The following is a 214,371-nucleotide window of genomic DNA, read 5'->3' as shown; positions in this document are numbered from 1 at the left end:
CAGGGTGGGGCAAACAGTGTGAGCCAGGTTGATGGAAAACTCAGATATGGCTCCCTCCTCCTATCTCTGCAGAGGGGGTCTCCCAAAAAGCACAATGGCCTCTGCTGGCACTTTCATCGGGAAGAAAGCTGTCCCCTAAACTCTTGCCCTAATGTCAGATAATTTAGTTCCCCGTAAGTCCCTGGTTCCTTTCAATCTGCTGCCCCAGCACTGGAGCTCAGAGGGAGTGAGACCAAGTTAGTCCAAGTGTGAACCCTTTATGAGGCAATACTCCATCTCACTCAGCTATAATCCTTGCTGGTTTTTACAGTCAGAAGTCATGGGGATCTCTCTTCCAGGTACTAGAACCCTGGGCTGGGGGGCTGGGTGTGGGGCTGGGACCCCTCGCTTCTCAGGGGGGACCTCTGCAGCCAAAATACTCCTCCCAATTTTTATCCATTACACATGGATGTGGGATCAGCCTGTTCTGTCTCACCCCTACTACCAGTCTTACTGTGGCTTCTGCTTTAAATCCCTAGTTGTAGGATTGCCATTTAGCTAGATTTCAGATGGTTCTGAATGATGGTTGTTCTGTAGTTTAGTTGTCATTCTGATGTGCCAAAACAGTTTTTTGGGGGGTTTTCTTATCCAGCTTAATCTCTGAAATTCACCTGGTATAAGCTATAGTTACTGGTTAAACAAGATCTAATTCCAAAGTCCCCATTTCCCAGTCCCCTTATCTCTAATAGAATACCCAGTATATTTGGAATACTGAGTGAGGATTTTCAATCATTCTGAAGTTTGTTGATCTGCTATATCAAAACGTATCACTCTCCACAGGGGACACATAAAATAAAAGCAAATTAAAATTAATTGCATTTGGAATTTTAAACTATTTAAAAGAGAGTTGTTCTGAGATACTACAAAGGCAGAGTTAGAATTATCAGTATGAACACTCTTCAAGGCTGAAGAGTTAAGAATGAGAGTTATTGGTTAGGAAAGGAGAATTTTTAGAATCTTACACAAAGGAAACTTCATCCCATGAAATCAACCACTGAAACCAGGGCAGATGCCTGGCCAGATTCATACTCACGTCTTAAATTACTCCCTTTGGCTGATTCTTCTTTTACAGAAAATAAGCTGGTCATGTAGATCAATCTAAGTAACTGAAAACAGAAACCACCTTTAGGATTCTCTGAGCATTAACAGATCCTGGCCTTGTCCAGAGCTCAAACCATATTCAATACCTGATCCCTTTTCTCCCCAGGAAGTGTACTTAGGGACTTTCCAGTCACCAGTCTTCCCCCATCTCCATGACTGATGTACAGCTTCTTCAGGGCTCATTCATATTTTCTCTATTACTGTTGTTTCTGAAAAACCTCTCCATCTTCTATTTCCATTAAGCAAGAATTTGTTTTTCAAAAGAGATTTCAAAGGGAAAAAAAATGCATACCAGGTATCCTTTTTTCATGGAGTGAAAACTGCAGAGTCATACCAGGTGATCAGTGTACTAGTAAAACTAAACATTAAAGACAGCAAAGGAGGAACACATAAAACGCCTCTTTTGCTCTCATTCCCACCTTCTAACACCACTTCTAATCTCATTTTTTAAAATTAGCTACTTTAAGAATGGTAATAGAAAGGTTTACAATTTAGAATACATAGAATAGTGTCCTATTTACATGACACCAGCCTGCACAGCTTGCTCATTCGCTTTAGTTTTTCCTCAATGGCCATTAGATTCTCAGTGAGACCTTCCTTGTCCACTCTACAAAATGCAACCCACCCAGTCACATACACATCTACCTTCCTTCCCTGTTATATTTCTCCATAGCACTTCTCATCTTCTAATGCACTATATAATTTACTATTTTGGGTGTGTTGTTGTTTTTTTCATACTTTCTGTTCCCCAACTACCTCTTCCCCTTCCCAATGTGAGTTATACACGGACAGGAATATCTGTTTTGTTCACTGATGTGTTCTTGGTGCTGGAACAGAGCGACCACAAAGTAGGTGTTGAATAAATACTCTGAAGGGAAGAACAGTGTTCAATAGCTCAGGGACTGGATCTCACCCACTTAAGAAGAATAGAATAGCTGACTTCTTTCCAAAAGGAGATTTCCTACCCTTTGGAAGACCAAGATTCCAAACTTCCAAGGAAGGATTGTTTCTCCAAATGTGTCAATTATATTAAAAGTTTTAGATGCTACTGAAAATAATGTACATAGTCAGGTTTATTTTGTTTAAACTGGTGAGTACATATCAGTTTATTTAAATCCACTACTTTCAGAATTGGCCTTCTCAATATCTCTTGCTCTCTATCTCCTACTCACTCCCAACAAAGCCCCATCTTCAATTCTTTTCATTGAGACTTTGGTGCCAGCCAGTGCTTGTCACTATGCTCATCTCCTTCTAGAGTCTTCTCAGTGTATCTTTGTCTCTATAGTAAACACTGTTTTTCCCTTGTCTGCCTCTCCAGAGCTTCACTTCTGGGTTCCCTCCCTCCTTGTCACTCAGAGCCTGAGCGACCACAAGCCCACAGGACCCACGTCCCATCTGGGTGCTCACCTGCTCGCATGCCTGCCTGTTCTCTGTGAATTCTTGCTTTCACCGTTGGTTGCCTTTTGCTCTTTGCTCCTATTTCAGCCCTTCTGAGTCAAGCTACCTTCATGAAGCACATTCACCTTTGTGCTAGTTTGCAAGTAACTGTGTGGCATTTTGCTAACTCACTCCCTTCTTTATCCTTCACTCCTCCCTTATCCACCTTTTTTCTGGGTACACAATAGTCTGCTTCATCTACTTTTATGATAGTTAAGTGCCAACTGGTAGATTATTGCTTATAGGACAGAAGTTGCTCAGGAACTGAATTCTGTATTCTTTTTACAGAAGAAATTAATTGCCCACTAATAAATGTTTTACAACATTATTTAATAATGTTATTTTTACAATTACAAATACGTAACTATGTAATGTTATTAATTCCTTACTAATTCATGTTTTTACAACACAGTCCAATAATAGAGAAATTAATAGTACTCCTGATAGCTTCCATCCCTGAAATGAGTTTAGAAAGCTGGGCATTGAATTGTCTAATTAATAAGCGTTTACTGAGTATCAAATATATAACAGGCACTGTGCTAACTTCTAGATACAAAAGAGGGATCAGATATAGGCCCATTTATTGAGGAGACTTCAGCTTGCTAGGAGAAACAGACAAGTAAACTAATAGCTATAATGTACTGCAGTAAGTTCTCTGAAAGAAAGAGGCACAGTGTGTGACAGAAACAGACATAAGAGGCAAGTAACTCATCCTAAAAGGGGAAGGATGGAGGTGGGAAGGGAGTGGTAGGTTTCTTAAGGGATGAGAGGCCTGAGTCCTAAAGCAGAGGTAGAAATTAAGTGGTGAAGTGACACAAAAAGAATTCTGAGAGCTTCAAGTATTAAAAGAGTTCAACTGAATGACTGGAATATAAAGGTGCACCAGAATAGAGGGCATGTGTGAGAAAGGATGGTTTTGAGACACTGAAATGTTTCAAAATGAGTGGACTTGTTTTTCTTACATGTATAATACCATGGTAACACCTGACTGTTATGTATGTCTATTTCCTCCCTAAGCAAGTATCACTATTGATCGACTTAAATAAAATGACACAGTATTTCCCAACAGTAGAAAATAATAAAATGGGAAAGATGACTAGAAAGGTCCACCGGAAAGTCTGAAAACAGTGAAATGTAAAAGTACCCACCGCCAATTTTTCTGAGCTCCACAGTAAAGTTGGCTTTAATAAAGTTAAAAATTAAACACAAATCAAGTTTAAAATGTAACTGGGATAAAATTTCTAAACTATGGAAATGGATTAGTCAAACCAACCAAGAGCATAAGTTAGCCAAGCAGAGCCAAGCCAATGTCGTTCTAATAAGACAAATCTGTGACAGATTTCAGCACAGTGAGCACTGCCTCACTTGGGGATATGACTTGGCACCTCCATACCAAATACCAACGGCCAGAGTCCTGGAACACCTTGCTATCTATCTGAAGGGTGCCTAAGGTGAAAGTACATGATATTGTTTGTATTTCTCAAGCCAAGTAGTGAGCCTGGAACATGTCAGGCGTCAATGTGTCCTGAATGGACTTGTACAATTGGGCTAATGGTATCTGCAGGAGCATTGGGCAGAGAGTACCCCTTTCTCAGGATCTTATTATGGCAAGTATCATACCCTCAAATCCCCATTACCCTCCACCTCAGCCCATGGATAGGAGGACTATTCCAGGAAGCCTATTTACTCAGATATTAATTCATTCGTTTAGCCACTCCAGAACTTATCAGTTGCCTAATGCTATTCACAAGTAGAGCAGACAAGATGAACCATCTTAGACCTGCCCTTTAAGAGACTAAACAGGAAAAAAATACCTCTATAAAGTTAAAATGTGATTAAGTAGCAGTTACCATGTTCTGAGATTTCAAAGCAAGGAGAGATTACTTCCAGCTGGGATGATCAGAGGCTTTGTGAAAGAGGTGGTATCTGAGAAGGGGAATTAGGACAGGAGAGGAGTGCTTTTGGGGGGAGGAGGGCAGACAATATAAATCAAGACATGGATGGGGGGAAAAAAGGATAGGGGATGGGAGTCCCTGGGGAATAATAAACAGATCAGTTTGACTAACTGTAGAAAATAAAGTTGGAAAGGCAAATTGAGGTCAGATAGTAGAGCACCAAATACTCAGTTAAGAGGGGAGGAGGAGAAAGAAAGAGAGACAGAGAGGTCTGTTGCTCCACTCATTTATGCACTGGCTGGTTGATTCTTGTATGTGTCCTGACCAGGGATCAACCCAGGGGTGGGCAAACTTTTTGACTCGAGGGCCACAATGGGTTCTTAAACTGGACCGGAGGGCCGGAACAAAAGCATGGGTGGAGTGTTTGTGTGAACTAATATAAATTCAAAGTAAACATCATTACATAAAAGGGTACGGTCTTTTTTTTTTTTTTTTTAGTTTTATTCATTTCAAACGGGCTGGATCCGGCCCGCGGGCCGTAGTTTGCCCACGGCTGAGATAGAGCGTCGGCCTGGCCTGCAGACTGAAGGGTCCCAGGTTCGTTTCCAGTCAAGGGCATGTACCTTGGTTGCAGGCACATCCCCAGTAGGGGGTGTGCAGGAGGCAGCTGATTGATGTTTCATCCCTCTCCCTTCCTCTCTGTAAAGAATCAATAAAATTTTTTTTAAAAAAATAATAATAAAAGCCTAGCATTCTAAACAATGAAACAAGGCAGGTTTATTCAGCAAAACAACCCTGACATTTCATAGTAAAACTACCAGAAATTAAGGAAGGAAATGCTACCAGATGAATTGCTAACCTGCAACTTCCTACTCTACTATTTGTACCATCAGATATATCTTACTAACAGGAAGACTGAATAATAACATCAAGTTTTTTGGCAGAGAATGTGGAAGTTCAGAAGACTATATTCTAGAACTACCTCTACTACACTAAGAATCTGGACATTTCTCTTAGTCATATTCATATCTCAATGGTTCTAACTATAAACACAACCTAATAGTCAATAAAAATATGCTGTATGATAAAATAACTATAAAGTACATACTATAAAAGACAAGTAGAAACTACTGTGCTCATATTAAGAAATAATCATGTTACAATCAAATTTTCATGTTTATGAGTCTGTAAACTTATGAATAAACAACGAAAGTTTTGAACTGAATTTCATATTAGTTACTAATTTTTAGAATGCATTCCAAATATAGCCTGTGTTAGACGATGCCCTACCCGTTTTCTGCAGGTTATCAATAGAGTGCACTTTCAGAACCTTAGACATACGAAATGAATCATCACTTTATAGATTCCATACCAAGAGGAAACCTCTTGGATTCCACCATGGACCCACTGGAGTGTGACATACAAGAGGGGACAATGCACCAAAAATAGAGTAAGCCACGATGGTGCCAGCAGATGGTACGTCTAAAAAGGTTTTCAGCGCTCACTAACAAATCAGCATGTTCGTTCCCTCTGACCACAGAATTCAGAAACTGAAACTAAGTAAGTGAAAAAAAAAGGGGGCGCGGCAGCGCACCCGAGGTCAAAGGCCTCTGGAAAGGGTGTCGGCCATTAAGTTTTCCCCAGGGAAATGGGGAGGGACGATGCACAATGACGTTTTTAAAAGAAATGCTAAATCAAATTTGAAATGGAGGACGTCGCACAGCTGAGCTTCAAGCACTAGTTTCCTGACTCCGGTCCGGGCGCCCAGAATTCCCTCTCTGCCTAATGACTCACGCGCTCCATGAACAGGCTTAGTCCCAGCGCTCCGCCCAGGAAAAGAACAAAGCTTAGGAGTGCTCCTCCCCGCGGGCGTGCTCAGGGGGGCGCAGCGAGAGCCTGCGACTTCATGCAACTACAGGAGCAGGGGCTGCGGCCGCAGGAGACACCAGCAAGGAGGCACCCTGGGCGGACAGGACTTAACCGGGCGAGGGCCGGACGCCAGGGCTCTCCGCGAGGCCGCGCGGCCTCCAGGTGGCAGCACTGGCTTCCTCGCCCGGCTCCAGGAGGCCCGCGGGCGCTGCCCGGCCCAGGCTGCCAGCCTCACGCCAACCACCGTCTCCTCTAAGTCCTCCACCGCCTCACAAAAACAGGTGTCGCCCCCAGAAGCCCGCTACAGGGCGCCATCCCTTCAGCGGTTCTCAACCTGTGGGTCGCGGCCCCTTTGGCGGTCCAAGGACCCTTTCACAGGGGTCGCCTAAGACCATCCTGCGTATCAGATATTCACATGACTCATAACAGTAGCAACATGACAGTTATGAAGTAGCAACGAAAAAAATTTTATGGTTGGGTCACAACATGAGGAACTGTATTTAAAGGGCCAGAAGGTTGAGAACCACTGCTACAGAATTAGCAAGCGTTAGAAGCCTGGAGAGGAAGAAGGAAACCAAACGGGTCGGGGCACGCTCGGGAGAGGCTGCGGCGGAGCAGGGACGACAGTCTGGCGGCCGGGCCACGCAGGCTGGGCGTGAGGAGCGCGGAGGATGCGCCGCAGGGACGCGGAACGCTGCAACACTGGCGGGGCGGGCGGACCCGTTCGGTAGCAAGACTCCCGAGGCGAGGGCGCCCCGATCTCGCGCCGCCGGAGACGCCCGGCCCCAGAACGTCGCGCCGCGGGCTGGGGCTAGCCTGCCCCGGTCTCCCCGCCCGGCCCCGGGACAGGGTCCGGTCCCTCCGCCACTCGCACACTCACCGCGCGCGCCGCCCCGGCGCGGCCGCCCGCCGCCCTCGGCGCGATCTCCGCCCCGCCCTCCGCGCCCGGCCCGCTGACTGGGCGCCCGCCCTGCGGCGGCGTGGGAGTCACGTCAGGGCGCATGCGCTCGCGGGCACTTGCAACGGCCGGCACGGAAAGTTACCGGCGGGGCGTGCTGGTTCCCTTAGAGACCGAACCGGGCTGGGCGGCGGCGAGACAGCCCGGCCCTTGGAGAAGCCAAGATGCCGATTAGGGGCAAGAGCAAAAGGAAAGGCAAGAACAAAGACAAAGACAAGCTTCTGAAGAAGTAAGGAGAACCCACGCTGGGGTCCTCTCCCGGGAGTCGGGCCGGGGGGCCGCAGGGGTTGGCTGACTGGCACCTGGCCGCCCGCTCTCCTGGACTTTTTACTCGCTCTCCCGGATTCTGAGGACAGTTCCCATTGTTCAGAGATTCCCAAATGCATGCCCGACTTGACTGCTTCAGCTTAGCCACTAGGATGAGATTTGGGACCCTGACGTCATTTAGACACAGCCCTTATCTATGTGTAATGCATTAACGATGGAAGCAGATGGTCTATTTTTCGGTCCAAAAAATAGACCGAATGAAATAGGTGCTTGTGGAGGAACAAAGAGCTGAGAATGAGGAGGAAGAGGTCTGACACTAGAAGTGAAAGCCAGGATAACATTTATTGGGATATTGGAGGTCCTCTAGACCAGCGCTGTCCAATAGGGTAGTCACTGGTCATGTGTGGCTACATTAAAATTAAATTAACAATTCATATCCTCAATTGTACTAGCCACATTTCATAACCTCAGTGGGCACATGTTGCTAGCGGTAACTGTATTGGACATCCCAGGCATCTAACATTTTCATCATTACAGAGAGTTGTATTGGACAGCAGTACTCTAGATGAGTGGTTCTTAACCCAGGGCGATTTTGCCTTCCAGGACACATTTGGCAATATCCCTGGAGACATTTTTGATTCTCACATCTGGGAATGTGTGCTACTGGCATCTAGAGATGAGTAGAGATGCTGTTTTACATCCTGCAATGCACCGGACAACCCCTCACCCCCACCCCAAAGAATCATTTAGCTCAGAATGGCCGCAGCGCCAGAGTTGGGAAACCCTGCTCAATACTATAAACTTCTCTACAATAGGCACTGAGCATTATTCACCATATCTCCAGCGCCTAGCAGAGAGCCTGGCACACAGCAGATGCTTATTATTTGTTCAATAAATAAATTAAGGTATCTGCCTGTGTATGCTTCAACTTAGATGTTTATTCCACAAGAACTGTGCTCTGGGTTCATTCTTTCTTGATCCTAGTCTGAGATCTCTCTACTGTGCAGTTGAGATGCTCTTGAACATCTAAAGGATCTCTCGATGATTGAAGCAGTTCCTTGGGTCTTCTAGGGATTCCTTTTGGTTCAAAGGAAAGGGTAAAGGATTTGACCAAATTGGCTAATTGTTTAGATTTCTCCAAAATTATCAGAACTAACTGTAGCACTAATCCTTTCCAAGTTTGGAGCTGCTGCTAATTGTCACTTAACCTATTAGGTGGACCTGGTAGTTCCTAGACACATTGGAGTCATACATGGTGTCCAACAATACTATATATGGGACTATAAGAGAATCCCCAAACTTGTAAAGTTTGTGAAGTTACTTGTTTAAGAGAGTAATAAATGCTCAGTACAGAAAGTTTAGGAAATATGGAAAGTCAAAGTAGAATATAAAAATCACCTGTAATTCATCATCCAAATATAACCACTACTATTATTTGGGGATATTCTTTTATCTTTTGGAAATGATAGCCTAATGTACATACTTATTTGTAACTTTCCCCATTTATTAATATAAGTATTCTTCTACAGTGTGACTTTTAAAAAAACACCACATAACTGCATAGTTAGTCTAGCACTTTTTTTTTTAATTGATTTTTTTACAGAGAGGAAGGGAGAGAGATAGAGAGTTAGAAACATCGATGAGAGAGAAACATCGATCAGCTGCCTCCTGCTCATCTCCCACTGGGGATGTGCCCGCAACCCAGGTACATGCCCTTGACCGGAATCGAACCTGGGACCCTTGAGTCCGCAGGCCGACGCTCTATCCACTGAGCCAAACCAGCTTTGGCTAGTCTAGCACTTTTAAGAAGTGCCAAGGGTGGGAGAAACCAAGATGGCAGCATAGGTAAACACCAGAAATTGCTGCCTCGCACACCACTTCAAAAATACAACTAAAAGACAAAACGGACATCATCCAGAACCACAGGAAGGCTGGCTGAGTGGAAATTCTACAACTAGAAGGAAAGAGAAAAGCACTGAGACTCAGAGGAGGTATGGAAGTAAAGTACAGAGGTACGGAGGCGCACGCCAAAAGGACTGGCAACTGAGGACACGGCGCACATGGAAAGGGCTGGCAGCTGAGGACGCGGCACACATGGAAAGGGCTGGCAGCTGAGGATGTGGCGCACATGGAAAGGGCTGGCAGCTGAGGACGCGGCACATGTGGAGAGGGCTGGCAGCTGAGGACGCGGTTGTCTTTTTCAATCCGGAGGGAGTCTCAAGCTCCCGACTGCTCTGAACTCCAGTTCCGGGTGAGTCTCTATATAGGGAGAAACTAGACTGTCTGGCAGCGGGCAGAACTCAAGGGCGGCTTTCTCTCAGAGGTGCTTGCAGCGATTACCAGGACACTGAGACCCGGGGCCTCTTAGGGCGGGACTGAGGAGCAGCCATAGCTGCTTGCTCCGCTCTGTTGATCCCCTGAGACCCTGCCCCACCCAAGCTGTGCACAGAGGCTTTTGCATATGAAAGGCCTGGCCCTTTGCAACCTGAAAATTACCTAACAAACTGGAGCTGAATCAGAGAGACCCAGAACTTCCAAAAGAAGGCCCAAGGCCCCACAGCAGCTTGCATTGCTTCACAGCTGGGCCTCATCTGGGCACCTCCAAATCCCAAACAAAGAGGAATCTCTCCATAGCTCCTGCTGGGTAGCCTCAGGCAGAGGCTAAATTAGCACCTCCTTAGAGATCCAAGAGCCAGTATACCCAGTGGACCATCCAATTACAACTCCTCAGATCCATAAGGGACCACTCAGGGGGCAGACTCAGTGAGCACCGAAGCCCCACTGAAGCAAGTCTTGCCCCAGAAGCGTGTCTCCAGCTCAGAAGTTCTCCCACTGAAGACACAGATGATTCTCACAGCCAATTGTCCTGGAGGTCAATTCCTCCTAGTGATACCTACAACAATCAAGACTTAACTACAACAAGACTATGCACAAAGCCCACAAAGGGGTGCACAAGAGTGTCCACCTCAAGTAATTGGGGAGTCTGAGCCACTGGGCCCTATAGGACACCTAACATAGAAAGCCACTCTATTAACACAGGGAGGCATAAAAAATGCGGAGACAAAGAAACAAGTCACAAGTGACAGAAATGGAGGAAAGCAAACTACTGGATATAGAGTTCAAAACCACACTTTTAAGGTTTTTCAAGAATTTTCTAGAAACCGCCGATAAATTTAGTGAGACCCTCAAGAAATCTAGTGAGATCCTCGAGGTGATGAAAAAGGACTAACTAGAAATTAAGCATACACTGACTGAAATAAAGGATATTATGCAGAGTTCCAACAGCAGACTAGAGGATCACAAGAATCAAGTCAAAGATCTGAAATACAAAGAAGCAAAAATCACCCAACCGGAAAAACAAAAAGAAAAAAGATCCAAAAATATCAAGATAGTGTAAGGAGTCTCTGGGACAACTTCAAGCGTACCAAAATCTGAATTATGGGGGTGCCAGAAGATGAGAGAGAGCAAGATATTGAAAACCTATTTGAAGAAATAATGACAGAAAACCTCCCCTACCTGGTGAAAGAAATAGACTTACAAGCCCAGGAAGTGCAGAGAACCCCAAACAAAAGGAATCCAAAGAGGACCACACCAAGACACATCATAATTAAAATGCCAAGATCAAAAGACAAAGAGAGAATCTTAAAAGCAGCAAGAGAAAAACAATCAGTTACCTACAAGGGAGTACCCATACGACTGTCAGCTGATTTCTCAACAGAAAATATGCAGGCCAGAAGAGAGTGGCAAGAAATATTCAAAGTGATGAATAGCAAGAACCTACAACCTAGATTACTTTACCCAGCAAAGCTATCATTCAGAATAGAAGGTCAGATAAAGAGCTTCACAGATAAGAAAAAGCTAAAGGAGTTCATCACCACCAAACCAGTATTATATGAAATGCTGAAAGGTATCCTTTAAGAAGAGGAAGAAGAAGAAAAAGGTAAAAATACAAATTATGAACAACAAATACACATCTATCAACAAGTGAATCTAAAAGTCAAGTGAATAAATAATCTGATGAACAGAATAAACCGGTGAATATAATAGAATCAGGGGCATAGAAAGAGAGTGGACTGACTATTCTCGGGGGGGGGGGGGAGTTATGGGGGGTGTGAGAAGAGACTGGACAAAAATTGTACACCCATGGATGAGAACAGTGGGTGGCAGGGGTAAGGGCAGAGGGTGGGGTGGGAACCGGGTGGAGGGGAGCTATGGGGGGAAACAAGAGGAACAACTAATAATCTGAACAATAAAGATTTAATTAAAAAATAAAATAAAAAGTGCCAAGGTTTTATCACATTCTTGGAACTCACTAGCATATGTTTTCCATTTTTGACCATGCATCTACAGTACACATATCAACAATGAAGAACACTGAGCCCTTGCCAGGTGGTTCAGTTGATTGGAGTGTCACCATGTTCACCAAAAAGATTTTGGGTTCAATTCCTGGTCAGAACACATACCTAGGTTGGTGATTTGATCCCCATTCATGGCACATACAGAAGGCAACTGATGAGGTTTGTCTCTCGCATCAATGTTTCTTTCTCTCTCTCTCTCTCTCTCTCTCTCTCTCTCTCTCTCTAAAATCAATAAACATATCCTCCAGTGAGGATTAAAAAAAAAGAGGAACATTGAGGGTAACAGATCTCTTATCCCTTGGATTTTCCATGATTCATAGTTTGAGAAACCCTGCTTTGTTTTTACAGTCAGTATTAGTGGTCCTTTTATGAGAAATCCTATCTGATTTCTTTCATCAACTCAGAGCAAGTTAGACTTGATACCTTCAGGGAGCAATTTGATGACTGTAGCAAGGCAGTCTGTCACTATTGCCTAAATCATGCTGGAAAGGGAGTTCAATAGCTATAACAGGGTGGGGGTTGGAGATGAAGCTGGCCATAATTTGCAGAGAAGAAAAGGTGAGAGTGGGACTGAAAAGGGATCAAGAACCAAAAGTTGGTGGGGATGGAGGGTGACAGTATATAAATGTCCACACATACTTATGTATGAAAATATTTAGAATTCAAATACAGGTGAAGTCTTTATTATCTAAATACTAGTGGCCTGGTGCAAGAAATTCATGCATCGGGGGGGGGGGGGGGGAGCGCGGTTGCCTCAGCCCAGCCTGCACACTCTCCAATCGGGGACCCCTCGGGGGGATGTCCTGTGGGATCGGGCCTAAACCGGCAGTTGGACATCCCTCTTGCAATCCGGGACCGCTGGCTCCTAACCGCTCACCTGTCTGCCTGCCTGATTGCCCCTAACCCCTCTGCCTTCCTGCCTGCCTGATCACCTCTAATCTCTCTGCATGTGGGCCTGATCGCCCCGAACTACCTATACCTGCCTGCCTGATTGTCCCTAACTGCCCTCCCCTGCTGGCATGATCATGCCCCCAACTGCCTCTGCCTGCCTGATCACCCCCAACTGCCCTCCCCTGCCTGCCTGATCTCGCCCCCAATGACCCTCCCTTGCCGGCTTGATCTCGCCCCCAACTGCCCTCTCTGCCTTGGCCCCCACCGCCAGGGCTTTGTCTGGAAGGAAGTCAGATGTCCGGAAGATGGCTGGTCGACTGGTCTAATTAGCATATTACCCTTTTATTAGTATAGATAGATTATATAAGATAGGATTGCTTAAATGGGGGGTGGGGTAAAGCCTTTTCTGCAGGAGGAGATACTCTTGGCAGACAAAAATACATAATCCCTATATCTGGACTGATAGCCAGACTGATATGCACTATACTGCCAAACTGGTCATTAAAAAATTGAACTGCTTTCTTTCACCTTACACCAAACAGCTGTTGCCCTCCTCAGCCCCCACCATCGGTTCTGCCTTTGCAGTTCACCCAGATTAGGTTCTGATTGGTTGGTTTCTATGCCAGTCAGCGTCAAAAGCTCCACCTCCTAGGCAGCCATTGGCTCCTCGCAGTTCACCCAGATTTGGTTCTGATTAGTCCGTTTCTATGCCAGTCAGCATCAAAAGCTCTGCCTCCTAGGCAGCCATTGGCTCCTTGCACTTCACCCAGAGATGGTTCTGATTGGTCAGTTTCTATGATAGTCAGCATCTCCGGGCCTAATCAGAGAGGTGGGGCTGATCAGCAGCCCCTGCAGAGGCCCAGAGAGAAACAGGCACGGCTGCTGGCGAAGCCCGGAGAGAAAGGGGCAACAGCTGACCAACAGTTTCCACGGAGGCTGCAGATCAGACCCTGCCTTTCTCTTCGGGCCTCTCTCTGAGCCTGATCTTCAGCGACAGCAACCCAGCACTGACTGCAGGACTGACTTCCAGTTGGTCGAGCCTTCGGTTTTTTCAGAACATTGGTTTTTATGTATTAGGATGCATGTTCACTAATACAAAGGTTGAGAGTTCAGGCCAGAACTCTTAGCTACTTGAATTTTATTTTCCTTCCCCAACAATTTGCTAGATACTTGCACTGTTCTTTACTCTCTATGGCATTCCCAGGCCCAGCAGTGAAGCAGCAGGCGGCTGGGGAGGAGCCTGAGCCTGGGCCTGGCATCACACTGCTCCTGCTCATCCCGGTCCCACTGCACCTGTCACCACCACTGCTCAGTAGCGCTGCCCAGGAGGCAGGAGAGGCTTGTGCTGCCACAGCTGCGCTTGCCAGCTGTGAGCCGGTGCCTGGCACCCATTGGTGAGCTGACCAGCACTCCCACTGTGGGAGCACACTGACCACCAGGGGGCAGCACCTGCATTGAGTGTATGCCCTCTGGTGGTCAGTGTGCATCATAGCAACTGGTGGTTCTGCCATTCGATTTGCATATTAGCCTTTTATTATATAGGATATACCCAGCCGACACCTAACTGCTCACCTGCCGGTCTGATTGCCCCTAACTGCCCTCCTGCTGGCCCAGTCACCCCTAACTGCCCTCCCTGGCCAGCCTGGTCGCCTCTAACTGCCCTCCCCTGCCAGCCTGGTCACCCCCAACCACCCTCCTCTGCAGGCCTGGTCCCCCCAACCACCCTCCCCTGCAGGCCTGGTCTCCCCCAAATGCTTTCTCCTGCAGGCCTTGTTCCCCCCAACTGTCCTCCCCTGTAGGCCTGGGTCACCCCTAACTCCCCTCCCCTGCAGGCCTGATCTCCCCCAACTGCCCTCCCTTTCAGGCCTGGTCCCTCCCAACTGCCCTCCCCTGCTGGCCTGATCGCCCACAACTGCCCTCCCCTGCCAGCCATCTTGTGTCCACATGGGGGTGGCCATCTTTGACCACATGGGGTCGGCCATCTTATGTGTGGGAGTGATGGTCAATTTTCATATTACTATTTTATTAGATAGGAGTTCCACTTTACCTCTGTACAAATGATTATGGTTTGTTTATCAGGCATCCTTGAAGCCTGATACATTGTGGAACTAGCAGATAAAATATTTAACATACTAGTACTTGCTCAAGTGACTTGAATATTTGTCCAAGGCCTAGCCAAGAAACAAAAAACACACAAAAAATAACCTAGAACAAAAAGAAAATTGGGATTTGGATAGGTGGAAGATTACAGAAATATGGACTTAAAGTTACATTTACACTATGAATGTATCTTCATGGTGAAGAGGAACTAAGGTAATGGATTTGTAGTAGAGAGAGCCAGGGTCTAAGACTGAGCAAGTCAGAATAAAAGACAGTTCAAATATGAGAGAATCAAATAAGTGAAAAGATGTGAAAGCTTTATGAAATAAATTTAACTTATTATGCCTTTCCTCTTTGTTTATCTAGTCCTTTGGAGTTATGCTCCAGAACTTTCCTCTTCCAGGAAGAGGTACCTACTAAGATAACTCCCTTGTCAAGTAAATATGTCTTTATTATTAACTAATTCATCTAATAATGTTTGATCATATGTGCCAGGCAATATCAAACAAAACAATAATAGAGAAATGTAGTAGAGAATAATTAGTTATATGTTATCAATGCCCTCTTCCCATGTAGGAAGTCAACAAAAACTGAGGAAACTGCAGTGGAAAGAGCCAAGGCCAATGCCACCCTTTGGGAGGCCAGGCTGGAAATCACAGAGCTCTCTAGGATTGAGTATCGTGATACTTCCCTGAGACTTGCGAAAACTAATGAGGACTTAAAGAAACAGCAGTATAAAATGGAGAAAGACACAATGTCCGTATTAAGCTACCTGAAGAAGCAGGACCAGGAGAAAGATAATATGGTAGGTGGGTAGAAATCCTCATTACCTAGAAACTTTGTGGCCTGCATTAACTAATTGATATTGGTCTGCCTTTATCAGTATCACTTATATTTTTTTATTTTCATCTGCCTCCATATATCAAAGGCCTACATCTATCTGTAGCAAATGTATAATTTTTCACAATTATGGATGTTCATTAAAACCAAAGAAATTATTTTGCAAAGTAAAGCAGGTTCAAAATATCCTGGTTAGCTAGCTCTCCGATAATGTTTTACTCATTCTTCTATATCATAGAAATATATTATTTTCTTAAACTTTATTTAAACTGTTAATTATAGAAATACTAGAGGCCTGGTGCACAAAATTCGTGCATGAGGGGAGTGGCCTGCACCCTCTCCAATTGGCAGTCGGACATCCCTCTCACAATCTGGGACCACTGGCTCCTAACCGCTCGCCTGCATGCCAGCCTGATTGCCCTCTAACTGCTTCCCTGCCAGCCCGATCATCCCCAACTGCCCTCCCCTGCTGGCTTGATCACCCACAACTATCTGACCCACCTCCTCTGCATGAGGCGGTGGAGATGCCAGGACTGGCCTCCTCTGTGCCACGTGGAGCCGTGGGACCCCCAGGCCTCACCACGTGGCGCGGCTGCCAGACCCCACCTCTGCTGTGCACGTGGCCATCTTGTGGCAACCATCTTGTGGTGGCCATCTTGTGGCGGCCATTTTTGCAGTGGCCATCTTGTGAGGGCATCGCGCGAGGGCATCACGCAAGGGCGTTGCACAAGGTTGTGGTGCCACCTAAGCTTTTATTATATAGGATTAAAAATAAAATGTTCTGCCCTGGCTGAACGGCTCAGTTGGTTAGAGAATTGTCCCAGTATGCCAAGTTTGTATGTTCTATCCACAGTCAGGGTACATACAAGAATTAACCAAAGAATAATGAATGCATAAATAAATGGACCAATGAATCAATGTTTCTCTCTCTCTCTCCCCCCTGCTTCCTCTCTCTCTGTCTATCTCACAAGTCTATCAATAAGAATTAAAAAAGAAAATGTTTTTAAAATTATATCTTGAACAAAATTTGGAAATTTTCCTTAAAAATGGGTTTTTGTTTTTAATGCTTTGTTCAATCAATCACAAAATAAATAACATTTCACACCCATCCTACATGGTTTAGGACTATCTCTACTTTTTAGAATTTGTAGGTTTTTCTTAAATTAATCTAAGATATTGTTTACAACAGTATTTCACTTCTGGATCCTCTGATTGTATAACCAAATCAAGGAGTTTTTAGTTTAAAAAACTACTTAGGTTCCCTACTAAAACCAGCATCCTTGGAGAAATGACTAGTTCCAAGAGTGGGGCAGGGAAAGTAAAAGATGAGTCTGGAATATCTCATTGTGCCAGAGAGTAAGTAAAAAAATATTAATTTGGGATGGTGAACACACAGTACAGATGATGTGCTGTGGAATTGGGCACCTGAACCTGTATAATTTTGTTAACCTGTGTCACTCCAATACATTCAATAAAAAGGAAAAAATATTAGTAAGGGGAAAAAAAGTAAAAATAATTAGAGGACACAGGAACTAGTTGAAAGGAGCTCCAAAAGGCCAAATCTGGGAAAATCAAAATAAATAATTATTAATAAATTAAAACTCATTGAAAAGAGTAAGTCCATGAGCACATACTACCAATAACACTTCTGAGAGTGGGCGTCCATTTTACAGGATCACCAAAAGACCTAGTAATTAATGGGTTGGGACCTTTTTTAGTTACTTCCCTTTGTCTGGGGAATTTTCCTGGAACCTGTGTTATCGGCCATGTGTACTGCTCGTATTCTCTCTCCCCACCCCCACATTCTGTTTGCTCTGGGGAAATTTAGTAATGGCCTGGCCATCTTCTGTTTTTTTTCTATGAAGATAAATTAAAGGCATGCTTCATAGACTAACAATAAACACATTAAATCAGACAGAAAAAACAACAATCAACAGACAAGCACGCATAACACACAGACAAGACTTAATAAATCAGAGTTCTTCTCATGGATCTTTCAGATGTTTTACATTGCCTGGGACTTACGGCCAGATGCGGCCCAGATCTTAGCCTGTTGTTCATATATTTTACCATATTCTGCTCTCCATAGCACTGACTGGCATCTAAAGTTGTTTTAGCTAAAATCTGCCTGTCCCAAGGCATCATATGGTAATTTTCAGACAAAGCATTAAAGAGTCCTTTTGTAAAATGACTGCCTCTTTTTCTCTAGTGGATGAGCCTTCCCTCACTAGAGGCAGAGGATCCGAGGCCTTAGGTTTTACAGACTTTTGATCCCCAATACGAAGTGGGCATAATGCATTTTGAATAAGAGCCCACATAGTTAAAGATGACAAGGGCACTCCTTTTCCTTGAGCTTGATTTAAGAGAGTACCTTTTGACACCTAATTCCTTTATCCTTGAGCATGCAAGCTAAAAATTTACAATGATGTTTTTGCCTTTTACTCGAATTCTTCCCCATTATAACCTGGCTGAATCAAAATGTTCCTTGTCCACTTATGGTTGCAACTCTGAAGCTGGCACGGGCTTTGTGCGCAGTGAACTTCCCACTTTTCTGGTGAATTTCCACTTTTCCTTTTTCACTTTGTTTTTCGCTCAGGTGAATCTTCTCCTCCAGGTCCCGCTCATGGCACCAGAATGCTGCAACCTGCATGGCTAGTGTTCAGGATCCGAAAGAGGGGCTGACGCACAAATGAAAGTACTATACAAGAAATATGAATTTAGAAGGCATGAAGGGCCGGGTGGAGACCCCTTTCTTGGGGAGCCACACTGAAACCTGGCCTTATCCACTTTTTATTCAATTTTAGATACACATCTTGCCCTCAGTAGAGCATGGCAAACAGGTAGTAGACAGACTGTCTCTAAGTTCAATAAACATCAGTAAATATCAATAAGTATCAGTAAGCTTCAGTAAACATTTACTTTGAGGCTATTCATTCAGGAAATTGCTTTGAGCCACCACTATCTCAACACAGAACAATCGGTGCTTAGTGTCAGCCTGCTAAAAGCCCAAGGTCCATTGGCCTTCTGTGTTCCTTGATGCACTCTTATGACAGTATTGGGAAAGTGGTGGCTTCCTGCAGTCACAAGATAGTCCCAGGGATGTAAAGTACAACATAGGGAATATAGTCAATGATATTGTAATAATATTGTACAGTGCCAGGTGACCGCCCCCCCCCCCACGAGGGGACCATTTTGTAAGTATATGATTGTCTAATCACTGGGGGTATACATCTGAAATGAATACAAAATAATATTGAATGTCAAATGTAATTGAGAAATGAAATTTTTAAAAAGTTACCCAGATAAGAGAAATGCATATCAAAACAATGAGATACCCATAGCTACTATCAGAAAAACAGAAAATAACAAATGTTGGAAAGAAAGCAGAAAAATTAGAACCCTTATGCACTGTTGGTGGGAATGTAAATTGGAACAATTACTATGGAAAACAGCATGGAGGTTCCTCAAAAAATTAAAAATAGAATTGCCAGATGACCCAGCAACAAGAATTTAAAGCAGGATCTTGGAGAGATACTTGCATGCCCATGTTTGTTCAAACATTAGTCACGTAGCCAAGAGGTGGAAGCAACGCAAATGTCCATTGATGGGATAAGAAAGGAAAAAAATGGTATATACAGACATTTAATGGAATATTATTACACAGCCTTAAAAAAGAAGGAAATCCAAACAACCTAAGTGCCCATCAGCAGATGAGTGGATTAAAAAACTGGTACATCTACTCTGCTGCTGTAAAAAAGAAGAAACTCTTACCATTTGCAACAGCATGGATAGACCTGGAGAGCATTACGCTAAGTGAAATGAGCCAGTCAGAGAAAGATAAATATCACATGATCTCACTCATTTGTGGAATATAATGAACAACATAAACTGATGATCTAAAATAGACCCAGGACATAGAAGCATCGAACAGACCATCCAACTTCAGAGGGAAGGGGAGGGGGGTAGGGGCGGGGGAAGGGGAGTAGAGGAGGAGAGACCAAACAAAGGACTTGCATGCATGCATATAAACATAACACATGGACACAGATAGTAGGGGGGCAAGGGCATGTGCTGGAAGTGGGGTGGGAACAACCAGGGAGAGGTCAATGGGGGAAAAGGGAGACATATGTAATACTTTAAGCAATAAAGAATCAAAATTTTAAAAAAGGAAATCCTGTCACATGCTACTTAAGACATGGATGAACCTCAAGGACATTATGTTCAGTGAAATAAGCCAGTCATGAAAGGATAAATATTGTGTGATTTTATTTATATCAAATATCTAAAGTAGTCAAAATCCAGAAATAGAAAGTAGAAAGGTGGTTGCCCAGGGCTTTGGGTAAAGGAGGAAAAGGAATTAGTATTTTATGAGTATAGAGTTTCAATTTTTCAAGATGGTAAGTTACAGAGATTCGTTGTACAACAATGTGAATATACTTTACTGAAGTGTACATTTAAAAATGGTTAATATTTCTTTTCTGAAATCAATAAAACATATTTAAAAAAATAAAAATGGTTAGAATGGTCAATTTAATGTTCTTTTAAAAAATTTTTATTGATATTTAGAGAGAGAGGTAAGGAAAGATATAGAAACATCAGTGATGAGAGAGAATCATTGATCGGCTGCCTCCTGCACGCCCCCTACTGGGAATCGAGCCCCCAAACCGGGCATGTGCCTTGATTGGGAATCAAACCATGACCTCCTGGTTCATAGGTTACCAATCAACCGCTGAGCCACACAGGTGGGGCAATGTTGTCTCTCTCTCTCTTTTTTTTTTTTTTTAACATGTATTCATTAACTTGAGAGAGAGAGAAAGATAGAGAGACAGAGAGACATCAATTTTTTGTTCCACTTATTTATGCATTCATTGATTGATTTTTCTATGTGCCCTGACTGGGTACCAAATCCACAACCTTGGCATATTGGGACAATGCTCTAACCAGCTGAGCTACCCAGCCAGGGCTTAATGTTGTATTCTTTTACCACAATTTAAAAAAAAGAGTTACTCAGATAATTCTTATGATAGCCAGGTTTGGGAAACTAGCAATAGCAGGTTAAAGATATGAAGTATGTTCCCTCTCCTCTTCCCTCCTTACTCAGCCTCTCCAACCCTACTGGTTTTAATAAGTGAAAACAAGGCTACTTAATAAAGGAAGAACACAGCAATTTCATCACCTTCCTAACTCTGTATTTTCATCTTCCACAGATCGAAAAACTAAAACAGCAATTGAATGAAGCAAAGGAAAAAGCCCAAGAGGAGAAGGAAAAATTGGTAAGTATCAATGTACATTAATACACTTATTGGTTGGTCAGCTTTCTGACAAGCTCATTTTTAAGACACAATGAGATTAAATGAATCAGTCACCTGAGCAGCTCAGTGACCTTACAGCTCACACGTCTGTTGTACAGAAGCTCAAAAAATAACATAAAAATATGTTATTATAGAAAACCATCTGGTATTAGTGGTGCTTACTGATCCTGAGTTTTACATTCTTCCTACGGCTTTTCAGTGGGCCAAAAATTAGGAAATATGTATACACAGTATTTTTAAAAGATTAAAATATAAATAAAGAAATTTTTTAAAAGATTAAAATATATCACAAAATATATTATAAGTCCACACTAATGTTTTCAATTCAGATGCAGGAATAAAGGGTTTTTACTTAACTATATCTCCTTATAAAGTTAAGTGTGTCTTTTCTTCCTTGCCCAAAATCCTGGTTCTTAATGATACCAATATAATTTTGTAGTTGCTTTAAACCTTAATACATCAACAGTCACAGAATACTGATACCAATGCTACCACCAACATAGATTAGTGGGAACAGTTTTAAGATTTTGTGAGGCCCTTTTCTCCTTGATATATGCCAATATGAATCTTCTATTAAATTATAAGGTTTAAAAACCATTTGAAATAATTGCTTTCTGTGAGGTTATGCCATCAACTCACCAACACAGTTTGCTTTTGATATTTAGGAGTTGCTTTTGAAAAATTTAATTGTGCATATAAAAGTATGTAATTATATAAATATTTATAATTATGTGGTTTCAAAGTCAAATCTATCAAACATGGTATATTCTGAGAAATCTAACTTCTGTCCATGTGTTCAAAATATACCAGATAGGTGAGAAATGGTGTTTCAGTGTATTTCAATTTGCATTTCTCTTTTTGTGAGCTAAGTTGAGCATATTTTCATATATTTGAGCGTCATTTGCATTACTTTTGATATATCAGGTGTGGTGGGGTTTTTTTGTGTGTGTATGTGTGTTTTGTTTGTTATTGTTGTTTTTGCTGTATTGGCCCTTTTTCTTCTTCCTCCTCCTTTTTCTCTCTTTTCTCTCTCCTTTCCTTCCCTTTTTTCCTCTTCTTCCTTCTCCTCTCTTCCTTCCTTCCTTCCTTCCTTCCTCTTTCTCCCACCTTCTCCTTGCTTTCTTTACTAGAGATATTAGCCCTCCCATTGTCTCTTAATTTACTAATTTTAATTTAGGGTCAGGAATGTTATTTATTGTTCTTACAGATTAATTTTTTTTTAGTCTTATGCCTCTTGTTAATAAATATCTGCATTTTCTATACAAGATCAGTTTACTTAGAATTTTTCTTATTCAAGGCACTTGATATTTTTTTAACAGAAAGTAAAACTTTATGCAAAAATAAAAAGGGAACATTTCTTTAAAGAGGATAGACAAATGGCTTAAGGCTTCAAATGGAACATGATTCTGTGGGATATCTGTTCTTTTTCCTAACTCATTTACCTGTATTTCTTTGTTTTTATATACAGGAACAAAAGTATACTGTGCAAATAAATGAGCTGGAGGGACGTTTCTATCAGAAATCCAAAGAAATTGGCATGATTCAGACAGAGCTAAAAACAATAAAACAATTCCAAAAACGAAAAATCCAAGTGGAGAAAGAATTAGATGATGTAAGTTTCTTTCTTTCTTTTAAAAAGGTTAGAATTAACTACTATGTCTGCAAAAGCCTTCACTGACATTTACTCATGTAAGATGGTAAAGGGATTTTTTTTTTTACAATAAAAGTGTAAGACATCTTACACTTTTATTGTAAAAAAAAAAAAAGTCACATATGTAATACCCTTTGTAATACTTTAAGCAATAAATAAAAAAAAAAAAGTGTAGCCGAAGCCGGTTTGGCTCAGTGGATAGAGCGTCGGCCTGCGGACTTAGGGGTCCCGGGTTCGATTCCGGTCAAGGGCATGTACCTGGGTTGTGGGCATATCCCCAGTGGGAGATGTGCAGGAGGCAGCTGATCGATGTTTCTCTCTCATCGATGTTTCTGGCTCTCTATCTCTCTCCCTGCCTCTCTGTGAAAAATCAATAAAATATATTTTTAAAAAAAGTAAAAAAAAAAAAGTGTAAGACATCAGTTTAGGGCTGGATACAAAAGGTCTTGATGGTTAGACTTTTCTTTTTCTAAGCATTGATTCCTTTGTAAATTAACCAAATCTTAGCCAGCACATAACTCCCACATTTATCAGCAGTCAAAATTTTAGAGTAACTTCAATAAGAAACAAACTACAGTTCTTTGAAAACAGTAGGGGCAAAGTAGCAAAGTCCTAAAGGAAAATATGTTTAGACGGATGAATGATAATTTTAGAAAATTTTAAAAGGATCTCTGGGTAGGTGTGGGTGAGATGAAGAAAACAGTTCTTTTAGAAAATTCCTCTGACCTTGCTATGCTCTTTCTCTTACTTTCCATCCTCTCATCTCAGAATATAGTTTTATTGCATTGATCATAATGCAACAAATGTCATAGATGAGTGCCAGGTATAAGTAGCTGAAGTCAGCTTTGTGACTCTGGGCAAGCTACTTAACCTCTCTATACCTTGGTTTTCTCATCTGTAAAAGGAGGAGAATAAGAGTCTTATAGTGTTATTTTAAGGACTGAGTTCATATATGGAAAGTGTTTAAAATAGTGTATTTGACATAGAATTATATTAACAGTGGTGTGTAGCTCTCTGAAAAATAAGATTATTCGCGAAAAAAAAGTAACAATTTTCTGTGTCCCCATAGCATTTTGTATCTTTTTATACCACTTAGCCTATTCTATCTTGATACTATAGTTATCATTTGTTTTATCTCCCCTAGTGGATTGTAAATTCTTCGAAGTACAAACAGTGTTGTCCTTTGTATTCATCAAAAATACAAGATAAACAGTAATTTAGCTCAATAAATATTTGTTAAATGCCGAGTGGGTCTTTTCATTAAAAATGTAATTGGAGGGAACCCTGCCGGTGTGGCTCAGTGGTTGAGCATCGACCTATGAACCAGAAGGTCATGGTTCGATTCCCGGTCAGGGCATATGCCCAGGTTTCGGGCTCTATTCCCAGTGTGGGGCATGCAGGAGGCAGCCAGTCAATGATTCTCTCATCATAATGTTTCTATCTCTCTCCCCCTCTCCCTTCCTCTCTCTCAAAAAAAAAATGTAATTGAAGGGACATCAACTTTTCTTTTAATTAGATGGGAGGACCCTTTTCACAATGTATACATATATCAAATAATCACTATGTACACTTGAAATACTTTACAGTTTTGTCATTTATGTCTCAATAAAACTGAAAAAGAAAAGTTTAGAAGGAATATTAAGTTCTGTTTTATATGAAAATGCTGCATATTGAATCAAATTAAGTTCCTTAACTTTTCAGGAACTCTCAAAATAGACATCCTATGTGGAGGTATACATTCTGAATCAAAGTGAATGAGGAACTAGTTCATAATCTAGTGGGATGCAGTGTGATTTTTTTAAAGAACAATGTTGCCACCTAGGGGACAAATAGATTTCATATCTCTTCAAAGAGGACTGTTGGGCCAGGAAGACTTAAAATTCTAAGGCTTATGGGGAAAAATAAGGTGGTTCTGTGGAATATGGAAGAATTAAGGCAGGTGTGGAGGCCCGTGAACTTAAAATTAAGGGGAGAGGGAATACATAAATGAAGAAAATTAATTATGCTGGGTAATAAAAATCACGGTATACATTTAAAAGAGGCTAATTACATTTAGATTATAAAAAGGTAGTCAAAACATATATTTTAAAGAAAACAAAATTCTACCCACCTGATTAGCAGAAGAAGCATACATTGGTAGGTTGCAGGGTTTTTTTTCTCATAAATCGTTTTGTCTTTGTTTTTGACAAAATGATGATATACATTTCAGCAAATTTAGCTGATAAAAAAAGTTGTCCTCTCCCCACCACACACACAAACACCTAGAGATAGCCATTGAATCCTATATAATAAAAGGGTAATATGCAAATTGACCCTAACAGCAGAGCGACTGGGAATGACTGGTCACTATGACACACACTGACCACGAGGGGGCAGATGCTCAATGCAGGAGCTGCCCCCTGGTGGTCAGTGTGCTCCCACAGGGGGAGCTCTGCTCAGCCACAAGCCAGGCTGATGGCTGCCAGTATGGTGGTGGTGGTGGGACCCTCTCCTGCCTCCTCAGCAGCGCTAAGGATGTCTGACTGCCAGCTTAGGCCCAATGCCCCAGGGAGCGGGCCTAAGCCAGTAGGTGGTCATCCCCCAAGGTATCCCAGACTGCGAGAGGGTACAGGCCGGGCTGAGGGACCCCGCCGAGTGCACACATTTTTGTGCACTGGGCCTCCAGTATATATATATATATATATATATATATATATATATATATATATATAGAGAGAGAGAGAGAGAGAGAGAGTTTATTACCACCAAGCCAGCAATGCAAGAAATCTATTTTTTTAATTTTTTACAAAAATGAGGTCATGATGTACAAATTATTTGTTAACCTGATTTTTGTGAACATTTATATATTGTGAGCATTTTTCAATGCCATTACATATTTTTTTCTGTAAAATCTTGTGACTAGATAAATGAAATTCTATTGAGTAAATGTATCATGATTTATTAATTGGCCCCTTGTTGTTGGACATTTTTACTTCTTTCTAATTTAAAAAAATATATATTTTTATTGATTTCAGAGAGGAAGGGAGAGGGAGAGAGAGAAACATCAATGGTGAGAGAGAATCATTGATCAGCTGCCTCCTGCATGCCTCCTACTGGGGATTGGGCCACAGTCTGGTCATATGCCCTGACCTGAGTGGAACCCTTATCTCCTGGTTCATAGGTCATTGCTCAACCACTGAACTACACTGGCCAGGTGAGATCATAGCTTTAAATTAGCTCTACTTTCTTTACCTAGAAGAATTTTATGTCATTTTTGTCCAGCTGGCATGACTTAGTGGTTGAGCATTGACCTATGAACCAGGAGGTCACGGTCAGGGCACATGCCTGGGTTGTGGTTCAATCCCCAGAGTGGGACATGCAGGAGGAAGCCAATCAATGATTCTCTCTCACTGATGTTTCTCTCTCTCTCTCTCTCCCTTCCTCTTTGAAATCAACAAAAATATATTTTAAAAAATTTTAATGTAGTTTTTATTATATACTAGAGGCCTGATGCACAAAGATTCATGCAAGAATGGGCCTTCCTTCCCCTGGCTGCTGGCACCACCTTCACTCCAGCCTGGAGCCACCTTTCCACCTTCCCACGCTGCCCAGAGGCCCAGAGTGGCTCGGTTGGAGCTGAATGCCTGTGTTGTCGCCATGGCGACGATGCAAGTATCTCGCCCCAGCCACTCAGTGGCTGCATATGCAAATTAACCTGCCATCTTAGTTGGCTTAATTTGCATACTCCTGATTGGCTGGTGGGCATTGCGAAGGTATGGTCAATTTGCATATTTCTCCCTTATTAGTTTAGATAGTTTTAGAGGACAGAATGATTCATCTGTGGGAATCATAAGGAGATGTTTTTTAAGATTAATACTAAGAAGAATTTTCTAAAAATAAGAACTATTAAAGGTCAGTTTAGTGAATTAATGGGATTTGAACTAATGATATTCTGTTTCTAAATGTTCTTCTCATAGGAGGGATTTCCATATTAATTGAGAGATTATATAGTCTGACTCCTCAGGTCTCTTCCAGTTCTAAAATATGATTCTGTGTGTCCACATGGTTAAAATGAAAGACATTTAGAAAATATGATTATGAGGATAACTTGTCTGAATGTTTTGAGAACTGTTATTCATAGAAGGTTTTTTTAGGAACTCGATACTGATCATGTAAATCTAGAGAAGATTGGGGGAAATATAGTACTCACAGGCAAAGACTTGGAGTTTTTCTGTATGTTCAGGATTAAGAGGTAAAGTATAACAGAATATGTTTCTTTACTGAGAATTTCCTAGGAATATGCCCCAATCAACCCCAATTTCATTTCCTATTGACCAGGTTTTCTGTTGTTGTTGTCTTTTTGTTTTGCTATTTTAATTTAGCTGAAGGAGAATCTAAGGAACACGGAGCGGAAACATCAAGAGACGCTTAGAAAATTGGAAAGCAGGTTTTTTAAAGAAAAGGTATGACATATTAAGGTTAACTTAAAATTCTTTTGTTTACCAGAACAACATAAATGTATTTACATGCACTCTGAGATATCAACCTTCCATTTGGTACCTTGTTAGTTTTGTTTTGTTTTTTTTATCAAATCACAATAGACTAAAAAATAGGGAAAATAAAACCTATTTTAGATATGTCAATGTGTAGTCTTTTTTCCCTTCCCAGTTATTCTTGAAACCCCCAAGTGAGATTGTCATCTTACCAATGCTTTCAGACATATCTCCCTCAGTTTGGTGTTTCCCTGGTGGAACTAAAGATGCATGTACCTCATTATATAGGGGAGGTGGGATTTGAGAGGTCACTCTGGTACACATGATGTACATTTTAATTATTATTATTGTTTGGGTCCAATCATAGTATGTAATCTCCATGAGAGCAGGGACCCTATCTGTTTTGTTCACCACAGAATCTCCAGTGTTTAGAAAACCTGGTATACTATTATTGCTCCATAGGAATTTGTTGAATGAATGAATAATGACTCTCATCCCTCTCATAGATACTGACTCTCCTCATTTATTTAGCAGAAATTTCTCTCAGCTCTGCTTTGCCATACTAATGTGGAATTTTTTTCCTATTTATTTGTCATGTTGTTTCTTTAATGAGATTGGGAGGTACCCTAAGGTTCCTGTGTTCACATTATTCTTCTGACTCCTCTATCAATAGGTGGAGTTCACATCAGGTCATGTGGACAAGAGTATTTTGACATTATAAAATACTTAACTTTTTGATGTGTAAATTTGTTGTTAGAAATATAACTCTGTATTAAAACAGACTATTTTCTTCTTTAGCACCGACTAGAACAGGAAGCTGAAAAGAAGGTAATAATGCTGGCAGAGAGAGCCCATCATGAAGCTGTTGTGTAAGAGACTGCCGCCATTCTCCCCTTTTTAACAGCCTCTCTTACTTCTTTCAAGTTTGTTTTGTTCTTATCATGTTGTTTTCCTACTTCTCTCCTGGTTTGCTTTCTTTGAATTTTCTGGCTTATTTTCCCTCACTGTTTCCATAAAGAAAACTTTGTGTTTCCACCGTCTTCCTCTCCACCCTTTTTGTAGCAGCATCGTGTGCAGGTAAGAACCTGGGCTTTGAAATTAGACTGGTTCTCAACACATATACCAATGGACTGTGGTATACCAATGGACATATACCAATGGACTATCTTTATCAATGATGAGAATCATTAAATTTCTTTATGAAATTTAATACCTTAACCCCATTTTTTGGCCTAGTGGATAGAGTGTCGGCCTGTGACTGAAGGGTCCCAGGTTTGATCTGGTCAAGGGTACATGCCTGCATTTCAGGCTCGGTTCCCAGTAGGGGTCGTGCAGGAGGCAGCCAATCGATGATTCTCTCTCATCATTGATGTTTCTATCTCTCCCTCTCCCTTCCTCTCTGAAACCAGTAAAAATATGTTTTTTAAAAATGGGGTTAATAATAGCAACCTGTCAGAGTTATCCTTATCATTAATTTGAGGGGATAAAGCAATAATTGTCCTAGTTTGGTAATATCTGAAACTTAGGCCTCTGTTTTGAAATCTTGTGTCTCTCTATCTCAGGCAATTGAACAGTGCTGGAAGAGCTGTTTTTAAAGAGAATGTTTCTCTCCAGAAAGCTCTTGACTACCACCTGAAGGAAGCTGATGCTCTACAAAAAGAATCTGCGAAGCTGCTAGAGTCTAAAACTTCCCTTTTATATCAAAAGGTTCCAATTCTCTTTTAGACTTTGCTTCCTATCTTTTTAAAAACTATGTTCTTACTGATTTTAAAGAGAGGAAGGTAGAGGGAGAGAGAAATATAAATATTAATGATGAGAATCATTGATCAGCTGCCTCCTGCATGCCCCCTACTGGGGATCTAGCCTGAAACCCAGGTATGTGCCTGACTGGGAATCGAACTATGACCTCCTGATTCATGAGTCAAGCTCAACCACTGAGCCACACTGGCAGGGCCCTATCTTTTTATTTTTAAGGATTAAGTTGATAAATACTAAGCATCCTATCTAATAATAGACAAACATGGTAATTGACCATACCTTCGCTACGCCTCCCACTGGCTAATCAGCACGATATGCAATTAACTGCCAACAAAGATGGCGGCTAATTTGCATACGGCAGGCAGGGTGGGACAGCACGAGCTGCCAGTGCACTGCTATCCAGTGCAGCCCCGCCCCAGAAGCCCCAGGACCTGGGCCCACCTTGCTGCCCAGGACCCGATCGATTGGTGGGTCCTGGGCGGCAAGGCAGCCCCGCCCCAGAAGCCCCAGGAGCTGCCTGATATGGTAGTAACTCTATCAGTAAGCACTCTGAAAGTCAGTGGCATAAATGCAGTGGCATAAAAGACAGATTATGAGGGTGAATAAAAAACAAAACCCACTTTAAATATAAAGATACATATAGATTAAAAGTAAATGAATTAAGCTGCAGCCTGTTTTGCTCAGTGGATAGAGCATTAGCCTGTGGACTGAAGGGTCCCAGGTTTGATTCCAGTCAAGGGCATGTACCTCAGTTGCTGGCTTGATCCCCAGTCCCTATCAAAGCATGTGCAGGAGGCAACCAATCAATGTGTCTCTCCCTTTCCCTTCACTCTCTCTAAAATTCAATGGAAAAATATCCTTGGGTGAAGATTAACAAAAACAAAGTAAATGGATTAAGTAACATTAAAGAGATTATAAGAAAACTATATTCCAAATTTTGTTAGTTGCATAATGGTTATGTTTAAATTATTAACACCTAAGGAATTGGGTGAAGGGTACATATAATATGCTGTAGTATTTTATAGTTTTTTTACATGTATGAGATTTCAAATTAAAAAATTAAAGATTAATAAAATATTAATTGAAGTGTGTATGCATTACATGAAAAATCTCCTAATTGCTTCTAGCATAATTTATTAAATTGTGCTAAAATTTACAAGGGTTCAATTAAAAAATATCTTAATTCTAAATGATATAATAGAAAATATATAATAGTGCAGTTATAAGCACTAATCTGAAAATAAAAAATTTAAAGAAGTGAATTTAAAGAAGGGATTAGCCAAAGAAAATATATGCACAACCCATGGACACAGACAGCAGTATGGTGATGGCCAGAGAGAAGTAGGGGCAAGAGCTGGGTAGAGGGGGCAAAAGGGGGGAAATAGGGACATCCTATATAATAATAATAAAAGGCTAATATGCACATTGACTGAACAACAGGTTGCTATGATGTGCACTGGCCACCAGGAGGCAGATGCTCAATGCAGGAGCTGCCCCCTGGTGGTCAGTGCACTTCCATATGGGGAGTGCCACTCAGCCAGAAGCTGGCTCATGGTTGGCCAGTGCAGGGGTGGTGGCAGGAGCCTCTCCCACCTCCGTGGCAGCACTAAGAATGTCCAACTAACGGTTTAGACCGGATCCCTTGGGGGCCTAAGCCTTTAGTCGGACATCGCCCGAGGGCTCCCTAGCTGCCAGAAGGATGTCTGACTGCAAGCTTAGGCCTGATCCCCTGGGGAGTGGGCCTAAGTCGACAGGTGGACATCCCCCAAGGGCTCCTGGGCTGTGAATGGGCGCAGGCTGGGCTGAGGGGACCCCCCACTCGAGTGCACAAATTTTTGTGCACTGGGCCTCTAGTTGAGTATAATAAAGATACATAAGGACAAAGGGATCATTTTTCTTCTGTCTGAATGATGTACCTTTCGTATCTCAAAAGATTACTGAATGACTAAGAAGCATTAGACTTAGCATTATAAAGGATATATCAGAAACATAAATACAACTCCTATTATCTACTACTTGAGAATACTTATTTTGCTTTGCTTAGAGTTGGTCTCTGAATCACTTAGGAACAGGTTCAGCTGTAACAGCTCTGACAACAGAGGCATCATCACATAAGGGTTTATTCTCTCACCTAAAGGAAAGTCAGAACTGGAATGGTAGTGCCACAAAGCCAGCAGAGCCCAGGTTCCTTAACTCTGCTCTGCAGCATGTGGCTTACATCCTCAAAGTCACCCCATGGCCCACAGCAGCTGCTGGAGCTCTAATCATTACTAAAACAGCAGGAAGGAAGGACAAGAAGGAAAAATATATGCCCCTCCCTTTAGTGGTCTTCCTGGACTTTCTACACACATTTCTACTTACACCTCATTGATCAGAACCCACATCGCTATGCTGAACCACACGGGAGACAGGGAATTTTCAACTGAGTTTACTGCCTTCCTGAAAAAAATTGGGGTTTTATTACTCAGGAGGAAAGAGAAAATGGACATTGAGATAGGTAATTAGCAAACTGCCAGAATTTCCAGTATATAGTTGTTAAATTAATGTTTTTACTGTATAGTCATACTGATTTTGGAATTACCCTTTTGATAATATATTTAACCTTTCAGAACTTTAGGGGAAGGAAAGTGTCTTAATTGGCAAAATCAGTGGTCTTCACAAGTCTAGACAAGGACCCTAGGATGTTTTTTACTCTCTATACACAGAATTCTAAAATATCCCATCTCAAATTGGCATCATACTCAAATCTCACAAAGTAATGGAAATTGGAGAGGAACTTTTAAGTTCTGAAATTGACTAAAGAAAAAAGAAATCTCTCACCTCTTTCTGTTTTTAGGAAATCAACGATCTGTTGGTTAAGGAAAAGGTTATGCAACTTACCCAGCAGAGGTCACAAATTCAAAATCTTCAGAAGAAGGTGGTAAGCTTGGAGACTGCCCTGAGTTGTCTGACTAGAGAGTTTGAGACTGAAGTTCTAAAACAGAAGCAGCAGGCAATGGTAAATAACCAAAGTGATCAGATTGAAATTTACAACCTGAAGAACCTGCTTCAGAAGAAGAATAGGGAAATGAATAGAGTGAAGAAACTGGCCAAGAACATACTAGATGAGAGAACAGAAGTGGAAAGGTTCTTTTTGGATGCTCTACACCAAGTGAAGCAAGAGATTGCATTTAACAGGTTGCATTATAAGCAGATGGCACAAGCTGCTTTCAATTTAAAAATGCGAGAGGCATACGCAGGAAGAACAGAATATCCCAAAATTCGAACATTTGATGGCAGAGAGCACAGCACCAATAGTGTGGATCAGGATCTTAAAGAGGCTAGTAAATGGTACTAATAATACTTTAATATTTTATCTTTTGTGCTGCTATTTTTGTGCCTTTAGAGAAATAAGAACCCTGAAAAATTCAGTTTGGTAATATCTAAGTATTGAGTAGATTACTTAGTGAGGTACTTGAGGATAGGAACTAACTCATCTTTGTAACCCCTATGCTTGGCATAGTTTGTGGGGCCTAATAAATATTGTTAGTGGTGCCCTCTTTTCTTCATAAGAGAAACTGTTAAAGAGACTAGATTACTTTTTCCCATAGGATGTCATTGCAGTATCTTTTAACATGCTCTTTTATTTCGTTTCCTATAGTTACAAAGGTTTAATTAGATTCAGGTTAAACATTTTTTATAAACATACTTTCATAAATATTTTATAATTAGAGGCCCAGTGCGCGGATTCGTGCACCAGTGAGGTCTCTCAGCCTGGCCTGTGCCCTCTCGCAATCTGGGACCCCTCGAGAGATGTCGGACTGCTGGTTTCGCAGGCTGGCCTGCGGGGATCGAGCCGAAACTGGCAGTCCAACATACCCCAGGGATGTAGTAGTGCACAAAGTGGCGCCGCGCTGCTCCCGCTCATCCTGGCCCACTGCGCCTGCCGCAGCTGCTGCTTGGTAGCGCGCTGCTATGGAGGTAGGAGAGGCTTGCTCCACCATAGGTGCACTTACCAGCATTGAGCCCAGTGTCTGGCACCCGTCAGTCAACTGAGTGGCACTCCTGCTGTGGGAATGCACTGAACACCAGGGGGCAGCTGCTCGAGCATCTGCCCCCTGGTGGTCAGTGCATGTCATAGCAAATGGTCAAACGGTCATTAGGTCACTTGGTCATTCACTTGCTTAGGCTTTTATATATATAGATTTATATATATAGATATTCCCTTTACTATTCTGAGATGAAATTTATAGGTAATAATACCTAACTAAACATATTATTTAAAAAATCAATATACCAGTAACAATTCATTGTAACAATTCTTTTTTTTTTTCTTTAAATTTAATTTTATTGCTTAAAGTATTACAGATAATAGTACATATGTCTCTTTCCCCCCCCCCCCCCCAGTGACCTTCCCCGGCCTCCCCTACCCCCCGGCACATGCCCTCACCCCCCCCCCCCAGTGTCTTGTGTCCACTGGTTATGCTTATATGCATGCATACAAGTCCTTTGGTTGATCTCTTACTTCCCCCGCTCCCCAACACTCCCCAGCCTTCCCACTGTAATTTGACAGTCTGCTCAATGCTTCTCCATTGATTTTTATTTTTTTAAATTAAATCTTTATTGTTCAGATTATTACAGTCGTTCCTCTTTTTCCCCCCATAGCTCCCCTCCACCCATTTCCCACCCCACCCTCCACCCTCACCCCCCCCCCCCCACTGTCCTTATCCATAGGTGCACAATTTTTGTTCAGTCTCTTCCCGCATCCCCCACACCCCTTCCCCCCCCCAAGAATAGTCAGTCCACTCCCTTTCTATGCCCCTGATTCTATTGTAATTACCAGTTTATTCTGTTCATCAGATTATTTATTCACTTGATTTTTAGATTTACTTGTTGATAGATGTGAATTTGTTGTTCATAGTTTGTATCTTTACCTTTTTCTTCTTCTTCCTCTTCTTAAAGGATACCTTTCAGCATTTCATATAATACTGGTTTAGTGGTGATGAACTCCTTTAGCTTTTTCTTATCTGTGAAGCTCTTTATCTGACCTTCAATTCTGAATGATAGCTTTGCTGGATAAAGTAACCTTGATTGCAGGTTCTTGGTATTCATCACTTTGAATATTTCTTGCCACTCCCTTCTGGCCTGCAAAGTTTCTGTTGAGAAATCAGCTGACAGTCGTATGGGTACTCCCTTGTAGGTAACTGATTGTTTTTCTCTTGCTGCTTTTAAGATTCTCTCTTTGTCTTTTGCTCTTGGCATTTTAATTATACGTGTCTTGGTGTGGTCCTCTTTGGATTCCTTTTGTTTGGGGTTCCCTGCGCTTCCTGGACTTGTAAGTCCATTTCTTTCACCAGGTGGGGGAAGTTTCTGTTATCATTTCTTCAAATAGGTTTTCAATATCTTGCTCTCTCTCTTCTCCTGGCACCCTTATAATTCGGATGTTGGTATGCTTGAAGCTGTCGCAGAGGCTCCTTACACTATCTTCATATTTTTGGATTCTTTTTTCTTTTTGCTTTTCCGGTTGGGTGTTTTTTGCTTCTTCATATTTCAGACGAGATCGGGCGCGTTCAGGTTGGTATGGCCGTAGACGCTTCTTCATATTTCAAATCATTGACTTGATTCTTGCGATCCTCTAGTCTGCTGTTGGGCGTCTGTATAATATTCTTTATTTCAGTGTATGCTTAATTTCTAGTTGGTCCTTTATCACAACCTCGAGGGTCTCATTAGATTTCTTGAGGGTCTCGTTAAGTTTATCGGCGGTTTCTAGAAAATTCTTGAAAAACCTTAAAAGTGTGGTTTTGAACTCTATATCCAGTAGTTTGCTTTCCTCCATTTCTGTTATTTGTGTCCTGTTTCTTTGTCTCCACATTTTGTATGCTTCCCTGTGTTGATAGAGTGGCTTTGTGTGCTAGGTGTCCTATAGGGCCCAGTGGCTTAGCCTCCCCAATTACCTGAGGTAGACACTCTTGGTGCACCCCACTGTGGGCTTTGTGCACAGTCTTGCTGTAGTTAAGCCTTGATTGTTGTGGGTAACACTGGGAGGGATTGACCTCCGGGCCAATTGGCTGTGAGAATCAGCTGTGTCTGCAGTGGGAGAACTTCTGAGCTGGAGACACCCCTCCGGGGCAAGACTTGCTTCAATGGGGCTTTGATGGTCACTGAGTCTGCCCCTTGAGTGTGTCCTTTATGGATCTGAGGAGCTGCAATCTGGATGGTCCCACTCTGACCATGGGGCACCCTGGCTCCTGGATCTCTAAGGAGGTGCTAATCTAGCCTTTTCCTGAGGCTACCCAGCAGGAGCCAGCTGTGAAGCAATGCATTTGCCCTGGGGCCTTGGGCCAGCTGCAGTTTGTTAGGTAATTATCAGATTGCAAAGGGCCATGCCTTTCATATGCAAAAGCCTCCTTTCAGGACTTGGGCGGGGTGCGGTCCCAGGGGATCAACAGCGGGGAGAGAGCAGTTATGGCTGCTCTCAGTCCTGCCCTCAGAGGCCCTGCTACTCAGTGTTCTGGCAATCACTGCAAGCACCTCTGAGAGAAAGCTGCCCTTGAGTTCTGACTGATGCCAGGCAGTCCACTTTCTCCCGTATGACTCTGGGTCCCCATAGACTCGCCCGGAACTGGAGCTCAGAGCTTGAGACTCCCTCCCGATTGAAAAAGACAACCATGTCCTCAGCCACCAGCCCTCTCCGCATGCGCTTCTGTACCTCTGTACTTTATTTCCACACCGCACCTCCTCTGAGTCTCGGTATGCTTTTCTCTTTCCTTCTAGTTGTAGAATTTCCACTCAGCCAGCCTTCCTGTGGTTCTCAACAATTCTTTCTTATACAGAACTGTCTCTTGGATTGGAAGACACCCAGTAGTGCCCCTATCATTGTATTAACCAAAAGTCCCCACAAGTTTCCTTGAGATGTACTGTTACTATGATAAGGTACCAGAATACTTGAAACAGTTGTAGATTATATACTGTGATTAATTGCTTCCTTAGCATTTCTATCTGTTGGAGCACTCTTCCCCCTATAAACCATAGATTAAATTATGGTGTATTTTTATTTTTTTATTTTTATTTTTATTTTTTTTAAAATATATTTTATTGATTTTTTACAGAGGAAGGTAGAGGGATAGAGAGTTAGAAACATCGATGAGAGAGAAACATCGATCAGCTGCCTCCTGCACATCTCCTACTGGGGATGTGCCCGCAACCCAGGTACATGCCCTTGACCGGAATCGAACCTGGGACCCTTGAGTCCGCAGGCCGACGCTCTACCCACTGAGCCAAACCGGTTTCGGCAATTATGGTGCATTTTTAAAGATTATTGTTAAAATTATGTTTTATACCCCAATGAAATTAGATTCTTCAAAGGCCTTAAGTCAAGAAACTTAAAAGGACTCCAGACCTCTATGTACTTAACATCTTACTAAGAGTGCTTCCAAATGTATTTTCTGCCTTAAATTATTTTTTAGTGGATTAATTTGTATGCTCTTTTAAATTAGCTGCTAGAAAGGTTAGACATGGTTAATAGGTTCTGAAAGCTAAGACTCTTCTTCAAAAATGTCCACACAGTGTATAATTTTTAAATCTTCTTTCTGTATTCAGAAGTCTGTAATAACACTCTTTTTTACCAACAGATCCTCTACAATTCCCTCTAATTTATTTAATGCCAAGCAAGTTGAGTCCCTATCAAACATAAGGCAGTTTCTTTTAAAGTTTTTTGTCTATGGCCCCAGCCAGTTTGGCCCAGTGGATAGAGCATCGGGTCCCAGGTTCGATTCTGGTCAAGGGCACATGCCTGGGCTATGAGCTTGGTCCAATGTGCAGGAGGCAGCCAATCAATGATTCCCTTTTATCATGGATGTTTCTATCTCTCTCTTCCTCTCCCTTCCTTTCTGAAATCAATAAAAATATATTAAAAATTTTTTTGTCTATGTATATTAAGTAGTATATTAGTTTTCAGAGGAGGGTACATAAACTGATTCTATACATTGTTACTGAGGAAACTGGACCCTTCCTATTCTGCCTTTTGTGTGACATTTCTGCTATTGAGCAACTTGTCACCTTAACCTCAGTTTCCTATTAATTGCTTCCTTAGCATTTCTATCTGTTAGAGCACTCTTCCCCCTATAAACCCTCAGCAGGGCAGGTAGAGTCAATAGGAAAGTAAAAGATAAGTAAATGATTTAAAATATATATATATATATATATATATATATATATATATATATATATTTGATTTTTTTACAGAGAGGAAGGGAGAGGGATAGAGACTTAGAAACATCGATGAGAGAGAAACATTGATCAACTGCCTCCTGCACACTCCCTACTGGGGATGTGCCTGCAACCAAGGTACATGCCCTTGACCGGAATCGAGCCTGGGAGGGACCCTTTAGTCCTCAGGCTGACACTCTATCCACTGAGCCAAACTGGTTAGGGTAAGTAAATGATTTTTAAGAGGCTTAAAAGGCAGATTGGAGAGGGACAGTTGAAGTATATGGTGATAATAAAGCAAAACCTAAACTTTTTTGAAAATATTGTTTTTTGATTTCAGAGAGGAAGGGAGAGGGAGAAAGAGAGAGAGAAACATCAATAATGAGAGAGAATCATTGATCGCCTGCCTCCTGCATGCTCCACACTGAGGATGGAGCCTGAAATCCGGATATTTGCCCTGACCTGGAATTGAACTGTGACCTCCTGGTTCTTAGGTCGACACTCAACCCCTGAGCCGGTTGGGCAAAACCTAAACTTTTAAAGAAAACTAACATGCCGTGGCTCAGTGGTTGAGCACCAACCAACCTCTGAACCAGGTCGGCTTACATGTAGAGTGAGTATTGATGTATAATGTGAGAAATTTTTTGCACATAGAGCACTTGTGTTAGTTTTATTTCTTTTTTAAAAATATATTTTTATTGATTTCAGAGAGGAAGGGAGAGGGAGAGAGAGATATTTTCTTTTCTCATATTTACATATTTTGGAAATTTTCTTTTCTCATATGTACATATTTTATATTTTTCAAAAAAAAGGAGATGCTCACTTTGACCATATTTTTCCTTTTCACTTCTTTTTCCTTTGATATTCTTCAGGACAGATATTCAAGGAAATGTGGATATTGGAGATTTGACTTGGGAGCAGAAGGAGAAAGTCTTACGATTGCTTTTTGCAAAAATGAATGGTTTTGGTCCCAGGTAAACCCCGGTTTCTGTAGTAAAATACCAAGTTGTCATCAATCCTTAAAATCATTTAGGAATAATGAACTTATTCTCGCTTAGAATGAAAGGATTAGGAAAAGATCAGAAAATATAAAAGGGTCATACCGATTAGCTAAGCAATTCTCAGAGATAAATAAATAAGGGGGTAGAAAAGAGATTAATTTTAGATGTTTAAGGTAATGCTTGCTAAGAAGGTACAATATTGCACAGCTGAATGAGCGGTAATGTAGAGAAGCATAACAATTGTTAAGATTTTATTGGTCTACAAACCATTTATTGGTAAATGGTTTTTTAAGCTGATTATTAATCTCTAATAAGACAGAATCTCTTATTACCTAACAAGAGACTCTCTAATACCAAGGAAAAGACCTAAAAAGGAAAACAAAAATCTACAGGTATTTTTAAAAATTATTTTTAATTAAAAAAAAAAAGATTTCAGAGGGAGAAAGGGAGGAGAGAGAGATACAAGAAAAAACATCAACGATGAGAGAGAATCATCGCTCTGCCTCCTGCACACCCCCTACTGGGGATCAAACCCAGAATACGGACATGTGCCTTGATGGGTAATTGAACCTTGATCTCCTGGTTCATGGGTCGAAGCTCAACCACTGAGCCACACTAGCCAGGCTGAAATAATTCTTCTTAATGATTTGTTTTCACTTTCTCCACTATGTTTTATCAGTAACTATAACCCTGGTAATGAACTATAAAGTGGGTAAAATTAACCAATTACTGATTGCCTGTTATGTGCTTGGCACTATGTTAGGTATTCTGGGGATTCAACAGAATTAAGAGACATTGCCTTTGATCTCAGATCAAACAAAACCAAAAATAACAAGGAAAAAAATAGATGGAACAATAAAGTACAATTGGAGTTCAGACAATATGTCAATGGGCTAGAGTAGTCAGGGAGGAAGACTTCAGTCAGAAAGACAGGAAGATGACTCTGTGGGTGCCTTGTAAGAGAGTGGAATAGTTGAGAGAGGGGGCAGGACACATTAGGCAAGGGGCAAAGTAGACAGCATAAGCAGAAGCCCAAGGTAGAAATGGGTATCAGGTATTTTGGGAACATTGAGGAAAACTGCCTAGCTTGAAGAAGTGTGGTAATGCTAGATCAACGGTTCTCAACCTGTGGGTCGCGACCCCTTTGGGGGTTGAACGACACTTTCACAGGGGTCACCTAAGACCATCGGAAAACACACATTGTTTTTGTAATGAATCACTATGCTGTAATTATGTTCAATTTGTAACAATGAAAATACATCCTGCATATCAGATATTTACATTATGATTCATAACAGTAGCAAAATTACAGTTATGAAGTAGGAACGAAAATAATTTTATGGTTGGGGGTCACCACAACATGAGGAACTGTATTAAAGAGTCGCGGCATTAGGAAGGTTGAGAACCACTGTGCTAGAGAATAATTAGTAATAAGAAATAAGGATTAATCTATATATTATGCTGAGCCTTTAAAAACCATGCAGAAAAGCCTGAACTTATGCTAGTGTAGATTGTAGAGCAGTGTAACTTATTTTTCTCCTTTACCTTAAAGGAATACAAAGAGCAATAAGCCATACTCTCATACTTTCAGTGGAAGGGCTCACAGGTTATTGTTCTCAGAGCTGACCAGAACCTAACAAAGACAATATGATGGCTTGGAGGACAGAAATAGAGGTGGGGACCAGCAGAAGCTGCTGCACTACTCATGTGGTAGTGAGGGGGTTAGGGAAGAGTGGGAGCAGTCAGAAAACAGGAAGCTGAAAGATGGGAAGGAGAAATAGCTTAGTGATCAAGGACAAAAGGAATAAAGACAACAAAGTATAAACGTTTAAGTTTTTAGATTAAGAAATAAAAGAATGGCAGTATTAAAGTCAAATGAAAAATCTGAAATGCCAATGTGAGGGAAATATTTAAATTTTATTTAATCTATCCGAGTCATTTAACAAATACATATTGAGTGCTGCCATTTACTGAGGATATCATGGTGGGCAAATAAAGACATGCCTAATACCAGGGAGTTCATGGTTTATGTGGAAGAAAGTCATTATTCAAATCATCACATAAATATATTCAAAAGTACAACTATGACATAGGCTCAAAGGAGTGGTATGAGCGCCTTGATTAGGGGAATCTGACCTAATTGAGGTCAGGAATATTTCTGAGGAAGTAAAAGCTTGAGCTGACCTCTGAAAGGTAAGTCGGAATAAAAAAGGGAGAAAAACCATTCTAGGCAGAAGAAACAGAAAGTAGCAGAAGAAACAGAAAGTAGTATTTTCAGTGTCAAATTGGAGATGATGGCAATATTGAAGTAAAAAATACTTAAGGCATGTGCAAATAGTGTTTGGAGTACAAGTGATAGTTTAGGGAGAGAGATTTGAGCATGTTTAATGAAAATTGGTAGCTGAGTTTAGGAAAGTGGATGTAGGTAGAAAAGTAAAGGGCTGAGGCTAGAACCTTTAGGAATAACCACAATTAATAAACAGAGGAACAAAGAAGAGTACAACCAAACAAGAGGAGTTTAAAGTATTGGCTAAATGGAAGATAAAGGACTTCGAAGTTTCTTTGTGTCTCTGGTAGTCTTTTGAAGATGTGGAGGTACAATCTAGACCAGTGATGGCGAACCTATGACACGCGTGTCAGAAGTGACATGCGAACTCATTTTTTTGGTTGATTTGTCTTTGTTAAATGGCATTTAAATATATAAAATAAATATCAAAAATATAAGTCTTTGTTTTACTATGGTTGCAAATATCAAAAAATTTCTGTATGTGACACGGCACCAGAGTTAAGTTAGGGTTTTTCAAAATGCTGACACGCCGAGCTCAAAGGTTCGCCATCACTGGTCTAGACTAGAAGTACTGAATGTCTGTCTCACTGTGAGTTGACCTCTCCCAGGGAATACAGCCTGAGTTCCAGGCCTTGAGTTCCATACTGTGTTGTTTTCAATACTGGAGAAACAGGAAATTGAGTGAAACCTTAGTAATGAACTTGAACCTGGCCGCAATGAAGCCATGTCTAAGCCTACTGGAATCTCATGCCAGTGATAGATGAAGGAAAAAGAATATAGGAATAGAATGGTGAAATGTTGAGATAAAGATGAGATTAAGTAAGAAACCTAATATTAGGGAGGAATTAAATGATAAAAGGTCTACCAAGGAAAGTAGATTAATTAGGAAGTTGGTAAGAATTCACAGTAGATTGTATATGATTGTGAATCCAGTAGTTCAGTATTTTTCTTTGTGAGTGAGCTAATTCAAAGGGGTATGTACTAGTATAATCAATAAACTGTACTCTAATGCATCAGCAACAACTCTGGCTATAACTTAGGCACTGGTAGTACCTAAAGTACATTATTAGACTATTTAAGATAGCCAGATTTTGAATGGGTTAAAAAAATTGACTTGAGAAACAGTGATTTGTTGTTCCACTTATTTATACATTCATTTGTTGCTTCTTGTACGTGCCTTGACCGGGGATTGAACCCACAACCTTGGCATATCTGGACAAAGAAAATGCGCTAACCAACTAAACTACCCAGCTAGGGCGAGGATCGCCAGATTTTGAATAGGTTTATGCTTCTTTCATGTGCACCTAGTTGAGGGCAAGTTTTAGGAGTGAGATATGTGTCTTTATCTGCTGGCAAAAAACAAAACAAAAAAAAAACCTCCTATACTTTTTGTAACTGTTAAGCTCACTTTCAAATTAAAATATTGACTTAGTAATATGTTTATTTCCTGTGTTTTAACCAGACTTGCCAAAGTATGAGAGAAATTTTTATACGGTGTCTCTCCATTTATGCTGTGTTCTGTGGTTCATTTTGTAGGAAGGAAATCTTTCTGGCCATGTTTTATGTTTGTTTTGTTTTGGTCAGTACTCTGGTTTAACCTTGCCCATCACCATTAATAGCTGTTATGTAGCATCATCATGATCATCTCCATAAATATTTCCCATTTCTTAAGTTCAACATGTCTCAACTTTAAGAGACTATAAGTTTATATTAACTTGCCTTAACATTACACTGCCTCTATGTGTGTGTAAAAGATCATTTTTTTGAAAATGAGAAGCCCATCCAATGGAAGCATTAATTTAGCACTTTTAGAGTATAGTTGAAATAAAGGCACAAGGAGACACTGCCTCATTGTTAACTTTTACCCACCACAGGAAATATAATCAGAGGTCTAGATCTCCAGGTTCAGAATATGTTGTTCCAGACAATGGACAAACAGAGGAATTTGGGTAAGGTCTCTCTTTTTTAAAAATCCTCATCCAAGAATTATTATTATTATTTTTTTAAATATATTCTACCGATTTTCTACAGAGAAGGGAGAGGGACAGAGAGCTAGAAACATCAGTGAGAGAAATCGATCAGCTGCCTCCTGCACGCCCCCCACAGGGGATGCGCCTGCAACCAAGGTACATGCCCCTGACCAGAACCGAACCCAGGACCCCCCAGTCTGCAGGCCGATGCTCTATCCACTGAGCCAAACCGGTTCGGCCAAGAATGATTTTTTAATTGATTCTAGAGAGGAAGGGAGAAACATCAATGTGTGAGAGAAGCATCAATCAGTTGCCTCCTCTACGTGCCCTGACTCAGAATGGAACCCACAATCTAGGTTGTGCCCTGACAGGGATCAAACCCACAACCTTTTGGTGTATGGGATGATGCTCCAACCGAGCCATCTGGCCAGGGCAAAAGTAAAGTCTTTCTTGACAAAGCAATGAACATGAGCCTGATCACAATGGTTCTATTGTCCTGAACTAGATTCCATGTGTGCATGGTTGTTGACAGGTCTCTTTGTCTTTATTTAAGGGATGAAAGTAAGCTTCAAGATCAAACGTTCATCACCCAGCAAGTACCAATCTCAGACTCTTCTCATGAACTGGTAATATCCAATATTCAGAAAGGATCACATGAGTCTGACATGGTAAGGAGCCTGTAATCTAACCAAACAATACATATAACTGTTACCTTTCCCCATGAGCTTCTTGCTAAGTCACAGTTCTTTAGCTCTACTATCTCAGGTATCAGTGAAATGAGTATTAATACTAGTATGAGATTGTGGACATTTTTATAACTATCCACATAAGGAAGGCATATACTTAATGCAAATGCATGTTTTGCCTCTTAGTGTTGAAAACATATAAATTGCCTTTTGAAATCCACAGCCTAGCCAAAATATGTACTATCTTTTATGTAAGAATTAAAACATAATGACCCATTTAACTCTTGGCTTTGGACAGAGGTGGGAAGTCTAAGTCACTACAGGTAGGGGACAGAGGCCTTACTGGTATAAGTAAGTATGGCACCATTTTTTTAAAGCCAGATATTCTTTTTAGGAGCTTTTTATTTGTGCTTGTTATTCATAATTAGTACAATGTAAAATCAGAGAATGAGGCCACATCAGAGCAAAATGAAAACAAAACACTCATTTTTTTAGCTGCTACTAGCATAAACAACTGTACAATTGTTTTTTCTATCTCAGAAATAAGAAACTTCTGAGTAGTAAGTAACTAACCAAATAAATTGATTCCAATTACAGGAACACAATTCTTTTTTTTAAATATTGAAACATCTTCTAATTTAATTATACCTGCCATTTTCATGATTCTGATTAGTATTTTTAAAAATATATTTTCATTGATTTCATAGAGGAAGGGAGAAATGTCAATGATAAGAGAGAATCATTGATTGGCTGTCTCCTGATTAGTATTATTTAAAAAGTGATTTCCGTTAAATGTAAGGAAAATTTAGGAGTCTCTGTGATTCAATTCCACTTGGAATTTAGAGAGTATGACCTTTTATTCAATCCAGCCTCTAGTTGTTGGATTGGATTAAATATCACTATCAGTTGCCAGCTGTGATAAGAGATAAAACAAGGGACATTCTATAAATTTCTACTGCCTCATCTTTAGGAAGGCAAACTGAAATAAAACAAATCAGGAAGACCCAGTAGGGTCATAAATGTATTTTATTAAAATTCTAGTCACCTTAACTCAGTGATTTTCAACTGGTGTGCCATAAGAATTTTTAAAATATGCAAAACCTGACTAGTCAGGAGCACTGACCTCTTTTCCCTTAGATTGCCAAATAAAAGAATGACAGTAGTCAACACAAAATAGCTGTCTGGTGTGAATGCCCCCTCCCTTTTAAAAATTAAATCTTTATTGTTGAAAATATTTCATTTGTCCCATTTTCCCCTTCCCCCCATTGACCCCTTCTAGCCTGCCTGCCTGCCTGCCTGTACCCCCACCCCCAAGTCCCAGGCCTTCACCACCTTATGGTCTGTGTCCATGGGTTATGCATATATGTATACAAGTTCTTTGGTTGATCACTTACCACCCACCCACACTCCCCTGCCTTCCCTCTGAGGTTCCACAGTCTGTTCTACGCTTCTATGTCTCTGGATTCATTTTATTCATCAGTTTATTTTGTTCATTAGATTCCACATGAGTGAGATCATGTGATACTTGTCTTTCTCTGACTGGCTTATTGCACTTAGCATAATACTCTCCAGGTCCCTCCATGCTGTCTCAAAGGTGAATGCCCTCTCTTGAACCATAAATATATAGGTCATATAATAGAGTTGCAACTTATTGGTCATGTTGCATAATAAGGTTGTATCTGATTGGTTAATTCTGGGTACCAAAAATCCTTATAAGTATATGCACCTGATTTTGAAAAAAGTAATTTTGGAGCAAAAAGGGCAGGTAATTACTATTGTTATTATTTTTTTGTAAATCAATCAAAATTATACCAATTTTTTGTCAGCTTGGCAAAAAATATAAATTTTTAGTAATTAGTTTATGTGTACCATGAAATGAAAAAGGTTGAAAATCACTGCCTTAAGTGACTGAAGATTCTGATATTCTATCAGTAGGTGGTAGTAATAAGCCTAAATTATGTAGAGTGTACAAACATTTTCAAGGTTTTCACTATCCTTAATTCACTGAGTAACTCCTATGGAGTAGGTCAACATTATCCATATGACTGAAGGGAAACAGAAAAATAAATGACCTATATCATCTGGCTGGGGCCAGAGATTACTTACTCTATCTGAGCCAGAAGCCTTCTCCTAGTTCACTGGGTGAAAACTGCATCAGAAAGACAGGATTCAACTGAATGTAGAGCAAAAAGGCAGAAGCTGTTTTGATTAGCATATCAATATCTATTTGACTTAAAGCTTAGCTACATCAAAGACATAGTTGAATTAATTGTAGCAAAAGAATCTGTCAAAGCATTTCTTTTATTTCAGATATGTTTTTTTTATTTTGAAGAAAGGGAGGGAGGGAGGGAGGAGAGAGGGAGGAAGGGAGAGAGGAAGAGAGAGAGAGAGAGAGAGAGAGAGAGAGAGAGAGAGAGAGAGAGAGAGAGAGAGAGAGAGAGAGAGAAGGAAACATTGTTTGGCTACCTCCTGTACACATCCCAACCAGGAATTGAACCCACAATCTGGGTATGTGCCCTGACCAGGATTCAAACCCACGATCTTTTGGTGCACAGGATGATGCTCCAACCAACTGAGCTGCATCAGGCAGGGCAAAGCATTTCTTTTTTACTACTTTATGTCATGAAAAGCTTTAAAAATGTCTTAGACCCTAGTCAGTTATTCTATATTAAGGGTTGTTTCATTAAAAAGTATAATCAAGCTAGACTTGCTTAAGGCAAACTCCCTTTGATATCTGGGTCTAGAAACAAACAAAAAACCTATTGGCATCTGAGTTAATAACTGAATTGTTAATTAATGATTGTTGAAGCAAACCCTAAACTTTAACATTTGGCACACACTACAAAATGGAGATTTATCCAATGCATACTGAGGTATCTTTGAAAAATTATTTGAAGAAGCAGGACAGAGGTGATGATAAAATTTAGTGGTCATGAATCACTAGGACAAAGTGGCATTCAGCAAAAAGAAAGAAATAGTTGTCACAACTGTGGGATAAGTAGAAATGGACTATATCTTGTGTAGTATGGGATGATAGGCTCAGGAAAGCCTGGCAGTGGTGTATCCCCCACTGGCAATTATGTAGGGCTGTTTGAAGGTCAACCAAAGGGTGAATTATGGATGATCTTTACAAACACTAATCTTCCCTTCAAGTTATCAGAAGAGGGAAGAATTTTTAGAAAACAGCTCTAAGCTCTCCTTCAGATTAACATTTCACAGTTAACAGTTACCTCAAAAAGAGAAGTATGAAGAGTAAGTAAATCCGGTTTCAGATTTACACCAGGAGTCTCTCTATAGCAACTGTGCAGGGGCTAATGGTCCTGAGAAAGATTTAGTTACAAGGTATTCCATTCTCAGGGATCTGATCTGAGCAAAGTTGGCAAATGAAGGTGGTCAAGAATAAAGGGAGATGACTCAGGATGGACTGAGTCTGGAACAACTCATTCTAACGGCCCATGGTAGGCATGACCACAGCAGGTGAGGAAAGAGTAGCATCTTCTTCTTTCCACTGAGAAGTGATGGTCTTTAGCTGAGTGTAGAATTGGATGCCCTAAAGAGAACAAAGGAAGAAAGAGAGAATTAGCATATATTTTGGGGAGATTTCATGATTCCTCTTTTAATCAACTTTTGAACGAGGTGCTGAGAAGTACTACTCACTCTCCTACTTGAGGAATAGGTACAACTAAAATCCAATATATTGTTCATATAAATTTATCTAAAACATTTAGCATAATATCTGGCACATAGTAAACAGTCAAACCTTAGTTATCATTATGCTGATACTGGCCAATTCAACACTGTAATCTGTTAAACTTGTAGGTCATTCTGAATATCATGTGCTCCGAGGTCTTGAGGCATAGCTCAGATCCTGCCTCTACTCCTTGTTGACTGCTGTTTAACCTTCGGCCTTATCTGTGACATAATGTTCACCTCATAGCAATGTGTGAGGGGAAAATGAAATGGCATACAAATCTCTCCTTCCCATGAAGAAGAGAAAGGAGTGAAAGAATGAAATATATATTAGGCATTTCTGACAACTGTCAGTGACGAATAGCTATACTGAAGCAATAAAATCCACAATATCTTACAGATCTAAAGTAAAATGTCTGGTATACACATTCATTTCTAAATAATCTATAACATGTAAGTCAAAGAAAGTTCAGCATATTTAAGTCTTTATAATCTACATGGTTTATTTTATAATAGGCTTGAGCAAAAGAGAATAGACTATACCAGTGATGGCGAACCTATGACACACGTGTCAGAGGTGACATGCAAACTCATTTTTTTGGTTGATTTTTCTTTGTTAAATGGCATTTAAATATATAAAATAAATATCAAAAATATAAGTCTTTGTTTTACTATGGTTGCAAATATCAAAAAATTTCTATATGTGACATGGCACCAGAGTTAAGTTAGGGTTTTTCAAAATGCTGACATGCCGAGCTCAAAAGGTTCGCCATCACTGGACTATACAGATCTAACACCAAATTACTAGAAAGCTAAAAAGATATTGTTTGGAAAAAACCAGCAGTTTGATTGAAATACTCTTCTAGAATTACTTGACATTCTGGGCCATGTTAATATATTGAAAACAACTTTAGAGATTATTATATACTTTCAATATAAGATACAACTAAAGTTTACATTTTATTATGTAAGAACTAGAGGCCCAGTGCACAAATTCATGCACATGGAAAGGAAATTAATTAGAAGAAATATTTTAGAGGCCAGACAGCGACCGTGGGAGGTTGGCTCCAGTCCCAATTGGCCGGACCACAGCAGCAAGCTAACCTACTGATCAGAGTGTCTGCCCCTTGATGGTCAGTGCATGTCATAGCAACTGATCAAAAGGTCGACCAAATAAATGGTCGACCAATCAGTCGGACACTTAACATATTAGGCTTTTATATGTATATATATATATATATATATATATATATATATATATATATATAAAAGAGAAGTATGAAGAGTAAGTATAAAGAGTATATATAGACTACAGGCCCAGTGCACAAATTTGTGCACTGGTGGGGTCCAGTCGGCCCGCCCCTATGGGGGCTGATTGGGGGTGGGGCCGGCCAGGGCGAGGGGGCATGGTTGTTTCAGTGTTCTGGTCGTTCTGCCATTTGGTCGCTGGGCTTTTATTATAAAGGACTAGAGGCCTGGTGCATGAAAATTCATGCACTCAAGGAGTTCCCTCAGTCCAGCCTGCACCCTCTCGCAGTCTGGGACCCCTTGGGGGATGTCCACCTGCTGGCTTAGGCCCGCTCCCCGGGGGGATCGGGCCTAAGCTGGCAGTCAGACATCCGTCTGGCAGCCATGGAGCCCTTGAGGGATGTCCGACTGATGGCTTAGGCCTGCTCCTCCCGGGCCACACTGCCGCTGCACTTGCAGCCATCAGCCTGACTTGTGGCTGAGCAGAGTTCCCCCTGTGAGAGCACACTGACCACCAGGGGGCAGCTCCTGCATTGAGCGTCTGCCTCTGGTGTCAGTGCGCATCATAGTGACCTGTCATTCCACCATTAGGGTCAACTTGCATATTACTCTTTTATTATATTGGATTATTATATAGGATGATATTTTCATTTCTAAAATACAAATTAGCAATTTAATTACCTCAGGATTTTAGACTTCAAACTCTATATGAGGTCAGTCTTTTCCTGCAAGAAGCCTCACTTACAGAGTAACTTGTAAAGAAATTTTTGTTAATAGTATAAACTAGTTAGTTTTATAAAAGCTGTCATTTTTGTCACAAACTGTATAATAAGCCTCCAAATAATCAAATTTTTTCTTAGCCAGTTAGCCACACTGCCATATTCTGCTATGTAAGTCCACTGTCAATTTTTTATTAACATTTAAAAGAGAGACCTTTATAGGAAAAAAATGTAATTTATTACTGAATATTCCAAAATGGCTGAATTTCTGTAGGACTATAAAGAACTTCCACTAACCCATTTGTTCAACATATGTTTGGGCACCTGCTCTGTGCCAGGTGCTGCAGATAAGTAACTAAAGGATGATGAGGACTTCTTAGCATAGCTTAAAGATTCTTACATGACTTGTCCCTGCCTACCTCTCTAGCCTCATCTCTTACCCCACTGTCTTACTCATTCACTCCCTGTGCTCCAGACCATTTCTGCTGTTTGAATATGCCATGACTGTTCCTGCCTTAGGAAATATACACCTCCTGAAGAATGTGATAACAGTGGTAACTTAATCCTCATAACCTCATGAAATATAGGTATTGTTGTTATTTCATTTTACAGATGAAGAAATCTGAGACAAAGAAAAGGTATCTCCAAAGTCACACAGTTTATAACTGGCCAAGCTGGGGTTTGAACCCAGGCAATTTGGTTTCAGATCTGCTTTTGTTCAGTGCTGTATTTATAGTGCCTAGAATAGTGTTTGGTACAAAGAAGGTGCTCAAAGAAATTTTTTGTAAGTGAATAACCATTACAGGGAGGAATATGTGGATTGGTGGGAGCACATGAGGGCATACCCAACTGAGCACTGAGGAAAGGGCTGGTGGTAGTCAAGTGGTTTTCTAGAGGAGTCCATTCTTTAAATGGAGACATGACAGGTGATTAAGAGTTAGTCAGATGAAAATGAGGAGGCAGAGGAAAGGGCATATATAAAGGCTTGGACTTCCGTATGCTTTTTCCCTAAAACTCTGTTCTCTTTGAAATCTTTTCTAGGAGACCTACTGACAAGCAGTGCTGAACAATGTATGACCTCACAGAGGCTGCTGGCAGACCCTTCCTTGCAGAATCCTTGTTCCTGAATATATAAAAGTTTCTTAGAGGAAAAGACATTTAAAAAAACTTTGTTACCTGTTTGCCATAGAAATTGGTGTCTCCCCTGAAGGAAGATCGAGAGCCAGTGAATGAGAACATTGGTAAAGGCACTGGAATGGGGACATTCACACCCACCTAAAGCAGAACAAATCCACATCAGATATTAAGAAAATGACTCAAACAAAGGAACTCTCCATTTAGAAGCATAAATGCGTGGCATTAGAGTCAAGTTTAAATACCCACCTTCCACCCTATATCCATCTCACTGAACTTTTATTCCCGAGGAAGAAAATGGGGCATTGTGGGAGATCAGAGTGGTAGCAACTGATCACTGTTTACCATCTCCCCAGGAAACGGTAAATGGCTATAAGAATCTCCTAAAAATTATTTTCACAAACCTGTCCAACATCCACCAAGTGGGAATATTTCCTAGCGGTGGCTCCATTGGTGGTGAAGATGGCAGTTCCATTTCCATATGGGTTATCATTTACAATCTTGATGGCTTCATCCAAAGTATCTGTCTCCAGGACCACAAGAACTGGACCAAAAATCTCCTCTTTGTAACAAGTCATATTTGGCTGCCAGGAGTGATGTATCCAGAAAAGAAGTCAGTATTTTATGCTTATTTGTTAATTTAGAGCCCACTGTTTACATAGACAGCTTTCATGTTAGTAATCTTTTTTCATTTTAAAGCTCTTATTTTTTTAAAAGTGCTTTCTTGCTGTGTTCCATCTTCCAAGCTACCAATCTTTATCAATAACTTGAAATTTCTATTAATTACAATTACAATCCTTTCCTTTAAGCACTGTATTTTTAGGTCCCATGACCCATCACTAGCTTCCTCTTTTATAATTGTATAACCTGTTTATACAATTATTATGTTACTGAAAACTTACATGAAAATTCATTTTTTAAATGAATCAAATATATATTTAAAATACCACAGGAGATTTCTTTCTATTTAAAGAAACCCTGTGCTAAGTTTTCTATAACATAATCCATTCTCATTCATTCCTTTGTTTCCCAAATGAGTCTGCACATTTATATTTTGATAGCAGGTTACATTAAACATACAAAACATTCTTTACCACTGTAGCTAGTCAGCTGTGTTTGTTATTTATAAGTGGGTATTTTCCTCCATGGTTCTTTGGCAAGAGATTTCATAATTTCTACTACACTTAAATTCAACTTAATTATTCAGGATTATAGTAGGATTTGTGGGGACATATGTATTTCAAAAAAAGCCTCCTAACCTCAACTTAGTCACTAATTTTAGCTGAAAAACGTGTAGAGTTTTAATAAATAAACATTTTTATTTGATAATAAAAATTATCTTCCTTTTGTCACTTTCTGGTAAAGATGCATCTAAATTTAGAGCACAGAGTAAGTACTCAATAAATATGGGGTGGTTGATATGTTGGTGGAAACACTGCAATAACTATAAGCTAGGAATAAGAAGGAATGGGAAAAAGATGGACATTAAACAAATAAGTAACAAGTATAAGATAGGGATTGGCAAAATATGGTCATTGGGCCAAATATGGCTGCCTGTTTTTATACAGCCAACAAGCTAAGAATAATTTTTGTTGTTATTGTTAATCCTCACCCAAGTATATTTTTCCATTCATTTTTAGAGAGAGTATGGAAAGGAGGGAGGGAGGGGGGGGAGAGGGAGAGAGAAAGAGGAACATTGATGTGAGAGAGACACATTGATTGGTTGCCTCCTGCATGTATCTGACCGGGGCTGGGAATGGACTTGCAACCCAGATACTTGCAGGACTGGGAATTGAACCCATGACCTTCCGGTGCTCAGGCTGATGCTCTAACCACTCAGAAACACCGGCCAGGGCTCTATATTTTTTAAATGGTTGAAAAAAATCAATCATGGCATATAAAATTATTTGTAATTAAAGTTTCATTGTCCATAAATAAAATTTTTACAGAAAACAGCTACATAATGTTAATGGTTGCTTTCATACTAATATGTCAAGAGTTGAGTAGTTGTGACAGACATTGCATATCCCTGCAAAGCCAAAAATATTTACTATCTAGCCCTTTATGAAAAGTTTATTGAATACTTGTAGAGTAGAAAGAGATCATGAGTGAGAAGGGAGGTTAAATCAGACTCTAGATAAAATAACTGAATAATTCTGGCAAGAAATGAAGTCTCTAGTCATTAAATGTTCTTTATAAACTAGAGGCCCAGTGCATGAAATTTGTGCAAGGGGGGGTTCTTCAGTCTGGCCTGCACCCTCTCCAATCTGGGAACCCTTGGGGGATGTCCAACTGCCTCTCACAATCCAGGACCGATGGCTCCTAACCGCTCACCTGCCTGATCACCCCTAACCCCTCTGCCTGCCTGCCTGATTGCCCCTAACCACCTCTGCCTGCCTAATCGCCCCCAACCACCTCTGCCTGCCTGATCGCCCCCAACCACCTCTGCCTGCTTGCCTGATCGCCCCTAACTGCTCCCCTGCTGGCCTGATCGTCCCTAACTGTTCCCCTGCTGGCCTCATTGCCCCCTAACCGCCTCTGCCTCACCCTGCATCCCAGACCCAGGATTCCCTCCTCTGGCCGGTTGCAGGCACCTGGGACCCAGGCCAGCTTTGCCTGGGCCAGCTGCAGCCGTAGGGGACCGTGGGTGGGTGGCTTCACCTGGGCCGCAGCTGCAGGCGCCTGGGACTGCGGGGCGGGTGGCTTGTCCCTTTCCTGGGCCGCAGCCACAGGAGCTGGCATCCAGGACCGCAGGGTGGACGGCTTGTCCCTCTCCCAGGCCGCAGCCTGGCTGGTACCCATTCCTCTCTCATGAGCTCATTTGTGCCTGGCTGGTCCCCGTTCCTCTTGTGAGCTCATTTGTACCTGGCTGGTCCCCATTCCTCTCTTCCCAGTGTTGAGTGTCTGAGCAGTTCCGGCACAAGGGTGTGAGGAGCGATGACCATTTGCATATTAGCTCTTTATTATATAGGATTGGAGGGAAGAGCCTCTAAAGTGCCTTCAGCTCCCATATCTGGGAAACAAATAATCCAGAGTTGTTTACCTTGACATTTGAGATGATGGTTGGTCCAACAAAGTTGCCATTTTCATAGCCTTTGACTTTAATATTTCGACCATCAAGAAGGATGGAGGCTCCCTCCTTTGTTCCACTATCAATCAGATTACAGACTCGCTCTTTGGCCTGGGGTGTGATCAGAGGGCCAAGATCAGCTCCAGGCTGGTCTCCTATAAACAACACAGAAGAGTTTAATGCCTTCATTAACATAACTTATGACTGCCAACTAAAGATTAATCTAAACAGGTACAGTATAAAGAGAGGCAATGGTAAAAAATGATATGATTGCTCCCATTGGCCAAAGCCAATGTTAAAACCAAGAGCTTGGTTTTAACAAATGCAAAGTCTAAAGGAGCGAGGCAGATAACATATTACCTGCGTTGACTCTCAGGTTTTTGGCACGCTCCACCAGCTCTGGCAGCCACTTCTTAGCTTCTCCCACAAGGATCGCTGTTGAAAGAGCCATGCAGCGCTGACCAGCAGCTCCAAATGCTGCCCCAACCAACTGGTTCAGTGTATTTTCCTTATTGGCATCTGGCATGACTACCCCATGGTTCTTGGCTCCCTAAGGAAATATAGAAAGCACATGAATCTTCCTTGAGAAAATAAAATTATGCTAAAAATTAGGCAAATAATATGAAATTTCAAATGAACATTTAAGGTAAGGCCTAGAGAATTTATCCCTTGCTGCTTTGAGGATAGACTGATTATTTTGATACTGCTAAAGTCTTGGTAACATTGAGCAAGTCTCCAGATTACTTTCCCCCTTCTCAGCTGATAAGCTGAAACATGTTTATTTAGATTAAAAAAAAAAAAAAAAGAACCCCAATCATCACATTTAAGTCAAACTGATAGGCTAACACTGCATCCAGGACCAATGAGAACTACTTTCTCTTTCCTGTTAGATAGGAAAGAATTTGTTGTCTGCTGGGGTTTCTAGTTACATGAATAGCAGTGTAAACAACTGCCAGTAATAATGCCAGTAGCCAGATGAAACAAAATAGGAGGTAGCCCTCTCCTGATAAACAAGTTCTGGAAAGAGGTTCCCCAGACTGGCTTGCTTCTAGATACACATCCTCATGAACTTCTATGAAGGATAACATCTGGTCATTTCCACACAGATGTTTTCAGATACAACTATAATTGACTACATGGATAAATACCATGCCAGCTACTTAATTTTATCCCATTACACATGGTATACTGTGAATTGGGAGGAACTTAAGTCAAACTGGCCAAAATACACTCGGCCATGAAAAGAAAGAAGTAGGCATATCATGAAGTTTCCAAACCTGTGCTCGGGTGGCTATCCTTTATGCAACATTAGTCAAAGAGTAAGAAAGTAGCAATTGGACTTTATATTTAGTATCAAAGAATTGCCAACTATTTGACAAGGAACTAGTAAGAGAACAGCAGAACTATGCAATCTAGTAAACCACACATCTCGTATAGGGATATGGGGCTCTTCTCAGTGCCTTAGTCTGAACTCTTAGGGAAGAAGATATTTTGACATTAGTAGTTAGGATACGCCTTAAAAGAAGGAAAAGATTAAAGGGCTAGAAAAGCATGGTATGAAGGAAGAAACAGGGCCAGAACCAGAATTCAGCTGTTACTGCTAAAGCTCAAAGAATATGAATAACATTCTCAGGGAAAAATGTGCCCCTTGGCACCCAAATTTGTTGTATAAGATAAAAGGTAGTTAAAGTTGCTCAGCCAGTGTGGCTCAGTGTAGTTGAGCATCAACCTATGAACCAGGAGGTTAGGGTTTGATTTCCAGTCAGGGCACATGCCCGGGTTGCAGGCTCAATCTCCAGTGAGGGGTGTGCAGGAGGCAGCCGATCCTTGATTCTCTCTCATCATTGATGCTTCTATCTCTCTCTCCATCTCCCTTCCTCTCTGAAATCAATAATACACACACACACACACACACACACACACACACACACATTTTTTTAAAAAATAAAGTCACTTAGAATAAACCTAATCACAATATTCATCATTAAAGGAAAGCAATTCGGGATGAAATGGGAATAAGGAAACATTGGCCTTAGAGTGGGAGGAGAGGCCCCTCTGCTGCAGTGCTGTTTCTAGGTAATTTTAATACATATAACAAAGTTTGAGAGAAAAAAGGAATAAGAAGTCACCATATTGGCTTGAACTCTCTTGCCATGTCTTGACCCTCTCTCGAAGATGTACTCTCCTGCCTGGTTGGATCCCACAAAGCTGATTGCTTTGATATCCGGATGATCACAAATGAAGTTCACAGCTTTAAGAAGAAAATAAATGATCACCATAAAGGAACAAATGGCTATGGGTTTCTCAATATAACAAATTTCCCCTTTCCCCACTGCTATGAGGGAGAAATTTTCATACTTTTGTGTTTCAATGCTGGATTCCTATTTTGAAGTTCTCTCTTTCTTTGTCCTCTTAATTCTTTAAACTATAAAGTCTATATAGCATCTTCCCTTTCATTATTTTTCTCATTTGCTATTCCAGAACTTCCACTTTTAACTCTGAAACTTACAACTCCTCTTTTTCTTGAAAATAACAGCCCTTCAGAGCATTTGAGATCGTGCTTCCTGGCACTGTCCTCAGTTTGGGCTCAAACACACTCTTATAAAATTCTCCAAAATAACAGCTCTTTAATACTCAACACTTCTGTTCTTTAAGAATATGATATTTCTTCAACTGTCACTACATACCAGAACTCTCAGATACTGCTGTGCCCTTATGTGAGAGACAATATAGCATAGTACACTCATGTGCTGCTTAACCACGGGGACAACATTCTGAGAAATTCATCATTAGGCAATTTTGTCACTGCGCAAACATCATAGAGGGCACTTACACAAACCTAGATGGTATAACCTGTGGTTCATACTACAAACCTGTGCAGTATGCTTCTGTATAAAAAATATGAGATTAAATTAAACACAAGAAAAAATGATGCAATCAACAGGTGCAGTAAACGTGAGATGTATAAGGTTGCTGCCAGCATAATATGACATATTATTTTACAGCAAACTTCTTTTTTAAGTAGAAAGAGTACACTCTAAAATACCAAAGAGAATAGCATAGTAAGTACACAAATCAGTTATATAGTCATTTATTATCATTATTAGTAGTATGTATTACACATCATTGCATATGCTATACTTTTCTATACCAGCATCACCACAAACGTGTGAGTAATGCGTTGTACTACAATGTTATCATGACTACAATGTCACTAGGTGATAAGAATTTTTCAACTCTATTATAATCTTTTTGGACCACTGTTGTATATGCAGTCTGTTGTTGACCAAAACATCGTTATGTGCCACATGACTATATTTAAAAGTAAAAACCAGGTTCAGCCTTCCTGGATATATACATCTTGGCTCTGATAGGTTTTAGCAGTGTGACTTCGGGCAAATTACTTAATTTCATTATGCTTCAATTTTCTTATCTGTAAAATGGAAAAATAGCATCTATCTAAATGGGTTCTTATAAAGATTAAATGAAATAATATATGTAAGATACAAGAAACAGTGCCTGAAACACAGAAGCAATTTTTAAGTAGTAGCTATTATTATATGAATTAGAAGGCTTTTAGTCTCTCTGAGGTCCATAAAGTGAGTCTCTGAATTAAAAATCCTCATAAATTATCTCAATATTAAAGTGAAAACTTTTTCTTTAATCTTATCTGTGTCATGCCCTGATCCATATTTCTTTGTCCCAATGTATTTCGTAGGGCAAGAAGCACTGCTACTCCCTAGTTAGTTACCTTAGCACACAGACAGCAAAACAGTTAACAAATATTACCTTCAAACATGGAGGTAACTTAGTAAATCCCTTCATCCCTAGGTTCCTCATTCTAGAACACCCATCACCACTCAACACCTTGATATTTGGGAAGCCAGATTAAGTGCCATGTGCTGAAAGGCAGTTACCTTCATGTTGTCCATGGATGATGTTCAGTGTTCCATCAGGGGCACCAGAGTCCTGAAGCAACTTAGCAAGAAGCATAGTTGCTCCAGGGACTCGCTCTGATGGCTTCATTAGGAAGGTATTTCCACACACCATGGCCATGGGAAACATCCAAAGGGGGATCATGGCAGGAAAATTGAACGGAGCAATGCCTGCACACACCCCCAGAGGCAGACGGTAGGAATAAAGGTCCATGTCTTTGGTGATGGATGGCATGGTCTCTCCCAGCAGGAGGGATGTCACACTGCAGGCATGCTCAACCACCTCTGCAACAGAGAAGAAGCAGTCAGGCCAGCAGCTGCCCACAGGGTACACTACCTGCCTTGGTCATGCTCCAATAAGCACTGAGGGCAGGGAGTGAGTGGCTCAGGCCAAGGACAGAGGGAAGAAACACTGACTTGACCTTCCATGAGAGAAGGGCTTGTGCAAAATGAGATTCTCTAAATGGGAAAAAGACAGTGAAATGTACATACCCACTGGAAGATCAGTTGAGTAAAACAAAAAATGAAGTAAACCAATTTCATAGATTGCTGAGAAGTATTGGTATTTTCCACAAGTATTAAAAAAGATATCATGGGATAACAAAATCAACATAAAGGAAGAAGCAATCCCTCATTAAGGGATCTTTGCCTCCCATTTTCTTTTGCTCCTTTTCTAAATGTCCCTGAAGCTCCCCAGGAGGGACACCCAGCTTACGAAGGCCTCGAAACACATCTCCTTCAGCATCCGCTAGGGTCTTCCCTTGTTCCAGAGTGATTAACCTGGCAATTTCTTTCTAGAGAGAAAACACACAAATAGAAACCAATACAAGGGTGTGTCTCCTTTAAGTTCTCAGGCAGCAAAGGAAGGACGAAACTGGGGAGAAGTAATATGAGAAAGAGAACCATGATCTACATCTCTCTGGACTGAACAGTGAGGGAGTGCAGCTAAAAGGGCCTCGGTGGGTGTGACAAGTCTCCTATAGACAACAGTTTGGAAAATGGTGTCATTCAGATTTCTTACCAAGTTTTCTTTAATAAGTTGTTGATAGCGAAGCAGAACCTGCTGACGGCTTAACACTGAAGTGTCTGCCCATGCGGGAAAAGAGCGTTTGCAGGAGGCAACAGCTGCATCCATTTCAGCCTTGGTGGCCTGAGGGACCCGACCAATGACCTCATTGGTGGCCTGATGGGAAAAAGCAGCACATCATCCTTTGCCCCGGCCTCGCCTTCTCCATTTTTCATGGCTACAAAGGCAACACTATGTGCTTCACGATAAGACACCCAGGTCCCCACTTTCCCCCCATGTTCCCAGGATTCCAGGCTAGTCAGTTTAAGCAGCTTTGCTTACTGGGTTGTGGATGTCGATCCATTTGTCACTTTTGGATTCAACAAATTTCCCATCAATGAAGAGTTTTACAGTTGGCTGGAAAAAACAACAATAACACACACACACACACACACACACACACACACACACAGTACTGTATTAGTTAATTGTTTTACTTTCTCTCTCACTATCACAAAAAGGAAGGAATTTGGCTTGATAAGGAATCTACTGCTCTTTAGAAATGTTGCCACTCCCAAAGCGACACACAATAGACTTGTTTATAGTGTTTGTTAAGATGTGGCAGAGTCTCTGAAAACTGGGAAATTCCCAGCTAATCACACAGTGGAACTTCATGAGTAAACACATGTCACTGTAAAGCTTACACTAAAAAAGCAGCAGATTGTGTGTTAACAAAGATTAGCTCTATTGTGACTTCTTGGCCCATCTGATGTTCTGTTACATTAGCATGATAATGTCTTACCTTTATGATCAAAATATATGTCTATTTTTAATCCTCACCCAAGGATATTTTTCCATTGATCTTTTAGAGAGAGTGGAAGAGGGGAAGACTAAGAGAAACATTGGTGTAAGAAAAACACATCGATTGGCTGCCTCCTGCATGATCCCTGACCAGGGCTGGGAGGTGCCTCGACTGGGGAGGAGCCTGCAACCAAGGTAAGTACCCTTGACTGGAATCGAACCCGGGACCTATTGGTCCGCAGGCCAACCTCTATCCACTGAGCCAAACAGGCTAGGGCTATGATCAAAATATTTTTTAAATGTTTTTATCTGTGATTTTTTTTCTGAGAAGCTTACTTTTGTTAAATTTTCCAAAGGGTCTGTGGACCAAAAAAGGTGAAGGGCGACTGTGCTACAGTGAGTGCATGCTTTGTAGAGAGGATTTTGAGCACCAGTCCTATTTATTAGATTTTAGGTACTACATATGGCTGACAGACACAAGGTCTGTAAAAACAACTCTAAAGGTTATCAAGAAATACAAATCACCTGGCAGGATCAACTAAATATCTAGAAGCCATGAAAATGTTTGTAACTTTTGCCGAAGCCGGTTTGGCTCAGTGGATAGAGCGTCGGCCTGCGGACTGAAAGGTCCCGGGTTCGATTCCGGTCAAGGGCATGTGCCTGGGTTGCGGGCACATCCCCAGTGGGAGATGTGCAGGAGGCAGCTGATCGATGTTTCTCTCTCATCAATGTTTCTGACTTTCTATCTCTCTCCCTTCCTCTCTGTGAAAAATCAATAAAATACAGTTAAAAAAAAAAGTTATAAAAAAAGAAAATGTTTGTAACTTTTAACACAGTTATCTTATTTCAGAAGAGAAATAATCTAAAAGAAGTAAAAAACAAACAAAAACAAACTGTAAATAAATGTTTGTAAAACAATATTGAAAAACTGAAGCAATCTAAATGTCATATGGGGAAAATATGAGTTAATTCAGGTTATGTATACTTAATGGAATATAATGCAGCCATTAAAATCCTAACATAATAGACATATTAAATAAGAAAACCCAGAAGAAAGTTTCACATACACTCTGATCACAGTTACATAAAGAAGATAAATTTTGAGGAATACCCAAAAATTATACTGGATTCCTTCTCAGAAGTCAACTTTTCATGCCAAATAAACTCACCACTGAAGAAGAGAAGGAGGAGGATGCTGAATACCAAGTGGAGTTCACCTTGGAAGAAACCTGTGAAGTAAAAGAATGATTATTTTTATAAATGAGAGCAGAAAATTATAAAAAATGTAGTGAATGGCTACTATATGCTTAATATTATACTAGTTATTGTGGATATATGAAAAAGGACTTGATGTTTGTTGTTCTCAAGGGTCATATAATCTTTGAAAAGACATGAGACTGAGATACAGCAAATTGAGAAAATAAGAAACTATAATGACAGTATCCTGAATTTCTGGACAGTCCTGATTAAAAAAAATAATTTTCGCCCAGCCAGGCTGCTCAGTTGGTTGAGCATTGTCCCTGGGCACATACTTAGGTGGTGAGTTCAATCCCTGGTGGTGGTGCCTATGGCAGGTAACCAATTGATGTTTCCCTTGCACATCGATGTCTGTCTCTCTTTCTTTCTATTTCCCTTCTTCTCTCTAATATCAATTAAAATTACTTTTTCTTTCATTAGTCCATATTTTCCTAATTTTTGGCCTGGAAAATGTAGTCACCATAAATGTAACAATATGAAAACACTTAGCGTGGTTTCCAACACAATAGGCGTTGAATGTAAGACAGTATATAACCAAGTATCAAATATAAGTATAACATGCCCATACAAATACTTAAACACAAATGTTCAGAGCAGCTTTATTTATAACAGCCCAAAACTTAGAAATATACCAAACGTCTATCATTAGATGGGTGAATAGAGGAACTGATGTGGTATATCCATACATTGGACTACGACCCAGCAATAAAAATGAATGAAACAACCTGAATAATTATAGTAATTATATTGAGTAAAAGAAGTCATACATAAAAAGAGTACATATTGGATAACTCATTTATATAAAACTAGAAAATTCAAACTAATCTGTAGTGTCAGAAAGCACATCAGTGGTTACCTAAAGATGATGTGGGAGGTGGAGAGCAGAGGGTAGAGGGTAATTTTTGGGGATATGGATATAATCATTATCTTGATTGTGATGATGTTTTCATAGGTGTATACAAATATTAAAACTTATCAAATTGTACATTTTAAATATATATAGTTTCTGTCAACTTCATTTCAATAAAACTATTTTGTAAAATGCCACATGTACTTTAGAGATTATGATTAGAATACTGGAGGGGGGTCAGTTACAATAACTCTCTAAATCAAGCATGTCAAACTTGGGGCCTGTGGGCCACATGCAGCCCACAACAAATATTTTTGCAGCCCAGCCAATATAATGGTATGTAAGAAACATTTTAATAAAATGTCATAACTTAATTTTTATAATATCCTGTTATACATAACTAGAGGCCCAGTGCACGGATTTGTGCACATTGAAAGTAAATTAATTAGAAGGTGGCCGGCTAGGCGAGATGGGCTCGACATGCCCTAGCCAACCTCCCATGGTCCCTCCTCGGCCAGCCACACCTGGGGCAGTGCTGGGGCTCAAAGGGTGTCTGTGGAGTGAGTGGGGTCCCTCTGGCAGGTGGGGTCCTTTGGCCTGGCCTGCGGGGATTGGGCCAAAACCAGCAGTCCGACATCCCCTGAGGAGTCCTGAAGAGAGGCCACTCTGCAAAGTTGCTGTTGCTTGGCAGCTCCTGCATTAAGTGTCTGTCATGTCATAGGTACTGGCCTGTCAGCTGGTCACTTAGCCTTTTATATATATAGATTATCAATAACGAACTATAACATTCCCTGACTGATTACTATAATTGTGTTGTGTTCATTTCCCTTATGCACCTTACGCATAGGCGCACCATTTCTCTCCACTAATACTAGCAGCGAATATTTTAGTAGCCTACTGCCACATCATTAGTCTTGGACTGACTTATTTGGTGTATGCAACAGGAAATATTTTGGCTTTTGGAGAACAAGAAAAATACATTTATTTGTGTTATGCTTATTAATTTGTGCAGTTATTCAGTGTCTGATAGGTTAATGTTCAAGAAAAAATATTAATTTTTATTAAAATGTTCTATTATTTTATGTTAACAATTAATCATTTATATCAGCCCTTTGTATTGAGCATGTCTCTATCGAAATAAACCTATATTTCTATGAAAATTGAAGCTCTTGTTTTTTGGTGGCCCACATAAACTTAAACCTTATTTATTTGGCCCGTGTTAGCCTTTGAGTTTGACATGCTTACTCTAAATAAATAGTTTGTATATGTATATGTTATGGAAGTTGATTTAATAAATATTAAAGTCTAATCAAAGTGAGCAATATGAAATACCTTGGACCGGAATATACTAACCTATTATCTTGTCTGAATAGAGAACACATTAACCAAAGGTTTAGCGCTGAATGAAGTGCAAAAATTTGTGCATCTGTAGCACTGTCCAGGAGAAAGGGTCCTTTGGACCAGCAGCTAAACCTTCTAAATGCCTATTCTGCTTCTTCCTCCATTCCTCACAAAAGCTATCTCAAACCACCAACACTGTCCTGGAGCCCACCATGTCTTATTTATAGCCATGTCCCCAATACCAATGTGGTACATAGTAGGTGTTCAATAAATATCTATTGAACAAAAGAAAGGTGCATTGGGCTGGACTCCCTCCACCTCAGATTAGTTTAGGTGTTCCTCTTTTTGTACTTCCATAGCACCCTATCAGGTTTATTTGTCTCTGTTGTAATTGCCTAAGTACTTGTTACCCAAAAGATTGTAAGTTCCATTAGGATAGGCTTGTTCACCTGCTTTAAAAATATTTGTATTGCCCTAATCGGCTTGGCTCAGTGGATAGAGCGTCAATCCTCCTACTGCAGGGTCCTGGGTTCGATTCCGGTCAAGGCACGTACTGGTTGCTTTACAGAGTTATTGTGATCAAAACTGTACAGATATGAAAAATGGTTGGTGTATAATAACTGTCATTATTATTTTATTATTATAAATACTTACTTGTTCTCACTCCTTGCTATTTAAAAACTTATCAATTCTCTTAAAACTTCCAACTCTGCTACTTCCTCTCTTACTCTCAGGAGCTGACTTTGCTTTCCTAAATTTCAGAGGAAACAGAAACCATGAGATGAGAATTTCCTACTAGCAAATCTATAAAATTGACCTGCAATTATACCCATCTTTTTTCCTTCCTCCCTCTTATAATGGAGAAAGTAGCTAGCAAGCTCTGTGAGAACAAAGTGACTGGGAGACAGAGGTGCACAATCAATATCTGTGGACTGACTGAAATGGTGTCTGTCCTCCAGTCTAAGGCTAATCCATGCACCAACCTTTCCTGCTGCCTCTTTTTAAAAATTTCTTTCTTTAAAAAACAAATATTTGTATTGCCCTAGCTGGTTTGGCTCAGTAGACAGAGCGTCAGCCTGCAAACTGAAGGATCCTGGGTTTGATTCCAGTCAAGGGCACGTACCGGTTGTAGGCTTGATACCCGGCCCTAGTTAGGGTGCATGTGGAAGGCAACCAATCAATGTGTCTCTCTCACATCAATGTTTCTCTCTGTCTCTCCCTCCCCCTCCTCTCTCTAAAAACAAATGGAAAAATATCCTTGGGTGAGGATTAACAACAAAACAAAAAAATATATTTTTATGGATTTTTCAAGAGAGAGGAAGAGGGAGAGAAAAACATTGATGTGAGATTGAAACATTGATCAGCAGCCTCCTGCTTGCTCCCTAGTGGGGTTTGAACCTGAAACCCAGGCATGTGCCCTGACAGGGAATTGAACCAGCAACCTTTTGGTGCACAGGATGATGCCCAACCAGCTGAGCCACCTGGCCTGGGCTTCTGCTGATTCTTACACTTCCATCAATTATCCTTTCTTTCCTGTATCTTATAAACCTCTCTCCATCCAATAGCAAGGGTTCTCTATACCAGCGGTCGCCAACCATTAGGACCTCACAGACCACCGGTTGGCCACCGCTGCTCTATACTAATTACCTTTATTTCCTCATCTCCCACTAACTCTTCAATCTATTCCAACCTTCATGATTGAACACCAGTAACTTCCTACATCCCATGGACTCCATCATACTTGACCTCTTGGCAAAGGTGACATGGTGTGGAGGAGAGACTATGCCATGATGTGACAGCTATGGGGCCCTGCTAACTAGATCCTGGCCAGAACAAAGATTGCTTCCCCCAAATCCCCCCAGGGACTATCTAATTTACCCCTCCCCTATGTCCCAAGCATGCTGGTTCCTGGAATAGGTCATTACCTCCACCCCAATCAAGCACACAAAACATTTATCTGGGGTAGCTCATGCCCTAGTACCCCATTCATCCAGCCCTGTCCTATAGAACCCTTTAGTGCAAGCATGTCAAACTCAAAGGCTAACATGAGCCAAATAAACAAGGTTTAAGTTTATGTGGGCTGCAAAAAAACAAAAGCTTCAATTTTCATAGAAATATAGGTTCATTTAGATAGAGACATGCTAAATACAAAGGGCTGATATAAATTGGTAATCGTTAACATAAAATAGAACATTTTAATAAAAATTAATATTTTTTCTTGAACATTAACCTACCAGACACTGAATAACTGCACAAAAAAGCATAACGCAAATAAACCTGTTTTTCTTGTTCTCCGAAAGCAAAATATTTCCTATTGCGCACACCAAACAAGTCAGTACAAGACTAATGACGTGGCAATCAGCTGCTAAAATATTCACTGCTAATATTAGTGGGGAGAAATGGTTCACCTGCGAGTAAGGAGCATAAGGGAAAGGAATGCAACATGATTATAGTAATCTGTCATTAGCCAATGTTGTAGTTTGTTATTAATAATTATGTCTAACAGAATATTGTAAAAATAAAGTTACAAAATTTTATTAAAACGTTTTTTTACATACCACTATATTGGCTGGGCCGCAAAAATATTCATTGTGGGCTGCGAGTTTGACATGCTTGCTTTAGTGCCTGCCACATGGCACAAAGGATATCCATACCATCTTCCAGTCACACAAGAGGAGCCTCAGATATAAGTTCCCTTAATAAACTTTATGTAATAAAGGAATTGTCGGCCTTTCTTTGGTCTCTCAACCCTATCTAATAAAAGAGAAACATGGTAATTAGCCGTACAGCCGCTACCCTTCCCATTGGCTAATCACTGAAATATGCAAATTAACTGCCAGCCAAGATGGCGGCTGGCAGCCAGGCAGCTTAAAGTGAACAGGGAGGCTTGCTTGCTCCAGTGACGGAGGAAGCCAGGTTCCCCGCCTGCCTTGCCGGCCTCTCAGCTGCTCTCTAAGAAACACTGTAACAAATATAGAAGCTAAACAAAACCCCAGAAACCTGCTTTAGTCAGCCAGGCTTCAGCCAGCAGTACCGCAACATTGTATCAAATACAGAAGGTAAACAAAGGCCAGAAACCTGCTTTCAGCAGCTGAGGCCTCAGAGCTAAAGCTGGCCCAGAATTAAAAAAAAAAAAAAAAGGAGCAGTTGGGAGCTTCAGTCACCCGCCAGCCTGAAAACGGCCCTTAGCCCCTCACCCAGACTGGCCAGGCACCCCAGTGGGGACCCCCACCCTGAAGGGGGTGTGACCAGATGCAAACAGCCATCATCCCCTCATCCAGGCTGGCCAGGCACCCCAGTGGGGACCCCCACCCTGATCCAGGACACCCTTTAGGGCAAACCAGCCGGCCCCCACCCGTGCACCAGGCCTCTATCCTATTTAGTAAAAGGGTAATATGCCTCCCAGCACCGGGATCAGCGGAGCAGCGAGGTCTCCTGGCGCCAGGATCAGCGTGACAGGGGGCAGCGCCCAAACCGCCTGATCGCCCTGCAGCTCTGTGTGTGACAGGGGTCGGGGCCACAACCTCCCTATCCGCCCTGCTCTGTTCGGGACAGGGGAAGGCGCCCCAACCCCCTGATCAGCCCTGCTCTGTGCCTGATAGGGGGGAGCTCCCCAACCCCCTGATCGCCCTGCGGCTCTGTGTGTGACAGGGTGCGGCGCCCCGCCTCCCACGGGCCCTGCTCTGTGTGTGACGGGGTAGAGCCATAACCTCCCCATTGGCCCTGCCCTGAGTGTGACAGTGGCGGTGCCCCAACCCCCTGATCGCCCTGCGGCTCTGTGTGTGTAACAGGGTGCGGCGCCCCAACCCTCTGATGGGCCCTGCTCTGTGAGTGACAGGGGGGAGCTCCTCACCCCCTGATCGGCCCTGCTCTGTGCGTGACAGGGGGGAGCTCCCCAACCCCCTGATGGGCCCTGCTCTGTGCGTGACAGGGGGGTGCTCCCAACCCCCTGACCACCCTGCGGCTCTGTGTTTGACAGGGTACAGAGCCCCAACCCCCCTGATGGGTCCTGCTCTGTGCGTGACAGGGGGTGTCGCTGCAACTCCCTATCGACCCTGCCTTGAGTGTGACGGGGGCAGTGCCCCAACCCCCCAATTGGCCCTACCCTGAGCGTGACTAGGGGTGGCATCGCAACCTCCCGATCCGTCCTGCTCTGTGCATGACAGGGGGCGGTGCCCCAACTCCCCAATCGGCCCTGCTCTGACCCCGACCAGGGGCTGCACCTAGGGATTGGGCCTGCCCTGTGCCACCCGGGAGCAGGCCTAAGCCAGCAGGTCGTTATCTCCCGATGGGTCCCAGACTGCGAGAGGGCACAGGCCGGGCTGAGGGACCCCCTCTCCCCCCCAAGTGCACAAATTTTTGTGCACCGGGCCTCTAGTCCTATATAATAAAAGGCTAATATGCAAATTGACTGAATGGCAAAACAACCGGTCACTATGACACACACTGGCCACCAGGAGGCAGATGCTCAACACAGGAGCTGCCCCCTGGTGGTCAGTGGCTCCCACAGGGGGAGCACCACTCAGCCAGAAGCTACGCTCAAGACTGGCAAGCACAGCGGTGGTGGCAGAAGCCTCTCCCACTTCCGTGGCAGTCGGACATCCCCTGAGGGCTCCTAGACTGCGAGAGGGCGCAGGCTGGGCTGATGGACGCCCCCCTCGAGTGCATGAATTTCGTGCACCGAGCCACTAGTTTTATATAACACAGTAATCATGCCCTCCTTCCTGAACCCCCTTTTCACTTGCCTTCTGTGATACCCGGGTATCTCTTCTTTCTCTTGGGCTATTTCTCTGCCTTCTTTCCTAGTTCATTCTCCTCTGCCTGGCCACTTTGAATTGGGTCTTAGGCCTTCTTTTCTTCTTATTCTGCATACTCTCCTTGAGTGATTTTATCTCCTCCTGTGGCTTAAATAGTTAGATCCTGATGATGCCCAAATTTGTAGTTCCTAGCCAGAATCTTCCTCTTCAGGTAATATCCACATAACTAACTGTCTTTGCTCTATCTCTACTTGTTATTTAGGTAAAGGTTGAAAAAGTTGAATTCATCTTCTTCCCACCAACCTTTCTGCTTCCTATAGGCCACCTTGCAGTGAATGGGACTGCTTATTGTTCACCTAGTTGTCCAACCAGAAACCTGAATGCCATCCCAACTCCTCCCTTTCTCTTCACAGTGAATAAAATAAGTCCAGGCAATTTGTTCCCCCAGAAATCTTCGAATACACCACTTTTCCTTTACCCCTCCTGCCATCACCCGTACCATCATTGTCCCTAACCTGGATTTCAATCTTAAATCTTGTGAACCTAGTTTCCATCTCATAGCCAGAGGGTCTTTCTAAAACACAAATCTGGTTAGTTCATCCTTTTGTTTAAAACCCTCCAATGGCTTCCCACTGCCCTAGAGATAAAGACTAATCTTGATGTTGCTGAGAAGACTTACATAGTATCTTTACTTCTCTAGTTTCATAGGTTCCTCTGTGCTATGTTCCTGCCATTTGGAACATAGTTTGAGCTCTCTTTGTTCTTGCACAGGCTGCTGCTTCTTGCCTGAAATTTCTTCATTCCCTTGCTTGATTCATTCCTACTTTCTTCTCTACTTAGCCATCACTTTGGATCAGTTTTGTAGGTTTGCTAGTAGGAAGTTGAGGAAGTTCTCACTTTATGGTTTCTGTTTCCTCTGAAGTAGAAGAAACAAGGCTAACTCCTGAGAGTGAGAGAAGTAGCAGACTTGGAAATTTTCCTTTTAAATGTTTTCACTGATTTTTAGAGAGAGAGGCAGGGAGAGGGAGAGAGAAATATCGATTGGCTGTCTCCGGCATGCCCCCTCCCGGGGATTGAACCTGCAACCTGGGCATGTGCCCTGACTAGGAGTGGAACCAGCAACTTTTCGATGCATAGGATGACAGCCAACCAACTGAGCCATACTGACCGTGGCCTTACTTAGAAGTTTTTCAGTCTTAATCTCAGGTCTAGGCGAAGTACCTAATTGTAGAGTTCATAAAACACCTGACTTCCTTTATTTCTCATGTCGTATTATGGAATAACATCTTAATTATTAAGTCTCTCTCCCCTTAGATCACTAGATGGTCCTCATCCCCTTGCACTGTTCTGGAATAGAATAAGCACTCAGTAATATTTTGCCAAATGAAAGAATGAGTATACACCAAGCAATCGTTTGATATTAATTTTCTTTCATGTATACTCTCTTAGAGGGCAGAAAATGCATGCATCAGTCAACTTGAGCATTCTAGGTTACTTAGTTTTATTTTTTTCATGTGCACAGAGCCTCCCTGCTGTGAAGAAGGCATAAAAGGCATTGCATTTGGTATAATAAAACTATCACATAGCCCTGGCTGGCTTGGCTCAGTGGATAAAGCGTTGGCCTGTGGACTGAAGGATCCCGGGTTTGATTCCGGTCAGGGGCATATGCCTGGGTTGCAGGCTCAGTCCCCAGCGGGGGGGGAGGGCGCGGGGGGGGGGGGGTTGGGAGGGGAGGTTAGGGGACCGGGGGGGGGGGGGGCGTGCGGGAGACAGCCAATTGATGATTCTCTCTCATCCTTGATGTTTCTGTCTCTCTCTCCCTCGTCCTTCCTCTCTGAAATCAATAAAAATATATTTAAAAAGAAAAAACAAAAACAAAAAATCTATCAAATAGTTTTTGACAGGTTATATCTATAGTTTCTTCATTTCCTAAGAAACAATTATTAGCACTGTTGCTGAAGAAACTACCCTAAGTCCAGTCACACCAAATTTCTTGTTCTCTAAGCGTTTATTTTTGTACTTGCTTTACCAGGAACTCCCTTCTCCCCTTGGCTAAAGGCCTGCTAGTCTTGCAAGACTCAAGCCCAGAGCCAACTCCTTTTGGAAGCTTTTCCTGAACTGCACAGGTTGAGCCTGGGGCTCTTTCCATATGTTCCTGTAGTACTCTGTGCACTCCTATTATTTAGCAGTTACTGTTGCATTAAAATAGAGAAGCTTTCAGTGAGTATTTTATTTACTTCTCCTTTCCCAAAGCCTGGGGAGGGTGCCTGACACAGAAAGAGATGCCAAGACTTAAGTCCTGAATTTAGTTCCTAGTTGGGAAACCTTGGATGACTTCAGCCATAAGTGTCAGGTAACTTACTTCGTTATATTCATGAATTCTAATCTTCACAAACATTCTTTTCTTTTTCTTCAAAATTCTTAAAAACTAGAAATGGTGGAGCTGGGATAGAATCTCAGTATAATTGTGAAGCCTGTGCTTTTTTAAAAAAATCCTCACCTTAGGATATGTTTTTATTGATTTTTTAATGGAGAGACGAATGAATTGAGAAAGAGAGGAAAAAACATGGATGAGAAAGAGAAACACCAATCAGCTGCCTCTGGCATGTGCCCTGACCGGGGATTGAACCCACAACCTAGCTCTGTGCCCTGACTGGAATCAAACCCGCAACTAACTGAGCCACCCAGCTAAGGCTGTGCTTTTTATACCTCTTCACTGAGGCAAATCACTGAGACTCTTTATACCTCTTCACTGAGGCAAATCACTGGCTTTCTGAATGGGAATCAGAAAATACCACAAGAAGCAGAAGTTCTAAATTTTACTAACAACCATAATAGAGATGTTATGTTGACTATGTACTTAAATAACTGAAAACATGAACTCTCTCCTTTACAGGTCAGTTTGACAGTCCTCTAAATTTTTTTAAAATCCTCACCTGAGGCTATTTTTCCATTGATTTTTGGAGTGGAAGAGAGGGAAAGACAGAGAGAAATAGCGATGTGAGAGAAACACAATGATTGGTTGCCTCTTGCATGAGCCCCAGCCAGGACCCGGCTGGGGAGGAGCCTGCAACTGAGGTACATGCCCTTGACTGGAATCAACCTGGGACCCTTCCGTCCGCAGGCCAACGCTCTACCCACTGAGCCAAACTGGCTAGGGCGATAGTCCTCTAATATTCATGACTGCCAGAATCTAGGCTACTCTTTTTTTTTTTTAATATATTTTATTGGTTTTTTTACAGAGAGGAAGGGAGAGGGATAGAGAGTTAGAAACATCAATGAGAGAGAAACATCGATCAGCTGCCTCTTGCACGCCCCCTACTGGGGAAGTGCCCACAACCCAGGTACATGCCCTTGACCGGAATCGAACCTGGGACCCCTCAGTCGGCAGGCCGACGCTCTATCCACTGAGCCAAACCGGTTTCGGCTAGGCTACTCTTTATCAAAGTTTCATGTTACAGTAACTACTATTTGGCTTAAGGATTACTATTTCTGTTCTAAACTCAGAAGTTTCTCCAAATGACTAAGAAAATAGTTTATTTCCAAAATAAAGCATATGGGGAGGGAGGTTCTTCACCTTGATGCAAAAGACAAAATATAGTGCCCTCTTAAGGATCTTTCTCCCTCTCTTTTTTTTAATCCTCACCCATGGATATTTTTTCCATTGATTTCTAGAGAGAGTGGAAAGGAGGGAGGAGGGGGGAAGACAGAGAAAGAGAGAGAAACAATGACAAGAGAGAGACACATCGATTGGTTGCCTCCCGCATGTGCCCTTGACGGGGAATCGAACTCGAAACCCTTCTGTCCCAGGGCTGAGCAGCTGTTCAGGGTTAAGGCTCTCTTCTTAATGATTCATTGTGATTGAGGGGAGGGGAAGGAGGCAAAGGAAAAAAAGGAAATTTCATTGAAAGATTTCAAGGAGAACTGGAAAACACAGGGTGGAAATTTCACTTGTCTACTACTAAAATAGGACACTAGAAAAAAAAAAAACTTGGATCACAGTAAGAAATATACAAGTGACGCTATATCATCCATCTGACACACCCGTCCAATCCATTCTCCACACTTTCCCATTAAATAGCATATTTCAACATAGACCTTTGCTGACTCTGCTAAGAATCTTAAAAACGATTACGTTTCTGCAGTAGAATTCACTAAAAAGTGGTAAATACCAGTATTATGTAAAAGCCCAGTAATATGAAGGAAGAAGTCCCCGGGCTGGAGGTAATGAGGAAGAGGGGCCATGCTGTCGGCAGTAAATCTCGCCTCCTCTTCTAAGTCCTTGCTCAGCCAGGAACAAGAAGGGAACGGCTATGGAGAGCGCCGGAGGTCACAGGCCTCAGGCACGAGCTCCTGCAGCTCTATCACCTCTCAGGCTGGCTCCCTAGGACCCAATCCCCCGGACCCCGTGCCCATGGGCAATGCTGAGGGTGCACCGGCCGCTAAAAACGGACTTGGGAGCAGGAACTTGGGACTTACACTTGTTTTCTCTCACCTGTGTCAGATTTGTCTAGTCCCTGGCACGTGCTTGGGGCAAACTAGTAGCCTAGATATCTTCTTGTTTACTGCCAATACGAACACTATAACTCTGCTGAGAAGAAGTTTAACAAAGTCTCAGCAAGCAAGGGGGCAGCCCGGGGCGATGGAAAAGCAAATGGCCACAGCTGGGGACAACTGCACAGGGCTGCTTTGGGGGGGAACCTGGCGTACGCTTCCAGAAGCAGATTCAAAGTTCACCCACTGACCCTCGCCCCTCAGTGCCTCCTCCTCCCCACCCCCTGCAGCTCGGATTAGAGACAGTGAAGTAAGGGTGGGGGAAGGACACAATCTGGACGCTCCTGGCAGGTGAAAAGGCTCTAAAAAAAGGTGACCAAGAGGGGAATTTCGGGGCAGCGAGGTGGCAGGTACAGAGGTGAAGGGGAAAGCATGTGAGAGGACCAAGGAGAGGTGAGTGCAAGCGAGCGTGGCAGCAGAAAGGGGGCAGGGCTGGAGGAGGAGAGCGGGCCAGAGCCACAGGAGGGGAGGCTCAAGAGTGAAAGGGTGGGAGGGGCAGGATCCCACGATGGTCCGGGGCTGGATCCCACGAGGACGGACCTGGAGCGCCGGGGGTGGGACAGGGCCGGACAGGTCTTGTGGGAACAGCAGGGTCGGCCAGGATGGGGTTGACTCAGAGAGTGGACGGAAACGACCCAGTTCCTAGCTTCACGACCCCTCGGCGCCACCCTCACTCGCCTGCAGGATCCGAGCCCGCACAGCCGCCGCCGCCACTACCGCCGCCATGGTTCCCGGTGCCTCTACTCCCCGTGACTCCCCAGCAGAACTGCAGCTGCCAGACTTGGCCCTTCATCCTGCCGCGCCTCTTCATTGGTGGAGAGGACCATTTCCCCGGCCAATCACTCGCTCTAACTCCTGACTCCACCCTCATGCCCAGTTTTGGGGACAGGCGATTGGTCAGAAGTGAAAGCGCTCTCTCCCCTCTCCCACCTCAGCAAATTCTGTTGGCGGAGGTAGGGAGGACGCCCCTCACTTGGGTGCTCTCCATTCAGCACGCAGGGAAGACGCCCCTTCACAGGGAGCCCCGATTGGCCACAGGGACGACTGCGGCCCCGCCCCCTCACTGAGGAAAGTAAATAAAGCCTTCCTAGAATTGGCAGGCGCTCCGCCTCCTCCAGTGCGTGGGGGTGTGTGGCCAGCACTGGGGGCGGGGCTAGGCAAAGATCGCCCTAGAAGGTGGCAAACGAGATGGGGCCTGGGAGTGGGGATACGGTTTCCCTTTGGGGGCGTGGCTTGTGGGTCCTCGCTTTCCCGCCGACGGTTGGTCGCGTCACGTGACATGGGTTGGAAGATGGCGTCTCCCACAGAGGGTAAGAGCCGGCTTAGAGATCCTTCGCCTGCCCCCCTGGCAACTTCCGCTCTCCGTCTGCCGGTCGAACTTGGGCTCCTCTCTTTCCCCCTCCCACTTCTCTTCCTCGGGATGCGGGTGCGTCTTCAGCTCGCCGATTCTTCACAGATGCTCCGGAGGAGCTCAGTTTCCCTGCTGTGCCCCAGCCGGGTGGAGGCGGGCATCGGCGGGAGACCCATCCGGGCCCAGCCGCTCCCTTAGCCTCAGCTTCACGGAGGGCGGCGGCGGAGATTACTGCTGGGGGAAAGGAGGCGCCTTCTTGTAGCTTTCTTCTGGGGCGCCCCATTCGAGGGTTGGCTCTCTCATCTTTGATCGCCTGGCACTCTTCTCTCCCACCGTAGCTGGGATTGGTGGCCGACCTCATCCTCTTTCTGCCCAGATTGGTGCGGTTGTCCTGGCAGCTCGAGAAGCGGGGGACCTTCCCGGCCCCTCGCCGAGCGAGTCCCCAGGAGAATGAGAATGGAGCTTTTTAGGGTAGTTCTGTACACGACCCAGTCTCTCTTGCTTCTGCCGTATGTTTCCCCGGGCCGAGGGAACGATTTCTGCCTGTATATTGGCCAAGGGGCAGGTCATCTCAGCAGCTAAGTTCTGTGGGTGTGCCCTTGTGCCTTTGCGCTCGATCCGATCCTGCTTTGGGGAGTGAGGGTCTTGCAGTCATTTCTGCACTCAATTTTTGCGTCTACTGCCCCCACCCCCACGTCCGTTTCACCGATATGTAGTTTACCCTCCTCACACCAACACAGTTTTGTGTTTGGAAGGAATCTTGGCAGTTCATTTCAGGAATGAGGAAATTGAGGCCAAGAAAGCTGTACAGGTTACATGGAAGGCATAAAGCTAGGCGCTTTGGGAGAGGAAAAGATGAATCATTCACGTACATTCCCGCGGTTTCAGGTCTTATTTTAGCTGTCACCTCCCAGAGAGGCTTTCCCAGGACATGGCATCTGGATATGCCCCTCTTCACCGCTGTTCACGATCTCTGCCAGCTTAGTTATTCTGTTAACTTTGCCGCTTTCACACAGGGTCATAAATTCTAGATCTGCCTTGTTCATAGTTGAAAGAATGTTACTTTGGCTTAAGTTTCAAGTTAAACCGAGTCTTAAGTTTTTTTTGAGTGCAGGTAAACTGTAAAAGAAATTATGGGTGTTCAGCGCGGCCACAGTGGAACCAGGAGGTCACGGTTCGATTCCTGGTCAGGGCGCATGCCCGGGTTGTGGGCTGGATCCCCAGTGTGGGACATGCAGGAGGCCGCCAATCAATGATTCTCTCTCATCATTGATGTTTCTATCTCTCTCCCTCTCTGAAATCAATAAAAAATATATTAAAAAGAAAAAGAAATTATGGGTTCAGAGTCAACAGAGATTCCTTCCCTTGCCTGGGTGCCTGGGTGCCCTCTGGGTAAAATGCCCTTCTCATGCCAGGAAAGAGAAAGGAGTGGAGGTGACATTTAAATAGTCAGCCAAGGGAATGGGGAGTTGTTTAATGGGCACTGAGTTTCAGTTTGGGAAGGTGAAGAAGTTCTGGAGATGGATTGTGATAGTGGTTGCACAACATTGTGAATGTACTGAATGCCACTGAACTGTACACTTACAAATGGTTAAAATGGTAAATTTCATTATGTATATTTTACCACAGTTTTTTTAAAAGCCAAGTGATAGAAATAATTTCTGTTAAAGATTTTAGTTTATTATGAGGTTATTTTTTATTTTTTTATATATATTTTATTGGTTTTTTACAGAGAGGAAGGGAGAGGGATAGAGAGTTAGAAACATCGATGAGAGAGAAACATCGATCAGCTGTCTCCTGCACACTCCCCACTGGGGATGTGCCCGCAACCAAGGTACTTGCCCCTGACCGGAATCGAACCTGGGACCCTTGAGTCCGCAGGCCGAGGCTCTATCCACTGAGCCAAACCAGTTAGGGCTATGAGGTTATTTTTAGATTTCTAAGTTTTGGAGGTTTTAGAGCTGTGTTCCTTGTATTTATTTTTCCCAGTCTTCTGTCATTTCTTTTTCCTTTCTTTAACCAGAAAGAATATTGGAAACATTATATATTTCTTCCTTTGATCTTCTAGCAATCTCCATTGCTACTCTTTATGTGTAAAAATTTTCAGTTTCATCTTTTACAAAGTTTCACTTCTCCACCTAAACTTTTTTTTTAATCTGACAAAATCAAGGGGAGCACTTTGGACTTAAATTCAGTTTCTAAATAAGTATATCTTCCTAAAATATTCCATTGCCTAGCTCTCTCACTTCTATTTGTAATGTTCTACCTGTCCTTGACTTTAAAATTTAATTCAAATAATGTTGATATGAAAAAGATTAGGTCATTTACTCATTTGTCTTCTTTTTTTTTTTAATTGAGTGATTTTAGAGAGAGGGAGGGAGGGGTGGAAGAGAGAGAAAGAGAGAGAGAGAGAGAGAGAGAGAGAGAGAGAGAGAGAGAGAGAGAGATTTGTTGTTTCTTATTTATGCATTCATTTGTTGAATCTTGTATGTTCCCTGGCTGGGGATCAAAACCTTGGCATATCTGGACAATGCTTTAACTAACTGAGATACCCGGCCAGGACCTCATTTGTCTTTTTAATGGTAAATTTGCTGGGACTTTTTTGAAAAGGAGAAAACTGAAATCAAGTAAAGCCATCTAATTACTTAATGTATGAGAGTAAGCCTCACAGCAGATTCTGAGTTATGCCCCCAACTGTGGTTTTCATAAGGCTACCCCTGTTGGTTATTAGCTCCTACTCCCAATAAGCTTATTTTTGTTATTGGTAACATTCTTTGGAATTTGAAAACTGACACTTTGTGTTACACAGTTTTCCTTTCTTACCAATTTGGATGCTTTAATTAAGGCAATTATTAGGGTCAAGTTCTTGACCAATGAGAATGCTATTGGAAATTCTCTTAGAACATTTGGGGGGCAAATTCAATTTAGAGAAAAGTTCATGTTTCAATTTAGAGAAATGTTCATGTTGAAAACATTTATATACATGTACATTTTCTGGGGAGTGAGTCCATAAATCCATAGCTTTTTTTCTTCCAGATTTCAAAAGATGTGGCTTATTCAGAAAATGTTAAAAACTGTTTGTGTCATTAAATTACCTGAATATGCAACTAGTTAGCATACTGAGCATATAATATGTACTCAACACATGTTAACTATTGTTAATATCCAGTATCTACTGTGTGCCCAGGCAAGAGTAGAGAGGAAATGGCATCAAAGAATTAGGCTGGACCATGTAGGATTTTATAGGGCATGGTAGGTACAAATTCACGAATTTAGCTGGGAAGAAGTCCTTTAAGCTGAAGAGTGACATGAACTAATTGGCATTTTAAAAAAAATCAGTTCTGGCTGCTTTGTGGACAATAGATTTGGGGGTAGGGAGGAAAAGGGATAAGAATGGGAAAAGGGAGAACTGTTAAGAGGTTATTGCAGTTGTCCAGGAGAGAAATCATGGTTTCTTGGTTAATTAATTTGGTTTTTGGGTGTATTTTGGAGATGGTAATTAGTGGATTTACTAATGGAGGGTTATGGAAGGGTGAAGGAAAGAGAGGCATAAAGAATAGGTGGTATCTGGGTTTTTGAGAACTGGGGTTTGTGGTAGTGCTATTTCTTGAGACATAGAGGACTGGGAGAGTATGGTTTTGAACATATTAGAATTAAGGGATTTTTCACATGTGTAAATGGAAAGAGATGTCAAGTATTAGTTAGATACATAACTCTGAGGTTCAGGGAAAGACTGGGCCTGGAAATATAAATATGGAGTCATTGGCACAGTCAAGGCTGCGGGACTAGATGAGATCTTCTCATGAGACTTTAGGTGTAGAGAGTGAAGCCAGTTTAGGATGGGGCCTCAGTGAAAGAGGAGACTGAGGAAAAGGGGTCACGGAGGAAGGAGAAAAACCAGCATAGTGGTTTTACAGAGGCTGGAAGTGGAGTGTTTCAAGGAGAGTGGTCAGTGTGAAAGCTGCAAAGAGGTCACATAGGAGAAAACCGAGAAGTGACCACTGGATTTAGCAACATAGGTCATAGATAACCTTGACGACAACAGTTTCCATGCATATAGGGAACAGAAGCCTGATTATCATGGGTTAAGGAGAGAATGTGAGGTGAGGACATAGAGGCAGCAAGATAGACAGACAACTCAAGCGCTTTTGAGAGAAGGAGTGGGGAGATAATGGAGTCAAGGAAGAGCTTTTTCAAAGAAGGGAAATTCTAGAGCAGGTTTGCTTGCTGTTGAGTATGAAGCAGTTAGGGATGGTAGAAACTGACTGTGCAAGAAAGATATTATTACTCATGTTATTTTTGTCAGAGCAAGAGAAGATGGAATTCAGAACCCTAGCAGAGGAGTTCGTCTTGAGAGCAGGGACACTTGGTTGTAACTGGAGGAAAGTCTAAGAGTATGAGTGAAGGTGCAGGTGGGTTTGCTGATACTCATTTTTTTCTGATACCCCACTAAAACATTAGATATCGGAAAAGTGAGGTTTGATAAGGGAAAATGATTCATTTTTACAACATTTATTTGCAGTTATAGAACTCCGCTATCTAGACTTCCAGGTGAATGTTCCAGTATGTTATGTTCTTTGAGACTGAAATGTTTTAAAATGTAAATGAACATGTTTTGTGTCTTCTTGGCTCATCTGGGTATTTTGTTCCAGGGACGGATCTGGAAGCATCTTTATTAAGTTTTGAAAAACTTGATCGTGCCTCACCAGATCTTTGGCCAGAACAATGTAAGTTTTTGGTTTCTTTATATCAGAATCAATGGAGGAGAACCAGTGCTACATTGAAGGATATTTTTTAAGGAGGTATTTAATGGTAATGGTTAAAATTTTAATTTTTCTTCAAAGGGAAGAGAATGAATTCTGTGGTCCAATGTTCAGAATAGCTGGTGGTTTACTTTTTTCAGGACACACTGTGACTTAGGAAATGATGGGGAGCCTTTAAAAAATAATCATTAAAAAAAATCTGTAATAAGTTCAGACAATTTATATAGAGAGATACTTAATGTATTTCCTCACCTCCTTTGATCACTCTTATAAAATCACCATTCGTAGTTTGATACAATCCTTTTGACCTTTTTTATATTTATTTAAATAAGTAAATAAATATATATTTTTAAGTATATAGAGGGGTTTTTTGTGTGTGTTTTTTGAGGGGGGCATAACAATGGGGTCATATGTACATGGTCTACAACTTAACTTATTCCACTTAGTGGTAGTAATTTATTAATGGATCCTTCCATGTTAGTAGGTTTAAGTTTACTTCTTTTAAAGTATAATTATACTCTATTTTATGTTTTCATACCCTATTTGGAAACCTAAATTATATCCAACTTTTGATATTACAAATAATTTAATGATAATGAATATCCTTGAACAAGTAGCTTTGTGCACATGGGAGAGGATGACTGTGTATGAGAGTGACCATTTACTCACATACTAGCTGATATTGAATGTTACTGATCTTTATTTGTAGTTTGTATTTCTCTAAGTGAGATTGAACATCATTTTATTTTTACATATCTGGCTTTTTATGTGACTTTTCCTATAAGACATTTAAATAAATAATTAGATTGGCAGACCCGTGTACCTACAAAGGAAATTTAAACTTTTATCTGGTAAGAGATATTGTATCTTGCCACCCTCCCACTTAGCTAATTCCTGATCCTTCAAAGTTCAATTGAGGAAGCTTTCCTGCACCCTCACCCTCAGTATGATTTAGATTTCCTTTTTTTTTTTGGTGATGGTGGGGGTGGGGGTTCTACCAAACCATCTGGTTTCTTTCTTGGAGAACTTAAGCAGTATTACAGTTATTGATTTACTCTCTCTTTCCTCTTCCAGACAGTAAGCTTGAAGACAGGCTGTTTTCTTATTATTTGAATCTTCTATGTCTGGGACACTAAAATTGAATAAATAATGTTGTATCTTTTCTTTTTTAGTACCAGGTGTTGCTGAATTTGCAGCTTCTTTCAAAAGTGTAAGTAATATTTTAATTACCTAATGAAGTTTATATCATGTTTTACTCCTTGGTAACAGCTCAAATATCTCTTGTTTCTTTGTTTTCAAAATAATGTCATCCTAAATAATGAAAGGGTAATATGCAAATTGACCCTAACAGCAGAACAACTGGGATTGACTGGTCACTATGACACACACTGACCACCAGGGGGCAGATGCTCAATGCAGGAGCTGCCCCCTGGTGGTCAGTGCTTTCCCACAGGGGGAGCTCTGCTCAGCCTCAAGCCAGCTGACGGGTGGCGGGAGCCTCTCCTGCCTCCTCAGCAGTGCTAAGGATGTCCGACTGCAGCTTAGGCCTGCTCCCCACTGGAAAGTGGACATCCCCTGAGGGCTCCCAGGCTGCCAGAGGGATGTCTGACTGCCAGGTTAGGCCCAATTCCCCAGGGAGCGGGCCTAAGCCAGCAAGTGGACATCCCTCGAGGGGTCCCAGACTGCGAGAGGGCACAGGCCGGGCTGAGGGATCCCACCCCCCAGTGCACAAATTTTTTGCACCAGGCCTCTAGTAGTCTTTAAATCACTTTGTAACTACAGCCCTGGAAATCTCTTTATATTATTATCATGTTAATTGATGATAATGCCTTCCTCTGTCCAAATGCTCTATTTTGGCATTTTGACCTTTGTCTATTAGCCTCTTTTCTTAGCTTAAAAGCTTTTAACAGAAGGCAGTTGAAATATTTAATGTAATGCCAGCATTCTTTTTGCCCAAACTATGAATTTTTAAAAATAAATTATTTTATTGATTTCAGAGAAGGGAGAGGGAGGGAGAGAGAGATAGAAACATCAATGATGAGAGGGAATCATTGATCGGCTGCCTCCTGCATGCTCCCTACTGGGAATCGAGTCCACAACCGGGCAAGTGCCCTTGACCGGTATTGAACCTGGGACCCTTCAATCCGCAGGCTGACGCTCTATCCATTTAGCCAAATTGGCTAGGGCACCAAACTATGATCTTGAAGCTTTTCTCTTTTGTTTATGTGATGCATTATGACCTTAACTTATATACCTTCTTAGAGGATTTCTGAAATTTCTCAGTGGCTCATCAGAAACCTAAGGAAGAAATCCAACAAGTCACAACTTTTCTATTTGCAGGGCAGCAGGAATTGTGCTAGATGCTGTACACATGTTCTCTTCCATATTCCCACAACTAGGAGAATATGATGATTATAATTTTAGCTACCACTTATTTACCATGTGCCAGGCACTGTTCTAAGCACTTTACACATATATTACTTAACCTTCACAAAACGATATGAGGCATTTAACAGACAAGGATATAGGCACAGAGAGAGTAAGTAGGTTACCCAAGGTTATAGGCTATAATATGTGCCAGAATCAGGCTTTGAATCATTAGTCTAATTACTGGCATCCACACTCTTACTTTGTTTGTTTTTTGTTAATCCTCACCCAAGGATATTTCCCATTGATTTTGAGAGAGAGAGAGAGAGAGAGAGAGAGAAACATAGATGTGAGAGAGAGAGAGAGAGAAACATAGATGTGAGAGAGACACATCGATCAGGTGCCTCCTGCATGTACCCCAACTGGGTATCAAACCCACAACCTGGGTATGTGCCCTGACCAGGTATCGAACTGGAGACCTTTTGGTGCACAGGATGATGCTCAACCAACTGAGCCACACTGGCCAGGGCCTGAATCTATTACTTAACTACCTGTGACCTCAGCAACTTTTCTAAAATTTTGGAGCCTTAGTTTTCTCATTTGAAACTATCTCATAGGATTTTTAATGCCCTAATGCAAGTTAAAACACTTTGCAAAGTACCCGGGACATAATAAACAATACATGGTAGCTATTATTACTAGATCAGCTTTTGTCTCGTGGATGGAGTAGAAAGTATCTGATTAATTTTCTTACATTCTTATTCATACCGACTTTTCAGTTTAGTTCGTTGTATTTGGTAACAACTAAGTCTTTTGAATCATAAATAGAAATAAGTGGTTTTTAAATAACTTTTATTATAGTATGATATTTTTTGAAAATCTGATTAAGCATCTACACCTTTCCCCTAGAAATATGGACATACATATTGAGTTTTGTTTCTAGGGGGCCAGGGTCATCCCAGGATCCCAGGTTAAGATCTCGTATAATCTGTTTCCAGAAATGGTGAATTTGACCTATAATAGCCTTCTAGGGAAAGTAGTATAGAGTAGTGGTTTCTGAACTCATACTATATGGATTTTGAATCCTGGGTCCACTAGCTGTGTGACCTGAGGCAAGTGATTTATAATCTTCCTGTACATTTGTTTTTTTATTTGTAAAATGAGGGTAATAATACCTACTTCATAGGGTTGATTTAGAATTTAAATGACATAATGCATGTAAAGCGTTTTGCTTGTTGCATAGTGCTAAGTAAATATTACTTTTTTAAAAAAGAAAAGGGCTTGCCCTAACCGGTTTGGCTCAATGGATAGAGCATCAGCCTGTGGACCAAAGGGTCCCAGGTTCGATTCCGGTCAAGGGCACATGCCTGGGTTGCAGGCTCGATCCCCATTGTGGGGCATGCAGGAGGCTGCCGATCAGTGATTTTCTTTCATCATTGATGTTTCCATCTCTCTCCCTCTTCCTTTCTCTCTGAAATTAATAAAAACATATTATAAAAGGGGAGGGGGCTCAAAACTGAAGTAATGTTTCTCAACTGTACTCCTACCTGCACAACAAAATCATCAATATGCAGCTATGGAGCCTTTAAAAAGTACATATGTACTGTTCCTTGCTCTGTTCTCTCCAATGGACCCTTCCCCCACCCCTGATATTCTAATTATTGCATCTACGGTATGGCTAGGTCATTTGTATTTGTTGTTGTTGTTACATCATAGATGACTCTTACAACTAGGGTTGAAAACTGTTGCCTAAAGCTATTCTAAAAAGGGGTTCTTTCAAATTTTGTAAATTCACTTTCAGAAATCAGAAAATAACTTAAAATTCTAAAGTTTTCTAAAACACCTGCTATAAAATGAAATTTCAAGTGATGACCATTACAGTGTTCTTGCAAATTGAGGATTTTTTCATTCTTGACTCTTCTTTGAATCTTTTCCTCTGCTAGAAAATGTTACTTACTGATTATTGTTTTAAACATTTCAGTTGGAGGCTTTCTCCAGAACTGAATTTCAAGTAATTTCTTTAATTGCTATACTAACCTGTTAGGCATGAAACAATGACAGTAGTCAGACCTAATTCTTCCAAGATCATTTCTCTGAGACCAACTTTAAGGATGAGCAGTATTATTTTGTAAGGTGATTATTTATAGGCCGTATCTGAATCTGGTGAAATCAGGGTTTTAGAAATTATAATTTGCCAGTATTTTCACACAAACTGAATGCTATGTGACAAGCTACCTACAAGAAGGAAAAGTAGGGTCTCTTCACACTTTGTATGTAACTGAGTGAATATATTCTTATTTTTTGACAGCCTATTACTAGCTCGCCACCCAAATGGATGGCTGAAATAGAACGTGATGATATCGACATGTTGAAAGGTAAGCTATGCTAGTGACTTTTATCTTTTAACCTGATATTTATGCTCTCCCACAAACCACCTTCCTAGTTTTTCTCTGACTGTTCCCTTGAAAGTATTCTTAGCTCACTCAAACTGCCTACCTAACTATCTTTATTGATGTTCTTCATGTCTAAATGCCTTTCTTAACTTTTCCATATGTAGCAGTCCTTCTAATTTAAGACCTGCTCATAATGATTTTATCTGCTGCTAAAGTCCTTTAATATACTTTTGTCTTGTATAATACTTACAGTTTACAAAAAGCTCTTGCATAAATTTTTTCATTTCTCATAAAGGCCCTGTGAGCTAGATATGATGATATCTAAGGTTCAAAGGGTTAACTTAACCAAGATTTGTTAGAGTGAAAAAATTTAAACTCTTATTTTAAGTCTAGTCTCTTTCGACTATAAACAAGTGCTTATTTAGGATTTACTGCTATATATTATTGTCAGTACTATTAGTTGACAATCCCTTCATAGGTAAGACCTGTCTTATTTTATTCTTTCCCATCAATTTCTCCAATAAAGAATACTATAAGTAGTGATTATTGTTGTTTGATAAATGACTTGGAACTGAACCACAAGTGGAAATTTAAATTAAAAAACATTAATTTTCCTTGATTTTTGCTCTACTTTATTTATTTTTTTTTAATCACCCTCTGATGATAAGATTCATGATGATTGTGAAGTAATAGACTGAAAGGAAGGTAAAAATTGGATGCTTGAGCTATTTAAGCAGCTGAACAGATCAAGAAAGTCTACTACTTATGCCAGATATTGATGATAGGTGGGAGAAAAAAACACCTTTATTTGATTTCAAAGGTAATTCATTGTTCTGCATGAAATGCTTAAATGCAGGTTCCCCTCCTCCAACTCTGGAAATATTAAGTCTCAAGGGCATTTCAGGTTCATTGTTCTAATGTTCCAAATAGACATTTATATGCCATCAATATGCATTTTCTAAGGGAACGTTAAATTTTTAATGAGGGATATAGCATAATGTTTCATATAAATTGACCTGTATCTTAAACCTAAAAGGAATTTTGTGCTATGCTATTTAAATGAAAATCTGGGAAAGTAAATTGTTGTTGTTTAAGTATACTGTCTTTTTACCTGGTAAACTTAACATTTTTTATAGGTATTTGATTTGAAGGGAAAGTTTGGTGTTTGTCAATATTTAGTGTTTGTTTTCTAAACTTAGGGAAATGGGGGAACAATACATGTTTTGTCACTATTTTATTAATTTAAATAATAAGAATTAATAAAAGACAGTGGAGTTAGTGTCCATTTTTCAAGACAGATCTGTCTACCAGTATAGGCTTTCTCAATGCGATGTGTAGTCACAAGGTTTGATACTTGTATTGTGTATTCATTTTGTATGATAGGCAAAATGAATGTTGTTGAAGGATCCTTAAGATAAAACATAGTTTACTAACTCTCTCCTCATATTGGGTAAGCTCATCTGACCCAATTTTGCATTAGTGGGAAAAATTCATTGTGTGTGTGTGTGTGTGGCGGGGGCGGGAGTGGTTGGAGGAGAAAAGAAATGGATTTATGCTATTATTTGATAAAAATTAAAGCTTAAAATTTTGTATAAGAAGGATTCCCATCTCAAATGAGTTGTTATTAGAGAACAGTGTATAGAAATGATTTTGAAATAAATGATTCTATTTCAGAACTGGGGAGCCTCACCACAGCTAATTTGATGGAGAAGGTACGAGGCCTACAGAACCTGGCCTATCAGCTGGGGCTAGATGAGTGTGAGTACCCAGATCACATTAATTCAGGGTTGCCTGTTGTGTATTTCATGATGAGTTCTAGCTGTAATACAGATGTCTGTATTACATTTTATGAAGGTAAGATGTCATTATAATCTAAAGAGTGCCTTTTATGATAGAGTGTGCTGGAATAACTACTGAGTTTACTAGGTAACGTTTATTTTCCTCTGTACAGTAAAAATATATTGGAAATCCTTTCAGTTTTAAGTGATAGAATGTCCAATCAAACTAGCTTAAGCAAAAGAAGGACTTTATTAGTTCACATAAATCAAAATTCAGGAGTAGAAATAGCTTGGAGGATATCTAGATCCATGACTGTTAATGATATCATTGGGATTTGCTTTTGGTTTGCATCTCAAGACTTTGTTTCACTCATGCATTAGTCTTATTCTCTGCTGCTGCAGATAGCTTTTTCCTAGAACTGGGCAAGTGGCCAAAATGAGCTCTAATTTATATGTCTTTAAATTTCATAGTCCCCAAAGACAGAACATCTTTTCTGAACATTCCAAAAGAAAGGTCCTGGGAGGACTCTGACTGTTCCATCTTGGCTCATGTACCTAACCTGGAACCAGTCCTTTAGCCAGGTAGCATGGAGCACTCTGATAGATCAGGCCTGGGTCCTAGGTGCAGACACAGATTGAAAGGCTTAGTCTAAATCAAATCACACAGAATGGGAGAGAACAATTGATTCCTCAAAGGAAGGGATAGATAGAAGAACAAAAACATAATCTGTACCATGAGCATGGTTTTAAAAGATCTCATTTGCCCGGCCAGAGTTGCTCAGGGTTGAGCATTGACATATGAACTGGGTGGTCATGATTTGATTCCATCAGAACACATGCTGAGTTGCAGGCTTGATTCCCAGTAGAGGGTGTGCAGGAAGCAGCTGATCATTGATTCTCATCATTGATGTTCCTATCTCTCTCCCTCTCCCTTCCTCTCTGAAATCAATAAAATACATTAAAATAAATAAATTTAAAAAAGATCTTACTTATTCCTATCTGTTCTTCATTATTTTAGTTTAAAATTATTTCTTTACTAGAGGCCCGGTGCACAAATTTATACATGGGTTGGGTCCCTTGGCCTGGCCAGTGATTGGGCTGATAGGGGCCGTGGGAGGTTGGCTGTGGGAGTGCACTGACCACCAGAAGGCAGCTCCTGCATTGAGTGTCTGCCCCCTGCTGGTCAGTGCGTGTCATAGTGACCGGTCATTCAGTCGCTTAGGCTTTTATATATAAATATATATAGATAAATTATATCTCTTCCTATACTGTACTCATTATAAAATTAGAAAAGGAATTGTAGAAAATTTTCACTTTGTAATTGAAAGAGATATTCAATATAAATACAGTGGTTAGAACTTTGTTCTCAGTAGATACCTCTTGAGACCTTCATAAATCCACAGTTCTGAGAGGCTAGTATAGCTTATAATTTTCTTCAAAATGCAAGTTTTGTACTGATTAGAGCAGTGATGGCGAACCTATGACACCCGTGTAAGAGGTGACACGCGAGCTCATTTTTTTGGTTGATTTTGCTTTGTTAAATGGCATTTAAATATATAAAATAAATATCTTTGTTTTACTATGGTTGCAAATATCAAAAAATTTCTATATGTGACATGGCATCAGAGTTAAGTTAGGGTTTTTCAAAATGCTGATACGCCGAGCTCAAAAGGTTCGCCATCACTGGATTAGAGAATGGATTAGAGCAATCCTAAAATGTTTCATAAATTATTTTTCTTGTTTATAGAGCATATGGTGGGTTTTTACACATCATTGATTTAAGTTACTTCCAAATTCAACATTTAACTTTAAAATTCAATTTAAAGCCTATGATTTTTGACTGATAGTCATCACTTCTTTAGCCCTCTTTATCTTTTATTTCCATTACTGTAATTAACATTGGCTCTTTTTTTTTTTTTTTTTTTACCAAGAAAACATTTTTTAATCACTTCATGAATCAAGAAGCAGAGAACAACAAACTGCTTTAAGATATGGTTGCTAGGTTCTCTGCTAGGTTCACTCATTGTGACCTAACTCTTCTCTATGTACTGTGTATTTCTTGTGGTTGAAGTTTATGTCTTGGTAAAATTACTAATTACCAGGTATGTCATAGACCTCCAGGGTTTATAATGAAAAAGCAAATCGTTGATTATTAAATTCATGAATGCAAGGCTTGTATAGTATAGAAATTGATTCTCTTTCTAGCTCTGGATAATAAATGCTGTAATAATAATAATGATCAATCCTTTATCTCTCTGTGTCAATTTTTTTATGAAATAAATTTTATGCTCAGTGTGTCAAGAAGATGCTATATTGTCGAATATATTGATTAATAATGTTATTTCTAGTTAGTTATAGTTGAAATTGCTATATTTTCTCTAAATAGTGGGGTTTTTTTTTCTGCTTTCCTACTGAGAAAGATAATGAAGTGAGTTTGTGTGGGGTTTTTTCACTAATTTTAATTATGGAAAATTTTAAACATTTACCAAGGTAGAGAGACTAAAATAATGACTTCATGTACTCATATCTGGCTTTAATAGTCAGCATGGGCAATCTGTTTTACTTATATCAACCTCCCATGATTCTTTTAAAGCAACCCTCAGGCATCAGATTACCTCATTGTCAAATAACTTCAGATGTGATTTCAAAAGACAAGGACCCTCCCTCCCTTCCTTTCTTTCTGTCGTTCTTTCTTTAATGTAACTGCACTTCCATTATTATGCCTAAAATTTTTTAGCAAACTTGCTTAATATCATCAAATACCCAATTAAGATTCAGATTTTCCTGGTTGACTCATAATTACTTTTATACAGTTAGCTTGTTTAAATCAGTATCTTAACTAAGGTTCATATACCATATTTGGTGGATATGTCTCTTAAGTCTCTTTTAGTTATTTATTCATTTATTTTTAAAATAGTTTTTATTGATTTCAGAGAGGAAGAGAAATAGATAGAAACATCAATGATGAGAGAGAATCATTGATAGGCTGCTTCCTGCATGCCCCACACTGAGGATTGAGCCTGCAACCCTGGCATGTGCCCTGAGTTCATAGGTCACTGCTCAACCACTGAGCCATGCCAGCTGGGCTCATTTATTTATTTTTTATTACTATTTTAAAATATGTTTTTATTGATTTCAGAGAGAGTAAGGGAGAGAGAGAGAGAGAGAGAGAGAGAGAGAGAGAGAGAGAGAGAGAGAAACAGAGAAACATCAGTGATGAGAGAGAATCATCAATTACTAGTAGCTGCCTCCTGCACACCCCCTATTTGTGACTGAGTCCACAACCTGGGAATCAAACTGTGACCTCCTGGTTCATAGGTTAACATTCAACCAATGAGCACATCAGCCAGGCTTAAGTCTCTTTTAATCTGTCATAGTTCCTCCTCCCTTGTATTTTCCCTTGTCATTTATTAAACCTAGTTATTTGTTCAGAAGCATTTTCCATATTTTAGATTTTGTTGCTTACCATCCTATGGTGGTGCATAGATAGATACAGGCTTGATTTTTATTTTGGCAAGAATATTTCATAAGTATTGTATACATTTATCAGAAGGTATATAATGTCTGTCTCTCTTTGTGATATTAAGGTTAATTACTTGGTAAAGATATTGTTAGCCTGATTTATTATTCATTGTAAAATTCACCATCAGCCTTGCACCAGAGTTTTAGCAACCTTTGGTAACTGCCTAAGTCTACTATTTTATTATAGATTTCAAAATGGTAATATTCTAATTCTGTCATTCCTTCTTATTAGCTAGAATTTTTCTATGATGGTTTTTACTTAGTAACTATTTATTATTACCTTGAAAGCTATTTTTACTGAATAAATTATTCTTTCTCTTTATCAGTTTTTAGAATGAATCAGTTCCCCAAGCATCAATAAAGTCTATTTTAATGGCTTTCCACTGAATCAGAAACTTGGTATGGTTTGTTTTAGTTTTAATCCACACAGTTAAAACCATTACTGTTAAGGGTATATCTAAAATTTAAGGCTTTGTAGGTGGGGAGATTTAAAGTCACCTAATCAGCCACTTTATGCACTGAACCAAAACCATGCAACAGAAATGCTCATTTCTGCCAGATAAGTCCCATGAGTACAGCGGAGATTTTTCAAAATTATTTTCTAGTTCAAAATTCAGTCTTATTTAAACTTCTGTAGCAGTGCTTTGCAACTGATTGTCGTTTGCTTTGATCATAAGAATTTATTGACATATTTAGAATATAGATTTTATATTTATACTTGGAAAGAATTACATTGATATGGATCAGACTTCTTGGATATAAACTCTCTCTTTGTTTTATTGTGTATAGTGTATTTGCATAAAAACAAGATCCTTTTTTTTTTTTTGTCCTTATAGATTATTCATCTACTCTAGAGGTTGACATTTACTTGATACCCTAATCTGGTATTTCGATGTCTCAATCCTCTTTTCTACATTAATTGAGAGGATGACATGGATGAAAAATAAGCAGTAGGAACTGATGAATCCCCCAGGACCAGTTATCCTGTTTTCATGCAAATATCTCCACTGATAAAGATGATGGAAAGGAAAAAGATGCAAAAAATATTTGTCCTTAAAACATGATTGTTTGTCACTTCCCTAGAGCATTGTTAAATGTTAGTATAGAAATAATGTGAACCTTCTTGGGCTGATAATAACTAGATTGTGTTTTTTGAAAGGCAAACCCTGCCCTTTGATTTGGTACATGATTATGTCTCATAACCGTTTTGGTGTGCAGATTTGGGGGTGCAATAATTTTTTGTATAGGGGCCTCTTGGCTTGATTTGGGCAGTTAATTTATATGAAATTCTCATGATATATATAGAAATACAAAAAATTGTAAACTGCCTTCCCATATAAAGAATTCCATTTCTGTTACTTTTGTTTGAGTTCAGTGTCCTTTCTGTTTTGGACTGGAACTGTTGTAGTCACTTCTTATGGTCTGCCTGCCTCTCCACTGCCTTATCCCAGTCTCTCTTGTTTGCCACGACCAGATTAATTTTTCTTAAGTGTCATTTCTTTGGTTTGTCCTTTGCTCATAAGTCATTAACAGTACTTCATTACCCATATGATAAAATTCAGATTCCTTTCCATGGCATTCAAAATCCTCTATACCAAGCATGTCAAACACAGGGCCCGCGAGCCACATGTGGCACACAATGAATATTTTTGCGGCCCAGCCAATATAAGGTATATAAGAAACGTTTTAATAAAAATGTTGTAACTTAATTTTTACCATATTTTGTTATACGTAATCTATATATGTAAAAGGCTAATATGCTAAGTGTCCATCAGGGTAACGACATCATGTAGCAACGCCCAGCTTCCTCTCCCTAGTGACTAGCCTCCTTGCAGTTTCTTCAGCCCAGGAACACGACTTGCTTTATAGCCAGGTGGAAATACTTTACACTTTAACCAAATGTCTGTGAAGTGTTTTCCTGTGCCTCATCTCATTTGATCCTCACAGAAGTCCTGGAATATGTAGATAGGAGACTCAGTGGAATCCTATTTTCTTTTCATTAGCTGGGAAACAGAGATTTAGAAGCTTAGAAACTTGACCCGACTGAAAAGAATAAGAAATGGTGGACCTTGAAAATGAATTCAGGTTTTCTCACTGCGCAGAATATAGTCAAACACTGCTGCAGTTAAATATTTTACCCTTTGTTCTCCCTGCGTGATCTACAATAATAATCTGCTTCGTGTTGATATTTATTGCTGTATTGCTGACAATTACCTGAAAGAGAAGTTGAGGTGCTTCACTGGGCTGGAAAAAGTTTAGCTAAAGCAGAAAGTAGGTCTAATTAAGCAAGTTTATCCTATATATATAAAAGGCTAAGTTGACTCGCGCATGCGTGATACATATAAAGCTCTTGCTGGTGCCAATTGCACATGTGTGTTTCGATCTGTCTGTCATTGTCAATCGTAAATTTGGTTGACACTTCTATTATAGAGAAAGAATGAATAGTGATATTGAAATATTTCTTCTAATTAATTTCCTTTCAATGTGCATGAATTCGTGCACCAGGCCACTAGTTATTAATAACGAACTACAATGTTTGCTGATGACTGGTTACTATAATTGTGTTGTATTCATTTCCCTTATGTGCCTTACGTGCAGGTGCACCATTTCTCTCCACTAATACTAGCAGCGAATATTTTAGCAGCTGACTGCCACGTCATTAGTCTTGTACCGACTTGCTTGGTGTACGCAACAGGAAATATTTCGCTTTCGGAGAACAAGAAAAATAGGTTTATTTGTGTTATGCTTATTAATTTGTGCAGTTATTCAGTGTCTGGTAAGTTAATGTTCAAGAAAAAAATATTAATTTTTATTAAAATGTTCTATTATTTTGTTAATGATTACTCATTTATTCCAGCCCTTCGTATTGAGCATGTCTCTATCGAAGTAAACCTACGTTTCTATGAAAATTGAAGCTTTTGCTTTTTTGCAGTCCACATAAACTTAAACCTTGTTTATTTGGCCCGTGTTAGCCTTTGAGTTTGGCATGCTTTTTCTATACTCTGACCCTAGCCTAATCACTAGCCTACCAAAATACCATACACTGTTCCCATTTGAAATACTCTTCCCAGAACACTTTCCCACGTTCTTAATTCTGTTCATGCTATTCTTTTTTCTCAGAAAGTTCTCCCTGACCTAGTTCTAGTATTATAACTTTTATTCATCCTTCATTATTCTGCCCAGTATTTAGCTCTTTCATACCTGATATGAAAAGTGAACTCTTTTAGTCAGTCTCCCAAATTACTCAAGAGCAGTTCATTTTGTATGGCACTTTTACCATTTTGGGAAATTTTTGGTATGTCTTATCTCTTGGATTGATTATAACTATATAATAAGAATCATATTTTTGGGCTGTCTTTGTAACCCATAGAGTACCTGGTTTACAGTAAGTGTGCAATGCATGTTTTTTGATTGAAGAATGATCAACTGCAGATGTCTTCAAATGAAATGACAGAGTTTTTCTAATGAAATTCATTGACTTAAAACTGAAAAGGTAGAAACTTCTAGAAATTACTCTATTTCTGGATGATTTTTTTGTGTTTTAGTGATGAGAAAAGTAAGAAGGTCTTGTAATATCTGGAATTTTTCCTCTATGACAGTGGATGATCAACCACACATAGTAAAGATAGTGTGAAACTTGTTGATAATGGTTTGATTCTTTATATACCTGAACCCTACTCCATCGCGATCATGACCTGGGCATAATCCTGACTTAGTCTTGTAAGTTGCAACATTATATAGCTTGCTTTATTCCTAAGACCCACTGAACTATTTTGAATCTTATTGAATACCTGATTCTCTGCCATTTTTTACTCTTAAGAACTGCCCCCCCCCCCAATCCGTTAAAGCTATAAACATTTTAGTAGTCATGCAGGTTACCTATTTACTGGCTATCTTGAAAATATTTTAAAATAGAATGACAGTAGATCATGTCATTTGAAACTTAGGCTAAAGCTTGGGGCTCTGGTGCATGGTGTTTTTTGTTTTTAATAACAGCTTTATTGAGATAGAATTTATATACTCTACAATTCACTTTTTAAAATAATATATTTTTATTGATTTTAGAGAGGAAGGGAGAAGGAGAGAGAGAAACATCAGTGATGAAAGGGACTCATTGATTGGCTGCTTCCTGCATGCCCCACACAGGGGATCGAGCCCCAAACCCAAGTTTGTGCCCTGACCAGGAATTGAATCTTGACCTCATGGTTCCTAGGTTGTTATTCAACCATTGGGCCAAACCAACCAGGCTACAGTTTACTTTTTTATAGTGTGTAATTCAATGATTTTTATATATTCAGAGTTCTTGCAACACAATCAGTTTTAGAACCTTTTTATCACTACCAAAAGAGACTACCCATTAGCAGTCACTCCCCATTTCCTTCCACCCCTAAACTCAATAGGCATAAGAGCAGGACTAATAAATGAGTTGAATAAAGTGCAGGATATAATATGCATGTGCAGAAACCAATCATATTTCTCTACAGTAGCTAATCTGTCTGTATGAATTTGCCTAGCCTGAACATTTCATATAAATGGAATCATACAAAATGTGGTCTTTTGTGAATAGTTTCTTTCACTTAACATAGTGTTTTTAGTATTCTTCTATGTCGTAGCATGTATCAGTACTTTATTTCTTTTTTGGCTGCAGAATGTTTTGTTGTATAAATACAGTTATTCACTAGTTATCCACATTATATTTATCCACCAGTTGATGGACATTTGAGTTATTTTCACTATTTGGCTGATGTGAATAATGCTACTATGAACTTCACATACAAGTTTTTATGTGGGTCTGTCTTTTCATTCTGTTGAATTTTATAACTAGGAGTGGAATTTCTGGGTCATATGGTAACTCTACCTCTGACCATTGAGGAACTGTCAGACTATTTAAAATACTGGGTGTACCAGCATGTACGAGGGTTCCAATTTCTTCATATCCTTGCCAGTACTTGTTATTTTTTGTTTAAGGAAGTTATTATCATATCCATCTTAATGGATGTGAAGTGGTAGCTCGTGCTTTGGAATTACATTTGCCTAAAACTAATGATATCGCACATGTTTTCATTTGCTTATTGGCCAATTGTATGTCTTCTTGGAAAACTATCTATTCAGACCCTTTGTCTACTTTTTTTTTTTTTTTTAATCCGCTCCAGAGGGTATTTTTTCCTTTGATTTTAGAGATAGTAGAGGGAGTGAGGGAGGGAGAGAAATATTCATGTGAGAGAGACACATCAATTGGTTGCCTCCTGCATGTGCCCCAGTAGGGGCTGGGGATCAAACCTGAACCCAGGTATGTGCCCTTGATCTGGAATCGAACACTCGAACTTTCAGTGCTCAGGCCGTTGCTCTATCCACTGAGCCAAACTGGCTAGGGCAGTACCCACTATCTTCATCACTGTAGCTTTATAGCAAGTTTTCAATTTGGGATGTGTGAGTTTTCCAGCTTTGTTTTTTTTTAAGATTGTTTTTGCTCTTCTGGGTCCCTTGAATTTCCATAGGAATTTTAACTTGTCAGTTATTTAAAAGAAATCAGCTGGGATTTTGATAAGGATTGCATTGACTCTCTAGATCACTTTGGGGAGTATTGCCATCTTAATAATATTAGGTCATTCATTAATGTGGTGTGTCATTCTCTTTACTTATATCTTCTTTAATTTCTTTCAACCATATTTTTTAGTTTTCAAAGTATGTGTAAATTTTGCACTTAGTTTATTAATATGTATTCATAAGTCCTGAAAGAAAATCTTGTGTTGATCATTTTTTATTTTGCCGTATGAGGCTAAAATCATGACAGACTGACATGGACAATTGTGAATTTTAAAAAAATGTATTCCTAAGTATTTTATTTTTTGATGTATTATAAATGAAATTGTTTTCTTAATTTCATTTTCAGAGTGCTTATTGCTACTGTAGAGAAAAACAATTGTTGTACATTTTATATCCTGCAACTTAACTTATTTATTAATTCTAATTGTGTTTTAGTAAATATACTTAAGATTTTTAATACCCCAAATTAGGTTACCTGCAAATAGAGATAGTTTTACTTCTTTATTTCCAATCTGGATATTTTATTTCATTGTCTTGCCTAATTGCCCTGGTTAGTAAGTTTGGTACGGTGTTGAATAGAAGCAGCAAGAGTGGACATCTTTGTCTTCTTCCCGATCTTAGGGGAAAGCACTAAATGTGATGTTTGCGCGTGTTTTGTAGATTCCCTTTGTCAGGTTAAAGAAGTTATGTCTTATTTTTTGTTAGATGTTGTGGTGTTTTGTTTGTTTTTAATAATGAAGAGGAATTGAATTTGATACATTTATTCTTGATTACACTTTACCATCTATAGTAACAAAAGCATAATATGCTAATTAGACTGGATGTCCTTCCAGACATCCTTCCAGGCAGCCTTTTGGAGGAAGCTGTGGTGGTGGGGACCGAGGCAGCAGTAGCCGCCCTGGCAGCGGGGGGCCGAGGGGCGGTGGGTGGGGGCCAAGGCAGAGGCAGCCGCTGCAGTGGCGGGGGCCAAGCCCCTTGCATGAATTTCATGCATCAGGCCTCTAGTATCTTATAAAACAAATAAAAATATCAATTTAATTTACACTCATTTACTTGGACTGATTTGAAATTACCTTGGTACTATAAAGAAAGGATTACCTAAGAAGTTATTAAGCAAATTAGATCACATGAAGTATATTACCATTTAAAGAAGCTTTAAGAAATTTAGCTTATTTTGATATATGCAAGTGTTTCTGCTAATTTATAGTCTAATCCTGTGTTTGTTTAACAGTTTCAATAGGACTGTTATTTGGCTAAATGTAATCACCATAGTTTTTGAAAGTAAACATTTTATTGTAAACAGATTGAGACTTCCCATTTAAACTTGATACTTCATCCCAGTAATCTACATTGATGAAGTTGTGTGCACCAGAAACTATTTGATACAACTTTCTTTGGTGGTGGTACCACAGAAAAGCTTCTGCTTCACGCTAGCCTGTGGTATAGTAGACTTCTCTACCCTCTAGGCATGTGATTTTTTTAAGTGGCCATTTATGTTTAGAAGTCCAAATAAAATTCTAACGAACACTTAGCTCTTTTAATATTTTTAATTTTAACCTATGAACGAGGGCAGGGAGATAATAATTGAAACTCTTATACCCTGACTATTCTTCACTGTGATTTGACATCACAATTATTTATCTGGCTTATTTTATAAGGTCTGTTCAGTCCTACCTTTGTCTTTAATAGTTAAAAGTTAAATTAACTCACTTGTCTGATTGAAGAGAAAAATCATCTAGCCTTCAACCTCTAGATGGCAGCATGTGTCTTATTATATTACTACTTTTTCCTCTACACATTGTCTCCTGAACTGTGTTTCTGATTTTGGTAAAAAGTTCTTGTAACTTTACCAGACTACTTGCCTGACTTTGTTGATGCTTTGCTTGATTTTTAGCTTTTTTTCTTCTTTTAATTTCTCCATTGTTTTATCCCCCAAATAATTCCTTTCTTAAGCAATGTATATTTTTTACTTTTTAATTGAATTTATTGGGGTGACATCTATATATATAAAAGGCTAATATGCAAAGTGTCCCCTCAGGAGTTCGACCAGGAGACCGGGAATTCAATTGCTCACTATGACGTGCGCTGACCACCAGGGGGCAGCGCGTTATGAGGGAAGAAAGGCCCTGGCCAGCAGCCAGAAGGCCCCAATCAGCCCTGATTGCCTGCCAGGCCTAGGGACCCTACCCATGCACAAATTTCGTGCACTGGGGCTCTAGTTGGTTAATAAAATTATATAGGTTTCAGGTATACAATTCTATAATAAATCATCTGTGTATTATATGTTCATCACCCAAAATCAAGTCTCCTTCCTCTCTCCTTTATCCTCTTCTGTCTCCTCCTGCCCTTTCCCTCTAGTAATCATCAAACTGTTGTCTGTGTCTATGACAGGGGTGGGCAAACTTTTTGACTCGAGGGCCACAATGGGTTCTTAAACTGGACCGGAGGGCCGGAACAAAAGCATGGATGGAGTGGTTGTGTGAACTAATATAAATTCAAAGTAAACATCATTACATAAAAGGGTATGGTCTTTTTTTTTTTTTTTTTTTTTTAGTTTTATTCATTTCAAACGGCCGGATCCGGCCCGAGGGCTGTAGTTTGCCCACGGCTGGTATGAGGTGTTTTTGGTTGCTGTTATTGTTTTCTTAATCCCTTCACCTTTTTCACCTAGTGCCCCAAGCTCCCTTCCCTCTAACAGCTGTCAGTCTGTTTTCTGTATATATAAGTCTGTTTCTATTTGTTTGTTCATTAGATTCCACATGCAAGTGAAAACATATGGTATTTGTCTTTTTCTGACTGGCTTATGTCACTTAGCATAATATTCTCCAGGTCCATCCATGCTGTCACAAAGGATAAGATTTCCTTTTTGATGGCTGAGTGGTATTCCATTGTGTAAATGTACCACAGCTTTTTTATTCATTCATCTAATGATAGACACTTGGGCTACTTCTAAATCTTGGGTATTGTAAATATGCTACAATGAACATAGGGATGTATATATTCTTTCTTTACTTATTTTTGTATGTATTATTTTGAATTAGTGTTAGCTAAAATTGATAAAATAAACTTGAACTCAATACCTCAAGAAGAATTTAATTGTTTCAAAATAAAGCTTTTATCTACTTAGCCATTTTGAGTGATGAGATAGTAGCAAAAGAATGAAGCAACTATTTGAATGCCTGCTTCCTGCAAGGCTCTGTAGCAGCTATGAAGATGAATAAGACATAAATTACTGCCCTTGTGCAGATTAAAATCTAGCTGGGAAGAGATAAGACAATTAAGTAAATGATTCTTTATAGAAGGTGGAGGAGATAAACTCTACAAGAGCACAAAGAACTGGGGATAGGGGAGAAGGGGGCAGTTACATTAGATTGCTTTAGGAATGGCAGATAAGTTTCATTTTGTATGTCAACATGGATTGATGAGTAAAGATTGCCTAGGTCTGTTTAATTGAGGGATTTTGAGAAGGGGCCTGGATTCAGAAATCAATTAGTGTTGTCTGCTATGAACAAGGGAGAGATATGGGTGTGGTGGTATTTGCTATTTTTGGAGCATTGAGCATAGACCTTAGAGAACACATAGGATCCGGATAGGTGGAAGTGGGAAGAGACCACATTCTAGGTGGAATGAGTATGAAAGCAGAGCTTGAAACAACTGCTATGCTCAAGGAACAATGTGAAGGATCTAATCTGGTCTTAAGGAGCCCGGGTTATATTAAGGGTCATAAGGACTAAGACTAGGAGGGAGATAGGTGCCAGACTGAGGAGGGCCTTGAACTTGGCGGGGAGGGGCAGGTGTGAAGGGTTAGATTCATAGATAATGGGGAGTATGTGCAATGTCTTTTGAATGTCTTACTGACTATAACATTAACTATGTGTTCACTATATGGCTTGTGAGACACTTTACCAAGAGACTTTACTACAAATCTGTTTGTTATAAAGATAAAGAAGAAAGTAAATAAAACGTAGCATTACGACTAAGAGATAACTACTGTTAACATTGGATGTGTTTCCTGACCCTCCATTTTTCCTTTATGTATGAATGTGCGCTTACATTTCTATGTAAGCCCATGCATATACACAGACATGCTTTTTAACATTACTGAGACTAAAGTCTATGTATGTGATTTTAGCCTGTAAATACTTTTTTTTTCCATTTATTCTTTTTCTGCATCATTAAAAATTCTATCTCTGAAGATTTTTGAGTAGGGAAATCACGTACCTTTAGGAGGCATTAGTGCATAGGATGGGAGGGAATGGTAGAGACAGAGGCTGGAAGCTATTGTGGGAATTCAGCAAGAAGAATTGAGGGCTTGAATGAATGATGGCAGTATGAATAGAAAGAAGTGCACTGACAGTAGATGTTTCAGGTATATCATTTTCTGGATAGGTCTTAGGGAGTAAGCTGAAATTAAGAGTTTTTACCCTTATGTTTAGAGCCTGGTTAATGACAGGGAAGTCAGAAGGAAAAGAGGGATTTGCTTAAAGAATAAAAATCACCTAATTCTCTTACTAGTACATGTCCCTTAGTAGGCAGGCACCTTAATTTTCATAGAAATAAGTAAAATCCATTAGTATAGGTTGGTGTAATTAACAGCATTAAAGCAATCCTCTTTTCAAGTTTAGTCATGTCACCTAGGCAACAGGTAATGTTTTAGGTAGTTATTTTTTTCTCAGGGAAATGAATTTGTGAAACAAAATATCCATAACTTCAGAAGTAGATTTGTAGAGTCTCTCTGCTCTTTGGTAGATTATTAAGCCTCTAAGTTGAATCAATTACTTTAGTATAGTTTTCTTACATAGTAGTACTTTTTCATTCAATTACCTACCTGTAGCTATTCAGAAAATTGTTATGGCCTTTGTATATAGTAACCGACCAAATCTTTGTTAACTGGAAAAAAAAAATTTGGAAGTTTAAATTTGAAGTAACAGTAATTGCCCTAAAATATTTGCTGCTGATGCACCTTTTAATTAACCCCTCTATTTGGGTTATAGCAGCACTAGGGTAAATTCCAAGGAGTGAAGACTACATTTTACATGTAGCTGGAGATTTGTGGGATCTCTCATGGAGAATGAAATATACTGTGAAATTGTCTTCCAGAAAGGCACTACCTAGCCTTATATTTTCGCCAACACCAAGTATTATAATTTTTAAAAGTCATTGCCAACTTGATAGGCAAAATATTAATATATTGTTTTAATGTTTGTTTATTCACTGTGACAATAAAACATTTTTTTCAATGTTTCTTGATCATGTCTGGTGACAAGGACTGGAAATTCAAGAAGTTATAGATTTAAATTATTTTAACCTGAAAAATAAAGCTCCAGGGAATGTGATTAAAAAGCAACCTAAAATGTTATAATTTGCATTTCTCAAATATCAAATGAAACTTACTTTTGTTTTCTGCATTGCCATACTATTTCACCATAGCCATTAACATGGCATCCTATTTTGGTTGTAATACAGTATAAAATCTAGAATTCCCACTTTGAAGGGATCTAGGTTATTTTTCATAATTAGAAATTGTCAGTTTAGCCTTAAGTATTTTGTTTTTTTAAAATATATTATAATAATGGAAAATAAAACATGCTATTTCTCATGTTTCCCTTGGTTAACAAATTAGGATAGACAAAGCCTCAAGTTACCATTAAGGCCTATAAGCATTTGTATCTTTTCTCCATTAGTCAAGTTATATGAAAATCCCAACATTGCCTCAGAAATGGCTTTATACGCAAAGAGGATTTTACCATAAAATGTTTGCAGTGTTTTATTTCCTTTGCAGGGGAGGGCAAAGATAGAGGAAAGCAGGCATAAATTAATTAAGCAAGGCATAATTAATTTGGGTGGAGTTGGGCTCAAAGTAACATTCTGCATAATTCTACAAAATATATGATAGGTCAGATGTACATAGTGCCCTGGCTGGATAGAACGTCAGCCTGTAGACAAGTGTCCCAGGTTTAATTCTGGTCAAGGACACATGCCTGGGTTGCAGGCTCAATCCCCAGCAGGGGGTGTGCAGGAGGCAGCCAACCAATGATTCTCTCTCATCATTGTTGTTTCTATCTCTCGTTCCCTTTCCCTTCCTCCCTGAAATTGATGAAAAAAAAATGTACATAGTGAAAAAATTAAACATTAGGGAATAACCAAGTGAATTATAGTACATCCGTACAGTAGAAGACAATGTAGCCATTAAAAATCATGTTAAAGCATTAAAGAACACTTAATGACAAAAATACTCATTATATGAAAGGATAATTGCAATGAAAATATTTAGAGCACAAATTAGCAATTTCTTTTGTTTTGAGAGCATGGACATAGACAAATTATTGGAGGGAAATAAACCAGTATGTTGCAATGGCTATCTTGAGTGATTTTTTTTCCTTAAAATTTTTCTGAATTTTCCAGTTGTCAACAATGAAGACATTCTATTTTGTTGAGTAGGAAAAAACTATCTAAAAGTAAAGAAAAATTTATACCTTTCTAAAAATAAAATTACTTGAAAGATCTACCTCTTAATTTCCTATGCAGTTAAAATTTTAAACTCTTTTATGAACTGTTTCTAAATAAAAATGACTAGGTCCATTAATAACAATAGATTTTTTTTTAATATTTTATTGATTATTTACAGAGAGGAAGGGAGAGGGATAGAGAGTTAGAAACATCGATGAGAGAGAAACACTGATCAGCTGCCTCTTGCACACCTCCCACCAGGGATGTGCCTACAACCAAGGTACATGCCCTTGACCGGAATCAAACCCGGGACCCTTCAGTCCGCAGGCTGACGCTCTATCCACGGAGCCAAACCGGTCAGGGCTACAATAGATCTTTTAAAGCAGGTAATGAATAGCATGGTTACAGTTAATGACACTTCGTTTTCCAACCTTAGCATGACCTTCTAGAAGTAGAAATTTGGGAACAAAAGGAGTGATAAGCTGATGGGTCAAGGACCAGAGATGATTTTGTTAGTGAAAGAGGCATCTTTTCATCAGCAAACATTGGCCAAGATTTTGTCAAGCTTTATGTTTTCAGCCTTTCTTCCTTGTACTTGGAGAACTGAATTCAGTATTAACTACTCAACAGGAGCAAAGAACCATTTAGAGTATCTGTCAGTCTTAAATGAAACTGCAGCTGTTTGGTTGAGAGGTAAGATGGACCTAATAATTTTTTTTTTCTTTTTGGCTTAGAATATAGTTTTGTTATGACAAAGAGGAGAACCAAATAATTGCAATAGTTGTACATAGGAATTGAGTTTCTTTCCAGGCTTTGGGTATAAGAATGACTGTTTCCGCTCCTAAGAAAATAAATTGGCATTTTCTTATTGCTTGTTTGATTGTTTACTAGTTTAGTGGTTTTTAAAAAATATTTATTTTTATTGATTTCAGGGAGAGAAACATAAATGATGAGAGAGAATCATTGACTGGCTGCCTCCTGCATGCCCCCTACTGGGGATCAAGCCCACAACCCTGGCATGTGTCCTGACCAGGAATCGAATCCTGACCTCCTAGTTCACAGGGTCAACACTCAACCACTGACTTTCACCAGCCAGGTTAGTTTAGTTTTTGATGCTCTAAAGATTTCAACAAAATCGAGTGTTTTTAAGTGTAATGTCAGTTCCTTTTTTTTTCTTCTTCTTTCTATTGGTCTGTGTTAGAAATATGATCTGGGAGGGTGGTGATTTTGCATGTAATTTATAGAAATGACAAAGCACTTTGCTATAGGAACTCTAGAAAAATAATGACTTTTGATATGTAGAAGAGAAGTTTCTCTAACCTTTAAGTCTAAACTAAAAGCTTGGTAAGAGCTACTAATATTTGTTATAACTGAAAAAGATTTGAGAAATATAATAGTAAAAAAGGAATGAAATTTTTAAAGGAAGGACTGTTACATTTGATTGACTCTTATAGGAGAATACATGTAAAAATTGACTGGATAATAGTGAAGAAAACCTTTGAGAGGATGAATTTGACAGGTTGAAGTTCTGGATATGGAATGCAAAGAAAAAAAGACCTAAAATGAGACTTCAGATATAGAAATATTCCGCTGTTCCATCATTTTTGTTCTTTAATAAACTTTAAAAAATTTAAGTATCCTCTCTAATAAAAGAGTAATATGCAAATTAACTGTAATTCCATGACAAAGATGGCAGCACCCACAGCCAATAAGGAGGGAATATGCAAATTGAGGGTCAGTGGGCAGCGTGCAGGCACCGAGCGGCCGGGGCGGGGCGGGGCAGGATGCCTGGCTTCGTCTCCAAGCCCAGCCTGTAGGCAGCACTCGCAGGCGTCCTGCCCTGCCCAGGCCGCTCCAAGCCTGAGGGCAGCATGCTTGGAGAGCCTCTGGGCGGGGAAGGTGGGCTGGCGGAGGGTGGCCTGTACTCCCCACATGGCGGCGGTGGCAGCCGTGAGTGCGCCAAGTGGAGCCTGCGGGCCGAGCTGAAGTAGCGCCTGCAGGCCATCAGCGCCAAGGAGTGGCTGTGCAACTCCTGCCTCCTGGCCCAGAAGGTGCATGATCGCAGGGACAGCCACTGTGGCAGGCCAGATGACACCCTGGCCGCACCATAGAGGTTTGCAGATCTGCGAAGCCACAGGCCTCCAGTGTGCACATCCTCTCCTCCCCCTTTGTCGTGTAAATGCCCCCTAGCGCGCTGTCACCCATGCGCATGCCTGCAACAGTCCCGGACCAAGGCGCATGCAAGTTCCTCCCCCCGCCCCTCCGCTGCACTTACATCAACCTCAGCACGCCTACATCCCCCACAGGATGTGTAAACGTCCCCTCTGGCATGCTCAACATCCTTTGGAGAGTGTCTGGGTGTTCTGGGTGCCGAAGGTGGGCACCTGTGAGATGACAGTGAGAGGGCGGAGTGGAGATGCTCTGTTCCCGCCGAGGCCAGTGCAGCGACGAGATCACCTCCACGGGGCTAAAGCAGGTGCTGAGGTGGGAGCAGGTGTGGACAGACACACCTGGTGGGAGTGGGCGGCCATGGCTGAGATGCCTTCAGTCAGTATTCAAGATTGGGAACCCAGAGGAGGTGAGGAGTTCCGTTCTCTCAGTGAAACGGTGGGATAGTCGGGGCGACTGCAGAGGAAGAATATATGTATTGGTATATTCACTTTGGGTGCCAACACCCATGAGCGAAGGCTGCCCTGACTGAGCCTCGCTTGCTTGGGGCCTAGTGCACTCCTGCTGGGCAGCGGGTGACAGGACGTGCTTTTCCGAGTTAATGAGAGAAAACATTGATTCTCCCGCTGCCCGAGAAGGTGGAAAGTGGAGTGGGGAGATCTGCAGGGAGTGAGCAAGGTTCCCTGTCTGGGGGTTCCAAATCTGCTATTGGTTTCTTTCACCGCTGACTAGAGATATACAGGGTGTCCCCCCAAAATGAATACACACTTTGAATACCTACTAATTCCAATGGGTTTAAGCATGAAAAGAAAGAAACAACAATGGAGATGTCATCTGTTAAAAGTGCGGGCACTAACCAGCAGTCGGACATTCCCCGAGGGGTCCCAGATTAGAGGTGCAGGCCGGACTGAGGGTTCCCCCTTTTACCCCCCCCCCCCCCGCACGAATTTCATGCACTGGGCCTCTAGTAATATATAAAAAGAAAAGTACACAAATTATAATGTATACTTTAATGAATTTTTATAAAATCAATATTCCCATGAAACCACAACCCAGAACAGATTAAGAAATAGAACTTTCCCGGGGGGGGGGGGCGGGTAGAGGGTACACGTATGTAATATCTTAATCAATAAAAAAATATTAAAAAAAAAAAAAGAAATAGAACTTTCCCAATATACAAAGCCTCCTTCATGGCCCTCCTAGACACTACTTGTACTTTCCACAAAGACAAGCACTGTTATTACTTATGATATCATTAAAAGTTTTTGCTTTTTAAAATATTTATGTAAATGAATTACAAATTATGTAGTCTTTGTTTTGGGCTTCTTTTGCTCAACATTCAGTTATGACATTTTCCCATGTCATTGTCTTTAGCAGTCATTTTCTCCCTCTCTCTCTCTCTTTCTCTCTCTCTCTCTCTCTCTCTCTCTCTCTCTCTCTCTCTCTCTCTCTTTCTCTCTTTTCCTCTTCTTCCCCCCTCCCTTTCTCACTCTAAAAATCAATAAAAATATATTTTTTAAAGTGAGTACACTGTAACTAATGTAAAACATCTGAGTAGTAATTTTAAATTACTATTTCATGGATCCAAAATATGTCCACTGGGAGATGAGTGTAATTGTTGATATTACTGTGGGCATTTGGGGAGGTTTGTTTTTAAGAAGAGATTCTTAAAGAGGTCAGATCTGAGGAATTATATCATCTATAATTGATAGGTTGAAAAGCTTAAGTTTGTCTGGTTTAAAAAATGTTTGAGAGGATGTATACTATCTTTTGTAGTGAGCAACTTGTAGAAATTGCTTTTTCACAATATAGCTTAAGAAATACCTGTTTGAGGTAACTAAGGGTAGTGGAGAAAAATGATGACCTGAATGTGATATAAGGGAAAAAACAATTATCTGGAGATAAATTGGTAGGAGCTAGATGATAAATAGCTAATAGGAAAGGACAGTATAGTGATTAAGAGCTTGGGTTCTGGAGTCATAACAGCTTTATTATCTCAATCTACCACTTAGGCAAGTTACTTAATTTTCTAAGCCGTAGATTCTTCATTTATGAAATGAGGATGATCACCTTAGAACAGTGGTTCACATACTTTTTGGTGTCAGGACTTCTTTTCACTTTAAATTAATGGTGATCCCAAAGAGCTCTTGTTTTTGTGGGTTATACCTATATTTACTGTTTTAGAAATTACAACAGAAAAAAACTTTAATATTTATTAATTACTTTAAAAATATAAATAAACCCACTACATGTTAACATAAAGAACTTTAAGTAATCATAAGTAAATCATGCTGCAGTTGCATCCTTTGCTCTAGATCAACGTGAATGGCACATTAAAAAATTTTTATACATATTGCTGAAGTTACCTTTAGAAAGACTTGTCCAAATTATATTTCTAAGAACAGTAAATGGAAGTACTTGTATTCCTACATCTTAGCCAACACTAAGTATTGCTAAACTGTTTAATACTTGCCCATTTTATAGGTGAAAATTGTTTCAATATTTTTGTATACATTTCTTTAATTGCTTATGAAGTTATGTTTAATGGCCACTTGTTTGTCCTTCTTTATTGATTTTCCTGGTATATTCCTTGTCTGCCTTTCTATTGGTTCATCTTCCAGTATTTAAAGATAAGGAAACAGAGGTTTAAAGAAATGAAGTGACTTTTTCAGGGTCACCCAATAATTTAGTGACAGAATTGGTAATCATAGTGTGTTTGAACTGGAAGGGAATCTTTAGAAATCATCAAGTCCCAACCCTTTGATGTTACAGATACAGAAACAAAGGTCTAAAGATATTAGGTGACTTGCCTAAGGACAGCTACATAGCTTATTAGTGACAGAACCAGGTATCTGAATCATGTCTCATGAAGAGGGAAAGGCAACTAACATTTTTAAATCTTCCATGTTTCCGTTTTTTAAAATTTATCTTTATTGTTGAAAGTATTACAGCCTGCTGTGTTTCTTTAAATGTGTTTTCCCATTTAATTCTCACTACTGTTCTACTATACCCATTTGAACAGATAAGGTAACTGAGGCTCACAGAGCTGCAATAATTTACCCAGAGTCACGTAGTTACTTGCAAAACTGGGATGAGAATCTAAGTTTTCTAATTCTTCTTCTTCTTCTTCTTCTTCTTCTTCTTCTTCTTCTTCTTCTTCTTCTTCTTCTTCTCCTCCTCCTCCTCCTCCTCCTCCTCCTCCTCCTCCTCCTCCTCCTCCTCCTCCTCCTCCTCCTCCTTCTCCTTCTCCTTCTCCTTCTCCTCCTTCTCCTTCAAGTTTTCTAATTCTTAATTCAGGGATATCATTGTTTTTAGACTAGTAAGAGTAGGTAATGTTTCTTGGCTTCACTCAAATACTTGATAAAAAATGATTTTTCTCTTGGGGACTTGTAAATAAAACTGCCTCTATTAAACAGCTCTTGATTGATACCGGACATCAGTCTGACACTTAGGAACTTAAGGAACTTTTCATTATAAGTAAAAGCAAATCAGACACCATGTCTAATGCTTATGGGTGAATAGAATTGAGATCCCTGAGCTAGGTATGAACTACTTTTTCTATGGTAGTGATGTCTGGGTTGAAACTCTCAGTATTTCCTTAGGATTGTTTTTATTCCATTGAGAATAAAATCTTACTGTAATAAATGAAAATGACATTTGGGTTCTCTGAAGTGTAAAATGGACCTCAAATCATCAAGGGGTCAAATAGGAACAAAATCAAAACCATGTCAATTGCATCCTATATCACCTCTAAAAAAGCCTGTTCATCTTTGTTTCTTTGACAGAGCTCAGAATTTCAAAACCATATTAGAGCTAATTTGGTTGAAGCTTCACTCTATAGAGATGCAGAAAGATTAGTATTGACTTGTGTATAACTTTGTTGACACTCTTGGTTTGGCTTAGTTATATAGAAATTAGCTGGTAAAATCTGTGTTCTGCAAAATTGCTTTCCAGAGAGATCTTGTGTTTGTTAATTTCATCTAAAGAATTAGGGGAAATGGAAGAGTGCAGCATGTGATAGAATCTTCCTTTTTTTCTTTTACTGGGGACTTTATAAGCTTATAGAATAGAGGGCCCAATAATTAACGCACATTATCCTAATCTTAAGTGGTGTTGATCTGTTAAGCCTTTTTATCTTTGCTATTTTTTTTATTTGTTATGTTGGAACAAGAGTTGCATATTAATTAGCACTATTACATTCTGGTAAAGTCTGGGGTCTTTGTTTTGTTTTGCCTTTTTTTCTCCTCTTTGTTTTTTCTTCCCTATAGTAGCCTTTGTAACTGAGTGAATGTGAAAAACAAGAGTTGGGTAGTTGAGGCAGTATTGCTAAAGCCATACCACTTTTAAGTTCATGTAGAGATAGTCCCTAAAAGTATGGACTAACTCAGTCCACTATTGAAAAACAAGTATTACCAGAAGTCATTCTTATTCTAGTATCAAACATAACAGTCCTTTAAAATCTCCTTTGGAATGTTGGAAAGAGATCAAATGAAACCTTCAGAATTGTTATTTATTGGGGAAGAAGAAACCTCCAATTTCATTCATCCATTGTAGCTCCACTTTCTCATTTTAATGCTCTGTCCACAGTGGCAATGGTAAAGATGTCCTGCACCTACAGAGATGGCTGTGGGAGATGGGACATAACCTTTCCATTTATTGTTTGTTGCAATTTGGCCTGTTTTTAGACAGAATTGCTCTGTGAGTGCTTCTAGTGGAGAGCGAAGGAAATCAAAGTGGCAGCAAGAAATCAGCATTTACACGTGACCGTGAATTGGCTAATTTTAACATGCAGTTAGTTAAGAAATGATTACAGCCAGAGGAGTCATGACCTCAACTTTTCATCAGCTCCATTGGATTGTGCCTCAGTTTGGAAATGAAGGAGGTATGCGGGAAGTTTTAATTGTACCTGTGTGATTTATCCCTAGTCAGCTCTTTAATTTCTTCTGGCTGTCTGAGGTTTCCGACATGCTGTAAATTTCCCCAAGTTTTTCATTATCTGCAATTTCTTTATGACTCGTGAATCGGAGTGGAGAGAGAGTGTGGATTTACAGCGGAGATAAACATGTCCATAAAGTCTGTATCTGTGTCAGTAATTGTACTGCTGTCAGTGACTGTCCTGTTTTACAGGCCTCTCTTGGGAAAGGAACAGGCCTCACTACCTGCAGCACTGAAGTGCTTGCTTTGATTTGCACTAACTTGCTGGGAGATTAGGTAGGAATGAATGGTAGGATAGAAATTGATACTAGACTTTGGCCTCTGTTTGTTTGTTTGTTTGTTTAAGGTCAGGTGACCTTTTGTTGGATAACTGTGTGTTGAAAATAGAGTATGGATTATGTTTATTTCCTAAGTGAAAATGCATCTTATATTGATATGATAGATGTGAAAAATCCTTTCTAACTTCATTTTAAACAATACCGTCAAGATGGCTTTCCTTTCTATCACTATTGATCATTAAACTTGGGTCTTTTTTCCCCTTTTCTTAGAATTAAAACAGAATTTCTCTTTCAGAACATTCATTCCTGCTCAAGAGTGGGGCCAGCTGTAGTTTTGATGATGACTACATCAACTATTAATGGCTGTTTCGTGACTGCTAGAAGTGGTGTGCTCTCAACACACTTTTTTTCACTCATTTTCTTCTTTCTAATCATGCGAAGCAGTGGTCTTCATGGAGTAAGCTTGTGAAGTTACACTGTAATTAATTCTAGTTTGGGGTGGAGGGGGGAACTTCTAGTGTATGGCTTACTAGGTCCAATTTAACAAACATACAAAATAACATAAAAAAATCAACCAAATAAAATCTCAAGACATCCTTTTAACTTGATGCAGTAAACTCCCTATTTTGTTAATGAACTTAAAAAATTGTTTTCTTTAATGAATGCCTTATTGGAAGTGCTTGACATTATTTATTTATTTATTTTTGTCTTTTATTCACTTGATACAATCTGATTGTAAGCACAGTGAGCTTGGACTAAGTTAAGTTTTATCTCTATGCCTATTCAGTTTGTCAAAAGTAGAGTGAGATTTCTAGCTTAGGTCTGACTATAGAAATAAGCTTTCTGATAGCTCAGGTTGAAAGGCTTGGTATTACTAAGACCAGGGGTCCTCAAACCACAGCCCGCGGGCCACATGCAAATACAAATATTGTATTTGTTCCCGTTTTGTTTTTTTACTTCAAAATAAGATATGTGCAGTGTGCATAGGAATTTGTTCATAGTTTTTTTTTAACTATAGTCCGGCCCTCCAACAGTCTGAGGGACAGTGAACTGGCCCCCTGTTTAAAAAGTTTGAGGACCCCTGACTAAGACTACCCTCCTCCCAGGAAATAGTATTCTAGCTTTGCAGGGTAGGCATTTTTTTCTCCTGGTTTGAGGGAAACTAGTTTATGGTTGTCTGCTTCTGTTTCTGCTGCTGTCAGCTGTCAAATTCAGTAAAAACAAGAGTTGAATTAGCCAACAGTCTGACAGTGTTGGAGGATAATGACATTAACAAAGAAAAGAGCAACACAATAAGAAATTATTTGAATACAAATTTGTGTACCTGCTATTCTCTGAAATGGCTCCACAGCAGGAACTGATAACTTTGTATTAAAGGATTAACATAGGCACAGGAGAATGATTTGGTAACATGTTTTCAGATTGGAAAAGGACAGGCAGTTTCTTTTTCACTGTCCTTAATCAAGCTGAGAATGAAATCCAAGAGTAGCCAGGCTCAAAACTAAAGGGAAGGCAGGGGTATCTATCTGTTAACTGCTTGTAGAAGGGATCATCTTGGTGAAAATCCTCATGTGGTGTTTTACTTTTTAAGATCCCTTCTTTGGAGCTATGGGTTAAAAAACAATATTTCAGATTATTCGGTAAATGGGTATTAATGCCAGAAATAAGCCAGGAAAGCCCCTCTTCACTAATTTAACAAGAATACCATTAAATCTCCTTTACCTTTGATAGTTCATTATGAAAAAATTTTAAATACCCAGTGAGCCTCCATATATACTTCCTTTTTCTCCTTGAACTATTTTTAAGTAAAATTTAGACATTGGGCACTTTGCCCCTAAATACTTCAGAACACATCTCTTAAGAAGAGAACAGTTTCCTACATAACAAAAATTGCAAAATATCTAATTACACATTCAGAATTCCTCAGTTGTTTCTAAAAATCTTGTGTAGCTTTTTTAAAACCAAGACCCAATTAAGGTTCAGGCATTGTAACTGTCAATACATTCTTGATAGGAGAACATTTAAAGCTAAATTCTGCACACCAGCTCTTTTTTCTTACGCTGAACATATATTTACTCAAATGACTCTCATGTTCCTTTAGAATATTGAGTTTCAAATTCTTCCTCTACAACAAACCTGCTTTATCAAGCTTCTTTAATCTATTTCTGGTATTCTCCCCTTCTCCTAACCAAATTAGCTGTGGAATTGATCTTTTCTCCAATAACTACTCCACTGTGCAGCCAGAGTAATATTTTTGAAAGTTCGCAAATTGAGATGTAATCTCATTCCCTACTTAAAATCCATCAATGGTCTTCCATTGCTCTTAGGATAAAATCAAATTAAAAACCTTTAATTTGGCCTTACAGCTGTTCATCATCTGGCCTTTCACTCAGCATGCTTTCCTCTCTGAGTGTGGGTTCTACAAATTCCAAAGCAGGAAAAAAATGAAGTAAAGAATTGGGGGAACACCTCTTAGAAGAGATGAAATTTGAAGTAGGACTTGACAGCTAATATTTGCACATGGGAGGAAGGAAGACACTTCAGACTGGGAAATAGTTTTTGAGTATGGATTAGTTAGAGTATTAAAAGTTGGAAAAGGAGGAGCTAGATTATGGAAAGCCTGAAGAACGAGAGGAATTATTTTCATATGCCTTGATAGCAGTCCCCAGAGAGAATTGAAGGGTACGGTGATAGGTCCTAGAGACTTCCTAGGAAGCTGGTGCTGGCCAAGAATGCAATGACTGCTTGTCCCCGATAGGACAGTGTGAATGCAAGGAGGGGATGTTTAGGGGGGGAAATAAATATGAAATTTTAACAGACTAGAGAGGCACAAGATTCGAAATTATTTCAAGATTTTAAGCCCCTGTAACTCAGAATACATTTAGGGTAGAAGGGGAGTATGCATTATAAAACTTCAGTTTTGTTTGCAAAAGTATTATTAAGGCATCTCTGAAATGAACATTTTAAACTATCAGGGTTATATACTAAAAGCTTGTGAATATTAGGTGTATTAGGTAGAATGAGTTCAACTACATATAAAAAGAAATTCAAAATAATTGTGACTTATACAAGGTAAAATTTCCTTTTCCCCACAAAAATGAAAGCTGGGGGTAGACAGGCTCAGCCTGGTAAGACAGCTCCACAGTGTTACCAAGGACTAAGGCCTCTTTCTTTGCATTCTACTTTTCTTAGAGCATGGCTTCCATCCTAAAGGATACCTCATTGTCCAAGAAGACTGCTAGAGCTCTAGCCATCAAGCCTGGGTTGTTGACCAGAAGAAGGTGGGAAGGGAAAAGAGCAAAACTGGTGTGCCCACAGAGCTGACTCCTTTCCTTTTAAGCAGTCTACTGGAAGTCGCAGAGAATGTGGTTATCCAGACCAACCTAGCTGCAAAAGACTAATCTTTTATTCTGGGCTGTAATTTTGCTTGATAAAAATTGTGTTGGTCCTGGTCTGTGCAGTTCGGTTGGGCATCATCCCGTGCACCGAGTGAAGGATTGCTGGTTCAATTCCTGGTTAAGGCACATGCGGGGAGTTGTGGACTCAGTCTCCAATAGGGAACATGCAGGAGGCAGATGATCAATGTTTCTCCCTTCCCCTCTGTAAATTAATAAACATATTCTCAGGTGGGGATTAAAACTTTTTTAAAATTGTTGTTTTGTTAATAAGGAGGAAGGAGAGAGTATTGAGATAAGCAACCACCATCCTCTGCCACAGGGAACAAGAATATGTGCATGAGCAGTGATGGATTAGTAGAAGCAGAAGAATGTGAGGTGATGGTTATGTTGAGAAGGCTCAGATCAGTGATTTTAGAGATGTGTGTATGGATATTAATCTTTGAATTGGACTTCTTATAATTTGTTGATTATCTTGAGTGAACTATAAAAAATGGTTACAGATTGATTCTTATGTCTGGTACTTCATAAATAAGTGAATGCCCAACAAGTCCTTTTAGAGATCTTGCAGAATATTTATTTATTTATTTGTTTGTTTGTCTATTTATTTATTTATTTTGCTGTTTTTCAAAAGAAGTAAACATTAGAACATATTAGCTCTTTTTATTTTATTTTAATATTTTTATTGATTTCAGAGAGGAAGAGAGAGGGAGAGAGAGATAGAAACATCAATGATGAAAGCGAATCATTGATCGGCTGCCTCCTGCACGCCCCACGCTGGAGATCAAGTCTGCAACCCTGGCATGTGCCCTTGACCAGAATCGAACCTGGGACCTTTCAGTCCGCAGGCCAACGCTCTATCCACTGAACCAAATGGGCTAGGGCCATATTAGCTCTTTTTATTGATTTTTTTTTTTTTTTACAGAGAGGAAGGGAGAAGGATAGAGAGTCAGAAACATCGATGAGAGAAAAACATCGATTAGCTGCCTCCTGCACACCCCTTTCTGGGGATATGCCCGCAACCAAGGTACATGCCCTTGACTGGAATCGAACCCGGGACCCTTCAGTCCCCAGGCCGACACTCTATCCATTGAGCCAAACCGATCAGGGCTATATTAGCTCTTTTTAATCTTTTAGGGAGGCAAACCACCCAAGAAATGGTCAGCTTTTAATATTGACCACTTTTAATGGTCAGCTTATTAATATTTGTATTTACTTCTGAGAAGAACCTGCTATAGATATTTCTAGTTATAGAGAAGAGAAACAGTTGGTTCTCTGATTTTCATATATTTACCAAAACAGATTAGAAAAAAAAAAAGATTATTTAAGTAAAATTATCTGTTATGTGGTTAGCCTGACAAGTGATCCAAGGGCTGATTTTTATTTTCACTGTGTCTCACAAAGCCTTGATTATAATAGGCTGTTGGCATTAATGAATGAATAATTGGATTATTGGATTAATTCTGAGGTCCTATATCAGTGATGGCGAACCTTTTGAACTCGGTGTGTCAGCATTTTGAAAAACCCTAACGTAACTCTGGTGCCATGTCACATATAGAAATTTTTTGATATTTGCAACCATAGTAAAACAAAGATTTATATTTTTGATATTTATTTTATATATTTAAATGCCATTTAACAAAGAAAAATCAACCAAAAAAATGAGTTCGTGTGTCACCTCTGACACGCGTGTCATAGGTTCGCCATCACTGTCCTATATTGTATGATATGGGCTCTGGTAATATTTAGAAGTTAAAGACAAAAAAATAAAAAGAGTTAAAGGCAAAAGTCAAAAACAAAGCACAGTTACAAAAGAAGTTACAGGCAAACTATACTGTTTAGCATAGCAAAAGTTGCTAGTTAAAAATGGCTAATTAACTCCCGGCCAATGTGGCTCAGTGGTTGAGTGTTGACCTATGAACCAGGAGGTCATGGTTCGATTCCCGATCAGGGCACATGCCCAGGTTTCAAGCTCCATCCCCAATGAGGGACCATGCAGGAGGCAGCCAATCACTGATTCTCTCTCATCATTGATGTTTCTATCTCTCCTCTCTCTTCCTCTCTGAAATCAATACAAATACATTTTTACAAATATATTTGGCTAGTTAAAAAACGATTACATTTATTATAATTATTAATATAATTAATATATAGTGTATAATTAATAAGCTGTTTTTATATTGGCTTTATTGCTACTTTAAAAAATCTAACTCCTAAAAATACTTTTCAGCAAAATACATGGAAATAAGTAGATTCATTTAGAAGCATTTTTTGAAAACTTAGCTTACATAAATCTAGTAGGTTTATGCTGCTAAAAATCAGCATTTTACTCTTAGGATTTAAAGACAACCCCTTACAAAGTAGCACTTTGCAGCAGAATATGCACGATTTTACCCTACTTATGGTGACTGGATTCTCATCCTCTCAATAGGATCATTATTAAGCTAGCCTTCTCTACCTCTTCGATCCATTTAAACCTGTCTTGGAAAGAGTCTGTTTATTGGATAATATAGCTATACTGGGGCTCTATGACAGTATCGTTTGCTGCCTCATTAGCTCTGGAGCATTTGAACAAGATAAAAATGCCCTAAAGCCTCTTATCTGATGTCTGGTGTAACCTACTGAAAGCAGAAGTGCCATTAGTTTATGTTAGAAATCAAATGGCCCTCTCCAGCTCAGGAAGTACTGATTAAACCTGAAGTGTCCCTGGAGGACTCTACAGCTGTCAGAGGGGTGGTGGCTGTCCCTCACCAAGAGAGAAATCTGGGCCAGAGGTCTCAGTGGGGCGGTGCTTTAAGAACTCGCACGTGGCTGCCCCAGCTGTTCTGCTTTGCCTAATGAATTGTTTTACAAGAAGAGGCTGGGTATTGTCATCACTAGCTGCCTGCCTTAGGGACTGGAGCAGGCCAAATAATAAGTAATGTTAGTGATGGTAATTGAAATGTGATGGCTCTCTTGGGAGATTTATAGCTCTGGAGCTGGTTGGCACTTGTGGATTGTCTTGTCCTCCCAAAGCCCTATTTGAAGTGTGCCTTATTATTTTTTTGTTTTGTAATACTATTGTGTGGCTCTTTTCTCTCCTCTGTGCTATAGAATTTCATTGAGAGAAACCGTTTTAGAGCCATTATAGTGGCTTTAAGTAGAAAGGGAACAGCTCTTTTTCTTTTATTTATTGATTGATTGATTTTTATTTTATTGATTTGAAAGGGAGAGAGGGAAAGGGAGATGCAACAATAAAGAAGGGCCATCACATTTTAGTCTCTTGGGGTACCACTACAGAGATCTCTCTAGGCTTTTGAAGGAACATTTTAAATTTATATAAGTAATACAACCTCTTGATTTTAAAAAAAAATTTTCAATAGTGTAGAAGGCTATAAAGTGAAAAGTAAAAACCTTACCTGCTGAATGTATCAGAGGTAATCATCACCAACACTTTATCCACGAAACACTTGCAAACATTTTCTGTGCATAATGAAGTTTATGTATGTTACCACATACAGATGAGATTATAATATATGTACTGTTTTGTGACTTTTGTTTTTTCAGCCAACAATATATCTTTCCACAGCAGTGCATATAGATCTACCTCATTTCCCAGTTGCTGCATAGACTTTCACTGGATGTATTAATTATAGATTCTTAGTAGGTAGTTCGACTTAAACCTTATGAGTGAATACTTATTATACTAACTGGTTACAATTCATTGATTTGTGTTCTGTGGTTCACCAATGATTTTACATGAAGTAATTTTCCTTTTCTTCCAGGACTGCTTTAAAATAGGAAATAATGAAGGTGAAACTTTGGGTTTAGGGATGGTGTGAGTTTTGTCATAAACTATCAATATACATATGTGTAGTGTTATGCACCCTGCTATGTATTTAAATTTTTTGCTTATTTAAATGAGAAGTATTCTGTCCCAGATAATTAAGGGGAAAACAAATAGCCTTTAATGAATGTTAAAGGCATTGACTGCATGCTTCCTTCAATGTTGAATGAGTGTTTTCCCCCTAATTTTCTACTTCAGAAGCTCCAAGAATTAAGTGAATGCGTTAATGGACGTGGGAAATGATTTGTCAGCAGGTGGAAATGAGGACTTAGGTTTCCTGTGTAACAGCTTGGCTAACAAAGCAAGTTTGTGTCTCATGAACTTTAGGGGCCTTGCTGGGAGTGGCAATGTGATGAATGAAGCAAAGCAATTTTCTAGGAGCATTTCAGGTCAGTGATGGAAGAAATCAATTGTCTTCTCAGGCAAACAGAAACCTAATTTGAGTTGCATTGTCTTCAATAGAATCCATGCAAATTGAGTGATAGAAATTTTCACTTCTATTAAAAATAGAAACATTGTGCCCTACGCTGTTTGTTTGCTCAGTGGTTAGAGAGCCAGCCTGTGGACTGAAGGGTTCTGGATTAGATTCCAGTCAAGGGCACATACATAGCTTGCAGCCTTGATCCTGGCACCTGGTCAGGGTGCATGTGGGAGGCAACCAATTGATGTGTCTCTCTCACATTGATGTTCCTCTCCATCTCTCCCCCTCCCTTCCACTCTTTCTAAAAAGCAATGAAAAATGTCTTCGGTTGAGGATTAACAAAAAAAAGGAACATTGTATATCTTTTTAAATTCAAAGCCCTTTAGACTCATTTTCTCCGCACTTCAGGGTTCCGATTTGCCTAAATATTATTAAAAGATGTCATACTAATAAATTATAAAATTCCAACTAGTTTGTTTTAGATTTCTTATATGATATTTTTCCTCTCCTTGATGTTACTCATTTGAATTGATGCACAATGCTTAACTTAATAATTGGACGTTATTATTAATAACAATTACTCTTTATACGGGATTTACGGTGTACAGAGATTTCAGGGAGTCTTATGGGCTATCCTCCAGATCTGTGCTGTTCAAAACCATAGTCACTAGCCACATGTGGCTGTTTAAAGTTAATTAAAATTAAATAAAATAAAAAGTTTAATTCCTTAGTTGCACTAGCAAATGCTCAATAGCCATATGTGGCTAGTGGCTACCATATTGGGTAGCACAAAGAGAACATTTCCACTGTACAGCACTTCTCTAAACTAAGGTTGGCAAACTATGGCCCACAGCCTGTTTCTGTGTTCCCGGGAGTTAAGACTGGTTTTTACATTTTTAAAGGGTTGTAAAATAAAACAAAAAAAAACAGAAGTGTATGAGACAAGAGACTAAGTATGGTCTGCAAAGCTCAACATATTTACTATCTGGCACTTAACAGGAAAAATTTGCCAACCTTTGGACCTATGCCTGTTTTTCTTGATGACATTTTGACTTTCTGATCAAGTTAGGTTAGGGGTTTTTTCTTAAGCCATCAGAAGATTATGAATCTATTAAGCAAATTAGGTAAATTTAGGATCAAATTTTCTTTTTTAAAAATATTTTTATTGATTTTATAGAGAGGAAAGGAGAGGGATAGAGAGATAGAAACACTGATGAGAAAGAAACATGGATCAGTTGCCTCCTACATGCCCCCTACCGGGAATTGAGCCCATAACCCGGGCATGTGCTCTGACCAGGAATAGAGCCATAACCTCCTGGATCATGGACCAACGTTCAAACACTGAGCTATGCTGGCCGGAGCAAAGTTTCTTACTATAGGTAGAATCTGGAATGAGTCCAGAGCTTACACAAATCAGTTCCCTGGAGCTAGCACAAGTGGGATGAGCTTTGAAATAGGTAAAATTCTTTGTAGTATAAATGATTAACTTGCAGCAGCTTTGTAAATAATGCCTGCAGTCTAACAGAACATCATTCTGATTTTGTACACTATTTTCTGTCTTTTAAGTACTATTTTCTCCCATCTTACACTGAAATGAAATAAATACATTTCAGCAGATGCACTTGATCTTTCAACAAAGAATTTACCATGAAGGTTTTTAACTTCAAGTTATTTTTAACTGCCAAATGATTTTAGTCAATCTCTCCAGAAAGAATGCAGCAAAAAGATTCTTCTGCTGGTATTCTCAACATCTGAGAGATATTCTTCTCTTGCCAAATGTAGCTCTAACAATTTCTCATTAAATGTTAGGCTTATGAAATCTGCCTATAAAATGAGCATCTGGCATTTCTGTGGTAAATTAGAGACTCAACTTTTTGCTTTCAAGCTTAGACCTTGACATTCGTGAGGGAATGTTGTGAATTCCCACGTTTGTGATAACCCGTAGCATATAATTTTTGTTATAAAATACAGTAAGTATGGTTGAAAAGAATTAAGTTACCCCTTTGGGTTTTTATGTAAATTATTCCCTAAGTAGAAATAATTAAAGTGATTCTCCCACTAAAATAAATGTTATACTCCAATATATTAAATTAGTAGAAGCATTAGCTTGATTTGTCTGAAACTTCAGTTCAAGATAGCAATGCCAGATTATTATGGACTGTGTGGTAAGATCATGAAATGTACTGAACCACAAAAAAAGTCACATTTTAACATTATCCTTAGAGGGAAAAAAGGCAAATGGTAGAAGAGGTAAGGTAAATCATTGTAAAATAGTATTCTGAGAAGGAACCTTCATGAAGTGATATCTTCTTTCTAAAGAACACGATGAATGATAGCTGGTTTTCTTTTATTCCCTGGTACAAATTTTATTACTTAAAGCTCTATTCATTGATCATAACTGGTTGTAGTGTCAATTAGCAGTTTCCCATGTTAGAACTTTGAAAAAATTTATGAAACTCCCCCCCCCAAATTCCTTATGGTTCTTTACTGTCATCCTCTTTGCCATTCTTTGCCAAACCATCCCTAAGCCTTCTTGCTCTTTCAGTTCTTCCATGTCACTTTTATGTATATCCTCCAAACCTTTGCCACCCACTTGCCTCACCAGTATTAATTGTTCACTCCTCTTCATTGTCTGTGAAAATTATCTCCTTGAAGTGATACACTGCCTCTTCTTTAAGGCATGCCAGCAAGCATCTACCCTTTTAGATCACTTGATATCCAGTAAGAGATTCTATAGTATTTCCTATATAACCAAGGACATGCCTCTCTAAGCAGGCTTTTACCAAGTTTGAAATCTTTGTCCATGTCATTGTATGATGCCAGTTAAAGTATAGTAAAGACATATGCCTTGAGCTTGTGTTTTACACCTCAATTGAAAAATCAAAAGCATTAAGGGAAAGAACATCACCTCGAGACTTAGAGTTGGAAATGATAGTCATTAAGGAAGGCCTTACACACTGTAAGCATTAAGGGAAAGAACATCACCTCGAGACTTAGAGTTGGAAATGATAGTCATTAAGGAAGGCCTTACACACTGTCCATGATGGGAAGAACCTGAAATTTAAGCTTTTGAGAAATTAGATATTTGTCCACTCTGGCATAAAGTATTTATAAAATCAGCCCAGAAAACATTGCCCGATATTCAAGATTTTTTTTATTGGTCTATCAGTGTTTGTCCTGTGGTTCTCAGATTAGTAGAGCATACTTAATTTTTTTATATAAAGTCTACATTATTTACAAAGTAAATTAAGTCAGTTTGACCTTAAACTCCATAAGCTCTATAAGTAAATTATATGAGAAAAAGAAGACAACAAAGAAATGAAACCAGGAAGCCCCCAAAATCTGAAGCAGTACATTGTAGGCCTGTTCCTAACTGAAGGCCTGATTTTGTATTCCACTTCCTTCAATTCATGAATGAATACCTTCTACCTCTCCTTTTTCTTTTATTCTCTCCCAAAGTAGAAACTATCTGATCATCCTTGGTACTTATTTTAACATCTGACCCTACCAAGGGTGCAACTCTCTTTCTTAGGATTTAAATATTATCATAATAAATAAACATTTCTTTATTGCCTACTATGAAGAACAATGTGCTAAACCCTTACTGTCAAAAATACATCAACTCCTCACAAGGCACTTATAATCTGATTTGGGTGACAAAGCAAATGTGTAAAAAGATCACAAAACAAGGGAGCATGTCTTACGTGCCACTTGAGTACCATAGGAGTTCAGAAATGAGATATTACAGTGGGCTGAATGTGGATGGGTAGAGTCTAAAAATGTGATATTTAAACTGGAATGAAAGAAATAAATCCGATATATGATCGTTGGCAAATTAATTTCCTCCTCAGTGTGATTCCATGTAAAATGTAACACTCCATGTAGTAGTTTCTTTTTTATTAACCTGTAAAAATCCTTTTTTTCCTTATCCATTTCCCTTGTTGACTGCCGAGTTTGCTAGTTCAGTAAAAGGCATCATTTGTTTGTCTTTGTCCACATATGGACCAGTAATTAAGTAGTTAGAAAGGCGAACTAACCTTACATCATAATCTGGCCTCCTTAGCCACCCTGCTAAGCCTGTAAGTGGAAACAAAAAGATGAGAAAGTAACCACAATCAAACACGTCTAGCTTGGGCTGAGTTTGACCTGCACCTTGACAATGAAGTTGGTTATTTCTGTTTTCTATTCTGAATAGATTTATTCCCATCCAAGTCTCAAGACCCTTAATTTAAATATATATATTGATTTATTTCCAGTCTTCTACATGCTAAATGTTAACCTCCTTATGACATGCAGTGATGATTTCTGAATTTTCATTAGGCACAACTCATGCTGAAGCACTGAAGCAGTTGGTTACTATTGCAGCTAATTCTTATTTAAATAAACAAGAATTCTTTTAAAAAATAAAAAGGATTAGCCAGAACAGTTTTTTAAATTCACAGCAGCACCGATGTATATCAGTTCTGGCTTAGCAGACTTTGACCCAGGGCTGTGCAGTGTTTTATTACCCTCAGGCACATAAGGACACATACTTACAGCACCACTTTGGTAGCAGATATTTTTATAACTCTACAATATGATTAGACTGACGTAGAGCAATTCTCTAAATTCATAGGTATTAAAATATTCTGGCAGCTGTCTCCTTTTTGCCTTTAAGTTGAGCCATCATGATGAGATAAGACTGCACCAAGCCTGATCAGTACATGAATGAAGTTAGGAATGGTATTCGCACATTATTGACAAGAGTCCTTGTCATTATGAATAGTAGAAATCTTGGAGGAGGGGTTCCCATTTAATTCCAATTTAATTTTAGTAATATTCTTGTTTTTCAGAAACCTTTTTACTTCAAAGTACATTCCATATAATCAGATAGGAAGGGAGTTATGGTATAAAAATGCCTTTGAGCCATAGCCGGTTGCTCAGGGGTTAGAGCATCACCCACGGACTGAAGGGTGCAACTCTCTTTCTTAGAATTTAAGAAAAATCCCGGGTTTGATTCCAGTTGAGGGTACATACACCTCAATTGTAGGCTTGATCTCCGGCCCCAATCAGGGCACGTGTGGGAGGCAACCAATCAATGGGTCTCTCTCACATTGATCTTTCTCTGTGTCTTTACTGTGTCTAAAAATCAATAGAAAAAATATCCTCAGGAGAGGATTAACAATAAATAAATATGCTTCTGAGTTCTAAAAGAAACAACCTAGATTGTGCCAAAAAAAAACAAAAACAAAAAAACAACCACCACAAAACAAACCAAAAAAATACAATATCACTCTGGCCAGTGTCTTCCTATACACCAGAAAGGTTGCTGGTTGGATTGGATTCCTGGTCAGGGCACATGCGGGGGTTGCGGGCTCAATCCCCAATGGGGGGCATGTAGGAGGCAGCCAGTCGATGTTCTATTCTCACATCCATGTTTCTCTTTCTCCACCCCCCCTGCCCCCTTTCTCTCTCAAATCAATAAAAATATTAAAAAAAAAAAAAAAAGCTAAAAACCTACAGTATCTTTACCGGGAGTTAGAGGTATTGATTAGGGTTTAGAGAGTGTTTGGGAGAACCTGGATAGAAGAAACATACTGGTAAGTTATTATTAGGGTGCAGTGACATGGGGTACAGATTCTTTGGTTCTCAACATAGGCTTCTAGCAACCCCTGGACTCTAGGTCATAGTCCTCAAAGGGGTGCTGAGAGTCTGGGAAGGTCTTTTTTTTTTTTTAAAGTCTCATGTTATGATCTCAACAACTGTGACCTCTCTTCCCCTAAGTACTTATTACCTGCTTCCAAGTGTCTCAAATTCTTCTAAATAGGAACAATTTACAATGGAAAGATTTGCCCTTTGCTGAGAAATATGAGACTTCAAATGGCAAATGATTATTGGTACAACTATTTTGGAAAACTGTTAGGCAGTATCTACTAAGGCAATATTGGGTCATATACCCTATGACCCAATAATTTAATTCCAGTGCTATATAGAAATAGAAATGCAAACATTTGTATGTCAAAAATGCAACAGTTCTTCTGCTGAATAAATAAATTATGATAAATTAATAAGTAGAATGTTATATAGCCATGAAAATCAGCAAACTATTGCTACATGCAACAATAATAATGGGTTTTAGGGGCATAACATTGAGTAAATGAAGCTAGACACAAAGGAGCACTTATTATACAGTATCATTTATATAAAGCTCAAAACAAGCAAAGCTAATCTATGGTGATATAAATAAAAACAGCTGCATTGGGGGGTATGATGGTGGCTGGGAGAGGGTATGAGGAGGGAGGCTTCTGGGGTGCTGGTAATGGTTCTCTGTATAGATGTATGTGGTTGCTACACAGATGTTTTAGCTTTGTGAAATTCCTCACGTATACTTATGATTTGTGCATTTTTCTGTGTGTATATTATGCTTTAAAAAGTTAACTGGAAAAAATATTTTTAAAGGCAAATAGTGGCTGAGATAAGAAATGAAACAAATTCACCTTGAAGTCTAATAGCTAGTCTGTCCTTAAGTGGAAATGAGAGCTCTCTAGCCTTTCTGCTTTGACTTGGGAAGCTCGTGAAAGAAGGTTATCAAGCATTAGTTTTCCAGCCAGTTAGGAAAGAGGATGTTGAAGAGGAAGGGAACCAACTCCCCAGATTTCAAAATATTACTTAGAGCAGACCTTATAGAATTGGATAAGAACAATAGGAATTGTTCCTGGGGTATTTTTATCATGGGTGGCTGAGAATATATACAACTTTTTGGGCCTTGAAAGTTTGCTTTTAACATAAACATCCTTAGCATTAAAATTTTTGTTCCCAGAGAGTCATTAAATGAGGTAGCCCTGTAATAGAGAAAGACTGGTGATGACTGTTATTCAGTAGATGGCAGTATTCCCTTTAAAGTTTTTAGTTAAAATGTAGGTGCATGGGGGTAACTCTTAGCAACTTTTTTTTGGTAGGAGTGATAAAGGGTCACATGCTGGGACAAGTAGACCAGAAAGAACATTTGAATCTTTTTTGTCCATTTGTTGTTTCATGTACTGCTATTTTGGATGAACCAACAAGAATCAGAGTCCACAAATCTAGGACATAGTTTTCCACATAAAACCCTGGCCTGCAAGAATGATTGCCTGCAAGAGGAAGTTTTTTAAATGGAGTATTGCTTTAAGTGGGTATTAATGGATAGAAGATTCAGAGAGGATTTGGGAAGTCTTTTTTCTTTTCTGTCTTGTATTTAGGAATACATATATGTCAACATTGAGATCATGACTAACTGCTTTGAACAAAGATGTCAGTGAAATTTATTGATACAGAGGTTAGGATGTGATTGAATATAAATTAAAAGAAAAATTAAAGTGATTGACCAGTATATTTTTGTTGGTTATTTTAATACAAAGTAAGTGCTATTTGAATAGTGTCTCTCTCTCTCTCTCTCTCTCTCTCTCTCTCTCTCTCTTTTTTTAAATGAAATTTTCTTAAAATGGCAATGCTTGATGGAAGCACTGGGGTTTAAGAAATCTTGTGGCATATAGGGCTTTTAGTTAGAGGATATTGATGTGAATTAGAGTGATATGCCAGAGAAGTTAAGAATTATCAACCAGCCTAATTGGCATGGCTCAGGTTGAGCATTATGACCTATAAACCAGGAGGTCACGGTTCGATTCCCAGTCAGGGCACATGCCCAGGTTTCAGGCTCAATCCCCAGTGGGGGCATGCAAGAGGCAGCCAATAAATGATTCTCTCTCATCATTGATGTTTTATCGCTCTCTCCCTCTTCCTTCCTCTCTGAAATCAATAAAAAGATATTAAAAAATAAAAAAAGAATTATCAATCAAAAGACTAACCATGCCCATCATGCAGAATGGGAGACCAATGAACAAACTATAGTCAGTTGAAAACAGAAGAGCTACATTCAAGTCCTAATTGCTTATTAACTACTAAAGGCCTGATGCACGAAATTCGTGCAATGGGCTCAGCCCCCGCCCCCTGCAGCCGGAAGGTAATCTGGAAGGACGTCCAGAAGGACATCCAGTCTAATTAGCACATTACGCTTTTATTATTATAGATTGATCTTAGGCAAATCACTTAACCTGCCTAAGTTTTCTTTTTCTCATCTGTGAAATGTAGGTGACAAATAACTGCTTTGCCTTCCCCTCTGTATAGGTTGTTAAATGCATCAAATGGGTGCATTGTCTTTAAGGGTGGTATGTTGATGCTAATGCAACAGATGGACTCTAGTTGTTTCTGTATTGTTCAATTTACTTTTTGGTTTCTCAAGTTTTCTGCCTGTAGTCATCAGGTGCCTGCTGAGAAACACTGATAAATATATATTCAACAGCCATTATTTTTTTATTTTTTTTTTATTTTTTTTTAAAAGATATATTTTATTGATTTTTTACAGAGAGGAAGAGAGAGAGATAGAGAGTTAGAAACATCGATGGGAGAGAAACATCGATCAGCTGCCTCCTGCACATCTCCCACTGGGGATGTGGCCGCAACCCAGGTACATGCCCTTGACCGGAATCGAACCTGGGACCCCTCAGTCCGCAGGCCGACGCTCTATCCACTGAGCCAAACCGGTTTCGGCAACAGCCATTATTAATGACTGCCTACTTACTAAATAGTTCCCAAAGCTTCACAACTGCATGAGTTAAGTGGACCATTGACCCCATTGTACAGTTACAAAGAACTGGGCTAGCCCAAGAGCTGTGAATCAAATTCAAACAGTCCAACTCCACAGCAGTTGCTTGTGGTATGTTATGCTGTGCTTGCTATGATTGTGCTTCCTTTTTTACTTTCCCCCAGCTAGTATTTTAGAAGCCAGGGCCATACTATTCTTATGTATTAGACAATTCAAAAACAACATTGAGCCTTAAAAAATTTTTTATTATGTTTTACATTAGAGTTATTAACAAAATCCTAATACATGCAATTATTAATTTGGGAGTGGGAATAGTTGGTGCTCCTGTATTTGAACAGTTGAGCCTATGTTTCATCATTAGCTAAAGCACATATAACTCCTTTCTTGATTATCCATACTCAAGGAGAAAAGCAATAACATTAACACAGTATGCAGAGTATTTATATTTGGTTTAAATATATTTTGATTTTCTTTACAGACACCTCCCTCAGTTATATTTTAATATAACAACTGGTTTGCCTTTTTCTTTTTTTATATTTGTGTGGGAGCACATGTGCACTCATGTGAGCTTTAGGGGGTTTCCCATTTAATAGTCAATGACATTTTGCACGGAGATAACATTTTCTGGAGAATACATTTTAAACTGATAACTAAATATACTAATAACTAAATATACTTTTGCTATTTCTGTCAGGTAAAAACATGTATATGAAAATTTTTATTTATAGGTATATTGTCTTTCAGAATTTCAAAATTATTATTTTTAACGAAAAATGATTTTTTGAAAATAATCTTCAACCTTCCCTTGTAAAAATATAAAAAGTACTTATTCATATTTTGGCCACCTTCTAATATAGTTTGTCAGTTGTCACTTTATGTTTCTTAAATAAAATTTAAATTTTAGAATAGTTGTAGATACAGGAAAATTGTGAAGGAGAATTTCCATATAATCCACATTCACTTTCCCCTATTATTATTATTATTATGCTACATTTGTTATAATTAACGAACTTCACTTCTTTTTTTTCTTCTTTGTTACATTTTTTCCATACTTTAGATTTCCTTAGTTTTTTTCTAATGTTTTTTTTCTGTTCCAGGGTCCATTTAGTAGTCTTGGCTGTGACAGTATCTCAGACTTTCTTTGTTTTTGATAACCTTGACAGTTTTAAGGAGCACTGGTCAGGTACATTACAGAATATCCCTCAACTGGGATTTGGTGTTTTTCTCATGATTATGGTTTGCCTTTTACAGCATATATTAGGTTATATGGGGAGGTTGTCCTTGATCATAGTGACCGATATGAAGAGGGCAGATTTGTATTTGAAAATATTGGCTGTGGATAACCCACACAAAGAAAAGCATTAACATTATTCTTTCTTGGCATTTAAACTTTGGCTACATTCTTTATATTTTTTATATTTTATCGTTTTTCAGAAGAAGCCAGCCCTAATTCTGGCTTAAACCAAGAATATAGGGTATATGATCTGCTAATGTCCCTAAAGCAGTTTCTTTTCTAATGGCATCTATTGGGGCAGTTAACATGGGTTTTAATGTTACTCCTAAGAGCTTTATTTAATCTGTATTGGCCTCTTAATTAGTAATGGGCAATTTTGGGTGAATTGTTAATTGAGTAAAATTGCAGAAATTATACACAGAGTTCTTTTTGTCAGTGCAGCCTAGAAACGTAGAAGATTAAAGCAGGACCTGGTTTAGTTACTATTCTAAGATGAATGCTTGAAAAGTATTATCTTAGTAGCTTTGGTTTGTATTCTAGTCTGGTGGTGGTTTTAACTCTGCTAAGAATTATTGTCTTTTAACTCACTGAGGTCCTCAATTCTACTCCATTAAGGGCCACTTTTCTGCCAATCAAAAGCAGCATCCCTGAGATTGATTTTTGTTACAGTGGATAGTAATGGCTGCCTAGTGACAACATTTCAAACTCTTTTATGTAAACAGAAAGCAATCAAATAAGTACTAATCCAAGGATTATGTGGGCCCAAATCCCGTGGCCAGGCGAAGAATCTCTGCCGTGCATGTCCCTGGCTCTTTGCCTTCTGGTGGGAAGCAGCCCCCTTCTTCCGGGAAAGCTCACTTCTGCTTACTTGTGCTGCCTGTTAGATTGCAGTATGCTAAAACCAACCACTTCTGCAGCTCCTGAATGGAATTCAAAAAGACACTTACATTTCCATAAATAAATTAGGAATTCAGTGGTTTCTTCGGGCTAATCAGGGCAGGCTGATAAACCTTGCTAGCTGTTTAATAAATGAATTGTGACTGATTACCTATTAATATGGACGCCTCAGGAATTCACCCAGGGGGAAGCAGAGCAGTGAAATAGAGAGGGGCATGGCCCCTTGGGAAATCAGGGCTTCATGTTTGCAGCTTAAATATCTCTGTGAAGTATCAATAAGGAGGTAATTGAATTTTGAACACAAACATGAGCGCCGAATGGATGAAAGGGGGAGGGGGATCTGATCATCTCTTCTCTGCCCCTTCATTCTCCCCTCCCCTTTTCCTTAGAGACCACTCTAGTAAAGATAGATGCTAAATCCATTAAATAAAGATTAGACTCTGTCGTAGTAGAAAATGGCAGCTTAGCTAGATCCCTGGGCAAATTGGGGCCTGTTGCAATACAGAAAATTAAAATATACATTTTTAACAAGTCTGCTGTCTTCCTAGCAATAATGCTGGGCTAGCTTGTGGGGTTTGCTCCTCCTTCAGATGGGCTTTTGTTTGGGCGATCACTTTCTCTTGTATTAGTGCCAGTCTTTTCTGTATTCCTGGAGCAGAAGGGGCTGGGTTTATTTATTTATTTTTAAAGCTTCTGTTGAGGCCTTTCCTCTAGCATCCTGCTTGCTTGTAATCAGAGAAGTGGGAAGGAGATTAGTGTCCCACGAATTGACGGTAGATAAATGTTCCCTCCCCTTAACTGGTGGTTCCAGAAGAGCCCAATCACTTGTATTTCAGGGATGATTGGAGAGTGTACAGCAAGAAAAGGGCTTACAGACTGAAATAAACATCAGTGTTATAGATGCAATTTTACTTGGCTTTATTTCCTCTAGATGAGATTATTGATTTGCTTTGTTCTCCTATTTTAAGCCATATAAAGTCATATTAATGTAGAAAAAAGAATTGGCATCATTTGGTTACAATCATAATACCCCTTTTTGAGCAGTAATAAAAACAAGCGTCAAGCCTTAAATACTTCTGTTATCTTTATGCCAATACCCAGTATTGGCTTTTTGGACTAATCCTTGTTTACATGTCCATCTACAGTTCTACAGTTCTGATGCCACTTTCCAAGGGCTTCAGTCGGTCAGTCTATCAACAAGTATTAACTGAGCATCTTTTAGGTGTGTGACATTGTTAGTTGACATGGTCATTGGTGTAGTTTGTCCTCTGCTACCACAGATCTGTATTAAAAAAAAACCAAAGCTAATCATATCATACTCCTACTATAAAAGTTCTTTGGTTCCTTGAGCCCTACATGATTAAAATTCAAATTCCTCAGGCCTTTACAAAGGACCTTCTTAACATGAACCTAGCCTCTCCAGTTTTATCTGGAAAACTTCTACTTATCCTTCAAGACCATTTCAAACCCCACCCTCTCTGAATAGTGTCTACCTATTCCCCCGGGCAGAGTTCAATTTTTATCTCTGTGTAGGTTCTATACTTGTAGCTCTGAGGTTTTTCATATCGGAGAAAAAAGTGTACAACTTCTTAGTATTAAAGGATTTTGTGCATCATTTTACTTGGCATTCCCAAATCTTTATTTTAACTTCAGAGGTATCTTGATGATCAAATTTTCATTGACTTCTCCTTATGACACTTCACTTTAGAATTTAACTTTGTTTTTCAGTAATCTTTAATGTTAAGGAGGAAGGAAAGAATGTTTGCGATCCCTGTCGTTGCTGCTGCCTTAAATTATCTCTAAAGAGAAATCAAACTTATTTAATCTGATGGCCACGTTTCACAAATATGCCTTAGTATATTTTGAATGCTATTTTTCAAAGCCAAATACCACAAAATTTAAGAATTTTTCTAATCCTTCACATGTTGAAAGTTACATTGATGTTGCACCAAGATGTTTATAATTTTACTCCCAGTTCTCTATCCTTTGCTTCCTGTCATTTTGCTGGGCCCCAGAGCTTCATCCAGCCTTACTGACAACACAGGAATGCTGGAGCCATGGAAGCAAGAATTTAAAGGCTCTGTAATTCCAGTGGTTGGATTTTAACTATTGTAAGTTTTTAGTTTTTTAAAAAATATATTTTATTGATTTTTTTACAGAGAGGAAGGGAGAGGGATAGAGAGCTAGAAACATCGATCAGCCGCCTCCCGCACACCCCCACTGGGGATGTGCCCGCAACCAAGGTACATGCCCTTGACTGGAATCGAACCTGGGACCCTTGAGTCCCCAGGCTGACACTCTATCCACTGAGCCAAACCGGCTAGGGCAGGGGTGGGCTAACTTTTTGACTCGAGGGCCACAATGGGTTCTTAAACTGGACCAGAGGGCCGGAACAAAAGCATGGATGGAGTGTTTGTGTGAACTAATATAAATTCAAAGTAAACATCATTACATTAAAGGGTACGGTCTTTTTTTTCAATAGTTTTATTCATTTCAAACGGGCCGGATACGACCCGCGGGCCGTAGTTTGCCCACAGCTGGGCTAAGGCTTAACTATTGTAAGTTTTAAACCTTATTTAACATTAATGGAATAATGCAAATACAATGGTTTTTTTCTAGTAATAATTTTCAGTGAAGAGTGTATATTTTCTTTTAATTATAAGAAATTCTGAGGTAGAAAAATCTCTCTCAAATTATCCCTAACATTTTTTAATAAAATAAAAAATATCATTGGTGTTTATCCCTTTAAGAAAAGACTCTCGGTAACTCTCCCATTTCCTAAAGCTTTCTGATGACCTTAGCATAACCTTCATTCAATAAAATATCTCTTTTCCTGCCTTTGTATATTTAAACACAGTATCGTTAGAATTAACCTACAGTGTAATGTGTGTTACCTGCCATGCAGTTGAGTCAGCTTCGACTCCTCGCAACCCTATGACTGAGCAATGTCTACAATGTCCCGTCCTCAACAGCCCTGCTCAGCTTCTGTAGACTCCTGCCTATGACTTATTTTATGGGATCAATTCATGTTACTCCTTGGGCAATTACTGATTTAAGTTTCTCTGAGGGTGTATGGGTAATGTTCAAGTTTCTGTCTTGTTCAGGAAGATTCTGTAGCTGTGGTTCTTAACCTAAGAGTCCGTGAATCTCCTGAAATTATAAATAAAATTATATGTGTGTACATATGCATGTATATTTTTCTCCAGAGAGTATACATGGCTTCTTATATTTTTTTAAAACGATTATGGGTTGAATTGTGTTTCTCTAAAAAAGATACCAGAATTCTAATCCCTGTACCTCAGAATGTGACCTTCTTTGGATATGTGGTTTTTAGAGGTTTTGTTAACAAAGATTAAGTGAGGAAATAGCTGTGTGTAGTCAACCAGCTATGTCTTCCCGTCTATTACCCCAAAAAGGTTAACAACCACTGTTTTTAAGACATGCAGCCTGGTCGGTGTGGCTCAGTGGTTGAACGTTGACCTATGAACCAGGAGGTCACTGTTCAATTCTGTCAGGACATATGCCCCGGTTGCGGGCTCAATCCCCAGTAGAGGGTGCACAGGAGGCAGCCAATCAATGATTCTATCTCATCATTGATGTTTCTATCCCTCTCTCCCTCTCCCTTTCTTGCTCTACAATCAATAAAAAATACATTTTTTAAAAATACATGACAGTAACAACTTAAAAAAAAAAAAAGCAGCATTTCTAAAGTGAGTTACATAACCAGGGCTAAACTCTGTTCAGGTACCAGAGTAGTGACCCATGTTTAAGAATTTCTAAGAATTAATAACTGAAAAGTTGGGTTTTTAAAAAAGAATCATTCAATAAATAGGTGAGTGCTTATATAGTCATATTCTGTTGAGCACGGATTATAGAGAAAAGAACATTGTTGTCCTGAGGTTACTTAGAGTCTATTGGAGAGAAGTAGGGAAAGGTACTTAGAGTCAGAGTCAGAGAAAGTAATCTTAAACCGTCTTTAAAGATGTGTAGCAAGTGTTGAGGGGGAAAGTGGGAGGATAGTAATTGCTCCACAGATCCCTGGTCAAGAAGTAGTCTGAGCTCTAACCGGTTTGGCTCAGTGGATAGAGCATTGGCCTGCGGACTGAAGGGTCCCAGGTTTGATTCCGGTCAAGGGCATGTACCTTGGTTGCGGGCACATCCCCAGTGGGGAGTGTGCAGGAGGCAGCTGATCAATGTTTCTCTTTCATCGATGTTTCTAACTCTCTATCCCTCTCCCCTCCTCTCTGTAAAAAATCAATAAAATCTATTTTTTTAAAAAAAGAAGAAGTAGTCTGAGCATAAACAGCAACAGTACTAGTAAATGACAAAGGCCTGAGACATGCTGTGTTTGGGGAACTTCTGAGTAAGTAGTTAGGAGATGGGGGTGGAAAGCTAAGAAGGAGCCTGGTTTACACATGAGCCAAGGTGTTATCTGGAAGGCTCTTGTGACAACTGAAGAACGGTAAGCAGGAAGATGACAGTGATTGCCCTTTTCTTAAGAAGAGCACTCTGACAGTTGATGGCAGCAACTGTTGACTTGCTCCTCTCTGTATTTCTCTGTCTTTTTAGTGTCTGGTACGTTATAGGTGCTAATGACCAGCTGGGGAGTTGGGGAGGTGGAGAGACAGGTAGAAGCAGGGAGGTCAGTTTTAGAAGATGCAGTGTTGCAGGAACTACAGATGACTCTCAGTTTCTGACTTGAGTAGTTTTTAATTAGTTTTCTTAATCAGCATAGAGAATGTAAGCAAAAGTGCTATTTGGGACTGGGAGATACTTGTTTTCCACCTGTTTTATCTTGTTTGCCCTTGGGACCTTTTAAGATATCACTTTAGCCCTAACTGGTTTGGCTCAGTGGATAGAGCCTCAGCCTGCAGACTCAAGGGTTCCAGGTTCGATTCCGGTCAAGGGCATGTATGTACCTTGGTTGCGGGCACATCCCCAGTAGGGAGTGTGCAGGAGGCAGCTGATCGATGTTTCTCTCTCATCGATGTTTCTAACTCTCTATCCCTCTTCCTTCCTCTTTGTAAAAAATCAATAAAATATATTTTTTAAAAAAAGATATCACTTTAACTTAGCTAAGGGTGGGTTTACTAAGCAATTTAGGCATATACAAATAAATAAATAAATTATATACATTCCTTCAGTTACTTATAGATGTAGTCTATCACATGCAGAAGTATTCTTGTTTATTATTAACATCAACAGCTAACATTTCCTGCTTTGTGCCTGTCACTGTCCCCAGCTCTTTATCCATATCCTGATATTACTCCTGTAGCTACTGTTATTATCTTCATTGTACACATGAAGAAAGAGAGGACCAATCGCCCAAGGTATTGAATGACAGAGCCAGGACTAGAACTCAGGCCTGTGTGATTCCAAAGCCTCTACTCCTAAACTTGCTTGCTGAGCCTACATAAATCCTCTGACAATGGTAACAGGAAGGCTTTTGGTCCTGGCCCTGGGTGCTCTCTTGAGGCCTGCTTAGCACTACCGTGAATTAATTGGTCACTCCTTAAGGCCCATACTTGTCTTCCCCTTAGCCAACTAACTACAGGTTTAGCTTAAATGTCAGTTTATTTGCAAGGTCATGCCTCACCCCCTAGACTAGGTTACTCCCACCTTTACTCTCATGCCTATGATATGTGCTCTGCCAGCACCATCTACTTCCCACACCCTAACTTGATATTGTAATTATTTGTTATATTGTCTGCTTTGTTCTCCACTGGGTCCCCAGTTCCTGACACAAACATAGGTGCCAGAGAGAGGATGGAGGAGATCAGACAACTCTGGACTTAGGCAATTTCTTTATTAGGGCATAAGCGATATCTTTGTGAAAAATTCAATTTGGCTGTTGGTGTTACTGCCGCTCTTGCTTCTTCTGTTTTGCCTTTGCCTCTGTGTATTTGTAAGTGTACAAATCCACTTGAAAAGGAAACTCAGCCTTAAGTCAAACTGCTGTATGAGGTAGCTGTACAAAAGATTATTTATAGACCCAAATGCTCTTCACCCTATGAGTCTGTAATCTCTATAGACTGAAAGGAATTAGGTCCTTCGAGGTGGCTGTGTTCTTAGTTAGCCCGGATAAAAACCTTTGGTTATTCCCTGTCAACTTTAAGTAGTCCCGTGTGCATATGGAGTTTTTGAGATAACTAGGTGAAAATTACTTTTTATAGTAATTATGCATACTAAAGGGAAAGAGTTTAGCTTTTGTAAATCTTTCTCACTTATCTAAATCTTTTATACATTAGACCATGTTGTTTTTCACAAATCCCTTCTAGTTCATGTCTACTAAACTTTAATTAACTTACTCTGTACTTTCCCAAGCACTAATGGAAATACGGGATTATAACCAATTTAATACTCTGAACATTCTACTAGACCATTTCCTCAATGTGATTTAGGGCAGTTTATAATCACTCCTTGTGGTCTTGGGGCCAGTTTTCAATTCATGAGACTCATATATCCTGTCTCGTTTTAATTAATTTTGCAAGGAAGATGCCAGGAGAAGCAGTATTAAATGCTTTCTTATAATCAGGTTCTTTCATTTATTGGGTTCTTGTCAGCCACTAATCTTGTAATTTTATCACAACAAACTCCAAAAGTTTCTCTGACGTGGTTTGTTTTTTACTCTTCTTCATCAGTGCTTAGTACTCATGGTTTGGATAACCTTATATTTATGGTTGTCTTATTCAGAATTGGTGTTGGGCAATTTCTCTAGATTTATAATAGCAATTGTCAGAATTCATTTTTTAGGATTTGGGGATCAGCTTTACTTGGTATCATATGTGTTCCATGTTCGTTTTATTTTGGTCTTTCTGTGTGATGATATCTGCCAGGAGTAATGTGAATAGGGACATTTTAAAATAAAGAATTGTTAACTGGTGAAAGGTGGCTAACTTCTAAAAGGATAAAAGAAGACTCTAGGTCTGCAGAGGTGGCAACTGCAGAAAGCCATGCCACCCAGGGCTGAAAGAAGGTGAATCACAGAGGAGCCTAGAAATTCGGAAGAGGCCCCCACAAGGCTGAGGCTCAGGCCTCTGAAGAGAGGACGGGGCTGCCACAGGAACATGCTGCCCACTGCCAGGGAGGCTCCGCTGGTGAACTGCAGCAGCAGCCATCTGTATGGAGGTGAAGAAGCTTAGCCAGAGGGAGCCCCTCCGCTGAACCAGGGCCATGTTGCCAAGGTGATCATTGTTGGGACCCCTGCATGGCAACCTGCTTGTCACTGTGTAGAAAGGAAGTTTCTTCTTCCTGCTTCAGCCTTGCCTTCTCCCACCCACCAGCACCCTCTCTGTTGGCAAGCTTAACATGGGAGACCATTGACAGAGGAGAAATGCAGCCTGCTGCACTAGCTCCAGTGTCACAAGGCAGGGCAGAGAAGGGTGAGTCAGGAGCTGACAGGCAATAAATGACTAATTGGCACAATGACTCAAAGCTTTGTGTAAAGTGAAATCTTACAAATTAAATACTTTTGCTTTTCATCACAAATAGATTTTGTTTTGTTGTATTTTTAAATAGGTGCTTATTGCTCTCAAAGCAGGGTACACTTGTAACTTTTACAATTGGCGGGGTAGCATTCACCACAGAGACAATGCCACCTAAGCCAGAGATTGACAACTGTAAATGTCCCTCAAAATTGGCTACTTTTCACAAAGGGATTTAATAACTATTATTCAAGCAATAAGTATCTAATAGTAACTGGGAGACAAAGCATGAAAGTAAACAGAAGCTGGCTCTTCCAGCCTCTTAGTCACATTGAACCCTACTTTCCTTTACAACTAATTTTTATAACCATTTCATTTTTTTTCTTTTTTTAAATATTGATCGGTTTTAGAGAGAGAGAGAAATATCGATTTCTTATTCCACTCTTTTTTTGTGTGTGTTGTTCCACTTATTTATGCATTCATTGGTTGATTCTTATATGTGCCCTGAACAGCAATCAAACCCATAACCTTGATGCTCTAACCAACTGAGCTACATGGCCAAGGCCTTCATTTTTCTTGAACTGTTACTCTCCCAAATTTTTTAGCCACATTGAGCCTTCCTATTCCTGACTTCCTTTAGCACCCAATTGTTATTTATACTTCTCAACTAAATTTGAGATCTTGTTGTCAGGGATCATGCTTTATATTATACTTTTATGTATTACTAGAGGCCTGATGCATGAAAATCATGCAAGAGTAGGCTTTCCTTCCCCCAGCTGCCTACACCGGCTTCCCTCTGGCACTCGGGACCCAGGCTTTCCTCGTAGCCCCGGCTTCGTCCAGAAGGTCTCCGGAAGGACGTTCGGTCTAATTAGAGTATTACACTTTTATTATTATAGATAAAACAGTATTAGTATAGATAAACAGTATTATAGATAAAACAGTATTTTGCAAATGCCTGTTGTATCTATATATTCAGAATAAAATATGGGCCCAGCTGGCATAGTTCAATGGTTGAGCATCAACCTATGAACCAGGGGTTCATGGTTCAATTCCCAGGCAGGGCACATGCCTGGGTTGTGGGTTCGATCCCCAGTGTGGGGCACGCAGGAGGCAGCTCATCAATGATTCTCTCCCATCATTGATGTTTCTATCTCTTTCTCCCTCTCCCTTCCTCTTTGAAATCAATAAATTAAAAAAATGGAAACAGCCTCCAAGGCAATCAGAACAGATAGGTACTTACCCATTCTTTCCTGCATCTCTGCTTTTTCAAAGCTCTCCATCCACTGTCTCTTGATCCCTAGAAAGAGAATAACTAACATTAAGAATGTAAAAACAGAACCAAGGTAGGAGTGGGGAGAGTGACAAATCATGGAGAAAGCTATAAGTATGTATAGTGAAATAAGTTTGGGGAGAGAGTGCTTCCAAGTTAATTATGGTTTTAATGCATGTATGCTTTCCTTCTCTTCCCAAATCCTGCTAAAACATAATTTTAAAAAGGATATATTCCCTCAATGAAAGAACAGGAAAGAGGACACAAGTAGTAAACTTTTGGAAGCTGGAAAGCGTATGAATTTGGCAGACCTAAGAAAAACAATCCTAAAGTGAAGAAAGTTAAGAACCAAGCCAGTTTACACTTCACAATACTCCAAAAGGCTGAAGATTGGTACTAGGTAGAAGGCGGAGATGGTGTAAACAAGGAGGACTAATTAAAGTCTAGGAATCAATTAGGGGAGAGAACCAAGATGGCGTCATAGGTTAACGCTGGAGATTGCTGCCTTGAACAACTAAATCAAAACACACCTAAAAGATGGAACGGACATCATCCAGAACCACAGGAAGGCTGGCTGAGTGGAAATTCTACAACTAGGAGGAAAGAGAATATCATACCCAGACTCAGAGGAGGCGCAGTGCTGAAGTGAAATACTCAGGTGCGGAGTGCGCGTGGAGTGGGCTGGCGGCGGAGGGCGCGGTTGGTGCTTTCAATCGGGAGGGAGTCTCAGATTCTGAGCTCCAGATCCGGGCGAGTCTCTAGGGACCCAGACTCAAACGGGAGAAGCGGGACTGTCTGGCTTCAGTCGGAACTCGAAGGCAGCTTTCTCTGCGAGGTTTGCAGCGGTTGCTGGTACTCTGTGAGGCAGAGCCCCTAGGGACGGAACTGAGAGCCGCCATAACTGCTCTCTCTGGCCCACCCTGTTGATCCCGAGCCCGAGAGACCCACCCGCCCCGCCCAAGCCCTGCGCAGAGCCATTTGCCAGATAGCCTCAGGCAAAGGCTAGATTAGCACCTCCCTAGAGAACAGAAGTTTTCCCACTGCAGACACAGCTGATTCTCACAGCCAGCTGGCCTGGAGGTCAAATCCCCCTAGTATTAACTACAACAATCAAGGCTTAACTACAGGAGGACTGCACACAAAGACCACTAGGGGGTGCACCAAGAAAGCATAAAAAATGCGGAGACAAAGAAACAGGACAAAACTGTCAATGGAGGATATTCAGTTCAGAACCACACTTTTAAGGTCTCTCAAGAACTGTCTAGAAGCCACTGATAAACTTAATAAGATCCTCAACAAATCTAATGAGACCCTCGATGTTATGATAAAGAACCAACTAGAAATTAAACATACATGGACTGAAATAACGAATATTATACAGACTCCCAACAGCAGACAAGAGGACCGCAAGAATCAAGGCAAAGATTTGAAATGTAAAGAAGCTAAAAACACCCAACCGGAAAAGCAAAATGAATAAAGAATCCGAAAATACGAAGATAGTGTAAGGAGCCTCTGGGACAGCTTCAAGCGTACCATAATCAGAATTATAGGGGTGCCAGAAGATGAGAGAGAGCAAGATATTGAAAACCTATTTGAAGAAATAATGACAGAAAACTTCCCCTACCTGGTGAAAGAAATAGACTTACAAGTCCAGGAAGCACGGAGAACCCCAAACAAAAGGAATCCAAAGAGGACCACACCAAGACACATCATAATTAAAATGCAAAGAGCAAAAGACAAAGAGAGACTCTTAAGAGCAACAAGAGAAAGACAGTCAGTTACCTACAAGGGAATACCCATACGACTGTCAGCTGATTTCTCAACAGAAACTTTGTAGGCCAGAAGGGAATGGCAAGAAATATTCAAAGTGATGAATACCAAGAACCTACAACCAAGATTACTTTATCCAGCAAAGCTATCATTCAGAACTGAAGGTCAGATAAAGAGCTTCACAGATAAGGAAAAGCTAAAGGAGTTCATCACCACCAAACCAGTATTATATGAAATGCTGAAAGGTATTCTTTAAGAAGAGGAGAAGAAGAAAAAGGTAAAGATACAAATTATGAACAACAAACATGCATCTATCAACAAGTGAATCTAAGAATCAAGTGAACAAATAATCTGGTGATCATAATCGAATCAGGGACATAGAAAGGCAATGGACTGACTATTCTTGGGGGGCAAAGGGGTGTGGGAGATGCGGGAAGAGACTGGACAAAAATCGTGCACCTATGGATGAGGACAGTGGGTGGGGAGTGAGGGCGGATGGTGGGGCGGGAACTGGGAGGAGGGGAGTTATGGGGGGAAAAAAGAGGAACAACTGTAATAATCTGAGCAATAAAGGTTTAATTAAGAAAAAATAAATAAAGTCTAAGGAGTCAGATCTAGATCACCCGCTTTATGATAGTCCACAAAAGATTAGGGCTTTCTTCTCTAGAGGGGGTGAACCAAAGTGGTTCCTCAGCCAGACCCACTGAGGACAGGGGTTCTGTACTGAAAATGTGGTGAATTATACACATTATTCTGAGACCACATCTCCCTGCACAACCAGGCCTTTTCCCTCCAAGTCAGGAACATGGAAGATAATTCTCTGGGGAATCTCACCAGCCACCCAAATGAGTAAATAACCCAAGAAAAAGATGGCATAGGATACAGAAAACAAGGGCTCCCCAGGGTGATGGTTGTGCACCAGGCAGAGAGGACAACCAGACCATATAGGAGACTTTCAGGAAGGTGAAATCGGTGAATTACATGATACATCTCAGTATCTTAAGATGTTGCAAACGGGCAGATATAGAGTCTGTTGAATGAGAGAAAGTACATAGAACACCAAACTAAATAACCCAGGAAAAACAAAAATATGCAAGAAAGGGAAGGTAATCATAGTTTATTACATGGCTTAGCCATAGATAGCATTTGTGTAATCATAATAGTGTAGAAAGTGAATATTGATATAAGTAGAGTTACAAAAAGTAACTCTGGGAGAATAGGAGATAGGTATTTACACATGTAATGAATTACAGTGAAGGGGTGTAGAAAGGAGCTAAATCGTCACTTTCCATATTGGGGAAAGTAGATACTGTCTCAAATTAAAAAATTGAGAAGTAGTAATACAAGTATATTATTTAGTCATTTAGAGATAAAGAGGTCATCTATAATAATAAAAGTGTAATATGCTAATTAGACCAGACTTCCGATGTCCTTCTGTCCAGACAAAGCCACAGCAGGTGGGGGGGCCACGGCAGAGGCCCGCAGCGGCAGTGGCGGTGGCGGCAGGCGGGGGCCTGGGCCAAAGCCCTTGCATAAATTTCATGCATCAGGCCTCTAGTATAAAACAATCAGCTAAACGGAGTGAAAATGGTTGCCACTGAGAATGAGTTAAAGGTGAACTGTAGCCCAGCCGGTGTTGCTCAGTGGTTGAGCATTGAGGTCAGGGCACATGCCCGGGTTGCAGGCTTGGTCTCTGGTGTGGGCTGTGCAGGAGGCAGCTGATCAGTGATTCTCTCTCATCATTCATTTCTCAATCTCTCTCTTCCTCTCCCTTCCTCTCTGAAATCAATAAAAATATATTTTGTAAAAAGGTGAACTGCAGCCCTCACTGGTGTGAGCATCATACTATGCACCAAAGGTCGCCACATGCCTGCATCACAGGTTCAGTCCCCAGTAAGGGATGTGCAGGGGACAGTCAATCAATGTTTCTCTCTCAATGTTTCTCTTTTTTCTTCTCCCTTCCTCTCTTTCTCTAAAATCAGTTTAAAAAATTCTTAAAGGTGAACTGCAGTTTTTATAACAGACCTTGTAGAATTGGTTTTTGAAACATGTACCTATATAACTTTAATTTTTTTAAAAAATAACTTAGTTGTTAAAAAAAATAGGTGAATAAGTAATAGGAAGGACAAATAACAGTATGTTTATTTTTTTATTTATTTTTAGAAAGAGAGAAATTTGACTTGTTCGTTCCACCCTTCTATGCATTTATTGTTCGACCTTGTATGTGCCTTGACCGGGAATAGACCCCACAACCTTGGCATATTCAGATGACCCTCCAACCAACTGAGCAACCCAGCCAGGGCAAAAGTATGTTTAATAGGAAAATAAATGAAACCCAAAACAGGAAATATATATCAATAGGCAAAATAAAATAAACCAAAAAGATGTTTGTCTCTTTGTTTGTGAAAAGGAAGCTAATTACTTTGAACTAAAATGTGATTGCTTACATATTGTCAGTTTTTATGTTATAAAATCTATGTGCCCAAACTTATCCAGAAGTAATTCACAGTTTCTAGTTGGAAGGCAATTACATTTCTATCCCATGATGAGAAATAGAACCTAAAACTCAAGCCCTTAGCAATATCTTGATTAAAGAATTTCACTCATTCTCATCTTTCTTCCCTTGATATAAGTGGTACTTTTCTGAGTGTTTAGTTGGTTTGCAATTAATTTGGGAAAATAATTAAATTTTATGTTAATTTTCATTATTAGGGTCTTCTAAAATACTGACCTCTGGTAACTGGCAGGTTTTGGTGGGTGGAATTTTACTTTTTAACATCGTATTAAACTGTACATTTAGTACTAGGTCTGGGTGATCTCTCTGGGGAGAGTGGAATTGATGGATCCTTTTCCTGCCAGTCCTGGTGGCCTGTCAGGAGAGCAGGTGTTGCTGGGATGGCTCATGCATTCAGGAGTCATAGTGCAAATGTGATCAAGGCGTATATTCCCAAAACCACTCAGGCTAGTGTCTCTCATGGGGAAGAAGCCAACATTGGCCTCCTATGCTTTTTTTAAAAGGAGAGAGAGAAAGAAAGAAAAACTAATTATCAACCTACAGCAAATGTCATTCAACTCAAATCCCTGAAGGATAAAGGCGGATGTGACAAATGTTCCTGGAGAGAGGTTTGAGCTGTCACTTATCTTTTTTTTTTCTTTTTTTTTCATCCTCACCCAAGGACATGTTCATTGATTTGATGGGGAGAGAGGGAGAAAGAAAAACATCGATGTGAGAGAGAAACATGGATTGGTTGCCTCCCATGTGTGCCCTTACCAGGAATCGAACCCTCAACCTTTTGGTGTATGGGATGATGCTCCAACTAACTGAGCCACCCGGCCAGATTTCACCTTTTTTTTATATATATATAATATGTTTTTATTGATTTCATAGAGGAAGGGAGAGGATAAAGAGAGATAGAAACATCAATGATGAAAGGCAATCATTGATTGGCTACCTCCTGCACGCCCCCCACAGCCCAGGCATGTGCCCTGACCAGGAATTGACTGTGGAATTGAACCATGACCTCCTGGTTCATAGGTCGACGCTCAACCACTAAGCCACACCAGTCAGGGTGTCACTTGTCTTTTTAATGGATCTTCCATGTTTGGGTGTAGAATCACATGCTATTTTTCCTTATTGTGTATTCTATCTGAAAGAAATACTGTTTATCTCTGCAAATACAAAATAATTATGCAGTTTCTATAAACCCAGTGGGTTTGAACAGAATCAAGGAAGATGATAAGGGGTTAGTTTTATTGCTCTTAAAGTGTTCAGAGGCAGCTGTCTATTGACTTAGTTGTCCCTAATTATTAATCTGTTTTTCCTTACTTTTGATTGGACTTATTACATCCCATTTGGTCCACATTGAATAACCGTGGGCTAATCCATGTCCTGTTCCAGAGAACAGTTAGGAATAGCAGGGAGAAGTTAGAGACAGATTAGTTTGTTTTGTTTTTGACATAGTAAGAAGAAAGAACTTTCCAATGTCCCAAAATTAAATGGACTCTTGAAAAGTACCAAGTTTTCCATCACCAGGAATGCTCTAGAATGTTACTAGATGCTGTTAGTAAATTTGCTATTTGCTAATGGGAGTAGCAATGCTATTAGTACTTGCCTTGAATTAATAAATTTCTAGATAGAGAAATTACCCAGGTTTTCAAACATCATTTAGAGTAAAAGGAAATATACTTAATCTGAAGTCTAAATGATTTGGGTTAGATAATAGGAAGAAATTCTGGACCGAGAGATGTTAAAATTTGGACAGAGGTATGAAATTTCCTATTTTACATGCTTTTAAGAATAAAACAGATTTTTGCCCAGCCGGTATGGTTCAGTGGTTGAGCATCGAGCTATGAACCAGGAGGTTATGGTTTGATTCCCAGTCAGGGCACATGCCCAGGTTGCAGGCTCGATCCCAAGTGAGCAGGCGGGGGGGGCGGGGGGGGGGCGGGGGGGGGTGTGTGTGCAGCAGGCAGCCAGTCAATGATTCTCTCTCATCATTGATATTTATCTCTCTCTGAAATTAATAAAACCATATTTTTAAAAAAGATAACCTTTTTAATAGCAACAAGAATTTAAGATACTAAAAATTACCATGGACACAGACAACAGTATAGTAAAGGTTAGAGGGTGTCTGGGTGGAGATGGGCAAAGGGGGGTGAAATAGGTGACATCTATAATAGTGTCAACAATTTAAAAAAGAGAGAGACCAAATTTTTTCTAAAGTAGTGAACAGTCATGTGAGTCAAGTCTGCATTTACAATAGACCTGGAAAAATGTCTTTCATTTTAATTCTTAAAACAAACTGAAATCACATCTCTTGGGAAATTTATACCAGGAATGCTTGGACTTCTACTGAATGCTGTTTCCTCTCTCTAGAAAACTTTGTCCATTTCCCTAGCTCTTTTTCTGTGCTCCTATACATTCCTCTGTTACAGCCAGTATCAACTTATAAATGATCCTATATAATAAAGCGCTAATATGCAAATGGTTGTCACACCCTCACACCGTAACAGCTCAGACACACAACACTTGGGAGAGAGGAATGGGGACCAGCCAGGCACAAATGAGCTTGCGAGAGAGGAATGGAGACCAGCCAGGCACATATGAGCTCATGAGAGAGGAATGGGGACCAGCCAGGCTGCAGCCCGGGAGAGGGACAAGTTGCCCGTCCTGTGGTCCCAGGCGCCAGTGCCTATGGCTGCGGCTATGGTCCAGGAGAGGGACAAGCCGCCCGCCCCACAGTCCCGGGTGCCTGTGGCTGCGGCCAGGTGAAGCCGCCTGCCCATGGTCCCCTGCAGCCATGGCTGGCCCGGGTGAAGCTGGCCCGGGTTCTGGGTGCCTGCAGCCGGCCAGAGGGAGAGAAGCCCAGGTCCCAGATGCCTGTGACCGGCCAGAGGAGGGAATCCTGGGTCCCGGGTGCAGGACAAAGCAGAGGCGGTTAGGGGCAATCAGGCCAGTAGTGGAGCAATTAGGGGTAATCAGGCAGGCAGGCAGGCTGAGGTGGTTAGGTGATCAGGCAGGCAGAGGTGGTTAGGGGCAATCAGCCAGGCAGGCCGGTGAGCGGTTAGGAGCCAGTGGTCCCGGATTGCCAGAGGCAGTCAGACATCCCCCGAGGGGTCCCAGATTGGAGAGGGTGCAGGCCGGCCTGAGGGACCACCTTCCCCTGCCCCATGCATGAATTTCTGTGCACCGGGCCTCTAGTGTATATATACACTGAGTGGCCAGATTATTATGACCACCTGGCATTTGTAGGCAAATTAGCTATAATTTTTCACTGAAGTTGTTAGAGGGCCAGACCATTATAAATAGGAAAGCAGGTTGTTTACCATAACAGTAGAAGTGATTTTTTTCTGAAGATATGGGTAAACAACACGGTTTAACAGCCTTTGAACGTGGGATACACACACACACACACACACACACACACACACACACACACACTGAGTGGCCCAGATTATTATGACCAGCCCATCAGTACTTCATTGGGCCACCTTTTGCCTTCAGTACCACGGCGATTCTTCTTGGCATTGACTCCACGAGATGTTGAAAGGTGATGCGAGGAATCTTGACACCATGCCTAATGAATAGCACTGTCCAGTTCTGTGAGATTTGATGGTTGTGGAACCAGCTGCCTGATGGCTCTTTTAACTTTGCCCCACAAATGCTCAGTTGGATTGAGATCTGGTTGTGGGGGCCACCTAAGCAAGGTAAAGTCTCCCTCATATTCTTAAAACCACTCCTGCACAATACGAGCACCGTTGCATGGTGCATTGTCTTGTTGGAAGAAGCCATGTCCATTGGGATACACCATCAACATGATAGGATGAACTTGATCAGCAATGATACTTAGGTATGTTGTGCTATTCAGACGTTGTTCCACATGAATTAAAGGGCCCAAATCATGCCAGGAAAACATGCCCCAAACCATAACACTGCCCCCACCAGCTTGAAGGGTTGTATTCATGCATGTGGGGTGCATGCTTTCATGCTGTTTCTGCCAAATTCTCACTCTTCCATCTGCATGGTGCAACTGGAAACGTGATTCATCGGACCACATGACTTTTTTCCAATGCTCAACTGTCCAATCCTTGTGTTCCTGTGCGAATTGGAGACGTTTTATCTTGGTAACTGCAGACAGCAAAGGTGTTCGAACAGGCCTTCGGCTTCCATATCCCATCTGATGCAGTGTACGGCTAATATGCCTACAAACGTCAGGTGGTCATAATAATCTGGCCACTCAGTGCGTGTGTGTGTGTGTGTGTGTGTGTGTGTATCTCCCACGTTCAAAGGCTGTTAAATCGCGTTGTTTACCCATATCTTCAGGGAAAAAATCACTTCTACTGTCGTGGTAAACAACCTGCTTCCCTATTTATAATGGTCTGGCCCTTTAGCTAATTTGCCTACAAATGTCGGGTGGTCCTAATAATTTGGCCACTCAGTGTATATATCTCTAGTCTGTGAACTCCTTTTGGTCAAGGACCATGGGGAGATAACTACGAATAGCAAAAGTGGTTAAGCTCAGGCTCGAGTCAAGGACACCTGGGTTCTGATCCTACCTCTATCATTTATTAGTTGTTTAAACTTGAGCAAGTTATGTAGCCTCTGTGTACCTCATTTGTAAAATGGAAATGATAAATGGTACCTGTTATTTAGGGTATTGTGAGAACTTTAAATAATGATACCTGTTAAGTGATCTAAATAGTACCCAACATACCACTCAGAAATGTTAGCAGTCGTAGTTCTTAGCCATTCAGCGGCACAAACTCTTCACTGGTTTTCCTATAAGTTTTGAACAATGTGTAACAAATAGGTTAACATTACAGTGATGCCAGTCAGGAGGGATTTAGTACTGAGTAGATTGTTAAGTGATGTGTGGAGCAGGATATAATTTGTTTTGAGTAAGAGATGAGAAGCATGATGTCAAGTCAGCACCAGGAAAGATGCTGCTTGTGAAAACTTTGGCCACAAATATATTAAGAATATAAGAAACAGTCTCATAGGTATAGAGAACAGACTAACAGCTGTCAGGGGGGAGAGGGAGTTGGGGGACTGGTGAAAAAGGTGAAGGAATTAGGCGGCGGGGGGCGGGGCGGGGGGAGACACAGACAACAGTATGGTTATTGCCAGAGGGAAAAGGGGAGTATAGGGGAAGATGGAAGAGGGCAAAGTGGGTAATAAATGGTGGCAGAAAGAGATTTGACTTGGGTGGTGAGTGCACGATGCAGTATGCAGATGATGTGTTAGAGAGTTGTATACTTGCAACCTGTGTGGTTTTATTAACCAATGTCAGCCCAATAAATTCAGTAAAAAAAAGAATGTAAGAAATGTGTTCAGATTAGAAAATGATTCTACTCAGCCACACTGGACTAAAGGGCAACCAAGGAACTAGTGTGACGATTATGGAGGCTCTTTTACACTGTGAGAAATTATACCATAGGAATAACTGTAAACTTGTGCAGTGATTTTCTGAATCTTTTAATCTCTTCAAAGTGTGAATGCAAAAAAGTCAGCATTACTACTCCTATACAAAAAAGTTGTGTTCAATAAGTATATACTGAATGAATCAATTTTAAAAAAGAAACTATCAGCCTATCCAGTGTGAGTGGTTAGCATCGACGCCCACACAGAAGGGTCGAGGGTTCAATTTTTGGTCAAGGGCATGCACCTGGGTTGCAGGTTTGATACTCCGCCTGGTCAGGGTGCGTGCGGGAGGCAACCAATCGATGTGTCTCTCTCACATGGATATCTTTTCTCTCCCTCTCTCTCCCCCCCTCTCGGAAAATCAATGGGAAAATATCCTCTGGTAAGGATAAATAAATAAGTAAATAAACTATCAGTTTTATTCTTCTTGGTATCTTCAGAGCGTAGCACAATAGTGAGCACATGGAAAGTCTATAATTGAATGCTTTTATATAAATGAAGTTCTCTACCTTGCTCATGGTCTGAGTTAGGATTGCTAATTCACTTATTACATCTAACCAATTATTTACTTGTACTGAGGATTACTTAGTTTTCATACAACTTTAATCTTTTATTTCATGGATTTTGATGTGTTTAAATACATAGCTTTGTTAAATGTTTTCTCATCTAATGCATTTGCATTAATCTAATCTACTTATATTAAATCTAATTGCATTCTGACTTCCTGGGATGAATATTTAGTCTTTAAACAAAAGGGGCATTTTTCAAATAATTATTCATAGTGTCTAAGTAATCTAAGTAGTGTACTTATTTTAATTCAAAATATAGTATCTTTGCTTCTAAAAGGACATCATAAATAAAAGTTCTGGTGTTATCTGAGTTAAACAGAATTGAATTTATGAAGTATATTTCTCTTGAAGTCAATGGCAGCAGTGTCCCAATGTCCAGATTTTTTTCCCCAGCCGATTATTTATCAAGCACAAAGTCAAGAGAAAGGGCTTTGAAAGAGCAATAGGAAGGTAGAAACATGCGGGCTACTGGGGATTTAGCCCACAACCCAGCATGTGCCCTGATTGGGAATCTAACCATGACATCTTCATGGATCGATGCTCAACCACTGAGCAACACCAGCTGGGCAGGGTCTTTTTGTTTGTTTGTTTTACTTTTTTGGTTCCTCAGAAGAAAGGTAAGAACTGGATACCTTTGTCTTTAGCGGAGAAACTCAGCTTCTTTTGCCTTCAATCTTCCCTATGCAGACTTTTTTCTTTTTTAAATAATTTTATTTTTGTTTCTTTTTTCAATTTTTATTTTATTTTTATTTTTATTTCTTTTTAAAATATATTTTTTATTGATTTTTTACAGAGAGGAGGGGAGAGGGATAGAGAGTTAGAAACATCCGATGAGAGAGATACATCCATCAGCTGCCTCTTGCACGCCCCCTATTGGGGATGTGCCCGCAACCAAGGTACATGCCCTTGACTGGAATCGAACCTGAGACCCTTGAGTCCGCAGGCCGACTCTCTATCTGCTGAGCCAAACCAGTTAGGGCTCTTTTTTCAATTTTTAGAGAGACAGACAGACAGACATAGATCAGTTGCTTCTTGCAAGCCCCTTACCTAGGATTGAGCCTGCAACCCAGGCATATGCTTTGAGTAGGAATCGAACCATCAACCTTTCAGTGCACAGGATGATTCTCAACCAACTGAGCCATACTGACTATGGCCCTGTGCAAAGTCTTTAGCAAGGGTTCCACTTGAGCCCAAGAGGCTTTTTATACTTTTGCATGCAATTTTTCACATACCATAAAATTCACCTGTTTAAAGTGCACAGGTCAATGCATTCTTAGTATATTCACAAAATTGTGCAACTGTTTGTAATCTAATTTGGAAATATTTCCATCACCCAAAAAGAAACCCTGTACCCATTAGCAGTCACTCCCATTCTCCCAACTTCCTGTGTATTATATCATAAGACTTGCATTAGGATTCCCTAGATATACTTTTACTATGAGTACAGCATATATCATCCAATGATTTAAATACATTTTGCTAAAGTAGTAGTTTACTCAACCATTTATTAGTTTCTCCTTTGTGTTTGGGAGTCACTTAGAAACTGACGGGGTAAGCAAAAACACAACCCTCATTGCTTTTCATCACTCTCATTGTTGGGTTCTGTTTCAAAGAACTCTGAGGTTTGATATTTCATATCTTCTTTTTTTATATATTTCATATCTTGAGCAAGAATGGAGAAGAATGACTTATTGTGAATCCATTTACAGTTGGTTGTCTGTTTGGGTTATGAAAAGCTGAATGACCATAGGTCATATCCTCTGTTTTGTTATATTTTTTATAATTTTTTAATGATTTTTTAATATTTATTTTATAAATCTCATTTATAGTTTTTAATCTGTGGGGTTTTTGTTGTTTGCTTGTTTGTTTGTTTTGCTTAGAGTGAAACTGAAAGAAAGATTCTATATACTTGGAATACTGAAGAACTTCTGGCATATAGAGATTAATTTCTGTATTGACATTGACCTCAAAGACACGTCATTGATTATACAGATTGTGGCAGAATGCACAGGAGAACGATCAGCCAGCACCCTGAGGGAGGAAAGTTTAACCTTTATTTCACAGATCTGCTAGTCCAGGGGAATTCCAGATCCAAAACCTGAACTGAACTTGTGGGAAGGCTCTGACCTGCTAGTATTATCTCCTCCTGTGGCGGCCCCTGAGGTTCCCCACAGCTCTGCCGAAGTCAGTCAGAGTGGGGAAGTAAGATACTAAACTAGGTTGCAAGCCCACCCCCACCCCCCATTTTCCTTTTCAAAAAGAAGTGAATGTACCAGTAGCTCAGGCTGAATTTGGAAAATCATTAAGAAAGTAGTTCAGCCCAGCCTATGTGGCTCATTGGTTGAGTGTTGACCTATGAACCAGGAGGTCAAGGTTTCATTCCTGGTTAGGACACATGCCTGGGGTTGTGGGCTCGATCCTCAGTCGGGGGTATGCAGGAGGCAGCAAATCGATTATTCTCATCATTGATGTTTCTATCTCTCTCTCCCTTTCCCTTTCTCTCTGAAATCAATAAAAATATATTTTTAAAAAACAAATTAAAAAAAAGTAATTCAAAGAAAGTGATTAATGATAGGACTATTTACATGCATTATTTACATTGTCTTCTGACTTTTAACTCAACTCTGGATTTGGGAAGGTTACTTATTAGAAATAGAATCCCATAATCAAATTAGAACTAAATGAGTAGTCAAATCAGACATAAGTAGCTTTAATAAAAATAAACATTTTAGGCCGAAACCGGTTTGGCTCAGTGGATAGAGCGTCGGCCTGCGGACTGAGGGGTCCCGGGTTCGATTCCGGTCAAGGGCATGTACCTGGGCTGCGGGCACATCCCCAGTGGGAGATGTGCGGGAGGCGGCTGGTCGATGTTTCTCTCCCATCGATGTTTCTAACTCTCTATCTCTCTCCCTTCCTCTCTGTAAAAAATCAATAAAATATATTTTAAAAAATAAAAATAAAAATAAACATTTTAGCAAATTATGAAAGCTAGTTTTTGTAGCTTACCTTTAAAATATGAGGTTTAGCTCTGGCCAGTGTGGCTTAGTTGGTTGGACATTTCCGTGCACCAAGAGGTTACTGGTTCAATTCCTGGTCGGGGCACATGCTTGGGTTGCAGGCTTGATCCTCGGAAGGGGCGTGCAGGAGGCAACCGTTTGATGTTCTGCTCTCATATCAATGTTTCTCTCCTCCCTTTCTCTCTCTCTCTAAAAATCAATAAAATATCTTTTAAAAATGAGGTTTAGTCAATTATGTTTGGTTATAGGAATGCTAATTATGTTAATAGTTTTATAACTGAGGTTAAAAATAACATGAATATAGAGGAAAAACTGATTTAAGTTTCGGTTATTTCATGGAATTAGGTCAGGTTGATCTTACAAACACAAGGAAATAAAAGCATTTAAATAATAGAAGTCTCCATTTTGGGTAAATCTTGTGAAAACTTCAACCTTGAGAAGAAACTAGACTTCAGAGCAATTCATTTGACTTAATTGTTTGGGTGTCAACTGTCACAGCTTTTTGCTTAACAAAATATGATGAAGGATAGTTATAATTGGCTTAATTCCTGCCAAACTTTGCATAGACAAAGTTTATTATTTGTGGTTTAATTTCTTAAAAATAAGGCCATTTCTTATAGTACTGCTTTGGTATCCATAAGAAATCCCAAACAATGCTGGTAATTAAGTGGTAACTGGGCTTTATTTAGATCTATTTCATAATGTTCATTTACATTTTACACTAGTGGCCTAGTGGAAAGCTTTTTTTTTTTAAAAAAAAATCTTTATTTTTCAGATTATTACATTTGTTCCTCTTTTCCCCCCCATAACTCCCCTCCTCCCAGTTCCCACCCCACCCTCTCCCCTCACTCCCCACCCACTGTCCTCATCCATAGGTGCACGATTTTTGTCCAGTCTCTTCCCGCATCTCCCACACCCCTTCCCCCACCCCAAGAATAGTCAGTCCATTCCCTTTCTATGTCCCTGATTCTATTATAATAACCAGTTCATTCTGTTCATCAGATTATTTATTCACTTGATTCTTAGATTCACTTGTTGATAGATGCGTATTTGTTGTTCATAATTTGTATCTTTACCTTTTTCTTCTTCCTCTTCTTAAAGGATACCTTTCAGCATTTCATATAATACTGGTTTGGTGATGATGAACTCCTTTAGCTTTTTCTTATCTGTGAAGCTCTTTATCTGACCTTCAATTCTGAATGATAGCTTTGCTGGATAAAGTATTCTTGGTTGTAGGTTCTTGGTATTCATCACTTTGAATATTTCTTGCCACTCCCTTCTGGCCTGCAAAGTTTCTGTTGAGAAATCAGCTGACAGTCGTATGGGTATTCCCTTGTAGGTAACTGAGTTTCTTTCTCTTGCTGCTTTTAAGATTCTTTCTTTGTCTTTTGCTCTTGGCATTTTAATTATTATGTGTCTTGATGTGGTCCTCTTTGGATTCCTTTTGTTTGGGGTTCTCTGCGCTTCCTGGACTTGTAAGTCTATTTCTTTCACCAGGTAGGGGAAGTTTTCTGTCATTATTTCTTCAAATAGGTTTTCAATATCTTGCTCTCTCTCTTCTTCTGGCACCCCTATAATTTGGATGTTGGTACACTTGAAGCTGTCCCAAAGGCTCCTTACACTATCTTTGTATTTTCGGATTCTTTTTTCATTTTGCTTCTTCGCATTTTAAATCTTTGACGTGATTCTTGCGCTCCTCTGGTCTGCTGTTGGGAGTCTGTATAATATTCTTTATTTCAGTCAGTGTATGCTTAATTTCTAGTTGGTTCTTTATCACAACATCGAGGGTCTCATTAGATTTCTTGAGGATCTCACTATATTTATTGGCGGTCTCACCAGTCTTTTTGAGGGCCCTACTCAATTTATCAGCGGCTTCTAGACAGTTCTTGAGAGACCTTAAAAGTGTGGTTTTGAACTCTATACCCTCCATTTCTGTCATTTGTGTCCTGTTTCTTTGTCTCCGCATTTTTTATGCTTTCTTGGTAAACCCCCTTGTGGTCTTTGTGCACAGTCTTGTTGTAGTTAAGCCTTGATTGTTGTAGGTAACACTGGGGGGGATTTGACCTCCAGGCCAACTGGCTGTGACAATCAGCTGTGTCTACAGTGGGAGAACTTCTGTCCTCTAGGGAGGTGCTAATCTAGCCTTTGCCTGAGGCTATCCCACAAATGCCTCTGTGCAGGGCTTGGGCTGGGCGAGTTCCAGGGGATCAACAGGTCGGGCGAGCAGAGCAAGCAGATATGGCTGCTGTCAGTCCCGTCCCCAGAGGCTCTGCCTCTCAGTGTCCCAGCAACCGCTGCAAACCTCGGAGAGAAAGCTGCCCTCGAGTTCCGACCGATGCCAGAGGGTCCCGCTTCTCCCGTTTGAGTCTGGGTCCCCAGAGACTCGCCCGGAACTGGAGCTCAGAGCCTGAGACTCCCTCCTGATTGAAACAGACAACCGCGCCCTCAGCCACCAGCCCGCTCCGCGCGCACCTCCGCACCTTAGTATTTTACTTCTGCACTGCGCCTCCTCTGAGTCTCGGTATGCTTTTCTCTTTCCTTTTAGTTGTAGAGTTTCCCCTTAGCCAGCCTTCCTGTGGTTCTGGGTGATGTCCGTTCCGTCTTTTAGTTGTATTTTTGAAATGGTTGTGCAAGGCAGCAATCTCCGGTGTTTACCTATGCCACCATCTTGGTTTCTCCCCTAGTGGAAAGCTTTTAAAAAGTAGCTATCTTTAGCTTGCCTGGGGGTTCCTAGATAGTACATTCCTAAAGGTTAGCACCCCTTTTCTAAAACTTTTCTAATCCATCCAACCCATTTCTGTCCTCATAATGTGTGATATACTTCTCATAGCTTTGATGATATTGTTTGGTAATTAAGATTTCCAGTCTGTCTTCTGCTAAGATTCTCAAGGTTAAGGATTGTATTGTAACCTTAACACTAAGAATGATACATGGCAATTGAGGTACTGATTAAGTCTTGGTAAAAATTCTAATCCTTTGGTTGAATGTTTTAATTTCTTCCTTTGTTACTCATATTTTCTTTAAAAAAAAATAGTCTCTCCTCTACTTTTAGCTTTATGGTAAGAAATATGCTTTGTTGTGATCATAATTTTAATAAAAACAAAACCCTGCCTCATCTTTTAATAATGAATTAGAACTACAGAGAACTGAAAACAAAAATCAAAGAGCCTGGATAATATAGGTTAGTGGTTCTCAAAATTTAGCATGCATATAATCACCTGAAGGGCTTTTTAAAATGTGGATTCTTGGGCCCCATCTCTAGAGTTTCTGACTCAGTAGCTCTGGGACGGAGTCCTGAGAATTTGTATGTGATATATTCTCAAAGTGGTGCTGTTATAGTTGGTTCAGGGACAACACTTTGAAAATCACTGATGTAGGTTATAAATTCTAACTAAGACCTGCATTATAATGAAATAGGATCTGTTCCTAAAGTTGGTCTTGCCCTCTCTGTAAGGTCTTGGGGGGAAAGTACTCCACATTTGCAAAACTCTCTAAGTTATCTACAGAGAATAGGTGAGCTGCTGATGAGAAAACTTTAGTGCCCAAAGGGGAGGAGAGGTTTTCTTTTTCTTTTTTTTTAATATATTTTATTGATTTTTTACAGAGAGGAAGGGAGAGATATAGAGAGTTAGAAACATCGATGTGAGAGATACACCGATCAGCTGCCTCCTGCACATCTCCTACTGGGGATGTGCCCGCAACCCAGGTACATGCCCTTGACCGGAATCGAACCTGGGAACTTTCAGTCCGCAGGCTGACGCTCTATCCACTGAGCCAAACCGGTTTCGGCACCAAAGGGGAGGAGAGGTTTTCTAAGGAAGACTGGTTGATCTCTCTTGGTGTCCCGTCATCTGCAGTTATGAGTATGTAAGAACTCGTTGACTAACTGATGAAATTAGGTTAGAGCTCTAACTTTCTGGTTTTGAGGCTAGTCGTCTGACATCTATAAAGTGCTTCTTTCACTTTTACTTCTGTATTGGTTTGAATGCAAATAAAATTAACAAAAAATATATTTTAAGTTTTAGTTATTAAGCACTATAATGTTTATATAGCATCTAATTAATCATATTTTTCCATCTGTTATATTTAGCCATATTGATTACCCATAAATTGTTTTTAAGATCCTAAATGATGGTCAGTTGTGCATGAAAGTGTTTTTTTATTCAGCACATGTTTATGGTATGTTAACTATGTATAGATTAAGCTCTGAAATTTCAGTGATGCAGACTTTTATAAATGGCATATATAATTTTCTGGCTGCAGAATTCATGAATGTTGTAAATAAGATTATTCAGAAACATCAAAACTGGATATTCTGAAAAACAAACAAACAGAAGGCTAATCAGCTGTTATTTCCAATGACAAGGAAAATAACCACTGCCATATGACATCCTAAGTAGACATGTCATACTCAAGTTCTTACCTGATTGTGATGTGCTTTTAAAAGAAATTCATAATCAAGTGAAGACAGTAATTATTGTACTTTTGTATTAGTACATGATTTTAGAGGAAAAATATTTTTTAAATTAAGACTTACTGGATAGTGTAATATATAGTGTACATTTTTTCCAAGTTTGTGAGAGAAATTATCTTTAATAGTCTCTTCCATTTATGAATTATAGTCTGATCAGGTTGAGAACATGAACTGTACATACATGAAACCGCAGTGCAAACAATTAAAAATCAAATTACCAGCTAGAACAAGTAATTTGTTTTAAATTGGATAAATCAGCATCTATGAAGGAAAAGCATGATCAAAGTGAAGTGGGATTAATGAGGTCATCATTTATATACAGTTGATAGCGTGAAGGCAAACTAGTTGAAATTTACTGGACTAGTGAAATTTTAGATTAAGCTGTTCCATTTTATAATGTGTTAGCTATTGGATTGTCCTAGACCTTAAAGTTAGTCTTGCTACCGACCTTTAAAGCTTTTTCTGAAAAGATTCAATAAATGAGTAACCAAGGACTCATTCTCTTCACCTCCAAGAAAATTTTGTAGAAGCAAAATGTTGAGCCAGGGAGCTTCTCTCAGAGCTGTTTTGCAGATAAATTGAAAACTGCTCTTAGATTTGTCAGTGTGTTTTTTTAAATAATTAAGAGAGAAAAAAGGTTAGAAGGCAGCAGCTTCTTAATATTAGGCTTAACCCAAGTTAAATGTGATAGGCTTTTAAAAGTATATAATCTGCTTTTGATTGTTTGGTCGTTTGTAACTTGTCCCTCATCCAAGAATTTAACGATGGAAATAAACATTCATGACATGAGAAGTCACCCCCTTTCTAAAGCTTTTCCTGTCCATCCATTTTCAAGCCCTCTGCAGAGTTAATTATCCACAAATCTGTTCCCTAGCCTACTGTTCATTGTATTATGTTATGTAGTGATAATGAGAAAAAGCTATATTTCTAGAGAAACATTTGATGAGATTTTCTTTTTATTATGGACATTTTTCAAGCATATACTAACGACAGAAAATGCTATAATGAACCCCACAACCTCATCTGCAGCTTTAATAATTGTCAACTTTCTGCCATTCTTGTTTTATGTCCATCCCTTTGAATCACACTTTTTGTTGTGGTTGTGTTGTTGCCTGGAGTATTTTAAGAAAATCAGTATCATTTCATTTATAAATACCTCAGTATATATCTCTAATCAAGAAGGCCCTTTTTAAAAAACAACAAAAACACATTACATAAACAAAATAAAATAATAATTCCTTAATTACAACTAATAGTCCATGCCCAGTTTGGCTCAAAATCGTGTTTTCTACAATTGATTTGTATGGATCAGGATCCAGACAAGGTCCAGACAGTGCATTTGGTTGACCTGAATCTTCAGTCTCCTAATCGTCTCTATAACCACACTTCCTACTTCCTTCCAGTATTTAATTGGTGAAGAAACTGGGTTGTTTTCCTGTAGTAGTTCCCACATTTTAAATTTGGGTGATTTTATCCTGGTGGTAACATTCCACATCTTCCTCTTTTCCCCAAAATTCCTATAATCTGACTGAGAATAAATTGGTTTGAATTCAGTCTTGTTGGTAAGAATAGTTCATAAATGGTATTGTGTACCTGCTATATTTTCATGTCAGGAAGCTTATGACTGACCTCCATTACAGTTTCAGTGAAGATCAGTGGGTTTAGGTGGTATCCATAGATCCTTTTTTTAAAAAAATATATTTTATTGATTTTTTACAGAGAGGAAGGGAGAGGGACAGAGAGTTAGAAACATCAATGAGTGAGAAACATTGATCAGCTGCCTCCTGCACACCCCCAACTGGGGATGTGCCCGCAACCAAGGTACATGCCCTTGACCGGAATCGAACCTGGGACCCTTCAGTCCACAGGCCGACGCTCTATCCAGGGAGCCAAACCGGTTAGGGCCATAGATCCTTTTCATAATAATAGTGATGATAATTATTCTAATAAGTCAATTATATGGTTTCCCTGAAATACAGTCCAAAGAGGAAAGGCAGGAAAAATGCTAGATTCCTCCCCCTTTTTATTTATCAATTTTCAGAACATGAAATGAGTTGAAGTGACTGAGAGCTTTTTAAAAATATTGTAGATGCTTATATTTGATGTATTTCAATCTACTATAAATATTATCTGACACCCAAAACTTCTCCATATTTAGGTAATGGGCGCTCCTTCAGGTTGACTCCTGTGTCATTTGATGTGAGCCTAGTAGTCTGGTAATTTCTTGCTTTCAGCATGTCAAGATAACCTAGTTCCTTTACTTCTTTAGATTTGTAATTTAATCCATTTCTCCAAGGAACCTGGGTAGCTTTTAGTAGAAATCTAAGTATTAATAGTATTCATTGTTACTGGACTGTCATTGCTTCTAGGCCTTTTCCTTGGACAGGGTTGGTAAATAAGTATTTTTTTGTTCAAAGATGTTAAAGGGTTTTTATTTGATCTATTTGATTTTATAATGATATCTTTTTTCTCTTATGCTTAAATTCTGGGTTCCTAATAACTAACCCACAGTAAACCTAGCATCAGAAGAACCAACTACATGTAACTAGAAGACTGCTATGTACAGTTTAAGATTTCTCTGTGCAGCTTTTATATCCTTAGGATACATACTTGTAGGGTTATGTCTTTTCAATTATTTAAAATGTCATTTTAGATTATTTATACTTTTGTACTGTATGGTTATGCCAAATTTTATAGATTCAAGTTATTTTCAGTTTATTTCTATTTTTAGAGGGTTTTTTTCTCTATTTAATGAATTTTGTTTTTTAGTGTATAAAATACTTACATGGAATCCCAAAGTAAAATGTATAAAATAAGGTACATTCAGAGTGTCTAACTTAAATTTCTATTCCTTCCCCATCTGTTGTCCCTCCCTTAGGTAACCATTTTTGTTAGTAAAAACTAATACTAAACTTTCTTCTTCCATTGTTCCTTTTGAAAATATAAATAAATATATATATGTATTTCCCCCTTGTCCTAATTTTCCACACAAGGTAATATACTATACATAATTTTCCTTTACACTTTGTGTTTTTTTTGGAGATCTATCCATAACAGTATATAGGTATCCTCATTCTTTTTACAGCTGAACAGTAATCCATAATAAGATTATACCAGTCCCATCCTTATTGATGGACATTTGGGTTGGTTCCAGTCTTTACGTATTGCAAACAGTGCTGAAAAGCCCTACCCAGTTTGACTCAGTGGATAGAGCATCACCCTGTGGACTGAAAGGTCCCAGGTTTGATTCTGGTCAAGGGCACAGGCCTAGGTTGTGGGCTTGATCCCCAGTGGGGGACCTGCAGGAGGCAACCAATCCACCATGATTCTCTCTCATCATGGATGTTTCCATCTCTCTCTCCCTCTTCCTTCCTTTCTGAAATCAATAAAAATATATTAAAAAACAACAATAGTGCTGAAATGAATAGGCATGTGAATAACCTATTTGATATTTTTATTGGTGTCTCTTTGGAAAGCTTCCTAGAAGTAGAACTAAGTGATTTTACTAGACTAAAAATTTCTTATGCATGGTGATTAGTTAAGAATTAAATGGAAGCAGGTACCTCTTTCCTCATATATGAATAAATTATTTCAATAGATGTGTGATTGACCATCTACAGTGGGGCCTTGACTTACGAGTGTCCTGACTAACGAGTTTTTCGAGATACGAACTGTCTCTCGGCCGATTTTTTGCTTTGAGTTGCGAGCTAAAATTTGGGTTACGAGCCAGCTTCAGATACCCCACCGCTAGTTGGCGCAGCGAACGTCACAGTGAACGCCACAACATCAGCCCAGCATCACGTGTCTCACCCGTTCACTTTTTGATTTGACATACGAGTAATTTGAGTTACGAGCTCCGTCACAGAATGAATTAAACTCGTAAGTCAAGGCCCCACTGTATTTGCTAGGGATACAATAGGAAGTTCTATAGAACTTCATGAAGCATCCTATCTAAGAAAGAGGGAATATGCTAATTGACCCTCACACCGTCGCAAAAGATGGTGGCGCCCACAGCCAATAAGGAGGGATTATGCTAATTGACTGCCCCACCCTCAAAGATGGCAGTGCCCACAGCCAATGAGGGAATATGCTAATTGCTGCCTCGCCCTCAAAGATGGCAGGGGCCACAGCCACAAGATAGCAGTGCCCAGTCCCCTCAGCCCCGCTGGGGTGGCAGGTGCATGGCAAGGCCGGGCCCGCCTGGCCGTTCCGCGCACCTGTCTCCAAAGTCCCCCAGTCCCCTCAACCCCCCAACTGCCCAAGGCCGCCTGAGGCGCAGGTAACCAGGGCCAACCAAGGCTTGCGCTGCTGGCAGTGGCAGCAGCAGAAGTGTGATGGGGTGTTACCTTCTCCTGATCGCTGGGTCGCCTCCCGCCCCTGAGGGCTCCTGGACTGTGAGAGGGGACAAACCGGGCTGAGGGATTCCCCTCCAGTGCATGAATTTTCATGCACCAGGCTACTAGTGAGTAAATAAAGTAATTTTAGATTTTGGTAGGAACTATGAAGGAAGTAAATGAGTTTATATGAAAAAATAACTGAAGATGACTCACTTTGGATAGGGTGGTTTGGAAGGCCTCTCTGAAAAGGTGACATTTGAGCTGAGACGTGAAAGATAAAAATGATTAACACTGTCATTTATTGACTTTCCTACTATATATTTGGCAGTATAAAGGATTTTCATGCATTGCCTTATTTAATCTTATAAGAATCTGCAAATCCATTTTATAATTCCCATTTTACAGAGGAGAAACGGATGATCAGAAAGTAAATTACAAGATCTTGAAGCTTAGAAATGGGGGGCTGGGATTTGAATCAAATCTAGGCCCATCTAATTCCAAAGCCAAAGAAGATAACCTCTTTGTACTGTATTACAGTGCCCCTCTTAACCAGAAAGAAAGTAGAGAATACTGAGTTAATGGAGTAAATATTTTGGACTCTTGTTTTCACCTGGCAGAAACACAGTGTTTTGTTCTTTCTTTTAAAGCACTGATTATATATATTACTGAATGACTACAACTTCAGAATACATATGCTTGATTGATTTGGGAATGTTTATTAGATACTAGAGTCCCGATGCATGAAATCTGTGCAAGGAGCTCAGCCCTCGCAGCCCTGGCTTTGTCTGGAAGGTCGTCTGGATGGTCATTCTGCTGTTGGGTCTAATTAGAATATTAGCTCTTTATTACTAGTATATAGTATAATAGGGAAACATATCTTCTTTTCTAAATTAAATAAAATAATTTCAATATCTGTTTTTATTATTTCAATTTAATGATGGTTCCTATGTTTAAAATACTATACTGGCCCTAGCTGGGTGCTCAGTGGTTAGATCATCTGAAGAGTTGCAGGTTCGTTTCCAGTCAAGGGCACGTACCTCAGTTGCAGGCTTAATCCCCAGCCCTCGTCAGGGTTTGTGCAGGAGGCAACCAATCAATGTGTCTCTCTCACATAGATGTTTCTCTTTCTCTTTCTCTCCTCCTCCCCTTTCACTATCTCTAAAAATCAATGGGGAAAACATATCCTTGAGTGAGGATTAAAATACTATAGCAAAAATACCCTCCACATATTTCTAGCCTACTAAAATGATGTACTTTCTAAGTATTCTATTTACTTATTTATTTCTCAAATATTTGTTAAGAGTCTATATTCAGTGTACTTTGCAAGTGTCTGTTTAAATTAACTTTAGTAAATAAAATAACCAAAACATTTTTCAAGGTTCAGTAAACAACCATACAATTAATCTTAGGGGGAAGTTTATTTTTTGTACCAGCATATACTGAGCACTTAAATGTATTATCTTAAGTCTCACAACAATCTAGTCAGGTGGATATAATCCCCATTTTACAGATCAAGGAAATGAGGCACAGAGGCTGCATAATTTGGGAGTGCCATCTAATAAGTGAGAGATTCAGAGCTAAGGTTCAAATCCTATGCAATCATAGGTTTTCTATCATAAGTATTGCAAAGATCATATAAAACAATAAAAAAGTAGGGAAATATTATTATGTTCTTCTTGCTTATAAGTTAATTTCATACTATTGTCCAATGAGTCAAGCGCAATGATTCATAGACATTTTCTTTGGTGTCTTAAACTAGAACTAGCTGCAGTTAAAACCTAGATTTTAATTTTACAAACAAGGTAACCTCTAACAATATTAAAATAAAATGATATTCCCTCGCTGAAAGAAAAATTCTTCAGTAACTATGGCAATACTTGTGTATGAAGACAGCATCTTAAATCTCTATGCAAGTCATACACAAAGTGTTATTGCAGTGAAAAAATAGTGGTGTGAATAATACCTGCTCACCGTCCAAGACACTTGATGTATCTTGGGCCTCAGTGTTTGTTGGATTTTGCAATTTCATGAGCAAGATTTGTATTTTTTTAAAGTTCTGTATTTCTGTGTGTTCCACTTGATGTCAAATTTGTATTCTTAGATTGTAGGGTTCTATTAAAAAAATAATAATCTCAGTCCCTCCACCCCCCCACACACTCATTTTGTATAATATGGTAATGATATCACCGTAGCAGTAATTACGGGTCATCTTCATTTCTTTCATCTCTGCCTGTTCTGATGGCTTCATTCCTTTGACGGAAAAGATTTGGCTCTGGGTGCTATGATTATTTTGTTAAGCGTTATTCGAATAGACAGGAGTGAGAGAAATTAATCAATCCAAATGCAATTAGCATCATGTTTAACCCAGTGATGGACGTCTCAAGGTGAAACAGCCAGGGGAGTTTCAGACATTATTATTCAATCCAGTGGTTCTTATCTAAATTATAATCAAGAGAGGTTTTTATTGGCTTCTCAGAGTGAAGATGTAACTCTTTGCCTGCCCTGGGGGTCAAGACTGGGCCTTCCTCCTCCATAGTCTTTAGCTACTGCCAGTACGTTCCAAGCAGGAAACTTTTTAATATCCAGATCAATGAAATGATCCATGCTGTGATCTTGGTCTGATTTTTCTGAGAGTGGAATCTAGCCTCTACAGATAAAATATCTAATTTGGGCCAAAATGTTTTTTGTAGTGATCAAGTCACTATGACTAGTTGTTCTATCTTAACCTTACATGATAGATTATTATTGCTGTTCTCACTTTATGGATGAGGAAATTAAGACTGTGAAGCTACTAGCCTTTGGTCATAATAAGTGTCCTGCCACGATGTATTACTATGTAAAGGCCCTGAGGCATGAATGTTGTACACAAATTTATGAGTATTTAATAAAAGTTCTCACCCCAAGAGTATTAATGCATTGCTTTGATCTCATTGCCTTTCATTCAGTTGAGTTTACCCTTGAAAGGAGAACCAAATGAAACTATGAGTAGGCCTGTGAGGCCCTCTGAAAAGGAAAATAAATACAAATAAGGAGTTGTTAGCTCTCATTTCTTAAACACAAATCTTTGGAGTTTTTGTTGTTTTGTTTTTTTAGTAGAGAGAAGGATTATAACAAGGACTGAATATTTGAAATCTAGTCTTGTTTTGCTCTTGGAAGAGGGCAGGGCAAGGAGAGTTGATGGAGAAACACAGGCTTCACCCGAATAACACCATTTTTCAAATGCCTGACAATTAAGATTCTTCTACTTCTGCTTTCAATCTTCAGGCATCATGGCTGACACTTCCCATATTTTATGTTCCCGCTTGATGTGTTATATTCGGAGAATAAATCTGTTGGCTAGATATTTCTATTCTTTTTTTTTTTCTGTGTGAAAAGCCATTAAAATTATTTTCCATATTGGAACTGTCCAAATTTGTTTACCTGTGCGCTGAGTCCTGGCTTTTCATTTTTATATTACTTCTTGGATAAAACATTACCTGGCATTGGGCCTTACTATGAATTGAAGGAAAAAATGTTTGGTATAAAATTGTCTTTCTCTGAATTTACTGGAGCACTGTTTAGAAGAAGAAAAAGTCCTGTTAGACAAGAGACCCAATATAAAGGGAACCTGGAAAGTGTGCCCCAAAAAGGCTTTTTTTAAAATTCTGAGGATGAAGATTTTGATAGTCTATGATAGTTTGGTCACAGATGTAGCATCCATACTGTTCTTTTCTCAGATATTTCAGTCTCCTTTTTGAAATGCTTATGCCTAAAGAACTTTAGGCAAAAGCCTGAAGGCTACTTTGCTTACCATCAAATGCTACTTTGATGTATTTTAGAGAAAAGTGTAAGATTTTTACCAAACTCTCACATGTGTGTGCTCTCCCACAGGAGTTGATTGAGAATGGTCAGTAGACTTTGATGTATTTTAGAGAAAAGTGTAAGATTTTTACCAAACTCTCACATGTGTGTGCTCTCCCACAGGAGTTGATTGAGAATGGTCAGTAGACTTTATTACAATTAACTACCTTCTTAGGGCCACCAAGCCTAATGAGGCTCCAAGAGACCCTTCCTCATCCAGTGACACCCGGTTCAGTTCGCAGCACCTTCTGCTCTTGCAATGCCCCAGCACCAGCTGCTCTCACATTAGAGGCATTAAAAAGTGCTTAGTCCTTGACTTGAATTATCGATCGCTGAGTAGTACGCTTTGTGCAGAGGTCTGAACTGGAGCGTGGTGAAGGATCTCAGTCTGGCGGACTGCCCTGGAATGGCTCTGCTGTACCCTGGCTCCGTGCCAGAGCGACAGAAAACTTTCCACATTCCTGTGAGAGAGAAGTCAGCATTATAAATCACAGTGGTATACTTTTGTTCTCTAATCCACCAAAATACCTGAGAAGAGCGAGTCCCATCTTAAAGGCCACTTCTAGTTTATTTTAATCTTCCCTAATGTCTAATACATCATAGGTTCTCTGTGCGACTAACTTAACTCTCATCCACCCTCTTCATGCTTTTCTCTTGCACAACACACACCGATGACTAAGAGATCCCTCTTGTTATAGTGATGAGAGTTCATTCAAGGTTTCAAGGACCAAAAAGTAATTTTTAAAAAGTGAAAACCGTAATTATAATAAATGGCATCATTTCTACAAAATATCTTCTGTGAAACTAAATAGCCTTTTAGCAGACTGATTTGTACTAAACCAACTAGGATTTTGTGTGTTTCTTTTTGCTAGAAGTAGCTGCTTGTTGTGGTCAAGGAAGGTAGCTGCTTCTAATACCCAGCATTATTCTGGCAGGTTTGGTCCTGCAGAGTACGTGTGTTACAGACGCAAGTCATTCATGTTCCCGTTTGTTTTGCATTTGAGCTCTTTTTAAAAATAAGTAGTTCAGCCCTGACCAGTTTGGCTCAGTGGATAGAGCGTCGGCCTGCGGACTGAAGCGTCCCAGGTTCGATTCCGGTCAAAGGCATGTACCTTGGATGCGGGCACATCCCCAGTGGGGGGTGTGCAGGAGGCAGCTGATCGATGTTTCTTGCTCATCGATGTTTCTAACTCTCTATCCCTCTCCCTTCCTCTCTGTAAAAAATCAATAAAATATATTAATTAATAAATAAATAAATAAATAAATAAATAAATAAAATAAAATAAAAATAAGTAGTTCAGCACTCCTGGTGCTGCTGGTGTTCATTCAGTGAGGACCTGGTACCTCACCATGGCCAGTGGAAAACAATGGTCATGGCTTAGGCCTACTCTCCGCACTTCTGGCTGAGTGGTGCTCCCCCTGTGGGAGCACACTGACCACTGGGGGCAGTTCCTATGTTGAGTGTCTGCCCCCTGGTGGTCAGTGCACGTCATAGCGACTGGTCATTCCACCGTTTGGTCAATTTGCATATTAGCCTTTTATTATATAGGAATGGATAACATTTAAAGGCACTTTTCTTTATTTTTTAAATTATATGAGACTGTGAATAAAAAAAGAAAAAACAATGGTCATATTAATTTGAAGGTGGTAGAGCAGGATAGTTCTGTGGTGCAGTTTAAGATTAAGAGGCCTATCCCACTTAATAAACTATTGAAGGCCTATTGTGAATGACAAGGTTTATCAATGAGGCAGATCAGATTCCAATTTGATGGGCAGCTAATTGAACCAATGAACCTGACACCAGCACAGTTGGACATGGAGTTTGAAGATTCATCAGTGCATTATGGCAGCAGATAGGTGTCTACTATAAAGAGAACCTGATACTTTACTCCAGAACTCTGTTCCTCCAGACCAAGAAGACAACATTTGTGTTGTTTTTCTTTTTAATCCTTCCCTGAGGATATTTTTTCATTGATTTTTAGAGTGGAAGGGAGGAGGTGAGGAGAGAGAGACAGAGAGAGAAACATTGATGTAAGAGAAACCCATCGATTCCGTATGCACCCTGACTGGATGGAGTCTGCCACCGATGTTCGTGCCCTTGACTGGAATCAAACCCGGGATCCTTCAGTCCATAGGCCAATGCTCTATTCACTAAGCCAAACTGACCAGGGCTAATGTTGTGTTTTTTTAGAAGATTTTTATAAGAATTTATTTGAACCAAATTGACAACATGCTGGGGAACAAGATCTCAAATGCTCCTTGTGGAAACCAAAGACAGTTTTACAATTTTTTGTACATAGTTATTACATGTAGGGCAATATGTCTTTAGGTAGGGATAAATTACTATAAAAGAAATGAATCTGCCCTGGCTGGTTTGGCTTAGTGGTTAGAGTGTCGGCCTGGGGACTGGAGGGTCCCAGGTTCAATTCTGGTCAAGGGCACATGCCTGGGTTGCGGGCTTGGTCCCCAGTGGGGGGCGTGCAGGAGGCAGCCGATTCATCATCAATGTTTCAATCTCTCCCTCTTCCTTCCTGTCTGAAATCAATAAAAAAATATTTTTAAAAAATGAATTCTAGATAGTTTTCCCATCAAGTGTCTTGTGGCTTACATAAACTTGTTTAAAATGAAAGAGATGATTATACAGTAGCTACCATTTACTGAATGCCCGTGTGACCTTTGTATTAACCCCACCTTGAACAAAGGATGACTTGGGTGACTTGCCCTGGGTAGTAGTTAGTATAGGAGCTGTTAAGTAGCAGGGTCCATGGGTTCAAGTCTAAGCCTGTCTAATGCTAAAAGCCCTGCTCTCTTCACAGTTATGCTGTCTCCTTTGTTCCCTGGCCATTCATATCAGAGTCTCCTAAAGACAGCCTGTTGTTGCTCTTCAGGATGTGAGTGAAATAGTGGAATGTAACTCTTCTCCACCTCGATAATGTTTTTAATTATATTGAGGCACAGAAGTACTTAAAGTAGTTTGCATTGGAATTGAAAACCAAACATTATGAGTTTCTTCCATTTCATTAAAAGTTACTTATTCTTTACATTGTTCCCTACATTAAAGCCAAGCAGAATTTTATCAGGCAATTGCCTCAAAGTTATAATCTGGAAAATCTTTCTGTAATGAAACCCATATGTCATGGGTGAAAGGTGCAAAGCCCTGGCAGAGAGGGCTGGTCTCGTGAGAGATTCGCACCCAATCTCGTTAACCAGGGTGCCTCTGGTAATCCCTCATCCCCTCACCGGTGAGAAATCAATCTGTGCCACTGACTCTCTTTCAACCAGCCACCAGAAAATTTACTGCAGAGAAGGCAGTTTGGGGATAGTCATCGTGGAAAGGGAGCCAAGGCTAAATGTAGGATGGAGGATTGGGGAGTCTAAAGAAGACATTATATTAAACCACACAGCACCTTCCCAGCAAGGAGGATGCAGTCCTCCCTTCAGCCCTGACCTCTCTGAGCATGCCCAGGTATTTACAGCTGCCATGAACCTGACAGTCCTAGGAAAACTCGAAGGGGATAATGGAAACCGCATAAACCTGGAAGTTGATTGTGGTGTATCCATTTGCCGCCTGTAAATGTGTACAAGTGGTTCCCTCTCCCACACTCTGCAGCAATTCACATGTTCCCCCTGTGGCGACCGTCTCTATTGTGGCTTTCTCAGTTTATGGTCTTGTACTGCATAGGAGAGCCCTTAGTAAATCATGACCACACAGAGGTCATGCCTCTCTCCTACACAGCACACACTGTGGTGGCTGGTGACCAGTGGATCCCTCTTGGCATAGTTATTAGAATGTGGTAGCGTGTTCACTTCCTGCTAAACTTGTAATCCTAGAGAATTAATCCAGAATTAGAAAATTGTTAAGAAATTTTATTGAGTCTAGAGAAAACTCTCTCTAGCAATTTTGTTGTCTCTTGGGTTGTCTTGTAGCACACTGTAGGAAAAAAGGACTAGGAGAGAAGGGAAGCATTGAACATGCCAAGCTAAGAAGCATGTACTCTTACCTGGTCATTAACTAGAGAATTAGACCAAGCTGTAACTATTGAGAAGAAGAAGGAATGGCACTAGTCAGAGGGAAATAGAAATATCTTCCTCTCCTCTGTAAGCAAACCATAGACATCTCTAAAGTTTTCCCCCCAAAGAGACGTGAAATGCTTTGCGGAAATATTTTAGTAAAGTGCATTTAAATATTGAACCCTACTGGAAGGTAGGTGTGTGTGTGTGTGTGTGTGTGTGTAGAAGAATACGGAATAGTAGCAGAAGGCTGTCTCCCTACTCCTAATGGGATTTTGTAGCAGCATGTGCAAGTTTGTTTCAGAAGTCAAAAATGAACAGATGTTGGTATAAATTACCTCTGTGTCTGATGTCTTGCAAATTAAAAGCGCGGTTGGCATCACTAAACAATTTCACTAGGTTTAGGGGGGTGCAGTTAGCAGGCGGTGATTACTGTATCAGGTTGGTAAGAATTTTCACACTGCAGCAGAGCAGGAGAGCAAGGATAAAGAAATGAGGAATCAAATAAGGGCTATGTGAATTAATCAGAGATGTTAACATCTCTGATGACAAGTGAACAGGAGGGCACGTGCTCTGGAGCAGCCCCTGACCCACAGCAATTTCTCTGTGCACAGAAAGGGGCTGGTGCTTAGGATGTGATTTATAGGGCACAGCCCTCTTTTAGGGAGCAGCTATGTCACAAATTCGTATATCTCCTATATAGGACTGGCGAGTGGGAAAACTTTCTCCCCTCCCATGTAGAAGATGATGTCTTTTGAATTACTTCTACTTTTACTGTGGTTTCCTGCAGCTCTGTGTACTTAGATTAGGTTGGAGGGGGAGGAATGATTGAGTGGGAAAGGGGTTGTTAAAAGGGATTGGTTAAATTCAAGGAGAGCTTGCCACTGAGAGACTTTGGAATATCCATTTATTTTTCTGTTAAATCCTTTTGATCCCTTGACTAGATTGGATCTTTTTAAATTTTAAGTCTTAAAATCTTGGTCATTTTCCCATTTGGAGAAAAAATAATAAAGAATTGGGGAATCTGAAGGGCAGCAGGCAGAAATAATTAGTGATGTCAGTAGAGTGCTCCTGACCCCGAATTGGAGGAACAAGGTTCTGTTTACCCAACAGAGTTTTGTGTTAACCATGTCTGGTTTCCAGAGCACCTGCTTCTAGCCAGGTTGCAGGATCGTTTGATGCTTTGCTTTAGGTCTTTAGTAAATACCTGAGAGTAGGCAGAAAAAAGTGATGAGACCCACTCAGGCCAAAGTATAAGTCAATATATATAGGATCTGGCTGAGGGAAAGATCCCAAGGAGTGGAATTTTTGAGATTACTACTATCCCTTATCACAGTTAATTCATCTGTTCACTCAGGAAATAGTGCCAGAGAAGCAGCAGGCTACTTACCCTCCTCTGAAAGGTGTTGTATTAGTGATACCACTATACCAAGCAAGTTCACTGCTGGATAGCCAAGAGGACAAGGCAAGTGACATTAATATGTACTCATTTTACAGATAAAGAAACTGAGGTTCCTACCCAGCTCCTGGTGTCACCCAGCTGCTAGAGCTGGAACTTAAACTGAGTTCTAATCCTGTGTTCTCTGAAAGAAGCCATGCTAAAGATTATTCTGTATTAGTTTCAGATGTACAGCAAAGTGGTTAGAAAATTTTACAGAGTGGACTCATGCTCTTACCTCCCCCCCCCCCCACCCCTGCTGTTTCAAGTACTCAACTGGCCCCATTTCCTCTAGGATAGTTAGTCCTTGTCTGTCCTCGCCACCCCACCTCCATCTCTCCATTAATCTGCATTGTTTCCATCAAGGGAAATTATTTTTCTTGCTAAACAAGCAAGGTAAATTTAAAAAGAACCCCACAATATAGAGAATGGAGCACCAAGGGCCACTAACAAGTCTTACTGTTTGCCTGTGGAAGGGAAGAAACTAACTTTGTTGTTGTCCTATTTGGTTCTGGCTCTTTGGTATATCATCATTCATCCAGCCCACGTTTTTCAGCAGATGCTAGCTAGGTCTAGCACTATGCTAGGTGCTGGTGGAATAAAGAATAATAAAACAGTCTCTGCCCTCTATTTTTATACTTCAGCAGAGGAAAACAAGTATATAAACAAGTAATTGCAGATCTGATAGGAACTTTGTATGTAGAGAGTTGGTATAAATCCACCAAGGGCCGAAACCGGTTTGGCTCAGTGGATAGAGCGTCAGCCTGCAGACTGAAGGGTCCCGGGTTCGATTCCGGTCAAGGGCATGTACCTGGGTTGCGGGCATATCCCCAGTGGGAGATGTGCAGGAGGCAGCTGATCGATGTTTCTGACTCTATCTCTCTCCCTTCCTCTCTGTAAAAAATCAATAAAATATATTTTTTAAAAAATCCACCAAGGAAGGAGCGGTCAGTTTGCTTTGAGACAGGGAGGGGCTGTGGGCACATGAGACCAGACCCGCACTGAGACTTCCATTCCTACTTAATGGGATTTCCTTTCTCTTTGTTGGAGCTCAGGAACTTATGAAAGATGGGGAATATATATAGACTGCAGTTACCAGAAGCCTTCTTGTGGTTACAGAGTTTGTGTTGTTTTACTTCTTCACTGTACATATTAACCAGGAACTTAGATTTAGGTGGGGAGAATGGGAGCCATTCACTTGGCACCATTTGCTCTGGGCTTGAGAAAGGCAGGAGGAGGTCAGAGTAAAGGTCCTTCTCATCTCGGCAGGAGCCTCCCTGGCCACCTCACTTTTCGGCCAAGATAGAGACATGTTCTTGGGAGGCCACAGGGCACAGCCTGCTGTGTGCCCACTGCTTGATTCCAGAGGACTTCCAGCCTCCGGGCAAGCCATCGGAAACTTTCAGCATGTTAAATCCACTTAAGGGATCTGAAAAGATGATCTTGTGGGGATGAGGATGAAGGGCGTTTAGGCTTCATATGATTTTTGAGGATTTGCTTGACAGCTAAAACGGGGGCTTCTGCAGTGACCCTTGTAATTGAGAAATGTTTTACTTTCATTTCAGAGCCTCATCTGTAGGAAAGTAGCTATATAAACCCCCTTGTAACTACAGCATTCAAAGATTGATGGTACTGAAAGTCAGAGAAAGACACATAAACCTTGCCTGACTGTATTAAATATCTAAGGACTGACAATGCCAAGAGAGAGAAGACCGAAGTTCTATAAACCCTACTTTATTACTCCATCCACAGATGAACTGCACTGGGGGACTATAAACCCTGTTGTATTACAGTACCCAGGGACTGCCACTGAGGGACGGGGTAAACGGTCTCTCATTCTGATGTGAGATTATAAATGTCCAGAAACCAGCAACCCACAGAAGACTGTTATCTTGGTTGGATTTTAGCCTCCAAGAGCAAACCCCTGTGGTAGTGAATGTGAGTATTAGGTTATATTCTTTAGAGAGAGAGGTTTGGGGGAATTCCATGATGATTTTTATAAGGGTTGATGGACGATGTTTTCCCTGGTTGGCCTGTGCCCTATAGCAATTACCGACTTCAGAGCAACTCTACAGTTTTAGTTGCCAGGAGTGGTTTGTTTCTCCCTCTTTTTGAAGGTTTGTGGTGATTGACTCTGTTGTGGTCCCCTGTTTACAATTTAATTCTGTGCTTTTAAATTAAATCTTCCTATGATCCTTTTTTCAGATTTTAGCTCTTCATTGATCCTTCATTTGCTTCTTTATTTCAGCCAGAGAAATGACACGGGGGAAATTCCTCAACATTCTAGAGAAACCCAAGAAGTAGCCCAGCTGTGGACAGGATGTCCCGGGGGCTGGAACCACGCTCCACTCCCAGTGCAGCTCTGATGATGCGCACCTCACTGCTTCCTGGCGAGAGGCTGGAGGGTGCTCCTCCAAGGCTGACCCTCTCCCCTGCTCCTGGTACTCTGCGCTCTGAGGACATTCGGCAGCAAGAGAAGAATCTGTTCCACCCAATGGTCAATGCAGTTATTCAGTCTGCTTCCAGACTTTGACCATCTCCACCTCAGATGTTGGTAACACCAGAGGGCATATCCTTCTTAAAGGTCAAAGTCCTGCTTTCTTGTTTCTGGAAGTGATTCAGGAGCCCCAGGATCTTACAGTTGATTTGATTCAGTGATGGCAAAGTCCATTGTGACAGCGATTGCATGAGTTGTACTTGATCTCTTAGGGAGTATTTATGATGCAAGGAGCCCAGAGACCAATTAGATTCTGGACCAGACCATGCAGGTTGACCTGTGAACTCTCCAGTGTATACTAGGTTCTAAGAATCCCCAGCTGGAGAAACCAGAATCTTCTAGAAATGATGCCTGCTTTTAAAATTCTACACCTCTCATGGTAGTCCCATACCCTAAGCCTCCCATTTCCCACCTCCTAGCTCCCACCATCCATGCTGACTCCAGAGAAGGGGATCCTTGCATATCAAGTCCCTCCTAGGAGTAGTTTGTGTAGTGAAAGGCCGTGCACAGTTGCATTAGACCTCAAGACCAACTTAAAGGTGACAGAAAGGACTTTTGAGTTCTAGTTAAGCTGTTACAGATTCAAGTGAGACAGTATGGCCTGAAGATGGGAAGAGGGGGTTGACTGTAGGAGTTTGATTTGATTAACAACTAGAAACTCTGATTGACCTTACAGGATTGTGCGTGCTGTGCAATGATGGCAGTGTTCCCCCCTGCCCCCTCTCACAGCACATATCACCCATAGGACAGGAACACACATGAAAGGAAAAGAGAATTTCCTGACTTAAATATAACTCTTATGGAGTGTTTGCCAATTATGTGTGTCTGTTAAAACCTGAAAATCTAGCTTATGCGTTGTAGTGACTACACATGTTCTCCATATTTTGTCTTACAAGCCTCTAACGTTTTGAAAAATACACGGAGTGTCCTGAACTTTATGAAAAGAACATCCATGTGACAGTAGCATGATAGTGTTTTGATACAAGGAAAATCGTGGTCAGGTTTTTGGCCCTGAGCCTGTGCGAGGGCGCGGCACTATTCACTTTAATAGTTGTTCCGTTAACCATAACATGTACCTTGTTTCCCAGCTAGAATTAATGTTGGATTTTTCTCTCATTTGTGCCATTTGACCATCCATGCAATTCTACTTACTGACAAGAAGGAAAAAATTGAACACAGGATAAAAGGGATGAGTATGGGACGGAAGCATTCTGCCTGGAATATATAGAAGGTTAGGCTGTAGAGGCTTTGAGTTTAAGTGAATCTTATTATTGACATTCCTTTATCGTAAATGTGGTTGAAGAGTCTGCATATGCACACGAAAAATAGTGGCATAATAGCAAACTCTTCCTTTTGAGAGTTGATGACGTCAAACGGGGAAATTAAGAAATATATGGAGCGTATTGGGATACCTCCCCCAAACCAACTTGTCTGTAACCTGAACCTATGTAATTGGTTTTTGGTCTGCTTTGACTCTTTCTTTTACTGTCATAGTAGTCACCAGCACTTAATGTAAGTAGATATTTTAGAATTGTGATATTTATTGGTTTTATATTTGTCGTCCTCAGAAATGTTAATGTTGTGTTTTTATATTGATAATGTAAATGTATGTACTATGTGTGCATGAATGTATTTCAGGGTGTTGGAAGGTTGTACTTTGTATATAATGTCTTCTGTGTCGTCATAATAAATATGTCCCTTTTATAGGAGAGTGAGTTTTTCCTCAAAGGACCAAGTTACGTACTTAAAGCATAGACCTCATCAGAAAGTGCAGCTATAATGACAAAGAATCTGCTGTCTTCCCCTCACGTGGCAGTGGGTGGTGTGGGGCTTTGTAGTCACCTACTGCATGGTCTGCCAGCTTCCAGTCTGTCCTACCTGCCGTCTAGTTCATTACCACTCAACTCCCTGAAGGAGACTTAAACACCTGTAGTTCCTCCCCAGGCCTACTAATAAAGCCTGGGGCTCTCACCCTGGCACCCTAAGCTCTCTGCATGTAACCCTAGTAACCCTCCTGCTGGCTTCTTTCCTCTCCATCATGTGAAGTCTCTGGTCCCAGTCCCTCACTCGAGTGCTCTGCCCATGCCATTGAGTTCCTAGAAAGTCTCTCGTCCTTTTTGCACATATCAAGCCCTAACCTTCCTATAACCCCTGATGCTCCCGCTGGAAATAACCCTGCCCCCTGCATTCCTACAGCCTTTATGTAGGCCAGCCTGTGACTTACCACACTCCGCCTGGCACTGAAGTGTTCTCAGCCCGGACCGCATTGCCCTACTAAATTATAAGTCCTCCAGGTTTTGGCTGTCTCCTGCACATCTAGTTCTTCTTCAATGTCTTATTTGAACTAGAGATTCAAAATACATCTATTTGCAGACTTCCTGTTAAATATGATGGATTGAGAACAAATATTTATCTGCCACCTACTAAAATCCTTAGTAGGAGTTCCTTTTCAACTCTGTTTCAAGAACTAAAGAAGACGAAGTATTAATCAGTACTACTACTGTCACCCATTAATAACACTATCAATGCCCTTTTAGAGAAAACATTCCATTTTAAGAAAAGCTAATTGCTAAGCATCATTGGCTCATCCCTGATTTTCAAGAAAACATCTGGATGGACCATAGGTTTCTGGGATTCAGGAAAGCATAGCTGGCTGACTGACTTACTAAAAAGGGGCAGCGTGTGAATGTCCTGGTCTAAATCTTTGAGGTTATTTTTCCAATAACTAATTATTATTTGCCCACAAGTGTGTTTTCTGAATATCATACTTGCAGCATATTGGTTGGTGCTTACAGCACATTTTTATTGATTTCAGAGAGGAAGGGAGAGAGAAAGAGAGAAAGAAACATCAGTGATGAGAGAGAATCATTGACCAGCTGCCTCCTGCACGCCCACCTCCTCCTGGGGATCAAGCCGGCAACCTGAGCATGTGCCCTTGACTAGAATCGAACCCGGGACCCTTCGGTCCCAGGCCGATGCTCTATCCACTAAGCCAAACCAGCTAGGGCGAGGCACATTTTTAAATTCTTAAAACTTTTCTCACCAGCAGTCTCATTGCTTCTTGCACCTCAGTCTCTTGATTTGAGGCCTCTGCTGATTAGCTTGGCTTTTCTTCCACTGTTTGAGCCCTGAAAGTTCACAGGATATCAGTTGTATTGATATCACAATGCCATCATTAATTTTTCTTTCCCTTTTGTTACCCACTTACCATATTTTTAAAGTGGATACTTGCTATCCGCTCCTTGGCTCGGGTGCTCCAGCTGCAGCTTATTGTGGCTCCTGTGTCTTCTAAGAGCTAGCTTCTAGCTCCAGTGTCTTCTCCACTGCCCCTGTGGCTTCCAGAGGGTGTTTGGACTTCCGAAGGAGCTTTGTAATGAAGGCAGGATCACTCCTGATGGAATGCTGTGGTCCCTTTTGTTTCCTCCAGGATCGAAGCATGACAGGAAGGTCAACTGGAAGAGCAGGAAGTGGGGAAATTGGCAGATGGGCCAAGGTGAATGGTCACAGGGGTCAGATAACATGGTTTCTTACCAGCTCTCAACTTCTGCACAAACTCCATCTCCAAGCATTGGTTACGTTCTCCTGTTCTGTTTTCTTCATCCTTTGAGAGCTGCAGGACTACCTGAGCCCCGCATGGGCTCCAATTCACCCGAGGAACCCCCACCTTCAGAGAGTTGGCAAACAGTGGTCTTTCCAAGTTTGTAAGTTCTGACTGGCCTGTCTAGTCACGTTGGGGCCTGTGGGGATGTACCCCTGACTATGCCTGAAGAGGCCACGGACCGTAGCCAGTTTGGTTCAGTAGTAGAGTGTCAGCCCACTGACTGAAGGGTCTTGGGTTCAATTCCGGTCAAGGGCACGTACCTCAGTTGCAGGCTCGATTCCCGGCCCTGGTCAGGGCACGTGCAAGCAGCAACCAATCGATGTTTCTCTCTGTCTCTACCCCTCCCCCCTCCTCTAAAAATCAATGGAAAAAATATCTGTGGGTGAGGATTAACAAAAATAAAATAAAAATAAAGAGGCCACTGGCCTTCCCACCCTTTGCCCAACATGTTTTCTTCATGAGCGGGGATGGTGGGGGCTTCAGGTGGCACCTGGTGCAACCGTGAGGCTCCCGGTTGGCGAGTGCTGGCCGAGCCTGTTAATTAGCACATGAGCACCCCAATGCTCCATTAGCCAGGCCAGGCATTCGGAACCTTCCCTCCTAATGAGAGCGGGAAGAAGGGCCCTCACAAAACACTGCCTCAGAATAATATTCTGCTTTGTCCCCACCAGTAACCAGGGCTGACAGGATCACTCTGTCCATTTCTCTTCTAATTAGCACAATTCCAGCGTGGCCTGAGCCAGCAAATGGAGAAAAGCAATCGGACAACCGTACCGAATCACAAACACAAAGAGGGCCATTCCCTGTAATTAGGTGAGACAATTCCTCAGTCTTTTCTCGGCTGGAGTTTGCCGCTAAGACTCTTGCCATTTGGGTCCCAGCAACACAAGTTACATGTCTCCCTGGGACACTAATCAGCCCCAAATTGTCTTCCGCTTCACACAACCCTACCCAGAGGGCAGATGCGGGAGCCAGGGGACATGGTCTCTAAACCAGCAGCTGTTGCAATGTTGTCCCAACTCTAAGAAGCAGTTGGCTCGAGGGAACTGCTCTGGTCATAGCTGGGGTCTGAAGCTCTAATTCAGCGGTTCTCAACCTGTGGGTCGCGACCCCTTTGGCGGTCGAACAACCCTTCCACAGGGGTTGCCTAAGACCATCCTGCATATCAGATATTTGCATTACGATTCATAACAGTAGCAACATTACACTTATGAAGTAGCAACGAAAATAATTTTATGGTTGGGTCACAACATGAGGAACTGTATTTAAAGGGCCAGAAGGTTGAGAACCACTGCTCTAATTCCTGACCCCCGGGGAAGTCCACTCTGCTATTTTCCTCGCCCTGTTTATTCACCACCTTCTGTCTATTATCCCCTTTTGGTCTCCTCATCCCTTCTCCCACCTGTCCACCCTGGTGGCATCATCCTGCAACTCCACTGAAGTCCTATAAACTAGTTGCCATCACAAGGACAGTACACAGGTGAATTCTACTCTGAAAGAGCTCATGACCTGGAAGGGGCCCGCACTTCCAGCACCGTCACCTCTCTGTCTCCCACTCTTCCACGGCCCTTGCCAGCTGTCCCTGTTCTCTCTCCTGGGAGATTCCTATTTTTTAAAACAGAAAAGTGGCCCAGCAGCTCCCAGGGCAAGAAGCCACAACTGGCTGTACTCCATGTGACTCAGAGGTTGGCCATTAATAAACAGAAACAGCTCCCCCAGGATTGCAGCCCATTACAGGGATTACTGGGGGCGACAGAGCCATGAACTTGGTCGTAGCCAGGGACAAAGAAATGCAGGGGAGAGTGGCAGTTGGAATCTCAATTAAACTCACGTTCTGAGCTGAGTTGCACTCACCTATTTTCATCTTTACCCTGTCCTCTGCTTTCTGATTTGATCTATACTGGATGCTTCGGAAAGTTGCCTCCAATAGCACAAAACACTCAATTATCTAGAATCCAAGGAGCTAGAAAACTCAAGTGATCAGAGTAGCTTTCTTGTTTTTCCATCTTCCTGAGATGTATCTGAGACACAGAGAGGTAATAATACAATTTGACTTTTTAAATAACTTTTGGGAGGAATCAAAGAATTGATCTAAAGTTGTTCAGTCTCCTACAGTTTCTTTGGCTAAAACACAGAACTTAGAACAGCACCTGGCACATGATAGGTGCTTACTAAGAATTTGTCGAGAGGAAGAGGATGAACTGTGCCACAATCCCCAATGTTCATAGCCCTGTTGCTAGCCTCGGGGACGGTAAGAGCTGAGATTTTTAGAGAGAAGCAGGGATGAGCTGGTGGAAATCGCTTCTCTCTGAGCCTCAGTCTCCTTGGGACCTTTTCCACTTTTAAGAGGCAGCCAAGCATCATGGATAAGGGCGTCGAGCCTGATGTCAGGCTGCCCTGGTCCAAATCCTGTTTCTGCTGTTTATTAGCTGTGTGACTTTGGATAAATTGCTTGACTTCTCTGTGCCTTTGTTTACCCCTCCCTCTATGGAATGGGTCCAGTAATGACACCTAACTCACAGGGTAGTTGTGGAGATTAAATGAGTACTTGCAAGTGTTCAGAACAGTGTGTGGCATATCTTACCCATTATACAGCAGCTTGACAAACATAAATTGGGTTTAATGTAGTGTTTAATTTTTTATTATACTCACATTTGTTAAAAATCAATCATCCTTACAGGGAATATATGATAACGTTTGGTTACCTTGAGCAGGGCGCCTGTCTCTAACTCTTCGGGAGAGCTGATGGTTTACTAAATACCTCCCATCCTTCCACCCTCTGAGGCAGCCCAGGGGCGTGGACACTCAGCAAATACCAGTCAGTGGCATTGACGACCATTCGTTGCTAATAAGAGAGGGAAAGATATTCTTTGTGACAGCATCAGGCCTCTGAACTGACAGTGAGTTTGACATAAGCCTCACGTCATTATGCGTCACTAGTCTCAGTGGTCCTAATATTCTCTGAGCATCCATGTTATTCCAGTCCCTGAAAAGGAATGCTCTTCCCTGTTTTGCTCTGTCCTTCCCTCCTCCCCTTCCTCCCAGCCTCTCCATCTTCCTTCAGAAAGCTCCCTTTCCAGGGCTGGACAGAGACACTCAGGCTGGCCTCCCCCTCAGCCTCCCCTCGGCTGTACCCTCGGAGCCCATGGAGAGCAGCCTGGCCTGACTCTGCAGCGAGGCCTCGGGGTCAGCCAGGGCTGAAGGTCACATCCCAGAGCCTTCCCAGATGCAGCCGAGCCCCAGGAGCCAGCGGCTACACACAAAGGAGCAGCTGAGGAGTCAAGTTGGAAAAGTCAGTGACTGAAGCTGAGTGGAAATGAGAAGCACTGGCTGCAGCCGCTGGCAAAGCCCGGGCAGGGCCACAAGACGCACGGGGGTCAGAACCGGAAATGGTGTCTGAGGAATGGGTGGCTCCAGGCCCCCTGCTCCCTCACCTCCATCTGATCTGCTGCTGCTGCTGCCTCCTTACCGCTGGCCCTTGTCCCTTGCTCCCTTCACAGCCCCAATTATGCGAAACCAACTGTCCCTAGGTCCTTTGAACATGTAACTCTGGTGTAAATTATGCTGCATCCACCTAGTGGACTATTACACCTAGTTCACTAGTTATCATGACGACATTGGGATACGTAAGCCCAGGCATCTGACTAGGCCTTGGAGGGTCTTGCTTCCCATTATCCTTCAGCAGAAACAGATGTCATGAGGATTAAAAACTCCGGGCCTGCCACACCCACTCCCTCCACATCGGTACGTGCACTGTCCACGCTGTTTCCCAAAGAGGTGCTACTTTCTGCCCAGAGCAGGAGAGCAAAACAAAGGAACATGTCAGCCATGTGCAGCCCTGAACCTGAAGCCAGCGGTGAGGCTGCAGCCGGATGAGCTGGGGCCACCAGCTCTGCAGAGAGGAGCGCTTGCTCGGGGACAGACAGCTGACACCGGTGTGAAACGCGGGGATTGCAGGGCAGGCGACCCTTCACAACATCACCAAAGATTGATGCAAACTGGTTTGGTTCTGACCCTGTCTCACCAGGAAGGATAATGATTCCAGCAGCGCCAGGCATGGGAGGGGGCCGCCGAGTGGGGGGGTGGGGGCGTGAGCACTGGTGTCTCACTTCGCATCTTCATTAATGATCTGAACGACGGTAAACAGCATGCTAATGAAACCTGCAGATGATTGGTATTACAAACCCCAGAGAGGACAGAGAAATAGCACCACGAGACCCAGATCGCTTAGAAATATGGGCAGGAGATTGTCAAATGAGATTCGTCCTAGGAAAATGAAAGTCGACGTGTCAGGAAGGAATGATGAAGGTGCCTCTGGATGGGGGGTTGCAAACCTGGAAAGCAGAGGTGGGTGGCAGGGTCAGGAGGCTGAGTGAGGGCATGAGGTTTGGGGTGTGTTGGGAGAGACAGAGGAGCTGGCCTTGGGGACCCAGGAGGCAAATGCTCAGTGCATTCCTGGCAGGACTGACTGCAACCAGCTGAGCCCTGGGGCCAACAGTGTCTGCAGCCCAGGGCCAAGCAGGCTGCCCAGGCCCATTGGCCTGTGTCAGCTCCTGGAGCTGCCAGACTGGGCTCTGCCTTCACACACACACACAGGCTGTGCCTATTTGCACTTGTCCTTGAAGCTAAAAATGCCATTTGACCTCATTTACTAAAATGAAACAAGCAAAAACACATTTTTTTAAAAATTTTGCCCCAAATTATTCCAAGAGCAGGGGAAAGAAAATTTCCCATCTTCAATGGTTTCCCAATTCAATACACATTGCTTGGAAGTGTACCTCATTTACATGAAGTGCACAAATCTTAAGCGTACATATAACTAACTCAATGATTTTTTAAAAATATATTTTTATTGATTTCAGAGAGGAAGGGGAAGGGAAAGAGAGAAACATCAATATGAGAGAGAATCATTGATTGGCTGCTTCCTGCACGCCCCCTACTGAGGATCAAGCCTGCAACCTGGGCGTGTGCCCTGACCAGGAATTGAACCGGTATCTCCTGATTCATAGATCGACTCTCAACCATTGAGCCATGCTGGCCAGTTCTCAGTGATTTTTTTCCCTTGAGCAAGTCACTTAACCTCACTAAGCCTTGGTTTCCTTGTCTAAAATGGGCATGACAGCCCATTTGATATATATAACAATAGACACAGACAGCAGTGTGGTGATGGCCAGAGGGTAAGGGGGGTGGGGGTAGGTGGAAGTGGGCAAAGGGGTGATAAATGGAGGTGGAAAGAGACTTTAGTTTGGTGTTAACTGCACAATGCAGTGTGCAGATGATGTTTTGTTGAATTCTACACTTGAAACATGTATGGTTTTGTTAACCATGTCACCCCAATAAATTCAATTAAAAAATTAAAGTAAACAAAACAGTGGTTACCCTAGTCAGGGGGCTAAATAGATAGGAACTGACCACAGGGAGTCCTCTGCAGAGCGGGGGCGGGGGGGGGGGGGGCTCTAATGGGCAAATGCTGCGCTTTACAGTCTGAAGTGCTACTGAAAGCATTTTTCTTAACCATGTCATTCATGTAAAGAAAGGCAGCAGGATCGCTCTTTCCCAATTTTTTGGTGGGGGAGGCAACCAAAAATTTTGGAGGCCTTGTTTTTAAAAAAAGAGAAAGGCTGAGATGGCTGAGTGGTTGAGCACTGACCTATGAACCAGGAGGTCACGGTTTGATTCCCAGTCAGGGCATATGCCAGGGTTGTTGACTCGATCCCCAGTGTGGGGCGTGCAGTAGGCAGCTGATCAATGATTCTGCCTCCCTCTTGTTTTCTCTCTGAAATCAATAAAAATATATATATTTTTAAAAGGCAGAAGGTGCCGAAACCGGTTTGGCTCAGTGGATAGAGCGTCGGCCTGCGGACTGAAAGGTCCCAGGTTCGATTCCGGTCAAGGGCATGTACCTGGGTTGCAGGCATATCCCCAGTGGGAGATGTGCAGGAGGCAGCTGATCGATGTTTCTCTCTCATCGATGTTTCTAACTCTCTATCTCTCTCCCTTCCTCTCTGTAAAAAATCAATAAAATATATTTTAAAAATAAATAAATAAATAAATAAAAGGCAGAAGGAGTCCTAGCTGGTTTGACTCAGTGGAGAGAGTGTCGGCCTGTAGACTGAAGGGCCCGGGGTTCGATTTCAGTCAAGGGCACATGCCTGGGTGTGGGCTAGATCCCTAGTGGGGGGCATGCAACAGGCCGCCGATCAATGATTCTCTCTCATCATTGATGTTTCCATCTCTCCCTCTCCCTTTCTCTCTGAAATCAATAAAAATATAGTTTAAAAAATTTTTATAAAAGGGCAAGAGAAAGAAGAAATTAAAAGAAATGTATTTTCCATCAGGGGAATTAAAATAAGAAAAAGTCCTCTGAGATCTTTAGTTGTCTTGCTTCTTCCTTATACATACTCCACCCTACAAAATTTATACTCACAACCTCTACTCATGTAGACACACTTTTTTTTTTTTTTTTTTAAGAGAGAGAGTGGAACGGCGAGGGAGAGACAGAGAGGAACATTGATGTGAGAAACACACATGGATTGGTTGCCTCCTGCACATTCCCCAACCCAGGCAGGGATGGAACCTGTAACCAAGGTACGTGCTCTTGACCTTGACCTTGATCTGAATTGAACCTGTAACCCTTCAGTTAGCAGGCTGATGTTCTATCCACTAAGCCAGAGGTCCTCACCCTTGGCTGCACATTAGACTCACCTGGGAATCTTTTTAAAATCCTGATTTCTGGGCCTCATCCTCTGGAAATTCTGTTTCTTTGTTATGGGATGGGGCCACAACATTAGTAACAAAGAAACAGAATTTCCGGAGAATGAGGCCCAGAAATCAGGATTTTAAAAAGATTCCCAGGTGATTCTAATGTGCAGCCAAGGTTGAGAACCACTGCACTAAGCCAAACCAACTAGGGCAAGACACACTTTTGAGGTCATTGTCATGCCTTGATATAGTTTTTAAATGTATTTTGTTTTATTTTTTCCATCACCATCTCTCTCCTTTATGCCCTCTTCCACTTCCGCCTCTATCCCAGACCCTCCTCCTCCGCTGCCTGCTTTCCTCTCTTCGTGGCCTTGGGACTGCCCCCGCTGCACTGCTGAGTCTGCCCAGGTGATCAGCTCAGCCTCAGAGGCTGGGGTGGGAGAAGCAACGGCTTCCTTCCGTCACCTGACCCTACTCAGCCAATTCACGAAGACAAGATGTCAAGTTAATGAGCCTGTGGGCCTCTAATTAGCTGTCAATTACCTCAAATTAATCAACTCCTCGCCTAATTAAGCATTATCGGCAGGTGGGCACAAAGCAGACCATTGTGTGGGAGCCATGAGAAAAGCTGGGCTGGCAAACGTGGTTAGGATCAGTGCTGTGCATCGTGCCCACCTCCCCACCGTGCTCAGCTTCCAGTCCTGCTGAGGGCACGGAGGCCCTCTGCCCACCGCTGCCCCGGACACTGGGACTCCGGGGACCTCCTGGGCAGCTGGGTGGACTTCACCTCGTGGGAGGGAGATGCGGGGCTTGGAGGCAGGTGAGACAACTGTGGGGGTGGGGGAGTGGGAACTCTGTGGCCAGGCAGAGGAAGGCCACGGTGAAGGGGAGGACTTCCAGTCGGAGAGACCAGCTCCTGGCACTTGTTGGAGCGGGTGGGAGCTGGGCTCAGAGCTGGCAGAGCGGAGGCCAGCCTGTGTGGGCAGGCAGAGCTGCTTCCAGTCCTGGCCCTCCCGTGTGTGAGCTCTGGGATCCCAAGTGACTTCGCTTCTTTGTTAAAAGTTTTTACTTATTGATTTGAGAGAGAGAGAGAGACAGAGAGAAAGAGAAACATCAATTTGTGACCTGACCGGGGATCAAACCCAAAACACTGGTGTATCAGGATGATGCTCTAACCAACTGAACTATCTGGCCATGGTTGACTTCGCTTCTTTGAGCCATAGTTTTCATCTTTGAAAAAAAAATGAGCCCAGCTAACGTGGTTCAATGGTTGAGCATCGACCTATGAACCAGGTCACGGTTGGATTCCCGATCAGTGCATATGCCCAGGTTGCGGGCTCAGTTACCTGTGTGGGGTGTGCAGGAGGAAGCTGGTCAATGATTCTCTCACATCATTGATGTTTCTATCTCTCTCTCTCCCTCTCCCTTCCTCTCTGAAATCAATACAAAAATATTTTTTTTTAATGAGAATAATTTTTTAAGAGACCTTATTGGGACTTGGTGAGGATTAAATGAGATTATGCCTGTGAAGCACCTGCCACATGGTACGTGTCCAGTGGATTTAGTAATAGTGACAGTGGGTGCCCAGAAGTCCTCACCTAAGAACCAATTAAGCTATGTAATGTGTCCCCAAACTCTGAGCCCCCAAGCAGCCTACAGGCTGCAGTGCACCCCTAAAAAGAATGAGTGGGCTGTCTGGGTCATGACAAGTGCTGGATGCTGAAATGTCCTGGCTACCACCTCCTCTCTACCCCTCCCATCTCCAGCACCTTTGAGGGCACAGGGCTCAGGTATCCTCCACTCATACAAAGGGACCTGGGTGCCATATGGAGGTGCCAGGTGAGGTGATCACACATCTCTAGCCACCAGGAAGAAGGGGGCAATGAGGGCCCCTTCCCACTTGGGTCTTGGGCTGCAGAGTCTAAAAAGAGGGAGTCTCCGAGCCCATGGGCACTGAGTTTATGCCTCCCAACCATGGTGCTGACCTGAACAGGGTGTGCACTCTCTTGGCACAAGGCAGGGTGAGGCTGGAGGCAGCTGGGTAGATCCGTGCCCCCACTGATGGCCAAATGCCACCATACCCATGCCAGTTCTGTGCCTTCCCAACCACCCCTGTAACCAACCTGCCAAGTTTCTCTTCTGTACTCCCTACCTCAACTCCGGCACAGGCTACCCGCTCCCTGCCTCCCGGGGCAGTGGAGGTCCTCAGCCTCTTCTCTGAAGGCTGGGGAACATCTCCCTTCCCTGGTTAAACCCCTCAGCCATTTAGCAAACAGATATTGTGCTACTAATGAAAGCTCACAGCGTAAAAGGGAGGTGGTTGGGTAAGCACTACCAATCATTAATGCACGCGCTGGAGATGTGAGGAACAGAAGGGAGGTAGAAGAGTAAGTGCCTACTGTGTGCTGGCAGGAGTGGCAAGGCCAGATGTGGACACCATGAAAGATCAGGTCTTTGCTTGGGGTTGGGAAGGGAAGGATGGGGGAGGGGGAGGTGCAGGTGGATGCTGCCTCTCCTTGGTCCTGGCAGGTAAGGCCTCCCAGGGAAAAGCAGCTTTCCTTGAAACAGGTAATGCATCCCAGGCAGAGGGAATGGCATAGGCAAAGGCTCAGAGGCATGCAGAAGACATGGAGGGCTCAGGAAATTTCCTGAGTGCGCTATCAGAACCACAGCAAAAGATGGATGCCCTAACTGGTTTGGCTCAGTAGATAGAGTGTCAGCCTGGGGACTGAAAGGTCCCAGGTTCAATTCTGGTCAAGGGCACATGTCCAGGTTGCGGCTCCATCTCCAGTAGGGGGCGTGCAGGAGGCAGCCAATCAATGATTCTCTCTCATCATTGATGTTTCTCTCTCTCTCTGAAATCAATAAAAATATATTTTTTTAAAAAAAGAGAAAAAGCTGGTGCTCACTGCTCAGTGAGCACCGGCGGATCTCAGAGGGCCTCCAATGGCATGCTAAGAAACTCTTCCAGTGGGGATCTGGGGAACCTTTGGCAGCCTTGCCTAAACTCTGACCCTCCCAGGAGAGCTGCTTGGGTGGCTTTCCAGAAAGAGAGGGAGGCATCTCCCAGGGGAGACTATTCTATGTCTGCCTCCTGGGACACAGGCCTGCTCCTCTCTCTTCTACCCCGAACACCTAGGCAGCTGCTGAGTGCTCAGCAGGCTGGTGAAATACCCATGGAAGGTAGTTTCTCCCTATGGATCTGTGTACATGCATCCATGTATGTGTATGAAAACTTGCACCTTCATGAAACTTGCTTTAAGTCCAGACATGTTTATCCCTCTGGACATGTTGGAGTTGTTCCCTCTGGGCTTGAATGGAGGAGAGAGATGTTTGGGAGCTGAGGGGAGACCTTGGATGAAGGGGGGGAAGGAAGCAGCACTGAAGAGGAGCTGCAGTTCCCATCTTTCTGGAGTCCTCCTGTCCTCGATACCTCAAGGCCCCCACGTGCTGTGGTTCCTGTCCCTGCATCCTACCTAGAGCCCACCCACCCCGTGGTTCCCGGACACACACACCTGCAGCAGCAGAGGAGCCCCAGCCCCCAGGCGGAAAGGCCAGTGGTTCCCATGAGCCGCAGGAGCACCAGTTCTAGGGACCCCTCAGAGTCTGGGGGCTGGGAGATAGTTGTATTACAGTAAGTGCAGGGGCCCAGGAAGTGAGAGGTTCAATGAACAGATTACACCTGTAGGTACTGTTATGTTTAATTAATTATTTATCAAGATAATGCCTACATAACAGCTTTTATAACTACACTAGTGCAAAAGGGTATAGAGTAAGATGGAGACTTCCCTCACACCCTGTTCTCCAGCCCTCTGGTTCCCTTCCCCATAACCAACCAGTGATCCGTCTCTCAAATCCCTTTCAGAGATTAACAATGGTTTTTATCATTATTTTTCACACATGGAGTTAAAATATACTGTCTTGAGTCTCCCTTCTCATACAAACATTTGTCTTGGAGGTTGTTCCAGATCAGAATGTGTGATAATGGCAGGACAGAATTCCAAGACATGAATGTGTCCTTTTTTTCTTTTTAAAATTATATAACCCATCACAGGCAAGAGGACTCTAAGGAGACATGACGATTAAATGCCATGTGGTATCCTGGGTGGGATCTTGGGACAGAAAAAAAAGGCATGCAGTAAAAACAAAGAATAAAGCACAGACTTTAATAAGTAATAACATATCGATCTTGGTTCATTGCTTATAAAAAATATACCATGTTAATGTCAGATGTTGATCATAGGAGAAATTGGGTGTGGGGTATGTGAGAATTCTGTCCCACCTCCCAGTTTTCTGTAAATGTATTACTGTTTTGAAAAATGTTTATTTAAAATAACTTTAGCCCTGGCTGGTTTGGCTCAATGGATAGAGCCTTTCCCAGAAGGATGCAGGGGGTTAGAGAGAGTTAGGGAGGGTGGCACCCAGGTTTCCGGCTCGAACCCCAGTGTGGGGCAAGCAGGAGGCAGCCAATCAATGATTCTCTCTCATCACTGATGTTTCTCTCTCTCTCCCTCTCCCTTCCTCTCTGAGTTTGGGGTCACTACACCCTGGGGGACTCTGGGAAGTGTTTTCCTTGTACAAGTGTTGTTCCAATCACAAGGTGAAACCACTCACCTAGTCCACCTGTCAGATTACCGCCAGGAAACTGAAGCCAGGAAAGGGAGTGACGACCCTGGCCACAGACTCTTACCTCGGGTTCTCAGTCCCACTCAGCATTCGCTGCCCACCCTGAGGTCTGGGCTCGGGTGGGGTCAGCAATGGGTAAACGTCCCGTGGTGAGCGCCCTTCCTGGCATTTTCATCCTCAAAGACTGACATACAAACCAAAGGAAAGCCGTCTCCCCACGGAGTCAGGCATTTGTTAGGAGGGGAAGCCTTTTAGGCCCCTGGATGCCTTGAAGATAGGTGGACCCGGCACAGACTCCCGCGCCCTTCCCGGAGGTGAGCTATGCGCGCCTTCGCCACTAGAGGGAGTCGGGAGCGGCCCCGCAGCGCTCTGCCACTGCAGGCAGGCCCTGCGGGGTTCCTGCAAGACATGACCCCTCCCGTTGTTAGACCTCAGGCCGGCTCCCTGTGCGCCCCCAACGCGGGGGAGAGGCCCCGCACCCGGATCTCCACCCAGAGCCCCACACTGCGTCCCCTGCTCTAACCCCACCCCCTCCCCGTGAAAACCCTGCCTGCTATGCCCCCATTTTACAATTTAAGACACAGAGAGACTAACAGACATGCATGGGATGGCACAGCTAAACCATGGCAGAACCAGAAACCCAGGGGACCTGGTCCAGACCTCCATGCCTCAGGAGTTCTCCCTCAGAGCATAAAGCATCCTCACTGTAGCCTTCTATCTAGATGGGGAAACCGAGGCACAAGGCAATGCTAGGTTATACTGTGTGTGGGTGGCCCAGTCTGCCAAGGGTGGGTAGGAGGCCAGCCCCTTCACAGATGATCATAGCAGGAAAGCCTGTGGCGGGCAGAGGGTGCCAGCCTGCCCCAGGATGGGGGTGGGGCAGCTGATGACTGTCCCGGGGATGGGTGACAGCTGCAGTTTCTGGTGGGAGGCCAGAGGCCCCCACACTAATAACTTTCACTCCCTGCCCGGGAGGGCTGATCCGGTTACTCTGTATGGACCCTGTGGGACCACCCTCCCTAACTCTCCCTAATCCCCTGCATCCCGCTGGGAATGGCCCAAGCCCCTCCCCACGGGTCCCTGCCAGCCCAGTCACATGCAGACTTCACTCCACACAGGCCCTATCAGCCTCCTGTTCCCACCGGTGCCCAATTCCTGGGGCCCTAAAGGGACAGCCAGGAGGTCTGGAGTTCCAACCTACTTCACCAGCCTCCCCTGCCAGCCCTGCCCATCTGCCAGTCCCCAAGGCACTTTCCCCAAATGGCCTCCACTGGGCCCAAGGGTTGCTGAGCCTGCCATGCCTGGGGGCTGGTGTTGGAGGCAGGCAGTTTTAAGTGACCACAGAGTCTCCCCCTACTGACAGGAGCCACTAATGATCAAGCTCGTCCTCAGCACCAGGGTCTTAAGCCCCTCCATCCCCTCGTGAGGCAGGTACCAGTAATACCCCCGTTTTGCAGGTTGGAAACTAAGGTTAAGAGACAGCCGCACACGGTGGGCCTGGACTCAAGCACAGCTCTGACTCTGGGCTTCTCCCGGGCACTCTCCTGCCTCTCAGGCTCCACCTCTAGCAAGGAGAACTGGTATCTGAGAGCTGCCCCCCAAAATCGTGGGCTCCCCATTGGCCAGGAGCATTCAAAGTGATGCCGAGGGACAGCCAGTCAGAAACCCTGAGGTCCCATGACAGGCCCCCATCCCCCCGCATCCCCAGCCACCCCTGTCCGGGCCGGGCCGGTCACTGCCCCCTCCCAGGCTGGCACAGAAGGGGATCCTTTGGCCCTCAGCCTCCCTCTCCCCTACCTTCTGCTCTTCCTCATTTACATAAATTATCTCTCCCCAATTATCCACCCAGCTGTCCCAACGATGATCTGTGAATGAATTAAAAATGGAATATAATTTAATAATGGCTGATTAGAAGGAGATTAGTTGTTATATAAAAAGGAAAAGCCAAGAGCCAGCTAGTTGCCCTTAATCTGAGCCAATACCATCGTTATTCAGGAAAGGCTCCCCTGGCCGCCATCAGGCAAGGCAGGGAGAAGGGTTAGGGAGAGTGGGGGGTGGCGGGGTAGGCAAGACCACCCCAGAGAGACAATCAGGGCACTGAGAGCTGGGAGTTGGAGTCCCAGGCAACTCCTGTGACTTCCCTGGGCCTCGCTCCTTCCAAGTTGGCGTGTGTGGTTTGTGGGAGCTCTTCTTGCTAAATTCTAGGTGCCCTCAGATCAAACCACTGGGCTCTCCTAAGGCAGCCACTGTCACCCAAACAGCCCCAGCCTGGCCCCTGCTAGGCATAGGATCAGAGGGGTTAGGAACCGGGTGCTCAGGCCCTGCCTTCTGGGAACACACAGGCGTTAGGGACGAAGAGCTCCCCAGGAGGGGGTCTGCCTGTCTGGGGTAGGTGATCAGAGATGGGACAGGCTTGTTTGTGCCAGGAAGGGTCCATGGAGGAGAGACTGGCCAAGACAAAGAGGGTGAGAGTGCCCAGCAGGACCTCTGGGCCCTTTACCCTCAGCTTAATGACTAGACCTAATGGAAGGGGCGTGTCTCTGAGATCCCTGTCATCCTTCCAGTCTCAGCTCATGTCCAGCTCTTCCAGGAAGCCCACCCAGAGCCCCCTGGCCTTGGGGTCTCCCCATTGCTCCCATGATGCCCTGTGATTTCTCTGTCAGAGCCCTGACAACATCCACACACAGGTGTTCATCCCCAGGGTGTGAGCGCCCCAGCATGGCTTTGTCATCTCTGCCTCACTGCGGCAGGTACTCAACTGCTGCTCAGCAGCATAGAGATGCCTCCTCCCAGCCCCTGTGATTGCCCTAGTGCGGGCCTGTGCTCCCAAACACTGTGGTTATGCCTTTATTTTATTTTATTTTTTATATTTTTATTGATTTCAGAGAGGAAGGGAGAGGGAGATAGAAACATGAATGATGAGAGAGAATCATTGATTGGCTGCCTCCTGCATGCCTCCCACTGGGGATCGAGCTCACAACCCAGGCATGTGCCCTTGATGGGAGTCAAACCTGGGATCCTTCAGTCCACAGGCCGACGCTCTATCCACTGAGCCAAACTAGTCAGGGCTGGTTATGCCTTGAAAAATAAGGCAAGTCACTTACGGAAAAGCAATAGACACAGACAAATAGCAATGGGTAAAGATCGTTGGATAGACGTAGAGCAAAGCTGTTCATTCAGATGACAGGCTGGGGGTCCGACTGCCTGGGTCTGAGCCCCAGGTCATCACCTGTGACTGGGACCTTGGGCAGGATACGAATCTGTAGTGCCTCAGTTTCCTTGTCAGCACAGCAGAGGTATTTAATAATATTCCCTACCTCATAGGGTTTTTATGAAGATGAAATGGGTGAATAGAAGAAAAGCACTTAGAACTTGCTTGTTGTCTCTGTGTGCTTTCCTCCCCAGCTGTGGCCTCTCTGAGGACAGGGACTGAACTTCTCATCTGTGCTGATGGTGTTGGAGGGACAGACGCGCCTGCACGGGGCTCTCTCCGCAGTCCTGGCCGCTGCTTTCACACTGAAGGTCCCAAATGGCACAGGCTGTGAGGGGACCAGCGTGTTTCACCCAACAGTGACGAAGGTCTGCTCGGGGCCAGACCTGGAGTCCTGTCCTTCCCAAAGAGGTTCACGGCTCTGAGAGGCAGTGACATCCATGAGAGGAGTCTTACGCCCACGCCTCGGGTCTACACCATGGGGTCCCATGGGGTCTACACCAGAGGATGCCTGCCAGGCCTGAGCATGCACGGAGGCAGGAGGGGCCCGGCCCCAGCCGAGCCCTGTGCAGCCGCTGACTCGGGTCCGAGGTCGCCAAGCAGACAGCAACAGGAGCATGCTCTGAGGGAGCCAGGGCTGGGGCGGAGGGGTGGACACCAGAGGAGACTGATTTCCTCGAAACCTGAGTGTGTACGGATCTGCTGAAAGGCCGAGTCACTCCAGAATTTTTCAAGCTTCCCTTATGTTTGGGGAGGGAACCTGGGAATCCACATAGTTGCCAAGACACTAGGTTCAAGTCTCATGAACAGGATGTTTCCACGTCCCTTCCACCCCCAGGCCTGGGGGTGCAGTGCCCTCACCTCCCCCAGCACCCTCTGACCCCTCTGGGTTCACTCCATTTACACCCAGCCCAGCCGCAGCCTCAGTCACTCCCAGAACAATCTCCCTGGTGGAGCCCAGAGCATATCCGTCCATATTGTGGCAGGGGGAGGCCTCCCAGGCCAGCCTGGGCTGTGGGATAATTTGATATTTAAATCCTGGCAAAGACTTGCTTCAAATTGTTGCAAATTAAGCTGATTTTGTCCCTCCGAATGAGGGATTTGCTCCTGTGGATCAGCCCTTCCAGCGACTTGATGAGGTCAGGATTAGAGCAGAGGGACAGGGAGAAAAGCCTGAGGCTGGAGTGGAGGGCGGGTGGGAAGGGGAGCCCCGATCCTGGGTGTCTCCCACCGACCCTGAAGTCAGGGAGCTTCCCAGGGTCTCAAAACTCAGCTGTCAGCCCAGTGGCATGAATCAGTGGTTGAGTGTCAACCTATGAACCAGGAGGTCATGGTTTGATTCCGGTCAGGGCACATGCCTGGGTTGCAGCCTCAATCCTCAGTGTGGGGTGTTCCGGAGGCAGCGGATCAATGACTCTCTCTTATCATGGATGTTTCTGTCTTTCTCTCCCTCTCCCTTCTTCTCTGAAATAAAAATATATGTATTTTGAAAAATATCAGCTGCCCCTGGTGATGATGGGGCCTCTGGGCCCCAGAGGGGCCCACCTCAACCCCTCTGCTCCCTGGCGAGTCCAGCCTGGACCATTCATTCCCAAAGCTGTTTGTGGGCCTCATCTCATCTTTCCAAGCAGCTGTGAGCCCGGGCATTGCTGGTCACCCAGTTCGCTGAGGAGGCTAAGTGTGGGGAGATGAGACTCCACCAGCCAAAGAAAACCTGGACTCAACCACTGCCACCAACTTGCTGTGTGACCTTGACTGAGCAAGTGACCTCTCTGAGCCTCCTGTAAGGATACTGACAATGCACGCACAGTGCCAGGCACACGGCAAGCACTTCATTAAACACTGGCCAAGGTTACAGCCCAAGCCCCGACGCTAGGAGGTAACAGAATAGGGGTTGGAACCTGGGCCTCTCTGGGCCCCAGGAGGGTAGGTCCCTGCCTTCTGCTGGAGGTCTGTGCCTGCTCCCGTCTCTGACCCTCCTGACAGGCCCCCCTCCCTGGCCGAACCTCTTCCCATCTGTTTTGTCAAGGCCGGTGCTGTGTATTGCAGCCATTGCGAATTGCACCATTAAAGATTTTATGCTGGCGACATTAAAATTAAAAAGATCTATGTGCAAATAGTCACAACAAGTTTAATCAACTTGATTTAATAGAAAACAGCAAATGGAATTTATGATGCTCCGAAAGACAAGGGATTTTTTTCCCCCAACAAAAAAATAATAAAAAGCACTTTGTGGAAAACAGAAAGTGGAGGGGGTGGGGGGCTCCCCGTCTGAGAGTTTATCAGAACCTAATCCACAGCGAGCAGCCCCCGTCGGGCTGTTTGTCCGCTAATCCCAGCTGCCATTAAAATATTAAAGATAAATCTAATCGTCTCTTTATCCCCAATAAGCGACTTTTGTGTGGGGAGAAAACATCTAACCCTTTGGGAGGAGAATTAGTCCTAATGCATCAAATGGAATTCGGTCCAGGCTGGGGCAAATAGGGTTTAGAGGCAAATGAGATGGTAATAGAAGTAAAACCCAGAATAACAAATTAAAAACCCTCATTTACACGAATTAAAAGGGCTCACAAAAGGGCTGGACACCCAGCCCTTCCCTCCTCAGTCCCCAGACCTCCTCCCTCCCGGGTCTCACCCGCCAGCCCATCACCCGCCTGGCCTCCTCCTCTCAACCTGTGCTCACACCTGCCTGCAGACGCCCTCCAAGCCCAGCTGGGTTCCTCCAGCTCTCACTGAGCCTTCGGCAGCTCCCCACATGGCCTGTGTGGGTGCCGGGGTCAGACCTGGTTCCTGGCTCGGGGCTGTCCCTCACTACACTGAGGGCTTGGTTTCTTTAACTCCCTGGGCCCCTGGTAATGTCCTGGGAAAATGGGGAAATGCTAGCGCCCACTCTCCCACAGCCCCCTCCCGGCCTTGACCCCATCACTGTTTTCTACCTTAGCTCCACCGATCAACGAGATGACATCAGTGCAGCGCCCGGCTCTGTGCCTGATCCGTGGTGACCACTCAGTGGCCAAGCTTCCCTCCACATCCCCTGGGGAAGCCAGGCCTCTGCCATGGTCCCCAAGGGGAGCCCAGCAATGACTCAGCCAGGGAAGCGGAGATGAGCACACAGCAGCCATTTGACCAACTATGTGGGGTCACCCCCACAGAGGCTGAGGCTGCCCCGGATCTTTAGGCATCTCCCTAAGCAGCCCCCTGTCCCTAAGGTTGCCCCAGGGTTGGCCTTGTGGCTCCCCCTTCATGGTGGGATTTCAGGGGCTCTGACACACACCCTCACCTGGGAACACCACCCCACCTTCAGGTCCAGGTCTGACTCCCCCACATTAAAAGCACACTTTAGGGCCCAGCCTGCGTGGCTCAGTGGTTGAGCATCGATTATGAACCAGGAGGTCATGGTTCCATTCCTGGTCAGGGCACATGCCCGGGTTGCGGGCTCAATCCCTGGTGTGGGGGGTGCGGGAGGCAGTCAATCAATGATTCTCTCTCATCATTGATGTTTCTGTCTTCCTCTCCTTCTCCCTTCCTCTCTGAAATTAAAAAAATATATATCCTATCTAATAATAGACAAACATGGTAATTGACCGTACCTTTGCTATGCCTCCCATAGGCTAATCAGCATGATATGCAAATTAACCACCAACAAAGATGGCGGTAAATTTGCATATGTAGACTCCAAGAGGTGGAGCAAAGCCGGCAGAGCAGCAAGGCCTGACATTTCCGGGGTCAGCTCCAGCCAGAACTCGGCCAGAGCGAAGGCCTGGGCCCCGGGTGCCGGAGGCAAACCGGTGCCAGCAGCCAGGGGAAAGGAAGGCCTATTGAACGAATCTCTTCGTGCAGTAGGCCTCTAGTATTATATATAAAAATATATAATATATAATATAATATAATATAATAATATAATATAATATAATATAATATAATATAATATAATATAATATTAGAGAGAGAGAGAGAGAGAGAGAGAAAGAGAAAGAGAGAGAGAGAGAAAGAGAGAGAGAGAGCGCACACTCTACCTCAGAGGCTGGAAGCTAATCAAAGGAGACCCCCCCCAGCGGGTTGAGAGCCCCTCCATGAGCCATCACAGGTTGACAGGGACAGACAATGTGACAAACCCCCTCCTGAGAGCCTATTTGTTGTTGTTTTTTCCTGATGTAATTTTTTATTTTATTTTATTTATTTTATTGCTTAAAGTATTACAAAGGGTATTACATATGTGTCCTTATTTTTTTTCCCCTGCCCTTGACAATCCCCTGGCCTCCCCTACCCCGCAGTGTCTTATGTCCATTGGTTATGCTTATATGCATGCATGCAAGTCCTTCGGTTGACTGAGAGCCTGTTTGGACTGCAGCAGGGAGAGGGTGAGGCGGGGGCCCTGGTGCTGGGGCATCCTCCACCCCTGCCCCTGGGTCTCCGCCCCCCCTCCCCAGGAGGGCCGAATACACCTCTGCCCTCCGCCAGCCTTCTTAACAAATCCACTTGAACAGGAAACTCATGTTGACAGCATTTGATTATGGGATGCTAAGTGGGATCGGGTTGCGGGGCTAAACCTTTCCGGGACTGGCTTTCTGTGTTCAGTTGGCCTCATCCCCGCTGCGCCCACTACAGTCCCCCCTCCCTCACGGACCCTGGACCAGGCAAGAGGAAACTGAGGCAAGCGGGAGGATATTCCTGGCTGTGTGGGAGTGGGGGACCTTCTCCCAGGGTGACTGAGGGGACACCCAAAGAGGTGTGCGGGGTGGGGTGGGACTTTGCCAGAGAAGGGTCCTACACCTGAGGCTTGATGGGGAAGTGCTGAGAGGAGATGGTCACGAGAAAAGGTGTTAAAGGGCCCAAGGCCATCAGCTGTCCCAGATAACACACAGTTCTGGGTGAGCAAACAGCGAGGCACCATTCCACATGGTTGTTGTAGGACCGGAAGTAAATACAACACTTGTGAGTGCCCACCGTGTGCCAGGCACTGTGGCAAGTGCTGCTCAGGGGCCAGAGGGCAGTGAGGGACAGCTCCAGCTTTCCTCCTCCAGGTCCTAGTGGTGTACCCCCTCGCCCAGTCTTACGGGACTTCCATTGACACATAGCACTGTGTCAGTTCAAGGTGACTTGACGTATTTATAAATTGCAAAATGGTTACCACCACAGTATTAGCTGCCACCTCCACTCCATCCCATAGTTACTATTGCGTTTTTGTAGTGAGAACATTCCATATCTACTCTCTTAGCAACTTTCAAATGTATGATACAGTTTTATTAGCTATGATCACCCACTGCAGTGGGGGTGACTGGGCAAGATGGGGGTACTAGGGCCTGGTCATTTGTGCCCAACTCAAGGGTCCTTCCATAGGCATCTTTGCTCCAGAGCTCCCTGTACGATTGGCGGAGACTCTCAGATCTGCACTGACCCCCTGTCCAATCCTGCTTCCTCCCCCTTTACCTTTCACACCTGTTACACACCCTGCAAACGAACCACTTGAGCCCCTGCTCCTAACTCTGCCACAGCACCTGCTTCCTTAGAGCACTCGAGCTGACACAGTCTTATTGCCAAAAACCCTGATTCACTTGGGATTAAGTACTGACCACCGAATCCACTAGCTGCTTGATCATAGCCGTATTGTGACTCAGTTCCAGATCACAGAAACACCCATCTCATAGGATTTTTGTACCTACTGCATAAGAACCATGGATAGGGCTGAGCTAAATGCCTGGCACATAGTCAGCACTCGATACATGTTAACTGAGATTGCCAGAGACAGTTATAAATCTCGGTAAGTAAACGCTAGCTATATATGAATGACGTACAGTAAAATACCAAGTCCACGGCTATAAATCCAGGGTGAATCTTAAAAGACTGAAGAGTGAGAAAGGTGGGCAGATGAGTTGCAATTGTGGACAAGTACAGAGTAGAAAAAAATAATGAAAGCTTGCAAATGAAATGGTCGATACATTCTGAGTCATCATTTGTGACCAGGAAAAAAAAAAAAAAGAAAGAAAGAAAAAACCACCAGACTTCTCTATTATCCTTCGCCATTTCCTAAACACACTTTCATGCATATTTTTCTCTGTGAGCTCTCCAAGAAAGCCACAACACGACAGGCATCCCACTCCCATTTACAGGTAAAGGAACCCGGGAGGCACAGAGAAGCTAAAAGACTCACCCACAGCACACAGGTACGTGCTGGAGGCAGGAACAGAGCTGTGTCTGTCACTCTCCCTGGGCAGAGAATGCTGGGCACCATGGACAAGTACCTCAACATCAAGCAAGGGGCGTGCCTGCGGCAAAGTCAAGGTTGGCGGTCCCTGGACCATGACAAAAACTATCCTAGGGGCCACCACTCAAAACACTGGAGAAGGTTATTTATTTTTTACATTTTTTAAATATATTTTTATTGATTTCAGAGAAGAAGGGAGAGGGTGAGAGAGATAGAAACATCACTGATGAGAGAGAATCATTGATCGGCTGCCTCCAGCACTCCCCACACTGGGGATCAAGCCCACAACCCGGGCATGTGCCCTGACCAGCAATCGAACCGTGACCTCCTGGTTCATAGTCGATGCTCAACCACTGAGCCATGCCGGCCGGGCTGGAGAAGGTTATGTAGATGGTAGGAAAAGAAGAGGACCAGGTGAGTATCACAGTCTATGAGGTTGTGGAGGAGAGACAGAGACAGAGTTCCCCCGGTCAGGACTTGGGGATAAACCAGATCTCTGCTTTGATTATGGGGTGCTAAGTGGAATTGGATTGTGGGGCGAAACCTTTCCGGGACTGGCTTTCTGTGTTCAGTTGGCCTCATCCCCGCTGTGCCCACTACAGTCCCCCCTCTCTCACGGACCCTGGACCAGGCAAGAGGAAACTGGGACAAGCGGGAGGATATTCCTGGCTGTGTGGGAGTGGGGGACCTTCTCCCAGGGTGACTGAAGGGACACCCAAAGAGGTGTGCGGGGTGGGGTGGGACTTTGCCAGAGAAGGGTCCTACACCTGAGGCTTGATGGGGAAGTGCTGAGAGGAGATGGTCACGAGAAAAGGTGTTAAAGGGCCCAAGGCCATCAGCTGTCCCAGATAACACACAGTTCTGTGTGAGCAAACAGCGAGGCACCATTCCACATGGTTGTTGTAGAAAAAATAATGAAAGCTTGCAAATGAAATGGTCTGAGGAATACTTCTGGCCTCTAGTAACGGAAGCCCGAGCCCAGTGGTTTAAACCCTGGTGGAAGAGGGAAATGCCTCTCCTCCTATGTAAAAACGCTCCAGGGCTGAGAAGGTGGCTCTGGGTCTTCAGGCACCCAGACTCCTATTCTTCACTCCACCTCCTCATCTTGACTTCCATCGTCAAGGCCACCTTATGGCCCAACACAGCTGCTGAAGCACTGGCCATTGCATCTGTTTCACACAGGAAGCTGGAGGAAAGGTGGAATGAGCAAAATGTCTTAAGATATCTGCTCATATGTCATTGGCTAGAATTTGGGATAAACCAGATCTCTGCTATGATCCCTTTATCAAAAGGACCCTCCTAGCTGCAAAGGAGGTTGGGAAATGTAGCCTTTTATTGATGGAAATCACCACCCTAAATAAATTTAATGTTCTGATATTAAGGAAGAAGGAAGGCATGGAAATTGAGTGGGTAACCATCAGTCTCAGCCATACCATAGACCCAGAATTTATGAAGCGATCTCTCTCCAAAGACCTTTTGTTTATAACCCTATACTAATCTTTTTTTTATTTTTATATTTTATTGATTTTTTACAGAGAGGAAGGGAGAGAGATAGAGAGTTAGAATCATTGATGAGAGAGAAACATCGATCAGCTGCCTCCTGCACATCTCCTACTGGGGATGTGCCCGCAACTCAGGTACATGCCCTTGACCGGAATCGAACCCGGGACCCTTCAGTCCGCAGGCCGACGCTCTATCCACTGAGGCAAACCGGTTCCGGCCCTATACTAATCTTAACTCAAATTTGGACCAAATTATATTATTAAGGGAGATTAAGGTTCCCAGGTTGGATTGCTATGGAGAGTACAGTTATACATATACTATACTCACATCTCATAAAAGCCCAGTTCTGGGTTATAAACTCTGTCTGGTTTGACCCAAAAAGGAGTTTCTTAGGAAGATACTGGGTGACTCAGATCTTCTCCAGGAGTTCTGGAGACCAAAAGCTCATCACAGTACTGGACTGGGGAAAGCCACAGTGGTTACTGTCACTTCCACGGGAAACTAGGGTCCGGAGCTGCCACCACCAACTCTGGGCGAGAAATTCTTCTGCTTAACCAATGTCATCCTGCAACCTGGTCTTGCTGCAACCACTGTTGTCACCAGAGGAGACTTTCTCACGGTTCTTGCTTCTTGTGTCACTGGCTCCCAATTCAAAGTCCAGGACGGTTGCTTCTGATTGGTGGAGCCCAGGTCACATGGCCATGTTCTAGCTGCAAGGGAAGCTGGGAAAGCAAGTGTCAGGCATTTCCATTTTCATTGCAGAATCAGGGCTCTGTCTTCCACTAGGATTCATAAGTTCTGGAATTCTTCCAAATAGGAATTAGGTCCAGATGTTGGACAGCCCACAAACTAATGTCTATTATAACTTTGTAGATGTTGATTCATGTAAACCTTACAATAATTCATTTTATACATGAAAAATGAAAAGCTTGTGGAAGTGAAGTGACTTGCCCAAGGTCATGCAACTAGTAAGGGCCAAGCTGCCCACCTCAGAGGAGCAATAAGTAAGGAGTCTGGAAGTTGAGTCTTGGGATCAGACCCTGGTGGTGCCTCTGAATCCCCACCCATTTCCTTCCCTTGGCTGGCTGCAGCAGTGGATGGTTCCCTTGCTCTCACCTGCCTCCTGGGTCTCTAGTAAAGCCACCCTCTTGTGCTCCTCCCCCAGCCTCTCCTTCCTTCCCACCATCTGTAACAGCTGAACATTAACGGTTGCTGTAGGCTGCTCCATTGACCATTGGGACCTGCTTGGGTCCAAACCTCACCCCTGATTTTGATACACAGATAGAGGCTGAACTTGGGGGCACAGGGAGAGAGAGGCCACGGAGGCCCTTGAGCCAGGCTTCCTGCAGGTCCCACAGGAGAAGCCCTGGGCCCGATGTGGAGGTGCTGCGACTCTATGACAAGTGGCCATCAGAGAGATTTCTGTGTTTCAAGCTCTCTGAACTTGAAGAATTGCATTCTGCTCAGGCAGCGCACATGCTTCTTTCAAATTTCTTTTAATTAATCCCAAATTCACTCTCTCCTCTCCATCTCCACTAAACCGACCACTGCCGCCTCTGGCCTGGACTGCACAGTTGCCTCCTGACTGGCCTCCCCATTTCACAGCTGCCAGCAGCTTCCCTTCACATTACAGACAACGGCCCAACTCCTTACCCTGGCCCCCGAGGCCCCAGAGCTCTCCCTCTAGCCTTCCTCACCTCCTCTTTGTTCCTCAGAAACACCCACCTGGCTCCCCCCGCAGGAGGTGGACACCTGCTGTCCCCTCACCCCGCCACCTGCCCCAGCCGCCCACATGGCTGGCTTCTCACCACTCAGGTCTCTGCCCAGATGCTGACTCCCCAGAAAGTCCTTCTTGTCCTGCATCCCAAAGCAGCCCCTCCCGCAGTCAGTCTCCAACCCCTCACCCTGCTTTATTGTCTCCTTAGCACTTTGGCCTTCTTAAATCATCTTGCTGGTTTGTTTACTGGCTTGCTTGTTAACTGTCTCCCACAACTAGAGTTTTTTTTCTAGATTAAATTCCATGACAACAGGCTTTGCTTCCTTTTACCTCTAAGTATTCCCACCAACAGTATCTGACTCATCATCAGGGCTCAATCCAAAGGCTAGGGAAGGGTGTGGGCAGCTGAAACTTGGTGGGTGTGTTCTGCTGGGATGAAGTCCTGGGGCACCTGGAAGGTGACTGACAGGAGACAGGGACTCGACAAGGCTGGTCTGGAGGCAATGCCAAGAGTCTGTCCCTTCTCTCCCACTCACTTGGCCTTTCCTAAGGCAAGTCCATGGGGAGAACCAGGAGAAGGAAACAGGCCCAGGGGTTGAGGTCAGATGTGTTTAGCAGACCTGGGTTGGGGGAAGTCAGCAGCCTTGACCTCAGTGGCCCTTCCCAAACCCTCTGGTGCCCCTTCCTTTCCTCGTTCCCATTCTCAGTGGGGCAGGATGGTAGCTCGAGCACTGTGGGGCATCACTTGCCTCTGTATTTCTAACAGGAGGAGAGAGCAGGACCTCTGGGACTCTCTCCAGAAACTTCCAGAAGAACTGTCCAGCACAATAAACAAGAATTTACTCTCAAGGGATAAGCCCCCAAAAGACAGGAGCATTAAAAAAAAGTGAAACAGCCCAGCCAGCGTGGCTCAGTGGTTGAGCGCTGACCTATGAACCAGGAGGTCACAGTTTGATTCCCAGTCAGGGCACATGCCTGCATTGCGGGCTCGATCCCCAGTGTGGGGCATGCAGGAGGTAACCAATCAATGATTCTCTCTCATCATTGATGTTTCTATCTCCCTCTCCTTTCCTCTCTGAAATCATATATCTATATAATTTTTTTTTTAAGTGAAACAGCCCTCGCCGGTTTGGCTCAGTGGATAGAGGATCGGCCTGCAAACCAAACGGTCCTGGGTTCAATTCCTGTCAAGGGACCATACCTTGGTTGCAGGCTCCTCCCCATCCTGGGTCCTGGTTGGGGCTCGTATAGGAGGCAACCAATCCATGTGTTTCTCTCACATCGATGTTTTTCTGTCTTTCCCTCTCTCTTCCACTCTCCCTAAAAACCAATGGGAAAATATCCTCTGGTGAGGATTAACAAGAACAAAACAAAACAAAAAACTGGTCAGGATACAAATTTTTTTTAAAAAGTGAAACACAGTCATGGGTGACAGATTCATAATGCAATTATTGATTCAAACACGGGTCCTTTTTCTTTCTTGCATTTTTCACCCCGTCTCCCTCCAAAAATTGTTGCTGATGGCTGGGGAGTGACTCAGGGAGACAGCTACAGGGGACAGTGACTTGGCTGCAGCTGATGCTAAAAATGACCAGCACCAAGGCAAAGGCCGGAGATGGCATCCTCCCTCAGCCTCATCTTCCTCCCTGGGCCTTATTTGTAACAAGGGGGACAGAACTTCTGACCTGTCCGAGAAGTTGAGTGGATTAAATTGATAAAGGGCCTGACACCCATTCATAATACTGCTAAGAGCTATGATGTATGGAGTCCCCCAGGCCAGGCACCATGCTAACAGGACCTCCTTCGATCACTGGTCCAAATTCCGTCAAGGCAAGGACTAGATCTGTCTTGTTCCCCACCATATCCCCAGTCCCAGTGTCCTCCTGCACGGGAACAATAACCAAAGCTCACGGGACCCTTATTTTGTACACTCACTTTCTAGCCTATTTACCATTTCCAGCATGTACATTTCTAATCTTCATGACAATTTTAAGGGGTAATTACTATCACTGTTCCCACTTTGTAAATGAGAAAACTATGGTACAGAAGGCAGAGAGGAATTGGGAAACTTTCCCAAAGCCACCAAGTAAGTGACAGTGCAAGAGTCTGAACCCAGACAGTCTGGCTCTAGATCCCTATGCTAACTCAGGGGGTCAGGGGATGCTCACAAGTCCGGTGTCAGGCTGTTTTATTGGCAAAGCAGTTGAAGCTAAGAGAGCAGTTGAATGATTGGCTCAAAGCCACGGAGTTGTTGGGTGGCAGACCCAGGAATGGATTCAGTGTGAACAAGCTAAATGCCTCTGAAAGGGTATGCTTCAGTCCCCCTGCTCCCAGCCCAAGCTCTGGGGCCAGCCTTTTCCTATAGGGCTCCCCCAAGAGCCCACAAATGTCTTGAGGCTGGGACTAGACTAAGGGCAGCTGTGGAGCAGTAACAATGACACCCCAAAGCTAAGAGACAGCCCCCAGGCCAGGAATTTGTCAGGAGCCCCGTTCTGAGGACTGGCGCTGGCTGTGGGCCGATGCTGGGCCCTCCTTCCACCTGTAGCCCCTGGCAAGAGTGGTCAGAGGGCCTGGGTTGTCCCCACCCCCAACCTCCTAAGGCAGGATGGTGACTATCTTCCTGGGAGAGGAAACCAGCAGCTTCAGACAGTGTTTGGTCAAGAGATTTTTCATCTTCCTTTCCTGGCAAGAGCCGAGCTTCCATCACTCACACACTTGTTTTCCATCACTCACGTCCTTGCCCGTCGGCTGGCATCTGGCTCATCGTGGATGTCCCGTGATAAGTCAGGGACATGACAGATGCCATTAACATAACATTCCTATTCATCCTTCCAGGCTAGGCTGGCTCGGAGAGGAGGCTGAGAGAGGGATGGAGTCAAAAGGGAACAGTTTCCGACACCAGACTCATTGGAGGCCGAGGCTGGCCTCTGCTGCTTTCCTAGCTAGGTAGCTTAGGACAAGTTACCTAACCTCTGTGAGAAACTAAGTTTCCACATTCATTAAATGGGGATAGAAATAGAGAAATTCTCATCTGGAATCAAAGCCATTGCTTTGCACACCTCCAGGGGGCACCCTTCACATTGTGGTTTATGTGAGTGCGTGCCACATGGAACCCCACTCCATAGACTACAAGGTGAAAGATGCCTCAAGATTGCACATCCCGAGTCTGCACCTGGCACAGAATAGCTATGCCATCTTTCAGATGTGGTGCTGACCAGGGTGCTAACAGGGTTCTTGTGAGGACGACAGATGACGCCATGCCAAGGGGCTGGGGCCTTGTAGGTGCACAGGAGGCATGGCATTCCCAGACACCTCCTGCCCTGAGAGATGCCCCTGCCCAATTCTGACTCACGTGTGGAGCAGGTGGGAGCGAGTAGAGACCCAACTCACAATAGCCTTGCGAGCAAGACCTCAGTTCCACGTCCTATGGGGTCCCCTCTTTCCTCTCAGTTTGCCCCCTTGGTAACCACAAAGAGTATCAGACTCCTTGGCAGAAGGCTGGGGGTAGGTAGGGGGTTTCACTCTACTAGGGTTTGTAGCTGACTCGTCAAGAAACCTTGAGTGAAATCTCTTCCCCGCCTGGTTTTCCAGGCTCTGCTTAAAGCAACGGACCCTTTCTGTGTCTCCCCCCCATAGGGTATCTTCATTTAAAGCCTGCTGTGTGGGTGCACGCTCCTTCCCAGGAGCATGTCCGTGCCTCCCCACTCGCCTTTCTTCCCCCCACAGGCATGCACTTCCTAAACTCTAAGGGACCTCACGGGGCTTGCAACCAACGCAGCAATGGGCAGCGGCAGTTCATCCCAGGTAAACCCCTGAACCTGTGCCCAAGGCTGCAGTTTCTCGACTTCTTAGTGAGTCAAAGCAGCCCAGCCCAGGCTCATTTGCCTAGCCCTTCCTTGTTTCACTGTCCCCAGCTGCAATAAACATCCTCTAAAATTCAAAACAAAACAACAACACCTGCTTTATGCTTGACACCGTGGAGAGGAGGGTGTCAAGGTAGCTAGTCTCCGGCCCCAAGGTCACAGAAGAGTAGGCTGAGGTGGTACAGTGCAGGGACTCGGGGGCCCATGGTGTGTGTGTGTGTGTGTGTGTGTGTGTGTGTGTGTGTGTGTAAGGAGGCCAGGCTCCTCAGAGCCCTCAAGCAGGAGACCAGCAGCTCCACTGCCCACCTTTGGAATTCGGGCTTTTCTCTTCTCTCCAGGTGAGGGCCGCCCTGCCTAACGCAGTTTCCTGTTGCCTCTCTGCCTCTCAACCGGCCCGGTTGGCTGCAAGCCTGCAGCTTTCAACACAGGAGTTAGACAAGGGAGTTCCATCACCTGGAGGTAGAAGCGCACCTTTCCATTGCCTCTCACACCCTCCCTCCTCCTTCCCATCCACATCAACAACCCCGTCCTCTTCATTCTGCTTGCTCAGTGAACTCTGAGATACAGCAGACCCCTTGCCTTGCCTATCTGATTTACTGCAGAACCCTGGTTCCTAGACCTAATAAGGTGCTCCATACACGTTAGTTGAATGAATGAATGAATGAATGAATGAATGAATGGAGTCCTTCCATGGAAGTTGGGCACACTTCATGCTTACTCTAGGAAGATGTTCAGACATCCAGGGTTGTTATCCAAAAGAAGTCACCACTGTTCTCTGCTACGGGGACCCCCCCATTCCTGACCCTCTCATCATTCATTTATTCATCGAGCCAATATTTATTGAGTAGCTCTTCAGAATTAGAGTTCCGTTTGGGAGAGAAGCCTTGAGCTTTCTTCACACCCCGGCTCCTTCTCCGCCCCCCCCCCCCCCACTGTCCCCACAACCCTGACCCCCAGGGCTCTTCCCTCTCTTGTTCTGCCTGTCACACAGGGGTCCTATATTTGGGCTTTCTTAGACCTTCCAACCTGCAAAAGAGTTGCCGGCCCGGTCTCCAACATCTGCCCCCAGCCCATCCTCCCACCCACTGTAGGGCCCAGTCCCAGCCTGGCTCTGCCAGAATCCCACCCCACCCTACCTCCCGCCCCGGCCCTGACTCTGTTGTCCCAGCTCAGGCCCTGGGACCCTGCCCCTGGGCGTCCCACCCCCAGCGCCCAGGCCCCTGGCGCTGCCAGCTTTTTGGAATTCCTAATCGCTCCTGGCCCCAGTGATTGGCTGCTCAGCTCTGACCCCACTTGGGCTGCCGCCTGGTTGGATAAAAGGGGAATCTCCTTGGGGCTCCAGAGCATCAGACACCGGAGGGGGCATCTGGGACCAACTTCGCAGAGCGGCGAGCCCGGCGGGGGTGGGGCGGGGGGAGCTAAAGACCGGCGCCTCGGCCCCTCCGAAGAGCCGGGAGATGACGGGGAAATCGGGGGAAGCGCTGAGCAAGCCCAAATGCGAGACAGTGGCCAAGAGTACCCCGGGGAGCGCCCCGGCCAGGTGCACGGGCTTCGGCATTCAGGAGATCCTGGGCCTGAACAAGGAGCCCCCCAGCTCCCACCCGCGGGCTGCCCTCGACGGCCTGGCCTCCGGGCACCTGCTGGCCGCGCGCTCCGTGCTCAGCCCCGCGGGAGTGGGCGGCATGGGGCTGCTGGGGCCCGGGGGGCTCCCCGGCTTCTACGCGCAGCCCACCTTCCTCGAAGTGCTGTCCGACCCGCAGAGCGTCCACTTGCAGCCGCTGAGCAGGGCGTCGGGGCCTCTGGATACCAGCCAGACGGCCAGCTCGGGTAGGTGAGGGCGCTGCCCGCCTCGCCGGAGCCGGGACCCCACGCCGCCGCGGGCTCTCGCTTGTGCCGCAAGGCCTGTTCCGGGCGCAGAAGTTCCTGCCCGGCTGCGGGGTCGCCCCCGGCCTGGGGCCCACGCGCGGGGGCCGAGGGCCGGGAGGATGCCCCGGGCGCCGCCAGGCTCCACGCCCCGCGCTCCGGGCCTCGGCGCTGCTCTCGCGTCCCTGCGCTGGTCCCGGCTCTGGCGCGGCGCCCAGTTGGGGATCCCCCGGGAAACTGGGCTGGGGGGTGGTGTCAGAGCCCTTGGGGCGGGCGGGGGCCCCCAGTTTCTCGGCTCCGCAGCGGGCCCCAGCCTCCGGAGAACTCGCGCTCCATTCCATGCGCTGATGGCCCCGAAGCGGGTGCCAGCTTCGCCCCCGCCCCGGTGCCCAAAGTTGTCTTTTCATTCCTTCTCTCCGTTCCAAACTCCCTCCCCGATTTTGTCAGGGTCTGTGGGGTTTTTTCACCCCACGAGCTTGGACAACCGGCCACCGAGGCGGATGGTCGGCCCGGTCTGATTCCACCTGAGCGCCACTGTTTAGGGGATCCCGGCGCCTCGGGGTTCGCGGGCCCCCAGTGACCCAGCCACACCCTCCCCAGACCCATTTCTCAGCCTCGCGTCCCAGCCCCCGGCTCCTGTTGGCGCCCGAAATTCCCCCGATTTTCCGTTACCGTTTTATTTATTTTTATTTGGAAAACAACGAAAAGAGTCGCGGCGCGGCGTCTCCAATCCCGAGCGGGGGCGCATCGTGCAGGCACCGCCGGACCAGCTACCTGCGCCCCGGCTCCGCTCCTTGGGGCCCATTTTCGGTCCCCGGACAACCGGGCTGCAAGCGCGGGGCAGGGCGCGGGGCCCGGCACGTCACGGGGGTCACCCTGACACCCCGGGAGCGGCCTCGTCCCCTGCTACCCCTGCCCCCAGAGCGCCGGGCCTTGGCCTCTCTTACAACGAAATCTGCTCCAAACCTCCGGAGCGGGGCGCCGGCCTGGGCAGGGCCAGCCCGGGCTTAGGGATGGGGTCGACCTCGCAGAAGGCTTCCCGGGGAGGCCGAGCGGGTCCCCGCCGCTCCCCGAGGCGGCCGGCGTGGGCTGGGACCCCGAGTTTGGGGCTCCCGAGCGCTCCCCAGCGCGCCCCCGCTGCTGCCGCATGTCTCCGTCCGCTTCCCAGATTCTGAAGATGTCTCCTCCAGCGACCGGAAAATGCCCAAGTCAGCCTTAGCCCAGACCAAGAAGCGGAAGAAGCGGCGGCACAGGTAAGGCCCCTGGGCTTCCCGTCACCTGCCTGCTCCCGGCCCCGCGTCCCCCGTGGGGGTCGGGCCTCTCGGACTCCGTTTTCACCGCCATCAGACCTGAGTTCTAAGGTTGCGCCCAGGCGCGGGGAGCGGGCGTTGTTTGGTGACCCCCGGGCCCTGGGGCGGGCTGCGGCGCGCGAGGACGGTGAGAGGCCGCCAGGGAGGCGCACCGGGCCAGGCTTTCTCCTCCTCCTTTGGGAGAAAGGGAAGGCCCCGCCGAAAACCAGAGCCACAGAGGCTGGCAGCTCCCAGGTGCTTCCAGGCACCTGCACATCCGAGATCCATGCGCGCGGGCAGCTCGGCTCCCACCTCCCGCCCGAGCCGGCTCCTCTGCCCTCCGTCCCGGCCGCCTTCCTCTCCCTCGGCCCCTGTGCTCACAGTTTGCTACCGCCTAGCTCCCACCTTTCCCCAAAGCTGGAGCGTGCCATGTGCATTGATGGGACATTTTCGTTAGGCTTCTGCTCTTTTTGTGGTCCCCAAGGTAGCGTCCCTTCTGCGAGCCTCAGTTTCCTTGTCTGTAAAATGGGGAAAGACGGGGGACTGTGTGGACTGGATGACCCCACCCGCCCTGGCTGGAGTGGAGTGGGCTGCACTGGGGTACAGACTAAAAAGAGAGTTTAAAAAACACGTCTTTAAAGAGGCGTTACTGGCACAGAGTTAAAATTCAATCCCTTCGAAAAGCTATATCCTGACAAGCAATCCCCTCACCCCAGGCCCGCAGGCCCCTGGCCATCAGCACCAAATTCTTGTGTAAATTGACCAGAAGCTTTTAAAGAAAATAAAGCGGCAAGAACGAAACATCAGCCCGACTCTCTGCGAGTGCTGCTTGTCCCTGCGCTCACCCGGGCTGTTTTCCCAAACTTCCCTCTGCGGGGGTGGCCCAGGTGGGTGCCACGGGCTCTCAGGGCATTGCGCCCCACGGAGCGCCCCCTTCTCCCCCGCACCGCCTTGTTCGTTCACCCCAGTTTGTTTCCAGCCTCATCGCACCCTTCCTCTGGGCGCTTTTCTGCCTGTCCCTCTTCCTTCACCCTTGGGAACCGCACAACTGACCCCCACCTTTTAAATGGCTCTTCCTGAGCCCTCAGACCCCAACAGGCTCCCGCCTCTGCGAGTGGACTTCTGCTTGGTTTCCCCATGACCTTGATTCGCTCCTTCTCTCCAGTCAGCTGTTCGTTTTTGTTTTGTTTTCTTTTAAACGGAAACATTTTATTTTGGTCCTCATCCTGGGTCATTTTTTACATCCATTTACCCAACGAATATTGATTAAGACACCTCTTTTGCACCCACGACATGCCGGTCCCAGGGTGGGTGGTCCTGCCAGCCTCTGAGTCCAGGGACAGGGACCAGGCCAGGGGGGAAGGACCGGTCTGCTGAACTGCTTCTGCGCTGGTGCGAGGGGGAAGGAGAGAGGGGCTCCCACGGCAAGAAGAGCCCTGGGGAAAGCATGCCCAGACCCTGGGTGCCCCACAGCGTTTCTGCGTCAGGATGCCGCCTTGTGTGGCACTCGGAGTTGGCTGACCCACAGCCCGAAGGCCATGCTTCAGGCTCCTGGCCCTCTGCCCTCGCCTGCCACCCTCTCCACCAGGGAGACCGGTGGGAGCGCTGGAGGTTCGCAGGGAGCAGGAGGACTCGCCACCTGCCCTAGGTGTCTGGCTATTTCTGGTGCATGAAGGGAGCCGATGAGTGGAGGGAGGAGAATGGCTACCGATGGCCAGTGCAGTTTTTAATTAGTTTTTTAAAAACGACGCAAACGTTATTCTGAGCTTCTCTTGTTTGGGGATTTCAGGGAAGAGATCCTGGAATCTGGTGAGAGGAGACGGGCATCGCTCATTTCCCAGAAACACCCAGGTTTATGGGGGTTGGAGAGGGGACAGAGGATGGGCCAGCAGCCTTGGGAGTCTCGGCTTTTCCTCATCTCTGTACCCGGAAAGCTCAGGCAGGAGACAGTGGGGACCCGAAGGTCTGGGTTTCTGCAGAAAACCAGGAGCAGGTTTTCTGGCTCACGTTGTGGGAGCGCAGGGAGGGTCCTGGGAGCAGGGATTGGCTCTGCGACAGGAATGGGGGGAAGTTTGGGGGATCTGAGGCTTTGTTTTGTTTTGAGTGCGAGCTCGAGCTCTCCTAAGCAAAGGGCGGGCGCGTGAAGGGTCTTGAACAACCTATTGTCAGCTCTTCTCTTTGGCTGTGGCCTCAACACCTATGTGCTTGCTTCAGTTTCCCTGAGTTTTGCAAAGGACTTGCGTGTTTGGATTGTTTATTTTGACACTGTGTGTAGGGGGACCTTTCAGTAAATGGCAAGAGAGAAACAGAATTTCTTCAAAATTCTGAAGAAATAACTTTCTGTTTACAAAAGCATTCCATCCCCACCCCCAAGAGGAGAGGAGAAACGATTTAGAATCAAACCAGTCGTTTTCTATAACGAGCAGAATCCTTCTTCCTCACAATCCCCTGCATCAGACCCTGAGACATGAAGACAAACCAGCACAAGGAACGGGGGCTGAACTTTGCACTGGGTCCTGTGCTGGGGGCGCTTGCGAGCAGCAGTCAGGGGTTCTACACCCCTGTGCTGCCCGGAGTCCCAGGTCCCAGAGGCTCCAGCAGGGAAGGTACCAAGTTTATGAGTTGAGTGTGTGGGATCTGGACGCTATCGCCCTGCTGACTTGTGGCTGAGAGAAAGGTCACCCAGGACTTGGTGAAATTAAGGTCTGAAGAAAGAAGACTTTGTGTCTGTAGATGGTTCTGTAGGGTGTTTATGCAGGAAAGGAGGTCTATGAACCCGCTGGTAGTGGGAGTGAGATGTTATGTGTCGGAGCATATTCGTTTGCACATTTTCGTAGGGTGGGTGAGAGGATGTAGCTTTTATCAGATTCTTCACTGCTCAGTGGGGGGTTGGGGGGAGCTGTGGAGGTAGGCTATTTCAGGGCCCCCCTAGGTTGCTTCCCCAGCTTGTGTGTGTGGGGTGGGGGGGGGATGGTTGGAAGGTGGCTCTTGGCTTCTGAGCACCGGAAGGGTCTGGGCGCCCTCCCCCTCATATTCCTCACCCCTACAATTAGGAGAGCAGCTTTAAGGAGCTGGTGGACCCTGGCAGGTGAGGAAGGTGGAGTGTTGGGTGGGTTGCAAGGGAGGGACATTCAGTCCTCAGTTGCATAAACACTGGGGTCGCAGCTGCCTTTGATCTTTGGGTGAGTGCAGTGTGAAAGATCAACTGTCAGAGGAGCCCAGGGAGCAGGTCCTAGCAGGTGAGGCATTTATTTACCTGGCGCCCCCTCGCCTGTGGCCCTGTGCGTGGCAGGAGGAAGAGGGGCCTTCTGCAGTTTTCTCAAATGTCTATCTAACACCCTTTCCCCACAAGCTCTTCCAGAAAGATTCCTACAATGAGATGCCCCCTCAGGGCTGAAATAATCCCCACCACCATCGGAAGGGCACTGGGGGTCCTCAGCCTTGAAAGAAGAAAAGTCCAGAGGGTTAGGCTGAGTGTGTGCGCGAACACGTGTGCACTCACGTGCGCATGGGAGCGTGTGTGTGTGTGTGTGTGTGTGTGTGTGTGTGTGTGTGTGTGAGGGAGGGAGTGTGTGTCTGATTGTGCTGAGCGCCTGGGTTTGGGGTCTGTCCAGGAGGCACAGGGAAGGGCCGTTCTGTCCTCTCTGGGACAGCCTCGTCCCGTTTCCAGAGTCCTGAGTATCCGTTTGCTCCCCGCAGGACGATCTTTACCTCCTACCAGCTAGAGGAGCTGGAGAAGGCGTTCAACGAGGCCCACTACCCAGACGTGTATGCCCGGGAGATGCTGGCCATGAAAACGGAGCTGCCAGAAGACAGGATACAGGTAATAGCGCCCGAGTCCCTGAGTCCCTCGCCTCCCATGTCCCCCACTCTTGGGGACACGGACAGACCAGCCTCCCAGATACCCATCTCCCACCCCCTTGTATGAGCACTGCTGGCCTGGGGTCCTGTTCTCATGAAGAACAGCTCCATACTTGCTGAACACCTACCAAGGGAGGTGGGCACTGCAGGGGGACGGGGGCTTAGCAGTTCTCCACGCAGGCTTGCTGGGGAGCATTTCATAGACTCCGAGGGGCCCTGTGGTGGGAGAAGGAGTTTGGTGGGTGCTGGGTTCTGAGCAGGGGCTCTGTGGTGGCAGCTGTGCCCTCCCTGCAGCTGTCTCCTCCAAGGCCAGGGCCCCAGGCCTTTCTGGGTACCTGGGGGTGGGGGCAGTAGCTTCTAGCCCTGCCCCCAGACTGTTTCCCTTCCTCTGCTCCCCTTCCCATGAAGTAGTCTTGCCCCTCCCCTTTCTACACCCCCCCCCCCCCCCCCCCGCTTCCATCCACCTGAAGCTCCTTCCTCTTCTGACAACCAAGCCTCTGGCCCTGCCTGAGCTCCACTCCTTTACTTCTCTGGGTCAAGCCCAGAATGTGGCTGGACCTGTGTTGTTGGCAGGCCTGGCTCACTAGGCCCTCCCCTCCTCACCTCCTCGCCTCCTCGCCTCCTCGCCTCCTCGCCTCCTCCCCTCCTCGCCTCCTCGCCTCCTCGCCTCCTCCCCTCCTCGCCTCCTCGCCTCCTCGCCTCTCCCGGAGAGTTTGGTCATCACCAGCCCCTGATCTGGGCTGAGACGTCCTCAGCTGTGCTGGGCTCGGGGCCTCCCTTCATTAGCAACAGGACCTTCCCAAGTCCGGAACCCTCCCTCCCCCCAGCTGGCAGGAGTGGGCTGCTTTCTCATTTCTCTGGGAGAAGGTGAAGTCCGATGATTTCTAGACGAGGCCTCCCCGAGGAGGAGGAGTGAGTGGGAGGGACATTTCCAAAAGATTTGGATTGGCCTTAGCTGGATGGCAACCTTACATGAAAGCTGTTCCCATCTCCTGGGTGGGTCAGAGTAGTTCACTGAGGCTGGGAAATGGGGGACCTGACTTCCTGAAAGCCCTCTGCCCTCATCCCTCCCAGCCACGGTCCCTTGTGTCTCCAGGTTTGGTGTGTGTTGGGGGCAGGGGGTGGGGCTAGAGAAGGAACCACCTAAGGTGTGTGGGTGGCTCTGTGCTCTCTCAGGGAAGGACCAGAGAATGGGCAGTGAGGCGTGAGCCGCGTGAGCCTTTCTCTCTCTTGGAAATCTATTTGGAATTTCAGTCAATGGCTTTAGACATTGACACTTAACAATAAGCTCAAGTATTCATAATCAGATTATCTGTTTAATGCTTTATCCATGGTGGCCTGGATCCATCACCCTCCACCCAATTGGGTTTCAGTGGGTAAGGGTGGGTATTGATTCTGAGTCGTGTGTGTGTGTGTGTGTGTGTGTGTTTTGTGTGTGTGTGTGTGTGGTGCTTGTGGTGTGTTGTGTGTGTGTGTGTGTTGTGTTTGTTGTGTGTGTGTGTGTGTTGTCTTTGTGGTGTGGTGTGTGTGTGTGTGTGTGTGTGTGTGGTGCTTGTGGTGTGTTGTGTGTGTGTGTATGGTGCTTGTGGTGTGTTGTGTGTTGTGTGTGTGTGTGTATTGTGTTTGTGGTGTGTGTTGTGTGTGTGTGTGTGTTGTGTTTGTGGTGTGGTGTGGTGTGGTGTGTGTGTGTGTGTGTGTGTGTAAGCCAAGGTCTAATCCAGTTGATGTTGGAGGTAACCTCAGCCTGGCCTTCATTAGCACCAAGTTGGCTATTCCATGTGTCAGGGCGGGGGGTTGGGGGGAGACTGACAAACTCCCCTGTTGGTAAGCCCCCCATTGGCACTATTCACCAAAAGGAAAGAACAGCTTGTCTCTTGCAGTGGGTTGTCCTACAACCTGTCTGGCTCAGGTGGTGGTGAGGGGATTGTGTGTAACTGTGGAATCTGGGCTTCTTTAAGTTCCCTGGGAGGTGTCTATGGGCTGGTAAATGCTGCACCCCAGAAGGTAGGAGCTGTCAAATAGCCCTGCCCCCAAATATTTTACCCAGTGACCTGGGAAGGCTTAGTGTGTGTTAGCATGTCTCAACCACACAGTCACAGCTGTGATTTGCAGAGCAGTTTCCGCGTGCCAGGTGTTCTGATATGTGAGGTATGCAGGAGAGGCAAGGAGGCGCGGTGGTTAGGGGCACCCACTCTGGAACCAGACTGCCTGGGTGTGGTCCTGGCTTCACCAATTACGAGTTGAGTGACTCTGGACAGGTTCCCTTGCCCCCCAGAGCCTCCCATTCCTCATCTGTAAAGTGTGGGTGACAGTGGCCCCTGATGATGTGATGTGTTCCAAGCTGTGCCGGGCACATGCCCAGTGCCCACTCGGTTGCAGCTCTGCTCTCATTAAATCCTGCTGACAACTGGTGGGGACCATTAGCATCGTTTATTACCAAGGAAACTGAGACAGAACAGCTACCACAGCCACACAGCTAGTAAGCGGGGGACACAGGGACGTAGGCCTGCATCTGAAGCCCACATGCTCACCACCTGCCTCGGGTTTGAAGCCTGAGCTCTAACCTGAAGCTGTGGGAAAGTGATGGTCTGAAGTCAGGTGGGGGGCCTGTGTCAAACCTTCTTTATAAAGATAACCAGTGCCCACACTGAGCACCAGGTACAATTTTTTAAAAATCACTCAAATAGCCCTAACCAGTTTGGCTCGGTGGATAGAGCGTCAGCCTGTGGACTGAAGGGTCCCAGGTTCGATTCCGGTCAAAGGCATGTACCTTGGTTGCGGGCATATCCCCAGTAGGGGGTGTGCAGGAGGCAGCTGATCGATGTTTCTCTCTCATCGATGTTTCTAACTCTCTATCCCTCTCTCTTCCTCTCTGTAAAAAAAATCAATTAAGAAAACATATTTTTAAAAATCACTCAAATAATTACCACTTCAATGGGGCGAAACATGAGTCTCCCACCCCCTCCCCCAGCAGCCCTTCCAGTGGTAGCCAGTTTTCTTTGTTTCTTTCTAGAGATAGTGTATGTATATTCCCAAGAAGTCGGAACACCCAATGAGCTGGGCACTATGACTATCGCCATTTTACAGATGGGGAGCCGGCCTCCAGAATGCAGACCGGAGTCCCTTTAGACTCCGTAGCACTTGCTTCACTGCACTGCCACCCTTCCAGTCATTTCCTTTAACCTGTTCAGGTGGGAACGATGCATCTAAAGATGGAAAACTACCACTCTGGAGCCAGTCTCCTCCCCCAGCTGTCAGTCAGAGGCGTGTGTGTGTGTGTGTGTGTGTGTGTGTGTGTGTGTGTATACAGGGCCGGGGTAGTTGTTAAGGCTCCAAGTCTGAGGTTAGACATTCTCAAGGTGGAAGGGCACGGTTGTTGGACTGGATGTCAGTGACTCGGGTTTCCGTTCTGGCTCGGACGCCACCAGGCTTAGCAGAAGCCAGGTCACTTCCCCTGTTTTCCATCTGTGAAAAGGAGGGGGTCCCTTCCTGGGGGGGCCGTCTCAAGATCACCTTCCTCACCGGGTCCCTGGGCGGCCGCTGGTGGAATGGGGGAGCATGATCGTGGAGTAACAGCCCCAGGTGGGCAGCTGGGCCACACCCTCTCTGGGCCAATCCAAGCAAACCTCGTGTGTGCCTGCCTCCTGTCTAATGTCTAATGAGATCCCAGTGTGGCTGTGAAAAGTCAAACTCACCTACTGCCAATCTTCTTTTAATTTAAAATTTTGCATGTCGCCCTAACTGGTTTGGCTCAATGGATAGAGCATCGGCCTGCGGACTGAGGGGTCCCAGGTTCGATTCTGGTCAAGGGCATGTTCCTTGGTTGCAGGCACATCCCCAATAGGGAGTGTGCAGGAGGCAGCTGATCGATGTTTCTCTCTCATCGATGTTTCTAACTCTCTATCCCTCTCCCTTCCTCTCTTTAAGAAATTAATAAAATATATTTTAAAAAATTTTTGCATGTGGACACTATTGCAGATATCCTCCATTTCCCCGCCTTTGCCCACCTCCATCCAGCCCCCACCCTCCCCCCTTGGGCCCTCCCCACACTGTTGTCTGTGTCCCTGGGCTACACATGTGTGTTCTCCAGCTAATCCCTTCACCTTCCCTTATCCAGTCCTCCCTTCTCCCCCCACCCCGCCCCCCGCTTCCCTCTGACATTTGTCAGTCTGTTCCGTGTGTCCATGCCTCTGGTTCTATTTTGTTCATCAGTTTATTTTGTTCATTAGATTCCACATACTAGTGAGATGATATGGTATTTGTTTTTCTCTGACTGGCTTATTTTGCTTAACATAATTTCCAGAGTTCCTTCTTTTTTACAGCTGAGTAGTATTCCATGGTGTACATGTACTATAGTTGTTTTGTCCACTCATCTACTGATGGGCACTTGGGCTGTTCCCAGATTTGGGCTATTGTAAATAACGCTGCTCCGAACATAGGGGTGCATGTATTCTTTCTGATTGGTGTTTCAAGATTCTCAGGATATAGTCCCAGAAGTGGAATCACAGGTCAAAGGGCAATTCCATTTTAAATTTCTTGAGGAAACTCCATACTCTTTTCCGCAGTGGCTGTACCAGTCTGCATTCCCATACCTCCTTCCCATCTTTGTTTCCCTGCCAGCAAGCCAAGCTCTGAGCCTCAAAGTACTCATTTGTAAGATAATAATAACAATGTCTCCCCACCTGTGAAAAAAGGAGGGGGGATCCCTTCCTGGGAGGGGCCTTCGCATTTAATGAAGTATTGTTATTACTGGCATTATAAGCACTTACTATTGTCCCAGATATTAAGTGTTTGCCATGCCCTGTTTCAGTAAATCCTCACAACAGCTAGATGAATTAGATGCTCCTACACCCATTTTCTGGGTGTGGAAAACGAGGGGCTGAGAGGTGAAGTAAGCAGTAGACTGGATTCAGACCCAGTACTCAGCTACCATCCTGGGAGAGGGGAACGTGACTGCCTACCTCCATACGCGGGACTGGTCCGTGGCAGCAGCAGCGATGGGGCAGCCCCTCTGTAAAGGGCACTTCCTCTGCCCTCGGGCTTGGCGGGCACGCAGTTCCGTGCTCTAAGGCTCTCTGGGCTGGGGGGAAGGGATGCTGTGCGTTGTTGGGGGAAGAAGAGATTCTGAGTCTCCATATCAGACTCAGACCTGCAGTCCTCGTTGTGTCCCCCCACAATGCTGGGCCTGGCATTCTGGAAGCTCCTGCCAGATGTCAGCTCTGGGGCAGAGGAAGTGGGTTTCCAGACTGACTTTATTTCCTCTGTGAGGCCACTCCTTCCAAGAATGATCATATCGGGTGTACCTGTACATTCACTTGTTTGGCTCCTGGATTCCTTTCTGACAAAAATTATACTTATTTTAATGCCTACATGGCAGGGATGTGGATGTGCAAAGTGAACGGAGCCCACTCTCACCCCCAGTCTTTGCAGAGAATCCCTGGTGTTTGGAGTCTCTGGCTAGCACTGCTTGATTCTGCCTTTTTTCTTCTTCTTAATATTTTTATTGATTTCAGAGAGGAAGAAAGAGGAAAAGAGAGATAGAAACATCAATGACGAGAGAGAATCATTGATTGGCTGCCTCCTGCACACCCCCTACTGGGAATCAAGCCTGCAACCCAGGCATGTGCCCTTGACCGGAATTGAACCTGGGACCCTTCAGTCCGTAGTCTCTATCCACTGAGCCAAACCGGCTAGGGCTGATTCTGCCTTTTATAAAGTGGTCCCTGCCCAAGGGAAGGGAATGAAGTTTGGGAAATTCTATTCCAGAAGTTAGAAGACAGGCACACAGGAGGGAAAGGGTTGCAGTGTCTCAGCCTGGGACTTTTATTAGAATCACAGCTGCTTTAAAATCTTTATTTTTCAATTACAATTGACATTTAATATTATACTAGTTTCAGGTATACAGCATAGTGGTTAGACATTTATGTAACTTGTAAAGTGATCCCCCCATAAGTCTTCACCCACCGGACACCGTATATAGTTATTACAGTATTATTGGCTATATTCCCTAAACTGTACAAAATGGCAATTACAAAATAGTCACAGAGCATCTTTTTAAAGTATATATATATTTATTGATTTCAGAGAGGAAGGGAGAGGGAGAGATAGAAACATCAATGATGAGACTCACTGATCAGCTTCCTCCTGCACGCCCCCCACTGGGGACCGAGCCCGCAACCTGGGCATGTGCCCTTGTCGGGATTCGAACCCCAGGACCCTTCAGTCCGCAGGCCCAGGCTCTATCCACTGAGCCAAACCGGCTAGGGCCTTCGGTGTGTTTTTAAAGCTCTGCAGGTGATTGTGCGCAGCCAGTGTGAACACGCTGGGTCAGAGACTCGGGAAAGGAGTTTCTCTGTTTTGAGTGGGTTAATACGAATGGAAAAAAGTGGAGTTGTGGGTGACAAGATGGGTTGAGCAACAAGATGACTTGCCAGGTGTGTAGGGATTGACGCTGCCTGAGGCTCCCAGGACGAGTGAGCAGAGCTGCCCCCTAGTGGACGTCAGGGGCTGCAGCAGGGTCAGGCTTCTCAGCCGGAAGCTGGGACTGGAAGGGGTGTGCTGAAATATGGTGTCAGAAGTGCTGAGTGGATATGGAATGTGAAGTCATTAAATCACGCCAGCAGCGGGCCCAGATTAATCAGCTTCCAGCTAGAGGAGAGGGAAGAAGCTGGGTGAATGCGATGGAAACTGCCATATGGCTGACAAAGCCAGGCTGCATGGCATGGGGCGCAAGGTTAGAGGGCCGGGTCTGGGGTAGCCAAGGGCCCAAAATGTGCAAAAAGCACCCGATTGTGCAAGATGTCTCCATTAGGGGTACAATCCTGGAAGGTAGGCAGAGGTTTCCTGGGAGATATCCGAGGGAAGGAGTCCTGGGCATGTTGTCCTGTGGGGATACAGGAATGGGAACTTTGCCAGACAGGAGCCGTGTGATGACAACAGAAGCCACGGCTGCTCAGGCTGGTTACCCACATTCGAGAGAAAGAGCCGATAGAGTTGCTGGGCTGCCTGACGTGTTCCCTCGTGGCAGAAGAGCGCCCGTTCGGGAAGAAGCCTTCCCAGGTGCAGTCCACCCTTGGAGGCACAGGGTCTCAGGCCCTCTCTGCCAGCTGTGGAGGCACCTGCCAGAGCAGCTGCTGGCAGCCAGAGGCATCCTACCTGGGCTTCCTCAGAGCTGCTGGGGCGTCACCTTTGTGGGGAAATGCACAAGGAACCCAGGCTCTTCCTGGAGCTGGAAGATCTTCTCGACTCATCTTTGCTCAGGACCCCAAACCTGGTGACCCCTGGTGTCACCTTTGGGTCCCTACTTGGGAGCTCAGAGTTCTCAAGGGGGAGGCAGGGCTCTCTCTGGTCCTTGTTGGAGGTTTTCCTGAAGAGTCCTGCGCCCGCATGAGGAGGAGCAGTCTCTTCCAGAAAGTGGAAAGTCAAGGGAGTGAGTGGGAGTGGGACGGAAGGAATATTTGGGGCCTGTCGGGACCAAGAGGCCAAGGAGGAAAAAGGGCCTAAATGCTGCGAAGGAATCTGAGAGGTGCGAGACGGGAGGGCCTGGCTTTATGTGAAAAGTGCGCTGGCCACTTGCTGGAAAGCAAAGCCTCATCTCACTGCACATTTACCTACAGAATTCACCCAACATCCCGCCAAAGTGGGTTGGTTCTTACTGTGTGCCAGGCATTTCCCAAGCACTATTTTGTTTGATTTTTTACAACAAACCTGCGAGGATATCGCAGGCAGATGAGGACCTGGAAGTCGGAAAGGTTAAGAAATGCAGCCAAGGTCACAAAGCTGGAGGCAGAGCAGGGATCTCCTGCCTTGGTTTTCCAGCTCCTGATCACAGCACCTGGCAGGGCTCTGCAAGGTCTTCGCTTGCATTTTGGACTTCAAGGGAGTGTTGCAGGGGCACCCCCCCCACACACACACACACACCCCTAGTGGTTGTTGTTCTCGTTATTTGTCAGCCCAGCCTTACTAAAGGGCA

General features: G+C 42.6%; 4 protein-coding genes across 6 annotated transcripts in view; 3 read left to right on the top strand and 1 right to left on the bottom strand.

Moving 5' to 3' along the window:
- Positions 1-8,607: 8,607 nt before the first annotated feature.
- Positions 8,608-50,483, top strand: BBOF1 (basal body orientation factor 1; the record flags this gene model as incomplete). The annotated part of the gene is given in 13 exon segments (XM_081102913.1): positions 8,608-8,633; positions 8,635-8,685; positions 15,492-15,720; positions 20,963-21,028; positions 22,536-22,679; positions 27,080-27,160; positions 27,989-28,059; positions 28,753-28,897; positions 31,785-32,278; positions 38,008-38,109; positions 42,298-42,372; positions 42,947-43,061; positions 49,778-50,483. Coding segments are annotated over 13 exon segments (1,611 nt in total). The 3' UTR covers positions 49,790-50,483.
- On the bottom strand, positions 43,470-72,230 carry ALDH6A1 (aldehyde dehydrogenase 6 family member A1). Of its 2 annotated transcripts, XM_081102893.1 has the most exons (12): positions 72,120-72,194; positions 59,852-59,911; positions 58,224-58,298; positions 57,897-58,058; positions 57,591-57,669; positions 56,858-57,160; positions 55,070-55,191; positions 53,301-53,490; positions 52,914-53,095; positions 50,275-50,454; positions 49,913-50,011; positions 43,470-46,629 (listed from the first exon to the last, which is right to left on the bottom strand). In XM_081102893.1, the coding sequence occupies exons 1-12, from the start codon at positions 72,165-72,167 to the stop codon at positions 46,525-46,527; spliced, it is 1,605 nt and encodes a 534-aa protein (XP_080959019.1). In that variant the 5' UTR covers positions 72,168-72,194; the 3' UTR covers positions 43,470-46,524. The 2 variants fall into 2 exon arrangements, with proteins under 2 accessions (XP_080959019.1, XP_080959020.1); XM_081102894.1 differs by lacking the exon at positions 49,913-50,011 and having other exon boundaries at positions 72,120-72,230.
- A 489-nt stretch (positions 72,231-72,719) lies between these two features.
- On the top strand, positions 72,720-169,663 carry LIN52 (lin-52 DREAM MuvB core complex component). The gene is made up of 6 exons (XM_081114106.1): positions 72,720-72,751; positions 77,445-77,519; positions 78,728-78,765; positions 82,231-82,297; positions 83,990-84,073; positions 167,710-169,663. Exons 1-6 carry the CDS (start codon positions 72,721-72,723, stop codon positions 167,763-167,765), a joined length of 351 nt encoding a protein of 116 aa, XP_080970232.1. The 5' UTR covers position 72,720; the 3' UTR covers positions 167,766-169,663.
- A 31,180-nt stretch (positions 169,664-200,843) lies between these two features.
- The window catches only part of VSX2 (visual system homeobox 2), a gene marked incomplete at both ends in the record, with an annotated part of 19,027 nt that continues 5,499 nt past the window's right edge, over positions 200,844-214,371 (top strand). For both annotated transcript variants that reach the window (XM_081112317.1, XM_081112316.1), the window contains 3 exons: positions 200,844-201,213; positions 202,418-202,502; positions 206,238-206,361. In XM_081112317.1, coding sequence (XP_080968443.1) covers positions 200,844-201,213; positions 202,418-202,502; positions 206,238-206,361 — 579 coding nt within the window. The remainder of the gene's footprint in view (positions 201,214-202,417; positions 202,503-206,237; positions 206,362-214,371) is intronic.

Source organism: Myotis nattereri, assembly GCF_964212035.1.
Source record: "Myotis nattereri genome assembly, chromosome: 1".
In the NCBI taxonomy this organism is placed as follows: Eukaryota; Metazoa; Chordata; class Mammalia; order Chiroptera; family Vespertilionidae; genus Myotis; species Myotis nattereri.
The sequence above is the reverse complement of the archived record's forward strand: the minus strand, read 5'-3'. Positions and strand labels throughout refer to the sequence as shown.

Excerpts from the sequence above, each read along its gene's own strand:
- ALDH6A1 (XM_081102893.1), bottom strand. The coding sequence starts at position 72,167 with ATGGCGGCGGTAGTGGCGGCGGCGGCTGTGCGGGCTCGGATCCTGCAG. Across the intron at positions 53,096-53,300 it reads AAACCTGAGAGTCAACGCAG|GAGACCAGCCTGGAGCTGAT; the intron begins GTAATATGTTAT and ends TGTTGTTTATAG. Across the intron at positions 46,630-49,912 it reads CCAATTTCTATGGCAAACAG|GGCATCCAATTCTACACTCA; the intron begins GTAACAAAGTTT and ends TGTTCTCTTTAG.
- LIN52 (XM_081114106.1), top strand. The coding sequence starts at position 72,721 with ATGGGTTGGAAGATGGCGTCTCCCACAGAGG. Across the intron at positions 77,520-78,727 it reads AGATCTTTGGCCAGAACAAT|TACCAGGTGTTGCTGAATTT; the intron begins GTAAGTTTTTGG and ends TTTCTTTTTTAG. Across the intron at positions 84,074-167,709 it reads TCAGCTGGGGCTAGATGAGT|CCAGAGAAATGACACGGGGG; the intron begins GTGAGTACCCAG and ends TCTTTATTTCAG.